This window comes from Hyla sarda, chromosome 7, assembly GCF_029499605.1.
Source record: "Hyla sarda isolate aHylSar1 chromosome 7, aHylSar1.hap1, whole genome shotgun sequence".
NCBI classification, from domain to species: Eukaryota; Metazoa; Chordata; class Amphibia; order Anura; family Hylidae; genus Hyla; species Hyla sarda.
Genome location: NC_079195.1, coordinates 141,827,759 through 142,116,116, shown reverse-complemented (window position 1 = coordinate 142,116,116; position 288,358 = coordinate 141,827,759). Strand labels below are relative to the sequence as shown.

Sequence of the window (288,358 nt, the reverse complement as noted above, 5' to 3'; positions counted from 1 at the left end):
ATTCAACACAAAAATCTGTAGCAAAAAAAGAGGGGAAAGGATCAAGAGAGGGGGACGGGGGGAAGGAATGGGAGAGAAGGGAATGCGGCCAGAGAGAATGGTTGGAGAAATTAACGAGCATTCTCTATGGTCTCATTCAGACCATGCGGTATTAAAGTTGAAAGTGTAAAAATCCAGTACGATTCTCTATTGATTAAATATTGGAACTGATTGGGTTTATCAACTGGAATGGATTCAAGAATTATTAAACGTAGAGATGAAATATCGTTATTGTGAACTATAGTAAAATGCCGCCATAAAATGTGTGTTGGTTCTTAATATTCGAACAGTGTTTAGACATACGGCACCGCATGGTCTGAATGGTACGTCCAACATATTGAAGCTTACAACTACAGGAAAGAAGATATATTGCATGCTGGGTGTTACAATTTAAAAATTGATTAATATTGAATGATTTTTTTTGTATATGTAGAAGAGAACTTATTCGCAAAGGGATCCATCATACCACAACATAAACACCTATTTTTTCCACAAAGGGGTGCATCCTGGATTCAAAATAATTGGGGAGGAGTTGTCATTAGATATATTTTTTTATCTATTAGGGGCTATCATGTTTTGCAGATTTTTTGATCTCCTGTAAGTAATGCCAGGTTTTGTGGGGACCACATCCTTGAGAATAGGGTAGTTTAAAATGATATGCCAATTGCGCTTGAAAATATTATGTATCTGTGTGGCTGCTCGATTGTAATTAGTTAGCAAAAATTAATAATCCTTTTAAATATAATTTTATGAGTCAACTTCTTTATTTTCATTTTGTTCTTTGTCTCTTTTCACTAAATCACTTTGTTTTTTTATTTTTAACACGATGAAATGCTTGTGTTAACAAGGGGGCTGGATAACCCTTCGATAAAAATCGTTTTTTCAGTATTTTTGCTTGTGTGGAAAAATCTGTATTCGTGGTGCAATTTTTACGGACCCTCAAATATTGTCCGAAAGGGACCCCCTTGAGCCAACTCGCATAGTGGACGCTATTATAGTTTAAAAACTATTCACGTCTACCGACTTGAAATGTGTTTTAGTACAGATATGACCAGCTTGATTTGTAATTTCTAAATCTAAAAAACTAATTTTATTCAGGGCATAATTCAAGGTAAATTGTAATCCCCATTTGTTGGAATTTAAAGTGGTAACAAATTTGTGGGCTTGTTCTTCCGTGCTCGTCCATAGAAAAAAGAGATCATCTATATATCTCCGAAAATAAAATATATAAGGTGAATAGATCAGGGACTGTGCTATGTGGAGGGCTTCGAAAGCCCCCATAAATAAGTTAGCATAACTGGGGGCAAAGCACGTCCCCATAGCACAGCCCCTGATCTGTTTATAAACAATATTATCAAATGAAAAAACATTGTGTTTGAGAATGAATGATATGGATTGTAACAGAAACGTGGCTTGATCAATATGTAAAGGAATATCACCAAAAAGGAGATCTTGATTAACCATCAGACCTAGGTCGGTATCATTATTGGAATATAACGAACATACATCTAAAGTAAGAAAAGAAAAAGAAGGTAAACTAATTTGTTGAAGTTCAGAAATGAGTTGTGAAGAATCTTTCAAATAAGATGGTAAACATAAAACATATGGTTGGAGAAATAAATCAACAAAATGTGACAAATTAGCCGTGAGTGATGAAATGCCAGAAATAATAGGGCAACCAGGGGGATTAACCGAACTTCTATGTAATTTTGATAAATAATAAAAACGAGGAAGAGAAAAATGGTTAATATTAAGAAAAGATAGTTCTTTTTTATTGAATATGCCTTTGGCTGAGGCGCCATTGATGATACCGATATAGATCCGATGGTAATCAGAGGAAGGGTCTGAGGGAAGAACAGTATAATAATTTTTATCTGAAAGAATTCTCAAAGATTCAAGGATGTAGTCCCCACGATGTAGTCCCCCTTATCTGCGGGGTGTAGGATAATTCGTTTATTATTTTGTAAACTTTTTATAGCTGCCCGTTCACTGTTAGTGAGATTATCACTTTTTTGAAATTTAATGTTGGTGTTATTAATATTACTGAACTCAGTCATGACTACTGTATAAAAAGTTTCTAAAAAGTTCCCACATTGATGTAGTGGGTAGAAGGAGGAGGGTGGTTTTACTTCAACATGTTTAAAGGAAGAGTCGGAAGTGTTTTCACAATTAAAATTTGTAGTGGTAACTGTATGTTGGTTATTCGTTAACATAGAAAAATGGCTGGTGAGTGTTAATTTTCTAATTTATTGATTTAACCTCCTGAGCGGTATTCCCGAGCGTGACTCGGGGTTAATTTTTCCTGCCAGGATCGGTAACCCCGAGTCACGCTCGGGGGTAGAATTACAGAGTTCCCGGCCGGGCTGCACGATATATCGCAAAAGCAATGCGATATAGCGATGCGGCCCCCGGGAAAACATGCGATTATCTGCTCTGGTCGGCTCCCGTTGCGGGGGCCGGCCAGAGCAGGTAAAGGAAAATACTAAAAGTCAGTGTTTCCCTACCAGGGGGCCTCCAGCTGTTGCAAAACTACAACTCTCAGCATGCCCGAACAGCCAAAGGCTGTCCGGGCATGCTGGGAGTAGTAGTTTCACAACAGCTGGAGGCACCCTGTCAGAAAAACACTGAGCTAAATGTAAAAGGAAAAAGTAGTAAAATAAAAAAACCTTTTGCTCACCTAGTCCCGGTCCCTGAAGATGTCGTTCCCCTCCGTGCGCTCTGGTCCCTGCTCTATTCATCTTACAGGACCTTTCACTTTTCAGCCAATCACAGGCCGCAGTGGTGTAAAGCCAGTGATTGGCTGAAGGGGAAAGGGCTTGTTCTGCAGCAAATACACTAGGTTTGAAATCTGCCCGGCAATCCCAGTGTATGCTGCTGCAGGACAAGGTGACAAGGGGGGGGGGGGGGGAGAATGTGACAGAGGGGGGGGATGTGACAAAGGGGGGAATGTGACAAGGGGGGGGAATGTGAACGGGGGGAATGTGACAAGGGGGGGGGAATGTGACAGGGGAGGGGGAATGTGACATGAAGGGGGGGATTTGACAGGGGGAGGGGAATGTAACATGAAGGGGGAGAATGTGACAAGGGGGGGAATGTGACAAGGGGGGAAGAATGTGACAAGGGGGGAAGAATGTGACAAGGAGGGGGAGAATGTGACGGGGGGATGTGACAAGGGAGAGGGGGAATGTGACAAGGGAGGGGGAATGTAATGCTGGAGATGTGAAATGGGCAGGGGGGAGATGTGAGATTCAGTGCAAAAAATTGTACCGCTTTTGGTACAAATTTCCAGAAAGAATCATACCGCCAGGGAGGTTAAGTCCAAAAAAAGTTGAAACTGGTTAGGGTTGGATACCGGAAAAAATGATAATCCTTTTGAAAGGAGATCTATTTCACTTTCAGAAAGGAGATAAGAGGTTAAATTAAACAATTTTCTTTTTTCTTTTTGGATTGTTCCTGGTTGTGTGGAATGGACTCTGCGTGATTGTCCTCCTCTACACCCTCTATAAGATGTTTTCTTTTTAATGAGGGTTTGTTTGGAGAATTTTTGGTCAGTGGTGGAAAGTAGTGAGTTATGTGTTGGGGTAGTGAACTGGAGGCATGAGGGTGTAAATGATGGACCTGAGTTGATTCTGAACGGTAATCTAAAAAAGAGGTGTCTGATAATGGGGAGGGACAAAGGGTGAGGGATGACAGGTGTAATGCCTGGGAGGAAGTGGAAGTATTATGATTGGAAGGGCTGTGTGTAGTGAGTATGGATGAATCGTGAGGAATGTGCAGGGGTTGAGAGGGGATCAGATTAGAAGAAGCGAGAGCAGGTAACAAAGAACAAATATTGGACCATTTCTGGGCCATTTATGAATTTGACCAGATTCATAATCTTGTTTGTCTCTCTGAAACAAGCCCACGAATATGTTACCACTTTAAATTCCAACAAATGGGGGTTACAATTTACCTTGAATTATGCCCCGAATAATATACGTTTTTTAGATTTAGAAATCACAAATCAAGCTGGTCATATCTGTACTAAAACACATTTCAAGTCGGTAGACGTGAATAGTTTTTTAAACTATAATAGCGACCACTATCCGAGTTGGCTCAAGGGGGTCCCTTTCGGACAATATTTGAGGGTCCGTAAAAATTGCACCACGAATACAGATTTTTCCACACAAGCAAAAATACTGAAAAACCAATTTTTATTGAAGGGTTATCCAGCCCCCTTCTTAACACAAGCATATCATTGTGTTAAAAATAAAAAACAAAGTGATTTAGTTAAAAGAGACAAAGAACAAAATGAAAATAAAGAAGTTGACTCAGCAAAAATTAATAATCCTTTTAAATATAATTTTATAACTAATTACAATCGAGCAGCCACACAGATACATAATATTTTCAAGCGCAATTGGCATATCATTTTAAACTACCCTATTCTCAAGGATGTGGTCCCCACAAAACCTGGCATTACTTACAGGAGATCAAAAAATCTCCAAAACATGATAGCCCCTAATAGATTAAAAAATATCTAATGACAACTCCTCCCCAATTATTTCGAATCCAGGATGCACCCCTTGTGGAAAAAATAGGTGTTTATGTTGTGGTATGATGGATCCCTTTACGAATAAGTTCTCTTCTACATATACAAAAAAATCATTCAATATTAATCAATTTTTACATTGTAACACCCAGCATGCAATGTATCTTCTTTCCTGTAGTTGTAAGCTTCAATATGTTGGACGTACCATTCAGACCATGCGGTGCCGTATGTCTAGACACTGTTCGAATATTAAGAACCAACACACATTTTATGGCGGCATTTTACTATAGTTCACAATAACGATATTTCATCTCTATGTTTTATAATTCTTGAATCCATTCCAGTTGATAAACCCAATCGGTTCCAATATTTAATCAATAGAGAATCGTACTGGATTTTTACACTTTCAACTTTAACACTGCATGGTCTGAATGAGACAATAGAGAATACTCGTTAATTTCTCTGACCATTCTCTCTGGCCGCATTCTCTTCTCTCCCATTCCCGTCCCCCTCTCTTGATCCTTTCCCCTCTTTTTTTGCTACAGATTTTTGTGTTGAATTTTTTATAAATAAAAAAAAAAAAGGTTTACATTGCATATACATTTATTTATATATCTATTATTCTTTTATATATCCTTATTTGTTATCTTATAAGTCTCGTGGTTCGAATACATTCGAAAAAATGTTTAGTAACCATGTATATATATGGTCGACATTTGTAAATGCATTTTCTCCAGCACTCATTGGTCTGCAGTGATGATTAACCCGTCCCTGCTGCGACTAATTAGTGCTAGGATAAAAGTCACCATTGTACTGTTCTTACCTATGCCTGATGAAGCTGCTGAGGCAGTGAAACGTGTTGCATTCTGGGAAATAAAATACCTGGCTTTTACCTACCTGCTGCTTGTGTCCTGCGCCACGTTGAGCCGGCGTCTCTCTTGAAGCTTTTCTCTCCCGAATTTTTTATTGATGGCCAACTTGATTGTAGAATTCATTGCGCTGTTTTTAAAAGCAAACACAAAGCGTTGATCTTGCTTCTCTGGTTTCTTTCTTGAACCAGAATTAAATATCAGATTCTCTCTAGGAATCATGCTGACTTTAGCATAAGCCTTCTGTATAACATGACTAAGATAACCCCTTCTTATTAACTCTGAAGCAAGATCCTCGGCTTGTTGTTGAAAAATAAGAGAATTGCTGTTATTTCTTTTTAATCAAAAAAATTGGCTAAATGTAATAGACTTTTTAGTTTGTTTAGGATGTGAACTGTTATAGTGTAAGATGGTGTTTTTAGCTATAGATTTATGGACCCCTTTGGTGTATAGGGGATCATCTTCAGCATACACTATGAGGTCTAAAAATTCTACCTGCTGACCTCCGTATGTACTCGTAAAGAAAATGTTCATTTGATTAATATTGTTAAAATGGACTATGAAATCATACAATTTACCGAATCCTTTCATTGGCAGAGCACCTTTTCTTTAGTCACAGTGGACGTGGAGAGCCTGTACACCCGCATCCCTCACGATGTGGGTGTACAGGCGATCCGGTCCATTCTTCATAACACCAATAAAAGTACAGCATACATTAATTTTTTGTGTGATTCACTATACTTTATCCTTAACCAAAATACCTTTTGTTATAACTCTAACTGGTTTAAACAATTGTCAGGGACCGCAATGGGGTGCCCCATATCTTGCTCCTACGCTAATTTATTTTATCATACTTTGATAAAGAATATATCTACAATCTATCTAATCCATACCTGCAAAACATTAAAGCTTTTTTATGATACGTGGACAACGTATTGATTGGGGGGGGGGGTGATAGAAGTGTAATTTGAAGCCTTCATAGTCCATCTTAACAATATTAATCAAATGAACATGTTCTTTACGAGTACATACAAAGGTCACTTTTTGTATGGGCTTTGTGTCGGGCAATCCTCTTCTCACTATTTTTCTATTTCTCTAAAAACTTCCAATGATGAGGAACTTGATTCATTTGTATAGACTAATGCAGACTGTCGGTAGTAATAGAGTAGAGTTGGGAACATGGACATGTGTTGTCTCCATGTGGCAACCTTTGGCAGAAGGGATTATTACTGGATAGCTGCTATGAATGGTATTAATATACCCTCTTTTTAACCTATGTGAGAGTAAGACTTTGTTATACTTGGGCCCTTTATCAGCCTTGTTTTTTAATACTTCTCTTTTTGTAGAGAGAAAGGTTAACATTTTTCAGATTTCCATACTCTGTGGTATCTACACTGTTGGTCACAACACTATATACAAACTTATAGACAACAAACACTCAGTAAATACCAATTATGCTTCATTATTTTATTAAGCCAGATGCAGTATGACCACAATCCGATAGTAAGACATTAACAAAAAAAAAGCTCATTTTCCTTGTGTTAGCTCTAAATATTTTTGGGGGTTAAATATTTTATTTTCATATAGAATAATATAGAAAAATATATTAATAAACAGCAATCTTGATAAAGTATAAGTAAAAGGAAAGCACACACAGATACATGTTAGAACTGATGCATAGCACCGGTATGGATATTGGTATAATGAATATGTTCTTTAAAAAGACTGTGTATAATATATACAAGTGCATGTCAACCACATTGAAAAGTCACAAAACATAAAGAAATATAGTAGACAAATTGTAGATAAACAGATGATGTTTGTATTGTGACAGAAAGGAAAAGCAATCAGTTTTAAGCAGTCATCTAGTTCAATCTAGGCATGTTTACCTGTTGGACTGTTAGTTTTACACTAAGCCCCCTTTTGCCAGAACTGCTTCCAAAATGAACACACTCTTTTATATTATATTACTTGGAATGTAATTATTGCCACCCATCTGTAAGCTGAGTAGTTTGTGGACAAAATATAGGAGACATCTACTAGAATGTAACACAGATATGATTACTAGATTTTGAGACCCCTACAGGGATCAGACTCACAGTTCACTTTTCTCTGATTAAGAGCTTTTTTTTTCTTTTTTTTTCTCTTTAAATGTGATAACAGATAAAGTCGCTGTCATTGTGTTGGATGAAAAACTAATACTGTTCAATATCTATATTTAAAAAATGTGCATGCCAATATGTTCATATGTTCTATTTTTTATTGCTTTCTTAAAAAAAAAACAAGATTTTGAAATGACCTTTCATGACCTTCATGAAAAACGCAAATGCTGAATTACGATTTGTTCCAAGTGAGTTGTAGTTATCAACATGACCAGTAGTGGGTAAGCAATGAAAACATTAAAGATTTGTTACAGAAGTTATTAGTTATTTAAGGTTAAATATTATATAATATTGCTAGACCTTCAGATGTGGTATCATCTGTGCACTTAAGGAGATGTAAAGATACAAATTCATGCTAATCCTAAAAGTAATTTCTTCTAAAGAGTGTTATGTTAAGTGTGATGCTTTATCAACACTAGATTATAATATATGTGAACAGGGAACACTACAATGCCAGAAGCAATGTCTCGTCTACTAAGTTCCTGCTGTTTAATATTTTTTGTTAAATATATATGAGGTTAGGTTTACATCTACGATGAAGCTATGTTTGGGCAGAGCTAAGTCATAGAATACTTTTAAATAGTGGGACCTGAGCGGACAAGAAAAAAAATTATGCAAATAGTGTTATTTTTGTGTACACTCAAATCCTGCTAAATAAAAAGACATTAGACAAAAACCTGACGGACCCCTTTAAAGTCCGTGGGATCTGTTGGTGTTTGTTCTGCCCCATCTAGCTCAGTTTTTCTGCAGTGACTTAATTCACCCCAAAAGGAGCCTCCGACGCAGATGTAAACAAGGCCTAATTGATGTAGAAGTTGACATCAGTTCTTTTTCTGACATAGTTTACAGTCTACAGTTTACAACCACTCAAATGGTAACATGAACTCTTTAGCATAACTAGGTAGGGGTCAAGTAGTCTTTAGATCTAGATAACTCTAGAACATAAACCCCTCTAGAAGAGAGGACATTAAAGTTCATATTTGAACTGACCATCCACTTTTTTCTGCAAGTATGTTCTGTACCACACACACGCAAACATTGCTAAAGATGGTTTATACACACTATGTTTCATGTAATAAGACTAATTCCCTGCAATATATAATGAGCATTAATCCCTTCTACAATCCAAGATTTGACCAGATGCACTTAAGCTTCTGCTTCTTCCATTAGTGTAGGAAGAAATCACGGATCCTTGTGGCCTCAATCCAAGGAATATATGTTGAAGTCCTAGTGAAGACACTTGGTTTGTTCTCTACTGTGCAACCAATGGGTCCAAAGCTGACAATACCGTGAACTTCCCACCTTTCTCTTCCATTTTGACATACAAGAGGACCTCCAGAGTCTCCCTGTAGGCAACAAAAGCTTTGTGACATATGTGCTTATTATGCATGTTACCTCTATAAATATTTATATAGTAAGGATATGCAGTTAGATCTGTGGATTCTTTTTTCCAAGACACCTTCTCAATCTCTCAACAAAGGACCCCCATTTTCTTAAAAATAAATAAAATTAAATTAAAGATAGGATAAATATAGTTAAAGGGAATCTGACATAAAATAAAAACTTAGTAATCGGCATCACCCGCACTATTACACAGTAACAGCAGGTTAGTATGGGTGATCCTGCTGTCAGATTCCCTTGAAGTTTACATGTTTTCTATATTAGTGTTAAAAAAACCCATATTAGTACTGATCATTATTAAAACTCCACCAATAAAAAGTATAATAGATGGATCAAGCATTATACCATTTTTTGATCATACTAAATCTAGAAATATTTGTAATAGTATTTCTAAATCTATGGAACTCCAGCCAACCATAGTTAAAGGAATTATCACCAGTGAAGAATACTTGCAATGTTTAACGTCACAGAAATTCAGTTGGCAAGCTAGTTGTCGATTGTGTTCTGTGTAGTGCTATGCTTTGGGAAAGTCTTTCAAACAAAGATTAGGGCTGGGAAAGACTGTGTGGATAGCTTAGGTCCTGAGGAGACTTGAGTCAAAGGAGCTTTGGGATGTCAGTATTAGGGTTTCTTCTCTAACCTATCTAACAGTTGCAAGGCAAGTCTACCCTATGGCAAGAGGTGTAGTCTACAGAAGTTTCGCTGTTCTGTGTTGCTGTTATTGCAAGTTAAAGCAAGCAACCAAGGGTAGTAAGGTGATTTAATGTTGTACATAATGACTTTGTAGACATAGGGCCTACCAATAAATATTGGCTGGTGTAAACCTGGGAGTGACACAAATTAAGGCAGGCTGAGTCTACCGCAACTCACTGTAACATTGTTGTAGAGTGAGAGTTTACAGCCAACACGGGTGCATGACTCTGGATGGACCAGTGGAGCATTGCATGTTCCCAGCCCTAGTAATAAACTGTTTAAGAACAGAACCATTAAGCTATGTTCAGTAACATCAAGTTCTTGTGTCCACTTTCCGTGTTTAAAGCTGGCAAGTGTACTGAGCCTTGAAGACTGTTATGTAACTGTCAAGCCTATTGATGCAAGTGTCACCAACGGTCACTGAATGTAAAGGAAAAATTGTGCAAAGTTATCTGTTCTAATATCTGGTGATCTATTCTTTAAGGGGACTCCTGTGACCACTTCTCATGTGTTGTGTACTGCAAGTTCAGGCCAATGGACTGGTAGCGATCTACCACCAATGACCTTAAAAATTGCGGTCCTCACTTTCCTTTGCTTAAGGCAATGTTCATGATTCCACCAACAGGACCAAAATAGTATAGATAGGAGTTTTACAAAGGAAAGGACATTACTAATCAAGAGAATCACAAAGGCCTTTTAAGATAATGTTCTGTGGAGCAATCAGTGGTAAATGAGAATAATAAGAATATTATCCAAATTTCTCAACATTTGAGCATTGTGGTGTAGATTGATAGTGGGATGATTTGCTATTCAGACCATAGAACTGTGCCTTGAGAGGGAGAATACAGGGCTGGCGCATGCATAAGGCAGCTAAGGCGGCTGCCTTACACCGTTGATGCTCCTGAGCCAGGGATGGGGTGGCATAAAAATCTGAATCCCCAGCCACTCACTGGCAGGGAATTCAGACATTTAACTGGGGGCGGGCAGTGGACTGGGGTGGCTGTGACCTGGGGCAAACAGAACAGCAGCAGAACAGAGTGGGGACCTGCTGCGTGCATCCACGTCACGCAGGGGATGTCAGTGCCGCATTTCTCTGTGCTGATCCTGCCACATGACTGGAAGAGCAGTGTGACAGGTAAATTAAATATGTGCTTTAACTACTTCACGACCCATGAGGGACATAGTCCATCATGGTGCCACTCAGGGTGTATGAAACAGGCTCCTGACTCGAGCCTGCTCCATACTGGGCGGCCCCCAGCTGATTTCAGTAGCTGGGGGCCACCTCTAATAGCCGCCATGCAACGATCGCTGCAGCCGGCTATTAACCCTTTAGATCGCTGCTGTCAAAGCTGACAGCAGTGTTTAAAGGGACCTATGAACAGTCCCTGGTGGTCCAGTGGGGTGGATTGTCCCCCGTAGAGTTATCGCAGGGGAGGGGGCGATCCACTGTAGAGGTAGCTGGTACCTCTGCTTCCCTGGTGTCCATGGCTCTGCCATTGATAGAGCCTGTCAAGATCAATGGAGCACAGAGCACACAAGTCAATGTAGTTCAATAGAACTACAATGATCTGTATGAGGAATCTAATGATTCATCATAAAATTCTGCAAAGGAACCAAAAAGTGTAAAAAAATTAAGTTTAATAAAGGTTAAAAAAAACATTCATTAACTCTTCTATAATAAAAGCTTAAAGGGGTTCTCCGGTGAAAAACTTTATTTTTTTTAAATCAACTGGTGCGTTAGAACGTTAAACAGATTTTTAAATTACTTCTATTAAAAAATCTTAATCCTTCCTGTACTTATTAGTTGCTGAATACTACATCGGAAATTATTTTCTTTTTGAAACACAGGACTGTCTGCTGACATCACGAGCACAGTGCTCTATGCTGACATCTCTGTCCATTTTATGAACTGTCCAGAACAGCATATGTTTGCTATGGGGATTTCCTTTTACCCTGGATAGTTCCTAAAAATGGAAAGAGATGTCAGCAGAGAGCACTGGGCTCATGATGTCAGCAGACAGCTCTGTGTTTCAAACGGAAAAGAATTTCCACTGTAGTATTCAGCAGCTAATAAGTACAGGAACGATTAAGATTTTTTAATAGAAGTAATTTACAATCTATAATGCCGTATATATTTCTCTACTACTTGGCTCAATGACAGATATACCATGTATGCAAATTTACAGCATAATATTGGATATGTATAGCCTAAAGGTCTACACATTAGACACACTGGGGGGCATTCATCATTGTAGGTGTAAATGAAGCATGTTTCTATACCTTTTTTTGTGTGCTGGTAATGTGTAGGAGCACCCGATTTATAAAATGGTCCCAAGGGCGCATTTGATAAATTTTGTGGAGGTGCACATTTTCTGAAATTTCTCTCTTCACATACACCAAAAAGTCTGCGCTGGTGTAGTTTAGAGACTTTTCTGTGGTTTTGCACCTTTTCACAAAAAGTCTCAGTTGATAAATTCATTGACACTGCATAAGACTAACCTTAACAGCTGGTCTGTGTATTTTTATTTTATTTTTTTTCATTTTCGGACCCCTATAACTTTTATATTTTTTTTGTATGCCGGGCTGTATAAGGGCTCATTTTTTGTGCCGTGATCTGTCAGTACCATTGTGATATTGATCAGACTTTTTGATTGCTTTTTACTTAATTTTTCTGGTATATGATGGTTTTGGTATTTTTTTTACATTAATGCCATTCTTTACATGGGATACATAATGTTATATTTAATAGTTCGGACAATCACACACACGGCAATACCAAATATGTATGTTTTTATTATATTTACATATTTTTATATGGAAGATTGGAAAAGGGGGGTGATTTAAAGGGGTACTCCGGTGAAAAACTTTTTTTCCTAAAATCAACTGGTGCCAGAAAGTTAAACAGATATGTAAATTATGTAAGAAAGACAAGTGATGTCCTGCACAGCTGAGACTGATAAATATAGGACCGAAGGTAGGAGATCTGTTAGGTGGATGTATATCTGAACTGTGGTGGTGCTCTGACTCGTAATAGCAGTGGATATCTTCAGACAAGTAGATGAAGAAAAAGTCGGCAAACTCACCAGGCTTCGTTCAAGAGTTCTTCTTTAATGCAAAATACTCACAATACAAACATCACAGTGGAAGGAGAGGGATCGGTGCGGGGGGTATCGATGCTTGGCTACAGAACTGTTTCACACGATATACGTGCTTCTTCTGGCCTCTGGGCAGTGGTAATGAATTCTTCTGGCCTCTGTCTTATGCAGTGGCAATGAATTTATCAACTGAGACTTTTTGTGAAAAGGTGCAAAACCACAGAAAAGTCTCTAAACTACACCAGCGCAGACTTTTTGGTGTATGTGAAGAGAGAAATTTCAGAAAATGTGCACCTCCACAAAATGTATCAAATGCGCCCATGGGACCATTCTATAAATCTGGTGCTCCTACACATTACCAGCACACAAAAGAAGTATAGAAACATGCTTCATTTACACCTACAATGATGAATGCCCCCCAGTGTGTCTAATGTGTAGACCTTTAGGCTATACATATCCAATATTATGCTGTAAATTTGCATACATGGTATATCTGTCATTGAGCCAAGTAGTAGAGAAATGTATACGGCATTGTAGATTTTTTTCTTAGAGGATGCACCTGTATTAGGAAGCATGACCTACTACACTTTACATTATAATTATACAAAAGGTATTCTGAAAATTTCAGGCATACAGTAAAAAGACACTCTTTTGACTAGTTTAAATATTTTATAGGTACACTCAGTGTATACATCAGAAGCACTTCCCAGCATATGCCAAACCTGCACTACAAACTAAGTGTGAACATAGCCTTACACAATTTGTCCAGTGCAGATTCCAATTATTGCCTTATATCTGTAACTAAATACTAAATCAAAGAGCTGTACAGTAATATGTGAAATCATTTGTCAATAACCTGATGTCAGCTACTTACCTGGCAGGCAGCAGGGGGCCCTCCAATGTCTCGGAAGCCGGCACAGATCATTGACTCTCTTACCCTTTCACCCCAAAATTTTTTCTGTTTGCATGTCTTGGTGTCAATAATTGGCAGCTTGGCTTGGTTCAGAACTTCTGAGAATGTAAGGTTCTTATTTCCACCTTAAAAAAAACATCACAAACTAAATGAAATAATTTAAAACAGTAATGAACTCTTAAACAGCTGAATAGGTCAGATTGTTGTACGCACATATAGTACTGCAAGTTGTCTAGCTGTACAAGTCCTAAAAACGCTTTACTGCCTGGCTGGCGGCTCCGTCTGTCTAATGTATAATGACAGTTTTGAGTGACAGCTTGGGAGTAAGGTATGTGCTACCACGTACTTCGCCTGGCTGTAACCCATGATCACAGTTGGTCTCACGACTGAGACCTAGTGCGAACTAATCTTTTGACCAATCTAGGCAGAATGTCAAGAGTTTTTCCAAATGACAGTAAAGCTTTATAGGGGTACTCCGGCGCTAAGACATCTTATCCCCTATCCAAAGGATGGGGGATAAGATGCCTGATTGCAGAGGTCCCGCCGCTGGGGACCCCTGTGATCTTGCACGCAGCACCCCGCTAAACTCAGTCCCCAGAGCATGTTTGCTCCGGGTCTGATTACTGTCGATCGTGATCATGGGGCCGGAGCATTGTGACATCACGGCTCCGCCCCCAAGTGACATCACGCTCCACCCCCTCAATGCAAGCCTATGGGAGGGGGCGTGATGGCTGTCATGCCCCCTGCCATAGGCTTGCATTGAGGGGGCGGAGCCGTGATGTCACAATGCTCCGGCCCCATGATCAACAGTAATCAGACCCAGAGCGAACATGCTCCGTGGACTGAGTTTAGCAGGGTGCTGCGTGCAAGATTACGGGGGTCCCCAGCGGCGGGACCCCCGCAATAAGGCATCTTATCCCCTATCCTTTGGATAGGGGATAAGATGTCTTAGCGCCGGAGTACCCCTTTAACTCTTACTTTTAAAAAACTGTTTAAATAAGGCATACTGAATAAACATGTCAGTATGGAGCAGGTCCTATGCTATATACACTATATACATTATCTAGACAATCTGGGCAATATTTATCTAACACTGTATTACACCATCCATCCAGATGTGGCATGACACTATTTATCTGGATTTTTAGTGTAGAAATCTACTATCCAAAGCTGCACTGTAAATGTTCCTGACCAATTTATCTTTTAAGATATACATATTTATTTTTACATAAAGAATTTCGTCTTAATAAATTTTTATAAATGTACAAGCATGTTACCTCTAGTATCTCCCCATCCAGTTACCCAGCAAAAATGACCTGGGCGCAGAATCATTTCTTTCTTAGGAAGGCAGGCATACTTTATAAAGTGGGTGGTTAGTATGTCTCCTACAGGCTTGACTAGTGCAATATCATAGTCTAGCTCATTCAGATGTGGGTAGCGGAAACGTTCATGCCTGTATATGCGTTTCACATTGTAAATTTTTTCCGTAGGTTCTGTACGGTTGAGGTTATGCTTCCCAAGGACGATCCTCCAATTAGTGGCATCTTCTGCCTTCCCCCTTTTCAATAAACAAATGGCAATCAGATAAAAAAAAAACAGAAGGATCAGTGGTGCAATGAGATTTTTTCTTATTTAAAAGTTATTTTCCATATCTGACTCTGAAATTATTTTTCTGGTAATGTCTGTTGCCTCTCCTGACTGGTTATAATAACATTTTATAATACAATTTATTAATTTTATTCCCCATGCAATACCAATTCAGCATCTTCCTAATAACTCTGCGCTGTGTACCGTAGCTCCTTTGTTATTACTTACGAATAAGGGGACAACTGTGTGTTACTAGTTGGGAGTGTATTCCTACAGAAAGTATCAGACTGTACAGGGACACAAATGTGTGTCAAGGGAAAAGGTAATACCCAGTCGTCAAATAACTATACATTTCTAAGATAAATAAAAGAGGAATGGCACAGCACTGAAATAGAGAAGAGAGTTAGGAAAGAAAAAATGTCCCAAATTTATTTTTTCATAGGGAACACAAGTATTTACACCAATTAACATATCAAGGCGTTTGCTATGTCTTTAACCCCTTAAGGACGGACCCATTTTTTTACCTTAATGACCAGGCTCTTTTTTATTTTTTTATCTGATATGTGTCTCTTTAAATGGTAATAACGCTTTTTCTGAGCAGAGCGATTCTGATATCGTTTTTCTGGGACATATTGTACTTTATATAAGTGGTGCATTTTTGTTTACACATGCAGCATTTTTTGTGAAAAACTCCAAAATATTGTGAAAAACTGGAAAATTTCTGGCATTTTCTTATTAATATTTTTTTTATAGTGTACACTGTGCGGTAAAAGTGATGTTATATTTATTCTGTGGGTCAGTACGACTATGGCGATACCCATTTTATTTAACTTCCTATGTTCTTTTTGCTTTTCTGTGCAAAATTTTTTTTCTGTCATTCATGTTCCAACAGCCGTAACTTTTTTATTTTTCATCTGACGCCATTGAGTGAGGGCTTATTTTTTTGTGGGATGAGCTGTACTTTTCAATGGTATAATTTTTGCCATACGTGATACCTTTTGATCTTTTTTATTCCGCTATTTGTACCAAAACTGGTGAATTTTGCGCTTCTTTGTTGTTGTTTTTTAAGGACGTGGCAATACCTATTATGTATATCATTTGTGTTTTTGATCTTTTTTGGTGATAATACAGGGCTTTTATTGGGAAAGGGGCATTTTTTTATTTTAAAATTTTCTAAATTTGACTTCTAATTCATTTAAAGTGTTAATAAAAAAAAGAAATGCTTTCAAAATAAAGTAGACATCTGAAAATATAAGTTTCATAAACTATTTGGTCAGTAAGTATAAATATATGCCACCTATTAGTGTTAAAATAGCAAAAAATCTGAATTAAAAACAAAATTCATGATTTTTTGCATTGTAAAAAAAATACTACAAATGATATCGGCTTACTTTTACTATGTGACAAAAAAATGTCAGAATTATCGTGATTGGCAAAACGCCAGAGTTATTCTCTGATAAAGTCAGACATCCCCAATTTGAAAAAACAGGCCTGGTCTTTAAGGGGTGTACAGACCTAATTGTCTTGGTCCTTAAGGGGTTAAGATAAATTTAACAGATTTGCAAATTATACTCTTAGGGAACCTTTCTAAAAACTTACAGAAGGGGTCATAGGGTATAACAACTAAAATTCTAATTTTGTTTTTGAATGCAACTCAAACAGAAAAAAAAAAAACAGAATCAGCACTAAAATCGTGTTATAGGCACATAACATATCCTTTTATATTCGCTTTCTTTGCTATATCAGCTTACCAAATTCTAGTTTTGATAAAAACAATAGAGGCTAATGTAGAGTATATTGTAAATACAACACGGCCTACAGTATAGCCATTATCACTTTAAATGACCTGTTCTATTCTCTCCTTAGCTCTATCTATCTATCACAATTTTTTTTTACCAGTATTGGCCTAGAATTGTAACACTTACTTCTGAAAACAGTGGGCCGCAGTGAGGACCCAATTTTTGTGAATGAGTGTCCCACCACAGACGTGAACATATTTCTTATGCCCCCGAGCCCGAACCTGAAAAAGAAAAAGTATAATTTAATAACTTGATGAACTGAGAAGTTTGCTGGATAAAAGGGAAAACCTTATAGCTGAAGATAAATTAAAAGTCCTCTTCAACCCTACACCAGTCATGGCAACTTTTTATGCCTTCCCTAAAGTTCATAAAAAGACAACACCGACACCTGGTAGACAAATAGTGTCTGGGAACGACAATTTGATGCAAGAATGTCAATACGTCAATCAGATTTTCTCACCCTTTGTTCACAATTTACCTTATTTTCTTTGTGAAATTGCACAAAATTTCTGTACACAAAGCCATAATACTAGCGAGTCTAGACGTAAAGGCTTTATACAATAGTATTAGAAGCAACTTAGGTCTCATGACCAGGCCTGATGAGGATTAAAAGGGAGTTCTCAACTCTTACGCTAATATAACCTACAGGAGGGCATTAGATTAAAGAGATCACTTGGTCCATAGCCAATTTGATACAGAAAGACAGAAAACATTTTGATTCAGAAAGGAAGACTAACAAATCCAAATACAGGCATGTGTCTATTCGGACAATGTAGCTCTTGATGCTATGTACATAGGCGGAAAGAGTTTATAAATCTAGCGGATCGGAGAGTGTATAAACTCCATTATTTCATCAATAGCTGAAGTAAAGGCATAGTATATGTAGAAACATGCACTTGCTCAAAATTGTATGTAAGCCAAACAAATTAGGAATTTAGATCTACAATATCTAAGCATGTAAGTAGCATTAGGACATGTGCCAACATGAAAGACATATCTGGGACACTCATGGTAGAGATTACAAAAATTTGCAATTTTGGGGTACATGCAAAATCAAGTTGGGTCTGAGAGGTGGATAAGATTCTTCTTAAAGAATAATACAAATGTATATTCTGGTTCCATCCACTTGAAGGCTTCACCTATACAATCTTCCTAGAATACAGTAATTAGAGCTATGTCTGGTTGGGGTGTAATTTATGATGCAATTTATGATTTGTCATATTCAAATTCAATATATAGTACTTAAATAAAAAATATAGCTCTGTAGAGGCACCTTTGGGGGTTATTATGCTATTGTCCCCCTTTCTCAATCTTTCTTAATCTAGAGTGTAATGATCTTATTTAGACACCTACCTCCCACAATAATGACAAACTTCCTCTGTGCATGTACGATATGTTTAGCACTCCAAAGAGGTCACTTCCGGTATATTCAGAGAGCATGGTGCATATTCCTTTTGCATATTTTTTATGTATGTGTATACATGCACATTGTATGTTTTTAATAAACATGCACACTCCCTTAACCCCTAAGAACAAAGCCCATTTTGACCTTAAAGGGGTACTCTGGTGAAAAACATTTTTTTTTTTTTAATCAACTGGTGCCAGAAAGTTAAACAGATTTGTAAATTATTTCTATTACAAAAATCTTTACCCTTCCAGTACTTTTTAGCAGCTGTATGCTACGGAGGAAATTATTTTCTTTTTGAATTTCTTTTTTGTCTTGTCCACAGTGCTCTCTGCTGACACCTGATGCGGTATCATGAACTGTCCAGAGCAGAAGAAAATCCCCATAGCAAACCTATGATGCTCTGGACAGTTCCTGACACGGACAGAGGTGTCAGCAGAGAACACGGTGGAGAAGACAAAAAAGAGATAAAAAAAAGAAAATAATTTCCTCAATTTTCATTTTTGTGTTTTAAATCCACAACTCTATTATTTTTTCACCTACAGACCCAAATGAGGGCTTGTTTGCTTGTTTTTTGCAAGACCAATCGTACTTTGTAATGACCTCTTTCATTTTACTATATATATATATATATATATATATATATATATATATATATTATAGATTTGCTGGTGGAAATTTTAAAGAAAGCAGCAATTTTTGCAACTTTTGGGTGGTTTGGGTTTGTGTAATTATACATTGTCTTTATTTTGTAGGTCGATTCAATTAAAATGATACCTAATTTATATAGTTTTTCTATTATTGTACTACTTAAAAAAATTCAAACTTTGTTTTAACAAAATTCGAATGCATAAAATTGTCCTTTTCTGACCCCTATAACTTTTTTATTTTTCTGTATACGGGGATGTATGAGGGCTAATTTTTTGTGCCGTGATCTGTAGTTTTCATTTGTACAATGTTTGCTGTGATGTGACTTTTTGATCACTTTTCATAATTTTCTATATCTGTTGTGGTTAAAAATCTGTATTTTTGGTGTTTGATATTTTTTTACATTTACGGGGCGATACCAAATCATATATGTTAACTTTTTTTTGTAAAAGGGGAAAATAAGGGGGATTTAATTATGTTTTGTTTTTTTAGGGGAGAGAGTTTTATATAATTTTAGAAACTTTTAAAAATGTTTTTTTTTACACTTTTTAAGTCCCCATAGGGGACTTTGATATGCAATCATTAGATTGCATTTACTGTATAATGCTATACCTATGACATAGCAATATACAGTGTGATTAGCGATCCACTGATATAGCCTGGCTAAGCGAGACTACATCAGTGAATCTGCGATCGGCAGTAGGAGGCAGGTAAGGGGACCCTCCTCCGCTGTTTTAGCTCACGTAATCTTGGGGATTACGTGAGCTCCTCTGAGTTACCAAAGATTTTTAGTTTCACTTTACACGCTGTGATCAGCATTGATTATGGTGTCTAAAGGGTTAATAAACAGCAGTGCTGTGGGATCTCTGCTTCCTGTCATTAACAGTGAGTGTCTGACTACTGACTGTTCAAAGTCGCTTAAGGATTCAGGGTGTACAGGTAAACCCTTGGTCCTTAAGTACCAGGACGCAAAGGCGTACCTGTACACCCTTCATTCTTAACAGGTTAAGGAACATGGGGGTTTTAGAAATAAAATAAAAATAATAATAAAAAACTTGCCTACATCACTTTTCCTTTGGTGACCACTGGTACCCTGGAGTGGTGGAACTTAGACACAGTGAAAAACCTACCAGGAGGCGGGAGAGTACCCCCCCCCCCCCCCCACTGTGAAGTAAGTCACATCTATAGTTCATATGATGTTTATGCGAAACTTAAATTGGTAACCCCTGAGCACTGTTCCCTCTTTTTCTATAGATCATAGGCTAGGTGATACACATATCGAGCATCACAGGAAGATATATACTAGGATGTCATCTTGTTGCAACCATTGCTTTCCAATTTTCTCCTTGAGAAAGTCACAGTACAGTGGCAAATCATTTAGGAGTTAGGCAGGTGTGATACTTTTAATATCAGACCCTCATGTCTCCTGATTGACACAATTAACTAATAGTAAGCCTACTGGAAATGTGGCTTTCAGCCACTTGTAATTCCGAATTGCTGTAGTGCACATCAGCTGTGCAGCTAATACAATTTATTTAAATATGTTAGGGATCTATGTGACTGTACTATACATCTATTACTTGACCTCATGAAGTGCTGAATGATCCACTACCACAGTTTATCGGCGTATAACACGCATTTTTTAGGCTAAAATTTTTAGCCTAAAGTCTACCTGCATGTTATACGCCGATAAGCCGCTGCAGTTCAATGATTTAAAGTGGGCGCTTTAAATCATTGAACTGCAGCGGCTTTGCAAGTGCAGAGACTGCCACCGCTGCCGGCTCCTCTGCCCCTGCCTGTCCTGGGGTCTAGAGCCCTGCTGCCGGCCCTTCTCTCCCCCTGGCTATCGGTGCCGCTGCCCGTTCTCTCCCCCTGACTATCGGTGCCCCAATTGCCGGCGCCGATAGCCAGGGGGAGAGAAGTGGCGCTGGCAATGGGGCAGTGGCGCCGATAGCCAGGGGGAGAGAAGGGGCAGCGGCACCCATTGCCGGCACCTTTGCCCCGTTGCCTCCCCCATCTCCGGTTGTATAATCACCTGTTGCCGGGGTCGGGTCCGCGATGCTTCAGGCCTCCGGTGTGCGTCCCCTGCGTCGTTGCTATGCGCTGCGAGACGCAATGACGTCACTCGTCATTGCGCCGCGCCGTGCAGTGCATAGCAACGACGCATGGGAAGCACACCGGAGGCCTGAAGCATCGCGGACCCGACCCCGGCAACAGGTGATTATACAACCGGAGATGGGGGAGGCAACGGGGCAACGGTGCCGGCAATGGGTGCCGCTGCCCCTTCTCTCTCCCTGGCTATCAGTGCTGCTACCCCATTGCCGGCGCCACTTCTCTCCCCCTGGCTATTGGCGCCGGCAATGGGGCACCGGCACCGATAGTCAGGGGGAGAGAACGGGCAGCAGCGCAGATAGCCAGCGGGAGAGAAGCGGCGGCAGCATTGCTCTAGACCCCAGGAAAGGTAGGGGGAGAGAAGCGGGCAGCGACGGCCCCTCTCCCCCTGCCTTTCCTTGGGGGGGGGGAAAGGGGTATACGCATGCACACACACGCACCCTCATTTTACCAAGGATATTTGGGTAAAAAACTTTTTTTACCCAAATATCCTTGGTAAAATGAGGGTCCGTGTTATAGGCCGGTGCGTGGTATACCCCGATAAATACGGTAAATAAGATCTATGTGGATTATCACATGGAATTATGGATTAAGCCCAGCTGTTTGTGCAGCTATTGTGGACATCAGTGCTATAGATACAAATTATATATAATCATTATATATTATCACAAAAGAATAAGAAAAAAATCCGGCACTGTCACTTAGACCTGTGATGTGATTACTCCAATAGTATGGCTAGTGTTAGCAGTCTATGCTCTCCTATAGGTGGTGCTGCACTCCAGACTGGATACATGCACAATACGCACTCAAAGAAAAGGAGGTTTGCTAAATACATCACATCACGGTCAGGCGATGGTGAAGCGAGAAGGCGGTGGATGGAATGGGGGAAATCAGGCATAGGGCGCACCTTTTCTTTGAGTTCGTATTATATATAATCATGTTGTTCATATCTGACATATTGAGGTTCTTTTATAGTGTTCACATAATATACCAACCTGTAATTGTTCAATTTTTCAATGTGTAAGAAACATGTTAATAAAATGTGTGAGACTGATGGGACTGTTTTTTTTTTTTTTAAATCACTATTTGTAAATATGTTACATTTTTTGGGGGATTAACAAAAGTTCTGTTGGTTTTGAATCTCTGAAGTTCTGTTGCAGCAAACACCAATAGGGTTCCTAAATTGTACAAATCATACAGGACCATACTATAAAAGCACATATTGACTATGTACAGGGTGGGCCATTTATATGGATACACCTTAATAAAATGGGAATGGTTGGTGATATTCACTTCCTGTTTGTGGCACATTAGTATATGTGAGGGGGGAAACTTTTCAAGATGGGGGGTGACCATGGCGGACATTTTGAAGTCAGCAATTTTAAATCCAACTTTTGTTTTTTCAATAGGAAGAGGGTCATGTGACACATCAAACCTATTGGGAATTTCACAAGAAAAAAATGATGGGCTTGGTTTTAACGTAACTTTATTCTTTCATGAGTTATTTACAAGTTTCTGACCACTTATAAAATGTGTTCAATGTGCTGCCCATTGTGTTGGATTGTCAATGCAACCCTCTTCTCCCACTCTTCACACACTGATAGCAACACCGCAGGAGAAATGCTAGCTCAGGCTTCCAGTATCCGTAGTTTCAGGTGCTGCACATCTCGTATCTTCACAGCATAGACAATTGCCTTCAGATGACCCCAAAGATAAAAGTCTAAGGGGGTCAGATCGGGAGACCTTGGGGGCCATTTAACTGGCCCACGACGACCAATCCACTTTTTAGGAAACTTGCAGGAAAAACTCAGGGAACGTGCCAGCTTCAGTGCATAAAGAGGGAAACACATCATCATGTAGCAATTTTGCATATCCAGTGGCCTTCAGCTTTGCATTGATGAAGAATGGCACCACTATCTTTGTAACCCATATACCACACCATACCATCAATTTTTGTGTTCCAACAGTCTTGGAGGGATCTATCCAATGTTGGTTAGTGTCAGACCAATAGCGGTGGTTTTGTTTGTTAACTTAACCATTCACATAAAAGTTTGCCTCATCACTGAACAAAATCTTCTGCGTAAACTGAGGGTCCTGTTCCAATTTTTGTTTTGCCCATTCTGCAGCACCTGAAACTACGGATACTGAAAGCCTGTGCTAGCATTTCTCGGTGTTGCTATCAGTGTGTGAAGAGTGGGAGAAGAGGGTTGCATTGACAATCCAACACAATGGGCAGCACATTGAACACATTTTATAAGTGGCCAGAAACTTGTAAATAACTCATGAAAGAATAAATTTATGTTAAAATCAAGCACATCATTGTTTTTCTTGTGAAATTCCCAAGAAGTTTGATGTGTCACATGACCCTCTTCCTATTGAAAAAACTAAAGTTGGATTAAAAATGGCCGACTTCAAAATGGCAACCATGGTCACCACCCATGTTGAAAAGTTTCCCCCTTCACATATACTAATGTGCCACAAACAGGAAGTTAATATCACCAACCATTCCCATTTTATTAAGGTGTATCCATATAAATGGCTTACCATGTACTTTACTTTTAGCAATGGCTTTTAATTTACTTTCTTTTATATAGGACTGCCGGATTTATCCTGAACAGCTTTCCCACTGACCATAATTTTCTATAACAAAATAATGTCCTAAATTTGGTAGGCAGAAGGAAGAATGAAATAAGTAAGAACAGTATAAATAAACAGTATATCTAACAATTATAGATTTGATACTTTATTTTTGGAATTTCTGAGATGTTTGGTATTTTAAGTAAATTAAGGGTTTTGGTAGCATAAAATTCTAATAAAAATATAAACTTGTTTAATAGGTCCATAAATACTTTACATAGGAAAAATTTTTTTTTACCTGCAAGGAAACCTGCCACGGCCAGGAGAACGGACGTGCTTCATTTCCAGATACAATCCTTCCAGCTGTGTTTTGTGGGAAAAATGCAACCCCACAGTCTGCTGGCCAGTCTGAGAAAATGAAGAAAATACTTCTGAAACAATCTCAATGTGTAATGAATTTCATGTTGAAAGCTTTACCATCACAATAACAGCAGTGTACATTACATTCTACACACAGGTGAGCCTATTAGACATACGTGGTCGATGTCTATCATTTCTCAGTAAGCAAGATATACCATCCTCGGACCTAAAACAATGTGCACTATGTGGCAAGCCATCTATTCACATGACCACTGTCTCAAGTTGGACTGTTCTCCAAATCGCCCGTTACAAAGGCAATATTCTCCCCTGGCTAATATTTTTTGCATTGATAAGTGCTAAAAGTGGGGCCCATAACTAAACCATCTCTTACTAGGCATGATTGGTTGGGTATATGGTGCAGTTACAGGCATTGTTCAACAGAAGAAGGGTGTCGCTTAGTTTTGGGTATGTTCCATTGGGCATAAAATACTCCAAAAACATGCAGTTTCCTTTGGCTTTAATTGGGAATGTTCAGAGGCCTTTTCAAAAATGAAAGAAGCGATCTGATTGGTTGCTATGGGCAACTGGGCAACTTTTCCTCTGGACAGGTTTTGATAAATCTCCCCCATTGTCCCACACAAGCTACCTGTCAAATTAAAGAAATGATAACACAGTATCTACATGTCACTATCAACTATTGGTCCAAACACATATATTATCAACAAACTGGCACATGTTACATGTCTCATCATGTCTACAGAAAGGCTAGTAATACCATAGGTAATGAAAAATTGTGTATGAAATGGATAATAGCGAAATGGCCGCAGCACATTTTTACTATTTTGGTTTACTTTCCTGTGGTTACTGGAACATTCCAGGCATATAAGCATATTTATAATATAACACAACCCTCTAACACTCAGCAGATGGCTCGGCTTGGAAGGACTGTTTTCGTCATTAATGAACCCTCAGGGATCCTCAATCAGTAACCTTCTGTTAACATCGCTATACATTTAGCAATGCAGAAATATGATATATATATATATATATATATATATATATATATATATATGTTGTACTAATTCATTTGCAAATATTTACATTGTTTGAAATCAATATACCAAGATATAAAACAAGTCACTTACCCAGGTGTAGAAACTTGGGATGTACAATGTGTTGGGGCGAGGATGCCTGTGCTAATGACAGCACAAAGAGCAGAATAAAGAGATCCTTTAAAATCATTTCCAGGTCCCAGTACTGCTGTACTGAGGGTAGTGTGGGTATTTATACAGCAGAGGCAGTGTCATTATGAGCTTCAAACAGGGGACACAACACTAAGTTTTGCTGTTACCAGGGTCCTGATACACCTACAACAATGCACACTGATCAAAACACGTTGGCCTGGATGGTTCTGCATGTGCCCAGCATTCTACTCAGTAACTGGGAGTAATATCAGCAGTTTTACACTGGCAGGCAGAAAACAGGTTTATTCGAACTATGATAAGCATCAGAGCATAAATATATTTTAATAGGTGGAGATATGTTCTAAATGTAATTTATTGTGTTTTTAAATTGTGTCTTTATGATTGTGGCGGCAGTATTAAAAGCAAACTGACATCTTGTTCACCCACAGTAAACCCAATTAACAGGGCTATAGTGCAGATAAACCTGGTAAAGAGGTAGAACTCACCCAGATCCGTGGTCCAGTTTCGGAGATTCTGGCACTATACATTTACCATTGCTAATATCCCCATGCGCAATGGAGGCGGGAGATATTATACAGAGCTTCCCTGCTTCTGCCCCCTCTGCTCTAATGCCCAATTACCTCATAAATATTCATAAACCCTTTGATCATGTGAGCACAAGGTGGGCAGGCATATGAGAGTAGAAGGGGACGGAGGCAGGGAAGCTCTCTATACCGGCTCCCACTTCCATTGCAAAGGTAATACAGTGACCCCTCAACCAACGATGGCCCCAACATAGGATAATTTCAACATGCGATGGCCTCTCAGAGGCCATCGCATGTTGAAGGCAGTATCAACATACGATGCTTTTGTATGTCGGGGCCATCGCATAAACGGCTATCCGGCAGTGCTGACTGCTTCAGCTGCCACCGGATAGCCGTTTACGATGCCCCGTGTGGTCCGATGACGATCACTCACTTGTCCTCGGGGCTCCGAGGATCCCCTGCATCGTCGGCACTCTCCATCGACGTCATCACGTCGCTGCGCACGCCGTCCCATCATCCAATAGGAGCGGCGTGCGTAGCGGCGTGATGGCGGCGACGGAGAGCAAGGATGCCGGGGAAGCAGAGGCCTTGCCGGGGCATCAGGGACGCGGCGACAGCGATGGACGGCGACATCCCGGGCAGCGGTGACGGTCCGTAGTGGCAGGTGAGTACAACCTTTAATACCAGTGGTCTTCAACCTGCAGACCTCCAGATGTTGCAAAACTACAACACCCAGCATGCCCGGACAGCCGTTTGCTGTCCGGGCATGCTGGGTTTTGTAGTTTTGCAACATCTGGAGGTCCGCAGGTTGTAGACCACTGTCCTATACTTTACATTGCACGGATCCCTCAACATACGATGGTTTCAACAAACGATGGTAGGTTTGGAACGGATTACCATCATATGTTGAGGGACAGCTGTATTAGCAATGGTGAATGTATACAGCCTGGATCCCTAACACTAGGCCACTGATCCGGGTGAGTTATATCTCTTTTTAATCAGGTTCACCTGCAGTATAAACCTGTTTAAAAGGTTTAGAGCAGGTAAACAAGGTGTCCGTTTCCCTTTAATGATAATTTGAGGCATTTACTGTATAATAAACTGCATATTGAGGTCTGTATTATTAGTGCAGCATCCACATCCTGTAAATTATTTAAATCCAAATTAGAGGATCATGAAAACCTTTGAAGATCTTAGGCCTGGTTTACATCATATTTATTTAAGAATAATGTTTGGCAGGAAAGGGTCTGCCAATGTCTGCGCCAGATAAATGCACCTCTCTCCATACTACGCACATGTCTGGCACCAACAAACTGTAGTATTGAAATGTGCAATAGGCGCTTTACAATAGGTATGAAACAAAGAAATTACATTTAATAACTATTGGAAATTGAGTAATGACTTAAAGGGGTATTCCAGGATTTTTTTTCATTTGACTTTGCTACAGGGGCTGTAAAGTTAGTGTAGTTCATAATATGGTGTCTGTACCTGTGTGTGACGGTTTTCTCACAATTCTTATGTGATTTTTCACCCCAATATTTATTTTTAACAGCAAACAAATTGACTGTTGTCTCCGATTTTTCCCAGGTTGCAATGCGGGTAGCCTGTCTGATTCAATCGGTGGAGGCACGCCCTCCGTCCCCAACAGGTTAAACAGATTTGTAAATTACTTCGATTAAAAAGTCTTAATCCTTCTAATAATTATCAGCTGCTGAAGTTGAGACGCTCTTTTCTGTCTGACAACCGTGCTCTCTGCTGACATCTCTGTCTGTCTCGGTAACTGCACAGAGCATAATAGGTTTGCTATGGGGATTTGCGTCTACTCTGGACAGTTCCCATGACAGGTGTCATCAGAGAGCACTTAAAAAAGAAAAAGTCAACTTCAGCAGCTCATAAGTACTAGCAGCAATTTACAAATCTGTTTAACTTACCGGAGCCAGTTGATATATAAAAAAAAGTTTTTTCCTGGATAACCCATTTAACCCCTTAAGGACACAGGGTTTTTCCGTTTTTGCATTTTCATTTTTTCCTCATCACCTTCTAAAAATCATAACACTTTCAATTTTGCACATAAAATTCTATACGATGGCTTATTTTTTGTGCCACCAATTTTACTTTGTAGTGACATTAAACAATTTACCCAAAAATCCACGGCAAAACGGAAACAAAATTCATTGTGCGACAAAATTGAAGAAAAAAATGTAATTTTGTAACTTTTGGGGGCTTTCGTTTCTACGCAATGCATTTTTCAGTAAAACTAACCCCTTATCTTTATTCTGTAGGTCCATACGGTTAAAATGATACCCTACTTATATAGGTTGGATATTGTCGTAATTCGGAAATTAAAAATTCTCATCTTCTAACCCCTATAACTTTTTTATTTTTCTGCGTATGGGCCGGTATGAGGACTCATTTTTGCGTTTTGTTCTGAAGTTGTTATCGTACCATTTTTGTATTGATCTGACTTTTTGATAGCTTTTTATTCATTTTTTCATAATATAAAAAGTGACCAAAAATTTTTGGACACACTGACCTTTTACCCTGATCCCTGGAAAGCCCTAGCTTTGCATGGATCAGCGAGATAGGGGCTCGATTGCTCAAGCCTGTAGCTCAGGCTTGGAGCAATCAAATGCCGATCGGACTTAAAGGAGCAAGGTAAGGGGGTCTCCGCTCGCATCCTAGCTGATCGGAATATCACGATTTTATTGCGATGTTCCGATCAGCCTGACCGAGCTGCCGGGAAGCGTTGACTTTCATTCGCCGTGTCCAAAGGGTTAATAGCACGCGGCACAACGATCGGTGCCGCACTCTATTAGCCCAGGGTCCCGGCTATCGTTAGCAGCCGGGACCGACCCGGTGTGATGCGGTGTGACCCTGTTTTAAACTCCGGGACCGGGCGAGGGGCGTTCAGGTATGCCCTTCGTACTGAAGGAGTTAAGGACGAAGCCTATTTTGACCTTAAGGACGCAGCCATTTTTTGCAATTCTGACCATTGTGTCTTTAAGCATTAATAGCTCTGGGATGCTTTTACTTCTCATACTGATTCTGAGATTATTTTTATGTGACATATTCTACTTTATGTTAGTGGGTAAATTTTTGCCCAAGTTTAGCAATTTTCTGATTTTGAAACTCACTGCTTGAAAGGAAAACAGACATACCAAATAAATTATACATTGATTTACATACACAATGGGGGAGATTTATCAAAGTTGTCCCATATCAATATAGGCCAACCTACAGAGGGTTAGGCCGGTCTATTGTGCCCTCAATTTTTAAATGTTGCAAGGCTCTTGATAAATTCTGCGCACAGACTTCGGGATCTATGGTTTAGACTGTATTTAAACCAGCTCCAGCATGGTCTGACATTTCAGCGTACTTTCGACCAATTCAACTTTTCGTTGAAAAGTCGCTATTGATAAATTCAGCACCAATGCATTTTTCTGTCTAAAATAGACTAGAATGCGACATGTTCTAAAAATCCTCGAAGGCAAAAGTTGCAAAAAAGTTTGACATATTTAGATGGGAAAACCCAGTCTAAATCCTTGGATAAATCTCCCCCATTATGTCTACTTTATACTTGCATCATAAAGTTGACATGTTTTTACTTTTTGAAGACAATAGAGGGCTTCAAAGTTTAGCAGCAATTTTCCAATTTTTAATGGAAATTTCAAAATCGTAATTTTTCAGGGACCAGTTCAGTTTCAAGTGGGGCTTTCATATTAGAATTACCCCATAAATTACCCCATTATAACAACTGCACCCCCAAAAGTATTCAAAATGCCATTTAGAAAGTTTGTTAACCCTTTAGGTGTTTCACAGGAATAGCAGCAAAGTGGAGGAGAAAAATCAAAACCTCAATTTTTTTTACACATACATGTTCTTGTAGAACCATTTTTTTTTTCATTTTTAGAAGGGGTATAGGGAGAAAAAGCCTCCCAAAATTTGTAACCCAATCTCTCTCCAGTAAGGAAATACCTCATATGTGGATGTAAAGTGATATGTGGGTGCACTAAAGGGCTCAGAAGATAAGTGGTGCCATTGGACTTTGGAGAGAGAATTTTACAGAATTTTTTTTGGGTGGGCCTGTCACAATTAAAAAGCCCCCATGGTGCCTGAAGAGCAAAAAAAAAACAAAAAAAACAAAAAAACACACATGGCAACCATTTGGGAAACCACACCCCTCAAAGAATGTAACAAGGGGTACAGTGATCCTTAGCCCTCCACAGGTATTTCATGAGTTTTTGCTAAAGTTGGACGTGAAAATGAAAACATTAATTTTTTTTCACTGAAATGCTACTGTTTCCCCAAATTTTTCATTTTTCACAAGGGCTAATAGGAAAAAAGCCCCCCAAAACTTGTAGTCCAATTTTTCCCAGGTCAGGCAATACCCCATATGTGTACGTAAAGTGCTCTGCTGGCAAACCACAGGGCTCAGAAGAGAAGGAGCACCATTCGGAATTTGGACAGAGAATTTGCCTGGAATTGAATTTTGGAGCCATGTGCGTTTACAAAGCCCCCATAGTGCCAGAACAGCAGAATCCCCCCATATGTGACACCATTTCGGAAACTACACCCCTCAAGGAACATAACAAGGGGTACAGCGAGTTTTTACACCTCACAAGGGTTTGGAACAGTAGGTGGTAAAACAGACACCTGTGGGGTATAAATGCTCACTGCCCTCTCTGTTAAATTCCTTGAGGGGTGTAGTTTCCAAAATGGGGTCACATGTGGGTGGTTTTTCTTTTGGAGGAAAAAAAAATATGGTGCTCAAAGTTACATTAAATGGATATGATATCTCAATAATGCATTTATTAAAAAATCACAATAATAGTCATATAACAATCACATAAAATAGCTGCCTGAAAAACCACAGGGCCCTTGTGGCTTACTTCAAGGCATTGTTAATAGAGCATTGTGCCACTTATACCACTTTTGGGTTTATGTCTGAAATGCTGCAACTATTGGCCACCCGTGTGCAAATCACCAATTTAGGCCTCAGGTGCTCTCTCACTCCTGAGCCATGTTATACACCCACAGAGCACTTTATGCCCACATACGGAGTATTTCTGTACTCGGGAGAAAATGTTTTACAAATTTTAGGGGGTCTTTTTCTCCTTTTACCTCTTGTGAAAATTAAAAGGATGGGGTTACACCAACATGTTAGTGTAGAAAATGTAATTTTATTTACACTAATATGCTGGTGTAGCCCACATTTTTTTTTCACAAGAGGTAAAAGTAGAAAAAGCCCCCCAAAATTGTAAAGCAATTTCTCCTGAGTATAGAAATACCCCATACGTGGCTCTAAATTGTTGCCAGGCAAATGCAACAGGGCTCACGAGTGAGAGAGCGCCATGCGCATTTGAGGCTAAATTAGTGATTTGCACAGGGGCGGCTGATAGTTGCAGAGTTTTACTTACATGCGGTGTACCAAAACACAGCAGTTAGCAAACCTTACCATGTTGCAGTGTTTCCCAACCTGGGTACCTCCAGCTGTGGCAAAACTGTGACTCCCATCATGCTGGGAGTTGTAGTTTTGCAACAGCTAGAGACAGCCTGGTTGGGAAACACTGCCCTACTGTGTTGATCCAGAGGAAGGCAAAAAAAAAAACCTAGAGGCAGATGCCAATTTGCCCCATACTAGGGAGAAAAATTCCTTCCCGACTCCAAATATGGCAATCAGAATTAATCCCTGGATCAACGTTCTTGGAACTTTTTGGGGATTATTACAACCAGGGACTGCAATGTCCCTGTGTTGCCAATGCATCGGAAAAGCGCTGTACATAGCTGTGATCCAAGCTCATGTACAATGTCACCAACACATTGGAAAAGAAGACAAGCATTGTACAATGCCATATCCAGGCTCGTGTACAATGCGCAGTTAATTTGGGGAAAGATAAAAATGGGGTCAATTGTAAATTTTTTACTCCAATGGTACGTATGGTATGCCTTGAAGCATTCTTTGATGCAGAGGCCTGTTTTTTCAGGACAGGTGTCACCATGGAAAATGGTGTCCTTTCTTATGCCTTTTTTAGAACAGACTCAGCATCTTCTTTGGGACCGTCCCTTCTCTCCAGTGTGGGGGACTTCTCCTGGAAAATGTTGCCCTGGTACAATACAGACGCCTTCAGTTCCAGAGGTACTTGGGCCCGCTCCTTCCTGGTAGCCAAAGATCAGGGCCTTGATCACTACCTCCTGGAACTGAAGGAATGTTCCCGTGTTGCCAGCGCTTCGAAATAGTACAAAAGCGCTGTGTAATGCCGTCTGGACCATGTACAAGGCTACTTTTTTATACCATCTTCTGGTTTTGCGCATGTTGCTATATGGGCTGAGGACTTGATCAGTGAGATCAACTCCTCCCGTATACTGATTGTAGTCCAGGACACAATGAGGTTTGAGGACCCGTGTTGCGGTACCTCATACAGTGACAGGGGTGCTGCCATTACCGTGAATTGTGGTCAGCATAAGGACATCCCTCTTGTCCTTATAACTGACCAGCAACATATTGTCACTAGTAAGGGCCATACTTTCACCCCCAAAATGTCCTCATCTTGGCTGCATTTATGCGGATCCATCTCCTGGGCCTAGCCAAAAAAACAGTCAGGGTTCTGGGTCAAAAATTATTGGGCATAGAGATTAGTTTGCGTCACCATCAAATTGACAAATTCCTCACTGAATAAAAAATAAAAAAAATAAAAAGTCTATTTCAGTGAGGCCTGTGGTGTCAATTTGGAAAGAGGATTCAGTGTTGGAGGCAACAAAGGCGTATCCCTCCTGCACCGAATATACCCTCTGAGACATGGGGGGGGGGGAGATGTAGGTGTCTAAGGGAGTTTGTGTATGTGTTTTTTTGCTTGATCTTTATTTCACAGTGTAGAGTAGTGTAGTGTTGTGTTGTGTTTTTTTTTTTTTTTTTTTTACTGTAACAGTAAAGAAAAGGGGGGGGGGATGCTAATTGCTGATCAGTGAAGTGCTTCTCTGATCAATGTCGGCAGGATGCCCAGAATAAAATCAAAAAATCAAAAAAACGCAAAAAATGAAGAAAAAAAAAACCTTCACCTACTATAAAAAACTGATCAGTAAAAGAAGATTACTGATCATGGTCCAGCCACGCAGCACCAAACAGTTGCTGTTGGCATGGACCACAGTCGCTCAAGAAAAAAATGATAAAGAAAAAAAAAAATACACCCCAAAAAAACTGTACTGTGTGGGTCAGGCAGATGACCCAGACAGTACAGGGGGTGAAGCTGTTTTTACTCCCAGCCTAAGCTCTCCCTTGCTCCTGCTGCAACCTGTTCCTCACCACTCACCAACGATCGCCGGTGCATTACAAGCAGGCCCGCAGCAGGTCAGGGTCCCGTAGCTCGGCTCTGCTCACTGACCCGAACTGAAGTGAGTGGGCAGAGCGGAGGAATGGGAATTCATATTCCCTGCCGCTGCAATGATTGGCCGGTCCTTCGGGATCGGCCAATCATGCCGATCTGGAGCTGGCACCCATGACACCTCCCTCCTAGAACTAAAAAGTGATTGGCACTGTCGTGTATGGCACTAATCACCTTGATCTTCCGGGTCACCAGGGACCCGACTGACCCGGAAGATGGGTGATTCCCCGTTCTCAGGACCACCCTGGGCGATATGCCGGGATGGCTGCTGTTAAATAACAGCAGTCATCCCGCCCACGATCACCGCATCCGGAGACGCGGTGATCATGGAACTCAGCACAGTAAATGTATGGCGCTGTGCGCGAAGTGACACTTAGCAGCGTCGTACATTTACGGCGCTTGTCATTAAGGGGTTAAGGTTGGGTGTTCTACATCCTTCTAGTGTAAAGCAATTACATTATGGCATTCTGGATTTTGTCCTTGGACTCCCGTGTGCCAGGTGGTCTCAAGTATAGAAACGATTTGATGTACAATGTATGGATTTCTCCCTGTGGATAGCTCTGGGATTGTCCTTGACACCGCCACAGGACACGTTTCCACTTCAATCAGCAGTGTAACGGAGCTGGATGTGGATCATCTACCTGTGTGGCTGATGACTCGGACCGTATTGGGGAGCAGAGTCTAAGGTGCCGCTGGTCTTCACCAGAGCCCACAAGGCACGATGAGCTTGCTGCAGCAGGCGACACCCAGGTCGCTACCCCCGACACGCCTCGACCACACAGGTAACTAAGCAAGGCGAGGTACCGAAAGAAGAGAGAGTGGCATAGTCAACATAGCAGAAGGTCAATGCAGGCGGCAAAGATTTGTAGTCAAAAAACGTAGCAGGAAGGTCTGGATACACGGGTATGGCAACAGGCAATAGGAATGCTTTCTCTCAGGCAATAGGCACTGAAGATCCGTCAAGGAAGTGTGGGAGTTGCAAACAACTTATAATGTGGTGTCAGGTGTATTCACTAATTATGGTCATACTGGCCCTATAAATTTCGGAGCTCCGGTGCATCTCCATCCCTTAGGGCGTCCCTGAGGGACAGAAGGAGCTGCAAGAGCAGGGCGTGGTGAGAGACAGACCGGGATTCGCATGTGGGCATGTCCCGCAATGCGAATCCCGGCCCCACCGGCGGTCAGGGACACAGGGACACTGAGCTCACGGCTGGTGCTTGCGGCCGGAGTGCAGTGTGTAACAAGCAGGCAAACAACAGTACTTTATGCAAGTCCGGCCCCTCGCCAGCTTTATTAGACAGGTTGCAGGATAAATAAAAACATAAGACAGGAACAAACAAAACCCTACTCCGTCTAGTCACTAACTAAATAATCCAGTGTGCCCTGACTATTAACTGGTAGGCTTTTCCCGGCCAGTTAAACTTATGCCTCCTGCAACCATCTACTTACTGTAAAACACTCAGCGTTTGCAACCTCTTGCTGTGTGTCTCATCCACACTTGGGGCCACTCACATCTCGGGCTGTGTGTTCTTCACCAGGACCCCTGCCTCCCCCAAAGCCACCTTGCTGTCTTCTGGGGAGAGCCCCAACTCTTCTGTTTGACTTCCTTTTAAACACACTTCCCCTTTCTGCTATCTCATTAATTAGGCCACAGGTGGAGGTTTCTCCAGGGTTAGCTAGGGAAATGCACCCTTTGTTTGCCACACATATATTAGTGTTTCTTTTTTCACCTACCGCATATCTAGGGCTGTTGTATATACAGGGTGGGCCATTTATATGGACACCTTAATAAAATGGGAATGGTTGGTGATATTAACTTCCTGTTTGTGGCACATTAGTATATGTGAGGGGGAAACTTTTCAAGATGGGTGGTGACCATGGCGGCCATTTTGAAGTCGGCCATTTTGAATCCAACTTTTGTTTTTTCAATAGGAAGAGGATCAAGTGACACATCAAACCTATTGGGAATTTCACAAGAAAAGCAATGATGTGCTTGGTTTTTACGTAACATTATTCTTTCATGAGTTATTTATTATTTAAGTTTCTGACCACATATAAAATGTGTTCAATGTGCTGCCCATTGTGTTGGATTGTCAATGCAACCCTCTTCTCACTCTTCACACACTGATAGCAACACCACAGGAGAAATGCTACAGGCCTCCAGTATCCGTAGTTTCAGGTGCTGCACATCTCATATCTTCACAGCATAGACAATTGTCTTCAAATGATCCCAAAGATAAATGTCTAAGGGGGTCAGATCGGGAGACCTTGGAGGCCATTCAACTGGCCCTCGACGACCAATCCCCTTTCCAGGAAACTGGTAATCTAGGAATGCTCGGACCTGGCACGTTCCCTGAGTTTTTCCAGCAAGATGGTGCACCACCACATTATGGGTGTCAGGTCCGAGCATTCCTAGATGAACAGTTTCCTGGAAAGTGGATTGGTCGTCGTGGGCCAGTTGAATGGCCCCCAAAGTCTCCCGATCTGACCCCCTTAGACTTTTATCTTTGGGGTCATCTGAAGGCAATTGTCTATGCTGTGAAGATACGAGATGTGCAGCACCTGAAACTACGGATACCGGAAGCCGGTGCTAGCATTTCTCCTGCGGAGTTGCTATCAGTGTGTGAAGAGTGGGAGAAGAGGGTTGCATTGACAATCCAACACAATGGGCAGCACATTGAACACATTTTATAAGTGGTCAGAAACTTGTAAATAACTTTACGTTAAAACCAAGCATATCATTGTTTTTCTTGTGAAATTCCCAATAAGTTTGATGTGTCACATGACCCTCTTCCTATTGAAAAAACAAAAGTTGCATTCAAAATGTCCGACTTCGACATGGCTGCCATGGTCACCACCCATCTTGAAAAGTTTCCCCCCTCACATATACTAATGTGCCACAAACAGGAAGTTAATATCACCAACCATTCCCATTTTATTCAGGTGTATCCATATAAATGGCCCTCCCTGTATATCATTCTATACAACACCACTAGCTTCTGTTAGTAGTGGCATACATGCTGAGAGCACACACTTGTTTGCTTAAAGGAAAACTGTCAGCTTGCTCCCCCTGCACTAACCAGTACTGGCTGGTAGTGCGGGGGACGCTGATCAGTTTGATGCCTACCGTACCCGGCCCGGATCCACTGCGCCGTTTGCCCATTATCTTCTTTCTTCTTGATATGCAAATTAGATGCTTACTGGCACGGTTACTGCCTTCATCTGTCACTGTGACATAACCGCCGCCCGGCCTGCAGCACTGCCAGGCTTATGAATATTCGGGTTCTCCCTAATCATCTCGCTCTCCTCCAAGCTGATTTCAGGACTCCACTGCGCATGTGCTGACTTCCTGTCTACACCCGCTTCAGCGCGGCTTCATTCCAGCGTACAATGTACAATGCAGTATTTTGTTTAATTTATGGGAAATATAATAACAGATTATTAAATGAATGCAGGCATGAACCAGTCTACACCCTTACTGAAGCTCAGCTCCGCTGTAACGAAGCCACGCTGAAGCGTCTTCCGGGTGTAGACAGGAAGCCAGCACATGCGCAGTGGAGTGTTGAAATCAGCGGGAAGGAGAGGGAGATGATTAGGGAAAACATGAATATGTCACGGTGCCAGATGAAGACAGTAACCCCGCCCATGCCAGTTAGCAGCTAATTTACATACCAAGAAGAAAGAAGATAACGGGCAAACGGCACAGCGGATCCGGGCATGGTAGGCATCAAACTGATCAGCGTCCCCCGCACTACCAGCCAGTACCGCTGGTTAGTGCGGGGGGAGCAAGCTGACAGTTTTCCTTTAATTTTTATTCACTCTGGGAGTGCTCTTTGCTTAAAGGGGTATTCCGCCCCTAGACATCTTATCCCCTATCCAAAGGATAGGGGATAAGATGTCAGATCGCCGCGGTCCCGCTGCTGGGGACCCCTGGGATCCCCGCTGCGGCACCGCGCTATCATTACAGCACAGAGCGAGTTCGCTCTGTGCGTAATGACGGGCGATACGGGGGACGGAGCAGCGTGACGTCATGGCGCCGCCCCTCTTGACATCACGGCCCGTACCTTTAATGCAAGTCTATGGGAGGGGGCGTGACAACTGCCACGCCCCCTCCCATAGACTTGTATTGAAAGGGGCGGGCCGTGACATCATGAGGGGCGGAGCCGTGACGTAACGATGCTCCGGCCCTTGTATCTCCCATCATTACGTGCAGAGCGAACTCGCAGCGGGGATCCCAGGGGTCCCCAGCAGCGGGACCACGGCGATCTGACATCTTATCCCCTATCCTTTGGATAGGGGATAAGATTTCTAGGGGCGGAATACCCCTTTAAGTCTAGTATTACTGCTGCATTAGAATTTTCTATTTTTGGTGATTAGTATGTCATTCAGCCCAGCTGATGCTTGAATTTGCCATTCTAATTGTAACGCCTTACGCTCCGGCCACATATACCGGCCGCATGCATATTGTCCCCCTCTCTCCGGCCTTGCGGTGGGCTCTGGTGAAGACCAGCAGCACCTTAGACTCCGCTCCCCGATATGGCCTGTGACATAAGCCACACAGGTCAGTGGATCCAAATACAACATCACTACAGCAAGATCCGGCCATGGATCCCGCTGGGGTTCCTCTGCCTGACAATCTGGATCTCGCTTCTATCGTGGCTCACCAGTCACAGCAGTTGGCCCAGCCGCCATAACAGTTGAGAAGTTGCTATCTGCTCAACAACAACTGCAGCAGCCACAGCCTCTTCCTGCTCTAGTGTTGCCTCCCGCTTCTGCAGTCCTCTCCGGATCTAAACTCCATTTGTCTCTTCCTGAGAAATCTGAGGGGATCCCAAGTCTTGCAGTGGTTTCATGACACAATGCTCCATGCATATTGAACTCATGGCAGAACAGTTCCCTACGGAATGAGCGAAGGTGGCGTTTGTCATCAGTCTCTTAACTGGAAGGGCCTTGGCTTGGGTGACTCCACTATGTGATTGCAGTGATCCACTCACAACTAATCTTCAGGCTTTTCTGACCGAATTACGGGGTGTCTTTGGAGAACCTGCACGAGCTTCTTCCGCTGAGATGACTTTGCTGAGCCTTTCCCAGGGCAACTCCTCTGTGGGCAAGTATTCCATCCGACTTTGTACCCTGGCATCGGAGTTATCTTGGAACAATGAATCTCTTTGTGCCGCTTTCAAGAGAGGACTTTCTAGCCATATCAAGGATGTCCTTGCTGCCTTGGAATTGCCATCTACCTTGAATTACTCATTCAGCTGACATCTCAGATTGATATCCATTTCTCTGAGCAACGCGAGGAACTACGTCAAGAAACGGAGTCTGTATGACCTCGGTGCTTCCCTCGCCTGGCATCTGTCTTTCAGCAACCATCGCAACCTTCTACGTTGCCTCCCGCAGTGGAGGCTATGCAGGTTGACCGGTCTTGCCTGACCCTGCAGGAAAGAACCCACCGATGAGCTGAGAATCTTTGCCTCTACTGTGCCAGTGCAGATCATTTCCTCAAAGATTGTCCTCTGTGTCCACAGTCACAGGGAAACGTTTGCACCTAGGGTATGTGGGAGAAGCCTCCTTAGGTGTGAATTCCACCTCTCTACGTTTGAATTTGACGGATCAGCTTTCTCTACCCTCCAAAGAGACTATTTCCGTTCTTGCCTTCTTGGACTCCAGTTCCGCAGGAAATTTTATCGATGCCTCCTTTGTACATAGGTATCGTCTGCCAGTATCCCGCCTTTGGAAACCTTTGTACATCTCTTTGGTCAACAGAGAAAAACTGTACTGTACTGTCTTATTCCGCACAGAACCCTTATTCATGCAAGTTGGAGTTCTGCATTTAGAAGAATAGTCCTTCTATGTACTTCCTCATCGTACCTCCACTCTATTACTTGGCCTTCCTTGGTTGCAACTTGGTTCCGCATCTTGATTGGAAGACTGGAGAAGTACTTTGATGGGGAACCCACTGCTATAACAACTGTTTTCATACCGTTCCGTCCAAGCTGGTGTCTCCTACTACTCCTCTACCTGGTCTGCCATTGTTCCTTCAGGTCTTTGCTGACGTCTTTAGTAAAAAGCAAGCCAAAGTTTTACCTCCACATCGTCCCTACAACTGTCCAATTGATTTATTGCCCAGTACCACACCTCCTCGGGGCAGAATTTACCCTTTATCTGTTCCTAAAACTCAGGCCATTTCTAACTACATTCAAGAAAATCTACAGAAAGGATTTATCAGAAAGTCGTCCTCCCCTGCTGGATCCGGATTTTTCTTTGTGGAGAAAAAAGACAGGTCTTTGCGTCCTTGCATCGACTAGTGAGGCTTGAATAAAATTACTTTCAAGAACCGTCACCCACTTCCATTGATCTCTGAGTTATTTGATCGTCTGCGTGGTGCCAGAATCTTCTCCAAACTTGACCTTCGTGGTACCTACAATTTGATTCGCATACGAGAAGGAGATAAATGGAAGACTTCGTTCAATACTCGTGATGGACATTTTGTGTATCTTGTGATGCCTTTGTAATGCTCCAGCAGTATTTCAGGAGTTCGTCAATTATATATTTTGTGACCTTCTATACTCCTGTGTCGTTGTCAATTTGGATGACATTCTCATATTCTCGCCCAATGTCCAGTCATATCGCTCTCACCTCCGCCAAGTTTTACAGCGTTTCCAGGGCAATCATTTCTATGTTAACTAGAGAAGTGTACTTTTGAAAAAAACAGCCTTCCATTTCTGGAGTATATCGTTACCCATCAAGGTCTCCAAATGGATCCTAACAAGTTTTCCGCTGTTCTGGATATGCCACGACCTACTTGCATGAAGGCTATTCAGCGCTTTTTCAGCTTTGCCAATTACTATCGGCATTTTATTTCTCACTATTCCACTTTGGTAGCACCCATCGTCTCTCTCACCAAGAAGGCTGCTAATCCAAAGGTCTGGACTCCAGAGGCTCAAGAAGCTTTCAAACAGTTAAAGTCTGCTTTCGCTTCTGCTCCTGTTTTTTCCAGACCCGATCCAAGCAAGACATTTATCTTGGAAGTGGATGCTTCTTCAGTTGGCGCAGGTGCAGTGTTAATGTAAAAATCTTCAAAAGGAAGAACTGTAACCTGCAGATTTTTCTCTAAGAACTTCTCCCTGCAGAGAGAAATGATACCATTGGAGATCACGAGCTGGCTTTGGAAGATCGTGAGTTGGCTTTGGAAGAATGGTGTCACCTCTTGGCTCTGTACATCCGCTAACTATCAATTCTGACCACAAGAACTTGCTTTATCTTCAGTCTGCCCATCGTCTCAACCCCCGGCAGGCTCGTTGATCTCTGTTCTTCTTCAGGTTAGACTTCTTTATTCACTTCTGTCCAGCAGAGAAGAATCTTCGAGCTGACGCTCTATCCAGATCTTCAGATGTTCAAGACCAAGAATCTTATCCTCAACATATTATTCCTCCTGATCGTCTCATCTCTGCAGCACCCACAATTCTTCAGCAATTGCCTCCAGGGAAGACTTATGCATCTCCCTGTTTAAGACTCCAAATCCTGAAATGGGGTAATTCCTCTCTTCTGGCTGATCATTCCGGAATTTGTAAGTCCTTGCAGCTCATCTCCCGTCATTATTGGTGGCCTACTTTAAAACAGGATGTCGTTGATTTTGTCCGTTCCTGTTTGTTCTGTGCCTGTTCCAAGCCTGCAGGTCTTCTACATCCTTTGCCTGTTCCAGAGCTGCCCTGGACCGATATTGCAATATTACTGACCTTCCTCCTTCTGGTAGCAATACGGTCATTTGGGTTGTAGTGGACTGATTCTCTAAAATGGCTCATTTTGTGCCTCTGCCAGGATTACCATCTGCACCGCAGCTTGCCAAGCTTTTCCTTTGCCATATTTTCCACCTTCAGGGATTGCCTTCTTATATTGTGTCCGACCGAGGAGTCCAGTTCGTCTCTAAGTTCTGGAGGACCCTCTGTTCACTTCTTCAAGTTAAATTGGATTTTTCCCTCAGGTTACCACCCACAATCCAATGGACAGGTCGAAAGGGTGAACCAAGCCTTGGGAGACTATCTTTGCCATTTTGTTTCTGCTCGCCAAGACGACTGGGCCAATTTACTACCCTAGGCTGAGTTTTCTTACAACCATAGGGGTTCTGAAACCACTAGGACTTCACTTTTCTTTGTAGTTTATGGACTTTATCCTCATCCGCCTCTCTTCCCTTATCTTCTTCCTCCGGAATTCCCATGGCTGATAAACTAGTGCGGAAATTCGTCTCCATCTGGCAGAAGACTCGTCTCTCCCTTCTATATTCCACAACCTGTATAAAGTCTCAAGCAGACAAGAAAAGGCATCCTCCTCCCGAATTCTCTCCTGGGGACAGAATATGGTTATCTTCCAAATATATCAGCTTTAAGGTACCCTGTTATAAGCTGGGCCCTCGCTATTTGGGACCTTATAAGATCAAGAAACGATTAAAGGGGCACTCTGCCCTAGACATCTTATCCCCTATCCAAAGGATAGGGGATAAGATGTCAGATCGCCGCGGTCCCGCTGCTGGGGACCCCCGGGATCCCCGCTGCGGCACTGCGCTATTATTACAGCACAGAGTGAGTTCGCTCTGTGCGTAATGACGGGCGATACAGGGGACGGAGCAGCGTGACATCATGGCTCCGCCCCTCGTGACATTATGGCCCGTTCCCTTAATGCAAGTCCATGGCAGGGGGCGTGACGACCGCCACGCCCCCTCCCATAGACTTGTATTGAAAGGGGCGGGTCGTGACGTCACGAGGGGCGGGGCCGTGATGTAACGATGCTCCGGCCCCTGTATTGCCCGTCATTACGTTCAGAGCGAACTCGCTCTGTGCTGTAATGATAGCGCAGTGCCGCAGCGGGGATCTCGTGGGTCCCCAGCAGCGGGACCGCAGCGATCTGGCATCTTATCCCCAATCTGTTGGATAGGGGATAAGATGTCTAGGGGCGGAGTACCCCTTTAAATCCTGTGGCCTATTCTCTCCATCGACCATCTTCTCTCCTGATCCTGAATTCTTTTCATGTCTCCCTCTTGAAACCTCTTATCTATAACTGCATCTCTAAAAAAGACATCTTGCCTACTCCCATCTCTGGTACTTCTGATGTTTATGTTGTAAAAGAAATCTTTGCTTTTTTTCTTGTGGATTGGGAAAGATTCGGTCCAGAGGAGAGGTTTTGGGAGCCGCAAGACAATATCCTGGATAAGGACCAAAAGGAGGGGGAGACCAAAAGGGGGGGGGGGGGAGGTACTGTAAAGCCTTGCGCTCCGGCCACACATACCGGCTGCAAGCGTATTGTCCCCCTCTCTCCTGCTGCCGGCGGGACTGTTGAGATTTGCATCGCGGGACACCCCTGCATGCGAATCCCAGCCAGTCACTTACCAGGCTCCCCTGCTGCTTCCTCCACTGCTTCTCAGCTCCGGTGCACGTGTCCCCATCCCCTAGGGGTCTGAAATTTAAAGGTCCAGTACGCCCATAATTATGTATGTCACCTGTGGCTATTCTATAAATCCCTGGACCTCCCATTCTTCCCTGCTGGATCTTCAGTACCATTTGCCTGAGATTAAGCATACCCATTGTCTGTTTGCCTAAGCCTGTGTTCTGACCCTTCCGCTACGGTTTTTGACTACGAACCTTTGCTGCCTGCCTTGACTTCTGCTATGTCCGACTTTGTCTCTGCCTCATCCTACTGTACTTCGCCTAGCCCAGGTACCTGTGTGGTTGAGTCGTATCAGGGGTAGCGACCTGGGCGTCGCCTGCCGCAGCAAGCCCATCTTGCCTTGCGGCAGGCTCTGGTGAAGACCAGCGGCACCTTAGACTCCGCACCCTGATACAGCCCGTGTCATCAGCCACACAGTTCAGTGGATCCACTTGCAGCATCGCTACACTAATACTAATATAAATATGTTGTCCATTCTTTTAACACTGTGCAGATGATGCGATTTACAGCCTACCCGCGGGCTATATGTGCTGGGATATGAGCTGAGACGCACTATAGGTGTTACTTACGTATGTATGGGCGAGTGCAGTCCCTCCTTTGCAACTGCTAAGATTATCCTATACATGCTCGTACTACGACGAAACATGCAACTTTGAATTATGACTCTGAGATAAGTCCATTCCGGAGTTTGTGTGTGACTGTTATGTATGCACGATGAAAATAACTTTTCCCTTATTTTCTATTTTCCTTTTTTTTCTATGCATCATCACCCACACTGGTGACAGTGCTACACACCATACACACTGCTCTGTACTGGAAGCCAACCTCTGGCAATACAATATTACATGCACGTAGCTGCCATCCCCATCATATTGTCAGAAACCTACCCATTGGAGAATTTGTCATGGCAAAGAGGGCCTCCTCCTCTTCAGACATGTATGAAAACACTTTCAAAGGTTAAATTGGGGATATAAATCTACCATCCTTACTAGTGCCAAAGTAATAGCAGACACGAAGACGAGAGATCAATGTCTACAAACCACTACTAGGAGACATGTACAGGATTCTAAATGTACATCGCAAATAACATTCTCTACACCCTTTTCAGCAGACTTTAATGCCATTCGGGACATTATTTAGAGTCACCTTCCCGTCCTTCATCAGGATCCCACTGTTGCCAAAATTCTTCAACCTGGTGTCAGATACGTAGCCAGGAGAGCTAGGTCCCTTAGAGACCAATTATCCCCCAGAAAATATTATGATAGGTCTAAAAAAGACACATGGCTCTCCACTACTGGATTCTACAAGTGTAATCAACCACGATGTCCAATGTGCAAGTATGTCACCACAACCAAACGTTTTACATCCACAATAACTAAATTGACTTTTCCTATAAAAGGACTAATGAACTGCAATACCAGCCATGTTATATATTTAGCCATGTGCCAAACATGTCATGTTGAATACGTGGGATGCACAACAAGAAAGTTAAAAACACGAAAGTTAATAACATGTATAGCAGAGCATTTGAGGGGAGCACATCAGCACATACCCTATCAAATGCCAGAGTGGCATCAGGTCTCACAAAACACATTCGAGACATACATATTGAAGACAGCTCCAGTATACAGATAACTGGAATTGAAAAAGTGCAACAACCCCACCACGGAGGGGAATGGGCACGCCTGGTATATACACGGGAGGCATTTTGGATTTTGTCCTTGGACTCCCATGTACCAGGTGGTCTAAACTATTGAAATGATTTGATGTACATACCGTATATTAGTGTTTCTTTTTCACCTACCACACAGCCGGAACTGTCGTCATAGGCCAGGGATGACCGGAAGCATTGCTCTGGTAATCATCACAATTATATTTTGTGTATATAAGGGAGCACTGTCCTCTGAGTTATTGCCATGACAAAGGGCTTGTCTTAAGCCCAAAACGCATCAACATGTGTGTTTTTATGCACCTATTATTTTTGTTTTTTGCATCATGTTTTAATTGGATTTATTAAAGGTCAAGTTTTTAACTGGAACCCATGAGGCTTGAGAGCTGGACCACCCTTCTCTTTCTGCGATTACTTTATGGGCCATATATGATATTCTTAATATAGCTAGCTCTATTTTTTCTGAAACTAGCAACACAGATATATATATACTAAAATACATATTATTGGTAAATTATTTATAGTTATATCATAAATTCTTTCTATCAATTCTATTACTGTGTCCCCGTATCTCCTTAACTTTGGACAATTCCACATCATATGTATCAAGTCAGCCCTTGTTTCTTGATACCTTGGGCATTTATACACCCTATGTATTAAATGTATAAATGTACCTCATTAACAGAGGTCCCAGATATGTTTTTTAACATCTGACTCCACTGTTCTTTTGATACTGAGCACTTTCAATTTGTAGATATATATAAAAAAAAAGCTATTCTGGGGTGACTTGTACTCCCTCTGTAACTGCGTGAAGGATTTAAGTATATTCTCATATGGGGAAACCATTCTTGTTAGACCTTTTCTCATCCATATATCTACTCTGGGAATTTTTCCTATGTCAGGAAAGAGAGTATTAGGCCATATTGGTGTATACCTGGTATAACCATCTACACCTAACAGCTGTTTCATTTTATTCAACGTTTATTGCATAGCACATATGGTGGGCAGTTCTCTAAAACTATCCTTTAATGCTCCTACCTCAAGAGTCTCTATTAAGTTATCTACCCTACAAAAATGTTTTTATTAATTTTTGATTCAGGCTACTCTATTGCCCATCCTCTCATATGTTGTGTCTGGGTAGTCAAGTGATATAAACTTGGGTTTGACATAGTTAATTCACTATAATTTTTGTTCCTCTGGAGTGTCTCAAGTTTGATTCTAAGGGTACCAAATTTCCACATCAAAGGGGGAATTTATCATTATTCGTCTATTGTAGACACAGTTCTACCCCTTGAGGCTAGGTTTCCACTTGGTTTTTTTTCTGGCAGTTTTTGGATATCTGCCACTGCAGTTTTTGAGCCAAAGTCAGAAGTGGATTCATAAGGGAGGAGAAGTATAAGTCCTTCCTTTATATGTCCTATTCCTTTTGAATACACGTCTGGCTTTGGCTCAAAAACTGCAGTGGCAGTATTCCAAAAACTGCCAGAAAAAACCCAAGTGGAAACCTAACCTTTAACTGCTGTCTATTGTATACTCTTGCTCAGAATTTACTAAGGCTGTACACTCCTTTGATAAATCTTGTGCAAATATAGAATCGCCCCCCCTCGCTCTACCGTACACTCCTTCTCTACCTCACAGGAAAAGTGGACACAGGGATTTTGTTCTATTGCTTTGAGGTCAGATTCCATTGAGTTTTTTTGTCCATCAGCAAAAATGCCAGAAAAACTGTCCCAGCTTTTTCCTGTGTTTTGTCAGTTTTTCTTGTGTTTTTTACTAGCGTTTTTGCTGGTGTGTGGAAACAAAAAAAATGTACTAAACTTTTTGTTATTTTTTTCTTTGAAATTTAGATACGTGAATGCGGAGGACTATGTCAGATTTGGTGGCTTGCGACGATGAACAGCGTTTTTTTTTTAATGTCAATAAAAGGGTTAACGAGGGCTGTGGGGGGAGTGCTTTTTTTAAATAAATTTTTTTTTTCAATGTGTCGTGTCTTTTATAATGAAATTTTCAGGCTTAGTAGTGGAAGATGTCTAGTAGACAGAATCTATTACCAAGCCGGGGCTTAGCGTGAGCCCCCAAAACAGCTAGCACTAACCTCCAAATATTACCCCGGTACCCACCGCCACAGGGGTGCCGGTTAGAGCCGGTACCAACAGGCCCGGAGCGTCAAAAATGGCTCTCCTGGGCCTAAGCGGTAACAGGCTGGCGCTATTTAGGCTGGGGAGGGCCAGTAACAATGGTAGCCCACCCTGGTAACGTCAGGCTGTTGCTGCTTGGTTGGTATCTGGCGGATACTGTTAAAATGAGGGAACCACACCCTTTTTTTTTATTTATTTATAAAAAAAAAACGCATTGGGTTCCCCCTATTTTCAGTATCAGCCAGATACCAACCAAGCAGCAACAGCCTGCCGTTACCAGGGTGGGCGAGGACCAATGTTACTGGCACTCCCCAGCCTAAATAACGCCAGCCTGTTACCGCCTAGGCCCAGGAGCGCCATTTTTGAGGCTCCGGGCCTGTTGGTATCGGCTCTTCCCGGCACCCCTGTGGCGGTGGGTACCGGGGTATTAATTGGGGGTTAGCGCTAGCTGCTTTTGGGGCTTAACGCTAAGCCCTGGCCTAGTAATGGATTCCATCTATAAGACAGCTTCCACTACTAACCCTAAAAATTCAATTATAAAAAACACGGACACATTGAAAAAAAAAATGTATTTAAAAAAACACTCCCCCACAGCCCTCATTAACCATTTTATTGAAAAAGAAAACAAAAAAAAAAAACGCTTGGCTTTGTCGTAGTCCACCGAATCCAACGTAGTCCTCCGCATTCATGTATCTGAAATAAGAAGAAAAGAAAAACAAGAAATATGGGTTAGTACATTTTTTGCCCTGGGAAGAGCGCACATAAGCATCGTGTTCCTAAACAGGGAGCCTCCAATTGTTGCTGAACTACAACTCCCTTCATGGGGGGCTGTAGTTAAGCAACAGCTGGAGGCACACTGGTTGCGAAACACTGAGAGTTTGTTACTTAACTCAGTGTTTCCCAACCCGTGCACCTCCAGCTGTTGCAAAACTACAACTCCCAGCATGTACAGTTTGTCAGTGCATGCTGGGAGTTATAGTTTTGCAACAGCTGGAGGCGCACAGGTAGGGAAACACTGAGTTAGGAAACAGACAATGTTTCCCAACCAGTGTGCCTCCAGTTGTTGCAAAACTACAACTCCCAGCATGCCCAGGCAGCCGAAGGGCATGCTGAGAGTTGTAGTTTTGCAACAACTGGAGGAGAACAGTTTGGAGAACACTGTGTAGTGGTGTCCAAACCGTAGTCCTCCAGAAGTTGCAAAACTATAACTCTCAGCATGTCCAGGCAGCCGAAGGGCATGCTGAGACTTGTAGTTTTGCAACAACTGGAGGAGAACAGTTTGGAGAACACTGTGTAGTGGTGTCCAAGCCGTAGTCCTCCAGAAGTTGCAAAACTACAACTCTCAGCATGTCCAGACTGCCAAGGCATGCTGGGAATTGTAGTTCGGCAACATCTGAAGGACCAATGTTACAAAACTACAACTCCCAGCATGCTTGGACTGTCTGAGCATGCTGGGAGTTGTAGTTTTGCAACATCTGGAAGAGCACAGATTGGAGACCACTGTACAGTGGTCTCCAAACTGCGGCCCTCCAGATGTTGCAAAACTACAACTCCCAGCATGCCCAGACAGCAAAAGGCTGCCAGGGCATGCTGGGAGTTGTAGTTTATAAACTACCAGAAGCAGCAGTGAAGAGCTTCACTGCTGCCTCTGATGCAGATGCCGCCGCCGCCACAACCCGTGTGCCTCCAGCTGTTCGGTAAGCGCCGCGGTCCGCGCCGCAGCTCTCTGCGTCATCTTCACCTGCTGTGCCCGGACTTCTAGCGGCGGGCAGAGCAGGGGAAATTAACTTTACCCCTCAGTCAGCTCATTCACTGTGATTGGTCCACAGGGACCAATCACAGTGATCGCTGACCAGGACCATCGACAGATGGTCCTGGGGGGTGTTGCAGAAGTTGTCCCCTGCTGGAAACAGCGGGGCTTCTGCCAGTTAACCCGTTAACTGAATGCCGTTTATAAACGCGGATCACAGCAGATCTCCAGAATGATCTGCTGCGATCAGTATTTAAATTAAAAAGCCGGTGGTACATGCGGCTACATCGGACTGCCACCGGCTTCTATATACAGTACACTGTCATAATTCATAATCCCCGCCGGGAGACGGGAGCTCTGATTGGTGGATAGCTATTGATCAATCAGAGCTCTCCTCTCCCAGCGGCGGGGATTATGAATTATGACAGCTGTATACTGTATAGAAGCTGGTGGCACATGTAGCCGTATGTACCGCCGACTTCTATAGTTAATAAATGCGGATCGCAGCGGGTCTCTGGAGAATGACCCGGTGCGATCTGCACCTCAGCCCCTGGACTACAACTCCCATCATGGGCAAAGTCTGTCCATGATGGGAGTAGTAGTTCTAAATGTCCCACAGCCGGGGGATGTGCAAGTGCCATCCCTCAGCATTGCGGGACTACAACTACTCCCATCATGGGACAGACTGTCCCATGATGGGAGTAGTAGTCCAAGGGCAGAGGGGCAGATCGCAGCAGATCATTCTCCAGAGACCTGCTGCGATCCGAATTCATTAACTATAGAAGCCGGCGGTACATGCGTATACACTGCACTGCCCGCCAGCTCCTATATACAGCTCTTACAATTCATAATCCTCGCCGGGAGAGGGAGCTCTGATTGCTTAATAGCTATCCACCAATCAGAGCTCCCCTCTCCCGGCGGCGGGGATTATGAATTATGACAGTATATACATGAGCCGGTGACAGCGCAGTGTAGCGCTTGTACCACCGACTTTTACAGTTAATAAATGCGGATCGCAGCGGGTCTCTAGAGAATGACCCGGTGTGATCTGCACCTCAGCCCCTGGACTACAACTCCCATCATGGGCAGAGTCTGTCCCATGATGGGAGTAGCAGTCCTTACTGTGCCAAAATAGACACTTTTGGTAGGTGTCCTCCGATGTGGTGTATATTTGCGCAAGAAAATGCAGTTTGCGCATTTTGTTTGCGCAAAAAAAACCTGCAGTTAGTAAATTGATTCTACAGTAGAAAATGCTCTATTGTAGAATTATCCGTAGACAAGGGGATGAAAAGTTCTATCAAAATTTGCGCAAAAAAAGACGCAAAAAAAAACTTGCGTTTTTTTTTGCTAAAAAAAAAATAGACACAAAACAGCTCTAAATACAATGATAAATCCCCCCCCCCCCCCAAGTCTCTAAATTCTATTTACTTAAATAAAATATTTTTTGGTTATCCATATTGGAGCATTCTGTAGCATGTGTAATAATTGCGGCATTAATATCATTTTACACAAATTTACTCTCTCAATTAGGGAAAGTGGCAATTTGCACCAAGCCATAATTTGTCCAATTATGGAATTAAATTATTATTTTTTTTACTCTACTAGTTACTTGTACACCCAGATACATCTATTTGTATTAAACTTTTCATCTTCCACCTTTGCAATGGTTGACCAGTCAGGGGTAACACCGCCGTTTTCTGCCAGTTGATCTTTATACCCGAGGCCATACCAAATTAATCAATCAAATTGTGGCTGGTAGCGAGTCCTGCCAATTATTAAAAAACAATGGCAGATCATCTGCACTGTATCCTGTAGGTCCCCCTATCTGAGCCCCTCAACTATCCCAGATTGTCTTATTGCTATGACCAGTTCAACTGTCACCGCAAACAAGAGCAGTGACAGTGGACACCCCTGCCTTGTACTTCTAAATAGAGGAAATGTGTCTGTGATTTTGCCATTTAATCTTAGTCTCGCCTGAGGTGTTGCATACAATAGTTGTATCCATTATATAAATGTATGCCCAAACCCAAATTTCCTCAATGTATCCCAAAAGTAGGACCATTCCACAGAATCCAAGGCTTCGGCCGCATCCAGGGATGCTATTCGTTTATTCATAAATATTCTACGTGTATTCGTCCAGGCTAATCTATTGGGGATAAAGCCTGTTTGATCTTCATGAACTATAGTGGTGATAACTCCTTCTAATCGATTTGCCCACAGCTTTACATCGGCTGTCAATTATGAAATCGGTTTATATGATTCAGGCAATTGAGGTTCTTTATCTGCTTTTGGAGTTATCACCACTACAGCTTTCCTCATTGAAGTACATAATGGCCCTTATTTACTAAGAGTGTTGTGTAGGTTTCTTTGTGGGTTTTAATTCCCTACAATTTATTTTCCACGGTATTTACTAAGGTTTCCCTACATTTTCCACTTTCCCTACACTTTGCTTTTTTTACACATGCTCTGATCTGTCTGGTTTTCCTCAGCTCAAATCGACTGCATTTTCTGTGGAAATCTTAGTAAATATGTTGGGCTTTTGTGAAAATGTCGTGAACACGCCCCTTTTCGCTAACCAAGCACCCTTTTCCTGACGGCCACTCCCCTTTTTGGGTTTTCTTAGCAAAATGTAGAGTTAGTTTTTTTTTTTTTTTTTTCTGGTGCAAATTCAGGTGTAAAATCTGGCGCAGACAGAATTTCTGGCGCAATGCACCAGAATCTGGCGCTCAACCCGACAATACATGTCGGGTTTGCAATAGTAAATGAGGGCCAATATTTCATAGTAGCTTCAAGGAGTAGGCAGGAATCACGGTGCTGACAGGACCAGGGCACACAGTAAGAACAGATAAAAACAGGTTTATTGTCCAAGATGCAACGCGTTTCACTGCGCTTGCGCAGCTTCATCAGGCATAACAAGGAAAGGGAGGGTACAGACTTAAATAGCAAAATGTTAAATCTTTCACTGACAATACAAATTTTCACAGGATTAACTATTTGTTTCCCAAATCCAACAGACAACAGGTTACATACACAGGCTCAATACATGTATCTAATTATGAAATACAAAAGCTTATACTCTATATAAACAAACAAACAAAACAAAAAAGCATTACTATAAAAAAATAATAATAAATAATTAGCAAACATGTTCAATATTCTCATTAATACCCTGGGGGTCAATGTAGATAATTTAAAAATACAAAAGGATTTGCGGTTTATGAGGCGTGGATAGTGATTAAGGACAGTCTTGGGAATCATTTCAGTAATAACCAAGGACAAGGAGTCCATATTGTTATCATGTACCACTACAAAGTGTCATGAGACACTGTGTAATAGAAATTTATTCTTGATATTAGACCTGCGTTCACACATCCGTGACTGCACAGTCTGAACTGTGCGGCCCACGTACTGCAGCCAACAGCTGCAGGATAGCAAATAAATGGCATAACTAGTTTCACAGCTTACTGGATGGACAATTGGAAATTTTCTCAAGGTTTGAAAAGATGTAAAAAAAAAGTAATATTATTAGTACTAATCATGGCACTACAGAGACAACGCGTCTTCCTACAAGGAGAACACCCTGTAGGGACAGGTAAGAATTCACCAGTTAGAATCAGAGCGGGGATTCACGTCTCTACTTTGTTTTGCAATCAATTGGGAGCTATAAAATTTTAATAATATAATGAATAATATAATTTTATATAATGTAACTTGCAGATTACTAGGTAGAATATCCTTCAATATAGGGTCGTTGAGAACAATAGGCCATAATTCTGTCTCCCTCACAATTATAGTTAGTAATAAAGTTGTATTTGTATCTATTGGAATTTTCTTTTTTTTTCTTTTTTCCAATGTTTGAAGTAAGTTCAGATTGTTTCATACCTTTCACTTTCTAATATGCATCAGTAAGTAGACTCTGGGGATAACCTTTAGTGGAGAACCTTTCCCTTAAAATAGCAGCCTGATTAAAAAAATCTATATCTGATGTACAATTCTTACTTATTATTAAATATTGTCCGTAAGAGACTCCCTTTAACCATTTGGGGTAATGTGCATTTTCATAGTTGAAAAAAATATTGCCATCTACCTGTTTGAAATGTGTTGTTGTCGTAATTTGACCGGAGTTATTCAATATCTACAGATCTAAAAACTGTATAACTTCAGAAGAAAAATGTAAAGGAAACTGAATTTCCCACGTGTTGAAATTGAGGGTATTTACAAATTCAATGGCCTGAGTTTCCATGTCTGTCCAAATAAAAAACAGGTTGTCGATAAAACGACAAAAAAATTAAATATAGTTTATAATACAGTAGGTAAGGAACTGTGCTATGTGGACGCATTCAAATTGCCCCATAAAAAGATTGGTTTAACTTGGGACGAAATGCGTGCCCATGGCACAGCCCCTAGTCTATCTGAACACCGTCCCATTGAAGGAATATTGCATTATGTTGTAATATAAATTGCATAGATTCCCAAAAAAATTAGCTTGTTCAATACTCAAGGTAGGATCCTTAAGTAAATATTCACCCATCATGTTCAACCCCATTTCTGTGTTAATATTAGAATAGAGAGAGCACACATCCAAAAAATATGGACTCCTTGTCCTTGATTATTCTTGAAATGATTCCCTATAGAGAACTATGGAGCACCATTTTTTCTTTCTCATAGACTCATTGAAGTAGGCAGAGTTTCTCAACACCCTAGCCTACAAAAAGACATCTAATAATTTTGGGAGTAGGGTTTCCTCATACCTTTTATATACTTCAGCTAGAATCCCATCTATACCTGGGGCTTTATCATTTGCTATCTGTTCTAAGGCATATTTTAGCTCCTCTATTGTAATCAGAGTTTCTTCCCTTGTTAGAGTGGGTATATTTATATAATCCAGGAATCCCTGCGTTAAATTCTCGCCCTCTTCTTTCTTTGAACTAAATAGTTCAATATAGTAGGTCCTCATTATATCAGTTATCTTCTCAGTTATCTGTTATATTTGCTAGTGTACATCTATTCTTCCAAAAGCCCCAATATGGGCAATTCCTTGTAGCACCCTACTAATCACTGCTAACAGATATCCAAAATATGGTTAATAATCTTTTATTTTCATTCCCTTTAATGTAATATTGATTTAGTCTGTCTTGCACGTTCATCTATAATATCCTTGTAAATGTATATTCTTTTTGTTCTGTATGTACAACAATAAATTGTGATATGGACAAAAATAAACAGAGATTATGGTGTCCTTGCCATAAATATGGTGTCTTAAATGGTCTCTGTCAGATACAAAAACTTTTGATATGTTGTAAAGCATACAAAAATAAATAGGTTTTGCAATTGCTTTCATTAGAAAATGTTCAGAATTTCATACTGAAAAAGCCAGTCAAACAACTGCCCCCCCCCCCCCCCGCCTGCTTGGACACATACTAGTCCTGCTGTGTCCATGCATTGTCACCTATGTCATGGACACACTTCCTTGATTGACAGCTGTGAGTGCAGGGCTCATAGCTGGAGGAAAAATCCTCCCACTGTCAGCTTGTGTCCCGTTACTGTCAGTGAGGACAAGCTGGGAGTTGTAGTTTTGCTAATGCTACGGGAGATGTGAGCAGACATCATACTGAGGGAGGGGGCGGAGACCTGCACATAGAGGCCACGCCCCTCCCTTTGAGAGGAATTCAGACTACTGAGCTAAATTAACCCCTTAAGGACCGGGGTTTTTTCCGTTTTTGCATTTTCGTTTTTTGCTCCTTGCCTTTAAAAAATCATAACTCTTTCAATTTTGCACCTAAAAATCCATATGATGGCTTATTTTTTGCACCACCAATTCTACTTTGTAATGACGTCAGTCATTGTGCCCAAAAATCTACGGTGAAACGGGAAAAAAAATCATTGTGAGACAAAATTGAAAAAAAAACGCCATTTTGTAACTTTTGGGGGCTTCCGTTTCTACGTAGTACATTTTTCGGTAAAAATGACACCTTACCTTTATTCTGTAGGTCCATATGATTAAAATGATACCCTACTTATACAGGTTTGAATTTGTCGCACTTCTGGAAAAAATCATAACTTCATGCAGAAAAATTTATACGTTTAAAATTGTCATCTTCTGACCCCTATAACTTTTTTATTTTTCCGTGTATGGGGCGGTATGAGGGCTCATTTTTTGCGCCGTGATCTGAAGTTTTTAACGGAATCATTTTTGCATTGATAGGACTTATTGATCGCTTTTTATTCATTTTTTCATGATATAAAAAGTGACCAAAAATGCACTATTTTGGACTTTGAAATTTTTTTGCGCGCACGCCATTGACCGTGCGGTTTAATTAACGATATATTTTTATAATTCGGACATTTCCGCACGCGGCGATACCATTTATGTTTATTTTTATTTACACTGTGTTTTTTCTTTTATGGGAAAAGGGGGGTGATTCAAACTTTTAATAGGGAAGGGGTTAAATGATGTTTATTCACTTTTTTTTTGCACTTTTTTTTTGCAGTGTTATAGGTCCCATAGGGACCTATAACACTGCACACACTGATCTTTTACATTGATCACTGGTTTCTCATAAGAAACCAGTGATCGATGATTCTGCCGCATGACTGCTCATGCCTGGATCTCAGGCACTGAGCAGTCATTCGGCGATCGGACAGCGAGGAGGCAGGTAGGGGCCCTCCCGCTGTCCTGTCAGCTGTTCGGGATGCCGCGATTTCACCGCGGCTATCCCGAACAGCCCACTGAGCTAGCCGGCATGCTTTCGGTTTCACTTTAGACGCGGCGTTCAACTTTGAACGCCGCGTCTAAAGGGTTAATAGCGCGCGGCACAGCGATCAATGCCGCGCGCTATTAGCCACGGGTCCCGGCCGTTGTTAGAGGCCGGGCCCGAACCGCTATGACGCGGGGCCACGCCGTGGCCCCGCGTTATAGATCGGGAGTGGACACATGACGTTCCAGTACGTCATGTGTCCTTAAGGGGTTAAAAGTGTAATAAAAAAATAAATAAAGGTGCTAGACCCATAAAAATTAGATGCACATGGTCAGGATTAGGTATTGCATTTTTCACAGTACACCATATTGATATATGAATCCCTCAGGATCAGTGCACAACAACCATAACTGTGTCCCTAATATGAATTGTACAGTGATCTCAAATTCTTATTCTTTGCTGAAATTGTATTCATTTGTTTATTTATTTATGTTCTAAACCCATCTACATGCCTGTACACCCCTCTGTCACTCCTCAACACCCCACTGTCACCCCTCTGTGACCCCTTCATCATCACTCTATACCCATCACCTCTATACAACCCTGTATACCCACCCCACTCCACCCTGTCACCTCTCTGTCACCAATTCACATCCCTCTTCCCCCCATTTTACCCCTCTACACACCTATGTCACGCCTATACACGCCTGTCACTCCTCCCCCTTTCACCCCTCTTCACCCCTGTCACCACTAAACACCCTTCTATACCCCTCTGTCACCTATGTACACCCCACTACACCCCTCTGTCACACCAGTACTCCCTTCTGTCACCCCTCTACAACCCTCTGTCACCCATGTACACAACTATATAGCCTTCTATCACCCCTCTACATCCATCTGTTACCACTGTACACCTTGGTCACCCCTTTTCACCCCTCTGTCACCCCATTGTCACCCTTGTACACCCCTTTGTCACCTCTGTGCGTCCCTTTGTCACCCCTATACACCCCTCTAAGGCCCTCTGTCACCCATGTACACCCCTCTACAGCACTCTGTCACCCCGCTACACCCCTATCACCCCTCTACACCCCTTTGTCTCTCCTCTATACCCCTCTATTACCCCACTGTCACCTCACTTTATTCCTCTGTCATATCTCTACACCCCTCTGTCACCCCTCTGTCTCCCCTGTACACCCCTCTGTCACCTCTTTGCCACCATTTTACACCTCTCTGCCACTCCGCCACTCCTGTACACACCTGTCACCTCTCTGCAGCCCCTTTACATCCCTTTGTCACATATGTACACACCTCTGTCATACATGTACACACCTCTGTCACCCATGTACACCCTTGTAACCCCTATGCACCCCTCTGTCACCGCTGCCACCACTCTACATCCCTTTGTCTCCCCTGTATACCCTCTTTCACCACTTTGCCAACCCTTTACACACCTCTGTCACCCTGTACACACCCACCTCTGTTACCCTTGTACACACCTGTCACCTCTTTACACCCCTGTCTCATCTCTACACCCCTCTGTCACACATGTATACCCTTCAGCACCCCTCTGCCACCCCGGTATACCCCTCTTCACCCATCTGTAACCTGTGTACACCCTTCTGTCACCCATGTAAACCTATACACTGGGGGGTCCTACATTCAGGGGGCACGCTTCCTACAGAGGGGGTCTTACATTCAGGGGCAAGCTACTTACAGAGGCGCTTCTACCTGCAGAGGGCAAGCTACCTACAGTGGGGTCCTATTCTTTTTTGTCAGGGGGATGGTTCACTAGTGGGGTTAATGAAACTTTAGGAAACACTCACATTTCTTTTTTAAATATGCAGGTAATATGCTTCTACTCTTCCATTTTAGTAGACAGGATTAAAGGGGTACTACCGTGCTGACAACTTATCCCCTATCTAAAGAATAGGGGATAAGTTGCCTGATCACGTGGGGTCCTTAATAAAAATACAAAAAGTAATTAATTGTATTTACTCAGAGTGAAATGCATACATGCATGCACACGTGCGGAAATAGGCGTGTATGCATATATGAAAATGCATGCAAATCTATAACGATATAGTCACTATAAAATACACGAGAAGTGCATCCATAGCGTGGAAAAAATAAAATACAATGGGATGAATGAAATACACAAAGACTATACACACCTAGCTGTTTGTGACTGGTATTTCCTGTTTGACTTTTCTTTTTTTTTACTACAAATCCCACAATTCCATCTTCCTCCCACCCACACATCAGCTGCCCCACCCATTGAAACATAAATGAGCTGCATCCATTCAAATCAGGAACATTTGGAATAAGTAATGTGAAATAATAATTACAAGAGAAACATATCAAAAACATATATCAGAAATATCAAAACATATATGGACATATATAAAAAAAAAATAATAAAAATACAAAAAGTAATGAATTGAGCTGCATCCATTCAAAAATGAGCTGCATCCATTCAAATCAGTGTGGTTTTCAATCAGGGTGCCTACAGCTGTTGCAGATTGATCTCTCTCCCACCAAGCGATCGCTCCACCCATTGAAGCAGACAGGCTCCCTGTAATCAGCTGACTAGTGAGTCAGGTCTCGGTCGCATTGCAAGCTGGGAAAAATCAGAGACAACAGTCATTTTGTATGCTGGTAAAAATAAATATTGGAGTGAAAATGACAGAAGAACTGTGAGAAAACTATATTATGAACGACACTAACTTTACAGCCCCTGTAGCATAGTCGAATAAAAAAAATTCCCGGAATACCCCTTTAAAGCATACCTGTCAGATCCCTCAAAAAAATATATTACTAAGTATCTAATCCTGAACATCTAATTTTTATGCCTCTATGATCTATATTTATTATAAATACACCTCTTTTCATTAGCTCACAGTGTTAGAAATCCTCTATGGGGAAGGGGGTGTCCTTCCCTTGTGGTGGTGGGAGGTGATTGGTGTGTCTGCTCATGCAGCCCTGTTTATGAGCCATCTTTTGTCCATGGTATTCAATCGGTCTGGCTTCAAGGAGAATGCCGGCTCCACGTGGCGCAGGGTACAAAAGGAATGGAGATCAGATAAAATTGAGGTAATTTTTTCCCCAAGATGCAACATGTTTCACTGCAGAAAAGCAGCTTCATCAGGCATGACAGGGAATGGGTATTTTATAGGAGTGGTGGTTTGTTACTTCGGTACAAGGAAGGGAGGGGGAATATTTGGAATAAGTAATGTGATATAACAATTACAAGAGAAACATATCAAAAACATATATCAGAAATATCAAAAACATATATGGACATATAAAAAAAAATTAATAAAAATACAAAAAGTAATGAATTGTATTTACTCAGAGTGAAATGCATACATACATGCACACGTGCGGAAATAGGCGTGCATGCATATATGAAAATGCATGCAAATCTATATACGTCATATAGTCACTAAAACATGCACGAGAAATGAATCCATAGCGTGGAAAAAATAAAATACAATGGGTTGAATGAAATACATAAAGACTATACATAAACAGAAAAGAAACAAATTGCACACAAAACCCTTGCTGATTAAGTAGATGTAAAAATAGAAAAGTATGTAGACCAAACAGGTAATAGTGGAAATAATGAAAAAAAAAATAAAATAAATATATATATATATATATATATATATATATATAAAAAATAAAACAGGTAATAGTGGAAATAATGAAAAAAAGAATAAAAGAAAAGAGAATAAAAGAAGATGAATTAAATAATAAAGGGTGTAAATATAGGATGTAAATGTAGAAATGATATGTACATATATTTGATCCAGTGTATCTGAGTGTAGGGAGTAAAGTTTAGCAAAAATGAAAAGTAAAGATAATGTCAGCAATAATCGAGAAATTGCGGTGGTCATATTGCAACTGTAAATACAACTGCAGAGCATGAAAAATGGATATACGGAGCAGAGGGTTATGATTATGGCATATGCAGAGCATGTATACTGTATGTATTGAATGGAGGGTTATGGTAATGTGATAAAAAATTTTAAGAAAAATTATTCCTATTGTGCATGGTAATGTAATCAAAAAATTTTAAAGTAAAATTATTCCTATTGTGCAAACCATGTAGACTATGCAGTACCAGTATGAACGGCCTGCGAAGAATTATCGAACATTTTTGATGGTCTCATTCGGACCATGCGGTGCTCATGTGGATAATTTGAATATCCAAAAAGATTCGGGATTAATTAAACATTGAAACTGATTAGGTCTATTATCAGGTATTGTTTCAAGAATGATCAAGCGTAAAGAAGATATATCATTTTTATGGATAATGGAAAAGTGCCGAGAGACACTATGTAATATAAAGTTATTTTTAATGTTAGATCTGTGTTTAGACAAACGGGAGTTGTAGGTGACAACTGCAGGATAACAGACAGATAGCAAACAGTGTATCACAATATAACCCCTTGGGGACTGAGCCCATTTTGACCCTAAGGACCAGAGCATTTTTTGCAATTCTGACCACTGTCACTTTAAGCATTAATAACTCTGGGATGCTTGCTCTTATGAATTTGATTCAGAGATAGTCTTTTCGTGACATACTCTACTTTATGTAAGTGGTGCATTTTCGTCGATACTTGCATAATTTCTTGGTGAAAAATGCCAAAATTTCATGAAAAATTTTTTTTTTAAACTTTGAAGCTCTCTGCTTGTAAGGAATATAGACATACCAAATAAATTATATATTGATTCACATATACAATATGTCTACGTTATGTTTGCTTCATAAAATTGACATGTTTTTACTTTTTGAAGACATCATAGGGCTTCAAAGTTCAGCAGCAATTTTTCAAGTAAATTTCAAAATCTGAAGTTTTCAGGGATCAGTTCAGTTTTGAAGTGAATTTGAGGGTCTTTATGTTAGAAATACCCCATAATGGACCCCATTATGAAAACGGCACCCTCGATTTATTCAAAATTACTGTCAGGATCCGGGTTGGCGGAGGGTGAGGACACTGGAAGTGGATCCTCTGTACCAGAGAGGTGATGGCGTGGGCCGTACCAGGGGAACGGAGTCTAAGGGGTTACTGGTATTCACCAGAGCCAGCCGCAAAGCGGGATGGACTTGCTGCGGCAGGTAACCCCCAGGTCGTTCCACCCGGTAGCGACTCAACCTCTCTGGTGGCTGAGATGGCGCGGTACAAAAGGACAAGGCAAGGCAAGGTCAGACGTAGCAGAAAGGTCAGGGCAGGCGGCAAGGTTCGTAGTCATGGGCAACAGCAGAGATTCTGGAAACACAGGCAAGGACACACTGGAACGCTTTCACTAGGCACTAGGCAACAAGATCCGGCAGGGACAGGAAGGGGAAGTGATGTTTTATAGGGAAAACAGTGATTGGACTAGATTGGGCCAGGCACCAATTAGTGGTACACTGACCCTTTAAATTTCAGAGAGCCGGCGCGCGCGCCCTAGAGAGCGGGGCTGCGCGCCGGACTGGGACAGAGGAAGGACAGAGCAGGTGAGAAGAGACATGGGATGCGATCCGTGAGCGGGCACGTCCCGTCCCGCGGATCGCATCCCCTCCGGTGACAGGGTAGCAGCGCTCTCGGTCAGCAGCGCCGACCGGAGCGCTGCAAGCAAAGTAACGCCGCGAGCGCTCCGGTGAAGCAGCGGGACCCGGAGCGCTCAGCGTTACAATTACATTCAGAAAGTTTGTTAACCCTTTAGGTGTTTCACAGGAATAGCAGCAAAGTGGAGGCGAAAATTCAAAATCTTCATTTTTTACACTAATATGTTCTTGTAGACCCATATTTTTTATTTTTACAAGGGGTAAAAGGAGAAAAAGCCCCCCAAAATATGTAACCCAATTTCTCTCAAGTAAGGAAATACCTCATATGTTCTCAAAGTGTTCTGTGGGTGCACTAGAGGGCTCAGAAGAGAAGGAGCGACAATGGGATTTTGGAGAGCTAATTTTGCTGAAATGGTTTATGGGGGGCATGTCGCATTTAGGAAGCCCCTATGGTGCCAGAACAGAGAAAAAACACCCCACATGGTATACTATTTGGCAAACTACACCCTTCAAGGAATGTAACAAGTGGTACAGTGAGCCTTAACACCCCACAGGTGTTTGATGAATTTTCAATAAAGTTAGAGATGAAAATGAAATATTTTATTTTTTTCACAAAAATTCTGATGTTACCCCTGTTTCACGAGGGGTAATAGGTGAAAATGTCCCCCAAAATTTGAAATACCATTTCTCTCGAATAAGAAAATATATCATACATGGATGTAAAGTGATCTGCAGGTGCACTAGAGGGCTCAGAAGGGAAGGAGCGACATTGGACTTTTGGAAAGCGAATTTTGCTGATTAGGAAGCCCCCATGGTGCCAGAACTGCGAAAAACACCCCACATGGTATACTATTTGGGGAACTACACCCCTCAAGGAACGTAACAAGGGGTACAGTGAGCCTTAACACCCCACAGGTGTTTGACGACTTTGCGTTTAAGTTGGACGTGAAAATGGAAAATTTTATATTTTTTTTACTACAATGCCGATGTTACCCCAAATTTTTCATTTTCACAAGGATTAATAGGTGAAAATGTCCCCCAAAATTTGAAACACCATTTCTCTCAAGTAAGGAAATACCTCATATGTAGATGTAAAGTGATCTGTGGATGCACTAGAGAGCTCAAAAGGGAAGGAGCGACATTGGGCTTTTGGAAAGCGAATTTTGGTGAAATGGTTTTTGGGGGGCATGTCACATTTAGGAAGCCCCCATTGTGCCAGAACAGCGAAAAACACCCCACATGACACACTATTTGGCAAACTACACCCCTCAAGGAACGTAAGAAGGGGTGTAGTGAGCATTTACACCCCACTGGCGTTTGACAGATCTTTGTAACAGTGGGCTGTCCAAAGGAAAAATTACATTCTTCATTTTCACGGACCACTGTTTCAAAAATCTGTCAGTCACCTGTGGGGTGTTAAGGCTCACTATACCCCTTGGTACATTCCGTGAGGGGTGTAGTTTCCAAATTAGGGTCACATGTGGGTATTTATTTATTTTGTGTTTATGTCAGAACCACTGTAACCACCAGCCACCCCTGTGCAAATAACCAGTTTAGGCCTCAAATGTACATGGCGCTCTCTCACTCCTGAGCCTTGTTGTGCACCCACAGAGCATTTTACGTCCACATATGGGGTATTTCTGTACTTGGGAGAAATTGTGTTACAAATTTTTCAGTTTCTTGTCCAACTTTAGCGGAAATTTGTCAAACACCTCTGGGGTTTAATGGCTCACCCTTGTTATGTTCCTTGAGGGGTGTAGTTTCCAAAATAGTGTGCAAAGTGGGGCTTTTTTTTGCTGTTCTGGCACCACAGGGGCTTCCTAAATGCGACATGCCTCCCAAAAACCTTTTCAGTAAAATTTGCTTTCCAAAAGCCAAATGTGACTCCTTCTCTTCTGAGCATTGTAGTGCACCCGCAGTGCACTTGATGTCCACACATGGGGTATTTCCATACTCAGAAGAGATGGGGTTATAAATTTTGGGGGGCATTTTCTCCTATTACCCCTTGTAAAAATTGAACATTTCGGGGGAAAACCAGCATTTTAGTGAAAAAAATAATTTACACATCTGACTTATATGAAAGGTTGTCAAACACCTGTGGGGTGTTAAGGCTCACTGTACCCCTTGTTACATTCCTTGAGGGGTGTTGTTTCCAAAATAATATGCCATATATTTTTTTTTTTTTGCTGTAATGGCACCATAGTGACTTCCTAAATGTGACATGCCCCCCATTGTCGCTCCTTCCCTTCTGAGCCCTCTATGTACCCACAGAGCACTTAACATGCCCACATTAGGTATTCTCTTACTTGAGAGAAATTGGGTTACAAATTTTAGGGTGATTTCTCTCATTTTACCCCTTGTAAAAATTCAAAAACTGGGTCTACAAGAACATGCGAGTGTAAAAAATAAAGATTTTGAATTTTCTCCTTCACTTTGCTGCTATTCCTGTGAAACACCTAAAGGGTTAACACACTGTATGAATGTCATTTTAAATACTTTAAGGGGTGCAGTTTTTATAATGGGGTAATTTATGGGGTATTTCTAATATGAAGGCCCTTCAAATCCACTTCAAAACTGAATGGGTCCCTGAAAAATTCAGATTTTGAAAAAAAAATTAGAAAATTGCTGCTGAACTTTGAAGCCCTCTGATGTGTTCCAAAAGTAAAAACATATCAACTTTATGATGCAAACATAAAGTAGACAAATTGTATATGTGAATCAATATATAATTTATTTGGGATGTCCATTTTCCTGTTAAGCAGAGAGTTTCAAATAAAAAAATAGCAAAACTTTACAATTTTTCATAAAATTTTTGAATTTTTCACCAAGAAATGATGCAGGCATCGATAAAAATGTACCACTAACATAAAGTAGAATATGTCACAGTGGTCAGATGTGCAAAAAATGCTCGGGTCCTTAAGGTGAAAATGGGCTGGGTCCTTAAGGGGTTAACGGCCATTCTTGACGGCGAGCAACGCCATTGTGAAAGGGGCCTTAGAGATAAGAACATAATGGAAGTTATGGACCAGCTTTTATAATAGATAGGGGAGAGAAACCCTGGATAACAGCTAACAAATCCTGGCGAGAAAGAGAAGAGCACACAACAGGCAGTCTGCAGAGGAGGACCAAAAAGGCACAGAGAGAAAATGTAACTCATACCGCATATTGTAGAAACAAAAGCAGGCAATTTTTTTTTTTTATACAAATCAACTAATGCATTTCAAAGGTGCCCATAGCCTTCATTCCACATGACAGTAATTATGACAAAATGGAAATGTTTGCTTTGAGTCAGTTAATATTATCAATGATTATTGATAGGATGGGTTCAAAGTTCCTTCTTCTACTCAGTGGCGGTCAAGGGGTGGGGGTTTCAACGGGGCAATTGCCTACCCCCCCGATTAATTTCCCCCGTCACATTTGGGATATCCCTGTGTCCCGAAAGATCTTTTCGGGATATAAGGATGTCCCGATTACCTTTCTACCTTTTTAACTTAAAAAAAAAAAAAAAAACAGGTGCCATGTTCCGTGCGTGCGCCCATAGAAACAAAGCAGAGCAGCAGTAGATCATGACCCCTACCGGAGGAGCAGTGGTCAGAGCACTGAAGTGGGGCAGTACACAGGCATACAGCCTCCAGCCATACACTGTATATGGTTGAAGGCTGTATGTCTGTGGGGCCTCTGCCTACCTAATGTGGGGGAACTACAACCTAATGTGGGGGGAACTATACTGCCAGCCTAATGTGGGGGGGGGGGAACTATACTGCCAACCTAATGTGGGGGGAATTATACTGCCAACCTAATGTGGGGGAACTTTACTGCCAACCTAATGTGGGGGAACTACAACCTAATGTGGGGAACTATACTGCCAGCCTAATGTGGGGGGTAATTGTTTACAGTTAGTCATGACTAGGTATCCACATACACATTTATATGGTGTCACTGTGGTACTTGTGACCGTCTGCTGGCATCCTCCATTGTATGCAATTTTTTGCTGTGGATCGTCCATAGCAACGGCTCACAAGTGCAGGATCTCCACCCCAGCAAAGGTGCACAACAGCACTTGGGGTTGAGTTTGCTGCTAAAACCATGTTCATGCAAATATAAGCCGACATGTCTTTGCTCAAGGCTTATACTAATGCACCCTTTTATCTTATTGGGTAGCATTAAGGCTTCACCTGTGAGGCCGGCTATAAATGAACCAACCAGGGGTGGGGCATGTAGCCTGTCTCCCCCCTCCCATTGTATGTGTGCTCAGTTCACATTGGAGATAACTGGGGAGCAATCTGCAAGTCGGACCTAAGGCTGCTGTAATTTGGTTCCTGGTTTTATTTATCTGGCCAGGTAGGTTAGTTGATAGCTCCCGCACCACTTGAGAAACCTTGGCGTGGTGTGCGGGCTCAGGTGTGTCCTTCATATAAGGAATAAGGATATACTGGCTAATGTCTCAATTTTACATCAGTTTTGAGGGTTAGCTAATGTCATTGTTTACATCTGCCACAGGAGTGAATCCATATTGTGATCCATAGGTGCGGGTTCTCCACTCCAATGTATGTGCACAACTGCACTTGGGGTTGAGCACCTTGTATCTCCTTAGCTCATGCTAATATAATTGAACTATACTGCCAACCTAATGTGGGGGAAATACAACCTAATGTGGGGGAACTATACTGCCAACCTAATGTGGGGGGGGGGAACTATACTGCCAGCCTATTGTGGGAGGAACTATGCTGCCAACCTAATGGGGGGGGGGGTAACTATGTTGACAACCTAATTTGGGGGAACTATACTGCCAGCCTAATGTGGGGGGAACTATACTGCCAGCCTAATGTGGGGGGAACTATACTGCCAGCCCAATGTGGGGGGAAATATACTGCCAGCCTAATGTGGGGGGAACTATGCTGCCAACCTAGTGTGGGGGAACTATGATGTGTACTTAAAGGGGTACTTCACTACCCCAGCATTCGGAGCATTTTGTTCCGGACTCCGGGTGCGGGCTGTGGGGGTTGTGATGTCACGGCCATGCCCCTTGGGACGTCACACCACACCCCCTCAATGCAAGTCTATGGGTGGGGGCGTGTCGACCACTGCACAATACTCCGAGACTAGACTCTGGATCCGCCCCTGCTTCTACTTTATGACAAATCATAAAAAATATCACATCTATCTATCTATCAGTCATTTATCTATCTATCATTCGATCTACATTAACATGTTTCCTTCTCTATGTTTTCCTACCAGTACAGTAAGTAACAGTTAATATGACCTTTGTATTTGTGACTCAATGGAAGGCTCAAGGAGGTATTACATTGTGTGAAGGATAATTGGATTGTAAGAGAAACTGCCAAGAAATTTTGCAGTGTCCGAAAGAAGATTTAAAGGATTTAAATGCAAATTGAATATCCACATAGAGGACACAAATACCACTACTTAAACAGCAAGAGGAAGGAAACACCGATTAACATTATTTCAGAAACTATTAAGCACTAAAATAATTTTCTTTTTTTATTTAAAAAAATTAACACAGCCTGTCAGAGCACTGAAATCCAGCACTTACATACTAGCTACCATGAACGTTTCATTTCAATTTCATAGCCACTTAATTTATTAATTTTTTGCATGTAAATGTGTATTCCAGGGATTAACTTTTTTTAAAAGGTGCTCAGACAGGTGTTAAAAACAAAGAATACCTTTACTTCCTCTCCGCTGATGGTATCATGGAGCTCTGATGTCGCTGCTTAGTGCTTCTGGGTTCTGGGTCAGCACATGGCAGTGCCTGCTGAGCTAATTAGTGCACAGCAGGACTAGAGCTCCAGTGGTGGTGGGGTAAGCGAGAAGGATAAGTATAGGTGTTTTATTTTTAATTTTACCACTTGCCTGAGCACTAATTTATAAAAAGTATATTTGTGGAGGAAATTACATAGAGATGATAACTGTATTATTAGCTAACTATGAGAGATGAGCGAACCGAGTCCAGCAAACATGGTCTCGCTCAAAACTTTGGGGTGACAGCACCTCACTGAAAAACAAATCAATAAATGGCAGGTATGAGAGAATATGAACAAAACAGGAAAACAGGAAATACAGCAGCAAGATTAAACAGGAATAAAGGTTGTGGAGAGTTACTTAAGTCAGAACACTTCATAGATTAAGAATTAAACCAAACTCCAGGCTAGGAAGAAAGAAACAAGGATGGAACAGACCTAAACATATCAAAATTCACAGGTACTAAACAACACATACTACAAACAGGAACAAAACCAGACTCCAGGCCAGGGGGAAACAATGCTATGGATCAGAGCTTGATCATGGAGGAATTCAAAATGCAAACAAGTATGAATACAAGTTAAGAAACAAGTTACTAATACAGCTACCAAACCAGACATTACTAAACCGACCACACTACAGGCAGAATAACTGGCCAATCAAAACAAGGCTAAAAGCTAAGCAAACATGTCAAGACTAGAAAGAACTACAAAGACATGACTGACACAAGTGGGGACAGACAGACAGGAGGGGCATTGAAACTGAACAGAATCAACCCAAATCTGAACTGAATCAGAAAGTGAAATCAGCAGCACCTTCCAGAAGAGAAAACAAATACCCCTTCTCACCTGATGATTGGCCCTGGCCAGTATCACTTCACATACCAAGTACCACATACAAAGCCTAGTTAGGTGCAGTCATTACATAGGAATTTTAGTTAAATGCATTTCTTGTGTTTATAAAAAAGACCATAGCATTTGTAGCTGGGTTGAATATAAATACGCATTTCTAGCATTGAGAAGGAAAGTTGACTAGTAGATGAGTGACAAAAACATAAAAAATAACCTTCACATTTTTTTTCAACAAAATGTATGTCTGATAAAGGAACTGTTGGGCAGGGTAGAGAACAAAGCACTCCTGCCATGTCCTCTGCCAGTAAAAATGTTAGTGGTAGTACCAGCACCAGTATAGGTATCTACTGCAGCAAGATGCCTGGTGAAAGTAGTAGCAGCAGCAAGCAAAAGTTGTCACTGTCTACCAGGGATTGTGCCACAGTTTAAGGGGACTGTACTGTCCTTGTGGTGCCAGTGTATTCCTCATTGGCTACAGTTATATGGTGTGGTTTAAATGTCCATCCTAAATGGTCTGTTCCTTCATCTTTGCTTCCCCCCTAGTGCTAAGCAGAAGCATAGCATTTTGCCACAAAAAGGATTTGTGTCATAGCCAGCCTTTGTGTTGCAAATGGGAAAAAAGTAACAATTCCTTTTTTTACTATAATTATGTAATTATATTGTGCATTATGTTATGTATACTCTATTTCAGTGTAGGCAATAAAAATTACTATATTTTTGTTTATATAATGTGACTCAGTAGTGTTACATATCCTTTCATTTTTTCCATTTTAATTCTTCTTAATTTGAATAAAAATCAGGGTTTCACCCAACTGTGATCATTCTTTTTATGATGAAACACAGATAAAACCAATCTGTATGTTACATTTACACCTTTTTTTTTAACATAAATTTTGCCACGCACTTGCATACTTTTGCAACTTACATATTTTTCACATACACTGTGCCTGATGCCATGTGCAAGGGTCCGTATGCCAGGGCCTTAACAATTTCCAACACTGCTCGCAAACTCTGTATTTCTCACATGCTCCTGTGTTTTCAAGTGTAGTTCTGATTTCAGCAGATTGGAGATTATAATTCGCCATGCATACTTTTAACCCAACCCACAATCACCTACCTCATAAAATCCAGGTGTCTGAAGATTTGTGGTACTGCAAAGAGTGTAGTAATGGCAATAGGAGGCTTAGCAATGTCTCTCCCATAGAGCTAAAACTGACAAAATTCCACTGACAACTGTTTGAGTTTTATGGATAGACTGCATTTTATTGTCTCAGGCTGGATACAGTGTGATGGGTTTGTGCCAGCTTCAGGGTTCTGGTTGCTACATGCACTGAGTAGGTAGAAATAACAGGACTTATTCAATGGAAATTCAACCAACTGATTGATGTCAGGATGTTTTATGCAATCATGAAACAGCTGTACTCATCCTATAAATTGCATTATAAAGTCACACTTATGTTTAATAATAAAAGGCTAGAACACAGGAACATTTTATTCTTGTACCATGGCTCACTTAGTTTCAAATAGAATTATAGAATTAAATAGAATAGAATTCTAAGATATGATAACATACAGATGTCTTAATGGTCTGCAGTGTACGTGTAGTAAAGCCTAAGGCTTTGTACACACCTTGGAATGTCCGCAAGGAAAATATGTTGGCGCTAGGACCACACAGGAATGTGCCATCTCATTGACGGCTTTGCATTCCGTGCTGTGTCTGCAGGAAAAATGAACAGGTTTATTCTTTTGGCGGGCACGGAAAATGAAATTCTGTATCGGAAACACCTGGCACGGAAAGTCCGCCGTGTGCATAGCTTAGCAATAGAAACCTTTGAATTCAACGTGACTGTGCTGCAGCGGAATCTCCAATTAGTGAACATAGCCTAAGGTAATGTTTACTTGTGGGAATTCTGGGCCGGATTCCAAATTGTAATTTGGCAAGGAGATTCCGCTGCCGCTACGTTGTGTACAGGGCGGAGTTTCCGTGCCAGATGTTTCCAGCATAGAAATTCCATTTTCTGTGTCCGCAGAAAGAATTAACACGTTCATTCCTTCTGCAGACCCCGCATGGAGATGGTGCATTCCTGTGCAGTCCTTGTGTGGTGTGGACATAGCCTAGAGGGATATTTAAACCATAACCCCGGGATGTAATAACTTATCCCCTATCCTAAGGATAGGGGATAAGTGTTAGATTGCAGCCCCCCCCCCCCCGCACGATCTGTCGAACGGCGCCCTGACTCCCTGCATGAAACAAGCATTTTCGACCACTGCAGGAAGCGGCGGCTGACACGCCCCCTCCACGCAGCTCTATGGGAGAGCCTGAGCGCTGCTTTCTGCAATCTCCATCTCTGCTAGAACTGTATGCTTCGTGCTCTGGTCAAAAATACTTGTTTTATGCAGGGAGCAGGGCGCCGTTTGGGAGAACACGGGGGGCCCCAGTGGTCGGACCCCCCCTCCGATTATTCTTTATTAGGAGTTTGAATAACTGATATTTATCCTTCTATTCTATAATGCTTTTTGTCCTGGAGGACCAGATACCAGCAGAAACTATATGGGGGAGATTTATCAAAACCTGTGCATTGGAAAAGTTGCCCAGTTGCCCATGGCAACCAATCAGATGTCTTCTTTAATATTTCAGGGGCCTCTTTAAAAATAAAAGAAGCAATCTGATTGGTTTCTATGGGCAACTGGTCAACTTTTCCTCTTCGCAGGTTTTGATAAATCTCCACACAGGTTTTTTTCTGCCATATTTTGGAAAACTGCCACAGCAGTTTTTGAGCCGAAGTCAGAAGTGGATTCAGTAGGAAGGAGAAAGAGCAATTTCTGGCAGAAATTATTGATTTATTCACTAAGTAAATCCTGGCCATATAATTACTTTGCCACTAATGTCAGTAGTGTATTGATCTAGCAAACACAAAGCCTTTTGGGGGAACTGAAGCAAAAGTTAAAAAAGTGAAACAGCTTTTACAATAAATATAAAACCCCTGACATTAAAAGTTTTAACTAATTCACATTTCCCCTTTTATGTGTCCGTGAAGGTCAAAAAAATATAAAAATATTTATCCCATGTACTGAATGGGGAAAAAAATGTGGTTGAATTGCTCTGCTTTGGCCACCTTTTCTCCCTCCAAAAAATGCAATAAAAAGTAATAAAAAAAACACCCCATCCACTCTAAAATGGTATAAAAAAAAAGCTATAGCTCATGCCACTAAAAGAAGTATTTACAGAGGTCCACTGAAGGAAAAATAAAATTGCAATGCCTGTCCCAATAAGGTCACACAAAGCTAATTTGAAGATTTTTTTTCAATTTTTTTGTAGTAAAATATAAAATGAAAAAAGGTTTGCAGTGCTTTAACTGGACTAATTGGAAGTTAGTTAAAGGGTACCTCTCATCAAAAAAACTTTTGATATATTATAGATTAATGTATGCAGAATAACTTTACAATTGCATGTTATTAAAAAAATATGCTTCTTTCTATTTAATTTTCCACTTTGAAGAAATGACCACTAGGGGTCTCCCTACCAGTCCTGGCAGCAAGCATTTCAGACTCATGCTGGAGTCCTAAACACTCAGAGCTGCCAGCCTGCTTTGTTCACAGCCTGTTTGGCTGTGAACAAAGCAGGCTGGCAGCTCTGAGTGTTTAGGACTCCAGCATGAGTCAGAAATGCTTGCTGACAGGACTGATGGGGAAAAATACAATAGAAAGAAGCATATTTTTCATTAACATGCTATTGGAAAGTTATTCAACATTCATTAATCTAAAATATATCAAAATTTTATTTGATGAGAGGTACCCTTTAAGGGAGTACTCCACTCAATTGTTTTATCTTTCCACTATGCCCTGGCTGCAAAAATAAAAATAAACTCACCTTTTAGCGCTCCACTGGTACACAGATATTGATCTCCCATCTTCTGGGCACCAGTCTTCTTTCACATTCTGGGGCCCGGCACATCAGAATGTGCTAAGCTTATCGCGGGTTGCAGAAATGTTCCGCCTCGGTCGGTGATACGCTGAGCGGCAGTGTGATGTAACGTGCCCAGGCCCTGCCTTCTTCCTGATGCCCAGGTTCCCTGTACGGAGCCCGTGCTCTCCCCAGTAGCAGGACGTCACAACCGCAGCCGGAAGTGGGGCCGCCACGTCCCCTCTATATATCTCTATGGGAGAGCCTTTCTACAATCTTCAGCTTACCCATAAAGAGAGGGAGGGAAGGGGTCATGACGCGATGCTCCCAGGGAGAGCCGGTGCTCCGTACAGAAGATTGTAGGGAGGCCCCAGCGGTCGGACCCCCTGCTATATAAAACTCCTGCGGATAGGGGATACATTTTTAAGTATGATACTTCTCCTTTAAACTTGTTTTTCATTCTGACTCTTTTATGCAGTTAATTTCCTCCTGGTACTTTCCAAGATGTAGCCTCAACGTCACAGTTGTCTTACCTCTCACTGTGTATGCCGCTAAGGATCAGAGTAAGCGTCACCATGTGATTGTTTTGCACACTCTGAAGAAGTGAATTAAAGGGCAAAACCTTGGCATTTTTTTTCCTTCCATAGACTTCTATAGGAGAAAAAAAAAGCAAAGATTTCTTTTTCTTTTCTTTTTTTTAAAAGCCATAGAGGGAGATTTATTAAAACCTGTCCAGAGGAAAAGTTGCTGAGTTGCCCATAGCAACCAATCAGATTGCTACTTTCATTTTTGAAAAGGCCTCTGGAAAATGAAAGAAGCGATCTGATTGGTGGCTATGGGTAACTCAGTAACTATTCCTCTTGACAGGTTTTGATAAATCTCCCCCATAGTCTCAGCAAGCTGCGATTGGGAAAAATGCACATTTTATTTAACTTTATTTATGCAACTTACATGTAACATAAACTTTACACTGATAACATGAATCACAAAATAATAAACCTAAAAGCAATTGTAGTATTCCCATGTTTTCCTTCCCACAAAAGGATTCTTTGTGACTAAATAGGACTGTGGTTTTGGTAGTAATAAAAGTGACAAGTGTTGTGTGAGTAATGTGAGGTGATCTGTGTGTCCCAACCAGGAGAGACTGCATGTTAGCACACACGATTCTGGAAAACAAACATGAATGTGAGGGCTCATGTGCACCATGCCCAGTCAGCAGTGCAAGAAGCTTACTATGCTTCTGTAGTATAAAGTCATACAGACCATGTGAGCTATGTACCGGCTCTGCCAGAGTCCATGGGGGCGATTTAGGGAAACTTGTGCAGAGAAAAGTAGAGAAGTTGCCCATGGCAACCAGTTAGATTGCTTCTTTATTTTCAGAGGCCTCTTTAAAAATAAAAGAAGCCATCTGATTGGTTGCTATGTGAAACTGCTTCACTTTTCCACTGTACAGGTTTTGACAAATTCCCCGCATGTGTATGATTTTCTCCCCTGGAATCACTTGTGTATTGCCAGCTCTTCCATAGAGACGCATGGAGGGGCAGTGCCAATGCTGCATGAGCAAAGAGAGTTGGGGCGCCATGCAGGAGATTGCGGGGGTCCCAGCGGTCAAACCCCCAAGATTATAAATGTATCCACTAGGGATGCACCGATATATCGGTGGCCGATACATATTGGCCGAAAATAGCTATTTTGGGGAAATGCCGAAACAACAAAAAATTTGCCGATAATGACCCACCTCCCCTGCCCACCCACAGCACAAGTTACAAACACTGCCAGTGCCGCAGGCGTAGCGTGGGGGGTGCAGGGGGGGCCGGCCGCACCGGGCGCAACATCTGGGGGGGCGCGCTCTCCGGGATAGGAATACTTCTTTTTATGTGCCCGGGCCGGCTCCCGTGTGTGGCTGCAGGCGGGGGCCGGCCAGAGCATATAAAAACTAATACTGTATACTAAAAACCAGGGGGCCTCCAGCTGTTGTGAAACTACAACCCCCAGCATGCCCGGACCGGCAAAGGCTGTCTGGGCATGCTGGGAGTTGTAGTTTCACTCACCATTCCCCGGCCAGCGCGCGTCCTCCTTCGGTCCTTCGCTTCTCTGCCTCTATGGTTGTACGCACGGCACGGGACGTCCCGTGCGTACAACCATAGAGACGCAGGAGGATTGCAGGATCGTCGCAGGAGAACGCGCGCTGGCCGGGGCCTGGTAAGTGACCGGCGGCGCATCATCTTCTTCAGTGTTCCGGTCACCTCTCCTCCGGTCCCGGCACCTACTGCTATGGTCCATAGGCCATAGCAGTAGATGTGACCACGCGCCGGAGGAGCGGTGACCGGATCACTGTGGGGGCAGCAGTACAGCCTCCAGCCATACACTGTATATGGCTGGAAGCTGTATGTCTGTGGGGTGGGGGGAAGCTGCCTACTATTGTGGGGGAACTGCCTACTATTGTGGGGGAACTGCTGACCTAATGTGGGGTGAGCTGCCTACAAATGTGGGGGGAGCTGCCTAATATTGTGGGGGAACTGCCTACTATTGTGGGGAACCTGCCTACTATTGTGGGGGAAATGCTGACCTAATGTGGGGTGAGCTGCCTACAAATGTGGGGGGAGCTGCCTAATATTGTGGGGGAACTGCCTACTATTGTGGGGAACCTACCTACTATTGTGGGGGAAATGCTGACCTAATGTGGGGGAGCTGCCTACTATTGTGGGGGAACTGCTACTACTGTGGGGGAGCTGCTACTATTGTGGGGGAGCTGCTACTATTGTTGGGGAGCTGCCTATTAATGTGGGGGAGCTGCCTACTATTGTGGGAGAGCTGCCTACTATTGTGGGGGAGCTGCCTACTATTGTGGGGGAGCTGCCTATTAATGTGGGGGAGCTGCATACTATTGTCGGGGAGCTGCCTACTATTGTGGGGGAACTGCTACTACTGTGGGGGAGCTGCTACTATTGTGGGGGAGCTGCTACTATTGTTGGGGAGCTGCCTATTAATGTGGGGGAGCTGCCTACTATTGTGGGAGAGCTGCCTACTATTGTGGGGGAGCTGCCTACTATTGTGGGGGAGCTGCCTATTAATGTGGGGGAGCTGCATACTATTGTCGGGGAGCTGCCTACTATTGTGGGGGAGCTGCCTATTAATGTGGGGGAACTCCCGACCTGATGTGGGGGAGCTGGCAATCTAATGTGGGGGAATCTAATCTAATCTAATGAGCGGAACGCTGCATTTTACCAGAAGATGGGGAGAAGTTATTTTCAGTTTCGGTATTGGTTTCGGCCGGACATTTTTTTTAATTTCGGTTTTGTTTCGTTCTGAAATTTCCATTTTGGTGCACCTCTAGTATCCACTATTCTTTTGATAGGGAATAAGCAGTAAAGAGCTGGAGTACCCCTTTAAGGTTATGTTCACACACAGTCAAGTCCAGCTGGGTGCAGATTGCACAACATGAGCTCTTTTTTTGCAATATCTTCACACTCCTGCAGAAACAGAGACAAGGGCAAACTTCCTGAATAGTTTCGGGTATAAACCACACCCTTTCGCAAAGTACCTTTCTGTGGAATCCACTGGTTTATATTACTACAGCTGACTACCTAGGGAGCAGTAAGAATAAGTCATCTGATGAGATGAAGTCTTTGTTTTGTGTGTGTTCACACTCAGCAGATTGCAAAAAAATGTGCACCAAAACAATGTATTTAAAAACATAGAGGGTATGTTCACACTGAGGAAATATCCCAAGAAATTCCCTCAATGAATTTTCTCAGTGGAACTGAAAATGTTGGGGACACGCCTCCTTTCCCCAATGACCACTCCCCTTTTCATTGTTTTTTTTCCAGTTCTGCCGCAGAGAGAATTTCTGGCACAATGTGCCAGAATCTGGTGCACAACCCGACAAAACAGGTCAGATTTACAATAGTAAATCAAGGCCATTATGTTTGTGTGAAAGTGGCCTATGGTTGTTACTACACTGAGACTAATTGACACATTGGGGTTTTCCCAGTTTTATTCTAAGCTTTTCCACGCTTTGCTACAATTTTGTCACAATCATGGCAAAGTTAGTTTACCGTAATTGGCACAATCTCTGTAAAACAGCGCTATTTTTGTTGCAATTTCACCACAGTTATGTAAAAAATGATCTCCTGCAACTTGTGTGGCCATGCCTTAGATATGATAGCTTCATTCTCTTCAACAATTAAACTGTTATTGTCAATATACAATGTGGCTTGTCTTCAGGAATTGTTGTGCAACAAATACCTTTGGTTTACCATGAATTGCCACAGTTTCATGGCAAATGCAAGAAAATGTTTTTTCTGTCCAACATCTGTACCTGCCACAAAGCCAGTTTTTGATGTGGGTCTGCTTTGGATTTATACTTGTGATTTAAAATAGAGGATAAGTTAAAACCGCAACCAATATCTCTGGCAAATGATCCACTATCCTCTCCAGTGATTAGTGCAAATGTTGTCCCATCCGGAACTTGTTAATATATACCATACACTGGAGAAGGATATATTCAGCGCTGAGCCCATCACTGACTAAAGCTTGATGTGTGCTTATAGGGCAATAGCACCTGCAGTGTGGTCTTGCCTCTATTAATTTGTTCTCAGCCAGTGGATATTGGTGCACATTCAAACCTAATTCTGCTGCATCCTACATGTTTCACCACTCTACGTGGCTTTCTCAAGGATGGAGTATAGCAGACTGAGCATCCACGTGTCTGTCGGGCTTTATAAGCCCTCTGTGTATTACGTCATGTCCAATCAGCTGTTGCATTGTCGCATATTTTTCCCGTCATGCCAATCACATCTATTCACACACACTGGGGGACATGTATCATTATTTGTGTATGGTAGAAGCATTTTACCCCTTTTCCCGAATTCTAAATTATGTGCAGAAGCGCTAAATTTATCAATCAAGCGCAATGAGCTTCATAAATTGCGGGTAAATATAGTAATCTCCTCAATCCATTTTTTGGAAAATAGAATCAATGATTTAGAGCATCTTGCTACGTTAAGTCCAAGATGGCTTATATTTGCGGCAAAAAAACAGCTCTTGCGGCAAAATTTTTGGTGTAAAAAAAAAGTACGCAGTTAATAAATCCATGTGTACTATAGATGTCACTCCAAGGTACCCTGATTCAGCCACATCTGGAGGACATGCTCTACCAAAACGTGCGCAAAAAAATTGCGCAAAAAAAGGGCTTGCGCAAAATAATACACACAAAACAGGGGTAAAATCTTTGATACATGTCCCCCACTGAGTATTCCTTCTAAGCCAATAATATATTACTTGCTTCCATTGGCAATAGTAAAATCCCGATACCCAAGCTCTGTTCCTGGGTCGCACCTTTGAGTGCGCACGTGCTGCACATATATTGTGTTCTGCGCACACGCCTCACCCGGCCAATCCCGGAGTAACCGAAGCACATCGATTCTGATTGGTCCGGCATACTATCACCATATGCATGTCAGAGGACTTGCAATGGGCCATTTAGCGATCACATTGCGCATGACATAGGTGTTTGAATTATTTTCACTTAGTTCTCCACTGCATTGTGTCACGGAAATTGCCTTATATAATAATATCACATGTCCAGAAGATACATATCTTAATAGTTCATGAAATTATTTCATGAAACCATGAGCTATTAAGATATGCATCTTCTGGATATGTGGTATTATGATATATATAAGGCAATCGCCATGACACAATGCAGTGGAGAAAATAATTCAAACACCTATGTCACGCGCAATGTGATCGCTAAATGGCCCATTGCACTAAGACATGCATATGGTGATAGTATGCCGGACCAATCAGAATCGATGTGCTCCGGTTACTCCGGGATTGGCCGGGTGAGGCGCGTGCGCAGATCACAATATATGTGCGGTGCATGCGCACTCACGGGCGCGACCCGGGAATGGAGGTTGGGTACCGGGATTTTACTATTGCCAATGGAAGCAAGTAATATATGAGGATATATGATTGGCTTAGAATTGGCTTAAAATACGTGACAATGCAACAGCTGATTGGACATGACGTAATACACAGAGGGCTTATAAAGCCCGACAGACACGTGGATGCTCAGTCTGCTATACTCCATCCTTGAGAGAGCCACGTAGAGTGGTGAAACATGCAGCAGAATTAGGTTTTAATGTGCACCAATATCCACTGGCTGGGAACAAATTAATAGAGGCAAGACCACACTGCAGGTGCTATTGCCCTATAAGCACACATCAAGCTGGGCTCAGCGCTGAATATATCCTTCTCCAGTGTATGGTATATATTAACTAGTTCCGGATGGGACAACATTTGCACTAATCACTGGAGAGGATAGTGGATCATTTGCCAGAGATATTGGTTGCAGTTTTAACTTACCCTCTATTTTAATTCACAAGTGTAATAAAGGTTACGTTTCAAGAGTGAAAGATTAAGGAGGGATTAATGTGCTTTATGGCCACAACTGTTGATTGGCTTAAATATACCCCCCCTTCCTCGTGGGGCACATATTTTTTGTTGGCTGCTTTGGATTTATAGCATTTTTTTTCCCAAAGTGGTAAGTAAAAATCTGCAGCGCATTTTTTAAAATTTACAACTCTGCACAGAAACCTGCATAATTTTCTAAGGATTGCCGCTGTGGGTTTACATGCAGTAACGCTGCAGATTACGTACTTCAGACATTTACATGGTTGCGTTGTATTTGGATAGTAGTTGCTTAGAGAAGCTATACAAACATACACAAAGTCTCATTATTAAACGTCAAGCAATAGATTTATATATAATCTGGAAAATAATGTCACATTGCCTTATTAGGACATCTCTTCAAGCATAAAAGAAGAAAACCTCACAGAGGCTACAAATACTATCAATACTCAAAGTCCACAATGCAAAAGGTAGGAATTTGTGGAAATCTAATCGCAGCTCCTTATTATAGATGCAGCTTTTGTATAACTTAGTTTTCATTTGGATTTGAACACACGTTGCATATACGCTGCAGAATTTTTTGCAGTAGAAAATGTACCAAAGGCAGAAGGGCATATTTGGCATATTTTCTGCGGCAGTAAATCTGCAGCGTATCTGCAACTTGTGTTCCTACCCTTAAAGGGGTACTCCCCTGGAAAACATTTTTTTAAAATAAACTGGTGACAGAAAGTTAAACAGATTTGTAAATGACTTCTATTTCAAAAATTTCAAAAGGAAGTTCTTTTCATTTAGAATTTCCTTTCTTTCTGACCACAGTGCTCTCTGCTGACACCTCTGTTCATTTTAGGAACTGTCTGGAGCAGGAGAGGTTTGCTACGGGGATTTGCGCCTGCTCTGGACAATTCCTGACATGGACAGAGGTGTCAGCAGAGAGCACTGTGGTCAGACAGAAAGGAAATTCAAAAAGAAAACAACTTCTTCTGTAGTATAGAGCAGCTGATATGTACTGGAAGAATTAAGTTTTTTAACAGAAGTAATTTACAAATCTGTTCAACTTTCTAGCACCAGTTGATTTAAAGTACCCCTTTAAGGGCTCTTTCACATGAGTGTATTTCCTTTTAAAACCGCTGTGAGTTTTAAAGGGGACAGGCTCTCTGGCAGTGGAATCTCCGCTGCAGAAAATTCACTGCAGATTTTATTGAGGCCAATAGGGTCTGCGGCGGATTTTCAATAGCGTAACAGCTGAAAATTTGCTGCGGACAGACGGTGGAGAACACTCTGCAAGTTTGAAAGGTAACACACTTGGTTGAATGCACCCTTAAAGGGGTACTGCTAGACATCCTATCCAAAAGATAGGGGATAAGATGTCGGATCGTGGGGGTCCCATACCTGGGACCTCCTGCGATTGCTGTGCAGAACCCTTCTCTGGGTTCGGGAGGCAGTGGTAGTGACATTAGGCCATGCCCCCTTTTGACATCATGCCACACCCCCTCCATTTATGTCTATTGGGAGGGGTGGCAGATAAGTGCAAAACTCTGGTGCAAAACTTTTTTTTTTTTTTTAAATCAACTGCTGCCAGAAAGTTAAACAGATTTGTAAAATTACTTCTATTAAAAAATCTTATTCCTTCCAGTACTTATCAGCAGCTGTATATTACAGAAGTTTTTTTTCTTTATGGATTTCTTTTCTGTCACGACCACAGTGCTCTCTGCTGAGACCTCTGTCCATGTCAGGAACTGTCCAGTGTAGGAGAAAATCCCCATAGCAAACATGCTGCTCTGGACAGTTCCTAAAATGGACAGAGGTATCAGCAGAGAGCACTGTGGTCATGACAGAAAAGAAATCCAAAAAGAAAAGAATTTCCTCTGTAGTATACAGCCGCTAATAAGTACTGGAAGGATTAAGATTTTTTAATAGACGTAATTTACAAATTAAATTGTTAAAGTTAATTGTTAAATTAATTGTTAAAGTTGAAAGTGTAAAAATCCATTATGATTCTCTATTGATTAAATATTGGAACCGATTGGGTTTATCAACTGGAATGGATTCAAGAATTATTAAACGTAGAGATGAAATCTCGTTATTGTGAACTATAGTAAAATGCTGCGATAAAATGTGTGTCGATTCTTAAAGGGGTTATCCAGGAAAAAACTTTTTTTTATATATCAACTGGCTCCAGAAAGTTAAACAGATTTGTAAATTACTTCTATTAAAAAATATTAATCCTTTCAGTACTTATGAGCATCTAAAGTTAAGGTTGCTCTTTTCTGTCCTCTATGATGACACGTGTCTCGGGAAACGCCCAGTTTAGAAGCAAATCCCCATAGCAAACCTCTTCTAAACTGGACGTTTCCCGAGACACGTGTCATCAGAGAGCACTAAGACAGAAAAGAACAACCTTAACTTCAGAAGCTCATAAGTACTGAAAGGATTAAGATTTTTTAATAGAAGTAATTTACAAATCTGTTTAACTTTCTGGCACCAGTTGATTAAAAAAAAAGTTATCCACTGGAGTACCCCTGGAGTACCCCTTTAAGGAGGTTTTTCCATGTGGGGATGTTATCCCCTATCTAAGGTCTTCATTTTTATTTTAGTATGGGGATTGGCGGGCGTCCCAGTGGTCTGTGTGGATAGGGAATAACTTCCCACATGGAAAAAACCCTTAAAGGGGTTCTCCGGCGCTAAGACATGTTATCCCCTATCCAAAGGATAGTGGATAAGATGCCTGATCACGGGGGTCCACTGCTGGGGACCCCTGTGATCTTGCACGCAGCACCCCATGACAATCAGTCCCTGGAGCATGTTCGCTCCAGGTCGGATTACTGGTGATCACGGGGCCAGGGCATTGTGATGTCACGGCCCCGCCCCCGTGTGACATCATGCTCCGCCCCCTCAATGCAAGCCTATGTGAGAAGGCGTGACAGATGCCACGCCCCCTCCCATAGGCTTGCATTGGGGTGGAGCATGGCATCACACGGGGGCAGGGCCGTGATGTCACAATCCTCCGGCCCCGTGATCACTAGTAATCTGACCTGGAGCGAACATGCTCCGGGGACTGATTGTAACGTTATGTTATCATTCCCTTCTACTGTCTTATTTCACATATGAGTTATTGCATGAATATCATGTTGCTCCCCTTATGATCACTGGCCTTTATTAACCTTCATTTTAACACCTTAATAAAAAGCCATAAGTCTCTTATGCACTGCTATGCAGGCTCAATGTATGTGTGCTTTAGCCCTTAGGCTCATAGTACTGCATCAAAAACTGCATTTCTGTATCCAGCATGACATGTAGCCTGTTGGACTTTTGCACATTACAAAAATAAATGAGATAAATTATGGCTTTCTATCAGCTACTTCAAGTAACAGGCAATAGGGCCTACGTGCTGCAAGTAATAGAGTGCATGCTTGAAGATCAATGTCAGTATTTCATGTTCTCCAGTGTCAATCGGTTGTAGTGGTATTGCATACACAGCAGTTGGATTGTCTCAAGCATTGCATAACAGTTCTGATAGACCTCCGCTTCTGTCTATTTGGTTGCTCTATTTCTCCTGACTGTTCAGAAGGTTGTGTGTTTTGTTCTATCTGGATCTCTAAATGCTTCTGAATAGCTAAGCCAAGAACCTCAGGGTCCACTGCAGCTCCATAAACCTCCCATGTCATTCCTTCTTCATCATATCTAACCTCTCGCACTGGTGTCTGAGGACATTGGAGGCTAATTCCTAGACCAACATCCGGAAACAAGTGAGAGTGGCTACTGCTCTGAATGAAAGTGGTTGAAACGGCCTTGCTTTCCATAATAATCACACACTGTACTTCTGCATCTTTGCAGCTAAGGGAGTTTTTTTGGCCTAGGGATAAAAAGTTTTTTGACGTCATTGTCCAAGTATCTTTTGTCTTCGCGCAAGAATCTGGGATTTCCAAGACATCTAATGGGGTTTCAACTGTTTTGAGTAGTAAATCACTGGTATTAATTTCAGAAGCGAGACAATTCATTTCTCCAATTGAGACAGGAGGTGGTGGAAAGGCAAGTCGACCACATCGTATTAGCTTTTTAGTATCCAGTCCAGATTCACTTACTGATGATACTAGCTTCGGAAATGAAAATTTATCAGGATGTGAAAATTGAGTACAGTATTGTGGTAAAGTTTGCCTTAAAACTGGTTCACCAAGCGAATGCACCAATCCAGATGAATACTGAATAGATGGTATGGGCAAGGAGTGGCAATATGCAGCAATGGTGTCATCAACTTTCATCAATGGTTCATGGCCTTTGCTACAATGAACAGAACAACTGTTATGGATAATCATAGCTGGTGGCGAGAGTTTTGTTTCTGAGATGTTGTCACAAGACATAATACCTGGAATACTATAGCGTGGCTGACAATACACATAGTCATTATTTGGAAACCCCTTCCCAGAATTTCTCGATCCCAGTGTTCCGTGTTGATATGAACCTGGCACTGTATACACTGTGATGTTGTTCTGAATTGTACTGCTGTCCAAATGACTCAATGGAATCGTTTGCTCCTTTTCAAAAAACGCATCTGACAAATTGTTATGTACATTTGATGGAGAGTGAACAATCCCAGAGTCTTGGGTAATAATACTTAGAGTACAAGTCCTATCGCTGCCGGACCCAGAAATGCTGCTACAAGCTGAGAGATTGGAGCAGGTGGCACTGATTGGGATGTTTTCTCTTACAGAATGAGGCACCGAGATTCTCCTTCCACCAAAGTAATCTGAATAACTCTTTTGGACAATGGTGCCTGGTAAGTCAAGTGTATCCATGCTGTCAGCTTTACACATTAAAATTTCTGAGTGACCTAATAAAGAAACATTTTCTGAGACATTGTATCTGACAAAGCCCTTTGTAACCTCTTGTTCTGATGTTGCTAAGGAAGATTCAGCTGAGCGATAGTGAATTTTCTGATAAATCTTTTCTTGCAAGTGACCAACAGAAAGGTGATTACAGTCAGATTTCTCAAGATTAGGATCTGGAGGACAATCCTTGCTAGTAGACCACTCAGAACTATGTGACTGCTGAACATTACTCTTCTCATTACCCTTGGCCATGTCATTAATGCTGTTAAGGCTTTTATGAATCACTGGTTTCTTTTGTAGACCCCCAACACCACTGCTTGGAAGAGCAGAAGAGCTTTTTGAGAGGGAATGGCAGCGGCAATTAGTCTTCTCTTGGCAAAATACATGGAATGGTCCTTGGCAAGTTGGGGAAGAGAGGTTCTGGTCCCCACTCGCCATGATAAATAAGGTACTTCAGAACCTGTATGAAAAAAGATGCATGTATTAATTCATTCATTTATAATTTATATTAACATCAGAGTTTGCAATTAAGAAGGTGAATAAAAATATTAAAGGGTTATTCCGGGCAAAAACATCTTATTCCCCCCCCCCCCCCCGCGATCTCCCTGCAGCAACACGCGGAGCTGCGTCTCTAGTTTCGGAAACCTCCGGGTTTCTAGGACTGGAGACGTGACGTAATGCTACGCCCCCTCCATTCATGTCTATGGGAGGGGGCATGATAGCCGTCACGCCCCCTCCCATAGACATGAATGGAGGGGGCGTGGCGTGATGTCACGTCCCCAGTCCCGGAAACCCTGAGGTTTCCGAAACTAGAGACGCAGCCCCGCATAGAATGCGGGTGCTGCAGGGAGATCGCGGGGGTCCCAGCAGCGGGTCCCCCGCGATCGGACATCTAATCCCATATCTTTGGATAGGGGATAGGATGTTTTTGCCTGGAATACCCCTTTAAAATAGATTAATGAACATTGCCTAATTTATGTCGTAACAATTAAGGGATGCTTTTACTTATCCAAGTGATTCTGAGGCTATTTGTGTGACACATTGTATACTCATTGACAAAAAAAAACAACCCAAATGGAGACGTCAGATTGCTGTAAAACTCGTCATTTAGTAATGTCTGCAAGTTATTTCTCAGGCAGAAAGGTAAATGTGGTCTGAATATAAGTGTGGTCTTGCCACACAAGGGCGTAAAGATGCTTTCCCTGTTACCCTATAGAAAGGCTCTAGAGGCTGGTTTTTAAGAGAGATTGTTGATTGCTAGACAAGCCTCTTCTACATTCTCACATTTTTTTTTCCCAGTTAAGAGACTTTGCGAGGTCAGCACATCAATGGACAAAGAGAAGCAGGGTGGTCGTTTTGATGAACTGTTCATATGGCCCAGACAGAGCACCAGTGGACAGGGTCATTTGATCCACCCACAAACATAAGCAGCTTCTATAGTTTTCTTGACCCCTATTCAGACACAGGTGGCACCTTCATTACAGACCACTTGTCTCTGCCCAGACCATTTTCGCTTACTAAGCAAAAGGAAATCTAGAATGCCCATTAAGTGTCATGCCATTAATAGCCAGCCACCGTCACCTTCATTTGCAGTTTCGTCATGAACCAGACATCTGGACTGCTATGGACTGAACCAGTATCATCTTTAGTGACAAATCCAGGTTTTGTTTAGGATCAGACAACAGTTGGGTTTGAGTATGGAGGCCTCATGGTCTGAGTGCTTCAATCCTGCCTTCGGTATAAAGTGAAACACTGCCCTAACTGCTAGAGTGATGATCTAGGTAACCATTGCATATGACAGCTGGTTACCCCTGGTAGTGATAAAAGAGACACTAATAGCTGATTTATATGTGAAGGACATCCTACAGACAGCCACATGTTGCCTCTCATGAAAGTGCACCCAACTGGCATTTTTTAACAAAATAATGCTTACCAACACACAGCAAGGGTTGCCTAAGAATTTATCCACCAGATTAAAACACTTCCTTGCTCTGTCGGCTGGCAAATTTATTGTCAATCAACTTTGACAATAACTTAGCCTGGCACAAACATCCTTACTGTCAGAGGACATGGTAGGGGTGTTGTTGCCTCTACCCCGTCCTTCATCACCCTTTTGTTTATGAAACATTTTTACTTTAGTTTTATAACTGCCACAAACCCTGTATTCACAGCTTTTTGACAACAATTACTATACCACAAAAAAAAAGGTATACCTGTATTTGCAATAACACAGTCTGTACGTAAAACTGACGGACTATTGGATAATTTATGGACTTCTTGAAAAAAGCCAATACTTCTTCCAGTACCCCTGTAGTGAAGAAAACTGTTCCATGTAGAAAAATGTGTCCAAGCAGCTGATGATGAATGCTGAGTCCTCAAAGCCACTGTGATTGTCTGAGATGTGCACACCCGCCCCATACTATTGATTGTATGGCTCAGCTCAGTATTTGACATCAGCTCCCTGGACACATTTCACTACAGCCCGATCTCTGCGCTCTCACAGCAGGATAAAGCAAACTGTATCCTCGCTATGAGAGCAGAGAGATCGAAACAGAAGCGGAGAACATGTTGAAAACTATGTCCCTGCTGCTGCGGCTCACTCTTGCCGCTGCTGTACAACTGTTAACCTGATCCCTACGGCTTTCATCAGCCTGAGGGATGTAGAAATGTGCGTCCCCGCTGCTGGCTCTCTCCATCCCGATACCCGCGGTGAGGATGTAGAAATGTGTGTGCCCTAGTGCAGAGGCAGGGGAGACTGCTATCCATCACCGCTCTCCCCTGTCTCTGATTACTGCTTCTTCAAATCAGTGTACCCGTGCCTCACTGCTTCCCTATGACGGTGTCGCCATCCCCCGGAGGCAGGGAAGAGTACGATCACTGCTCTCCCTTGCCTCAAGGATGTAGAAGATCTGTGGGGAAACACAGTGAGGCATGGGTACACTGATTTGAAGAAGTGGTAATCAGAGGCATGGAAGAGTGGTGATGGATAGCAGTCTCCCCTGCCTCTGCACCCCAAGACACACATTTCTACATCCCCGCCACAGGGATCGGGGATGGAGAGAGCCAGCAGCAGGGGGACACATTATGCTATATTCCGCCATGAGAGCACAGAGAAATGTGTCCAGGGAGCTGGCGCCAAATACTGAGCAGAGCAATGCTGCACCCCCCCCCCCCCCCAACAACCAATAATATGGGGAGGGGGTGCGCGTCTCAGCCAATCAGAGTGGCTTTGCTGATTCAGCATTTATCATTAGCTGCTTGGACACATTTCTCTACAGGGAACAATTATCTTCCATTTTAGGAACTGTCCAGAACAGCATATGTTTGCTATGGGGATTTCCTTTTATGCTGGACAGTTTCTAAAATGGACAGAGATGTCAGCAGAGAGCACTATGCTCATGATATCAGCAGACAGCTCTGTGTTTCAAACAGAAAATAATTTCCACTGTAGTATTCAGAAGCTAAGAAGTACAGGAAGGATTAAGATTGTAATTTACAAATCTGTTTAACTTTCTGGCACCAGTTGATTTAAAAAAAGTTTTTCACAGGAGTACCCCTTTAACACTGACAGGCAACCTCCACCAAACAGGAATAATTAGTGGACTTTTCTAATTTTAAAAAACATACAAAATCTACTAGTGCAGTGTGTTCTTTAGCCCCTTAAGGACTGAGCCCTTTTTCACCTTAAGGACTGAGCCCTTTTTTGCAATTCTGACCACTGTCACTTTATGCATTAATAACTCTGGCATGCTTTTACCGATTATTCTGATTCTGAGAATGTTTTTACGTGACATATTCTACTTTAACACAATGATAAATTTTCGTCGTTACTTGCATCTCCAAATTTCATGAATCAGAATTTTTCAGAGACCAGTTAAGTTTTGAAGTGGATTTGAGGGGTCTTCATATTAGAAATACCCCATAAATGACCCCATTATAAAAACTGCACCCCCCCCCCCAAGTATTCAAAATGACATTCAGAAAGTGTGTTACCCCTTTAGGTGTTTCACAGGAATAGCAGCAATGTAAAGGAGAAAATTCATAAACTTCATTTTTTTACGCTCGCAAGTTCTTGTAGACCCAGAGAAAAAGCCCCCCAAAATTTGTAACCCAATTTCTCTCAAGTAAGGAAATACCTCATGTGTATGTCAAGTGCTCTGTGGGTGCACTAGAGGGCTCAGAAGGGAAGGAGCGACAATGGGATTTTGGAGAGTGAGTTTTTCTGAAATGGCTTTTTGGGAGGCATGTCAAATTTAGGAAGCCCCTATGGTGCCAAAACAGCAAAAAAAACATGGCATACCATTTTGGAAACTACACCCCTCAAGGAACGTAACAAGGGGTTCGCTGAGCCTTAACACCCCACAGGTGTTTTATGACTTTTTGTTAAAGTTGGATGTGTAAATGAATTAATTTTTTTCACTAAAATGCTGGTTTTCCCCCAAATTTTACATTTTTACAAGGGGTTATAGGAGAAAATGCCCCCCAAAATTTGTAACCCCATCTCTTCTGAGTATGGAAATACCCCATGTGTGGACGTCAAGTGCTCTGCGGGCGAACTACAATGTTCAGAATAGAAGGAGTGTCACTGAGCTTTTGGTGAGAGAATTTGGTTGGAATAGAAGTGGGAGGCCATGTGCATTTACAAAGCCCACCGTGGTGCCAGAACAGTGGACCCCCCACATGTGACCCCATTTTGGAAACTACACCTCTCACAGAATTTAATAAGGGGTGCAGTGAACATTTACACCCACTGGCATTTGACAGATCTTTGGAACAGTGGGCTGTGCAAATGAAAAATTTAAATTTTTCATTTTTACTGACCACTGTTCCAAAAATCTGTCAGACACCTGTGGGGCGTAAATGCTCACTATACCCCTTATTACAATACGTGAAGGGTGTAGTTTCCAAAATGGGGTCACATGTGGGGGTCCACTGTTCTGGGACTATGGGGGCTTTGTGGACACATTCTCTCTCCAGAAGCCCAATGGCACTCCTTCTCTTCTGAGCATTGTAGTTCGCCTGTAGAGCACTTTGCATCCACATATGGGGTATTTTCTTACTCAGAGGAAATGGGGCTACACATTTTGGTGGGCTTTTTTCCTATTCTCCCTTGTGAAAATTTAAAAATGTAGGGTAACACCAGCATTTTAGTGACATTTTTTTTTTCATTTTCACATCCAACTTTAACGGAAATTTTCCAAACACCTGTGGGGTGTTAGGGCTCACTATACCCCTTATTATATTTCTTGAGGGGTGTAGTTTCCAAAATGGGGTAACATCTGGGTATTTATTGTTTTGCGTTTATGTCAGAACCGCTGTAAAATCAGCCACCCCTGTGCAAATCATCAATTTAGACCTCAAATGTACATGGTGCGCTCTCACTCCTGAGCCATGTTGTGCACCCGCAGAGCACTTTACGCACACATATGGGGTATTTCCGTACTCCGAAATTGTGTTACAAATTTGTGAAAATTGTGAAAATTAAAAGTATGGGGCAACGCCAGCATGTTAGTGTAAAATTTTTTTTTTTTTTTTACACTAACATGCTGGTGTAGACCTCAACTATACATTTTGATAAGGGGTAAAAGGAGAAAAAGCCCCCCAAAATTTGTAACGCAATTTCTCCCGAGTACGGAGATACCCCATATGTGGCACTAAACTGTTTCCTTGAAATACAACAGGGCTCCGAAGTGAGAGAGCGCGATGCATATTTGAAACTTAAATTGGGGATTTTAATCCGCCACAAAAATACCCTACGGCAGTGTTTTCCAAACAGGGTGTTTCCAGCTGTTGCAAAACTCCCAGCATGCTTTGACAGTTAGTGGCTGTCTGGCAATACTGTGAGTTGTATTTTTTCAACAGCTGGAGGCTCCGTTTTGGAAACACTGCTGTACAATATGTTTTTTTTTATTTTTATTGAGGGTGGGGTGACTGTGTAGGGGTATGTGTATATGTAGTGTTTTACAATTTATTTTGTGTAGGTGTAGTGTAGTGTTTTTAGGGTATATTCACACGGTCGGGTTTACAGTGAGTTTCTTGCTGGGAGTTTGAGCTGCGGCAGAAAATTTGCCGCATCTCAAACTTGCAGCAGAACTTGCTGTAAACCCGTCCGTGTGAATGTACCCTGGAGTTATGCAACAGCTGGAGGCACACTGGTTGGGAAACACAAAGTTTTTTACTTAACTCAGTGTTTCGCAACCAGTGTGCCTCCAGCTGTTGCAAAACCAAAACTCCCGGCATGTACAGTCTCTCAATGCATGCTGGGAGTTGTATTTTTGCAACAGCTGGAGGCACACTGGTTGCAAAACACTGAGTTAGGTAACACTCTGTTTCACGAGCAATGTGTCTCCAGCTGTTGCAAAACTGCAACAATCAGCATGCATTGACAGTCAAAGGGCATGCTGGGAGTTGTAGTTTTGCAACAGCTGGAGGCACACTGCTACAACTCCCAGCATGCCCTTTGGCAGTATGTGCATGTTGGCAGTTGTAGTTATGCAACAGCTGGAGGCAGACTTTTTCATAGAAAAAATGTGTCTCCAGCTGTTGCATAACTACAACCCCCAGCATGCATAGACTACCAAAGGGCATGCTGGGAGTTGTAGCTTCAACTCCCAACATGCCCTTTGGCTGTGCATGCTGCGGGTTGTTGCTAAGCAACAGCAGGAGGTGAACAGGCCTCACCTCCTGCTGTATCCTGCCGCTGGAACAGCGGCCGCTGCTGCCGCCGATCCTGCTGCACCTGTCGCCGCCACCGATCCCGAGGGGACCCCTGCCGGACCAGGGCAAGGTAGAGGACCCCCGCCAAGGTAGGGGACCCCTGCCGCCATCTTTGCCGTCCCAATCGCTGCCCAGCAGAGCCGCAAATCACAAGTCTGAATTGACCGACATGGGGGGGTCTCGGGAACCCCACAGGGGTTTGCACGGGCTGCCTGCTAATAGATATCAACCCCGGTCACCCCGGTCTGGTTCCCGCCCTGAGAGCAGCGGGGACCAAAATTCCCACAGGCGTACCCATGCGCCCTCAGTTGTTAAGTACTTTACGCCCGGTGTCCTTAAGGGGTTAACAAGCTGTTAGTTATCTGGGGGTTAGGAAATGTTTCAGTAGTTTGACATTAATTTGTCCTTAAAAACAGCTCAAAAGTACAACTAGTTAAAAGGGTACTCTGGTGGAAATCAACTGATGCCAGAAAGTTATACAGATCTGTAAATGACTTCTATTTAAAAAAGTATAATCCTTCCAGTACTTATCAGCTGCTGTATACTACAGAGGAAGTTCTTTTCTTTTTGAATTTCTTTTCTGTCTGACCACAGTGCTCTCTTGGACATCTGTCCATATCAGGAACTGTCCAGAGCAGGAGCAAATAGCAAACCCCCATAGCAAACCTATCTTGCTCTGGATAGTTCCTGAGACTGACAGAGGTGTCAGCAGAGAGCACTATGGTCAGGCTGGAAAGAACTACACAACTTTCTCTGTAGTATACAACAGCTGATAAGTATGGAAAGGATTAAGATTTTTAAATGGAAGTAATTAACATATCTGTTTAACTTTCTGACACCAGCTGATGAAAAAAAAAAAATGATCTCGACCGGAGTACCCCTTTAACCTGATATAGGTGGATGCCTAACGTGAATGGCATTGTTGACCACCAACAGCTCAACACCAATGCTCATATGAGGAATGACCTAGTAGCCTTTCAGCCCCTCAACTACCAGACATAGCCCCCTGACTCTGGGCCATGTCTGGGCCGCCATGTAAGAACTCACCTTACTTTGCTCAATCTAGGGACCCACTCGAATCAAGTGGCATTAGGATGTAAAAAAAATGGGGCACAAGCCCAAGACATGATTTGACTGACAACTACCCCCCCCCCCCCCGCCTCAAAAAAAGAAAAATATACACTTATATAGGACATCGTCACTATAAAAAAATGTAAGACACAAGCATAGCGACACCCCCTCATCAGTATTTTGTTCTGGGAGATGACTGATGAAACCTGTACATCTACTCCAAATAATTTTTATACGCAACATCATATACAGTGGTGTCTTGAATTTACCGTACTAACAGCCCTATACAAGGGACAAATACTCTCTCCACACTGTGACCACATATATTGCATTTATTTCAGGAACCAATATAACCAATATTCCCACCATACAGTGACCATATGGCAGCAGATTCTGGTATGGTATATAGGTGCTCTGCAACCTGTAGAAGTGATTACAGTTATATCCAGTGACTACAGGTGATGACTTTTCTGATCAGAGTTGTTTTCTTTCCCTTTTCCTCTCCATCTCACTCAGACGGTCATAAAGATTACTGGACCTGTAAAGCAGTCATGTGAATAAGTCCTGATAAATAATTTTTTTTTACATTAAGGGTAATTTTAAGTCCATGCTATACTTTGGTTTAAACAAGACACAGAAAATTATTTGCTGACAGGATTTAGCCCTTGGTTTTCAGTGATTTGTTTGCAGCTAGGAAGACGGATTACAAGGAGAGATATAGAATTAATGCATACTATTTTTGGCTAAGCTTCCGTTGGCTTGTAAGACTGATCCTAAGTCTGTTCTCTGCTCTCATTAATTCTTTTTATGAAAGCAACAATTTTGCTTATTCACTTTGCCCATTGTCTTGTTACTTAGGATGTGACCTATTTCATCTTTTTAAAGATGAAGAGAAAGTTGGCTTTTGTAAGCAAGGTAATCTGATTTAGCAGTGCTAATTATTTTGGAGAATTAGAACCCCCTTCCACATCTACAGGTACTTTGCACTGAATATTAGCACATTAATTAAAACTTCATAGAAGATACTGAAATATACAAATACCAAGTAAAGGAGTCTCATTACAGAAAGATGACTGTGACAATTTAGAGCAAGTACAAAGTACAGCCTTTGGTTCTGTGTGTGACTTTTATCCTGGGTAAGGACTTGTTCACACGGGTGGATCCACAGCGTATTTTACGCTGCAGATCTGCCGACGATGGACCCCTAAAGTGTGTCTCCAGATGTGCCTGCTTGGAGCAGCAATCCGCCACTACGAGCAGACACACTGCTGAGATGTGCGAGTTTCCCCGCGCATGCATGTGAGTATACTGCGCATGCACGCGGCAACTCGCACATCGCAGTGTGTCTGCTCGTAGCGGCGGATTGAAACTTCAAGCAGGCACATCTGAGGCACACTGTAGGGGTCCATCGTTGGTGGATCCACAGCGTAAAATACGCTGTGGATCCGCCCATGAGAGCGAGCCCAAAAAATGTATCTCTATCCACAAGATAAATGGCTGGTGATAAGGGGATACATTTTTTCCCATGGATAACCTCTTTAATCCTGGGTGCATAAGGGTATATATACACATGGCAGATTTGATGCAGAAATCTTTTTGCCTGCTACTGAAACAACATTAAGTAAAAATAATTTTCATCTACATAAATGTCTTCATACAAAGTTTGAAATCTTGGCCTAGGGTTTATTCTCAATGTGGTTGAATCACTTTTAGCAGCATTGTGTCAAAAGACCCTTATATATATTTAGAAAGTAACAATCTAGGAATCACATGCTTTATTATGTGATGACAGTGATGACAAGTTTTTACAGGTTTGTAAAGCTACAAACATACAATGCGTTTTGAGGGGGTCCCATCCCTTGAAACGCGTTGTACGTTTGTAGTTTTATGGAGAATAAACCTTTCTGTTTGTTATTTTAACAGTCCATTCCTGCCAGTTATTGCTATTTTTTACTTTCACCTTCTTACCAGGAGGGGAGAGCTGTCTGTAGCATCCTGATCTTTTTGGATAGGAAACCCTCTATCCTACTCTTACATATTACAGATATGGCACACTAATATTTCTAAGGGTAGGGTCACACGCTGCATGTTTTCTGCAGATCACTTTCACTTCAATGGGTAGGAAAATATGCAGCAGCAAATATGCAGCAAAATATGGCGCATGTGACCCTACCCTAAAGCAGTAATATTGTGTCCCTGCCCCCCAAATAACACGTTTCATTGTCTCCTGAGCACCTATTTGCCATTTATTGCTGCTTTAAGCCGTGTTAGCGTATCATTAATAATGTATGCTTAGAAAGTACAGTGGAAGCTTTTCCTGGCATACACCCTGAGCATATTTGAATGGCTCTATTTCAGCCCTTTCCAACAATGGACGTATATTAGTAGTCAACAACAAATGCCGTCAATTTACACCATACAGTGCAGGAGTTCTATGAAGTAAGCACTCAAGCTGTGGTTGCTTTATAGATGATGTGATCTTGGCATTTAAGAGCTTTAATTACAGATGCCACACCTTTAAAGGGTACCTCTCATCAAATAAACTTTTGATATATTTTAGATTAATGAATGTTGAATAACTTTCCAATAGAATGTTAATGAAAAATATGCTTCTTTCTATTGTGTTTTTCCCGATCAGTCCTATCAGCAAGCATTTTTGACTCATGCTGGAGTCTTAAACACTCAGAGCTGCCAGCCTGCTTTGTTCACAGCCAAACAGGCTGTGAACTAAGCAGGCTGGCAGCTCTGAGTGTTCTCCTTTGTGAACAAAGCAGACTGGCAGCTCGTAGTGTTTAGGACTCCAGCATGAGTCTGAAATGCTTGCTGCCAGGACTGGTAGGGAGACCCCTAGTGGTCATTTCTTCAAAGTGGAAAATTAAATAGAAAGAAGCATATATTTTTAATAACATGCAATTGTGAAGTTATTCTGCATACATTAATTAATCTATAATATATCAAAAGTTTTTTTGATGAGAGGTACCCTTTAAGGGACGCGAATGGCACCTCCACAATGTATTTGCAGGTTGTTTCATCTGCAAAGGTATAATTTACTAACAGGCAGACTTCTCTATCTAGCTGCATAGCATAGCAATGATCAGTTTCAGCAATCTAGGCATTGCTTATAAAAGTGGCCTAGAGTGACTTAACATTATTTATCCCGTATGGTGAAGAATGTAAGCAGAAAAAAATAAATGCCCGAATTGCAGATTTTTTGGTAACATCTTATATCAGAATTTTTTTAAAATAAAAATTAGATCAATAAAGCCCAATAAAAACTTCAGATCATGGTGAAAAGATTTGCTCTCAAACAGCCCCATAGACAAAAGTTATGTAGATATAGGTAACGTTGTAATCGTATTGATTCATTGAATGAAGATGAAATGTTAGTTTTATCAGGAAGTGCACTGCATAAAAATTCAAACCATCAAAAATTATATATGTATTGTTGAAAAAAGACACAGGCGCCAATAAAATTCATAAAATGTTATTTCTTTCTAAGAATTTGTCTAAGCCTGTTTTAATGGTGTCAACTTTATAGCCAGTTCCTGAGCTAGTGTCCTCCTGTGTTTGAGGGGTTTTACCTACAACAGTTTTTCCCCATCTTTTTAAATAAGTTGATCATATCCCCCCTTAAACATTTCTTGTCAATACTGAGCTAATTTAATTATTTTAATCTCTTCTCCATTCCCCATATTAATTTAGTTGCATGCGTTTGTACCTTTTTTCAGCTTTAGAAAATCCTTTTTATGAAATGGTGCCCAAAACTGAACAGCATTTCCATGTGAGGCCACATCAATGTTTTACAAAGTGGTAATATATTCCTGTCCCGCAAGTCCTTGCCTCTTTTCATACATGACAATATCCTGCTAGCCTTTGTGGCAGCTGCCTGACATTGCATGCTATTCTGTAGTCTATGATCTACAAATACACCCAGATCCTTTTCTATTAGTGACTCTCCCAGTTTTACTCCCCCTAGGACATAAGATGCATGCAGGTTATTTGCCAAGTGGATGCCCAAGCACTCAGTCTATCCAAGTCATCTTGTAACCTAAGCACATCTTCCATAGACTGTATAGTGCTGCAAAGCTTGGTGTCACCTGCAAACATACAAATAGAGATGTAAATCCCATCCTCTATATCATTTATAAATAAGTTACACTGCACTTGTCATTATGCAAAACTTTTGACACGTCCTAGCGACATGTCAAAAGTTTTCATAGACGGAGGTCTGAGTGTTTAGACCTCAGCTGATCAGGAGAATGAACTGGAGAAGTAATTGCTGCCACGCGTTTCTCTCTCTGCCACGTGTTTTTTGCCCAACCCCACCCGCCTGTGTCATGGTAGTTTTTTTATATTTGAAAAGTGGGAAAAGAGAGGTGTGTTGGATTTTTATAACTTTTTTTTTCTTATATAAAGTATTAAGCCTTTTATGGCTGTATTTGTGTGAGGGACGGGAGTATCTCCACCCCCCTGCACTTCTAGGCAGGGTGTTAGGAAGTTGTGGGTAGGGGCAGGGGTATATAAATGCCCCCTGCTCCTACAGGCAGGGTGTATGTGACATTTTGAGGACGCCTGCTTTCGGCGGCATCATCTGGTGTTTGAATCTCCTGACAAAATCTTCAGAACAGCTGCTTACTATGCCGGTGACTCGGTGATTATGGGCCTATCTCGGTGATACAGGCACAGCCTCCCTGGAAGCTCTGCTGGCTGCCTCGCGGTGTGATGCTGCGTCACCCACAGCCTGCATAGTTATACACATGGAGCATACAGCGGTGGCGGACTGACTCTGCCTGCAGGCGGTGGCGGAAAGCGTGAGTAAACCTATTCCTGGAAGTAGCTCGGCCTCGGCATCTTGCGCAGACCCGACAGCTGCCTCAGGGCGGGAGGCAAGCTTGCCAGCCAATGGTACAGATGCGGTCAACAGTGTCTCTGGTAAAGAGGTTGCAGCCGGTACCCAAGGGTTGGATGTGTGCCGGCAGAGTGTCCCAGTTGTTTATCTGCTACACGTTAGGCGGCCCTGTTGGCTTGTGCAGTGGGAGGCTCTCACCAATGTCCTTCTGCACAAGGTGACTCAGGTATTGATCTCTTACTTCTAGGTACTGCAGGAGTTAAATTTCAGTGCAGCATTCGGCTGGCTCTGCTAGATTAACATTAAAAATTATTATAATAATAATTCATACACAATGTCAATATTTTAAGCTGTTTTAAGCAGCATGTTGTGCAGTTTGTTCTTTGTAGGTCGTGCATGGCATTTATACGGTATTCACGGTCATGGTACACACGGCTCATTCGGTTAGCATTTGTGTTTGGGGCATGTGGTCAAAGTTTTGTTACGATACATACAGAAGTAGCAATTATATACTAGTCACAGTACATACGGTCAAAGTAATCATTTATAGTCCAAGCGGTCATAGAATGTATACTATACATGGTTATAGTATTTATAAACAGTACATACGGTCATAGTATTTTATACACAGTCATAGTGTCATGATAGGTACAGTGCATATAGTCGCAGTACTTTCAAATATGTAGGTGGGCAGCTATATACATATTCGTGCATACGGTCGTAGTATACATTCAGTCACAGTATCTTTAGTGCTTACGGTTGTAGCATCTTCAGGGTATACGGTCGTAGTATTCATAGGGCATAGTATTGTACAGGACTCACAAAGGGTCCACAGTGTCAGATACAGGGAATACACTCACAGTATCATATACAGTACATATGGTCATAGTTGAAAAATTCGATTCAGCCGATTCGCCGAATTTTTCAAAAAAAATTTGGTTCACTCCGAATTTATTAAAAATAGTGAATCTATATTAAAAATGGCTATTTCTGGACTACAGAGAGCCTCAATAGGGGTGTAGAACACTTTGCTTTGTTCTAACATGCATATGGAGTGTGCTGGGGTAGTGAAATAATACTGTTGTTCAGTATGACATGCAGATTACAGGCATCGCTTTTAGAATCACTGAAGCAGAGCAGCACAATGACAGAACCTGGAAGTGGCATCAGTATGAGGAGACCATATAGTGGCTGAATGACACAGAGTGGAGGTGTTGGCAGCATGAGGAGACCATGTAGTGGCTGAATGACACAGCGTGGAGGTGTTGGCAGCATGAGGAGACCATATAGTGGCTGAATGACACAGCATGGATGTGGCTGAAGCATGAGGAGACCATATAGTGGCTGAATGACCCAGTGTTGAGGTGTTGGCAGCATGAGGATATCAAATAGTTGATGAATGACAGAGCAGGGAGCTGGCAGCAGCATGAGTAGACACTAGGGCTTTACAATCCCTAAGATTAAAAGATGAATTTTGAAATTTAAATTGAAGATTTATGGCATCAGTAACATCAGTAAACCATATATTGGCTGAATGACACAGCCTGGAGGTGACTAAAGCATGAGGAGACCATATAGTGTCTGAATGGCACAGCCTGGAGTTGGCGGCAGAAGAGGAGATAATAGGGCTTCACAACCTCTAAGATTAAAATATTAATTTTTACATTTCCATTGATGATGTACCTAGTGCTACCATAAACATATATAGGTAATGTCCTAGGCCCAGCAGCATCACTAAACCATGTAGTTGCTGAATGGCACAGCCTGGAGGTGGCTGAAGCATCAGTAAAACATATATTGGATGAATGGCACAGCCTGGAGGTGGCTGAAGCATCTGTAAACCATATATTGGATGAATGGCACAGCTTGTAGGTGGCTGAAGCATCAGTAAACCATATATTGGATGAATGGCACAGCCTGGAGGTCGCTGAAGCATCAGTAAACCATATATTGGATGAATGGCACAGCCTGGAGGTGGCTGAAGCATCAGTAAACCATATATTGGATGAATGACACAGCCTGGAGGTGTTGGCAGCATGAAGAGACCATATAGTTGCTGAATGACACAGCCTGGAGCTGGCAGCAGCGTGAGCAGACACTAGGGCTTCACAATCACTTAGATTAAAAGATGAATTTTGAAATTTAAATTGAATATTTATGGTAGCTAGTGCTACCATAAAAAATTTTTTAGACACAGGCCCAGCAGAATCAGTAAACCATATACTGGCTGAATGGCACAGCCTGAAGGTGGCTGAAGCATGAGGAGACCATATAGTGGCTGAATGACACATGCTGGAGTTGGCTGAAGTATGAGAAGAGACCATATAGTGGCTGAATGAAACAGCCTGGAGGTGGCAGCAGCAGCATCAGGAGTCCTGAAAGTGACCCGGTGACAGAGTGGTGCGATGGGTGGCAATACCAGCACTCGGTGACAAAAGGTCTGATGCGGAGGAATGTTTATAACTGGGGAGCAGCACCTTAAATCTGTTTGGCACTATCCATATTTGTGAAGTGTTGGTGTGGCACCATGGTTAATCTACTCTGAAGCATCAGTCATTGGTGGTTGGAAATCCTTGCTGATCCATGCCTGATTCATCTTCACAAAGGTCAGTCTCTCCACATTTTTTGTGGACAGACGAGTCCTCCTTGGGGTGACTATGGCCCCCGCCGCACCAAACACCCGCTCTGATGGCACACTACTGGCCAGGCAGGACAGCTTTTGCAGGGAAAACTCTGCTAGTTGCGGCCACAAATCAAGTTTGGCTGCCCAGCAGTCCAGCAGATCTTCAAGTTGTGTTAGCACGGGCATGGCAAGGTATGCCACCACCTGCTGGTTCAGGTCTTGCTCCAGGTCTACCTGCTGCTGATGAGTTGCTTCACTATGCAGGTGAAGAATGCTACTCATCTTCGACTGTAGACCCAGGCTGCTGCTGATGGAACTGGTACTGCTCCTGCCACCCCACCCCTCCCCAGCAGCCATGGCAGTGGAAGGTGAGCACAGGGGGCACCCCAATTCAGACCTGCGAGAGGATGGATGATCGGCCAACTTACTACATAGGATGCCTCTGTAGTAGGTCACTTTGTCCTCCATCTCAGTGGGTGTAAAAAAGGCCCCTATTTTGTGGCAGTAGAGAGGGTCCAATAAGGTGGAGATCCAGAAGTCATCCCGCTGCCGAATGGTGACAATGCGGCTGTCACTACACAAGCAAGTGAGCATGCATGGTGCCATTTGTGTAAGTGACTCAGAGGGACTTTCTGCCTCCATCTCCACTGCATACTGCCACAATGTGTCTGGGTCCTCTGTCTTGACTTCCTCATAACTCTCTAGCTCTTCTGGCTGCTCCTGCTCCTCCTCTCCTGTCTGACGCTGCAGCTCAAGGAGGGTGTGCTTTACGTGTATTAGTGGCTGAAGTGCCTGCAAAGTTTCCTTGCAAATGGGGGGAACACTTCAGGAACTGCTTCACAACCAGATTGAACATGCGTGCCATGCAGGGCGCATGGCTCAGCTTTCTCAGTCACAGCGCATGCAAGATGTTCTTCCCGTTGTCATTCACCATGGTTCCCATATCCATTTTTCGTGGAGTAAGCCATGCTCCGATTTCTTTACAAATGACTTTTAGCAGTTCCTCCCCTGTGTGACTCTTTTTGCCAAGACAAACCATGTGACACCGCAGTGCCCTGCAGACATGGTATACTGAAGGGGCGCTGAGACTTGTGTGGGCAGTGGAGGCCGAGGACACAGTGGAGGATGAGGAGGCGGAGTCGCACACTGTCACAGGACCAACGGGCTGAAAGCGTGGAGGAGGAAGCGGCGTAACCTGTCCAAGTTAGTGTTGTGGCTGTGCAGAAACCACATTCACCCAGTGAGCCGTAAAGGACATGTATTTTCCTTGACCGTAGTTACAGCTCCAGACTTCGGCGCTGCCGTGCACTTACACCGATAGGCTCATGGACTGGCCCACCTTCTCTTCCACAAAATTGTGCAGGGCTGGTACTGCCTTCTTTGCAAAGAAATGACGGCTTAGCACTCTCCACCTCGACTCGGCACAAGCCATCGGTTCTCTGAAAGGGGCAGAGTCCACCACTTGAAAAGGGAGGGACTGCAGCACCAGCAACTTGGACAGGAGCACATTCAGCTTCTGCACCATTGGATGAGTGGGAGCATACTGTTGTCTCTTGGACATGGCTTCGCCGATGGATTATTGGTGGAAGGGCTGACTTAAAGTAGGAGGAGCAGGAGCATCTGGAGTGACAGAAGGAGGGTATGACACACAGCTCCCTTCGGCTGAGGTGGTGGAGGCTTGGCTGACTGAAAGAGGGAGCGGCGTGCCACTGTGTGATGCAGCAGGCTGGACCACTACATCGGAGCCACGGTTCTCTGAGGCCGCTTTATGGTGGCGAAGCATATGATGACGCAGGGCCGTGGTGCCAACATTGGGACCCTGGCCACGCTTCAAGTCCTGCCTGCATGTGGCTATGAGAACCTCCTCCGGATGCTTGATGAAAAACTGCCACACCGCCAAGTAGCTGATTTTCCCACCAACAGTCTGCACTAATTGACCATTATTTCTGCTGTCTCCAGGAACCCCTGTTCCACTACCTCCTTTGAAGGTAAGCTGCCACAAAGCAGGTGGTCTCCCCCATGCACGTTTGGCTCCAGAATTTCCACTTCTGCCACCATGCTGACTGCCAACCATGCTACCACCTTGCCGGCTCAGCTGCTACCTCACGGGCAACCTGCAACTTTCTTCTCCTGATGACGATGAAGCCACTTCTGCACCCAGCTCCCAATTGCGATCGGCTTCATCATCATCAACAAGTGTCTGCATGTCACTGATGTCTTCCTCAGGTTCCTCAACAGTGTCTGCTTCAGGACCCTGAACCCTGGCAACACCGCCTCCCACGTCACTCTCCTCATCACTACCTGCCTGCCTAGCGGAGGAAGCGGCAGATGTCTCCTCCCCTTCTTGGCTAGGCAGTAGCTGCTGACTGTCCTCTATTAGATCGTCCTCAGTGAATAGTGGAGCTGAACCCCCAGCATAAGATACTTCTGTAGGGGAGGGAACAGCATAGGACAGAAGCAATGGGAGGACAGGGACTGTTCCCGGGCCATGCCATCTGAGGGTTGTGTCTGAGGAACCCACTGACTGGGGGTATCAGATGTCACTTGTGATGAAGTGGATGACCATGTTAACCAATCAATGATGGCAGATGGGTTGCTGGCCGAGACACGACCGCTCGCTGATACCGGTAGCTCAGACCTCTTGCTGCGACTCTTGCTGCCATTAACCCCTAGTCTGCTGCGACCTTTGCCTGATGAATTTAGGCCTCTGCCAGTCCTCTATTCACGTCCTTGCACTTCTCTGCCTGAGATACTTAGTGCGTATATGAGGGGAGTACAATACGCTTCACTACACTTAAAACAGTATTTGTCTAGAACAGCAGCAGGTGTGTACTTTTGGCTGTCCTTTCACAGTATGTAGGCCCTTGACAGATTAACAGTTACAAAATAGTACACTATTTAGATGTAGGTATATGGTATGCCCTTATGAGGGCAGAAAAATGCGGTACAGTACGCTTAAAAAAAACTTATTTTAGTAAAACAAAAGCCGGTGATTACTTTTGCCAGGACTTTCCCAGCATCTAGGCCCTTGACAGATTAAAAAGTACAAAATAGTACACTACTTAGATGTATGTATGTGGTATGCACTTGTGAGGGCAGAAAAATGCGCTACAAGACACTTAAAAAAGTATCTGAGTAAAAACACCAGCCGGTGATTAATTTTGCCTGGACTTTCACAGTATCTAGACCCTTGACAGATTAACAGGTTTAAAATAGTACACTACTTAGATGTAGTTATGTGGTATGCACTTATGAGGGCAGAAAAATGCGCTACAGTACGCCTAAAAACTCAGCATTTTTGTAAAACACCAGCCAGTGATTACTTTTCTCTGTCCTTTCACAGTATCTAGACCCTTGACAGATTAACAAGTTTAAAATAGTACACTACTTAGATGTAGGTATGTGGTATGCACTTATGAGGGCAGAAAAATGCGCTACAGTACGACTTAAAACTCTGTAGTTTTGTAAAACACCAGCCGGTGATTACTTTTCTCTGTCCTTCCACAGTATGTAGGCCCTTGACAGATTAACAGATACAAAATAGTACACTACTTAGATGTAGGTATGTACTTATGAGGGCAGAAAAATGCGGCACAGTACGCTTAGCAAAATGTATTTTAGTAAAACACCAGCCGGTGATTACTTTTGCCTGGACTTTCACAGTATCTAGGCCCTTGACAGATTAAAGGGGTTATCCACCATAAGGTGATTTTAGTATGTACCTGGCAGTCAGTAATGGACATGCTTAGGAAGGATCTCTGCTTGTCTTGGTGAGATTACCATAATACTGTGGCTAGCTTTTTGTGAACTGGTATTTCCTGTTTCAGATTTATTTTTTTGACTACAAATCCCATAGTTCCATTTCCCTCCTTCCCACACATCAGCCACCCCACCCACTGAAACATAAACGAGCTGCATCCATTCAAAAGACCTGTGGTTTCCAATCAGGGTGCCTACACCTGTTGCATTAGTTGCAGATTGATCTCTCTCCTACCAAGCGATCGCTCCACCCATTGAAGCAGACAGGCTCCCTGTCATCAGTTGACTAGTGAGTCAGGTCTCGGCTGCATTGCAACCTGGGAAAAATCTGAGACTACAGTAATTTTGTATGCTGTTAAAAATAAACATTGGGGTGAAAATCACATAAGAATTGTGAGAAAACCGTCATACACAGGTACAGAGACTATATTATGAACTTTACTAACTTTACAGCCCCTGTAGCATAGTCAAATAAAAATAAATAAATAAATACTGGAATACCCTTTTAACAGGTACAAAATAGTACACTACTTAGATGTACATATGTGGTATGCACTTATGAGGGCAGAAAAATGCGGTACAGTATGCTTAAAAAAAGATTTTTGTACAACTCCAGCAGTACACAACAGTGCCGCAGCACAAAAAAACTGTACTAAACACAAAATTGCACTCTGTCAAAGACTACTAGGAATGGACTGCTGGGTATCATACCGTCTACAGACTAGTATAACCAGCAGATGGTTTGTTGTGGAACAAAGACACAGAATTGCTCTGAAAAATTATTCCTGCCTCCTCTGCTAAGGTTTATGAAGTTGAGGCATAATGTATGAGGCCACACACAGCTATCTGCCCCTCTCTGTAATACAATGCTGGAGAAAGTAACTGGGAGGTATATGGCTGCAGTAAAAATCCTTTTCAGTAAAAAAAAACACTGCACTCTGTCCACCAGAACGCTGATGTGACTAGGATGTTAAACTCTGCTGGTATGAGCTTTTCTGTGTAACACACACACACACACAGCGATGTGCTTCTTATCTCTCTGCAGCGTAATGAATGATATGACGAGCCGCAAAATGTCTGCCGAATATATGTGGCTGTGACATCACAGGGGGGATTTTCTGCTGATAGGCTGCATCCTGCATGTGATTCAGGGTCATCCCGCCTACTTCCCTTCCCCCCTTGCCTTCCCAGTGTTCCTTGCCCCATGTACTGACATATGGATCCGCCATTTTAGATGCCCTGGAGCCTGGACCGCAGTAAATGGAGTTTAATGAAGAGATTTGCGCGATAGAATTGCAGTGATATTCACATTCATTGCGAATTGAATATTTCATAAAATTCGTAACAAATTTGGGTCTATCAGCTTCGATTCGCTCATTTCAAGTCATAGTTTTACATGCAGTACGGTCATAGTGTTCACATGCAGTGAGTACGGTTATAGTATCAGCACTCTTGACGTTGTACTTTATATGTCATACATACGGTCACATTAATTGTATGTAGCACATGTGGTCATAGTATCTATCTATATACTGTACATGCAGTCATAGTTTTTATGGCATTTATACTGTTCATGCGCTCATGGCATTTATTCTGTTTATATGTTCACGGCATTTATACGGTTCACATGTTCACCTTACTTATACTGTTCATACGCTCATCGTATTATTACGGTTAATACGCTCATGGCATACTGTTCACACGCTCATGGCTGTTATACTGGTCATATGCTCATGGCTTTTATTCTGTCTCTCTCATGGCATTTATACTGTTCATACACTCATAGCATTCATACGCTCTTGACATTTACACTGTCCAAACGCTCATGGCTTTCATACTGTTAATTTGCTCATGGCATTTATACTGCCCATACGCTTATCGCTTTTACACTGTTTTAATTGCTGTGGCATTTACACTGTTCAGGCACTATAACGTTTATATTGTTCATATGCTCATAGCATTTATTCTGTTCGTACGCTCAGGACGGCCATACTGTTTATATGGTCAGGACATCCGTACTGTTGCATACTGTTCATACATTCATGACATTATATTTATATGCTTGTGGCACTTACACTGGGCATACGCACATAGTATTCATGCTGTTCTTACTCTCATGCCACCGGTATTGCTCGTACGCGCACGGTATTTACTGTCCATACGTCATGGCTATATGTTGTTTCGGAGCTCATGGTATTCGTTCTCCCATGGAGTATATGCTGTCAATATGCTGGTGGCACTCACAAGCCCATAATAGTTATCTTGTCTTACGCTCTGCCATCTATACTCTGCATACGTTCATGGCATTCACACTTATCATGCTCATAATATTCACACTGTTCAAGCCCACGGGTTTTACTGTATATACCGTATACCGGCATATAAGACGACCCCACCTATTACAGTTAAAATATAGAGTTTGGGATATACTCGCCATATAAGACTACCCCTCTATCGATGTACGATACCTTACCATTGTTCCCCCACACTAGGTAGGCAGCATAGTTCCCCCTACATTAGGTTGTCAGCATAGGTCCCCCACATTAGTTTGGAAGCATAGTTCCCCCCACATTAGGTTGTCAGCATAGTTCCCCCTACATTAGGTTGTCAGCATAGTTCCCCCACATTAGGTTGTCAGCATAGTTCCCCCACATTAGGTTGGCAGTATTATTCCCCCCCCCACATTAGGTTGTCAGCATAGTTCCCCCTACATTAGTTTGTCAGTATAGTTCCCCCACCTTAGGTTGGCAGTATAGTTTCCCCACATTAGGTTGTAGTTCCCCCACATTAAGTTGGCAGTATAGCTTCCCCACATTGGGTTGTAGTTCCCCCACATTAGATTGGCAGTATGCGGTAGTTCCCCCTGTAGGTATTGCATCAAAGCTCTTCGACCGCTACCTCCGCCTTTGTGCAAGGAGGAGCAGGAGGAGCACTGCTAGAGCCCTGCAAAATGACCTCCTGCAGTCCAACACCATGCAGGACATTCGATATTTGCCTGAGAACATAAAGATTGGCAAATTTGCCTGATGCCCTGTGCTCTTCACAGATGAAAGCAGGTTTACACTGAGCACATGTGACATCTGTGAAGAACGTTCTGCTGCCTGCAACATCCTCCAGCATGACCGGTTTGGTGGTTGGTCAGTAATGGTGTTGGGTGGCAATTCTTTGGGGGCTGCACAGCCCTTCATGTGCTTGCCAGAGGTAGCCTGACTGCCATTAGGTACCGAGATGAGATCCTCAGACCCCTTGTGAGACCATATGCTGCTGCTGTTGGTCCTGGGTTCCTCCTAATGGAAGACAATGCTTGACCTCATGTGGCTTGAGTGTGTCAGCAGTTCCTGCAAGAGGAAGGCATTGATGTTATGGACTGGCCCGCCTGTTCCCCAGACTTGAATCTAATTGAGCACATCTGGGACATCATGTCTCGCTCCATCCACCAATGCCACGTTGCACCACAGACTGTCCAGGAGTTGGCGGAGGCTTTAGTCCAGGTCTGGGAGGACATCTCTCAGGAGACCATCTGCCACCTCATCAGGAGCATGCCCAGGCATTGTAGGGAGGTCATACGGTCACGTGGAGGCCACACACACACTACTGAGCCATCAAAGTTGGATCAGCCTATAGTGTGGTTTTCCACTCTGATTTTGAGTGTGACTCCATATCCAGACCTCCATGGGTTAATAAATTTGATTTCCATTGATCATTTTTGTATGATTTTGTTGTCAGCACATTCAACTATGTAAAGACGAAAGGATTTCATATGATTAGTTCATCTATTCATATCTAGGATGTGTTATCTTAGTGTTCCCTTTATTTTTTGAGCAGTGTAGTTCCAATACATTTATAAACATATACAATGTCATATGTTGTAATCTGAAAAATCTGCTCAGGACTAAACTCAAGTAGTAAACCATTGAAGTGCACAAATAAAATAAATTGTAAACATGGATCATGTGCAAAGTATGTCTTAAATATAACACAAAATAATTATCAACAAAGACAAAGTCCCTCAAAACAGTGTCTAAGTATCAGCATATACAAAGAAAATAACAGACAGTATTACCCAGTGGTTTTAGAGAACGTAAGAAGCCGTCACCACCCGACGTTTTGCGCACTTAAAGGGGTACTCCGCTGGAAAACATTTTGTTTTAAATCAACTGGTGTCAGAAAGTTAAACAGATTTGTAGATTACTTCTATTACAAACTTTTAATCCTTCCAGTGCTGCTGTATACTACAGAGGAAGTTATTATTATTTTTTTATTTCCTTTCTGTATGATCACAAGTGTTCTCTGTTAAAACCTCTGTCCATGTCAGGAACTGTCCAGAGAAAAAGAGGTTTGCTATGGGGATTTGCTTCTACTCTGGACAGTTCATAAAATGGACAGAGGTGTCAGCAGAGAGCACTGTGGTCACTGCCATCACTGCCATCTATTATACCTTGCCTATGACCATGACAACTCAATGGAACCTCACTAAGGGGTTTTGGGGGATAAAGTGTAACCCCTTGGTGAAACCCCTTCCTTTTTTAACCCATTGGGTTTAAAGTAATAAAAACTGGTCATTTTGTCCACACAGAACAATAAAAATTTGAAATGGGGAAAAAAAAAAAAGGATTTTTCACAGGGAATTCAACCTAAGGATGTCCTAGTTCCCTAGAGACACTATCGCCATGAGTTAGGCTGGGTCCACACTACGTTTTGTCCCATACGGGAGCGCATACGGCAGGAGGGAGCTAAAACCTCGCGCTCCCGTATGTAACCGTATGCGCTCCCGTATGCCATTCACTTCAATGAGCCGACCGGAGTGAAACGTTCGGTCCGGTCGGCTCATTTTTGCGCCGTATGCGCTTTTACAACCGGACCTAAAACCGTGGTTGACCACAGTTTTAGGTCCGGTTGTAAAAGCGCATACGGCGCAAAAATGAGCCGACCGGACCGAACGTTTCACTCCGGCCGGCTCATTGAAATGAATGACATACGGGAGCGCATACGAAGGCATACGGGAGCGCAAGATTTTAGCTCCCCCCTGCCGTATGCGCTCCCGTATGGGAGAAAACATAGTGTGAACCCAGCCTTACCCTGCTCCAGCCTGAAGTTCGCCTGGCTGCCTGCTTTTTTGTTCATGAACTGTGCCTTCTTTGTTGATGAGCTTGCTAACTTTCTATGAAAGAAATATCACCTGCCAGTACTTTCACACAGGGTGCATTAGGGAATAATTAACCCATAAGTGACACACAACATACATGTACATCACTGTGCCCTGGTACTTAGTGGACAGTGACGTACATGTACGCCAGGGGTTTCCATGTTTGCAGCATCTCCTAACTCGGTGATCGAAACAAGATGCCTGCTGTTGTCAGCAGCTAGGACTTCATAGATAATGGTGGACATGAGCAATCACACAGATGTACTCCATTAACCCTTCAGATACCATGATCAATACTAATCACGGTGCTGTTTCTGCAGGGATTAACCCCTTAAGGACCGGGGGGGTTTCCGTTTTTGCACTTTCATTTTTTGCTCCTTGCCTTTAAAAAATCATAACTCTTTCAATCTTTCACCTAAAAATCCATATTATGGCTTATTTTTTGCGCCACCAATTCTACTTTGTAATGATGTCAGTCATTTTGCCCAAAAATCTATGGTGAAACGGGAAAAAAAATCATTGTGAGACAAAATTGAAAAAAAAAATGCCCTTTTCGTAGTACATTTTTCGGTAAAAATGACACCTTATCTTTATTCTGTACGTTTATACGATTAAAATGATACCCTACTTATATAGGTTTGATTTTGTCATACTTCTGGAAAAAATCATAACTTCGTGCAGGAAAATTATGAGGGCTCATTTTTTGAGCCGTGATCTGAAGTTTTCAATGGTACAATTTTTGCATTGATAGGACTTATTGATCGCTTTTTATTTATTTTTTCATGATATAAAAAGTGACCAAAAATGCACTATACGCCATTGACCGTGCGGTTTAATTAACAATATATTTTTATAATTCGGACATTTCCGCATGAGGCGATACCATATATGTTTATTTTTATTTACACTGTGTTTTTTTTTTTTATGGGAAAAGGGGGGTGATTCTAACTTTTAAAAGCTCCCATAGGGAACTATAACACTGCACACACTGATCTTTCACATTGATCACTGGTTTCTCATAAGAAACCTGTGATCGATGATTCTGCCGCTTGACTGCTCATGCCTGGATCTCAGGCACTGAGCAGTCATTCGGCGATCGGACAGCGAGGAGGCAGGTAGGGACCCTCTGGCTGTCATGTTAGCTGTTCGGGATGCCGCGATTTCGCCGCGGCTATCCCGAACAGCCCACTGAGCTAACCGGCACTTTTTACTTTCACTTTTAGCCGCATGGCTCAGCTTTGAGCGTGCGGCTAAAGGGTTAATAGCGCACGGCACAGCGATCAGTGCCGCGCGCTATTAGCGGCAGGTCCCGGCTTCACTATGATGCTAGGCCCGCCGTGATATGATGCGGGGTCACCGTGGGACCCCGCGTTATATCACGGGAGCGGGACCAAGGACGTACTCATACGTCCTTGGTCCTTAAGAGGTTAAGGGACTCAGAAGAAAGAATTAAGAATGCAAACAACCCATAAATGCCACATCAAATAAAATAGGTTCACTGCACTCTTTTGTCTCCTTCTCCAAACCAGGGCCTGTGGCTGTAATAGCTCTAAGTGGTAATACCAGAAAACAAAGAGTATCCGCACTCACCGCATAAACTGCGACTCGATGCCTCTAGTTAGAGATGCCAAAGGACTCGGGTGTCAGACCATGCATAGTGCTCGAAGCTCTGCTTACCCTTCGTACAGCCGCTATACTGTTTTGTATGTAAGCCTACCACTACAGAGCTTTTGCTGTCTGTGGATCCCGCTACAGTGGCCACACGGCCTGTATCCTCAGACAAGAGGGCTGCTAACATAACAGTTGGGATAGCTGCACAGTAAGTTTACTCAAACACAGTCCTCAAGTACTGTCAAGGTATCCTTAATGGGGTACTCCCCCCCTAGACATCTTATCCCCTATCCAAAGGATAGTTTGTTTAGAGCATCGAGTGCCCCACTTGTGATGGCATGGCCACGCCTCCTCTATGCAAATCTATGGGAGGGGGCATGATGCCCATCATGCCCCTCCCATAGACTTGCATTGAGGGGGCATGGCCATGATGTCATGAGCGGCGGGTGACCATGGCGTCACAAGCCTCCACCCCGCATCGCCAGTCATCGGGCATGAAGCAAAGTTCGCTGTATGCACCAGATGTCTGGGGTGATGCAGCCGAGTTTGGGGGGGGAGGGGGGTCCCGGTCCCCAGCAATCAGACATCTTATCCCCTATGCTTTGGATAGGGGATAAGATGTCTAGGGGTGGAATACCCCTTTAATACTTGGCTGAGTTATTTTATAAGTTTGGCAACCACCACAGGCACTGGGAAAGGTACAGTTTGCTTTTATACCTTAACAGTTATCCAACAGTGGGGGAGATTTATCAAACCTGTGTAAAGGAAAAGGTGCCCAGTTGCCCATAGCAACCAATCAGAACGCTTCTTTCATTTTGCAGTGGCCTTGTTAAAAATGAAAGAAGTGATCTGATTGGTTGCTATGGGCAACTGGGCAACTTTTCCTTTGCATAGGTTTTGATAAATCTCCCCCAGTGTCTACAGCTCTAACCAGTAAATACAGCTGCCAGATTCAATTTAAAGGGGTACTCAGGTGGAAATTTTATTTTCTTTTTTTTTTATAAACTGGTGCCAGAAAGTTAAACAGATTTGTAAATTACAACTTCTCCAGAGAACAAAGAAACGGAGCACTCACCTCCAATATGAAGACACAGATGCAACTTTTATTGAAACTCACAGATTACAGGACACATCATTTGTAAATGACTTCTATTTAAAAATGTTAATCCTTCCAGTACAGTAGCAGGAGCAAATCCCCATAGCAAACCTATTCTGCTCAGGTCAGTTCCTGACACGGACAGAGGTGTCCGCAGAGAGACAGACAGAAAATAAATTAAAAAATAATTCCTCTGGAGCATACCAGTTGATAAAAAAAAAAAAAAGTTGTTTTACACCAGAGTACCCCTTTAAGCCTCCCCAGACTGGCTGTAAAAGTTTACACCCTGTGGGAAAGATTTCAGATGGCTTCTTTTAAATTTTCAGAGGCCTTTTTTTTTTAAATGAGAGAAAGGATCTAATCGGCACTATGGACAACTGAACCACTCTTTCTCTACACAGGTTTTGAAAAATCTCCCCTTATCTGGCAGCCTTCTAATCACATGTAACACCATCACATGTACAAACAGCATTAAAGGGGTTATTTGGGGCAAAAACATCCCATCCCCTATCCAAAGGATAGAGGATAAGATGTCTGATCGCGGGGGCCCCACTGTTGGGACCCCCCACAATCTCCCTGCGAGTTTCCGGGACTGGAGACGTCACGTAACACCACGCCCCCTCCCATAGACATGAATGGAGGGGGCGTTGCATTACAGGTGCTGCAGGGAGTCACGGTTCACGGGTGCTGCAGGAAGATCGTGGGGGGGTCCCAGCAGCGGGCCCCTGCGATCAGACATCTTATCCCCTATTCTTTGGATAGGGGATAAGATGTATTTGCCCGGAATACCCCTTTAAGTATCTTACAGCAATAAAGCAAATGGCACATGGTTCAAACAGTCCACTACAACTTGTCACTCATCACACTTTCCCACTATACCCATAAGGCATTTATAGGGTACATAGTTTTGCAAAGTGTCAAAGACACTTTAGAAGCACTTTAGAAGCTAAATGATCGTTGGGGTTTGGTGGCTAAGGTCTGGTACTCCATTTGCTCTTTGGCTCATTATTTTCTATCATTACATTATTTCTGTAGCGGTGTGCGGTTTAACTGTTCGTCCATGGCTCAGGCATTTGCTTGACCCTTTAGAGTTAGACTTTCCAGCCCACACTGCCATTAGCATTCTGTGCATGAATCTCTCTCTCTGTGTTTTTAGTTTCCCTTGCACAGTTACTTACCTTGTTGTAAGGTATTTTTCTTTCGGTGTTTATTGTCTCATGAATGACAGTAGCAACTAGAAATCTAAACAAAAGAAAAATGGGAGGAACTCCCCACACGATCCTGAAGAAGTTACTCTTTATTTTTGGTACATATTCCTTACATTCTATGGGGTACACCACAGAACACCATGAGGTGAGTTAACAATTGTTTCACACCAGGAAAGATTAAAGGGGTTTCTCAGGACTTTTTGATAGCTTATTTACAGGATAGTCCATCAGTCACTGACCAGTGGGGTGGAGACACTTGGCTCCCTGACATCAGCAGTTTGGTACCCTTCACTATCCAGGCATACAAACGAGGCCAGAAGCCTTACTCCATTCATTGTATAGCCCATGAACTGTTGCAGTTTTTGTATCCTACATATTCTGTAGAACACAGTAGCGGTACTGTTAGATACATCTGATATTAACTGGACGGACATATCACTTATCAATGGATACCTATAAAATTTCAAACCTTTTGACAAGTCACAGTAACAGTCATTGTCATCATTTCTGATTAGAAGGGATCCTGGTTCCAGTAACCCCCATGGATTGTTAAAAGAAAGTTACAAGGGAGTACTGTGTCCCTTTGTTTCTGGTCAGTTTTCCTCAATGAGGATTTATAGAGAGTCTCATGGATTTTCTTGGAATCCACATACGACATGGTCGAAGCCAAGAAACATAGGGGTGCAGTGCTCAGCTGAGCATTTTTTTATCCTTTTCTTTTCTACGATGGGGAAGTTAAGCATCCTACTCATAACTCACTATGATGACATTTCAGAACTGATAGGTATCCTTTGAACATTGTTCCCTGTTCCCTCTGAATAGAGTAACAATGTAATAGTGTAAACAGTCAGACTTGGTGGGTTTACACATCTAGTTAACGTGCTAAACTGTTAACTGCATTTGTATGTACGTAGGAATTTGTTACTTCTGGGCCCTGATGCAAAATCGCAATATCCGCAACAGGGCCTCATGTGGCAATTTTAATACTGGTCTCTCTTAAGGGGCAGATGTGCTTTTGCGCCGCCTTAGCCATGAAGGCCCAAGTATGACTTTGTATATTGTTATTGCTGGCCTTGACATATTGCAATGGAAAATAAATTCTGATCACAAATCACTTCTTTATGCACATATATGACAACTAAAACTAATCCTGAATCCAATATTTAATAATTCTTTTTAATCTTCAATCTACTTATACTGTACAAGTTAAAATTACAGAACAAAAAGCTTACAATGAACACTGGATTAGAATGATTTTCTGTATTATATTAAAATAACACTACATTTTATCAACATGTAACTAGCAAATGTTCTAGATGATAAAAATAAAGAAAAGACAATAGATTCCAATTAAAGGATCTGTTACAATTTAGTTTTAGATTATATTTGGCTACAGACTCATATTGGCCCGAAGGGGATCAAGACAATCCTTCTAGTAGGCCCCTGAACTAGAGCTGTCCCCCTCTTGTGTCTAGTTTTTTTTTTTTTTTTTTTTTTATAATTACAAATTTAGGAAATTTGTTTTCAATTTCTATCAATCCATCTCCTCCATTTCAACCAGCGCAGCGCTGGGCTATCAACTTTCGCGCATTATATAATAGTCTTCCCACCGCTAACTTACTATTATCTTCTATCGGCAATTCCTCCACATAACCCAGTATACATATTTTGACCTCCCTGTCAATAACAACCTCATATATTACTCCAATATATTCTATAATTACTTCCCAATATATTTTAATAACCGGGCATTCCCACAACATATGAAGCAAGTCAGCACTGGAGCATATACACCGAGGGCATTTTGCCATTTCTGCATACCCTATTTTAGCTAACAATGCCGGAGGCTGGTACACCCGAAACAGTATATACATCTGGGAAAGTCTCGCACCCTCTCCCAGTGCCTGGTTAGGTACACTACTCAGAATATTATTTCATTGGTCCAATGTCACCCGTTGCTCTTCTCTCCATTTATAAAAGGTTGGTATTTTTTGCTTTTCCCATCCCTTCATAGCTATCAATTGGTACAATTTTGAAATAAATCCTATCTTCCTTTCGTCCTTTATTATAAAATCCAATGCCAGGTCCTTGCTTAATTTAATATTTTATATATATTTTTGTTGGGCTGCCATCGCATGCCTCAACTGTAAGTATTACTCTTGTGTCTAGTTTTAACAAGGACACAGTCACTTATAGTATCTTTGTGACTTGTCACCTGTGTCCTGTGTCGGCGTAGCAGCAGGCCCACTTTCTTTCTCCCTGGGACCTCTTCCTGAACTCACATACATTCTCCTGCTTGCTGCATATATCTTATTTACCTAATTGTACTACAATACATTGATTCCACAATACATCATATGTTAAATTAAAAAACTGTCATTCAAAAGTACAACTGATCCCACAAAAACAAGTCCCCATATAGTTCTGTTGTGAAAAAAAAATAAAATAAAGAGGCTGCAACATTATAGGGTTTAGCCCATACCATACCTTAACATAACAGTACCACAAGGGCCTTAGATGGTAATCCTTTCATGAATTACTATTATGCCATGTTGCTCATATGGACATTGTCACTGAGCCCATTAAGAGCGTGCATATATGTGCAATAAACCAATGCGTGATCAGGTAATATTTTTATGTTCAGTAACTGTGGGGTGGGCCACAAGAATTTATTCCACTGGTGGGCCTTTGCCACCCGAGCCCAATACCAAAAAATAAACCTCTCATATGCAACTGTAGGCTATTTACATATAAAAGAAATATGTACTAATTAATAAATAATTTTTTCGTGGAATGTTTTTGCATTGAAAAGCATAGTCAACTATGGTTTTTGGTAAAGCTAAGAATAAGTTACGTTTATACCGTAAAAGTAAAACAAAAACATTGTCTAAACATAATCTATCAAAACTTTTTCAGACAGGTATAATAATAGCAGTAAAGGTAAATTCATCTTAAAAATGATGTATATCTCAGACTGAGTAGCGGATTCACAGTGGATTTTACCCCATATGCATTGCAAAACCTGTAGCTTTTCTGTCCAATAATGAGTTTCCTGCAGACAGAAAATCACAGATTTCTATGTGGATTTTTTCAGCTACACGTTGATAAGGTTTTAGTAAACTCCTTTCACTTGTACAAATAACTGCTGCACACATGCAGTGCGGAATCCATACTGCGACTAGTGATGAGCGGCATTCCCCATATTCGAATTCGCAATATTTTGCGAATATATAGATGAATATTTGTCCTATATTCGTGAATTTCGCATATTTGTTGTATTCGCATATTCGTATATGCGAATATTTGCATATGTGAATATTCGCATATTAGCGTATTCGAGGAAGAAAACAGTGAGGGGGTGGGCAACTTTACTATTGGTTGCTAGGGATGTTATGGATAACCTCTGACAAGTGTATTTGCATCATTTCAATTGGCCCACAAGTGAAAAGAAGGAATATGCGAATATGAGCACATGCGTATATTCACATATGTGAATATGCGAAAAAAATGCGAATATTCGCAATTTCAAATATATAGCGAATATATTCGCAATATTTGCGAATTTGCAATATTTGCAATAAAAATTTGAAATGTCAATATTCGCGCCCAACACTAACACATCTTTTTATGGCCCAAGTGTTAATGCCCAATGTATATGCTATGCCATAGAGCAGTAGTCTCCAACTTGCGGTCTGCAGGTTAAAGACCACTGCCATAGAGGTTCCATTTAAAGGAACATGCCACAGCATATGACAAAAAAAAAAAACACATTCAACATTGGTTACCTTGTGAAAGAAGACAAGTGCAGACCACTATTATTTAATTCAACAAGAAAGTTTACCAAACTTTTTAGTGTAAAAAAAAGTTAATGTTGTACAACAAAAGAGCAGTTGCAGTTCCTAATAGAGGCACATGCATTTAATAGTTTTTTTTCCACACAAGTGGTGTAATCAGCTACTCCCCTCTTAGTCAGACCACATATAATGACCATACTGTTACTAAATTAAAAAAAAATGGGATTACAGTGCAGCTACATTTAGTGACTCACATTTGAGGTTTTCTCTGATTACAGTTGGCCACTTTTCCTTTTGTGTATCCATCTTGCCCTGACTGCCAGGGAAATTTCTTCCAGCCACAATTACTTAGTGGTGAGCACTAGGGGTGACGATGAGGGTTTTGCTGGGTGAAGAAGTCCCTGATGAATATGTAACATGGCAGAGTCTAACTAAGCCAATGTTCCTCTACAATCTTTTGCCAGTAAAGCTGTTTCCGCATACAAAGCACTTCTGATGCTAGGATTCCATGGAACAACTTGTAAACTTTACTGAACTCCTTTTTCAAATCCAATGAAATACAGTTACTTAAATACAGCTTAAAATAATAATAATAATTACTGCTTCTTTAGCATATACACTAAATGGCTCAATCTTTAGGCTTTTCGTATATTAGGATTAATGGCTCTCCAGATCCAAGTCCAAATTACTGAAACTACTGAAAGAGGGTCTTCATAATTTGGTTTACCGTGGTATAAGGTGCAAAAAAGAAACAGCCCTTATTTGTCCTAGGGCTACAAACACCGCTACTAATGTAACCACCCCCCTCCCATAAAACATAACTTTAATAAAAACTGGTAAAATACCAGTATATTGATAGTGTGAAAACTGAGAGGGGCATTTACTAAGGGGTTTAGTCATTTTTTTCTGACTATTGGCGTTAATTGTCGCAATTGTGCCTACCCTATTTTTCGTGCGACTTTCCCTAGCAAGAGCTAGAAAGTCAAATTTTTTACGCTAGTTTTCATTTTTGACTTGCAGTGGTCAGGTATTTATTAACTGCGACAGTCGCAGCTGCACAATAAACTCGCAACGGTCGCAACGGCCGTAAAAATTTACTAAATTTACTCCAGGTCCAACATGGAGCAGGAAAAGCTACTGCCGCCCGGGCTCCGACATACTTCTCCCCGCTACCCTCACTTCGCTACAGGGCACTGCAGTGATTTACATCCCCCCCCCCCCCCTCTCACCTGCCAGCGCCACACAACTCCCATCTGCCTGCTAACTGTTGCAAGACTACAAGTCCCAGCATGCCCTTATAGTGAGGACACGCTGGGAGTTGTAGTCTTGTAGCAGCGCGAGCTGAGCGGCACGGGCGGGAGACAAGGGGGGATGTATATCGGTGTCCCCATAAGTGAGTGTAGCGGGGAGGCCGTATGAGGAGCCCGGGCGGCTGCACTGTAATGTCAGCCCAGGCTCCTGCCCTGACAGCCAAAGGCTTTGGCTGTCAGGGCATGCTGGGTGTTGTAGTTTTGCAACAGCTGGAGGGCCACAGTTTGCAGACCACTGGTTTGTGGTCTGTAAACTGTAGTCCTCCAGCTGTTGCAAAACTAAACAGCTGAAGGGGACCGGCGAAGACATTCACTTACCCTTCCGAGGCTCCAGCGACGATCGGTGACGGAGATTGTCATGCGGCAATGTCGTGCGGCGCTGGATCCTACGGAAGCCGGTAAGTTGCCCAAGCCCTAAAACAGTGTTTCCCAACCAGGGTGCCTCCAGATATTGCAAGACTACAACTCCAAGCATGCCTGGACAGCCTTTGGCTGTCCAGGCATGCTGGGAGTTGTAGTTTTGCAACATCTGGAGGCACCCTGATTGGGAAACACTGGCCTAAAAGAGTGTTTTCCAACCAGGGTGCCTCCAGATGTTGCAAGACTACAACTCCCAGCATGCCTGGACAGCCTTTGGCTGTCCAGGCATGCTGGGAGTTGTAGTTTTATAGCCAAAAACAAAGAGACCCACAATACTAATATTATTTCGAAAGGTATAACAATCTTTATTAGACAATAAAAAACAAACAATTTAAAAATAGTAAAAGGCAGAGGATGACCTTACGCAGGAGACAACAGGTGCCAGTGGACCTGGTTTGGGCGATGTAGGTATTCAGTCAAAAACATACATAATGTGAGACTGGCACGGCTGCACACTTATAATATCGTAACAATAGATATAATATCTAACATACATTGATGTAACATAGGGAGCAGCAATGCAATATATATATATATATATATATAAACATAAATAGGGACCCGAGATGGGTGATACCTAAAGAGACTACCTGTCATATACCCAAAGGCCAGGAACACCAAGCACCAACACCCCAACGCACGTTTCGCGTATGGGCTTCGTCAGGGGGCGTGTCCTGATCCCCAAAAGAGGCAACCGTGCCAGTCTCACATTATGTATGTTTTTGACTGAATACCTACATCGCCCAAACCAGGTCCACTGGCACCTGTTGTCTCCTGCGTAAGGTCATCCTCTGCCTTTTACTATTTTTAAATTGTTTGATTTTTATTGTCTAATAAAGATTGTTATACCTTTCGAAATAATATTAGTATTGTGGGTCTCTTTGTTTTTGGCTATATATCGGTACCCCCGGGACCTGCATACGGCGCGTATTGTTTTGCCGTTTTGTTGTTTGGCTAAATTGAGTTGTAGTTTTGCAACATCTGGAGGCACCCTGGTTGGGAAACACTGGCCTAAAACAGTGTTTCCCAACCAGGGTGCCTCCAGATGTTGCAAAACTACAACTCCCAGGTTGGGAAACACTGTGCCCGGCCTCTGCCCCACCTTACTGTAAGGGCATGCTGGGAGTTGTAGTCCTGCAGCTGGGGGCAGGGGACAAGCTTGTAACTTGCCCACACATCTCCTGCACCACACAACTATAACTCCCAGCATGTCCTTACTGTAAGGGCATGCTGGCAGTTTTAGTCGTGCGGGGCGGGAGATGTGTGAGCAGGTGATAATAAATGTACTAACCCATTTTTTTTCTCTCATTTCAGATCCGTGTACCCTGTGGACTCCTTCGGATTCGGTGGACTACTTCGATGACCAGTGTTTTTCTTTGTTTGATTTTAATAAAATGGTTAACGAGGGCTTGTGGGGGAGTGTTTTTTGTAATAAAATTTTTTTAAAACATGTTTTTTTTCCCTTACTTTACTTGACAGGTTTAGTAGTGGAAGCTGTCTTATAGGCGGAGTCCATTACTAAGCTGGGCTTAGCGTTAGCCACAAAAACAGCTAGCGCTAACCCCCAATTATTACCCTGGTACCCAACGTCACAGGGGTGCCGGGAAGAGCCGGTACCAACAGGCCCGGAGCATCAAAAATGGCGCTCCTGGGCCTAGGTGGTAACAGGCTGGCGTTATTTAGGCTGGGGAGGGACAGTAACAATGGTCCTCGCCCACCCTGGTAACGTCAGGCTGTTACTGTTTGGTTGGTATTTGGCTGAGAATAAAAATAGGGGGGACCCTATGCGTTTTTTTAAAATAAATAATTAAATATAAATAAAAAACACATAGGGTCCCCCCTATTTTTATTCTCAGCCAAATACCAACCAAACAGTAACAGCCTGTCGTTACCAGGGTGGGCGAGGACCATTGTTACTGGCCCTCCCCAGCCTAAATAATGCCAGCCTGTTACCGCCTAGGCCCAGGAGTGCCATTTTTTGATGCTCCGGGCCTGTTGGTACCGGCTCTTCCCGGCACCCCTGTGGCGTTGGGTACGGGAGTAATAATTGGGGGTTAGCGCTAGCTGCTTTTGTGGCTAGTGCTTAGCCCGGCTTAGTAATGGACTCCATCTGTAAGACAGCTTCCACTACTAAGCCTGTCCAGTAAAGTAAAAAAAAAAAAACAGGTTTAAAAAAAAATTTATTACAAAAAAAACACTCCCCACAAGCCCTCGTTAACCATTTTATTAACATCAAGAAAAGAAAAACGCTGGTCGTCGAAATAGTCCACTGAATCCGCAGGAGTCCACAGGATATACGGATCTGTAGAAGAAGTAACAAAAAAAAAAAGTGTAAGCACATTTAGGGAGAAAAAACAGTGTTAAAAAGTGTAATAAACACACACACACACACACACACACACACACACACTAAACGCAGTTTACCACTATTCTGAGCCATGACTACAATTTAGTTATAGAATTATTTAGATGTGGTGAAAAAGCTAAAAAAATACTCAAAAACAAAAGATCCAGAAGGAAACCTAGCAGCCAAACCTATTCAGACAGCAGGAAAAAGGAACAGACTATTTTTTCTACTACATGAAGTACCACTTTTGCCTATGTGTGCCAAATTTATTAACGCCGTGCAGCAATTTAGTAAATTTGTCGCACATAGTCAAAAATGAAGTAGAAAAAAACAGGGTAAAAACCAGACTACATAGTAAAAGATTAGTAAATGCCCCTCTGAATGTGCATTAAAAAGGACCAAATGTGCAAAACCAATTTAGGATAAACCAGCACTAGAAAGTTATTGCCATCAGTAGTATTCAGGCTCTTAAGTACCAATTTAAATGTGTGTACTTATAGGCAGCTGCAGACTACCTATATTTGCTGGACGATGTATAAGAGCAATATTAGGAACTTTTAAAGTGCCCGTCTACATGTTCAGAAGCTTTATCAGGGGTTAGGAGTAGAGATGAGCGAATTTACAGTAAATTCGATTCGTCACAAACTTCTCGGAGACTCTTTCCTAGGACTGTATCCACCTTTTCCAGCCCACCGGAGCACCTGAAAGCTGAACTAATTTATGCAGGATGAGTCATCAACTGCCGAGCCGAGAAGTTTGTGACAAATCAAATTTACTGTAAATTCGCTCATCTCTAGTTAGGAGCAAATGACAAGACAAAATGGCATTTTAAGGTTTACATAGCGTATGGTGTTTTTTATTTTTATTTTTTTTAGATATCAACTGGCTCCAGAAAGTTGAACAGATTTGTTAATTACTTCTATTAAAAATATGAATCCTTCCAGTAGTTATCAGCTGCTGAAGTTGAGTTGTTCTTTCTTTCTGACAACAGTGCTCTCTGCTGACACCTCTGCTTGTCTCAGGAACTGTCCGAAGCATTAGAGGTTTGCTATGGGGATTTGCTCCTATTTTGGACAGTTCCTAAGACAAGCAGAGGTGTCAGCAGAGAGCACTGTTGTCAAACGAAAAAGAACAACTCAACTTCAGCAGCTGATAACTACTGGAAGGATTAAGATTTTTAAGTTGATATATATTTAAAAAAAAAGTTTTTTCCTGGAATACCCCTTTAACAAATCATCTATGTCTGACCTTATCACTAAGGGACATACAGTGTCCAATGGTTCTTCAGAATCTCATAGTGGCCTCATTCCTTGCCACTATGCAGCCAACAATCCTGACATAAAATCATAAGATTAAATCATATAACTAGAGATGAGCAAATCGAAACTGACGAACCAGAATTTGTTACTAATTTCAGGAAATATTCGATTTGCAACAAATGCGAATATCACCGCGATTCTATTGCGCGAATCCCTTCATTACATAGTTACATAGTTAGTACGGTTGAAAAAAGACATACGTCCATCAAGTTCAACCAGGGAATTTAAGGGTAGGGGTGTGGCGCGATATTGGGGAAGGGATGAGATTTTATATTTCTTCATAAGCATTAATGTTATTTTGTTCCAGGAATGTATCTAACCCTGTTTTAAAGCTGTTAAATTTTCCTGCTGTGACCAGTTCATGAGGTAGACTGTTCCATAAGTTCACAGTTCTTATGGTAAAGAAGGTGCGTCACCCCTTGAGACTAAACCTTTTCTCCATATTTTTTGTATGGGCCATTTATATACTTATATACATTTATCATATCCCCACTTAAACGTCTCTTATCAAGACTAAACAATTGTAACTCCTTAAATCGCTCCTCATAGCTAAGATGTTCCATGCCCCATATTAGTTTAGTCGCGCGTCTCTGCACCCTTTCCAGCTCCACAGTGTCCCTTTTATGGACTGGTGCCCAAAACTGAACAGCATATTCCAGGTGAGGCCGTACCAATGCTTTATAAAGGGGGAGTATTATGTCTCTGTCCCTCGAGTCCATGCCTCTTTTTATACATGACTATATCCTGCCGGCTTTGGAAGCAGCAGCCTGACATTGCATGCTATTCTGTAGTCTGTGATCTACAAGTACACCCAGATCCTTCTCTACCAGTGACTCTGCCAGTTTAATCCCCCCTAAGACATACGATGCATGCAGGTTATTAGTACCCAGATGCATAACTTTACATTTATCCACATTGAACCTCATTTGCCAAGTGGATGCCCAGACAGTCTATCCAAGTCATCTTGTAACCTATACACATCCTCTATAGACTGTACCGTGCTACAAAGTTTGGTGTCATCTGCAAAGATAGAAACAGAGCTGTTAATACCATCCTCTATATCATTAATAAATAAATTAAACAACAGCGGGCCCAGTACTGAACCTTGGGGTACACCACTAATAACCGGGGACCAATCAGAGTATGAATCATTGACCACCACTCTCTGGGTACGATCCATGAGCCAGTGTTCAATCCAGTTACAAACTAAAGTTTCCAAACCCAAAGACCTTAACCCCTTAAGGACACAGGGTTTTTCATTTTTTGCACTTCCGTTTTTTCCTCCTTACCTTTTAAAAATCATAACCCTTTCCATTTTCCACTTAAAAATCCATATTATGGCTTATTTTTTGCGTCACCAATTCTACTTTGCAGTGACATTCGTCATTTTACCCAAAAATTCACAGCGAAACGGAAAAAAAAATCATTGTGTGACAAAATCGAAGAAAAAACGCCATTTTGTAACTTTTGGGGGCTTCTGTTTCTATGCAGTGCATATTTTGGTAAAAATGACACCTTACCATTATTCTGTCGGTCCATACAGTTAAAATGATACCCTACTTATATAGGTTTGATTTTGTCGTACTTCTGGAAAAAATCATAAATACATGCAGGAAAATTTATACGTTTAAAAATGTCATATTTTGACCCCTATAACTTTTTTATTTTTTCACGTACAGGGCGGTATGAGGGCTCATTTTTTGCGCCATGATCTGAAGTTTTTATCGGTATGATTTTTGCTTTTATCACTTTTTATTAATTTTTTTATGGTATAAAAAGTTACCAAAAATACGCTTTTTTGGAATTTTGAATTTTTTTGCTCATACGCCATTGACCGTGCGGTTTAATTAATGATATATTTTTATAGTTCAGACATTTACGCATGCGGCGATACCACATATGTGTATTTATTTATTTTTTTACACTGTTTTATTTTTTTTATGGGAAAAGGGGGGTGATTCAAACTTTTATTAGGCAAGGGGTTAAGTGACCTTTATTAACCCTTTTTTTTTGCAGTGTTATAGGTCCCATAGGGACCTATAACACTGCACACACTGATCTCTCATGCTGATCACTGGCGTGTATTACCACGCCTGTGATCAGTGTTATCGGTGCTTGACTGCTCCTGTCTGGATCTCAGGCACGGAGCAGTCATTCGCCGATCGGACACCGAGGAGGCAGGTAAGGGCCCTCCCGGTGTCCTGTAAGCTGTTCGGGACTGAGCAGGCGGGATACTTTCACTTTCACTTCAGACGCGGCGGTCAGCTTTGATCGCCGCGTCTGATGGGTTAATGCAGGGCATCACCGCGATCGGTGATGTCCTGTATTAGCCGCGGGTCCCGGCCGTTGATAGCCACCGGGACCGACCCGATATGATGCGGGGACACCGCATGACCCCGCGGCATATCGCGGGAGCTGGCGGAGGACGTAAATATACGCCCTGCGTCATTAAGGAGTTAACTTACCTGTCAGACGGCTATGAGGGATAGTATCAAACGCTTTAGCAAAATCCTGAAACATTATATCCACAGCCATTCCTCTGTCAATGCTTCTACTCACTTCTTCATAAAAGCAAATTAGATTGGTTTGACAACTTCTATCCTTAGTAAACCCATGCTGGTTATCACTTATAATACTATTATCCCCTATGTATTCCTGTATGTAATCCCTTATAAGTCCTTCAAACAATTTACCCACAATGCACGTTAGACTTACCGGTCTATAGTTTCCTGGGGAAGACCTAGAGCCCTTTTTGAAGATTGGCACCACATTCGCCTTGCGCCAGTCCCTTGGCACAATACCAGACACCAGTGAATCTCTAAATATCATGAACAGGGGTACAGATATTACTGAACTTAGTTCTCTAAGAACTCTTGGTTGCAATCCATCTGGCCCTTGAGATTTGCTTACATTTATATTACTTAACTTACCTTACCTTAACGTACCATTTCTACATGAAGCCAGTTCAGTACATTACATCAGTGTTTTTCAACCACTGTGCCGTGGCACACTAGTGTGCCGTGACATAGTGTAAGGTGTACCGTGGGAAAAACACCCGCTGGGTGTTTTTGCCGTGGGACATCTCTGTGTTACACAGGGATTCCTCTAAGTCCCTGCGGCCTCGCGTTTACTTTAAAAACGCGGGGACCGCCGGGAGATAGCCGCACGTGCGCCCATAGCAACAATCGCGGAGGACCGGAGCAGCGAGGAGGACGCGTGCTGTCAACTTGGTAAGTGTTACCAGCCGCGCGTCTCCTTTGGTGTTCCGAGCACCGCTCCTCCAGTCCCAGGACCTACTGCTATAGCCGGACTGGAGGAGCGGTGCTCGGAACACCGAAGTGGGGCAGTACACAGGCATACAGCCTTCAGTAATACACTGTATGGCTGAAGGCTGTATGTCTGTGGGGGGACTATACTGGACCTAATGTGGGGGAACTATACTGCACCTAATGTGGGGGGACTATACTGGACTTAATGTGGGGGGACTATACTGGGCCTAATGTGGGGGAACTATACTAGACCTAATGTGGGGGACTATACTGGACCTAATGTGGGGGGACTAAACTGGACCTAATGTGGGGGGACTATACTGGGCCTAATGTGGGGGAACTATACTGCACCTAATGTGGGGGAACTATACTGGACCTAATGTGGGGGAACTATACTGGACCTAATGTGAGGGAACTATACTGGACCTAATGTGGGGGGACTATACTGGACATAATGTGGGGGGAACTATACTGCACCTAATGTGGGGGAACTATACTGCACCTAATGTGGGGGAACTATACTGGACCTAATGTGGGGGAACTGTACTGCACCTAATGTGGGGGAACTGTACTGCACCTAATGTGGGGAACTATACTGGGCCTAATGTGGGGAACTATACTGGACCTAATGTGGGGAACTATACTGCACCTAATGTGGGGGGACTATACTGGGCCTAATGTGGGGGAACTATACTGCCAACCTAATGTGGGGACATCTCTGTGTTACACAGGGATTCCTCTAAGTCCCTGCGGCCCCGCGTTTACTTTAAAAACGCGGGGACCGCCGGGAGATAGCCGCACGTGCGCCCATAGCAACAATCGCGGAGGACCGGAGCAGCGAGGAGGACGCGTGCTGTCAACTTGGTAAGTGTTACCAGCCGCGCGTCTCCTTTGGTGTTCCGAGCACCGCTCCTCCAGTCCCAGGACCTACTGCTATAGCCGGACTGGAGGAGCGGTGCTCGGAACACCGAAGTGGGGCAGTACACAGGCATACAGCCTTCAGTAATACACTGTATGGCTGAAGGCTGTATGTCTGTGGGGGGACTATACTGGACCTAATGTGGGGGAACTATACTGCACCTAATGTGGGGGGACTATACTGGACTTAATGTGGGGGGACTATACTGGGCCTAATGTGGGGGAACTATACTAGACCTAATGTGGGGGACTATACTGGACCTAATGTGGGGGGACTATACTGGACCTAATGTGGGGGGACTATACTGGACATAATGTGGGGGGAACTATACTGCACCTAATGTGGGGGAACTATACCGCACCTAATGTGGGGGAACTATACTGGACCTAATGTGGGGGAACTGTACTGCACCTAATGTGGGGAACTATACTGGGCCTAATGTGGGGGAACTATACTGGACCTAATGTGGGGAACTATACTGCACCTAATGTGGGGGGACTATACTGCACCTAATGTGGGTGAACTATACTGGGCCTAATGTGGGGGAACTATACTGCCAACCTAATGTGGGGAGCTATACTGGGCCTAATGTGGGGGAACTATACTGGACCTAATGTGGGGGACTATACTGGACCTAATGTGGGGGAACTACAACCTAATGTGGGGGTAACTATATTGCCCACCTAATGTGGGGGAAAATAAGATATATGCCAGATAAGACCTATGCAGCGTACATAGGAATTTGTTCATAGTTTTTTTTTTTTTAACTATAATCCGGCCCTCCAAGGAGACAAGTGCAGTAAGTACTGAGTGACAGTGAGGCAGATAAATAGATGTAGTGCAGTGCGTTTTTTCCCTTTTTTTTTTTTTGCTTGTCGACCTCGGTAGCGGTGCCCCGCGGAAATTTTTTTTCCCGAGGTGTGCCCCGACCCGAAAAAGGTTGGGAAACACTGCATTACATGATGTGTTGCCAGCACTGACCTCTCCAATGTCAGCTCCTTCTTCCTTAGTATATACAGAACTAAAGAACCCATTCAGTAGCTCTGCTTTATCTTTATCGCCTGTGACAACCTCCCCATTATCATTGTTAAGGGGTCCTACATGCTCTGTCCTTGTTTTTTTTGCATTTATATATCTAAAAAAATATTTAGGATTAGTTTTGCTTTCTTTGGCCACCTGTCACTCATTTTGAATTTTTGCAGTTTTTATTACATTTTTACAGATTTTATTAAGCTCTTTGTACTGTTTAAATGTTATAGCTGACCCATCAGATTTGTATTTTTTAAAGGCTATTTTTTTGTTGTTTATTGCTCTTTTAACATCATTTGTCAGCCATGTAGGATTTAGTTAAATTAGTTAATTTAGTTAATTAAACTCCATTTACTGAGGTCCAGGCTCCAGGGCATCTAAAATTGCGGATCCACATGTTAGTACATGGGGCAAGGAACTCTGGGAAGGCGGGAAGGCAAGGCGGGAAGGGAAGTAGGCGGGATGACCCTGAATTACATGCAGGATACAGCCTATCAGCAGCCAGTCACCCCTGTGATGTCACAGCCCTATATATTTGGCAGCCATTTTGCGGCTCGTCATATAATTCATTACACTGCATACAGATAGGACGGACATCGCTTTGTGTGTGTTACACAGAAAAGCTCATTCCAGCAGCGTTTCACATCCTAGTCACATCAGTGTTCTCGTGGATGGAGAGAATAGTTTTTTTCACTGAAAAGGATTTTTACTGCAGCTGCAGCCAATAACCTCCCAGTCACTTTCTTTGGCATAGTATTCGACTAGGTTCACACAGCGGAGTGCGGCCAGCGCCAGCTGAATCAGTGGGCACTAGGACCGAGCGGACACTGCAGTCTCCAATAGACTGCAATGTGTTCCGCAAGTATTTCCGCCTGAAGAATGAGCAACACCATTCTTCAGGTGGAAATTCTCTAGCTGATTTTCCGTTCACACATTCCACAGTGTGAATATGTGAACGGAAACCCATTCACTACACTATACATTTTAGTAAGCGGAATTTCTGCCTGCAATTTCAAAGCGGAATTGCAGTCGGAAATTCCGTAGTGTGAACCTAGCCTTACAGAGAGGGGCAGATAGCTGTGTGTTGCCTCATACATTTCAACAAGATGCATCAACTTCATAAACCTTAGCAGAGGTGGCAGGGATAATTTTTCAGCGCAATTCAGTGTCTTTGTTCCACAAAAAATCATCTGCTGGTTATATTAGTCTGTAGATGGTATAATACACAGCAGTCCATTCCTAATAGCCTTTGACAGAGTACAATTTTGTGTTTAGTACACAACTTTTTTTGGGCTTCAGCACTGTTGTGTACTGCTAGTGTTTTACAAAAAAATTTTTTTAAGGCTACTGTAGCGCATTTTTTTGCTCTCATAAGTGCATACCGCATGTGTACATCTAAGTAGTGTACTAATTTGTGCCTGTTAATCTGTCAAGGGCCTACATACTGTGAAAGGACAGACAAAAGTAATCACCGGCTGGTGTTTTACAAAAAACAGAGATTGCTGTTAGGTGTACTGTAGCGCATTTTTCTGCCCTCATCAGTGCATACCGCATACGTACATCTAAGTAGTGTACTATTTTGTACCTGTTAATCTGTCAAGAGCCTAGATACTGTAAAAGGCCAGCCAAAAGTAATCACCTGCTGCTGTTCTAGAAATATACTGTTTTAAGCATAGTGAAGCGTATTGTACTCCCCTCATATACGCGCTAAGTATGTCAGGCAGAGAAGTGCCAGGACGTGCACAGAGGAGTGGCAGAGGCCTAAATCCTTCAGGCAGAGGTCGCAGCAGTCTAGGGCAAGTGACAGCAGTAGTTGCAGCGAGAGGCCTGAGCTGCCGTTCTCAGCTAGCTGTCGTGTCTCGACCAGCAACCCATCTGCTTTCGTCGATTGGTTAACACAGTCATCCACTTCATCACAAGTGACATCTGACACCCTTAGTCAACAGTTGGTGGGTTCCTCAGACACAACCCTCAGTTGGCATGGCCCGGGAGCAGTCCCTGTCCTCCCATTGCCTCTGTCCTATGCTGTTCCCTCCCCTACATGTAGTTACAAATACCAGGTAAATATATTGAAACAAAGGAAATGCACAATCAGTATAAAGGTCCCCAAATGCCAGGCACATTGGGACCCTCCTACATATGATCTGATATTTATCTACCATTTTAAATAAAGTGAATACACTGTTCTCAATGAATTTGATATAAATAACTCTGATATGCCAAATAAACTTTAATTACTAGCCACATTCATGTCTGATGATATATATATATATATATATATATATATATATATATATATATAATATAATAAATATATATATATATATTTAATAAAAATAAGCAATTGTAGTTATGAGTTGTTTACATCAGAAGGTCAAAAATACACTGCTCAAAAAGATTAAGGGAACACTAAGATAACACATCCTAGATCTGAATGAATGAACTAATCGTATGAAATACTTTCGTCTTTACATAGCTGAATGTGCTGACAACAAAATCACACAAAAAGTATCAATGGAAATCAAATTTATCAACCTATGGAGTCACACTGAAAATCAGAGTGGAAAACCACACTACAGGCTGATCCAACTTTGATGTAATGTCCTTAAACTAGTCAAAATGAGGCTCAGTAATGTGTGTGGCCTCTACGTTCCCTTATGAGCTCACTACAACTCCTGGGCATGCTAATGATGAGGTGGTGGATGGTCTCCTGGAGGGATGTCCTCCCAGACCTGGACTAAAGCATCCGTTAACTCCTGGACAGTCGGTGGTGCAACATGGTGTTGGTGGATGGAGCGAGACATGATGTCCCAGATGTGCTCAATCGGATTCAGGTCTGGGCAATGGGTTGGCCAGTCCATAACATCAATGCCATCCTCTTGCAGGAACTGCTGACACACTCCAGCCACATGAGGTCTAGCATTGTCTTGCATTAGGAGGAACCCAGGGTCAACCGCACCAGCATATGGTCTCACAAGGGTTCTGAGGATCTCATCTTGTCAGGCAGTCAGGCTACCTCTGGCAAGCACATGGAGGACTGTGCGGCCCCCCAAAGAAATGCCACCCCACACCATTACTGACCCACTGCCAAACCGGTCATGCTGGAGGATGTTGCAGGCAGCAGAACTGTGGTATCCCGGTACAGGACCTTGTCCTGTCCCCTCCTTAAGTCCCCTCAGGAAGAGTCCCTTGAGTCCATAGGGCTCTCCTGCAGGGCTCCCCCTTGTTGGCTCATATAATTGTAATGTATTTGCATTGTGTACATATTGTCTGTATGTATAAAGTTGCATATTTTGTATACCATGTATAGGACCTTCCTTGGTCATGTGACCTACTGTCATGTGATATACCCAGAGTTCCATGGGCACAGGAACCCCAGGCATTAGCAACCAATGGGTTTTAGTCCAGCCCCCTAGTATATAAGGGGCTGTAGTCTCTCAGTTAGCTCTCTTGGCTATTGTTCCTGCACTCTCTTAGTTCCTGCTTCTCATCCTGTCCTCTAAAGCAGCATCAATTCCTGCACAATTGCATCTAGGCCAAAGCCTAAGGAACAGCAGCTACTTCTAAAAGGTGAGTTACAAATTCTCTCTACAAATCCAGTGACTACTACTCAGCTAAGGAATATATTAGTAGCACAGTGGCCTGCCTAAATATCTCAATAACTACGGGTCCAAGCAAGCCTGTCAGGTATCCTTTGTCCCAGTTGCCTCTGAAGGAACTAATTGTAAAGACTGTTCCCTAAGCATTTCAAGTAAAAGTTTCAGTTTATTCAGAATCCTTGCTGTGGACATTCCTTTATTACAAAACCGTTTTTGGGTTGGTTGACGGCAGTTACCATACCGGAATAACTACATCCTGGCGTCACGAACACTAAGGGGTTAACAACATTTTGCCCCCCAGGGTTAATACCACCAAACCCTGCTACAAACTGCAACACCACAGACACCACATAACGTTCTCCATGGCTTCTCCAGACTCTCACGTCTGTCACATGTTCTCAGTGTGAACCTGCTTTCATCTGTGAAGTGCTCTGGCAAATGCCAAACGTCCTGCAGGGTTTTGGGCTGTAAGCACAACCCCCACCTGTGGACATTGGGCCCTCATATCACCCTCAGGGAGTCTGTTTCTGACTGTTTGAGTGGACACATGCACATTTGTGGCCTCCTGGAGGTCATTTTGCAGGGCTCTGGCAGTGCTCCTCCTGCTCCTCCTTGTACAAAGGCAGAGGTAGCTGTCTTGCTGCTGGGTTGTTGCCCTCCTACAGCCTCCTCCATGTCTCCTGATGTACTGGCCTGTCTCCAGGTAGTGTGTCCATGCTCTGGACACTACACTGACAGACACAGCAAAACGTCTTGCCACAGCTCGCATTGATGTGCCATCCTGGATGAGCTGCACTACCTGAGCCACTTGTGTGGGTTGTAGACTCCGTCTCATGCTACCACTAGAGTGAAAGCACCGCCAGCATTCAAAAGTCACCGAAACATCAGCCAGGAAGCACGAGAACTGGGAAGTGGTCTGTAGTCACCACCTGCATAACAACTCCTTTATTGGGGGTGTCTTGCTAATTGCCTATAATTTCCACCTGTTGTCTGTTCCATTTGCACAACAGCACGTGAAATTCATTGTCAATAAGTGTTGCCTCCTGAGTGGACAGTGTGATTTCACAGAAGTGTGATTGACTTGGAGTTACATTGTGTTGTTTAAGTGTTCCCTTTATTTTTTTGAGCAGTGTATATATCCAGAATACATTGGATCAGAAAATGTTGTATAGAGAAAGTATACAGCTTTTTCTTGGAGGGTTATGCTAGTACATAATTTTTGTGGCCCTAATGCCAATTAGTGCTGTTTAGATTGGATCTTTTATCTTTTTTATCCCTTCCTTTTTCTAGTAAAAGATGCAAAATAGGACTCACTCTTTGGCGATAGTCTGTGACACAACACTCAGAAAGGAACATCGAGAGAAGTCCCCCTGACATGGCAGACAGGCAGGGACGGTTTTAGACTAAGTGAGGCCCTGGGCAAAAATGAAAAATGGGGCCCCCAGATTGCTTGATCAAAGATCACTATGTTGCACCCCCTGAATTGTGCTGCTCAGCTAATGTGAGTAAATGAGATAGAGCTGAAAACCACAAATGGCTGTGACTACAACATGGGAAGCGTAATAATTCCATCCAGGATGAATTTGTGGCTGTGGTAATTTGGGGTCGCTATGTGACCCCATTTAGTGCAGATCAGCTCAGCTCCCCCCTTTGCAAGAGCAAAGTGCACGGACACCTGTAGAGCAACAACAACTTGTAAGGGCACACGTAGAGAAATCCAGCACAAAACGGCATCATAAAATGTATGGTTACAGGAAACCACAGGGTCACAGAAAGCCATACATTTTATGATGCTGTTTTATGGGTTTAATAAACCCCCCAAAGAGCAAGAACTGATTTGTGCTGGATTTCTCTATGTGTGACCACATTTACTTACATTAGTTGAGATTCAGCATGATTCAAGGAGAACAACATGGCGATCTTTGACTGTGCAACTCATTTTTGCCATTTAGCCCTAACCTTATATTGTAATCTTGTTCTTTATACAGTAATAGTCACCGCACACAGATAAACAGTGATCTTTTCAATGCTACCTATCAGTAATAGCGCCCACATATACTATAAGGCTAAGTTCACAAACAGAATGTCCACATGCAGAATCTCCGTGCAGATATTCCGCAAACTGCGGGGCACCGACATAATATGCCGCCACTAGGACTGCATAGGAATGCGGCGTCTCATAGACAGACATGCATTCTGTGCGGACACAGAAAATGGAATTTCCGTGCCGGAAACATCTGTGGATCCATTGGTGACCCGACCCATTTTGTGCCTCCAGCTGTTGCAGAGTTCCCCCCACGTTAGGTGCGGCAGAGTTCCCCCCACGTTAGGTGCAGCAGAGTTCCCCCCACGTTAGGTGCGGCAGAGTTACCCCCAAGCTAGGTGCGGCAGAGTTACCCCCAAGCTAGGTGCGGCAGAGTTCCCCACACGTTAGGTGCGGCAGAGTTCCCCACACGTTAGGTGTGGCAGAGTTCCCCCCACGTTAGGTGCAGCAGAGTTCCCCCCACGTTAGGTGCCGCAGAGTTCCCCCCACATTAGGTGCAGCAGAGTTCTCCCCACCTAGGTAGGCAGTGTTCCCCCACATTAGGTGCAGCAGAGTTCTTCCCACATTAGGCTAGCAGTGTTCCCCCACATTAGGTGCAGTATAGGTCCCCCACATTAGGTGCAGTATAGTTCCCCACATTAGGTGCAGTATAGCTCCCTACATTAGGTGCAGTATAGTCCCCCACATTAGGTGCAGTATAGTCCCCCTCATTAGGTGCAGTATAGTTCCCCCACATTAGGCAGTATAGTTCCCCACATTAGGTGCTGTATAGTTCCCCCACATTAGGCTGTAGTTCCCCCACATTAGGTGCAGTATGGTCCCCCCACATTAGGTGCAGTATAGATCTCCACATTAAGTGCAGTATAGTTCTCCACATTAGGTGCAGTATAGTTCTCAACATTAGGTGCAGTATAGTTCTCGCCACATTAGGCTATAGTTCCCCCACATTAGGTGCAGTATAGTCCCCCCACATTAGGTGTAGTATGTTCCCCCACAGACATATAGCCTACAGCCATACAGTGTAGGGCTGGAGGCTGTATGCCTGTTTACTGCCCTACTTTAGTGCTCCGACCACTGGTCGGAGCACTGAAGCTGATGTGCCGCTGGTCACTTACCATGCTGGCTAGCGCATGTCCTGTTCGCTGCTCTGCTCCTCCGCGTTGCTTTCCAATGGGCGCACGCACGGGACGTCAGTGACGTCCCGGCGTGCGCTACCTCCCGGCGGTCCCTGCGAGGGCCACAGAGGGTTAACAGGGGCATGGGATGTCCTTAATAGGGATGTCCTTAATAGTGATGGGGAAATTGCCCCGTTTCCCCCCCCCTGGATCCGCCACTGCATGCATTATATACACACACAACTCACTGTACACATTACATATTGTAAATGCATTAAACACATACTGTACACATTACATACTTTACATGCATCATACACACACAAATACTGTACACATTTCATACTGTACATGCATCATACACACACAGATGCTGTACACATTACATACTGTACATGCATGCTTCATACAAACACAGATACTGTACACATTACATACTGTACATGCATGCTTCATACACACAGATACTATTCACATTACATACTGTACATTAGAGATGAGCGAACTTACAGTAAATTTGATTCGTCACGAACTTCTCGGCTCGGCAGTTGATGATTTATCCTCCATAAATTAGTTCAGCTTTCAGGTGCTCCGGTGGGCTGGAAAAGGTGAATAAAGTCCTAGGAAAGAGTCTCCTAGGAATGTATCCACCTTTTCCAGCCCACGGGAGCACTTGAAAGCTGAACTCATTTATGCAGGAAAAATCATCAACTGCCGAGCCGAGAAGTTCGTGACAAATCGAATTTACTGTAAGTTCGCTCATCTCTACTGTACATGCATAATACACACACAACACACTGTACACATTACATACTGTACATGCATCATACACACACAACATACTGTACACATTACATACTGTACATGCTTCATACACACACAACATACTGTACACATTACATACTGTACATGCTTCATACACACACAACATACTGTACACATTACATACTGTACATGCATCATACGCACACAGCATACTGTACACATTATATACTGTACATGCTTCATACACACAACATACTGTACACATTACATACTGTACATGCTTCATACACACAACATACTGTACACATTACATACTGTACATGCATTATATACACATACAACATACTGTACACATTACATACTGTACATGCTTCATACACACAGATACTGTACACATTACATACTGTACATGCTTCATACACACACAAAACACTGTACACATTACATACTGTACATGCTTCATACACACACAACACACTGTACACATTACATACTGTACATTCTTCATACACACACAACACACTGTACACATTACATACTGTACATGCATCATACACACACATATAGAATAGATCAGTCTTTCCCAACCAGTGTGCCTACAGAGGTTGCAAAACTACAACTCCCAGCATAGCCTTTGGCTGTCCGGGCATGCTGGGAGTTGTAGTTTGGCAACAACTGGAGGAACCCTGGTTGGGAAACACTGGTATAGATACACACATGCACTTTACATATAGTCATCCACAGTAGTAACACACACACAGGCACAGTACATAGACATACACATATGTACACACACATATATATATATATCCAGGGGCATCTACTTTAGTCAGGCCCCATGTTGTACAGCCTCTGCGGTCTCCTTTCCTCACAGCTCTGTGCTCTCTCCTCCCCCTCCTCCTGCTCAGATGGCTGAAGGCTGAGAGAAGAGTCCGGGGCTGAGGGAAGATACCAAGTGCAGCGGGGGTGGGGGAGCGTGATTGTGGTGAGGTGAAACGAACTCCAAAGCTGCAAATGAGTTTATTTAAAAAAAAAATGTCAGACATTTGGGGGCCCTCTTGTTTGACTGGGTGCCTGGAGCCCGGAGCACAAGCTCCAAGAGCACGAGTGTTAATCCGGCCCTGGTGATGGGGGGAATTGCCCCGTTGCTACAGAATGGGCAAGCACCGGCTCTGCTCGGGGCCCCCCAGCCATCTAGGGGCCCCAAGCAATTGCTTGGTTTGCCTGTCCTGTAGCAACGAGTCTGAGGACATGGTCCTGTACTACCCTTAGGCCCTGTCAGGCAGAGACCCTCAGTGACCTGGGGGCTCCCCTGCAGGGTCTCCCCCTGTTGTTTCCAGAATGTTGTGTATACTGCTTTAATGTATAAACAGGATCCTAATGTATAGATAGAGCAGAGGAACTGTGAGAGGTTGTCTTAAGGACCTGTAAGTCTGTCACATGTTATGTTATGCAGTCACATGATTTGTTGTCACATGTTCTCCCAGAGAGCACCAGCTTAACCTATGACCTGCAGCTTGACCAATGGGCCTTAGTCCAGCCCCCCACTATATAAAGGGGCGGCCATTACAATTTCTCTCACATCAGTCTTTACTGAGAACCAGCAAACACCAGAGATCTCAGCACCAGTGACTAGCATCTGGAAGGCAACAAAGCTACAGTCATTCCTGTAAGTCAAAAGTCTATGTCTGCTGCCACTTCAAATAGTCAAGTCCTACATAAAGTCAAGTCTCAAGATAATTGTCTCAAGTCTATTACAAGTATAATTGGTCCCAGCAAGCCGCGAGGTCCTTCTGAGTTTCTGGCTACCTCTCTGGGAATCTGGCCTAGCTGTGAAGATAATACCATCTGTCTTAAACTCAGTAAAGCCTCCGTTAAACCATAACTGGTTGTGGACTCTCCTTTCTTTAACTAGCCATTGGAAAGGCGGAGATACCGTTTGTGTGGTTCCAGTACCAAAAACCACTCTGGCATCACGAACACTAGGGATTAATAAAATCTTGCCCCAGGGGTTAATACCATGTGACTCCACCACCTACACACTACACCCATGGTCCTGCCATACACCGGTGGTCCACCACAGAAGTCATTTACAAATTTGTTTAACTTTCTGGAGCCAGTTGCTATAAAAAAAAAAGTTTTTTTTCTTGGAATACCCTCACCAACCATATCAATGCTAGATGCATTTTAAACATTTTACATAATGCAATTTTACATAAATTTATCAAAGGACAAAATTTACAGATTAGATTTAGCTGGATTCAGACATCTGAAATGCTATTATTTGAACTGCGGGGGTCTAGCTGAGAGCATAATCTGGATTCTAAAGTATGATTGTGTGGTGTTCCAGCACAGCTGTCCCAGTAATATGGAGTCCTTATGGCATCTCACACCATGGTAAACCACCCGTAAAGATTCTAGTCTAGTAGTTTTGGTAATTTGGACTTGAGCACCTGAGAGTCAGAAAACCTTTAACATCAGTAAGTGCATATATATATATATATTTATATATATATATATATATAAACATATATATATATATGTTTATAGAAGTGTGGTTTCCCAGTACAGGAGGTGTTACCCCGTTCCCCTCCTGCCCTGTCCGGCGGCCTCCCTTCAGTGTCCCCTGCACTTGTTTCCCCCTGTACATATGTTCTGCATTGTAATGTATTATAAAATGTCTTGTTGCTTTAAGAGTTGTACCATGTGATATGTCATGTTATTGTCACCCAGGAGATATCAGTGACCAGGTGACCCCAAGTGTGACCCATGGGCTCCCTGCTAGTCTCCCCCATATAAGCCCTGGGTGAAGCTAGCTCTCTCTCTTTTTGCTCTTTTCTCTTTGGAGATAAGTGTTTTCTGAGATCAGTTGTGTGTCCAGAGTGTTGGAGGCCATAAAAAGTCAAGTCCTGCAGCCACCATCAAATGCAAGTAAGCTACAGTCATAGCTTTGTCAGTCTTCAGTCAAGTCAAGTCAGTCCCTGTCATCTGTCAAGTCAGCGTGGCCTGCATTACATTGTCCAGTCCTACTACAAGTCCCAGCAAGCCCTTAAGGTCTCTGAGTCACGGGTCACCTTCGTGGGCCTGGCTGAACTGTATAGACTTTACTAACTGTCATCCCTCAGTAAAGCTACTGTGATCCATGACTTGGCGGCAGAATCATTATTTCCCCGTGCTTAGCCCAGGATCTAGTGGTATACCTTCGGGTAGTATCGAGGATAAACCACACCCTAGCGTCACAAATTCAAGGGATTAATGCCATCTTCCCCTAGGGTAACAACATCTGCCCTCATCACACCCCATTACCACACAAGCTTTTTAACATATTGAGGAGTGCTACGCTATTGCTTTATTGTATCCCGGAAGAAGGTCAGTGTGCCGAAACGTGCGTAGGAGTGGCGCCATCCCGGTCTCTGCCTAGTACTTTGTTGTGTGGGTATTGTTTATGTATCATTCTGCTGCACTGATGCTTTATATTTAGCGCTCTCTAGGGCGCACGCACGCTGGCTCTCTGAAATTTAAAGGGCCAGTGCACCACTAATTGGTGCCTGGCCCAATTAGTGCTAATCACTTCCTACACTATATAATCCCCCTTTCCCTTCCTGTCCTCGCAGGATCTTGTTGCCTAGTGCCATAGTAAGTGTTTCTTTTGTCCCTTTGCCTGTGTATCCAGACCCTTTGCCGTTGCCCCTGACTACGAACCGTTGCTGCCTGCCTTGACCTTCTGCTGGTCTGACCTCGCCTTACCTTGTCCTTGTGTACTGCGCCTGTCTCAGCTGTCAGCGAGGTTGAGTCGCTATCGGGTGGAACAACCTGGGGGTTACCTGCCGCAGCAAGTCCATCCCGCTTTGCGGCGGGCTTGGTGAATACCAGTAACCTCTTAGATTCCGTTCCCCTGGTACGGCCCACGCCATCGCCTCACTGACACAGGGGATCCACTCCTGTGTCCTTCCTGCATACCAGTCCGGATCCTGACAGTAGATCCAGCCATGGATCCCGCTGAGGTGCCGCTGCCAAGTCTCGCTGACCTCACCTCCGTGGTCGCCCAGCAATCCCAGCAGATCGCGCAACAAGGACAACAGCTGTCTCAGTTGACTGCCATGTTTCAGCAGCTTCTGCCTCCACAGCAGCAACCATCTCCACAGCCAGCTCCAGCATCTCCTCCACAGCGAGCTGCTGCTGCCACGTCCAGAGTCCGCCTGTCTCTACCAGGCAAGTTTGACGAGGATTTTAAGTTGTGCCGTGACTTCCTGACCCAGTGTTCACTGCTGCATCTGGAGATCATGTCGGACCAGTTTCCCACAGAACGGTCTAAGGTAGCATTCGTGCTCAGTCTGCTTTCCGGGAAGGCCTTGTCCTGGGCCACACCGCTTTGGGACCGCAACGATCCTGCCACTGCTACCATTCAGTCCTTCTTCACCGAAGTACGCAGTGTCTTTGAGGAACCTGCCCGTGCATCTTCCGCTGAAACCGCCTTACTTAACCTCGTCCAAGGAGACTCAGTGGGCGAATATGCCGTACAGTTCCGCACATTGGCCTATGAATTGGCCTTGAATAATGAGGCTCTCTGCGCGACCTTTAAGAAAGGTTTATCCAGCCACATCAAGGATTGTCTGGCCGCACGAGAGATACCCTCCTCCCTGACCGTACTCATCCACTTGGCTACCCGCATTGATATGCTCGCCAGGAGCTTCGCCAGGAAAAGTATCTTATTCGCACCAGGCGTAATCCACGCCTGGCTCCTCTCTTACAGCATCCATTGCAACCAGTTACTGTGCCTTCCGCCGAGGAGGCCATGCAAGTGGATCGGTCACGCCTGACCCAACAAGAGAGAACTCCCCTTAGGAACGAGAACTTATGCCTGTACTGTGCGAGCTCCGAACATTTCTTAAATGACTGTCCTCTTCGTTCTCCGTGTCAGGGAAACGCACGCACCTAGTGAACGTGGGAGAGGCGTTACTAGGTGTGAGTTCTTCCTCTCCAAGTCTGATTATACCAGTACAGATTTCCTTGCCCACTAAGTCTTCCTTCTCTGCTGAAGCCTTTCTGGACTCTGGTTCTACGGGAAACTTCATTAAAGCCTCCTTGATCAATAAGTTCAACATTCCGGTGACCCGCCTCCTCAAACCATTCTACATTTCCTCCGTTAATGGTCAAAACCTGGACTGTACCGTGCGCTATCGCACTCAACTCTTGCGCATGGGTGTTGATGACCTCCATCACGAGGACATAGAATTTTTTGTACTTCCTAATTGTACCTCGGAAGTCTTACTTGGCCTGCCATGGCAGCAACGCCACACACCTACCATAGACTGGTCCTCCGGGGACATTAAGAGTTGGGGTTCTTCCTGTTTAAAGCGATGTCTGAAGTCTCTACTCATCTGTCAAGTTTCCATCTGTACACCTCTGCCAGGCTTACCTAATGCCTACCAGGATTTCTACGATGTGTTCAATAAAAAGCAAGCCGAAGTCTTACCACCTCACAGACCTTTTGACTGTCCTATTGACTTGCTTCCTGGTATTACTCCACCCCGTGGCAGAATTTTCCCTCTTTCCGCTCCAGAAACTCAGGCCATGTCTGAGTATATACGAGAAAACCTTGAGAAGGGTTTTATCAGAAAATCTTCATCTCCTGCAGGAGCAGGTTTCTTTTTTGTCGCCACAAAGGATGGATCTCTACGTCCTTGCATAGATTACCGCGGTCTTAACAAAATTACTGTAAAGAACCGTTATCCTTTGCCTCTCATCTCTGAACTATTTGACCGTCTACGGGGAGCAAAGATTTTTTACCAAACTCGATTTTAGGGGTGCCTATAATCTCATCCGTATAAGAGAAGGTGACGAATGGAAAACCGCGTTCAATACTAGAGATGGTCACTTTGAGTATCTTGTCATGCCCTTTGGTCTTTGCAACGCTCCTGCAGTCTTTCAGGACTTTGTCAACGAGATTTTTCGGGACATGCTGTATTCCTGTGTGGTATTTTATATGATATCCTCATATTTTTCTCCAACCTAGAGGAACACCGCCTCCATGTCCGTCAAGTTCTCCAGCGTCTACGCAAAAACCATCTTTATGCCAAAATTGAAAAATGTCTCTGAGCGTAGCAGCCTACCCATCCTGGGATACATAGTGTCCGGTCAGGGCATTCAAATGGACCCCGACAAGCTATCTGCGGTTCTAGATTGGTCACGCCCCTCTGGTCTACGAGCTATCCAACGCTTTCTCGGATTTGCCAATTATTACCATCAATTTATTCCTCACTTCTCCACCATCGTTGCTCCTATTGTAGCATTAACCAAGAAAAATGCTAATTCGAAGTCCTGGCCACCGCAGGCGGAGGAAGCCTTTAACCATCTCAAGGCTACCTTTGCCTCTGCTCCTGTACTGTCCAGGCCTGATCCTCTGAAGCCTTTTATCCTCGAAGTTGATGCCTCATCTGTCGGAGCTGGTGCTATTTTAATTAAAAAGAAAACATCAGGAAAGACCCTCACCAGCGTTTTTTTTCTCCAAAACCTTTTCTCCTGCAGAGAAAAATTACTCGATTGGCGACCGAGAACTCCTGGCCATCAAGTTGGCACTTGAGGAGTGGAGACATCACTTGGAAGGATCTGTTCGCCCCATGATTATCTATACGGACCATAAAAACTTATCCTATCTTCAATCTGCACAGCGATTGAATCCACGCCAAGCTAGATGGTCGTTGTTTTTTGCTCACTTCAATTTTGAAATACATTTTCGTCCTGCCGACAAAAATGTCAGGGCTGATGCTCTATCACGTTCCACCGATGTCTCCGAATCTGAAACTCCTCCTCTATACATTATCCCTCCTGAGTTACTTATCTCCTCTGCTCCTACCACCCTTGTGCAAATTCCTCCTGGAAAGACCTACATACCCACCACGCCTTCAGCTCAAAATCCTTAAATGGGGTCACTCATCTCATTTGGCCGGACATGCTGGTGTCAAGAAGTCTGCGCAGTTAATTTCCAGACACTATTGGTGTTCTTCCCTGGAAAAAGACATGTCTGATTTTGTTCGGGCTTGTACGGTTTTCGCCCGTGACAAAACCCCACGCCAGAAACCTGCAGGTCTTCTTCTTCCTCTGCCTGTGCCTGAACAGCCATGGTCCCAAATAGCCATGGACTTTATTACTGACCTACCACTTTCTCACGACAATACAGTCATTTGGGTGGTCGTTGATCGCTTTTTAAAAATGGCTCATTTTGTCCCTCTGCCTGGTCTGCCTACTGCGCCTCAATTGGCGAAACAATTTTTTCTTCATATTTTTCGCCTCCATGGGCTTCCCACGCACATCGTCTCTGACAGAAGTGTGCAATTTGTTTCCAAGTTCTGGAGAGCCCTATGTACTCAATTAAAAATCAAATTAAATTTATCTTCTGCTTACCACCCTCAATCCAACGGTCAAGTGGAAAGAGTTAATCAAATTCTCGGTGACTACTTACGTCATTTTGTCTCCGCTCGTCAAGATGACTGGGTGGACCTTCTGCCCTGGGCCGAATTCTCTTACAATTTCAAAAATTCTGAGTCTTCCTCCAAATCTCCATTTTTTGTGGTGCACGGCCGTCTCCCGCTTCCCCCCCCTCCCCATTCCCACTTCATCTGGAGTTCCTGCCGTAGATAAATTGACACAAGACTTCTCCTCTATCTGGAAGGAAACTCAAAAGTTGCTCTTACTGGCCTCATCTCGCATGAAGAGACATGCTGATAAAAAGAGAAGAATTCCTCCTGTCTTTGCCCCCGGTGACAAAGTGTGGATCTCTGCCAAATACATCTGTTTCCGTGTCCCTAGCTACAAGCTTGGACCACGGTACCTCGGACCATTTAAAATCAAAAATCAAATCAATTCTGTCTCCTACAAGCTCCATCTTCCTTCTTCTCTTCGTATTCCCAACTCTTTCCATGTTTCTCTTCTCAAACCTCTTATACTTAACCGTTATTCTCCCAAGGTCACTGTTCCTGCTCCTGTTTCTGGCTCCTCTGATGTCTTCTCTGTCAAAGAGATCCTCGCCTCCAAGATCGTCCGAGGTAAAAGATTTTTTTTACTGATTGGGAGAATTGTGGTCCAGAAGAGAGATCCTGGGAACCTGAGGCCAACATCCTAGACAAAGAGCTTGTCCGCAGATTCCTGGGCTCCAAAAGGAGGGGGAGACCAAAGGGTACTGTTATGCCGAGCGCTCCGGGTCCCTGCTCCTCCTCGGAGCGCTCGCGGCGTTCTTCTGCGTGCAGCACCCTGGTCAGACCCGCTGACCTGGAGCGCTGCTCTGCTATCACCGGCGGGGATGCGATCCGCGTGGTGGGACGTGCCCGCCCGTGGGTCGCATCCCAATCCTCTCACCTGCCCCGTCCTCCTGCTATCCTGTCCCGGCGCGCGCGGCCCCGCTCTCTAGGGCGCGCGTGCGCCGGCTCTCTGAAATTTGCCTGGCCCAATTAGTGCTAATCACTTCCTACACTATATAATCCCACTTCCCCTTCCTGTCCTCGCCGGATCTTGTTGCCTAGTGCCAGAGAAAGCGTTTCTTGTGTCCCTTTGCCTGTGTATCCAGACCCTTTGCCGTTGCCTCTGACTACGAACCGTTGCTGCCTGCATTAACCTTCTGCTACGTCTGAACTCGCCTTGCCTTGTCCTTGTGTACCACGCCTGTCTCAGCTGTCAGCGAGGTTGAGTCGCTATCGGGTGGAACGACCTGGGGGTTACCTGCCGCAGCAAGTCCATCCTGCCTTGCGGCGGGCTCTGGTGAATACCAGTAACCTCTTAGATTCCGTTCCCCTGGTACAGCCCACGCCATCGCCTCACTGACACAGGGGATCCACTCCTATGTCCTTCCTGCATAACAGTCCGGATCCTGACAGGCACTTCTACTTTGATACGATATCATACATAATTATTATACTGTTCCATATTGCTGCTAGTCATACCGTATGCACTTTAAATTTAACAACATATGCCCACCCACTACCATCTGATTGGCAGATGTGTCGGTGATGTCACTGTATTTTTGTGATGCTGTTTTCCTCCTTTTTATTGCTTTAGAAACATGATGTTTCTTTTTAATGTTTATCAATAAAAGTATTTATATTTTATGCTAAGTGACTCCAAGTGTTCTTGTGTTTGTATTATATATGATAGGAGATCCCATTACTATGCGCCCTACATAATACAGTAAGGGTAACATAACGTCAGTACTTCATGACTTTTATATTTACAGACTACCCTTCTTTCTAGTGTGTGTCTTTTTGGTATTCTTTATTGTATCCAGTAGACTGTGAACAGATTTGGGGCGCTGGCACCTTGCAATGACTTTGCTAAGTAGTGCTGCATTATATATATATATATATATATATATACATATATATATACAAACAAAGAATAAGTTGGCCAGCACTATTGATTCCAAACTGTTATTCGGACCTGGCTTACAGGTGCAGGCTGCTGGGCTAATTATACAGCAACAGGAGAATACAGCAGCACACTGTTAGGACAAAGATATTGATAAAACATGAGTATATAGATACAACATGAGAAGCTATTCAGCTATGGTGCAGTAATGAAATAGTGAGATACTTAGCTTGCAATTTAGCGGCCATATAATATATATATGTATTATACAAATGCACAGCAGCACTCCCATTAAGTGAAAAAGTTTAGGTCTTTATTCTCACAAAGTGTTTAAGGCGACATTTTGGCTGGCTCATCCAGCCATTTTCAAGCAACTAAGAACACAGCAGTGCAGGTTTATATGGCCACGCAGAGCCAAGGGGCAAACAAATAATTAGTCAATTAATTAAAGTGCAATGTACTAATATAATGTGTGCAATAATAGTGACATACCGCATTTATCGGGGTATACCACGCACCGGCCTATAACACGCACCCTCATTTTAGCAAGGATATTTGGGTAAAAAAAGTTTTTTACCCAAATATCCTTGGTAAAATGAAGGTGCGTGTGTGTGCATGTGTATACCCCGATACACTGTTTCTGACCCCGCAGAAGCCCCCAGGAAAGGCAGGGGGAGAGAGGCTGTCGCTACCCGCTTCTCTCCCACTGCCTTTCCTGGGGTCTAGAGCCCTAATGCCGCCGCTTCTCTCCCCCCTGGCTATCGGCGCCGCTGCCCCATTGCCGGCGCCGCTGCCCCATTGCCTCCCTCATCCCCGGTTTTATAATTACCTGTTGCCAGGGTCGGGTCCACGCTGCTTCTGGCTCCGGTGTGGCGTCTCCTGCGTCGTTGCTATGCACTGCGAGGCACAATGACGAGTGACATCTTCAACTCGACGTCACTCGTCATTGCGCAGCGCATAGCAACGACGCAGGAGACGCCACACTGGAGCCAGATGCAGCGCGGACCCGACCCCAGCAACAGGTAATTATAAAACTGGGGATGGGGGAGGAAATGGGGCAGCGGCCCCGTCAATGGGGCAGCGGCGCCGATAGCCAGGGGGAGAGAAGCAACGGCAGCAGGGCTCTAGACCCCAGGAAAGGCAGGGGGAGAGAAGCGGGCAGCGACGGCCTCTCTCCCCTGCCTTTCCTGGGGGCTTCTGCGGGGTCAGAAAAACCGGGGATGGGGAGGCAATGGGGCAGCGGCGCCGGCAGTCTCTGGTCCCCAGGATAGGCAGGGGCAGAGAAGCGGGCAGCGATGGCAGGCCTCTGGACCTGCAAAAGCCGCTGCAGTTCATTGATTTAAAGCGCCCACTTTAAATCATTGAACTGCAGCGGCTTATCGGCGTATAACACGCAGATAGACTTTAAGCTAAAAATGTTTGCCTAAAAAATGCGTGTTATACGCCGATAAATACGGTATATAAAATTCATATAGACATAACAGAGGAGAGTTATCAAAACCTGTCCAGAGGAAAAGTTAACCAGTTGCCCATAACGACCAATCAAATTGCTACTTTATTTTACAGAGGCCCTTTTAAAAGTGAAAGAAGCGATCTGATTGGTTGTAATGGGCAACTGGTCAGCTTTTCCTCTGCACAAGTTTTAATAAATGTCCCCAAAAGTGCATATTCAAAACTATATTACGTCTTTAACCCATGATGATAAACTATAGCCATTTGCATTGAAAGAACATATCAATGATAAAGTCCAAAATTGTCATACATCACGATTAGAGATGAGCAAATTTTTTTCAAATTCGATTCGGCCGATTTGCCGAATAAAAAAAAACAAAAAAACCATTCGATCTGATTAAATTCTCTGCAAATTTTTATTAGTAATGTATTTTAATAATGTGTTTAATAAAGTGTGTGTATTTCACTTTTTTTCCTCTATTTAAAATTTTTTTTTTTAGGTAGTACTTTTTTTAGGTAGTACTACTACTCCCAGCATGGAACAGACTGTTCCATGATGGCAGTAGTAGTACCTGTGCTAATAGACAGATCACTAGACATGTGCAATTCGTTTCGGCATGAATGGTAATTTATACAAATTTTACCATTTTCGGGCGTGATTGATCCGAACACACGAAAACATATTTAGAACATTTCTGAGTAATCACGATAATACGAACATCTGATTAACGAATACATTTGTAAAATAACGAACGCATTCGTAAAATAATTAACGCATTTGTTAACCGTAAAACAAAAGTAAATAATTAATTCGATTTTTTCAATTGGTCCTTGGAGGTCACATGATTGGAGTTCATTGTCACATGATACCTTTTAGCCAATTAGCTTATTCCAGTAGATCCCTACTGTATCACAGACAGTGAGGCTGTTTAATTAGTTGTGAGGTAGTCCTGTGAGAGTTTGCCTGGTGTTACTGGAGTGTAAAATTTTTATCCGAAAAAAAAATAAACGAAACGAAAATTTTGGTAGTGCACAAGTCTATAGATCTCCCCAAGTGTCACTCCTGACACCCACTGCGATTGTCCTCTATAATGTATAGATGTGGGCAGCTTTCTGGCATCTAGATAGGACAATCGCATTGGGTGTCAGGAGTGATATCTGCTGTGATTTGTCCATAACTGCAAGTACTACTGCTCCCAACATGGAGCACACTCTGCTCCATGTTGGGAGCTGTAGTACCTGCATTAATAGACAGATCACAGCTGGTGTCACTTTTGACACCTGATGCGATAGTCCTGTATAATGTATAGATGCGTGCAGCCGGCCGCTCTTCTCTGGTCCCACTGTAGTATGAGTATATGCCGGATATATATACCTATTATTCATATTTCCCGCAGAGAGCTGTGAGTTCCTGGAACCATATTGCCAATCACAGCTCTCTGCAGGAAATATTAATAAGTGATGTGAATTCTATTCACATCACTGACCAGCGGAGTATAGTGCAGAGATGCGAGCACAGGAGAAAGCCGCTCCATCTCTGCAATAGAAAGGACAATCACATCGGGTGTCAGGAGTGATACCTGCTGGGATCTGTCTATTAGTACAGGTACTACAGCTCCCATCATGAAACAGTCTGTTCCATGCTGGGAGTAGTACTACCTAAAAAATTTAAAAAAATAGAGAAAAAAAGTGAAACACACACACATATTAACAGAGTATTAAAATACATTACTAATAAAAATTTTTTTTAAATATATTATTTTTACATCTAAATGGACCCTTTCTACATTTTTAGGTCCCTGGCCGCCCACAGAAATTGATCCCTATTTAAACATTAATTAATTAACATTAACATTTTTTTTTGTGTGTTTCAATATTCGGGAGCGGGCAGGGTCCAGAAAATTCAGCGCTCAATATTAAAAATGGGGCTAAAAAAGTTAAGTGAAAAAAAAAAAAGATGATTTAGAATGAAAACTAGAAAAAAAAAATTATGAAATGTACTCCTCATTCATATTTAATATTGAGCGCTACATTTTCTGGTCCCTGCCCGCTCCTGAAAATTGAAAGACAAAAAAAATGTTAATGTTATTTTTAAACAAGGATCAATTTATGTGGGCGGGCAGCATGATGGGAGCTGTAGTACCTGTACTCCTGACTCCCGATGCAATTGTCCTTTCTATTGCAGAGATGGAGCGTCTTTCTCCTGCGCTCGCATCTCTGCACTATACTCCGCTGGCCAATTATGTGAACAGAATTCACATCACTTATTCATATTTCTCGCAGAGAGCTGTGATTGGCCAGATGGTTCCAGCCACTTACAGCTCTGCAGGAAATATGAATACAGTAATAGGTATATATACGGCATATACTCATACTACAGTGGGACCAGGGAAGAGCGGCCGCCCGCATCTATACATTATACAGGACGATCGCATCGGGTGTCAGAAGGGACACTCGCTGCGATCTGTCTATTAATGCAGGTACTACAGCTCCCAGCATGGAGCAGACTGTACTCCATGTTGGGAGCAGTAGTACCTGCAGTTAAGGACAGATCACAGCGAGTGTCACTCCTGACATCCGATGAGAGCGTCCAATCTATTGCAGAGATGCGAGCGCAGGAGAAAGCCGCTCACATCTATACATTAAACAGGATGATTGCAGGGGTGTTGCTTATTAAGAAATTTGTTATTTCGAATCGAGTTGAGGCCAGATTCGGTCCAAATCGAATTATTTATGAAATTTTGAACGAATTCGACTTCGTCCGATTCGATTCGCTCATCTCTAATCACGATGATGTATCACGATGATGTGATTGTTATGTTATTTCTATGCATATGGCTATACTTTATCTCCATGTGTTAAAGACTTAATATAGTTTTGAATATGCATTTTTGTGGAGATTTATTAAAACTTGTGCAGAGGAAAAGCTGACCAGTTGCCCATAGAAACCAATAAGATAGCTTCTTTCTCTTTTGAAAGGGCCTCTGTAAAATAAGGTAGCAATCTGATTGATTGCTATGGGCACCTGGTCAGGTTTTCCTCAGCACAGGTTTTGATAAATCTCCCCCTTTATGACTATATGAATTTTATATATGTCACTATTATTGAGAAACAACAGTGCTTCAGCTCACCCCAGGTGCGCGCGGACAGGGCGTGAACCTCACCCAAATGAACGACAGAAGAAAGAGGAGTCCAGCGTCCAATAACTCGGAGGATAATATTTATTTCACCAGATGGTCATGACAGGAACACAGGGTACAGTGACGCGTTTCGGCCTTACAACAAAGCCTTAGTCATACACAACATGTAGTACAAAAAGACCGTTTTTTATACATGTGGGTGGGCGGATATGATGCAGCGGCACACCTGCACTAACAGGTGGACGTGACGTCATAAACCACACCTACACATAAAGGTATATCCACCCACATGTAGAAACTAAGTTATAGAAACTGAGTTATATCTTGCATTGTCAACCTATAGATCCCTATTAATAGGAATCCAAAAATCCCTAATTTCCCATATATATTATCTTTATGGTGAACCCACAAGCTTTATTAAAGTAATAAAGCTTTAATAAAGCTTGTGGGTTCACCATAAAGATAATATATATGGGAAATTAGGGATTTTTGGATTCCTATTAATAGGGATCTATAGGTTGATAAATTTATTTAACCCTCCATATATTGGTCCGATTAGTGAAGAATATCTTGCATTATACTACAGAGTTGTATTCACTATTCTGCTGGTGAGGTCACTACATTACATTACTCATCCTGCACTGATACTGAGTTATATCTTGTATTATACTACAGAGCTGTACTCACTATTCTGCTTGTGAGGTCATTGTGTACATGCATTTATACTATACTGATCCTGAGTTATATCCTGTATTATACCGAGAGCTGCACTCAGTATTCTGCTGGTGGGGTCACTATGTGCGTACAGGCCCATCGCTACAGGACAAGCAAACCAAGCAATTGCTTGGGGCCCAGAGCTGGCCAGGGGCCCCAAGCAGAGCCGGTGCTTGCCCATCCTGTAGCGAGGGGGCAATTCCCCCCATCACAATTAAGGACATCCCTGTGTCCCGAAAGATGTTTTCGGAAGACAGGGATGCCCCCGTTAACACTCTGTGGCCCCGCGTTAAGTTTAAAAACGCATGGGCCACCGGGTGATAGCTCACGCACGGGACGCCACTGACGTCCCATGCGTGCGCCCATAGCAACGGAGGTGCAGAGGACCGGAGCATCGAGGAGGAGGAAGACGTGCGCTGGCCAGCTCGGTAAGTGACCAGCGGCATATCATCTTCGGTGTTCCTACCACCGCTTCTCCGGTCCTGGAACTAATGCTATGGAAGAGCGGTGGTCGGAGCACTAATGTGGGGCAGTACACAGGCATACAGCCTCCAGCCATACACTGTATATGGCTGGAGGCTGTATGTCTGTGAGGAACACTGCCAGCCTAATGTGGGGGTACACTGCCAGCCTAATGAGGGGGGAACACTGCCAGCCTAATGTGGGGGGAACACTGCCTACCTAATGTGAGGGAACACTGCCAGCCTAATGTGGGGGAACACTGCCTACCTAATGTGGGGGAACACTGCCAGCCTAATGTGGAGGAACACTGCCTACCTAATGTGGGGGAACACTGCCAGCCTAATGTGGGGGAACACTGCCAGCCTAATGTGGGGGAACACTGCCTATCTAATGTGGGGGAACACTGCCAGCCTAATGTGGGGAACACTGCCTGCCTGATGTGGGGGAACACTGTCAGCCTAATGTGGGGAACACTGCCTACCTAATGTGGGGGGAACACTGTCAGCCTAATGTGGGGGAACTATGCTGCACCTAATGTGGGGGGAACACTGCCTACCTAATGTGGGGGGAACACTGCCAGCCTAATGTGGGGGGAACACTGCCAGCCTAATGTGGGGGAACACTGCCTACCTAATGTGGGGGAACACTGCCTACCTAATGTGGGGGTAACACTGCCTACCTAATGTGGGGGAACACTGCCTACCTAATGTGGGGGAACACTGCCAGCCTAATGTGGGGGAACACTGCCAGCCTAATGTGGGGGAGCCCTGTCAGCCTAATGTGGAGAACACTGCCTACCTAATGTGGGGGGAACACTGCCAACCTAATGTGGGGAGAACTCTGCTGCACCTAATGTGGGGGGAACACTGCCTACCTAATGTGGGGGGAACACTGCCTACCTAATGTGGGGGGAACTATGCTGCCCCTAATGTGGGGGGAACACTGCCTACCTAATGTGCGGGGAACACTGCCTATCTAATGTGGGGGAACACTGCCAGCCTAATGTGGGGGGAACACTGCCCACCTAATGTGGGGGAACACTGCCTACCTAATGTGGGGGAACACTGCCAGCCTAATGTGGGGGAACACTGCCAGCCTAATGTGCGGGAACACTGCCAGCCTAATGTGGGGGAACACTGCCAGCCAAATGTGGGGAACACTGCCAGCCTAATGAGGGGGGAACACTGCCAGCTTAATGTGGGGGGAACACTGCCTACCTAATGTGAGGGAACACTGCCAGCCTAATGTGGGGGAACACTGCCTACCTAATGTGGGGGAACACTGCCAGCCTAATGTGGAGGAACATTGCCTACCTAATGTGGGGGAACACTGCCAGGGAAGCAGACACGCACCCTGTCATCAGCTGACTAGTGAGTCAGGTCTCGGCCGCATTGCAACCTGGGAAAAATCTGAGACAACAGTCATTTTGTATGCTGTTAAAGGTAAATATTTGGGTGAAAATCACATAAGAATTGTGAGAAAATCGTCACACACAGGTACTGACACTATTTTATGAACTACACTAACTTTACAGCCTCTGTAGCATACTGAAATAAAAATAAATAATCCTGGAATACCCCTTTAACCCCTTAAGGACGCAGGACGTAAATGTACGTCCTGGTGAGGTGGTACTTAACGCACCAGGACGTACATTTACGTCCTGTGCATAACCGCGGGATGCCCGTGTCATGCGCGGCTGATCCCGGCTGCTGATCGCAGCCAGGGACCCGCCGGCAATGGCCGACGCCCGCGATCTCGCGGGCGTCCGCCATTAACCCCTCAGGTGCCGGGATCAATACAGATCCCGGCATCTGCGGCAGTTCGCAATTTAAATGAACGATCGGATCGCCCGCAGCGCTGCTGCGGGGATCCGATCATTCTGAACGCCAGACGGAGGTCCCCTCTCCTTCCTCCGTCTGGCTCCCGGCGTCTCCTGCTCTGGTCTGAGATCGAGCAGACCAGAGCAGGAGATGACCGATAATACTGATCTGTTCTATGTCCTATACATAGAACAGATCAGTATTAGCAATCATGGTATTGCTATGAATAGTCCCCTATGGGGACTATTCAAGTATAAAAAAAAAATGTAAAAGTAAAAGTAAAAGTAAAAAAAAAGTGAAAAATCCCCTCTCCCAATAAAAAAGTAAAACGTCCGTTTTTTCCTATTTTACCTCCAAAAAGCGTAAAAAAACATTTTTTATAGACATACTTGGTATCGCCGCGTGCGTAAATGTCCGAACTATTAAAATAAAATGTTAATGATCCCGTACGGTGAACGGCGTGAACGAAAAAAAAAAGTCCAAAATTCCTACTTTTTTAATACATTTTATTAAAAAAAAAAATTATAAAAAATGTATTAAAAGTTTTTTATATGCAAATGTGGTATCAAAAAAAAGTACAGATCATGGCGCAAAAAATGAGCCCCCATACCGCCACTTATACGAAAAAATAAAAAAAGTTAGAGGTCATCAAAATAAAGGGATTGTAAACATACTAATTTGGTTAAAAAGTTTGTGATTTTTTTTAAGCGCAACAATAATATAAAAATATATAATAATGGGTATCATTTTAATCGTATTGACCCTCAGAATAAAGAACACATGTCATTTTTACCATAAATTGTACGGCGTGAAAACAAAACCGTGAAAACAAAAAGAGGAGTCCAGCGTCCAAAAACTCGGAGGATAATATTTATTTCACCAGATGGTCATGACAGGAACACAGGGTACAGTGACGCGTTTCGGCCTTACAACAAAGCCTTAGTCATACACAACATGTAGTACAAAAAGACCGTTTTTTATACATGTGGGTGGGCGGATATGACGCAGCGGCACACCTGCACTAACAGGTGGACGTGACGTCATAAACCACACCTACACATAAAGGTATATCCACCCACATGTAGAAACTAATGGCAACGCATGTAAAACATTAATTGGAAATCTATAAAATTGTATATAATTTACCAAATATAGACGCTTTACATGAAAACAGTATTAAAAAATACATACATAGACACAGCAGTTTCTTTATTACAAAATATATTAAATATAAAAGGGGAGAAAGATGTCAGCATCATGTATAAGTTGCAGAAATCTGTCTCTCATAATAATAAAAGAAAGGAAAACCGCATGTCCTAGAAGCATTCACACTCATGATTTACATATGTGAGTGTATCGCGGAATTATGCTATCACACTATGAATATAACAGCTAGAACCATAATAATCATTGGAGAACATCTAGACACAAGGGCAGTGACCCAGAGAAGAGGAAAAAACGAGAGAGAAAAAAGAAGAAAAAATATCTAAATAATGTAAAATCGTATCCATTCTTTTATTCAAACCCCGTGGATATCTAGTCCCTAACTTCAGGATCCAAAAGATCTCACGGTCCAGATTCTGGGATATGATGTGACCTCATATCAGCAGTTTCAAACTTTTTTTTTACAGTTACGTCATTCATCATACGGGATCATTAACATAATATTTTAATAGATCAGACATTTCCACAGGCGGCGATATCAAACATATTGATTTATTTTTATTTTTTACTTTTTTCTCTAATAAATGGGAAAAGAGAGGAATTTTATTTTTTATTGGGGGAGAGGCTTATTCACTTTTAATTAAACTTTTTTCAACATAGAGGGGACTATTCACTTTTATTAAAACTTTTTTTAACATAGAGGGGATAATTTTTTGCAATCTTTAGATTGCAGATATTGATCAGTGTTATATATATGCATAGCACTGATCAGTGTTTTTTGTGATCTACTTCTCTGGCCTGCTTGTTGTAATGTATGTACATAGTGACCCACTGTGTACATACATTGCATCACTTATCCTGTATTGATCCTGAGTTATCCTGCATTATACTCCAGAGCTGTACTCACTATTCTGCTGGTGAGGTCACTACATTATATTTCTCATCCTGCACTGATACTGAGTTATATATTGCATTATACTACAGAGCTGTATTCATTATTCTGCTGGTGAGGTCAATACATTACATTACTCATCCTGCACTGATACTGAGTTATATCTTGCATTGTCAACCTATAGATCCCTATTAATAGGAATCCAAAAATCCCTAATTTCCCATATATATTATCTTTATGGTGAACCCACAAGCTTTATTAAAGTAATAAAGCTTTAATAAAGCTTGTGGGTTCACCATAAAGATAATATATATGGGAAATTAGGGATTTTTGGATTCCTATTAATAGGGATCTATAGGTTGATAAATTTATTTAACCCTCCATATATTGGTCCGATTAGTGAAGAATATCTTGCATTATACTACAGAGTTGTATTCACTATTCTGCTGGTGAGGTCACTACATTACATTACTCATCCTGCACTGATACTGAGTTATATCTTGTATTATACTACAGAGCTGTACTCACTATTCTGCTTGTGAGGTCATTGTGTACATGCATTTATACTATACTGATCCTGAGTTATATCCTGTATTATACCGAGAGCTGCACTCAGTATTCTGCTGGTGGGGTCACTATGTGCGTACAGGCCCATCGCTACAGGACAAGCAAACCAAGCAATTGCTTGGGGCCCAGAGCTGGCCAGGGGCCCCAAGCAGAGCCGGTGCTTGCCCGTCCTGTAGCGAGGGGGCAATTCCCCCCATCACAATTAAGGACATCCCTGTGTCCCGAAAGATGTTTTCGGAAGACAGGGATGCCCCCGTTAACACTCTGTGGCCCCGCGTTAAGTTTAAAAACGCATGGGCCACCGGGTGATAGCTCACGCACGGGACGCCACTGACGTCCCATGCGTGCGCCCATAGCAACGGAGGTGCAGAGGACCGGAGCATCGAGGAGGAGGAAGACGTGCGCTGGCCAGCTCGTAAAGTGACCAGCGGCATGTCATCTTCGGTGTTCCTACCACCGCTTCTCCGGTCCTGGAACTAATACTATGGAAGAGCGGTGGTCGGAGCACTAATGTGGGGCAGTACACAGGCATACAGCCTCCAGCCATACACTGTATATGGCTGGAGGCTGTATGTCTGTGAGGAACACTGCCAGCCTAATGTGGGGGTACACTGCCAGCCTAATGAGGGGGGAACACTGCCAGCCTAATGTGGGGGGGAACACTGCCTACCTAATGTGAGGGAACACTGCCAGCCTAATGTGGGGGAACACTGCCTACCTAATGTGGGGGAACACTGCCAGCCTAATGTGGAGGAACACTGCCTACCTAATGTGGGGGAACACTGCCAGCCTAATGTGGGGGAACACTGCCAGCCTAATGTGGGGGAACACTGCCTATCTAATGTGGGGAAACACTGCCAGCCTAATGTGGGGAACACTGCCTGCCTGATGTGGGGGAACACTGTCAGCCTAATGTGGGGAACACTGCCTACCTAATGTGGGGGGAACACTGTCAGCCTAATGTGGGGGAACTATGCTGCACCTAATGTGGGGGGAACACTGCCTACCTAATGTGGGGGGAACACTGCCAGCCTAATGTGGGGGGAACACTGCCAGCCTAATGTGGGGGGAACACTGCCTACCTAATGTGGGGGAACACTGCCTACCTAATGTGGGGGTAACACTGCCTACCTAATGTGGGGGAACACTGCCTACCTAATGTGGGGGAACACTGTCAGCCTAATGTGGGGGAACACTGCCAGCCTAATGTGGGGGAGCACTGTCAGCCTAATGTGGAGAACACTGCCTACCTAATGTGGGGGGAACACTGCCAGCTTAATGTGGGGAGAACTCTGCTGCACCTAATGTGGGGGGAACACTGCCAACCTAATGTGGGGAGAACTCTGCTGCACCTAATGTGGGGGGAACACTGCCTACCTAATGTGGGGGGAACACTGCCTACCTAATGTGGGGGGAACTATGCTGCCCCTAATGTGGGGGGAACACTGCCTACCTAATGTGCGGGGAACACTGCCTATCTAATGTGGGGGAACACTGCCAGCCTAATGTGGGGGGAACACTGCCCACCTAATGTGGGGGAACACTGCCTACCTAATGTGGGGGAACACTGCCAGCCTAATGTGGGGGAACACTGCCAGCCTAATGTGCGGGAACACTGCCAGCCTAATGTGGGGGAACACTGCCAGCCAAATGTGGGGAACACTGCCAGCCTAATGAGGGGGGAACACTGCCAGCTTAATGTGGGGGGAACACTGCCTACCTAATGTGAGGGAACACTGCCAGCCTAATGTGGGGGAACACTGCCTACCTAATGTGGGGGAACACTGCCAGACTAATGTGGAGGAACACTGCCTACCTAATGTGGGGGAACACTGCCAGCCTAATGTGGGGGAACACTGCCAGCCTAATGTGGGGGAACACTGCCTATCTGATGTGGGGGAACACTGCCTGCCTAATGTGGGGAACACTGCCTGCCTGATGTGGGGGAACACTGTCAGCCTAATGTGGGGAACACTGCCTACCTAATGTGAGGGGAACACTGCCAGCCTAATGTGGGGGAACTATGCTGCACCTAATGTGGGGGGAACACTGCCTACCTAATGTGGAGGGAACACTGCCAGCCTAATGTGGGGGAACTATGTTGCACCTAATGTGGGGGAAACACTGCCTACCTAATGTGGGGGAACACTGCCCACCTAATGTGGGGAGAACACTGCCTACTTAATGTGGGGGGAACACTGCCTACCTAATGTGGGGGAACACTGCCTACCTAATGTGGGGGAACACTGCCAGCCTAATGTGGGGGAGCACTGTCAGCCTAATGTGGAGAACACTGCCTACCTAATGTGGGGGGAACACTGCCAGCCTAATGTGGGGAGAACTCTTCTGCACCTAATGTGGGGGGGAACACTGCCAACCTAATGTGGGGAGAACTCTGCTGCACCTAATGTGGGGGGAACACTGCCTACCTAATGTGGGGGGAACACTGCATACCTAATGTGGGGGGAACACTGCCTACCTAATGTGCGGGGAACACTGCCTATCTAATGTGGGGGGAACACTGCCAACCTAATGTGGGGGGAACACTGCCAGCCTAGTGTGGGGGAACACTGCCTACCTAATGTGGGGGAACACTGCCTACCTAATGTGGGGGGAACACTGACTACCTAATGTGGGGGAACACTGCCTACCTAATGTGGGGGAACACTGCCAGACTAATGTGGGGGAACACTGCCAGCCTAATGTGGGGGAGCACTGTCAGCCTAATGTGGAGAACACTGCCTACCTAATGTGGGGGGAACACTGCCAGCCTAATGTGGGGAGAACTCTGCTGCACCTAATGTGGGGGGAACACTGCCAATCTAATGTGGGGAGAACTCTGCTGCACCTAATGTGGGGGGAATACTGCCTACCTAATGTGGGGGGAACACTGCCTACCGAATGTGGGGGAAACTATGCTGCACCTAATGTGGGGGGAACACTGCCTACCTAATGTGCGGGGAACACTGCCTATCTAATGTGGGGGGAACACTGCCAGCCTAATGTGGGGGGAACACTGCCAGCCTAATGTGGGGGAACACTGCCTACCTAATGTGGGGGAACACTGCCAGCCTAATGTGGGGGAACACTGCCAGCCTAATGTGCGGGAACACTGCCAGCCTAATGTGGGGGAACACTGCCAGCCAAATGTGGGGAACACTGCCTGCCTAATGTGGGGGAACACTGCCTACCTAATGTGGGGAGAACTCTGCTGCACCTAATGTGGGGGGAACTCTGCTGCACCTAATGTGGGGGGAACTCTGCTGCACCTAATGTGGGGGCCTCGTATCGACGTTCGCTCACGTTGCGCTCCCAGAATTCTAGGACCGGCGTTACTATGTCCTGACGCCGGCCCTAGAGCGTGACGTGCGTGAACATCAAGGGGGGGGGGCCTCCATGCCCATTTTGCTTGGGGCCCCCAAATTCCTTCAAACGGCCCTGTGTGCCTACATTGCATTACTTATCCTGTACTAATCCTGGGTCGTATCTTATTATGCTCTAGAGCTGTCCCCTTTTCTGCTACAGGAGGCACTGTGGACATACATTACATACACCAATTCCATGTTACGGCATACACAAGGTACCACGCTTACTGCAGTTACTTTACATTAATTGCCATACCTACATCTCGATACAATGTAACCTTATTGAAATTTCCACATGGTATATTATGCTTCATTTCATAATATGCCCCTTTCATGTTTACCCACGGTGTTCCATGTTACATTGACATATATGCTTTGCATATGGTTCATAAAAGATAACAGGTGTTGGTCTCATACAGGATAATGACATCATTTAGTTTCCTATAGAACATCAATATTCAACATGGTCTTAGCATGTTACGGTTTCACTCAAATTGCACCATTCTTATATCACTATAGCAGATAACATGCTGAACTGGGTATGATGCATACATTTCACACACTGCTCTACTATACTCCCACATTGTTTCATGCTTACGCTCCATGCAGTATTCCAAGTACCTTAGCTTAAGTGTCCAAAAAAAAACTATATTCATAGTCTTGTTTCAGCTCTGCATTCTCTGGTTGCAGGTTGGGTTTGTTAGGCTGTCAATGAAGGTCAGGATTGTTAGGTTGTCGTTATGGCACTGATCTCACCTCTGTTACCTCACTTACAGTTCTATGGCTTTGTTTTGGGGGAACGTTACTACAAGCATTCTTGCATCACATACTTAGTATTGTTACTGCACATGCATCACCGGTGATTTGATACAGTGTGTAATAGCATTGTTACTTCATGTATTAAATTGGCGTTGGTTCTACATATGCGTTATGGCATATGTTACTACACACTAGTTACTATACCATGGTTTCCTCAATTCAATTACATGGTTACTTCATGCACGTATATATAGTTTGGTTACCATGCGGACATGAAAGGCTTCCCTGACTATCCCTGAGTCTCATGTCATCATTGTTTTCCTTTGTATATCACATACATTCTGCTTGAGGCAGTTTGCTGGACAATCCATGAGCCTCATGTCGTCATCGTTCTGTTCTTCGAAATGTTACATATGCTTCTGTCTGTGACAGATTCCATCGCCAGTCCTTGATCCACACATTGTCACTATCTCTATCTTCATCTCACGTATAACTAATATGACATAGTGTGATCTTATGTACTCCTTTTAGTGTAAAATTCTTTAGTGTGGGTAGTTTCTAAGTTTTTTGTTTATGTTCATTGGGGTTTACGTTACTATAGCTCATATTTCGTGCATTGATGTTACTAGAGATGTTATGGTGCTTACGGTAATTCAAGTTATATCGTGCTTTTATTTTAATGCTTCCCCACAGGGTGACATACATGCGGTTCCCTACTGGCTTATACACATACAGTTCCTTACAGTATATGTTCATAGTCGTTGTTGCGCTCTTTGTCTTTTTAGCTCGATCACGTGAGGCTTACATTACATATGCTAGTCAAGTGTTTTAGGCTGTGGTCATAGTATTACACTCATGTTTTCTCATGTGCTTTGGTTTGGTTATTAGGCGTTATCATAGCGTTGGTTATGTTGTTTTGTACGCAGGTTAGGTAGGATAAGCTGTCATTATAATTGGGTTCACCAGGTTAGGCTGTCTTGTAGCGTTCCCATTATGTTGTGGACGCAGGCCCGGTTGGTGTAGATTGTCACGGTAGCATTAATCTCGCCATCCTATACCTGTTACCCCTCTTTCGTCCCTATAGCATTGTTACTATTAGTTACTACAGGTTACTAAGTTTCTTTGCGTATTACTTAGTATTGTCATTACGCATTAGTTAACAGAGCTTTGACACTTTGTGTAAAATGTTATAGGCATTGTTACTAGGCTCATGTTACATTGGTATGGTTCTGGGCATGTGTTAAAGGGTTTATCCACCATAAGGTGATTTTAGTATGTACCTGCCAGACAGTAATGGACATGCGTAGGAAGGATCTGTGCTTGTCTTGGGGCTAGATGGCTATGTTGTGAGATTACCATAATACTGTGGCTAGCTTTTTGTGAACTGGTGTTTCCTGTTTGACTTTTCTTTTTTTGACTTCAAATCCCCAAATTCCATTTTCCTCCCTCCCACACATCAGCCACCCCACCCATTGAAACATAAATGAGCTACATCCATTCATAGGACCTGTGGTTTTCAATCAGGGTGCCTACAGCTGTTGCAATAGTTGCAGATTGATCCCTCCACCCATTGAAGCAGACACGCACCCTGTCATCAGCTGACTAGTGAGTCAGGTCTCGGCCGCATTGCAACCTGGGAAAAATCTGAGACAACAGTCATTTTGTATGCTGTTAAAGGTAAATATTGGGGTGAAAATCACATAAGAATTGTGTACACAGGTACTGACACTATTTTATGAACTACACTAACTTTACAGCCTCTGTAGCATACTGAAATAAAAATAAATAATCCTGGAATACCCCTTTAACCCCTTAAGGACGCAGGACGTAAATGTACGTCCTGGTGAGGTGGTACTTAACGCACCAGGACGTACATTTAGGTCCTGTGCATAACCGCGGGCATCGGAGCGATGCCCGTGTCATGCGCGGCTGATCCCGGCTGCTGATCGCAGCCAGGGACCCGCCGGCAATGGCCGACGCCCGCGATCTCGCGGGCGTCCGCCATTAACCCCTCAGGTGCCGGGATCAACACAGATCCCGGCATCTGCGGCAGTTCGCGATTTAAATGAACGATCGGATCGCCCGCAGCGCTGCTGCGGGGATCCGATCATTCTGAACGCCGGACGGAGGTCTCCTCTCCTTCCTCCGTCTGGCTCCCGGCGTCTCCTGCTCTGGTCTGAGATCGAGCAGACCAGAGCAGGAGATGACCGATAATACTGATCTGTTCTATGTCCTATACATAGAACAGATCAGTATTAGCAATCATGGTATTGCTATGAATAGTCCCCTATGGGGACTATTCAAGTGTAAAAAAAAAATGTAAAAAAATGTAAAAGTAAAAAAAAGTGAAAAATCCCCTCCCCCAATAAAAAAGTAAAACGTCCGTTTTTTCGTATTTTACCTCCAAAAAGCGTAAAAAAACATTTTTTATAGACATACTTACATACTTGGTATCGCCACGTGCGTAAATGTCCGAACTATTAAAATAAAATGTTAATGATCCCGTACGGTGAACGGCGTGAACGAAAAAAAAAAGTCCAAAATTCCTACTTTTTTAATACATTTTATTAAAAAAAAAAATTATAAAAAATGTATTAAAAGTTTTTTATATGCAAATGTGGTATAAAAAAAAAGTACAGATCATGGCGCAAAAAATGAGCCCCCATACCGCCACTTATACGGAAAAAAAAAAAAGTTAGAGGTCATCAAAATAAAGGGATTGTAAACGTACTAATTTGGTTAAAAAGTTTGTGATTTTTTTTAAGCGCAACAATAATATAAAAATATATAATAATGGGTATCATTTTAATCGTATTGACCCTCAGAATAAAGAACACATGTCATTTTTACCATAAATTGTACAGCGTGAAAACAAAACCTTCCAAAATTAGCAAAATTGCGTTTTTTGTTTTAATTTCCCCACAAAAATAGTGTTTTTTGGTTGCGCCATACATTTTATGATATAATGAGTGATGTCATTACAAAGGACAACTGGTCGCACAAAAAACAAGCCCTCATACTAGTCTGTGGATGAAAATATAAAAGAGTTATGATTTTTAGAAGGCGAGGAGGAAAATATGAAAACGTAAAAATTAAATTGTCTGAGTCCTTAAGGCCAAAATGGGCTGAGTCCTTAAGGGGTTAAGGCTCGTTTGTAATTTCCATTTGTTTATATAGCATTGTTTCTATGTAGATATCTCTGTTGTATTGGTGGCATGTGGATGTTCTCTATATCAGGGCAGCATTTTGCAACATTCCTCGGATACCCAAGCAGGTTCCTTTCGTTATTCACACCTTGCTACATCCTGTTGACCTTATCATTCAAGGTAAGCTTTAAATCGTCACTTCACGTGCCTTTCGTACATCACAGACTCCCGTGAGAGAGAGGCTGCCTAACAATCCTCGAGCCTCATATCGTTGTTGCTATTCCTATGTATGTTACAAACTTCTTGTTTGGGGAAGATTGCATCATCAATCCATGAGCCTCTTGTGGTCATTTGTTTTGTACATTACATACGCCCCTGTTAGAGGCAGATTGCTTGTGTATCCACAAGCCTCTTGTTGCTGTTTCTGTTTCTTTCTGTGTTAAATACGTTTCTGTCCGAGGCAGATTGCACTGTCAGTGCACGAGCCTCATGTCGTTGTCATCTCTATCTTCCTCTTATGTTTACTATTACTAATGCGTCTGATTGTGATCTCAGTTTTACATGTCTTAGTGTCAAGTTCTTCGGTGTGAGTATAGCTGTTGAGCCTCTTGTTATGTATGTTCACGTCTTGTCAAGCGTGTACCTGTCGTTGGGAAATTTAACCCTATTGGTCTTCCTAATCTGCTGGTCATGTTATCTTTCTTTTGTGATAAGTCTCAGGGCGCAGCAGGAATAATTTTATTTACGACTGCAAGTATGAGGATACTGCCTTACTGGTACACAAAAACCTCAGGTTAAGTATGTCTTGTCCTTTTATGTATTGTCTATGCGGGACTTTCTGTTGTTAACATCTTATGCATGGCATGGTTCAATAAGTTACTAATGTGTAGCATGGGACCCTTGGCAAATTTCAACATCTATTTCCCTCTTTTGGCACAACCTATATAATGCTATATCTAGCACTTCTCCGACATTACATATCTCAGTCACTTGGGTTACCTTCTTTCCATGCTTACCCTGATAGTACCATTCTAGTAGGCGTTATGGGTTAATAGTGCCAAGTGGTACATCCAGAATTCCATCTTGGCTTCAGCTCCCTAACGGTTGGATCAGCCTCGAGGTAGGGGCTTCTCTCTTATCAGTTATCACTTTTATGTTAAGTACGTTAGTGCACTGTTATCGCTCTATTCTATAGACATGTTCCAACCTCCAGCTCTCAACTGGAGTATTTTTGTCTGTCATCTTAGGTTCATATGACGTATATTTCGCTTAACCATTAATTCATTACATTACCTAACTGATGTGTTTTGCCCCGTTCTTTAGGATACCCTTCATGGCCAGCCAGGCATACCTCAGGCCTATTCATTTACCCAAGTGGTACACTCCACTCACGGTACATGTAATCTGACCACAAGTAAAGGTTAACTTACTTAAGTTAACCTGATTTATGGGTGGAGTCTGGTCTTCAAATACACACCTGATCCACTGGGGGTGGGGGCTGTCATCAGCGTGCATGATGTTCCCACCCTCCTTCCCCCTTTTTCTCTACAGTCACTCTTAGGGTATCCCCCTTCTTGAGGATACCCTTCACGGCCGGCCAGGCACACTTCAGGCCTATTCATTCACCCAAGTGGTACACTCCATTTACGGTACATGTAATCTGACCACAACTATATTTATCTATATATCTAGATATATTGTGAGAGTAAAATGTTGCACATGTAACTTGGTCTACTTGTGGATACATGTTTTGGATAGGCTGTGAAGTCTAGCCTTTGGGGGCACAGAGCACCTGATTGGGACCAAAAGTCCTAGCACAGTGCCAGTTTTATGCATACATTATTAGATTCCCTTATAGGTAGTCCCGTATAGGTAGTTTTCCCTATATATAGATCCCCTTATAGGTAATCTCCCCTGTAGATGGGTCCCCCTATAGGTAGTTCCTTCTTTTAGGTAGTTTACCCCTGTGTATAGGTCTCCCTACAGGTAGTCCCCCTATTGATAGGACCCCCTAGTTGTAGTTGTCCCATGTAGGTAGTTTTCCCCTATAGATGGGTCCCACTATAGTTAATTCCCCCCTGTGGGTAGTTTACCACTGTGTATAGGTAGTCCTCCCCTGTACATATGCCCCCTATAGATAGCACACCCCATGTGCACACCTATAACTACTGACTCTTAGAACGAAGGGAAAAAAACTAAATTAGCTGCAACAATAAGGGGGTTAACCCCTTACCACACCTTAACATAAGAGCACTGCAAAGGCCTTAGGTGGTAAGCAGACCATGACTTTCTATTACATCATGATGATCGCATTGTCATTGCCTAGTCAATCAATGATGGTAAGAGCATGTGTTCGTATGCATAAGGCTTAAGTGATCAGGTAATATTTTCATGTGCATTTACTATATGCTGGGCCCTCCAAAAGCAATTTCACTGGTAAACACTTGGCACCTCAATGCAACGCTGTAGTGTGTGCTTTACCCTGATACCTTGGTTGATTTCTGTATTTATTTTTTGTAACAATATATTGTATAGCAGAGAGTGTGTGTGCTTTATGGTAGCTGCAAACAGTAAAAATTAATGGTATGAAAATTGTTGATAAAGTAATAGGAATCTCCTGTAGTAGAGCCCTCTTTCCCAGAGACCAGGAAATGACAAGAAGATGTAGACAGAGCTTAATCTGTATTTGTAGTCTTACTATCCTACCTTACATAGGCATACAACACAGCTGTATTTAAATCCTCTGCTGTCTGTGCATATGAGATAGCTCTGCTGATCTTGACCTTGTCTTTACGCCAAAGCTGACAAGTGGGCTGCAAAGAGATTCAATGTTGAATTATTGTGTACTTCAGTGGGCAGTTTGATTTGAATGTGCAGTTTTTTAGTATATTTCTTATAAAGGCAATACAATGCAATGTGTGCACATTGTCCATAATATATAATTATATTTCAAACATGAAGCATGCAGCTGTATTCCTATAACGTTGTGTACATCTGCAATTAAATGCAGTAAGAAAGTGTATGTCATGGTATACTTTTTTAATACAGTTATGCTAAAAGGTACAGACAATTGACGTAAAGCCCTGGCTCATAGAAATACACTTTAGTCAGATTTTAGATACCCAAGAGATTTTTGCATGGATGTTAATTTCACAAGGCAAGTCTATTCTCTGGACAGAAAAGATGTCATTACAGAGAGCCAGAAGTACGGTATAAACTGGCAGACAAGGCTGAGCCGGGAGGGAATTCTGTACAAAGCGATCAGGTGATTGTCAGCTTAGTCAGTTGTAAGAAGGTCAGAAACAGCTGAGGGAAAGCTCCAGCTCAGGGGAGGCAGAAAGTCTTTTTAAGCCAGAAGGATATCTGATTTGCTCAGTTGCTCGTGCAATTGTAAACAAAAGCCTTTCTGTCCAGTTATATTAAAATAATATTATACTTATGGTGGTTATCTTTCCCAGGATTTTAGAATACCAGGTTATGAAGTCTAAGTTATTTTCATATATTTTTATTATTACCTATTGATTTTATATAATCAACGGTGCTCTACTGAAATGATTAATCTCTTACAGATGCTAGTGACATGGATATATTAAAGGGGTTACCCAGCACAAAGTAGATTTTTTCCAAAATCAGCACCACATTGGTCTACAGGTTGGGTGTGGTTTTCTAGATCAGTTCCTTTGAAGTGAATGGAACCAAGTTGTAATACCACACATAACCTGAGGACAGGTGTGGTGCTGATTTTAGAAGAAATTAGCTCTGCTTTTCTATTTCTGAATAAACCCTTTAAGGAAGCAACACTTAAGCTTCTCGTAGTTTATCAGAACCAGAGTTATAGCATTGTGTCTGTAATATGGGCAAAAACACTCAGACTATGGCCATCTGAAAGAAGCCCAAGATTTACAATCTAATTTCTCTATCTCAAACATGTACATTTGGACCAATTTTATATGAAGCCAATAAATCTAGCAATATAGTGTTGGATGGAACCCGTGGAAACATACAAACTTCATGCAGATATGGTCCTTGGTCAGGTTCAAATCCAGGATCCTGGTCCTACAAGCAGACGGTGCTTGCAACCAAGCCAGCATGCCGCCCAGACTGAAGTGCGTTGTTTATATTGTATTTTTCTATCCATTGTTGCCTGTATTACACTCCATAGCAGAAAGCTTTAGAAGAGTGATTCAATGCTATTTCTAGTATTAATTCACCATAACACATAGCAGACCGCTCACAAAAGCCTTGCGGTGACCAAGTAAAAAAGGAGCAGGAACTTTCCTGTAAACAAGATTAAAATGACCGGAGAGAGAAGCCTTAATGTGACATAGGGAGCTCAAAGTGGGGTTGACTACGGGGGAAATTGAGGGCTCTGCTACTGGAGCACTGTGACTATTGGGGAAGGTTGATACTGCTGTGACTTTTGGGAGAGGTTGGCACTAATGTGACTAATGGGATAAAAAGGAGTTATTAAAGTGAGACTTTACTTTCAAATTTGGTAACTGCAGAGGACGGGGGGGGGGGGGGGGCTGCTTTGCCTATTGGTTCATGTGGTTGCAAAGCAATTCTATTGAAGTAATGATCTACGGGAACAAGCGTTCTGTGTCTGTATATATATTATGGTGGCTGACAGTATTTAGAGGGCACAAGTTTGTAAGGATATTTTTTGTTTACAGTAGTTTACATTATACTAGAATACATTTTAGCCTATTATATAAATTGCTGTTTATCTGGTAAATACCTAGTGGTGTATGTATGAAGCCCACAACTGTCAATGTCCTTTTTTGCCAATATACTGTATATCTCAAGTCAGGCGGACATTAAAAAACACCAGTAACTAATGTCTAGGTCTTTAGTCATGATATTTAAGTGAGCAAAGAATATTTCTCTACTTCTCTATTTCTCTTATTTTAATGCACATTTCCCTTTATCATTGCTAGGGCTTAATCATACTTTAATAAAATACAGAGCTGAATATGTGACTTACTACAACACATTCTAATTTAAGTGTGTTATCTGTGGTATAGTATGTTACAAACCAGAATACAGCCTTGATAAATTTAGTACTGCTACCTATATATTTCGTAAAATGTCTGACAAAAGCTCCTCACCAATATGTACTATACAACATATACAATATTTAAAATGTCATATGTCACAGTTAACATTTAACGGTATTAAGTTATAATTAAGGAACATAGTTGTATAAGTTTATATTATAGCATTATGTATATATATATATATATATATACATACATATATATATATATATATATATAGAGAGAGAGAGAATGTGTAAAAGCACTTGCCAGTGATTTTCCTTGTTGAAAAACTTAGCTCTACTTCATCTGTGCATATGTAAGACCTTACCTTTTTTTCTCATAGAGCTATATCAACAAGATTTGTGTGTAATTTACAAAAATTCTGAAAGTTTACATTCTTTTTGACATAATGTGCATTTATTGTTTTTTTTTGTTTTGCTTATATGATTGCTAAATACACATCATGTAACAGAGACACACTTCTAGTATTTGGAGTAAATTGTGGAAAATACAGCAGAGATGTAGCAGAGCTGAGTGGGTCAGTGACGGAGAGCTATCATGCATTTCATCAGGACTGCAGATAAACATAATGCATTCTCCCAGTTAACTCATACACAAAACAAACCGTTAACTCTCAATACAACATATGTAGCTCTGCCACATTGTATACAAGAATCATGACTTCATCCAATCACTGTTTTACTTACCTTCAAGTTAAATGATGAAAAAGCTGATTCTGTATAAGCGAGTTCCTCTGGATACAAAACAGATGTTGTCTTTGACACCTAAACTGAGATTTTCCCAAAGGTCTTTTTTTTGGTCTTTCTAAAAAAGAAATAGGGATCAAGCAATGAAGGCGAGTGCTGCCACAGGTGCCCCCTGTCCCTCCTCTTACCCACCCACTTCTTGCTGTGTGGCAGGGGACAAGATGGGGATTCAGAAGGAGGAGGGAGATAATCTGAAATTTCAGCTGATTACAGGGAGGCACATAGACTAAGAGTGATAAGAAAGAGGTGCAGGGCACACACAATAGATTTAGAAAAATGCTATCCTATTATTATAGCTTTTGTTTAAAAGCAGTGGTTCTAAGAAAGTCTGTGCCTGATCTATCTAAAACATTAGGTGTAACCTGAGGTGACTTGCCAGCCCAGACGAAGCAGTAGAGTGAATCTGGATAAGGAGTGTTCTACTCTCGTTCTGTAATTCTATGCTGAGTATTATTATGCGACTGCACACAAACGTCTGCATTTATATTGATTATACATTGTGTTATTTCTATATTTATGTTTTTCCTGATGTATTTTTTTGTTGTTGTACTGAACTCTTTAATTTTGATTTAAAGATTTTTTTTTAAAGATGCATGTTAGCTTTTGGCTGGCCAACACATGTATGTTCCGACCCGGCAATGAGACACTGCCCATGGGCCCAGACGTTTAGTGCTCCTGTCCTGTAATTTTTTTAAATTTATTTACTTAAAAACTTTATTACTTTTTCCTTGCTAAGCGAACCAGATTACCTGGAATTTGCTATTTTACAGAACCTCACCATTTGGCAAAACATATTCCTTACTGCTAACACTCCACAATCCCCTGCACTCCTATACAATGGCTAGACAACAAGGGCCCTTCGTTTATTTGGTGCACCAGAGTGTCAGCAAAGTGTTGAGTTTGCTGGTACCCAGGGCTGGCGTTAAGGCGGGGCAAACCGGGCAATTGCCCAGGGCCCCATCCCCCAGGGGGCCCCCTGCAGGCTGTTACAGTGTTTGCGGCACGGGGAATGTGTGGGGGTACAACAAGCATTATTTAGAAGTGAGCCTCGCTTCTTCTTAAAAGCTCTCAGCAGAGGCCATTCATTTAGTTCTGGCAGGGAAAAGCCGGGCTTCTTTAACAACCCCCCCACCAGCTCATCCTGCCCCTCCTGCTGGTAGATTCACACAGTGTATCTGCCCGTCGGCCGATGGGTGTGATAGCCTGGAGGCTCCATGAAGCACAGAATCTGGCTATCAACACATAGCTGCTAAAGTATTCTCTGCCCTCAGCAAGAGCCAGAGGCTGTCCAGGCATGCTGGGAGTTGTAGTTTTGCTACAGCTGGAGGCACCCTGGTTGGGAAACACTGATCTAGTGTGTGAACATGTGTGATGTGAACTATTTATCTTACATGCATTTATAGTGTGTTGTGTGTGTACATGCGCATGTATATACACATGATATATGTGTGTGTATTTGTGATTACACATGTGTGTGTATATGTATAGTTTTTTTTCTCTGTATGTGATATGTAGTGGTGTATCTGTCACTAGGCCAATATGGCCCAGACCTAGTGCCGCATTTATCACAGCGGCGGCCTAACTTCACCCCCCTCCCCCACCCTCGTCATTTATTCTAGGGCCACTGTGATGGAGTTCCATGCACCCTGGACAACTTTCCGTCCGCTCCTCCCCTCAGATCTCCGGACAATTCTGAACAGGCTCTTCAATACACATTTCTTACCTCCACCTCCCTGCTCTGTATTACTGGCTACTGTGCGTGTGCTGCTGCCACAGTGCAGCTTCACATCACCGGCTATCTTGGACGTGTTACTTTATTGTCAATTTACATATATATATATATATATATATATATATATATATATATATATATGTATCAGTGTTTACAAAACAGTGTTTAGATAGATTTTTGCAAAATTACAACTCCCAGCATGCCCGGACAGGATATTGATGTCTGGGCATGCTGGGAGTTTTAGTTTTGAAACAGCTGGCACCAGGGCCGTTTGAAGGAATTTGGGGGCCCCAAGCAAAATGGACATGGAGGCCCCCCCCCCCCCTTGATGTTCACGCACGTCACTCTTTAGGGCCAGCGTCAGGACATAGTAACGCCAGCCCTTGAATTCTGGGAGCGCAACGTGAGCGAACGTCAATACGACGCACATTAGGTGCAGCAGAGTTCTCCCCACATTAGGTGCAGCAGAGTTCCCCCCACATTAGGTGCAGCAGAGTTCCCCCCACATTAGGTGCAGCAGAGTTCCCCCCACATTAGGTGCAGCAGTGTTCCCTACCCATACCCCCTGTCCAGACCCCCCCCGGGCCATATTTTTTGGTGGGGGTTTGACTGCTGAGACCCCCATTGATCACCTCGGTTGAAGTGGTTCTCCAGCTGTTGGAAAGCTAAAACTCCCATTATGTCTGAAGAGCCTCTGGCAATGGGAGTTGTAGTTTTGTAACAGCTGGAGAGACACAGATTGAACACAGTTTTACCCATCATCACTGCAGAACTAACAAGTGACTACAGCTCTGATGGGACAGTCAGGAGAATATACAATGATATCAGTGACCTGAGTGACGTCTTCTGACTTGAGTGATATCTTCTCTGTTATCTTTTCTTCTCCATCTGGTCCAGAGACCAGGTCTTCCTCCAGCTCCATCTCTGCAGAGTCTGACATCCAGACATCATTGGCTCCTCACTGTCAGCAGATCCTCATCCTCTGCATGAAGACAGTAATCATTATAACCTTGCCAGAAAGTGTACCCTAAATATAATCCTGCCACACACTGTACCATGAGTATAATACTGCCATACACTGTACCCTGAATATAATCCTGCCACACACTGTACCATGAATATAATACTGCCCCACACTGTACCCTGAATATAATACTGCCCCACACTGTACCCTGAATATAATACTGCTATACACTGTACCCTGAATATAATCCTGCTATACACTGTACCCTGAATATAATCCTGCCACACACTGTACACTGAATATAATACTACCACACACTGTACCCATTAAATATAATACTGCCATACACTGTACCCACTAAATATAATCCTGCTATTCACTGTACCCACTAAATATAATACTGCTATACACTGTACCCTAAATATAATACTGTTCTACACTGTACCCTAAATATAATACTGCCCCACACTGTACCCTAAATAAAATACTGCCCCACACTGTACCCTAAATAAAATACTGCCCCACATTGTACCCTAAATAAAATACTGCCCACACTGTACCCTGAATATAATACTGCCATACACTGTACCCTGAATAAAATACTGCTATACACTGTACCCACTAAATATAATACTGCCCCACACTGTACCCTGAATATAATTCTGCCACACACTGTACCCTGAATATAATACTGCCACACACTGTACCCTGAATATAATACTGCCACACACTGTATCCACTGAATACAATACTGCCACACATGCATACACATCATATATATATATATATATATATATACACACACCCTCTTATCCTCTGTGTCCTCATCACCCCTATAACGCCCCCGCCAAACCTCTCCTCATCATTACTATAACTCCCCCCAACCTCTCATCACCCCATAACACCCCCCCTGCACATCTCATCACCCCCATAACACCCCCCTGCACCTCTCATCACCCCATAACACCCCCCATGTACCTCTCATCACCCCCATAACACCCCCCTGCACCTCTCATCCCCCCCATAACACCCCCCTGCACCTCTCATCACCCCCATAACACCCCCCTGCACCTCTCATCACCCCCATAACACCCCCCCTGCACCTCTCATCACCCCAATAAAAAAAAAAACTGCACCTCTCATCACGCCTATAACACCCCCCCTGCACCTCTCATCACCCCCATAACACCCCCCCTGCATCTCTCATGACCCCCATAACACCCCCCCTGCATCTCTCATGACCCCCATAACACCCCCCTGCATCTCTCATGACCCCATAACACCCCTACCTGCATCACTCATGACTCCCATAACACCCCTACCTGCATCTCTCATGAGCCCCATAACACCCCCCTGCATCTCTCATGACCCCCATAACACCCCCTGCATCTCTCATGACCCCCATAACACCCCCCTGCATCTCTCATGACCCCCCATACCCCCTACATCTCTCATGACCCCCATACCCCCCCTGCATCTCTCATGACCCCCATACCCCCCCTGCATATCTCATGACCCCCATACCCCCCTGCATTTCTCATGACCCCCATACCCCCCTGCATCTCTCATGACCCCCATACCCCCCATGCATCTCTCATGACCCCCATACCCCCCTGCATCTCTCATGACCCCCATACCCCCCCTGCATCTCTCATGACCCCCATACCCCCCCTGCATCTCTCATGACCCCCATACCCCCCCTGCATCTCTCATGACCCCCATATCCCCCCTGCATCTCTCATGACCCCCATACCCCCCCTGCATCTCTCATGACCCCCATACCCCCCCCTGCATCTCTCATGACCCCCATACCCCCCCCCACACACACACCTCATCACCATTGCAGTCCCCTAACCACCATACAATCTTCCCCCCCCCCGCCCCCCACGCCCCGCGCCAGTTTACTTACCCTGCCGGGGATCGTTGCAGTGGCGTGAGTCTGCTGCTGCTCCTGTCACTGCACAGAGGATGCTGGAGGTTCGTGTGGGGACGTAAGCAGGGACAGGTCAGGTGATTGGCGTAGACGTGTGTGCCTGCGCGGGGCATGTGACGTCTCTACTCCAATCAGGCCCTGACCTGTCCGATGCCGGTTTGAATTTTTCCCCTCACGCTTTATACAAAAAGGTAATTTCATTGAAATGTGTGGGCCCCCCGAAGTGCCCCGTCGCTACAGGACGGGCAAGCACCGGCTCAGCTTGGGGCCCCCCAGCCAGCTCGGGGCCCCAAGCAATTGCTTGGTTTGCCGGTCCGGTAGCGACGGGCCTGGCTGGCACACACTGTTCTGCCTCTCCAGTCTAAGCATTGAAAGTGTCATCTCTAAAACTTACAGTTTGTGAAGAGATAGCAGTCTCTTAGTTGAATTGGCTGACAGTGACTTGATCCAAAAGGCACCTTGTAGATTGTGATGAAGTTTATTCCAAACTGTGTAGATCAAAGTCCATGGATAATAGAGGTTTCTTCTTCTGGAACATCTCTCTCCGCATCAGGTCGGAGTGAGGGGTTCATCTTCCTGTTTAGGTAGAAGCAGTACCAGCTCGTTTATGGATCTGAAGTAGTGTCTTGCAGAACCTTGTTTCCTTACTTTAACTTCTACTTTCCGCACCTTGCCGTCATTACTTGGAATAGTCTTTGTAATAAGACCATAGTCCAATTGTAACAATTAGCATCCCTTTCTTTCAGGATCACTATGTCCCCGGCTTGCTGGTCAGGTTTACTGACTTGCCATTTTCTTCTACTCTGATGCATCAGAGAAGACATGGATCTCTAGTCTGGTGGCATTCTTGGAGGATGCAAGAGTGTAAGATCGTGGTATCTTTAACTCTTCCAATGCCTGGAGAGACTGCTTCCAGGATTCCCACCTTTGCTGTTTCTCTTTAGGCAAAGGGGTATCCCAGTCAGTGTTCCCTGAGTAATATCTTGCCCTGTAAAGTAAAGGGTGCTATAAATCCCAAAGGATTGTAGATACTGTTTACTGCAGACAGTACTCCACATTTTGTGAAGGGCTTGTCACAGACTGATTTTTTAAATGTGAACACGTCTTGTTTAACATCCCACAGCAATCCAAGACTGCGTTGAGTGAGGGTAAGGTCAGACTCTAGTTGGAATTTGAATTCCTTAGCACTGATGGCATGATTATCAGAAGTAAATGTTGTCATAACCTCATTGCTGTTGGAGATGATTTTGTGTAGTTGGAGGTTGGCAGTAGTGAGCATGTTCTGAGTTCTGGTGAGAAGGTCAATGGCTTCTTCCTCCTTAGGTAGAGACTTGAGAGCGTTGTCTGTGTAGAAGTTCCTTTCCACAATCTGATGTGCATCAGACCCAAACTCTTGTTTGCCTTCTTGGGCTGTTTTCCTCAGTCCATAAATGGCAACAGTAGGGGAGGGACTATCACCAAAAACGTGTACTTTCATCCGATAGTCTGTAACCTTGTCATTGACATCATTATTGAGTTACCATCTGAACCTGAGGAAGTTTCTATTGTCTTCATGGGCGATGAAACATTGAAACATTTGTTGGATGTCGGACATAATGGCAATTAGTTCTTGTCTAAAGCGGAGTAAGACTCCTAGGAGGTTGTTGTTCAGGTTAGGCCCAGTGAGAAGATTGTCATTGAGAGAAACGCCTTCATAACAAGCACTTGAGTCGAAGACCAACCTAATCTGGTAAGGCTTGCGAGGATGGTAGACACCAAAACATGGTAAGTACCAGCATTCCTCTTCTTGTGTAAGAAGGGGTGCAGGCTAGGCATGATCTCCCTCAAATAGCTTCTGCATAAAGTCGACAAAATGCTTCTTCATCTCCGGTTTATGGTTCAGGTTGCACTCTAAAGAGATAAACCGTGAATCTGCATATTATCTATTGTTAGGAATCCTATTCTTTGGGGTGCAAAACGTTAGCGGTGCCACCCAGCTGTTGGAATCATCTTGGTAGAACTCTTTGCTCATGGTTCTCAAGAATTCCTTGTCTTCCATCGTGGCTGCTAACTCATTGTCTCTTGTGGTCAATTCAAACACTGTGTTACCAATGTTGTCATCCCGGAAGACAAATGCTTTCCTATCATCTAGTGTGATACACTCTTGCGTACCTTTTTCACACAGCTTTTCTTTCACACTGTAGTGATGTTGAGGATTTGGGTAACAAGTAATGCGTCCATTTGACAGAACGTGTGTTTCAAAGGAAGAAACTGAGAAAGGTTTCTTGACCTTTCTAAGGCAGAGGTTGCCTATGATGACCCAGCCTAGATCCAGATGCTGGGCATAAGGTGCATCATGTGGGCTGTTGATTTGCTGGCAAACCTTGTGCACTCTTAGAATGTCTCTCTAAAGTAACAGCTGGATATCAGAATTTTCATCAAAGGCTGGTATTTGGTTAGCTATGTCCTTCAAGTGTGAATGCGTAGGGCAGCTTCAGGAGTAGGGATGTCATCCTTGTTAGTTGGGATCTGATTACACTCGATGATAGTGGACAAGGGTATTTCTATGTTGCTATTGAGAAGAGCAACTATGAGGCCACTGGCTCTTCTACCCAAGACTTCTGTAATACCTGTACAAGTACCCAGGGTATAAGGTAGAGCCTCTCCTGCTATGCCTAACAGATCAAAGGACCTTGTGCTTGCAAGAGATCGGTTACTCTGATCGTCAAGAATGGCATACAGTCTTATGGTCCTTTGAGTATACACTAGAGATGAGCGAATTTACAGTAAATTCGATTTGTCACAAACTTCTCGGCTCGGCAGTTGATGTCTTTTCCTGCATAAATTAGTTCAGCTTTCAGGTGCTCCATTGGGCTGGAAAATGTGGATACAGTCCTAGGAGACTCTTTCCTAGGAATGTATCCACCTTTACGCAGGATAAGTCATCAACTGCCGAGCCGAGAAGTTTGTGACGAATCGAATTTACTGTAAGTTCGCTCATCTCTAGTATACACAAACCAAGCATATCTTTGCACAGGATTTCTCACAAAGTCCTTCCCCACAGACTTCAGTGCATGTAGAGAAAATTGGGGTGGAGGCAGCTGTTCGTTCAATGTGCTCCCCGCCATGCTTTGCCTCAGGAGGGATGTCTGTGGATGGAGTAGAACTGTGTTGGTACAGATGAAGGGCTTGTACTTGGTTGTCACTACCGCATTCCATGCATTTAATGATGGCCTTACAGTTTTTTGCAACGTGTTCTGTGGCGGCATAGCATCTGAAACAAATTCCAAATTCCTTTAAAAGTTCCTTAAGTTCTTGTAGATGTTTCTTTTTGAAGCTGATGAATTTCTTGAGTGGATGTGGCTTGTTATGTATGGAACATTGGCGATTTGGATCCTCAAGTTTCTTGTTTTGCCCAGTCTTTTGAAGAACTGTAGCAGGTGTTGGATAAACATCAGTCCACTTCACTGATACTGGACCCCTGCGGTCTCTGTGCGTTATATGTGTGTTTGCAACTCCTGGAGACAGTGGACTGAGTGGGTTACAGTCGCCGTAGAAGAAACTTGGGTCATTCTTAGAGTCTGCGAAATAGGAAAAGGGAGGAAAAGCAACTCTGTATTTTTTCTTGAATGCTATATGGTAGCTTAAGGACAATAGGGATAATGCATGCAGAGTTTCGTAGTAACTGAGCCCAGGTAGGTGGGTATTAGCTTTAGCAAGTTGAAGCTGTAGTAGGAGATCACTGAGTTCTTGAAGCTTTAGTTTGTCTTTAGCGGTAATCCTTGGGAAGCCTTGCAACCTTTTGAATAAGACATCTTCTATGGCCTCAACGCTGCCAAATCTACGTTCAAGTCTGTCCCAAGCAGCGTCGAGACCGGCAGCAGGATTGGAAGTGTAAACTGTTTTTAGTCTTTTGTTACGTTCAGCAGACTGGGGATCTAGCCACATGATGAGTAGATACAGTTCTTCTGCAGCAGTGATATCTAACTCGCTGATGGTGGCTTTAAAGGTGAATTTGCAGCCTCTGTAATTTTCAGGTTTGTCATCAAACTTGGTGAGGCCCGTCCTAGTGAGCTTTCTGCAAAGCATATATTTAGCAAACTGTGACATGACTGCGTTTTCAGACTTTGGGTATACGGTTGAAGGTGGTTAGTTGCAGTGGCCGATACACTGATGTTGAGTGACTTGGGAACATAAGATGGTGCTAAGGCGTTCAACACTGGATCTGGCGTACAGTACAATGGTGTGTTGGTTTATAGCTGTATAGTAGTGGGTGTGTTAGGGGGGGGGGGGGGGGTAACTGGTTAGTGCCATAGTAATGTAGAAAGTCTTTTCTGTCCATACCAGTTTCCACTGCTTGAGGAAGTGCAGTAGGTGCAGATAAAATGCATTGGTTGAGTGCTTTGGTTGTTATGACATAAGTGATGGAGTTCTGTGTAAGATATAACAGAGTGACTGCTGCTGATAGCTCTTTCAGTGTCACTAGCGGCCTGTTCTAAGACTCTTAGTCTTGCGATGTGTTTGGCATGCTCACATTGTTTTTCCAAAACTTCCATCTGTGCTTTCTTCCATGCAGCTTCAGCTTCCATCTCTGCTTTCTCTTGGGTGAAGGCAGCCTGGATTTTAGATGCTTCTGCATCAGTGCGGGCTTTGATGACTTGTTGGCTGAGTTTAGAAGATGTTGATTGTAAGGATTTGGAACATCTTGTGAAGCGCCAGTGGCGTACCAAGGGGGGCGCCACTCACAAGGGGGGTGCCAGGGGCGGACTGACCCGCCGCCGCCACTGCTGAGGATCTGGGACCAGATCCCCAGCAGACAGCGCTACATTCTCCTGTATGCGCGATACACGCATATATAGGAGAAGGTGTCCCCTCTGTGTGAGATGCAGCTACACAGAGGAGATGTGACCTCCGCCCCCATGCAGCACGCAGTACAGGCGCCGGTGACGTCACTCATCGGCGCCTGTACTATGGAGGGGAGAAGATGTGGGCCCCTGCTGAGGAGATCGCTGCGTGGGATATCAGGTGAGCATCCTTTTTTTTTTTTAACCCTGCATATACCTAAGAAGGGGGGGGGGTGTAGGTCTGCATATACCTATGGGGAATGAAGGGAAGGGGGGTGTAGGTCTGCATATACCTATGGGGAGGGGAGGGGGGGTGTAGGTCTGCATATACCTATGGGGAGGGGAGGGGTGGTGTAGGTCTGCATATACATATGGGGAGGGGGGGTGTAGGTCTGCATATACCTATGGGGAAGGGAGGGATGGGGGGTTGTAGGTCTGTATATACCTATGGGGAAGGGAGGGAGGGATGTGTAGGTCTCCATATACCTATGGGGAAGGGAGAGAGGGGGGTGTAGGTCTGCATATACCTATGGGGAAGGGAGGGGGTGTAGGTCTGCATATACCTATGGGGAAGGGAGGGGGGGTGTAGGTCTGCATATACCAATGGGGAGGGGAGGGGGGTGTAGGTCTGCATATACCTATGGGGAAGGGAGGGGGTGTAGGTCTGCATATACCTATGGGGAGGGGGGTGTAGGTCTGCATATACCAATGGGGAAGGGAGGGAGGGGGTGTAGGTCTGCATATACCTATGGGGAAGGGAGGGAGGGGGGTGTAGGTCTGCATATACCAATGGGGAAGGGAGGGAGGGAGGGGGATGTAGCTCTGCATATACCTATGGGGAAGGGAGGGAGGGGGGTGTAGCTCTGCATATACCTATGGGGAAGAGAGGGAGGGGGGTGTAGCTCTGCATATTCCTATGGGAAAGAAGGGGGGGGGTGTAACTGCATATTCCTATGGGAAAGGGGGGGGGGTGTAACTGTGCATATGCCTATGGGAAAGAGGGGTGTGTGTAACTCTGCATATGCCTATGGGAAAGAAGGGGGTGTAACTCTGCATATTCTTATGGGAAAGAGGGGGGTGTAACTCTGCATATGCCTATGGGAAAGGGGGGGGGTGTAACTCTGCATATGCCTATGGGAAAGAGGGGGGGTGTAACTCTGCATATGCCTATGGAAAAGAGGGGGGTGTAGCTCTGCATATACCTATGGAAAAGAGGGGGGTGTAGCTCTGCATATACCTGTGGGAAAGAGGGGGGTGTAACTCTGCATATACCTATGGGAAAGAGGGAGGGTGTAGCGTAGCTCTGCATATACATATGGGAAAGAGAGGACGTGTAACTCTGCATATACCTATGGGAAAGAGGGGGGGGGGGAGTGTAACTCTGCATATACCTATGGGAAAGAGGGGGGTACCTGGCTACCTACCTACCTGCCCTTTTACTGTGCAGGACACCAAGGAGGGCATTTTTACAATTTGTGGGCCTATAGATAGGAAGATTATGTAGAGGAGGGCACTGAATATATGCAGAGTCTGACATGTTTTTCCTGCAGATGTTAAGAGATCCACATGGCGGTCTTATCCGGATGGAGAAGAAAAGGAAAGAGGACGCCGCTGAACAGAAAAGACGTAATTGTGAGTCCCAAAATGTAACTGTAATCACTTATATGATATACACATCCTGTGTACAGCTGATATCTACCGCCATATGGTCCTGTATATAATCACTTATATTGTATACAGATCCTGTATAGTATACTGGTCTGTATATAGTGGTTTTATTCAGTACAATATGGCCGTATTATCCAGTTATTGAGTGGTGGTATATATTTACTCCTTGTATACCAGTATTATTGGTCATGGAAATTTACCTACGTTAAAGTGTTTCTTACATATATACATTTTTTGTTTATTGTGTGTGGGATTTGGGTGGAATAGGAGCGTGGCAGAAGATTGACGAGCTGCAGAGCCTAGCAGGCGCCCTTGCCTTTTTTTTTGGTCCGGGGGCCCCGATTGCTGTCAGCCCCTGGGGGGAGGGGAAGGGAGGGGAGGGAGGGGGGTGTAATTATGGGGGGAGAGGAAGGGTGTAATTAAGGGTGAAGGGGTGTAATTAAGGGGGTGAAATTAAGGGGGGGGGGGTGCGTGTGTGTATGGGGCGGGGGGGGGGCAAACAAAGGGTCCGCCCCGGGTGTCAAATGCTCTAGGTACGCCCCTGTGGAGAGCCTAGAAGTTGTGTTGAGATGGGATCTGGAGTCATGGAGATGTGTGATTTTTACATCTGCTTTTGCCTTTGTTTGTATTACTAAATCATCTCTTGCAAGATTGAACTCATCCCATTCCTTTAATTTTTGTATGGAATCTTATGTGTTGTACCGCTTTAAGAAATCAGCATATTTGGCAGACAGCTTTTGATAGTTCTCATAAGCAGCATTCAATTGCTTAACAGTGCCCTCTAGGTGCAGTACCTCATGAGCTTGCTGAGACAGAGCTAACATTGGCATTCAATAGTCTTAGACCATAAGTGGTTGATGTTACTCAGCAGTTCCTCTGTCAGCTTCATAGTGATTTTGAACTTTCCAAGTTGGTTTTGCTAAATGTTTTTGTTTTATGTGTCTCATAGGATTTGACTCCTGTTCTGAAAGAAGTTCAGGTTCTTCAGATTGTATATTGCCTTGCTGGGGCATCGTGATGTTCAGCAGAGGGTTAAATTACAAGGTTCTGTCCTTGCATAGAAATGTATCAATCTTCTGGCCATGGGATCAGGTTTTCTAGGCAACCAGTGAGAAGAGGAGAAAGAGAGGTTCACATACAGAGCCTAGATTCACTTACAGGTAGAAATGCATGGGGTAATACAGTGATCCCTAAACTTACAATGGCCTCAACATACAATATTTTCAACATACAATGGTCTTTCCTGGATCATTGTAACTTGAATCCAGACTCAACATACAATGTACGGACAGACCAGATCTGTGAAACATGTCAATGGTCGGAACAACTGACCAATCAGAATGGATATTTCACTGGTAAAACCCCTGTATTCCTGAAGTGCACGCACTGACTGATGTCTGGTAGCGCCCCCTACAGTACAGGGAGATATTACATGTTCTGTACTCTTTACCTGTGCCAGGGTTGGCGGCTCCTTTGGGCATCAGGTGAGGGCGGCTCCATTTTCCTATTTTTTAGGACATTGCGTGTTCTGTACAGGACCCTGAAGAAGCTCCTGTCCTCTACATAGACCAGTGTTTCCCAAAGAGGTTGCCTCCAGCTGTTGCAAAACTACAACTCCCATCATGCCCGGACAGCTTGGCTGTCCGGGCATGATGGGAGTTGTAGTTTTGCAACAGCTGGAGGCAACCTCTTTGGGAAACACTGAAATAGACAGTGATTACAGCTCCCAGCAGATCTTTATTACTTTTATATGTAAGGATTTGCTTTATCTATATTAGTTATCTACTTATTTATCTTTAATCCTCACTCTTTCCAATTTTTGGATGACATTTTGGGGCTTCAGAACCAATTACCAGGTTTCCATAGGGTTATGGTCTCAACATACAATGGTTTCAACATACAATGGCCGTCCTGGAACCAATTAATATTGTAACTTGAGGGACCACTGTACACAGACTGTGTAGAAGCTGATTAAATAGCAGTTATACGAACAGTTCTTCAATCTGTGCTGAAACTGATGAATCTTATGCTGAGACTTACTTGCTGGCTGGAGTATGTAGTCTTGCACTCTGCTGCTATATTCCTGTGTTCATATACATCTCGCTATACATGCATGGCTAGCAAGGATCCTCTGAACGATATCTGGCTGATCTTCTAAGATCCCTTCACTGATCTTTTGACTGTTTGGCCTCTCCGGTCTAAGCATTGTGTGATCTCTGAAACTTACAGTTTGGGAAGAGATAGCAGTGACCTCAATCTTAGTTGAATTGGCTGACAGTGACTTGATCCAAAAGACACCTTGTAGATTGTGATGAAGTTTATTCCAAACTGAGCAGATCATACACCGATGAACAAATGGATAGGTCAAAAGATCATGCTGTGAGCAGCTAATAGGTACATGTGGATGAGATGAAGGATGAAGCAAAAAGACAAGAGAGAAGGGAGGGGACGAGTCAATACTGAGAACAGAATGAAGGGGACAGAGAAGGGACACAGGATATAAAAGCAAACCATGCATGTATAACATGACACACACTGTTTGGAGAACACAGAAAAAAAAATATATGTATATATATATATATATATATATATATATATATATATATATATATATAGATTTTTTTTTTCTTCATGTGTTTTCCAAACAGTGTGTTACCTGCTGTTTCAAAACTACAACTCCCAGCATGCCCAGACATCCACATCTTGTCCAGGCATGCTGTGAGTTTTAATTTTGCACTGATATACAGGGTGGGCCATTTATATGGATACTGTTACGCCGAGCGCTCCGGGTTCCCGCTCCTCCCCGGAGCGCTCGCAGCGTTCTTCTGTTCGCAGCGCCCCGGTCAGACCCGCTGACCGGGAGTGCTGCGATAATGTCCCTAGCCGTGATGCCATCCGCGATGCGGGACACGCCCGCTCGCGATTCGCATTCCGGCCTGCTTACCAGACTTGTTCCCCGTTTGTGCTGTCCCGGCGCGCGCGCGCCGGCTCTTTAAGATTTAAAGGGCCAGTGCACCAATGATTGGTGCCTGGCCCAATCAGTCTGATTAGCTTGCACCTGTTCCATGCTCATATAACCTCACTTCCCCTGCACTTCCTTGCCGGATCTTGTTGCCATTGTGCCTTGAGAAAGCTATCACTGTGTTTGCCATTTCCAGTGTTCCTGACCTCTTGCCGTTGCCCCTGACTACGATCCTTGCTGCCTGCCCTGACCTGCTACGTCTGACCTTGCTTCTGCCTAGTCCTTTTGTCCCACGCCTTCTCAGCAGTCAGCGAGGTTGAGCCGTTGCCGGTGGATACGACCTGGTTGCTACCGCCGCAGCAAGACCATCCCGCTTTGCGGCGGGCTCTGGTGAAAACCAGTGGCAACTTAGAATCGGTCCACCGACATGGTCCACGCCAATCCCTCTCTGACACAGAGGATCCACCTCCAGCCTGCCGAATCCTAACAGTAGATCCGGCCATGGATCCCACTGAGATGCCGCTGCCAAGTCTCGCTGATATATTCACAGTGGTCGCCCAGCAATCCCGACTGTTCGCCCAACAACTTCAGTCACAGCTACAGCAGCTGCTACAGCAACAACCATCTCCTCCGCCGGCTCCTGCACCTCCTCCTCAGCGACCGGCCGCTCCTAACCTCCGCTTGTCCCTGCCGGACAAATTTGATGGGGACTCTAGACTCTGCCGTGGTCTCCTGTCTGGGAAGGCCCTGTCATGGACCACACTGCTCTGGGCACCTCTCTCACAGTATCCTTTGCAATCTACCCCTGTGCCTCCCGCTGAGGAGGCTATGCAAGTGGATTAGTCTCGCCTGACCCATGAAGAGAGGACTCGCCGCAGAGATAAAAATTTATGTCTGTACTGCGCTAGTACCGAATATTTCTTGGTGGATTGCCCTATTCGTCCTCCACGTCTGGGAAACGCACGCACGCACCCAGCTTACGTGGGAGTGGCGCCTCTTGGTCTGAGGTCTGCTTCTCCACGTCTCACTGTGCCCGTACGGATTTCTCCTTCTGCCAACTCCTTCTTCTCAGCTGTAGCCTTCTTGGACTCTGGTTCTGTGGGAAATTTTATTTTGGCCTCTTTTGTTAATAAGTTCAACATCCCTGTGACCCGTCTCGCCAAGCCACTCTACATTTCCTCAATCAACGGAGTAATATTGGACTGCACTGTGCGTTACCGCACAGAACCCCTGCTCATGAGCATTGGACTGCATCTCGAAAAAATTTAACTTTTTGTTTTGCCCAACTGCACCTCTGAAGTCCTCCTCGGTCTGCCATGGCTCCAACGCCACTCTCCTACCCTTGACTGGACCACCGGGGAGATCAAGAGCTGGGGTGCTTCTTGCCACAAAAAATGCCTCACGTCTGCTCCCAGTCCCGTCAGTCAAACCTCAGTTTCTCCTCCTTTACCTGGTCCCCCAAAGGCCTATCAGGACTATGCTGTGTCTCCTCCTCATAGCCCCCGTCCTGGTAACACTCTGCCCCGTGCCAAGCTTCACCCTCTTCCCCCCCTCCCCACTCCCACGCCTTCTGGTTTGCCTGCTGTTGATGAGGTTTTCCGGGACTTCTCCACCATCCGGAAAGAGACTCAAAAATCCCTCATACAGGCCTCATCCCGGATGAAGAAGCATGCCGACAAAAAAAGAACTCCTCCTGTCTTTGTTCCTGGAGACAAAGTGTGGCTCTCCGCCAAGTATACCCGCTTCCGTGTCCCCAGTTATACACTGGGACCACGTTATCTTGGACCCTTTAAAATCAAGTGCCAAATCAATCCTGTCTCCTACCAACTCCTTCTTCCCCCTTCTCTCCGTATTCCCAATGCTTTTCATGTCTCTCTCCGGGTCCTCAGATGTCTTCTCGGTTAAAGAAATTCTCGCGTCTAAGACGCTAAGAGGTAAAAGAATTTTTCTTGTAGATTGGGAGAATTGCGGTCCTGAGAAGAGGTCATGGGTATCCGAGGATAACATTCTCGACAAGGACCTAATTCACAAATTTTCAGGTTCCAAAAAGAGGGGGAGACCCAAGGGGGGGGTACTGTTACGCCAAGCGCTCCAGGTTCCCGCTCCTCCTCGGAGCGCTCGCAGCGTTCTCCTGTTCGCAGCGCCCCGGTCAGACCCGCTGACCGGGAGCGCTGCGATAATGTCCCTAGCCGTGATGCGATCCGCGATGCGGGACGCGCCCGCTCGTGATTCGCATTCCGGCCCGCTTACCAGACTCGTTCCCCGTTTGTGCTGTCCCGGCGCACGCGGCCCCGCTCCCTAGGGTGCGCGCGCCGGCTCTTTAAGATTTAAAGGGCCAGTGCACCAATGATTGGTGCCTGGCCCAATCAGTCTGATTAGCTTGCACCTGTTCCATGCTCATTTAATGTCACTTCCCCTGCGCTTCCTTGCCGGATCTTGTTGCCATTGTGCCTTGAGAAAGCTATCACTGTGTTTGCCATTTCCAGTGTTCCTGACCTCTTGCCGTTGCCCCTGACTACGATCCTTGCTGCCTGCCCTGACCTTCTGCTACGTCTGACCTTGCTTCTGCCTAGTCCTTTTGTCCCACGCCTTCTCAGCAGTCAGCGAGGTTGAGCCGTTGCCGGTGGATACGACCTGGTTGCTACCGGCGCAGCAGGACCATCCCGCTTTGCGGCGGGCTCTGGTGAAAACCAGTAGCAACTTAGAACCGGTCCACCGACACAGTCCACGCCAATCCCTCTCTGACACAGAGGATCCACCTCCAGCCTGCCGAATCCTAACAGATACACCTTAATAAAATGGGAATGGTTGGTGATATTAACTTCCTGTTTGTGGCACATTAGTATATGTGAGGGGGGAAACTTTTCAAGATGGGTGGTGACCATGGTGGCCATTTTGAAGTTGGCCATTTTGAATCCAACTTTTGTTTTTTCAATAGGAAGAGGGTCATGTCATCAGAGGGACACATCAAACTTATTGGGAATTTCACAAGTAAAACAATGATGTGCTTGGTTTTAACATAAATGTATTCTTTCATGAGTTATTTACAAGTTTCTGACCACTTATAAAATGTGTTCAATGTGCTGCCCATTGTGTTGGATTGTCAATGCAACCCTCTTCTCCCACTCTTCACACACTGATAGCAACACCACAGGAGAAATGCTAGCACAGGCTTCCAGTATCCGTAGTTTCAGGTGCTGCAGAATGGGCAAAACAAAAATTGGAACAGGACCCTTAGTTTACGAAGAAGATTTTGTTCAGTGATGAGGTAAATTTTTATGTGAATGGTGAAGTAAACAAACAAAACCACCGTTATTGGTCTGACACTAACCCACATTGGATGGATCCCTCCAAGACTGTTGGAAAACAAAAATTGATGGTATGGTGTGGTATATGGGGTACAAAGATAGTGGGTCCATTCTTCATTAAAGGAAACCTCAAGGCCACTGGATATGCGAAATTGCTACATGATAATGTGCTTCCCTCTTTATGCACTGAAGCTGGCACGTTCCCTGAGTTTTTCCAGCAAGATGGGGCACCACCACATTATGGGTGTCAGGTCCGAGCATTCCTAGATGAACAGTTTCCTGGAAAGTGGATTGGTCGTCCTGGGCCAGATGAATGGCCCCCAAGGTCTCCTGATCTGACCCCCTTAGACTTTTATCTTTGGGGTCATCTGAAGGCAATTGTCTATGCCAGTGTTTCCCAACCTTTTTCGGGTAGGGGCACACCTCGGAAAAATTTTTTTCCTTGGGGCATCGCTACCGAGGTTGACAAGCAAGAAAAAAAAAAAAGAAAAAACGGTAAAAAACGCAATGCACTATATCTATTTATGTAGTTTAAAGTGCTGCTTTATACAGCAACTCACCAATGACGTCTTCTCTAATTTGCATCATTGCCTTCTCTTCTCCATCTGGTCTGGGCCATCATCACGATTTCTTCCACACACAATTCTTCACCTTTAAACCTGCAAAACAAACCTATTAGGCACCAAACTTTTTTTTTCTTTTTTTTACATGGGTGACAGAGGGGTGTAGAAGAGTGGACATGGGTGACAGAGGGGTGGACATGGGTGACAGAGGGGTTTAGAGGGGTGTAGAGGAGTGTACATGGGTGACAGGGGTGTAGAGGAGCGTACATGGGTGACAGAGGGGTGTAGAGGAGTGTTCAGAGGGGTGTAGAGGAGCGTACATGGGTGACAGGGGTATAGAGGAGCGTACATGGGTGACAGGGTGTAGAGGAGCGTACATGGGTGACAGATGGGTGTAGAGGAGTGTACATGGGTGACAGATGGGTGTACATGGGTTACAGAGGGGTGTAGAGGAGTGTACATGGGTGACAGGGGGTATAGAGGAGTGTACATGAGTGACAGGGGTGTAGAGGAGTGTACATGGGTGACAGATGGGTGTACATGGGTGACAGATGGGTGTAGAGGAGTGTACATGGGTGACAGATGGGTGTACATGGGTGACAGAGGGATGTAGAGGAGTGTACATGGGTGACAGATGGGTGTCCATTGGTGACAGATGGGTGTAGAGGAGTGTACATGGGTGACAGAGGGGTATAGAGGACTGTACATGAGTGACAGAGGGGTATAGAGGAGTGTACATGGGTGACAGAGGGGTGTAGAGGAGTGTACATGGATGACAGAGGGGTGTAGAGGAGTGTACATGGGTGACAGAGGGGTGTAGAGGAGTGTACATGGGTGACAGAGGGGTGTAGAGGAGTGTACAGAGGGGTGTAGAGGAGTGTACATGGGTGACAGAGGAGTGTACATGAGTGACAGAGGGGTATAGAGGAGTGTACATGGGTGACAGATGGGTGTACATGGGTGACAGAGGGGTGTAAAGGAGTGTACATGGGTGACAGTGGGGTGTAGAGGAGTGTACATGGGTGACAGAGGGGTGTAGAGGAGTGTTCAGAGGGGTGTAGAGGAGCGTACATGGGTGACAGGGGTATAGAGGAGCGTACATGGGTGACAGGGTGTAGAGGAGCGTACATGGGTGACAGATGGGTGTAGAGGAGTGTACAGAGGGGTGTAGAGGAGTGTACATGGGTGACAGAGGGGTGTAGAGAAGTGTACATGGGTGACAGAGGGGTGTAGAGAAGTGTACAGAGGGGTGTAGGGAGGTATACAAGGGTGATAGATGGGTGTAGAAGAGTGAACATGGGTGACGGGGGCATTGGGGTGACAGAGGGGTGGACAGGGGGTGGACATGGGTGACAGGAGGGTGAACAGGGGAGACAGGGGGTCAGAGGGGTGGACAAGGGGGTAAAAGAGGGACAGGAGTGACAGAGGGGTGGACTGGGGTAACAAAGAGACAGATGGATGAACAGGAGGGTGGACATGGGTGACAGAGTAGACTACGGGGGTAGACAGGGGGGTAAACATGAGTGACAGGGATGGACAGGGGAGTGGTCAAGGCAGACGTGGATGACAGGAGGGTGGACATGGGTGAGAGGGGGGGGTGGACATGGGTGACGGGGATGATAGGTGGGGGGACATGTGTTAGTGCGGGTGAACATGAGTCATGGGGGGTGGACATGGGTGACAGGAAGGTGAACATGGGTGACATGGGTGACTGGGGGGTGGACATGGGTGACAGGGGGGGTGGACATGGGTGACAGGGGGGTGAATAGGGGGTGGACATGGGTGACAAGGATGTGGTCAGAGGGGTGGACAATGGAGGGTGAACATGGGTGACAGGGATGGGCAGGGGTGACAGAGGGTTGGATGGGGGTGGACATGGATGACAGGAGAGTGGACAGGGGGTCAGAGGGGTGGACAAGGGTGACAAAGGGACAGATGGGTGAACGGGAGGGTGGACATGGGTGACAGGGTAGACTACGGGGGTAGACGGGGGGGTAAACATGAGTGACAGGAATGGACAGGGGAGTGGACAAGGCAGACATGGATGACAGGAGGGTGGACATGGGTGAGAGGGGAGGTGGACATGGGTGACGGGGATGATAGGTGGGGGGACATGTGTGAGAGGGGGTGGACATGAGTGACGGGGGGGTGGACATGGGTGACAGGAAGGGTGGATATGGGTGACAGGGAGGGTGGACATGGATGACAGGGAGGGGTGGACATGGATGACAGGGGGGGTGGACATGGGTGACAGGGTGGGTGGACATGGGTGACAGGGAGGGTGGACATGGATGACAGGGAGGGGTGGACATGGATGACAGGGGGGGTGGACATGGGTGACAGGGTGGGTGGACATGGGTGACAGGGGGGGTGGACATGGGTGACAGGGGGGGTGGACATGGGTGACAGGGGGTCAGAGGGGTGGACAAGGGGGTAAAAGAGGGACAGGAGTGACAGAGGGGTGGACTGGGGTGACAAAGGGACAGATGGGTGAACAGGAGGGTGGACATGGGTGACAGGATAGACTACGGGGGTAGACAGGGGGGTAAACATGAGTGATAGGGATGGACAGGGGGGTGGACAAGGCAGACATGGATGACAGGAGGGTGGACATGGGTGAGAGGGGAGGTGGACATGGGTGACTGGGATGATAGGTGGGGGGACATGTGTGAGAGGGGGTAGACATGGGTGACATGAAGGTGAACATGGGTGACAGGGAGGGTGGACATGGGTGACAGGAGGGGTGGACATGGGTGACAGGGGGGGTGGACATGGGTGACAGGGGGTCAGATGGGTGAACAGGAGGGTGGACATGGGTGACAGGGTAGACTACGGGGGTAGACAGGGGGGTAAACATGAGTGACAGGGATGGACAGGGGGGTGGACAAAGCAGACATGGATGACAGGAGGGTGGACATGGGTGAGAGGGGAGGTGGACATGGGTGACGGGGATGATAGGTGGGGGGACATGTGTGACATGAAGGTGAACATGGGTGACAGGGAGGGTGGACATGGGTGACAGGGATGGTGGACATGGGTGACTGGGGGGGGTGGACATGGGCGACAGGGGGGGGACATGGGTGACAGGGGGGGTGGACATGGGTGACAGGGGGGGTGGACATGGGTGAGTGGACATGGGTGAAAGGGAGGGATTACATGGGTGACAGGGGGGGGTGGACATGGGTGATAGATGGACAGGGAGGTGGACAAGGCGGACATGGCTGACAGGGGGGGGTGGATATGAGTGACGGGGGTGGTGGTAGAGGGTGGACCTGGGTGACGGTGGGGGGTTTATACAGGGTTGAGAAGGTGAACAGAGGGGTGGAAAGGGTACGGTACCTTAAGCAAGCCGGTTCGCGCAGCTTGCAGTTCCACAGCAGGCACGGAAGTCCGGCGCAGGTGCAGCTCGTTCCGCCCCAGGCAGGGACCCATTTTCAGCTCACTGCGCCGTAAGGGAGAGGGGGACGGAGGGGGTCGCAGGAGACGGAGGGTGAAGGAGGGGGGCGCGGGGGACACAGGGAACAGAGGAGGAAGGAGGGGGAACACGGGGGACGCAGGGGGCGGAGGGGAACACAGGAGACGCAGGTGATGCAGAGGGACCACGGGCAGTGCTGAACGGCACACACATGTGCCGCGGCACCGCGGTTGTGAATCACTGGTCTATGCTGTGAAGATACGAGATGTGCAGCACCTGAAACTATGGATACTAGAAGCCTGTGCTCGCATTTCTCCTGCGGTGTTGTTATCAGAGTATGAAGAGTGGGAGAAGAGGGTTGCATTGACAATCCAACACAATGGGCAGCACATTGAACATAAGTGGTCAGAAACTTGTAAATAACTCATGAAAAAATAAAGTTACATTAAAACCAAGCACATCATTATTTTTCTTGTGAAATTCCCAATAAGTTTGATGTGTCACATGATCCTCTTCCAGGGGCGGACACAGACAACAGAGGGCCCCTGTGCAAAGAATGTGCCTGGGCCCCCCCCCCCCCAAAAAAAGTAATATGCCATAAAATTGCACTGCAACTCACATTAATTTGCATTAGATAGGCAGCAGTTCCCCCACATTAGGTAGCATAGATTCCCCACATTAGGTAGCATAGTTTCCCCACATTATGTAGCATATATTCCCCACATTAGGTAGCATTGCATAGTTTCCCCACATTAGGTAACGTAGCATAATTTCCCCACATTAGGTAGCGTAGCATATATTCCCCACATTAGGTAGCGCAGCATATATTCCCCACATTAGGTAGGGTAGCATAGATTCCCTACATTAGGTAGCGTAGCCCCACATTAGGTAGCGTAGCATAGCATATATTCCCCACATTAGGTAGCATGGCATAGATTCCCCACATTAGGTAGCGTAGCATATATTCCCCACATTAGGTAGTGTAGCAAAGATTCCCCACATTAGGTAGCATAGCATATATTCCCCACATTAGGTAGCATAGATTCCCCACATTAGGTAGCATAGCATATATTCCCCACATTAGGTAGCATAGATTCCCCACATTAGGTAGCATAGCATATATTCCCTACATTAGGTAGCATAGATTCCCCACATAAGGTAGCGTAGCATAACCCCAACAAACAAACACACACACACACACTCTCACTCACCCACACACTCTTACATGGCCTGCACTACTTACATTTGCCCATGGGGACTTCCTGGCAGAGGTGCGCGCTATAAGTGACATCATCGCACGCTCTGCGCTGGACGTCAGCGTCCAGGTGCTTGCGATGACGTCACTCACTACACGCACCTCAGCCAGGAAGTCCCCATGGGCAGATGTAAGTAGCAGTTTAGTGACTTGGCAAGACTGGTTTCCCTGTCATATGTGCACTGGCAGGGCTGCCATCAGAAATTTCGGGGCCCCTTACACAACTCAAGGCCTGAGACCCCCACCGATCACCTCGGTTGAAGTTGTTCTCCAGCTGTTGGAAAGCTAAAACTCCCATCATGTCTGGAGAGCCCAGGCAATGGGAGTTGTAGTTTTGTAACAGCTGAAGAGACACAGATTGGACACAGTTTTACCCATCATCACTGCAGAACTTACAAGTGACTACAGCTCTGATGGGACAGTCATAAGAACACACAATGATGTCAGTGACCTGAGTGACGTCTTCTTTTCTTCTTCATCTCGTCCAGAGACCAGGTCTTCCCCCAGCTCCATCTTCTCTGCAGAGTCTGACATGCAGACATCATTGGCTCCTCACTGTCAGCAGATCCTCATCCTCTGCATGAAGACAGTAATCATTATAACCTTGCCAGAAAGTGTAACCTAAATAAAATACTGCCCCACACTGTACCCTGAATATAATACTGCTATACACTGTACCCACTAAATATAATACTGCCACACACTGTACCCTGAATATAATCCTGCCACACACTGTACCCTGAATATAATACTGCCACACACTGTACCATGAATAGCATACTGCCATACGCTGTACCCACTAAATATAATACTGCTATTCACTGTACCCACTAAATATAATGCTGCCCCACACAGTACCCTAAATAAAATACTGCCACACACTGTACCCTAAATAAAATACTGCCCCACACTGTACCCTAAATATAATATTGCCAGACACTGTACCCTGAATACAATACTGCTGTACACTGTACCCACTAAATATAATACTGCTATACACTGTATCCACTAAATATAATCCTGCTACACACTGTAACCTGAATATAATACTGCCACACACTGTACTCCGAATATAATACTGCCACACATTGTACCCACTAAATATAATACTGCCACACACTGTACCCTGAATATAATACTGCTATACACTGTACACTGAATATAATAATACTATACACTGTACCCTGAATATAATACTGCTACACACTGTGCCCACTAAATATAATTCTGCCACACACCGTACCCTAAATATAATAATGCTATACACTGTAACCTGAGTATAATACTGCTATACACTGTACCCACTAAATATAATCCTGCCACACACTGTACCCTGAATATAATACTGCTATACACTGTACCCACTAAATATAATCCTGCCACACACTATACCCACTAAATATAATACCTCTTATCCTCTGTGTCCTCATCATTCCTCATCACCCCCATAACCCCTGCCAAACCTCTCCTCAACACTACTATAACCACCCCCGCACCTCTCCTCATCACTACTATAACCCCCCCGCACCTCTCCTCATCACTACTATAACCCCCCCCGGCACCTCTCCTCATCACTACTATAACCCCCCACACACCTCTCCTCATCACTACTATAACCCCCCCACACACCTCTCCTCATCACTACTATAACCCCCGCACCTCTCCTCATCACTATTATAATGCCCCCTGCATCTCTCACCACCCCCATAACACCCCCCTGCACCTCTCTTCACCCCATAACACCCTCCTGCACCTCTTATCACCCCCACAACCCCCCCTGCACCTCTCATCACCCCATAACACCCCCCCTCTCATCACCCCCATAACACCCCCTGCATCTCTCATCACTCCCATAACACCCCCTGCATCTCTCCTCACCCCCATAAGCCCCCCTGCATCTCTCATCACCCCCATAACCCCCCTGCACCTCTCATCACCCCCATAACCTCCCCATGCACCTTTCATCCCCCCATAACACCCCCTGCACCTCTCATCCCCCCATAACACCCCCCTGCACCTCTCATTACCCCCATAACACCCCCCTGCACCTCTCATTACCCCCATAACCCCCTGCACCTCTCATCACCCCCATAACCTCCCCATGCACCTTTCATCCCCCCATAACACCCCCCTGCACCTCTCATCCCCCCATAACACCCCCTGCACCTCTCATTACCCCCATAACCCCCCCTCTCATCACCCCTATAACACCCCAAGCACCAGTTCCCCTGCACCTCTCATCACCATTGTAGTCTGCAAACAACATAGCCCCCACCCATCCAACCCCCCCCCCCCCCCACACACACACACCCGTTCACTCACCCTGCCGGGGTTCGGTGCAGCTGCTGCTCCTGTCAGAGTGTCACTGCATGGGGAGGATCCGTCGGGAAGATGATGGACTGGAGATCGCGCTGGGACAGGTCAGGTGACAGGAGTAGACGTGCGTGCCTGCGCGGGGCACGTCGACTCCCATCAGCCCCTGGCCTGTCCGGCCCTGCCGTACTTCTTAAGGGGCCCGCGCCCTAGAAAGAGCGGGCCTAATAGTCCTGCGGGCCCCCCAGACTATGAGGCCCGGTCATAGTTCTGACAGGTTCCCAGCCAGGAGTCAGTGAGTGACAGTCGCAGTCACTCACTGACTAGCCGGAAAAAAAAAGTACAGGGACGTCCGGGCCTCCCTGAAGCTCCGTACCCCATACAAGTGTATGGGTTTACCCCCTGATGGCGGCCCTGTGCACTGGGTCCGATGGTAGGACCGGCCCAGCGTGTGAGGGCGGGCCCCCTCACACGCTGGGCCCCTGTGCAGTTGAACCGGCTGCACAGGCGATATGTCCGCCCCTGTCCTCTTCCTATTGAAAAAACGAAAGTTGGATTCAAAATGGCAAACTTCAAAATGGCCGCCATGGTCACCACCCATCGTTAAAGTTTCCCCCCTCACATATACTAATGTGCCACAAACAGGAAGTTAATATCACCAAACATTCCCATTTTATTAAAGGGGTATTCCAGGCCAAAACTTTTTTTTATATATCAACTGGCTCCGGAAAGTTAAACAGATTTGTAAATTACTTCTATTAAAAAATCTTAATCCTTCCAATAGTTATTAGCTTCTGAAGTTGAGTTGTTGTTTTCTGTCTAACTGCTTTCTGATGACTCACGTCCCGGGAGCTGTGCAGTTCCTATGGGGATATTCTCCCATCATGCACAGCTCCCGGGACATGACATCATCATTGAGCAGTTAGACAGAAAACTTCAGAAGCTAATAACTATTGGAAGGATTAAGATTTTTTAATAGAAGTAATTTACAAACCTGTTTAACTTTCTGGAGCCAGTTGATATATATATAAAAGGTTTTGCCTGGAATACCCCTTTAAGGTGTATCCATAAAAATGGCCCACCCTGTATACAGTGATCCCTCAAGTTACAATATTAATCGGTTCTGGGACGACCATTGTATGTTGAAACCATTGTATGTTGAGACTATTACTCTATGGAAACCTGGTAATTGGTTCTGAAGCCACCAAAATGTCATCCAAAAATAAGAAAAAGTGAGAATTAAAGATAAATAAGTAGATAACTAATATAGATAAAGCAAATCCTTACATATAAAAGAAAGAAAGATCTGCTGAGAGCTGTAATCACTGTCTAAGTCAGGGTTTCCCAAGCAGGGAACCTCCAGCTGTTGCAAAACTACAACTCCCAGCATGCCCAGACAGCCAATGGCTGTCCGGGCATGCTGGGAGTTATAGTCATGCAACAGCTGGGGGCACCCTGCTTGGGAAACACTGGTCTATGTAGAGGACAGGAGCTTCTTCAGGGTCCTGGACAGTACACGCAATGTCCTAAAATAGTAACATGGAGCCGCCCCCACCTGGTGTCCAAAGGAGCAGGTAACCCGGGCACAGGTAAAGAGTACAGAACATGTAATACCTCCCTGTACTGTAGGGGGCACTACCAGACACCAGTCAGTGCATACACTTCAGTATAACAAGGGTTTTACCGTTGAATGCCCATTCTGATTGGTCGATTCTTCCAGCCATTGACAGGTATCACAGATCTGGACTTTGCCTAGCATTGTACATTGAGTCTGGTTTCAAGTTACAATGGTCCAGAAAAGAACATTGTATGTTGAAACTATTGTATGTTGAGGCCATTGTAAGTTGAGGGATCACTGTATCTTGCAATACATTGTTTGATTGTTTATCAAACAATGTGTTGCAAGCTTTTTGTAAAACTAAAGCTCCCAGCATGCCCTGACAGAGAGAGAGATACGTACTTTAGTGTTTACATACAGGTGTTCTAGAGAGTGTCTCTAGTTGTTGCAAAACTACAACTCCCAGCATGGCCAGACAGCAAAAGCCTGTCTGGGCATGCGGGGAGTTGTAGTTTTACAAACGCTTTCAATACAATGTTTGGAAAACACTGATATACAGTCATGGCCTTAAAGGGGTACTCCGGTGAAAACCTTTTTTCTTTTAAATCAACTGGTGGCAGAAAGTTAAAAATATTTGTAAATTACTTCTATTAAAAAATCTTAATCCTTCCTGTACTTATTAGCTGTTGAATACTACAGAGGAAATTCTTTTCTTTTTGGAATGCTCTCTCATGACATCACGAGCACAGTTCTCTCTGCTGACGTTATTATAATAATAATAATTCTTTATTTATTGTTGTCCTTGGTGGGATTTGAACCCAAGTCCCCAGCACTGCAAGGTAGCAGTGCTAACCACTGAGCCACCATGATGCCCTTAGCATACATCTGCTATGCAATGTTGCTAAAATGGACAGAGATGTCAGCAGAGAGCACTGTGTTCGTGATGTCATCAGTGTTCCAAAAAGAAAGGAATTTCCTCAGTAGCATTCAGCAGCTAATAAGTACTGGAAGGATTAAGATTTTTTAATAGAAGTAATTTACAAATATGTTTAACTTTCTGCCACCAGTTGTTTTAAAAGAAAAAAGGTTTTCACCGGAGTACCCCTTTAAATGTTGGCACCTCTGAAATTTTTCTAGAAAATGAAGTATATCTCACAGAAAAGGATTGCAGTAACACATGTTTTGCTATACACATGTTTATTCCCTTTGTGTGTTTTGGAACTAAACCATAAAAAGGGAGGGAAAAAAGCAAATTGGACATAATGTCACACCAAGCTCCAAAAATGGGCTGGACAAAATTATTGGCACCCTTAACTTAATATTTGGTTGCAAACCCATTGGAAAAAATAACTGAAATTAGTTACTTCCTATAACCATCAATAAGCTTCTTACACCTCTCAGCCGGAATGTTGGACCACTCTTCCTTTGCAAACTGCTCCAGGTCTCTCTTATTGGAAGGGCGCCTTTTCCGAACAGCAATTTTAAGATCTCTCCACAGGTGTTCAATGGGATTTAGATCTGGACTCATTGCTGGCCACTTCAGACCAGGGCTGCCTTCAGGGGGGTACAACCCATACTCGGTTAAGGGGCCCAGAGCTCCAGGTGGGCCCGGCTGGCCCCAGACTTTTTTGTGTGTGTGTCAGTGAGTGACTGTCTGTCACTCACTGACCACTGGGGGCCTGACAACTGTCCCGGATTGAGCGGGACAGTCCAGTTTTCGGGGTCATGTCCCGCTGTACTGGAATGGCCCCCTTTTTGTAAGCAGGCCCACCACACCACATAGACATATAAGGCAGCTGCCTACAGCGCACCCTTCCGCAGCCACAGCTTTGTTTTTTAAGGAAGCCCTAAGACAACACTGGTGGGGCTGCACTCCTCTATCTAGTTACCTGCTGTCAGGAGCGCAGCGCTGTCACATTAACCCCTCCCTCCGCAGCCTAGATGCTAATGGTATAGGACCTGTGATGATGTCACTATCATGTGACCATCATGTGACTGTGCAGGATAGATGTAATAGTGATCGAAGGACCTGTGTGATGCTGTGGAGGAGGCAGGGCTTAGCTGAGTGGAGGTCGCATGTCTCCCCAGTAGTAAGTTAATAACATGAGGATGGGGTTTGTTACAGTGTGTCACCCAGTAGAAAGGAGATTACATGAGAGAGGTTTTGTTACAGTGTATCACCCCAGTAAAGAGATCACATGAGGAAGGGGTTTGTTACAGTATGTCACCCCAGTAGTAAGTTAATAACATGAGGATGGGGTTTGTTACAGTGTGTCACCCCAGTATTAAGGAGATTACATGAGGAGGAGGTTTGTTACAGCCTGTCACCCCAGTAGTAAAGAGATTACATGAGGAGGGGGTTTGCTACAGTGTGCCACCCCAGTAGTAAAGAGATTACATAAGGAGAAGGTTTGTTCCAGTGTGTCACCCCAGTAGTAAGTTAATAACATGAGGAGGGGGTCTGTTACAGTGTGTCCCCCCAGTAGTAAGGAGATTACATGACAAGGAGGTTTGTTACAGTGTGTCACCCCAGTAGTAAGGAGATTACATGAGGAGGCAGTTTGATACAGTGTGTCACCCCAGTAGTAAGGAGATTGGGGCGTAGCTTGTTCCTCTTTTCTCTCAGCAAAAGTTGGGAGGTATGCAGTAGCGCTGTAGTGGAGCAGAGAATAGTTGCCCTGCTGCTGCTGTGCAGGGCCTGCTACTTCTATACTGGCTACCGAGGAGGAGAGCGGTGTCTGCGACGTAAAATGGGAGAGGAGCTGGAGCCTGGCCTGAGGACTGGAGGGTACTGTAAAAAAATCTATATATAATATGACTTGGGGCCGAGGGCTCGGGGCAGAATTCTATTGCAGTGGCAGCTAGCTTGGGCCTGCGGCCTGGGGGGCAAGGGCTAAGGACTAATAAGCAGAGAGAGGCCTACAATTAACTATATATAGGCAAGTTGTGCCCACATAGTTGTTGTAGGCCCTGTTTGCAAATAGTTTCCCCCAGGCCTAAAACAACTGTAAGGGGGCAAATATTAACAGAGGGGCCCACCCAAACTATATGGAGTCCCCATATAGTTTGGGTAGGCCGCTCTGTTAATAGTTTCTTTTATTGCATAATCCCTTAAGAACACAGGGCATAAGTGTACACCGTGCAACCACTTTTGCAATTTAAAGCATGCTCAAAAGCTGAGAGTTTCATACCCAGTGGGTCCAGGCTGCTATCAGCAGCAGGGACCCATCGCTAATGGCTGACATAGCCGATCGGGCGATTAACCCTTTAGACGCCTAAATGCGGGAAATTGGCTCCAGTGTGCTAATCATTACCACCGTGACAAAATCATATCCTATAGGGATAAAATTATTGTGAAAAAAATGTGTAAAAGAAAAAAAAAAAAAGTAATTAATGTGAATAAGCCCCTTCCCTAATACAAGTTTTAATCATCCCCTTTTTCAAATAAAATTAAACATATACATATGTGGTATCACCTCATTCATCACACATGTCCAAACTATTTAAATATAGCATTAATATATTAATTTAGGTCTGGGGGCGGAGTCATGGGCATATATGTGGAGTCAGGGCAGGCCATGGGGGAGGGGGGCCCAGGCCTTAAGCTGTGTAAGGGGCCCCAAAATTTCAGATGGCAGCCCTGCTTCAGACCTCTCCATCGCTTTGTTGCCCTTCATTTCTGGGTGCTTTTTGACATATGTTTGGGGTCATTGTCCTGCTGGAAGAGCCAAGATCTCAGACGCAAACCCAGCTTTCTGACACTGGGCTGTACAGTGCGACCCAAAATCCATTGGTAATCCTCAGATTTCATGATGCCTTGTACACATTCAAGGCCCCCAGTGCCAGAGGCAGCTTAACGACCCCAAAACATCATTGAACCTCCACCATATTTCACTTTAGGTACTGTGTTCTTTTCTTTGTAGGCCTCATTCCGTTTTCGGTAAACAGTAGAATGATGTGCTTTACCAAAAAGCTCTATCTTGGTCTCATCTGTCCACAAGACGTTTCCCAGAAGGATTTGGACTTACTCAAGTTCATTTTGGCAAAATGTAGTCTTACTTTTTTATGTCTCTGTGTCAGCAGTCGGGTCCCCCTGGGTCTCCTGCCATAGCGTTTCATTTACTTTAAATGTTGACGGAGATTAGCTACAGTGCCATGGGTTGTAAACTTCTTGATAATGCTGTGCACTGTGGACAAAGGCAAATCTAGATCTCTGGAGATTGTCTTGTAACCTTGAGATTGTTGATATTTTTCCACAATTTTGGTTCTCAAGTCCTCAGACAGTTCTCTTCTCCTCTTTCTGTTGTCCATGCTTAGTGTGGCACACAGAATCACAATGCAAAGAAAAAACTTCTCCCCTTTTTATCTGCTTTCAGGTGTGATTTTCATATTGCCCACACCTGTTACTTGCCCCAGGTGAGTTTAAAGGAGCATCACATGCTTGAAACAATCTTATTTTTCCACAATTTTGAAAGGGTGCCAATAATTTTGTCCAGACCATTTTTGGAGTTTGGTGTGACATTATGTCAAATTTGCTTTTTTTCCCTCCCTTTTTTGGTTTAGTTCCAATACACACAAAGGGAATAAACACGTGTATAGCAAAACATGTGTTACTGCAATCCTTTTCTGTGAGATATACTTCATTTTCTAGAAAAATTTCAGGGGTGCCAACATTTACAGCCATGACTGTATACATGTGTGTACATATATAAATGCATATAGCGATGTATAAATATTTATTAAATTATTATTACTTCAACATGATCATACTCATGTATCTCCAAATCAATAAAGATCTGTGTGTGTGTTTAAGTATAGTATGCAATTGCTAGAAAGGTATATACTTTTTTATATAAATGCGTGTATGTCTCTGTGTGTTTGGGGACAGTGGTAGGATGATGGGAGAGTGGTTAGGCTTTTTTCACACTGCCGTTAGCACATGGCAGTGTGATGGCCTCCGGGGAAGCCTAGAGAAATAGCGGGAGAAAAATTACTGCTTGTTTCGTCTTTTTTTCCCCGCTAATCCCATCTAAAAATAATGGCACCCAGCGGCCCCCATAATAGTAAATGTGAGCCGCCAGGACCCGTTGTTTCACATTGCTCTCTGTCACAAGAACGACCATTAAATTCAACAGAAAAAAGAAAAGAGACTTTAACGGCCGTTCTCGATGGGTAGCAACGGCAGTGTGTAAGGGGCCTTAGTGTGAGGATGGTGGGAGTGGCTGGCAGGATGATGGAAGTCAGGCAGGTGGGAGGATCAGAGGCCACAGCAGCACACACACAGTAGACAGTAATACAGAGCGGGGAGGTGGAGGCAAGTTATGTATATTGAAGAGCCGGTTTGGAAATGTCCGGAGACCTGAGGGGAGGAGCGGTTGCAAATTTGTCTGGGGTGCATGGAACTCCATCATACCACCCTCACCACCATAGGATCAGGCACGATGGTGGTGGTGCCCTCTGCCACAAGGAGCAGTGGCTGCTTGTAGTGGTGATGGGTAGCAGGCATGCCGTGTCATACCACACACTGGTTCAGAACCTCAATATTACAATGACATTTTTTTAAAGTTGGGGCCATCTGTTTCTATGCAGTGCTCCTTTCGGTAAAAACGACACGCTATCTCTATTTTGTAGGTCCATACAGTTACAACAATACCAAATTTATATAGGTTTTTTTTCTTTACTACTTTAGTTTTTGTACAAAAATGAGTATGCTTAAAATTGTACTATTCTGATCCCTATACTTTTTTTCTCTGTATATGGGGATGTATGAGGGTCATTTTTTGCGCTGTGATTTGTAGTTTTTATTGGTGCCATTTTTGTTTTGATGGGACTTTTTAATAGCTTTTTAGATATTTTTTTATGGTATTTGAAGTGACCAAAAATGTGCACATCTGGTTAATGCACTATTATGACTTTTGGGGCCCCACTTTAAATTTTTCCCATGGCCACGTTAAGCCTAAAACTGGCCCTGCTGGTACTTGTAGTTCAGAACCTTTTTATCACACAAGGCCCACAGGACCACAGCTTTGTCAATCAAGGACCCGCAAGGTGTGGTATGTGTGCTGGTCCCTTGGGGTATGCCAATACACTGTGCTGACAGATAAAACGTTGAGATGCCCTTGTTGGTTTAGATGCATAATACCAGACATAGGAAGACAATAGAAGGGACAATGGTTTCACTCCAGCTTACACTTGGTGTAGAAGTTGTCCATGTGCATGCAGGAAAGAGGTGCTGCTTCAATGTGTCACTTTTGAATTTGATGCATGGGATTATGCTCCTATTGTTCTTGGTACTTTGGACTCCTGACCACAAAGGCGGCTCTAGATTTTTTGAGGCCTTAGGCAAAAATATAGCTGAGGCCCCCCAAGCGCGATAATAAAGAAGAAGAAAAAAAAAAGTAAAAAAAAATATTGAAAAAATTTTTTTTTTACGCGGGGCTCCCCTACCGAGGTTGAAGAGCAAAAAAAGGATAAAATAGTAAAAAAAAAACAAAAAAAAACGCAATGCGCTATATCTATTTATCAGTGGGTATGTAGTTTAACCCCTTCAGGACGGAGCCCATTTTGGCCTTAAGGACCGGAGCGTTTTTTGCACATCTGACCACTGTCACTTTAAACATTAATAACTCTGGGATGCTTTTAGTTATTATTATGATTCCGAGATTGTTTTTTCGTGACATAGTGGTAAATTTTTGTCGATACTTGCATCCTTTCTTGGTGAAAAATCCGTAAATTTGATGAAAAATTTGAAAATTTAGCATTTTTCTAACTTTGAAGCTTTCTGCTTGTAAGGAAAATGGATATTACGAATACATTTTTTTTTGGTTCACATATACAATATGTCTACTTTATGTTTGCATCATAAAATTGACGTGTTTTTGCTTTTGGAAGACACCAGAGGGCTTCAACGGTCAGTAGCAATTTTCCGATTTTTCACAAAATTTTCAAACTCAGTATTTTTCAGGGACCACTTCAGGTTTGAAGTGGATTTGAAGGGTCTTCACATTAGAAATACCCCATAAATGACCCCATTATAAAAACTGCACCCCCCAAAGTATTCAAAATGACATTCAGTAAGTGTTTTAACCCTTTAGGTGTTTCACACGAATAGTAGCAAAGTGAAGGAGAAAATTCACAATCTTCATTTTTTACACTCGCATGTTCTAGTAGACCCAATTTTTTAATTTTTTCAAGGGGTAAAAGGACAACATTTTTACTTGTATTTGTAGCCCAATATCTCTCGAGTAAGCACATACCTCAAATGTCTATGTAAAGTGTTCGGCGGGCGCAGTAGAGGGCTCAGAAGCGAAGGAGCGACAAGGGGATTTTGGAGAGTACGTTTTTCTGAAATGGTTTTTGAGGGGCATGTTACATTTAGGAAGCCCTTATGGTGCCAGAACAGCAAAGAAAAAAACACATGGCATACCATTTTGGAAACTAGACCCCTCGGGGAATGTAACATGGGATAAAGTGAACCTTAATACCCCACAGGTGTTTCCCGACTTTTGCAAATGTAAAAAAAATAAAAAATTTTACCTAAAATGCTTGTTTTCCCAAAATTGTTTAATTTTTAAAAAGGGTAATAGCAGAAAATACCCCTAAAAATTTGAAGCCCAATTTCTCCTGATTCAGAAAACACCCCATATGGGGGTGAAAAGTGCTCTGCTGGCGCACTACAGGTCTCGGAAGAGAAGGAGTCACATTTGGCTTTTTGAACGCAAATTTTTCTCTGGGGGCATGCCACATTTAGGAAGCCCCTATGGTGCCAGGACAGCAAAAAAAAAACACATGGCATACCATTTTGGAAACTAGACCCCTCGGGGAACGTAACAAGGGGTTAAGTGAACCTTTATACCCCACAGGTGTTTCACGCCTTTTGCATATGTAAAAAAAAATAAAAAATTTTTACCTAAAATGCTTGTTTTCCCAAAAATTTTACATTTTTAAAAAGGGTAAAAGCAGAAAATACCCCCCAAAATTTGTAACACAATTTCTCCCGAGTACGGCGATACCCCATATGTGACCCTAAACTGTTGCCTTGAAATACGACAGGGCTCCAAAGTGAGAGTGCCATGCGCATTTGAGGCCTAAATTAGGGATTTGCATAGGGGTGGACATAGGGGAATTCTACGCCAGTGATTCCCAAACAGGGTGCCTCCAGTTGTTGCAAAACTCCCAGCATGCCTGGACAATCAACGGCTGTCCGACAATACTGGGAGTTGTTTTGCAACAGCTGGAGGCTCCGTTCTGGAAACAGTGGCGTACCAGACGTTTTTCATTTTTATTGGGGAGGGAGGGGGGCTGTGTAGGGGTATGTGTATACGTAGTGTTTTTGACTTTTTATTTAATTTTTTGTGGTAGTGTAGTGTAGTGTTTTTAGGGTACAGTCGCACGGGCGGGGGTTCACAGTAGTTTCTCGCTGGCAGTTTGAGCTGCAGCAGCCAGATACTTACTGTAATCCTCCGCCCATGTGAGTGTACCCTGTACATTCACATTGGGGGGGGACACATCCAGCTGTTGCATAACTACAACTCCCAGCATGCCCGTTGGCTGTCGGTGACTGCTGAGAGTTGTAGTTTTGCAACAACTGTAGGCACACTGGTTATGTATCACTGAGTTTGTGACCTAGTGTTTCAAAACCAGTGTGCCTCCAGCTGTTGCAAAACTACAACTCCCAGCATGTACGGTGCATGGTGTACGGTGACTGCTGAGAGTTGTAGTTTGCAACAGCTGGAGGCACACCGGTCGTGAAACACTGAGTTAGGTAAAAAAAAACTGAGTTTCACAACCAGTGTGTCTTCAGCTGTTGCAAAACTACAACTCTCAGCAGTCACCGACAGCCAACGGGCATGCTGGGAGTTGTAGTTATGCAACCAGCAGATGCACCACTACAACTCCCAGCATGCACTTTAGCTGTTTGTGCAAGCTGGGAGTTGTAGTTATACAACAGCTGAAGGTACACTTTTCCATACAAAAAATGTGCCTCCAGCTGTTGCAAAACCATAGTCCCAGCATGCCCATAAGGGAATGCTGGGAGTTGTGGTGGTCTGCCTCCTGCTGTTGCATAACTACAGCTCCCAGCATGCCCTTTTTGCATGCTGGGAGCTGTTGCTAAGCAACAGCAGGAGGCTGTCACTCACCTCCAACAATCCAGCCGCATGAGGTCAGTCCCGCCGCCGCTGCTGCTCCTGGGGCCCCGATCCCAACATTGACGCCGGGGATCGGGGTCCCCAGCACCCGGGGTGCACGTCCCGCACCCGCTCACGTCCTCCGGAAGAGGGGCGGAGCGGGTGCGGGAGTGACACCCGCAGCAGGCGCCCTGATTGGTCGGCCGGTAATCCGGCCTACGAATCAGGGCGATCGTGAGGTGGCACCAGTGCCACCTCACCCCTGCAGGCTCTGGAGACCCGATTGATCCTGAATCGGCGCAGATCGCTGGACTGAATTGTCCAGCGATCTGCGGCGATCGCCGACATGGGGGGGCATAATGACCCCCCTGGGCGATATGCCGGGATGCCTGCTGAACGATTTCAGCAGGCATCCGGCTCCGGTCCCCAACCGGCTAGCGGTGGGGGCCGGAATTCCCACGGGCGTATGGATACGCCCTCGGTCCTTAAGGACTCGGGATGCAGGGCGTATCCATACGCCCTATGTCCTGAAGAGGTTAAAGTGCTGCTTTATACAGCAACTCACCAATGACGTCTTCTCTAATTTGCTTCGTTGCCTTCTCTTCTCCATTTGTCCGGGCCATCATGACAATTTCTTCCACAATTCTTTACCGTTAAACCTGCAAAACAAACCTATTAGGCTCCGCGTGGGTTACAGAGGGGTGTACAGAGGTGTGTAGAAGAGTGTACATGGGTGACAGAGGGGTGTAGAGGAGTGTACATGGGTGACAGAGGGGTGTAGAGGAGTGTACATGGGTGACAGAGGGGTGTAGAGGAGTGTACATGGATGAAAGAGGGGTGTTGAGGAGTGTGCATGGGTGACAGAGGGGTGTAGAGGAGTGTACATGGGTGACAGAGGGGTGTAGAGGAGTGTACATGGATGAAAGAGGGGTGTACATGGGTGATAGAGGGTGTAGAGGAGTGTACATGGATGAAAGAGGGGTGTAGAGGAGTGTACATGGGTGACAGATGGGTGTAGAGGAGTATACATGGGTGACAGAGGAGTGTACATGGGTGACAGAGGGGTGTAGAGGAGTGTACATGGGTGACAGAGAGGTATAGAGGAGTGTACATGGCTGACAGAGGGGTGTAGAGGAGTGTACATGGGTGACAGAGGGGTGTAGAGGAGTGTACATGGGTGACAGAGGGGTGTAGAGGAGTGTACAGAGGGGTGTAGGGAGGTGTGCAAGGGTGACAGATGGGTGTAGAAGAGTGAACATGGGTGACGGGGGCATAGGGGGTGACAGAGGGGTGGACAGGAGTGACAAGGTGGTAACAGAGGGGTGGACAGGGGTGACAGAGGGGTGAATAGGGGGTGGACATGGGTGACAAGGATGTGGTCAGGGGGTGGACAATGGAGGGTGAACATGGGTGACAGGGATGGACACTGGTGACAGAAAAAGAAGGCCTTAGGCGGCCGCCTAAATCGCCTAATTAGAGAGCCGCCTCTGCCTGACCATCCCAGTATTCTTCCTGTACATGGACTGTATTTCGTGTCCCTATAGGACAGTGTTTCCCAACCAGTGTGCTTCCAGATATTGCAAAACTACAACTTCCAGCTCAGGCTGCAAAGGCTGTCCAGGCATGCTGGGAGTTGTAGATTTGCTGCAGCTTGAGGAACACTGGTTAGGAAAAAGTGATCTAGGGGCCAGAGCGCCTGTATATATCATATTTCATATGTAGTAAGCTCCCCCTAGTGACAGATGCGAGCATACAAACACATTTTTCAACAATATAAAAGTTTTTTTGTTGGACTATGCAGTGCCATTTCTCACAGATTGGTGGGTTCTGACTGCTGGGACCTCAGACATCCTCAGAATCAAAGAGCAACAGCAAAGAATGAGCATTTTCTGTACTTGGCTACTTGCTGTGTAGGCAATAAACCAAAAAACCCTAGCCCCTTTATTCAGGGGTCATTCTTCCACCAATTACAATATAATGGTATATCTTTGTGATCTCCCTTAACATTAGGTGAAAAAGCAGAGGATATGAAACTTGGAAACATAAACCCATTAAATACTATAATCCATAAAGATATATGTTGTAATAACTGGACCATAAAATTCCTGCCAACCTACAAAAAATATAAAAAGAAAATTCAGGAAGAAGGCTAGACACAGGCCCATTACATGACACTGCGGCCCAGGCTATCATCTGCTGAGGCGGAACATCACTATGGCAAGCGATAAGCTCAGTATGTGGTGTCCCAGCACCAATGGCTGTCCTGTGGCTTCAGACTGCTTTGGGCAGCCTTGCAGCACAAGCACTAGGCCCACCGAAAGACTTTGTTCTACATTGATTATGTTTGCTCTTTATTGAGATATTAATATATATTTTTTATAATTATATTACTGTTAGTATCTTTATATATGATAAATGTGTTACTATACCCTTAAGAGAGGAGCTGTGTAAACCTCATGTGACCCTGCCTGCCAATGGGAACCCCAAAATTCTTGCACATATAGGCCAACATTTATCATTGTCTTTAGACTGTTTTTTTGTGTCTTCAATAGGTGCAAAACAGGTGTTACGCCGAGCGCTCCGGGTCCCTGCTCCTCCCCGAAGCGCTCGCGGCGTTTCTCTCCCTGCAGCGCCCCGGTCAGACCCGCTGACCGAGAGCGCTGCACTGACATTGCCGGCAGGGGGTGCGATTCGCGTAGCGGGACGCGCCCGCCCGCGAATCGCATCCCAAGTCACTTACCTGTCCCGGTCCCCGGCTGTCATGCTCTGGCGCGCGCGGCTCCGCTCTCTAGGGCGCGCGCGCGCCAGCTCTCTGAGATTTAAAGGGCCAGTGCACCAATGATGGTGCCTGGCCCAATCACCCTGATTAGCTTGCACCTGTTCCTTGCCCATATAACCTCACTTCCTCTGCACTTCCTTGCCGGATCTTGTTGCCTTGTGCCTTGAGAAAGCTTTTACTGTGTTACCCATACTGTGTTCCTGACCTCCTGCTATTTCACCATTGACTACGAACCTAGCCGCCTGCCCCGACCTTCTGCTACGTCTGACCTTGCTCTTGTCTACTCCCTTGTACCGCACTTATCTCAGCAGTCAGAGAGGTTGAGCCGTTGCCAGTGGATACGACCTGGTTGCTACCGCCGCTGCAAGACCATCCCGCTTTGCGGCGGGCTCTGGTGAATACCAGTAGCAACTTAGAACCGGTCCACCGACACGGTCCACGCAGGATTTATTTGCGCCAATTTTGCGCCTTTTGGTTTACACATTTCTGCTGATTTTGAGTTACAATCCACTGATTTTGGCAATACACATGATATGGAAGGGATTTATGAACTGCGTCTTTTTGTGAAAAGGCACAAAAAAGGCGCAAAGCCACTGAAAAGTCTCTAAAACTACACCAGCCCAGACTTAGCTTAGCTTTTTGGTGTCTGTGAAGAGCGAAATTTCAGAAAATGTGACCTGCACAACATTTATCAAATGCTCTGTGATCATTTAATAAATGTGGTGCTCCTACACATTACCAGCATACAAAAAAGGTGTAGAAACAAGCTTCACTTGCACCTACAATGATAAATGCCAGCCATAGTGTAGTGGAGGAGGAGTTTCCCTAGTTCAGCTCCAGTGTTTAGTCTGAGCAACAGTGTGGTTAAGGTGTGCTGTGTTTAGAAACCTCAAGGGAAGGCCCAGATCAAATGTATTCAATCCGGTCATTCTGCAAGGATCACCCACACGATAGAAGTTCATGCCCTGGCGGAGAAGGCTACAAGACCTTGACAGGACCCTACCTACCAGGATTCATCTATCTGTCTTTCAAGTCAGTATCAATTCATTTGGTGAAAGCACAACAAGTCCCAGCAAGGCAACAGGGCTCCCAAGGGGTTACGCTGTATCCTCTCACTCTGAACCAAACTGTGAGTGTAATATCATCTACACCCAGCTTAGTAAAGACAGTTATCTGTAATGTGACGTCGGTGTGTTCATTTACTCCCTTTACTTACTGGCCCAGGAGAAGCTGTCTCCAACCTTAGACCGTGTATAGGATAATGGTGCCCTGGCATCACGAAGGGATAAGTTATTTCTCCTAACACCCCATGGCTACCACAAGTACAGGGTGACGTGTCAAGCCACAAAATGTGGAAGGAGACCAGGCCGAAAGATGGAAGACCAATTCCAGGGGTAGTTTGCAATTTTTCTTGCGGCAGCTCAGGCAGGATACATTTTTTTTTAAACACGGCTGGCTAACCCCTTTAAGTAATAAAAATGCCCATTTAACACATGCATAACCCTTCTCTACCCTGATATCGTCTGACAGGGGCGAGTTCGGAGGACTTCATACTTATTATGGAATCGGCCATTGCAGCCCAAATTGGTATGGCAGGATGATGTTCACTTTAGGGGGCATTTAGTCAGTGCCATAGGAAGGGTGAGGTGAGTGAGACACTTACTTTAGGTGTTACTGCGAGGGGGAGCAGCGGTGATATGAAAGGGTACAGCAGCAGTGAAAAACAGATGTTTTTATAACCATTGCGCCCTCTCATAATGCCACTGCCACTACTCCTCCTCGCAGCAAGGACGCATCGGGCATTGAGGGTGTGAGCACCCGAATTGTTAGCTCCTCCAGATGTAGATGCAGTGAAGTAGGATGGTGGACCAGTAGCTGTCAGTTCCCTGCTTCACCATTTAGTCATAGTCCACAGGCTTTTCATATCTTCAGCTCAGCCTATCAGCTGGTGGGATATGATCCCTCCACAGGCCGGCACAATGATATGACCTCTGCCCAAGGATCCTGTACTAGTGGCTCCACATGTACAAAGCACAGAGGTCATGATTTGTATATGGGGCAGAGAGAGTCATTATTACTGTATGAGGACACGGGGGAGGGGAGGGTCATTATTTCTACAAGGGCCACAAAAGGGCATTACTACTATATGGGACACAGGAGGGCATTATTACTACTATTATTACAGAGAGACAATTTTTGTACATTGGGGCACAGTGGGAATTATTACTGCATGAGGGCACAGGGAACATTATCACTACATGGTGGCACAATGGGATATTATAATTACTTGGGGCACAGTGAAGACATTTTTACTAAATGGGGTGGGGGGTGCATTATTTATAAGTGGGGGGTACTATTGGAGCATTATTTGTGAATGGGATCACAGTTGGGCATTATTAGTGAGTAAGGGGGACAGTTGGAGCAATCCTTGTGAAGATATTATTACAGCATGGAACGTTAACAGGGGAGCAAACTTTGCAGAGACAAGATACAGTTGGAAAAAGACATCATAGCAGTCAGATAGAGAAGAAAAGGGAAAGAGAACAACTGCGATCAGAGAAATTGTCATCTGTCAGTCACTGGGTATAACTAAAATCACTTATATGGGCTGCAAGGCACCTATATAATACAAGTATATACTACTATATGGTCACTGTATGTTGGGAATATTGGTCTGTGCGTTAGATACAGCATATGTGGTCATGGTGTGGAGGGATTATTTGGCCCTTGTAAGGTGCTGTTAGTGCAGGGCTGTATTATGCAGAGATATGCTGTTACATATAGAAATTATATAGGGCAGAGCTGATGTATGTATGCCAATGAGGAGTGTAGCTATGTCTGATATAGAGGAAATATATATATATATATTTGTGGTCGTAGCTCCTGCCCAAGAAGCGTACCTACCTACCCTACTACTGCTGAATACCAACCCCTAACTAACCAAGCAGTCTGAGGTGTGCCATAACTGCTGCGTATAGAATATGCCTGGAGGAAAAGAGGGCATACCCTGTGACTGAGTAAATGAAAATTAAGGGAGGGTGGGTTGGACCGAAAAACCCACGGCGTCCGAATGTGAGGCGGCCGTGAGTTTTTAAAGGCAGCCCGCTCCTCCCACAAATACAGGCCAGCTGCGCACGCCTTACCACTTGTGGTCGTAGCTCCTGCCCGAGAAGCGTACCTACCTACCCTACTACTGCTGAATACCAACCCCTAACTAACCAAGCAGTCTGAGGTGTGCCATAACTGCTGCGTATAGAATATGCCTGGAGGAAAAGAGGGCAAAACCCTATAATATTATCAAGTACATTTACAAACCAACGTTTTGAAATCATTAGCCGTCCCTTTTCAACATGTAATTATATAATCCCTACAATGCTATTGTAACTATGGTCAATGCTCTGCATGTGATTTCCCTAACCTTAGGAAATCAAGACAACTGAAAGCCAGCGTGTCCTAATGATGAGATGTCCTGGTGTACCGACGGGGAACTACCTAAGCGACAGCTAACCAACTAAATAGGTCAGCTGACGGCTGCTGGATGGCTGGCAACCTCCCTCTTTGTACACTCTACATGGTAGATTGATGGCATGGAATGGAAAGCAAACAATGGCGCCCTGTTAGAGGAAAACCACGCGATGACATGCTGGATACCTGACAGATATGTTTTGAAAGTATTATGCTGGATGCAAGGAAAAGTTGCAAAACCCGATGAATGCAAATAGAATAAAATGGCATTGGGACATCTACTAGATATCAATGAAAATATCACGTAGTATTCTAGGCTAGGTGTTGGAAGTACGCTGTGAGCAATGGGCGTGAAAAGCCTAGACTGAGAACAGCCCTATGCCCGTATATACAACTCCAAGTGCTAACAATGTGTAAACACAAGACTAAGTAATCACCAACTGTGTAAGGTTACCACTGCAACCAACCTATGAATATGAACGGCAATGCAACCCCTTATGCAGCAAGGTGATGATGAGACTCACCCAACATGTGACTACTATCATCGTCGATCAGAGCCAGGACAAACCAAACCAACCACACCGAACCAAGCTATATCCTCAACGCTAAGCAAACGTATGGACACGTGATGACGTTACCGCCGACCTGCAGTCATGTCGGGTCGCAACTGAACTGACCTATAGACGTGATAGGCCAAACCATGAAAGACTCAACTAAATCTGCAATTAACAGTATGACCGTCACCCTGAACCAAACAGATCGTGACCATGAGAAACCTATAGACGTGGCAATTAAGAATGAAAACATCATGCTATCCCTGTAGCATAACCCGATTGCCGAAGGAACACAACGTATACCAAGACATTATCGCCACCCTTATTCTGGTCGGGTTGAGTCCAGACTAACCTGTAGACGTGACTGATCTAGACCAACTATATGAGTGTATGTATAAGCTTTGAGCGTGTGTACCGAAGAAACTATGAACATGTGGCTAAAATGAACTGCATGAGTGAGCATATATACTGAATAAACTATTTGACCAGATGCGCGGAACCACTAATCCGCGCATATGCCTAGTACCACTATACTACTGCGTGAAACACTGACATATGAAGCAACACCTGAATTTATTCATACGTTGTCTATCCCACTGAACAACAACTGGAAAGTACTGATGTGAGGCGCTCTCTCTACTATATATCTATATATATACCTATATGTATATATCTAAACACATATCCCCATATTTATCTACCTATACACACATAGGCATATCCATTTTTTTTTTTTATATCAGGAATAATGAGTATAATGAGTACACCGCCTATGTGTCGTAATGTTGTTGCTCTGAAGGCGTGTCAGTAGCAACCATGCGACGTACCCTCCTGCAGGCGTGGCAGGCATGATAGGTATACACCATCTATGTGTCGTAATGTTGTTGCTCTGAAGTAGTGTCAGCAACAACAACTACTATGCAATGTATCCCCCTGCTGACGTGGCAGGTATAATGGGTATACATCACCTATGTGTGGTGTTATTGCTGTTCTGAAGGCGTGTCAGTAACAACAATTATGCGACGTACCCCTCCTGCAGGCGTGGCAGGCATAACAGGTATACGCCACCTATGTGTCATAACGTAGTTGCTCTGGAGACGTGTCAGTAACAACAACTGCAATGTATCCCCCTACAGACGAGGTAGTCATAATGGGTATACACCACCAATGTGTCATGTTATGTTGTGCATTGACAACAATAATGCAATGTACCCTTTCTGCAATATGGCGGACCTAACGGGCAAACACCGCCTGTATGTAGTGTCAATGTCGCTCGGAAGGCATGTCAGCAACAATGATAATTCAACGTACCCCATCTGCGGCGTGAGCGGTCTAATGGGTAAACCGCCTGAGCATCACATAACTGTCGTTCTGAAGACGTGTCAGCAGCAACAACTGCCCCCTGCCTATATACAGATGTGTACAGAACGACTATGTGCAAAACTGTCGAAAAGCCGCTATGCGAGGCTGTACCACCAGCTTGATGAAGCTATACTCGGGCCACCTATATACGCGTATGCACCACCAGCGAACGCATATGTGGCTAACCACAACCGATGACAGAATATGCATGCATGTAGAAACTATTATGACAACATACCTGCATACAGGGTCACACCCCATGCGCTGTATGAGCATGTGCGCTGCACAAACGCTGTGGGCGTGTGAACTTCACAAATATCGCAAGCACATATATGGAACACATGCCACGAGTGCACGCGTAGCATGATTCCCGAACACACACGTAATATAACCCTTCAAATATGCAAGAAACAAGTCCTGCGAGCGGGTATGCAGCACAATCCTTATGAGTGCGTATTCAGTATTAACCCTACGAGTGAGAGGACCGTATAATACTATGAACGTGCGTACAGTGAATCTCGTATGAGCGTGTACATAGAATGATCCCTATGGGTGAGTGTACAACATGGCTCCTACAAGAGCGTGTGTAGGATGAACCCTGCAAGCATGTACAAGCGTGTATGCAGCGTAAACCTACGAGCAAGGGTACGGTATGGATGCTATAATCGTATGCACAGCATAACCTACAAGAGCGTGAACCGAAAAACCCAACAAGCGTGTGTACAAAACAAATCCTACAAGCGAGTATACAGTATAAATTATGCAAGTGAGTGTACAGTATAAATGCTACAAGCGAATGTATAGTATGACCCTAACGTGTGTAAAGTAAGAATCCAACAGGTGTGAGTACAGCATATCCTACCAGTGAGCGTATTGCAGAAAAAACCCTACAGGTGAGTACAGCATGAATTCTACGAGTATGTACGCAGCACAATCCTACATGCATGTAAAAGCGTGTGTATGGTATGAGTGCTACAAGCATGTACCCTACAACATGCACAAGCGTGAGTGCAGAATGAATCCTACAAGCAAGTGTACAGTATGAAACCTAAAGGCGGATATACCATATAATCCTACAAGCGAGTGTACAGTGTGAATCCTATAAGCGGGTGTACGGCATAATTCTAGAAGTGTGTGTACTGTATGAACCCTACAAGCGTGTGTGCAGTATAAACCCTATAAGCGTGTGTACGATATGACCCTACAAGCGTGTGTACAGTGTAAACTCTACAAACGTGTAGATAGTATGACCCTGCAAGCATATGTACAGGATGCGCCCAACAAGTACAGAATGAATCCTGTTAGTGTGTGTATAGTATAAATCCGACAAGCGTATGGACAATAAGAAACTGATGAACCTACAAACATGTACAAGCGTGTGTACCGTATGAAAGTTACCAGCATGAATCCTACGAACGTGCATGAGCGTGAGTACAATACAAGTCCTACGAGCAAGTGTAAAAGTCCTACAAGTGTACCGCATAAATTCTACAAGCTTGTGTACAGTATAAACCCTACAAGTGTGTACACAGTATGACTCTACAAGTGTGGTATGCAATATAACCCTACGAACGTATATCCTACAAGTACCGCATGAATCCTATGAGTGTGTGAACAGTGTAGAATCTACAAGCATATGAATAATGAGAATCTATAGCGTGTGTGCAGCATAAATCCCACGAACGTGTGTACCGCAGAATCCTACAGACGTATGTAAACCATAAACTTACAAGGATGTGTGCAGCATAAATCCTACAAACGTATGTACAACATAAATCCATCAAGCGGGGTGTACCGCGGAATCCTACCAACGTATGTGCAGCACGGATCCTACCAGCGTGTGTACGGCACAAAACCAACCAGCGTATGTGCAGCATAAATCCTAAAAACGTGTGTACGGGATAAATCCTACCAGCGTGTGTACGACATGAATCCTACAAGCGTGTGTGCAGCATGAATCCTACAAAGTGTGTACGGCATAAATCCTACAAGCGTGTGTGCAGCATGAATCCTACAAACGTGTGTACGGCATAAATCCTACCAGCGTGTGTAGAGCATAAATCCTATAACGTATGTACAGAATAAATCCTACGAACGTGTGTACGACATGGGTCCTACCAGGATGTGTACGGCATGAATCCTATCCGCGTGCGTACAGCATGACTATTATAAATGCGTATATGGTATAAATATGTGTACGACAACTATGAGGGCATGTATCTGGAACAAGAATAAGCTGAATGTGTGGAACAAATTACAAGAGCGAACAAATTATATGAGTATGTACTAACCAACTATATGCACGGACCACATGTTATGTAAATTAACTTATAAGAGTGTGAACACAGACAACTATATGAGCGTATGCGCGGAATGATGAAGCGTGTGCCTGGAACAACGACATGACCGTCTATGTATAGGAACGTGCATGAAATTACTATAAAGCGTATACATTTTTTTTTTTGTTATGAAGCGAAAAGCATGAAAATGAATTTGATAGTAAAGTAACAGGCACCAAGCTAAACAATACACCTTTCCCGTATATTAAGGATAGAACCCCCACCTGAAGCGTAGCTCCAAGTCAGATGACTATACCTGGCTGCTGACAACTTGCAACACACCGAGGGATACAAGTAATTGCAGGGGAGAGGGGGGAGAATGAAGAAGGAGACAGTATTAACACTGCTAAGCATGCCCCCATCCACCCCTGCAGTGTAATGGACCACAGTATAAGTGAGACCTGCAGCTCCGCAACAGCTGGACCGCCCGGAAACACTGAAGTATAAATATAAATAAAAAGAACACTGTGAGGAAGTTAGTTTAGGAGACACAGGATGGAGGCGAGCGCAGCTGACCGACCAGACCAGCAGCTGCGGGGGGGGGGGAAGCACAAGCCCACACGGTGGAGCGGAGCGGCGAGCCCGACTGGGCAGAAGGGCGCGCAAGCCCCGCAGAGACGCTGGAGACACATAAAGACCTTCCAGCAGTACAGCCCCCCACGGCAAATGGAGCGCACAAAGTGAGCCTCCTGCACCTGCCACGGAAGGCAGCACTGGAGAGAGGAGTAGACACCTACCGGCAGGGTGTAACCACTTGCCCGAGATGGCAAGTCGGACATGACAACGCCCGTGAGGTAATAACCAGGGGCCGGGCTGACCAAGGGTTCCCCCGAACTCCGGCTTACCTCCAGAGTCGGGGAACAGTCAGCGTTACCCCCGGTCAGCCGCGGCCACTTACCACTACCATGCCTGCTGGAACGACCTTCCGGTCAGCTGACCCGTGCGGTCAGCTGACCCGTGCAGTCAGGTGACCGACATGGACGTAACGCCACGCCCTGTTGACATCCCGTGACGGACCCTCGACCGAAAAACCCACGGCGTCAGAATGTGAGGCGTCCGTGAGTTTTTAAAGGCAGCCCACTCCTCCCACAAATACAGGCCAGCTGCGCAGGCCTTACCACATATATATATATATATATATATATATATATATATATATATATATTGAAAAATTAAGAGACCACAGCAAAATCATCAGTTTCTCAGATTTTACTATTTATGGATATGTGTTTGAGTAAAATGAACAGTTTTATTTTATAAACTACTGACAACATTGCTTCCAAATTCCAAATAAAAATATTGGCCCAGATTTATCAATCTGTTTGAGAGAAAAACTGGAGTAATTTTCTCACAACACCCAATCACAGGTCAGCATTCCTCTCTTAACCCCTTAAGGACCAGGCCCATTTTGGCCTTAAGGACCAGACCAATTTTATTTTTCCATTTTCGTTTTTTCCTCCTCGCCTTCTAAAAATCATAACTCTCTTATATTTCCATCCACAGACCCATATGAGGGCTTGTTTTTTGCGTCACCAACTGTTCTTTGTAATTACATCACTTATTTTACCATAAAATGTATGGCGCAACCAAACAAATATTATTTATGTAGGAAAATTGAAAAGAAAAACGCAATTTAGCAAATTTTGGAAGGTTTTGTTTTCTCACTGTAAACTTTCTGGTAAAAATGACATGTTTTCTTTATTCTGTGGGTCAATACAATTAAAATGATACCCATGGTATATGCTTTTCTATAATTGTACCGCTTAAAAAAAATCTCAAACCATTTTAACAAAATTAGTATGTTTGAAATTGCCCTATTTTGACCACCTGTAACTTTCAAATTTTTCCGTATATGGGGCGAAATGAGGGCTCATTTTTTGCGCCATGATCTGTAGTTTTTATCAGTACCACTTTTGCTGAGGTTTTACTTTTTATAAATTTTTATAGATTTTTTTTGGAATAAAATATGACAAAAAAGCAGCAATTTTGGACTTAAAAAAAAAAAATTTAAGTTTACGCCATTCACCGTACAGGGTAATTAACAATATATTTTAATAGTTCAGACTTTTACGCATGCAGCGATACCAATTATGTGTATAATTTCAAACCATTTTAACAAAATTAGTATGTTTGAAATTGCCCTATTTTCACCACCTATAACTTTCAAATTTTTCCGTATATGGGGGCGATATGAGGGCTTATTTTTTGCACCATGATCTGTAGTTTTTATCAGTACCACTTTTGCTGAGGTTTAACTTTTAATACATTTTTATACATTTTTTTGGGAATAAAGTGTGACAAAAAAGCAGCAATTTTGGACATTTTAATTTTTTTTTAAAGTTTACGCCATTCACCGTACAGGATATTTAACAATATATTTTAATAGTTCAGACTTTTACGCACGCAGAGATACCAATTATGTATATTATTTCTTTACGCTTTTTTGGGGGTAAAATGGGAAAAACGGACGTTTTACTTTTTTATTGGGGGAGGGGATTTTTCAAATTTTTTTACTTTTTTTTACTTTTCATTGCAATCAGTTGATTGCCAATACTGTTCAGTGCTTTGTATAGGACATAGCACTGATCAGTATTATTGGTGATCTTCTGCTCTGGTCTGCTCGATCTCAGACCAGAAGACCCTGGGAGACAGCCGGAGACAGCTGAGGGGACTTCCGGCCGCCATGCTGGATTATCGGATCCCAGCGGCAGCGCTTCGGGTGATCCGATCATCCATTCAAAGTACCGCACTGCCGCAGATGCCGTCATCTGTATTGATCACGGCATCTGAGGGGTTAATGGCGGACATCTGCGCGATCGCGGATCTCCGCCATTACCGGCGGGTCCCTGGCTGCTGAGAGCAGCCGGGACCTGCCGCGCATGAAGCAAGCACTGTTCCGGTGCTCGCGATCATGGCGGCGCGTAAATGTACGTCATGGTGTGTTAAGTACCACGTCACCATGACGTACATTTACGTCCATTGTCGTTAAGGGTTTAAAGGAGATGTCCGGTGCAGACTATTCTTAATCCATCCTGTCCGGGCTGCAAAAAAAGAGAAAACAAACTTTCACTTGCCTTCCTACGTTCCCCCGGAGCTCCGCAACAGCTGATCAGTTGGCCGGGTTTTCTTCTTCTTACTTCTTTTAGCCCGGGACGTCACACAGCGCTTCAGCCTATCACCGGCCAAGGCGGGACATCGCTGCAGCCGGTGATAGGCTGAAGCGCCGTGTGACGTCCCGGGCTAAGGAAGTAAGAAGAAGAAAACCCGGCCGACTGATCAGCTGTTGCGGAGCTCCGGGGGAACGAAGGAAGGCAAGTGAAAGTTTGTTTTCTCTTTTTTTGCAGCGCGGGCAGGATGGATTTATAGTATTTATTTTTAGAATATAAAAACTGTTCAGAACCAAAAAACATGCGTTTTCAGACATCATATAATGCAAAGAATAAATCATGTACATTTTTCAACAACAAAATACTATTTTTAACTTTTGCTAACTTCAGCCTGGCTTTTCTTTGTTTCTCATTTTAAGAAGGTTTTTTCTAGCTTTGCGTGACTTTGCTCCTGCCCCTAGGAGCCTGTTTTGAAATGTCCTTGCTGTGCATTTCACCCCAGCTACTGTTTGCCTTTTTTGTAGGTGACTTGATGTCACCTATCTGAAATACACCTCATTGCATTTCACTCCATGGCTGCCTTTGGCTGTCTGGGCATGCTGGGAGTTTTGCAACAGCTGTAGGCACACTGGTTGGGAAACACTGCCCCTGAGGGACACAAATTACAGTCCAGGAGTCTGAAGTACCAAGAACCATAGGGACGTAATGCCAAGCATCAAAATCAGAAATTCCGTTGTGTGAACCTGGCCTAACAGGGTTTGCCTCTGGTTGTCTACTAGAAGTACATTGATCACATTAAGCAATACATAGCATAGCATTGTACAGTGTAGGCAATCCAGCATTACTTATAAAAGTCCACTAAAAATACTTAATGGGGTATTCCAGGATTTTTTTTTTTATCTGACTGTACTACAGGGGCTGTAAAGGTAATTTGCCCCCTGTTTATAGGATCCACATGTGGGGAGTTTGTCCTTTGTATATAGTGCCTTGTAGGTAGCTTTCCCTTGTAACCAGGACCTCCATGTAGGTAATTTGCCCCTTGCCCCTTTGCTGCTTGTATGGAGGACTCCATGTACGTAGTTTGCTCACTGTGTTTAGGACCCCCTGTAGGTAGCCCCTGTACTTACCTCCCTATAAGCCTCTGTTATAATGGCGCCTGGTCTCCCTTATGCTTTACTTCCTGGTGCTGGGGTCGGTATGACACATTGTCACTCAACCAGTCACTGGCTAAATTGACACTGTGTAGGGTTGATCTTAGCACCAGGAAGTGAATTGGAGACTGGAGCTATGATAACAGAATCTGTGGGGGAGCAAAAGAGAAAAGTTTACGCCATTTAAGCACTTTTTCACCTAAAATATACAATTTTTTAATCAATGTAGATTACAAATATACATATAATGGTATTATCTACATTATATTTAGATTTTTGTTGGTGGTTGGCGACAGGTACACTTTAAAAACAAACTTTTTTACCGAACAAGCTTTTTAACCAAGGGTCCAATACATTTCCCTCCCAAGTCTAGTAGGAAAGGGTTACACTTCTTCCACCTGGAGGTCCGCTTTCAGAAGTTCGGATTCTTGGGCTTGTTAAAACCGTCTGGAACCCCTTCTAGAACTCAGAAAATTTTATCCAGATAGCTCTCTTGCTGGCTGTAGAATGGGATCTGTTGGCCCACTTAGACTGGACCACATCATATAGATAGTCATCAGCTATATTTATGTGGTGGCCCAGTACAGAACAGTACAATTTTTGATCCTTTTCAGGTGGATTCATTCCTAGTCCCTTGGCCCCACACTCCTCAGGACTCTGGTTATGTGAATGTTCCTACAAATGGTTAAAGGGTACTCCGGTGGAAAACTTTTTTTTTTTAATCAACTGGTGTCAGAAAGTTAAACAGATTTGTAAATTACGTCTATTAAAAAATCTTAATCCTTCCAGTACTTATTAGCTGCTGAATACTATAGAGGAAATTATTTTCTTTTTGGAACACAGAACTGAATCACGAGCACAGTGCTCTCTGCTGACATCTCTGTCCATTTTAAGAACTGTCCAGAGTCGGAGAAAATCCCCATAGAAAACATATGCTGCTCTGGACAGTTCCTAAAATGGACAGAGATGTCGGCAGAAAACACTGTGCTCGTGATTCAGCAGAGAGCTCTGTGTTCAAAAAAGAAAATAATTTCCTCTGGAGTATTCAGCAGCTAATAATTCCTGGAAGGATTAAGATTTTTTAATGGAAGTAATTTACAAATCTGTTTAACTTTCTAGTACCAGTTGCTAAAAAAATAAAAAATAAATAAAGTTTTCCACCGGAGTACCCCTTTAATGTATTTTTATTAAAATGTATATGCCTTTAAGTCCTGTTGTTCAGATATGTAACCAAGGAAGGTACCAGTGACCAGGTGACTTGTGAGGGGACCTATAGGACCCCTCCAAGGTCGTCCTATATTAACTAAGGGAGGAGTTAGCTAGCTCTCTTGAGTTCCAGTCTTTGCTGAGTACAGAACAGTCAAGACCTGAGAGTGTCTGGTGTCTTGAAGAGACCCAAGGCCTAACCACGCAGCCACGCTTCCACCACCAAGTTCCCTAACAGGTGAACATCAAAGCCTGGTAAGCTACCACAGGGGTGAAGTCTAGTCAGTCATAGTCAAGTCAGTAGTGTCTTCTAAATTCAGCGCGGGTCTGCATAATTCAGTACAAGTCCCAGTGAGCCCGTAAGTCTCCTAAAGTCACTGGTCATCTCCTCTGGCCTAACTGAGCTGTAAAGACTATAACACCTGTATACCTCAGTAAAGCTGCCGTTGTTCCGTAACTTGGCATCAGAGTCATTATTTGCCCCATGCCTATCCCAGGATCCAGCGGCCATACCTCAGGTGGTGCTGAGGTTAACCACACCCTGGCATCGCAAATACAAGGGGTTAATGCCATCTGCCCCTAGGGTCATAACATCTGCCTTTCATCACACCCTCACCACATTTAAATATTTAGAAGGCAATGGCAGCTGTTTTGTCACTTTGATTATTCAAAATCTTTTCTCTGCGCTGCCGTAAGGAACACAGGGAAATGAAGCAGTGAATCAGTAGAGGGAGCTCTTGAACCTTAAACTTAGTATATGTGTAATGTGAATGTACAAAAGTTGTTTACACATATTTTTTGTCAAAAGCCATTACAGTCTGTAATAAATATTGTAAAAATGTTGTAGTACATTTTGTTTTTTTATACGAAATAATAATAAAAAAAAAAACTTCAACTAAAAAAAGCAACACTACATACTGGGCAAATGTCAACATGTATTTCAATAACACATTGATAACAGAAAATGCTACAAAATGTTCTCTCTTCTGCTGTTTATTTGTCTGTTTAACCCCTTCCCGCAGAATGTCATATATAAACGCCGGGTTGTGCAGTGCGTTCGCGCATCCCGGCGTTTATAAATGACATTCAGTTAACCCGGCGATGCGCAGCATCGCACGGGTTAACTGGCAGAAGTCCCGCTGTTTCCAGCAGGGGACAACTTCTGCTTCACCCCCCAGGACCATCCATTGATGGTCCTGGTCAGCGATCACTGTGATTGGTCCCTGTGGACCAATCACAGTGATCTGGGGTGAAAGTTCAGATCCCCCGCACTGCCCGCCCCTGGAAGTCGGGCAGAACGGGGGGCGAAGGCTGCAGGGGCTCGCGGGGACCTGCGGCATTCGGGGGGAACACGCGGGGACCGGCAGACTTACCTGGAGCAGCAGCGGGACCGAGGAGCAGCGGCAAGACCGGCCACGTGGACGAGCAGCGACGGGTAAGTATGTAGTCCTCAGAGGCAGCAGTGAAGATCTTCACTGCTGCTTCTAGGAGTCTGAAAACTACAACTCCCAGCATGCCTAGACAGCCTTTGGCTGTCTGGGCATGCTGGGAGTTGTAGTTTTGCAACATCTGGAGGGCCCCAGTTTGGAGACCATTGTATAATGGTCTCCAATCTGTGCTCTTCCAGCTGTTGCAAAACTACAACTCCCAGCATGCACTGACTGTCCAGGCATGCTGGGAGTTTTAGTTCAGCAACATCTGGCCCTTCAGATGTTGCCGAACTACAACTCCCAGCATGCCCTTCAGCTGTCTGGGCATGCTGGGAGTTGTAGTTTTGCAACAACTGGAGACACACTGGTTGGGAAACATTGTTTCTAACTCAGTGTTTCCTAACCTGTGTGCCTCCAGCTGTTGCAAAACTATAACTCCCAGCATGCACTAACAGACCATGCATGCTGGGAGTTGTAGTTTTGCAACATCTGGAGGGCCCCAGTTTGGAGACCATTGTATAATGGTCTCCAATCTGTGCTCTTCCAGCTGTTGCAAAACTACAACTCCCAGTATGCACTGACTGTCCAGGCATGCTGGGAGTTTTAGTTCAGCAACATCTGGCCCTTCAGATGTTGCCGAACTACAACTCCCAGCATGCCCTTCAGCTGTCTGGGCATGCTGGGAGTTGTAGTTTTGCAACAACTGGAGACACACTGGTTGGGAAACATTGTCTGTTTCTAACTCAGTGTTTCCTAACCTGTGTGCCTCCAGCTGTTGCAAAACTATGACTCCCAGCATGCACTAACAGACCATGCATGCTGGGAGTTGTGGCTTTGCAACAGCTGGTACAACCCCCCGCCCCCCCCCCCCCCCGCCACCCCCGTGAATGTACAGGGTACATTCACATGGGCAAGGCTTTTACAGTGGGTTTCTCGCATCTTGAGATGCAGCAAATTTTGCGCTGGGAAACAGCCTTTGGCTGTCTGGGCATGCTGGGAGTTGTAGTTTTGCAACATCTGGAGGGCCCCAGTTTGGAGACCATTGTATAATGGTCTCCAATCTGTGCTCTTCCAGCTGTTGTAAAACTACAACTCCCAGCATGCACTGACTGTCCAGGCATGCTGGGAGTTTTAGTTCAGCAACATCTGGCCCTTCAGATGTTGCCGAACTACAACTCCCAGCATGCCCTTCAGCTGTCTGGGCATGCTGGGAGTTGTAGTTTTGCAACAACTGGAGACACACTGGTTGGGAAACATTGTTTCTAACTCAGTGTTTCCTAACCTGTGTGCCTCCAGCTGTTGCAAAACTATAACTCCCAGCATGCACTAACAGACCATGCATGCTGGGAGTTGTAGTTTTGCAACATCTGGAGGGCCCCAGTTTGGAGACCATTGTATAATGGTCTCCAATCTGTGCTCTTCCAGCTGTTGCAAAACTACAACTCCCAGTATGCACTGACTGTCCAGGCATGCTGGGAGTTTTAGTTCAGCAACATCTGGCCCTTCAGATGTTGCCGAACTACAACTCCCAGCATGCCCTTCAGCTGTCTGGGCATGCTGGGAGTTGTAGTTTTGCAACAACTGGAGACACACTGGTTGGGAAACATTGTCTGTTTCTAACTCAGTGTTTCCTAACCTGTGTGCCTCCAGCTGTTGCAAAACTATGACTCCCAGCATGCACTAACAGACCATGCATGCTGGGAGTTGTGGCTTTGCAACAGCTGGTACAACCCCCCGCCCCCCCCCCCCCCCGCCACCCCCGTGAATGTACAGGGTACATTCACATGGGCAAGGCTTTTACAGTGGGTTTCTCGCATCTTGAGATGCAGCAAATTTTGCGCTGGGAAACTCGCTGTAACCCCCCCGCCCATGTGACTGTACCCTAAAAACACTACACTACACTAACACAAAATAAAATAAAAAGTTAAAAACACTACATATACACATACCCCTACACAGCCCCCCTCCCCCAATAAGAACGTCCGGTACACCACTGTTTCCAAAGCAGAGCCTCCAGCTGTTGAAAAACAACAACTCCCAGTATTGTCGGACAGCCGTTGACTGTCCAGGCATGCTGGGAGTTTTGCAACAGCTGGAGGCACCCTGTTTGGGAATCACTGGCGTAGAATACCCCTATGTCCACCCCTATGCAAATCCCTAATTTAGGCCTCAAATGCACATGGCGCTCTCTCACTTTGGAGCCCTGTCGTATTTCAGGGCAACAGTTTAGGGCCACATATGGGGTATCGCTGTACTCGGGAGAAATTGTGTTACAAGGTTTGGGGGGCTTTTTCTTCTTTAACCCTTCATGAAAAGGAAATGTTGGGGTCTACACCAGAATGTTAGTGTAAATTTTTTTTATTTTTTACACTAACATGCTGATGTTGCCCTATACTTTACATTTTCACAAGAGGTAAAAGGGAAAAAAGCCCCCCAAAATTTGTAACGTAATTTCTCCCGACTACAGAGATACCCCATATGTGAGCGCAAAGGGCTCTGGGGGCGCACAACAAGGCCCAGAAGGGAGAGCGCACCATGTACATTTGAGGTGATTTGCACAGGGGTGGCTGATTGTTACAGCAGTTTTGACAAACGCAAAAAAAACAAAACCCCACATGTGACCCCATTTCGGAAACGACACCCCTCACGGAATGTAATGAGGGGTGCAGTGAGAATTTACCCCCCACAGGTGTCTGACGGATCTTTGGAACAGTGGTCCGTGAAAATGAAAACTTGTACAGCCCACTGTTCCAAAGATCTGTCAGACACCAGTGGGGGGCAAATGCTCACTGTACCCCTTGTTACGTTCCTCAAGGGGTCTAGTTTCCAAAATGGTATGCCATGTGGGTATTTTCTGCTATTAACCCTTGCAAAAAGGTGAAATTAGGGGGGAAACACACATTTTAGTGGAATTTTTTTTTTTTTTTTTTTACATATGCAAAAGTCGTGAAACACCTGTGGGGTAATAAGGCTCACTTTATTTCTTATTACATTCCTCAAGGGGTCTAGTTTCCAAAATGGTATGCCATGTGTTTTTTTTTGCTGTTCTGGCACCATAGGGGCTTCCTAAATGTGACATGCCCCCCGAGCAAAATTTGCTCTCAAAAAGCCAAATATGACTCCTTCTCTTCTGAGCGTTGTAGTTCGCCCATAGTGCACTTCAGGTCAACTTATGGGGTACCTCCATACTCAGAAGAGAAGGGGTTACAAATATTGGGGGGTATTTCCTGCTATTAACCCTTGGAAAAATGTGAAATTTGGGGGGAAACACACATTTTAGTGAAAAAAAAAATTTTTTTTTTACATATGCAAAAGTCGTGAAACACCTGTGGGGTATTAAGGCTCACTTTATTCCTTGTTATGTTCCTCAAGGGGTCTAGTTTCCAAAATGGTATGCCATGTGAGGGTTTTTTGCTGTTCTGGCACCATAGGGGCTTCCTAAATGCAACATGCCCCCCAAAAACCATTTCAGAAAAACGTACTCTCCAAAATCCCCTTATCGCTCTTTCCCTTCTGAGCCCTCTACTGCGCCCGCCGAACACTTTACATAGACATATGAGGTATGTGCTTACTCGAGAGAAATCAGGCTACAAATATAAGTATACATTTTCTCCTTTTACCCCTTGTAAAAATTCAAAAATTGGGTCTACAAGAACATGCGAGTGTAAAAAATGAAGATTGTGAATTTTCTCCTTCACTTTGCTTCTATTCCTGTGAAACACCTAAAGGGTTAAAATGATGACTGAATGTCATTTTGAATACTTTGGGGGGTGCAGTTTTTATAATGGGGTCTTTTGTGGGGTATTTCTAATAATAAGACCCTTTAAATCCACTTCAAACCTGAACTGGTCCCTGAAAAATACTGAGTTTAAAAATTTTGTGAAAAATCGGAAAATTGCTGCTGACCGTTGAAGCCCTCTGGTGTCTTCCAAAAGTAAAAACACGTCAATTTTATGATGCAAACATAAAATAGACATATTGTATATGTGAACCAAAAAAAAATGTATTCGTAATATCCATTTTCCTTACAAGCAGAGAGCTTCAAAGTTAGAAAAATGCAAAATTTTCAAAATTTTCATCAAATTTTAGGATTTTTCACAAGGAAAGGATGCAAGTTACCACAAAAATTTACCACCATGTTAAAGTAGAATATGTCACGAAAAAACAATCTCGGAATCAGAATGATAACTAAAAGCATTCCAGAGTTATTAATGTTTAAAGTGACAGTGGTCAGATGTGCAAAAAACGCTCTGGTCCTTAAGGCCAAAATGGGCCTGGTCCTGAAGGGGTTAAGGATATACCATATTTTTCATCATATAAGACGCACCTCATTTTATAGGATAAAAATCTAGAAAATAAAGATTCTGAACCAAATACAATATAAAGTATAGGACAATACAATATAAAGTATAGGCCGTTGGCTGTCCGGGCATGCTGGGAGTTGTAGTTTTGAAACATCTGGAGGTCCGCTGGTTGAAGACCACTGGTATAGGAGGTAATACTCACATGTCCCCGCCGCTCCAGACCCGTCACCGTACGTCCCCGCTGCCCTGGATGTCGCCCTCCATCGTTGTCGCCGCGTCCCCGTCGCTCCGGAACGTCTCTACTGCTGGACATCCTCGCTCTCTGTTGCTACCAGCACGCTGCTCCCATTGGATGACGGGATGGCGTGCGCGACGACGTGATGATGACGAAGGAGAGCGCCGGCCATGCAGGGGATCCCGGCACGGAGCAGACACCGAGGAGGCAGGTAAGGTCCCTCCCGGTGTCCTGTAAGCTGTTCGGGACGCCGCGATTTCACCGCGGCGGTCCCGAACAGCCCGACTGATCAGCCGGGTTAGTATTATTTTCGCTTCAGACGCGGCGGTCAGCTTTGATCGCCGCGTCTGAAGGGTTAATACAGGGCATCACCGCGATCGGTGATGTACTGTATTAGCCGTGGGTCCCAGCCGTTGATGGCCGCAGGGACCGCCACGATAGGAAAGGTATTTGCCATATAAGACGCATCAACTTTCCCCCCCAGTTTTGGGGAAGAAAAAGTGCGTCTTATACGGCGACAAATACGGTAGCTATGAAACTGTCTCCAGAGAAATGGATCAGGCAATAAGTTTCAATAGTTTACCTCTCAAAGATTAAGAGTAGATTATAGTGTATACTACTATGTGTAAAGAATCTCTTTGACAGCAATGGCCCTCTGCTGCAATGGAATTTTTGAGTGGAATTACAATGTGGAATTCTGTTCTGAAATTCCATAGTGTGAACCCAGCCTTAGTTCCTAGTCTATTTTCTTTTTCCTTTATTTCATTAATTTATTAGAGTCTATTTCAGTTTGTTTAGTTTCGGTGTTTTGTTAGGGATTTTTTGTGTCTTGGTACCTTTTTCTTTTTAGTTCTTAGCTGAGGGACTACTGCAAAGGCAAATAGGTATATTTTGTTTAGTGTTTAGGGTTTACAGGGAGATCTAGGGAAACATTAAAGGGGTATTCCAGGCCAAAACTTTTTTTATATATAAACTGGCTCCGGAATGTTAAACAGATTTGTAAATTACTTCTATTAAAAATCTTAATCCTTCCAATAGTTATTAGCTTCTGAAGTTGAGTTGTTGTTTTCTGTCTAACTGCTCTCTGATGACTCACGTCTTGGGAGCTGTGCGATTCCTATGGGGATATTCTCCCATCATGCACAGCTCCCGGGACGTGACATCATCATTGAGCAGTTAGACAGAAAACTTCAGAAGCTAATAACTATTGGAAGGATTAAGATTTTTTAATAGAAGTAGTTTACAAATCTGTGTAACTTTCCGGAGCCAGTTGATATATATATATAAAAAAGGTTTTGCCTGGAATACCCCTTTAAGGAGTATTAGCGTCTATTTCTTAATTTCTACAGTTTTGTCAATTTCTGTTTCATTCCTGGCTTTCATCATTATTATTCGTCTCTACCCTCATCCAAAATTTACCTCCACATCTGGTCATCAAATGGTAAGTTTCCATCTTGTTGTTTTTACCTTCAAATATTGGTATTTGCTAGCTTATCAGATTCTGCTACAAGTACCATATTTTTCGCCGTATAAGACGCAATTTTTCTTACCCAAAACTGGGGGGGAAAAGTCGGTGCGTCTTATATGGCGAATACACCCCTATTGCGGCGGTCCCTGCGGCCATCAACGGCCGGGACCCGCTGCTAATACAGGACATCACCGATCGTGGTGATGCCCTGTATTAACCCTTCAGACGCGGTGATCAAAGCTGACCGCCGCGTCTGAAGGGAAAGTGACACTAACCCGGCTGTTCAGTCGGGCTGTTCGGAACCGCCGCAATTTCACCGTGGCGGTCCCGAACAGCCCGACTGAATAGCCGGGTTAGTGCTTACTGGACACCGGGAGGGACCTTACCTGCCTTCTCGGTATCTTCTCCGTTCAGGGATCCCCTGTATGGCCGGCGCTCTCCTTCCTCGTCATCACGTCATCGCGTACGTGCGTCGGCGTGCGTAATGACGTGATGGCGGCAACGAAGAGCAAGGATACCCGGCCGGCAGCAGAGACGTTCCGGAGCGACGGGGACACAGCGACAGCGATGAAGCGACATCCAGGGCAGCGGTGACGGGTCCGGAGCGGCGGGGACACGTGAGTAGTACCTCCTATGCAGTGGTCTTCAATCTGCGGACCTCCAGATGTTGCAAAACTACAACTCCCAGCATGCCCAGACAGCCAACGGCTGTCCGGGCATGCTGGGAGTTGTAGTTTTGCAACATCTGGAGGTCCGCAGGTTGAAGACCACTATTGGGTTCAAAATCTTAATTTTTTTAGATTTTGCACCTATAAATTGGGTGCGTCTTATACGCCGGTGCGTCCTATAGGGCAAAAGATACGGTACCAACTTTCTACTCCCAGTCTTTCAGTGAGAACACTGTGAGAGACCTCTTGTCCCTGAGAGAGGCCTTGTGGGTGAGAGACCTCTTGTATCTTCCCTGGGTGGCCCTGTGCTCCCTGGTTACCTGGCTTTTGTGAGAGATGAAGTGAAATGGTTAAAGGAGAAGGTCATTGATCAGGATGTGTCACAACAATATAAATCAGAGAAGATAGCCCTGGTCAAAGTGATAAACTTTGTTAAAAGCCATTTTTCTATTGTATAATACCTATGATTTTATAATTGATAGGATTCACCGCATAACCATATTTAGGTTAACTCCAGATAATGCTACTAAAGATATATTTCCAGGGATTTATTTTTGTCTTATCAAAGACAGACTGCTTCAAGAAGCTTAACAAAAGTAAAAAGAATACTTCTAGATCCCTAGTCAGGGATTTTACCCTCTTACTGGATTTTTCACGAACTACACTAAAGAGCCTTTGCCCCAGTTTGAAAAGCCTTGCAAATCTAGTAAACTAAATAAGGCTGGGTTCACACTACGATTTGAACTACGGCTGGGAGGAGTGGTGGGCAGGGCTTAATCGCGGCGCCCGTATTCGGGAACCACGTTTTTGCCTGCGGTCGGGAAACCGCATTCGGCCGAAAAAACAGCCGACCGGAGGCTGCGGTTCACTCCAGGCGGCTCATAGACATACATTAAATACGGTTCCCGAATACGGCTGAGTGCGGGCGCCGCGGTTAAGCCCCGCCCACCCCTCCTCCCAGCCGTATACGGGAACCGTAGTTCAAATCGTAGTGTGAACCCAGCCTAAAATACAGTATTAAATTATTATGGTGGAAGAAGTAATTAAAGGGATATGCCCCTAGACATGTTATTCCCTAACCATTCCTTCTTTCCTATAAGAACTGACAATTTTTAGGAACAATCTACCTCAAGCGGGTCACAGCAAAGACAGTTGACAATTTCATGACAGGCTTAGATACATTCTTAGAACAAAATAATATGAATGCATATGTAAAAATATGGTATCACATCCCCTCCTCTTAATTCACCCATCCACCCTTCCCTTCATTCATCTTCTCTCCTCCTTGGTTCAACCATACTAACAATAACTATTTTTCTGTTAACAGAGTCATATGAGGGCTTATTTCACACAGGTCAAGTTGTAATATTTAATTGCACCCTTTATTTTAAAAATTGAATGTTTTGTGAAGCAAAAAAATATATGTGGGGTAAAATTGCTAAAAATATGATTGTACACTTTTGTGGGGATTTAGAAGGAGATTTATCATTCTTTTCAAACGTATGGCTTTTATATGACTTTTTTTTTACTTACTTTTGCTTACGTGCGACCTATTTATCAAATAGTTGCACGACCTCGATAAATAAATCACATGTAAGCAAAAACCGGGAAACCCGCAAACAAAAGCATTTTTAACACCTTGGGGACGAAGGGTGCATGCATACGCCCTCGCGTCCCGTCACTTAAGGACGGAGGGCGTATCCATACGCCCTCTGCATTTCCGATCACTGCCGCTCGCCGGGCGGTGATCGGACCGGGATGTCTGCTGATATCTATCAGCAGGCATCCCGTGGCAATGCCTAGGGGAGTCAGGAGACCCCCCCATATCGGCGATCACAGCAAATCACAGGTCAATTCAGACCTGCGATTTGCCACGATCCGGGCAAATCGGGTCACTGGTGACCCGATCTCCCAGAAAATAAGACTGATCGGAGCTGTCAGAGCCAGCTCCGACCAGCCTAAAGGATAGGAGCGAGGTGGCAATGTTGCCACCCCCTCCTATCCCCTGCCATTGGTTGGTCAGGCTGACCACCAATGGCAGGAGGGGGGCGGGGGGGTTAGTGTTCATTTCCCCCGCTCTTCCCACCGATCGGAAGTCAGTACAGAGCAGGGGAACACGGGCGGAGAGGGGGGAGCATGGCCCAGCTTACCCGGACCTTCGGAGGCAGCATCGGCGGCATCCACGGAGCAGCGGCTGCAGCAGGAGGAGCGGCGGCCGGAAAGTGCGGCTGAGAAGGCTGCAGTGAAGATCGCGATAAGTGATCTTCACTGTGGCCTTCTAAAAGCTGCAAAACTACAACTCCCAGCATGCCCACACAGCCAAAGGCTGTCTGGGCATGCTGGGAGTTGTAGTTTTGCAACATCTGGAGGGTCACAGTTTGGAGACCACTGTGTAGTGGTCTCTAAACTGTGGTCCTCCAGATGTTGCAAAACTACAACTTTCAGCATGCACTGACTGTCTGAGCATGCTGGGAGTTGTAGTTTTGCAACATCTGAAGTGGTACAGTTTGGAGACCACTATATGGTGGTCTCCAAACTGTAGCCCTCCAGATGTTGCAAAACTACAATTCCCAGCATGCCCAGACAGTCAGGGATGCTGGGCGTGTAGTTCTGCAATATCTGGCCCTTCAGATGTTGCAGAACTACAACTCCCAGCATGCCTGGACAGTCGGGGCATGCTTGGAGTTGTAGTTTTGCAACATCTGGAGGGCTACAGTTTAATGGCCACTGTTCTTCCCCAGTTGTTGCATAACTACAACTCCTAGCATGTCCAGACTGTCCAGGCATGCTGGCAGTTGTAGTTCTGCAACAACTGAAGGGCCAGATATTGCAGAACTACACGCCCAGCCTCCCTGACTGTCTGGCGGTGCTGGGAATTGTAGTTTTGCAACAGCTGTAGGCACACTGGTTGGGAAACACTGAGCTAGAATCTGTTTCCTAACTCAGTGATTCCAACCCGTGTGCCTCCAGCTGTTGCAAAACTACAACTCCCAGAGTGCACTGACAGACCGTAAATGCTGGGAGTTGTAGTCATTTTGCCACAGCTGAAGGTTTGGGGCGCCCTCCCCCCCTCCCCCATGTGAATGTACAGGGTACATTCACACGGGTGGGTTTACAGTGGGTTTCCTTCAAGGAAACTTACTGTGAACCCCTGCCTGTGTGAATGTACCCTAAAAACACTACACTAACAAATAATAAAAAGTAAAACACTACACATACACCCCCTTACACGTCGCCCCCCCAATAAAAATGAAAAACGTCTCATACGGCAGTGTTTCCTAAACGGTGCCTCCAGCTGTTGCAAAACCACAACTCCCATTTCAGCAAAATTCACTCTCCAAAATCCCATTGTCGCTCCTTCCCTTCTGAGCCCTCTACTGCGCCCGCCGAACACTTGACATACACATATGAGGTATTTCCATACTCGAGAGAAATTGGCGAGTGTAAAAAATGAAGATTTTGAATTTTCTCCTTCACTTTGCTGCTATTCCTGTGAAACACCTAAAGGGTTAACACACTTACTGAATGTCATATTGAATACTTTGAGGGGTGCAGTTTTTATAATGGGGTAATTTATGGGGTATTTTTAATATGAAGACCCTTCAAATCCACTTCAAAACTGTGAAAAATTGGATAACTGCTTCTGAACTTTTAAGCCCTCTAATGTCTTCCAAAAGTAAAAACATGTCAACTTTATGATGCAAACATAAAGTAGACATATTGTATTTGTAAATAAATATGTAATTTATTTGGAATGTCTGTTTTCCTTATAAGAAGAGAGCTTCAAAGTTAGAAAAATGCTAAATTTTCAATTTTTTCATAACATTTTTGAATTTTTCACCAAGAAATGATGCAAGTATCGACAAAAATTTACCACTAACATAAAGTAGAATATGTCACGAAAAACAATCTCAGAATCAGAATGAAAGGTAAAAGCATCCCAGAGTTATTAATGCTTAATGTGACAGTGGTCAGATGTGCAAAAAATGCTCCCGTCCTTAGGGTTATAATGGGCTCCGTCCCCAAGGAGTTAAAGAAGAAAAGTTTTCCCTTATGTTAATGGCCGAAGTTCTTTATCAACCCTTTATTACCAGTAGCGTTGCTAGAGAGTGACGGGAGGGGGGCGTACCGCACCGGGTGACACCCTGACTGGCCTGCCTGGTACTAAATAGCTTCACTCCAACTATCCCACAACAACCCATCCACCCTGCTCAGAAATAAAAATAAATAAATAAAAACATACTATGCCGCACCATAAATATCCGCAGGCTTTTTTGTTTCATTTTAAGGCCTCATTTTGTGACGTTGGTGGGCGGAGTCTTGCGTCGATGCGCTGAGGCTGGAGTTTACATCAGGAAGGAGGACAGCGCAGCACCAGCAGGCACAAAAAAAGACCTGTCTTATCAGCATGTAGGGGGTCGGTGTGACTTATGTTAGCCGACTGTTTTGTGGTTTTTGGATCCGGTTTATGGGTAGGTTCCACTTTCATGAGGAATAGTAATGTAGAGGGGAGGGGGAATAATGCACAGTAATGAAGGGAACAGTGGCGGATCAAGTGGGGGAGGGGCAATTGCCCCCCCCCCCCCTTGAGATTGCTGCCCCCACCCCCTACTCTAGCATGGTGGAGCGGGAGCTCTCAGCCCACCTTTCTCATGCTGCTTGCTCTTTGTTAGCAGAATTTGAGCTGCAGGGACGCGATCCACAGCAGAGTGTCGTGATGACGTCACATCATCACGCCAGCGATGGGAGATCACGTCACTGCAGTTCGCACAGTGCCCAAAGAGTAAGCTGTTTGCTGGGCTAGCTAATTTTCATTTTTGTAAGATCCTGCAATAGAGTGTGAGTGTGTGAATGTGCGTGTCTGAATGAATGTGTGTGTGAGTGTGTGTGTCTGAATGAATGTGTGTGTGAATGTGCGTGTCTGAATGAATGTGTGTGTGAGTGTGTGTGTCTGTGTGTATGTACAATAGCAGAAAAAGAATTGCATTAACACCCATGCACAGTGCAAGTAAGAAAGCTGTAGAAAACACCACAGGGGCACTGTATGGTACACGGTGCCTTATGAAAACTTAGTGGCACATAAAAGGGGACATATATTGTGATGGAAACATGGCAGGGGGCATTATAAGAGGGGGGGGGTACATGACAGGGGGCATTATATGTGAGGGGCACATGACGGGGGCATTATATGTGAGAGGCTCATGTCAGGGGGGTTCCTTGTCATGTGCCTCTCTCATATAATGCCCCATGTGCTGTGTCCCTCACATATATTGCCCCCGTCATATGCCTCCCTGTTATGTGCCCCTCAATATTATGCCCCATGTACGCCAGCATGTACGTGTCCTAAAATTAACAAGGTGTGCAGAGTTATAAAGTTATAGAATTATTTTTTTTTCTATACTTAACATTAAATGTAGTAGCTTTGTTTCATGATGCAGAACAAGAACAGTTGTTAAAGTGGGTGTTAATTTCCTTTTCTGCGGACACATCCACTTTCTGTAAGCCAGGTTGGACCTGGAATACATATGGGACTTTTAAACGGAGATGTAACTTTATTTCTTCATAAATAGTGACTATCACATTTGAGAAATACATGACCACTGCAAAGTAAAAAAAAAAAAATTACTATATGAGCAGATTTATGAAATTTGCGTTGGAATAAGCAAAAATCAAAAAGTCGCAGCATGTATAGAAAAGTCGTACGTGCACAAGTACATGCAACTTTTTTAAGCAAAGAAAATCTACTACGGAGCTTGATAAATCTCCTTCTTAGTTTTTTTTGGGGATTTCCTTGTATGGTAAAAACTACATTTTAATTTTATTCTGTGTGTCTGTATGATTACAGTGATACTGTATTGTACTTTTTGTTATCTTTATTAATTTAAAAAAATAAAAATAAATTAAAAAAATGGGTAGATTTTGTTGTGTCCATATTCTTTGGGAGATGTTACCTCTGCTCCTGCCTCTTTATCATATTCTCTGTTATCTGGAGTGGTGCAAGACCTGCCATGCTATGAAATTACGTCATCGTGTGTCTTGCTCCACTAACAGAGCAGAGGATGCAGAAGTTTCTGCAAGGAAGAGGAGGGAAGGCAAGTGGGATTTTTTCAAAGGGAATTATTGTGGGAGGAAACTACTTAATGGGGGCATGTGCATACCTGACTACCTAACTACTGGAGGCTTCAACCTAATAGGGTGATTCCTTACTTACCTATCTTCTATTAGGGGATTCCCTACCTATCTTCTTGGGGGCTTCTACTTAATAAGGGGCATTCCCAACCTACCTACTGGAGACTTTTACCAATCTTCTAGGGGCTTCAATCTAATAGGACAGATTCCCTTCCTACCTACCCACTGGGGGCTTCTACCTAATAATGGGAATTCCCTAACTATTGGGGGAATAGCTTTATTATGAGTTCCAATGAGGGTCTCAAGTTCAGCTTTATGTCACTTGACATAAAAAATAATCAGTAATTGGTATCGTAGTAGTAAGAGTATTGGTATTTGTACTCCTACTTGGTCTTAAGAAATGGTATTGGGACATCCCTAGATTTTTTTTATTAAAGAAAAATGGGAAAAGGGGGCCTTTGAATTTTTAACATAACTTGAGTTATAGAAAGGGTATAGCTTGCAGTACTTCACTGTTTACATACTTCTTATTGACCTGCATGGGAGTTATATAATTTGCATAAAACAGCCCACTTGTCAATTAAAGGCTTTCCTGCCACCTCCAGCCTCTATAAGTTAATAATTTTTTAATGTATTTTCTTTAATACATAGAACTTTATGTTTGTCATTTTCATTTAAGTATCTTTTACTTTTTGTTATCAAGGGAGAATGGGAAAAAAACAGGTGTCAGTTTTCTTTACACAATATCAATAGTAAGAAAAAGACATCACTGAAAAATAGCAGCACACCCGGTAATGCCAATAGAAATTAATTTATTAGTACACTTCAGTACAAAAAGCAGATTGCACATACAGGGTTAAACAATTTAAACCACACACATTAAAAACCATTAAAAACCTGGCTAAGAGCCAGTGCACAACTAAGGGGAGGGGAACCCCCTCACCTAAAGAGACACCCGTCCTCTATGGTCAATTAAATAGCATGTCAGAACCTAGCATATAAATAAACAATATCACTATGGAGAAACCAAGCCAGGGCAACACCTATACTTGCATATCCTGTGAGTGGAAACACAAGCTAGAGCTCTGACCAGATAGAAGATGGAGGACGGGGTCACAGAATCCCCAAGCGTTCCGTTGCCTAAAATTGGCAACTTCCTCAGGGTTTTCTTTACACATCATTTTTAGTAGGTAAAAGATCAGAAATTGAGTTTTCATCACAGTAGATTTTTTGCATTTTATTTTTTTCTTTTGTCAATTAACATAGTTCATAGGGTTGAAAAAAGACCAGAGTCCATCAAGTTCAACCTATATCCCTAATGAGTCCCTACTGAGTTGAGTTGATCCAGAGGAAGGCAAAAAACCCTCATACTAGAGGTAAAAATTCCTTCCTGACTCCAATTATGGCAGTAAGAATAAATCCCTGCATAAACGTTCTGTAAATCTAGTATATATACCCAGCGATGTTGTTATTCTCCAAAAATGCATCCAAACCCCTTTTGAACTCTTTTACAGAGTTCCCCATGATCACCTCCTCCGGGAGCAAGTTCCACAGTCCCACTCCTCTTACAGTAAAGAACCCACGTCTGTGCTGGTGTAGAAACCTTCTTTCCTCAAGACGGAGAGGATGCCTCCTTGTTATAGATACAGTCCTGGGTATAAATAGATCATGGGAAAGATCTCTGTACTGTCCCCTGATATATTTATACATAGTGATTAGGTCGCCCCTAAGACTTCTTTTTTCTAAACTAAATAACCCTAATTCTGATAATCTTTCTGTGTACTGTAGTCCTCCCATTCCCCGTATTACCCTGGTTGCCCGTCTTTGAACCCTCTCCAGATCCACTATATCTTTCTTGTACACTGGTGCCCAGTACTGTACACAGTATTCTATGTGTGGTCTGACTAGTGATTTGTACAACGGTAGAATTATTTCCTTGTCGTGGGCATCTATGCCCCTATTGATGCACCCCATGATTTTATTAGCTTTGGCAGCAGCTGCCTTACACTGGTCACTACAGCTAAATTTACTATTAACTAAGACTCCTAAGTCCTTTTCCACGTCAGTCGTCCCAAGTGTTCTCCCATTTAATACATAACCCCAGCCCAGATTTTTCTTCCCCATGTGCATTACCTTACATTTATCAGTGTTGAGCCTCATCTGCCACTTCTCAGCCCAAACCTCCAACCTATCCAGATCCATTTGTAACAGTGCACTGTCCTCTATTATTTTTACCCCTTTACAGAGTTTAGTATCATCTGCAAAGATTGTTACTTTACTATTCACCCCCTCTACAAGGTCATTAATAAATATATTAAATAGAACAGGACCCAAGACTGACCCCTGTGGTACCCCACTAGTTACAGTCACCCAAACAGAATAAGTACCATTAATAACCACCCTCTGTTTCCTATCACTGAGCCAGGTACTTAACCACTTGCACACATTCTCCCCTAGCCCAATCCTTCTAATTTTATGCATCAATCTTTTATGTGGCACCGTATCAAATGCTTTGGAAAAATCCAGATATACGACATCCAGCGATGGCCCTTTGTAACATGTCACAGCAGGTGGTGGATCCTATGGGCCTGTGTGGCTGATGACAAGAGCCCGCTGCAAAGCGGGATGGTCTTGCTGCAGCAGGCGGCACCCAAGTCGCAACCCCTGGCATGACTCGTCCACACAGGTAGCTTGGGTGGTGGCGAGGCACAGAAGGAGACTGGCAGGACGTAGCAAGATGGCAGTAGGTCAGGGCAGGTAACACAGTTGCAGGGTAGGTAAGGTAGCAAGGAACAGGTACACAGTAACAGAGATACAGGACTTTCACAATGGCAATAGACAACAAAAGATCCATCAGGGAACCAAGGGAGGAGCTGATATTTAAGAACCAGGGTGCAGGTGTAGACACTTGATTAAATGAGCACTGGTACTTTAAGAGTGAGAGCTCCGGCGCGCGTGGAGTGAGCAAAGAGCGCTCGCGGCCGGCGTGTCCGGCCGGAGAGCAGGCGTTACACTCCTGGTCCAGTCTGGAGCTCACCTCCTCATAAAAGCTCAACAGGTTAGTTTGACAGGACCGATCCCTCATAAAGCCATGCTGATATGGAGTCATACATTTATTTTTGTCAAGATACTCCAAAATAGCATCTCTTTGGAAACCCCCTAACAATTTACATACAACAGAGGTTAAACTAACAGGCCTATAATTTACGGGGTGAACTTTTGACTCCTTTTTAAATATTGGCACCACATTTGCAATGCGCCAGTCCTGGGAAACAGTCCCTGTCATTATAGAGTCCCTGAATATTAAAAATAGGGGTCTGTCTATTACGTTACTTAATTCCTTTAGAACACGGGGGGAAATGCCATCTGGGCCTGGTGATTTTGTCTATTTTAATTTTTTGTAGGTATGAGTGGTAGCGGGGAAGAAGGAATCCGATCCTGGCGCTCACCCTTGCGGCAGCTGAGGAAATGATGTCAGGAGCCGTGATGAGGTAAAAGATGCACTTTATTTTGGATAAAGCAGGGACTACGCGTTGCGAGGGGACAGGCTCCCCTCTTCCTCAGGTCCAATCATAAGGGCTAGGGGGTAGGGCTTGTGTTTTAAAGGGAAAAAAGCCCGCAAATTTGGGTGCTCATAATCACAGAATACACAATAATGCAAAAAATAGCAGACAAATACATAATATATAATATCTGTGATTTTCCCTTTAAAACACAAGCCCTACCCCCTAGCCCTTATGATTGGACCTGAGGAAGAGGGGAGCCTGTCCCCTCGCAATGCGTAGTCCCTGCATTATCCAAAATAAAGTGCATCTTTTACCTCATCACGGCTCCTGACATCATTTCCTCAGCTGCCGCACGGGTGAGCGCCAGGATCGGATTCCTTCTTCCCCGCTACCACTCATACTCTCAGATCGTCCGGCCGGACGGGTGGATCCGGGCAGCACACCGTGGATTTCCACTTACCCATACCAGTTGGGCCCCTTCAAGCTGCAACAGGTGTTATGCTCTCAGCATAACACCACCAGGTGAGAGCATTCCTTACGCTTCCTCACCTGTCACTTGTAATAAGGATAACGGCACATAGATAGGCGCATTGTCCCTTTTTGTCTTTCATACTTCTCAAATTTTTGTAGGTGGCACTGTACTTCTTCATGGGTTAGACAGGTGACCTGTACTGGGGAGTTTACCTTATATCGCAGTATTTCACCTGGCATTTCATTTTCCTTGGTAAATACAGTGGAGAAGAATTTGTTTAATATACAGTATTTGCTTTTTTCTGATCCCCATCTATAATTTATTCCTCATCATTTTTAGAAGGCCTACACTTTCATTTTTGACCTTTTTGCTATTTATATAGTTAATATATATAACAGTTTTGGGGTTAGTTTTACTCTGTTTGGCAATAAGTCTTTCTTTCTCAATTTTTGCGGCTTTTATCTGTTTTTTTTTAACATATTTTAAATTTTTCTCTATAGCTTTTTAACCCCTTAAGGACGCAGCCCTTTTTCACCTTAAGGACTGAGCCCTTTTTCGCAATTCTGACCACAGTCACTTTACGAATTAATAACGTGAAAACGCTTTTACCGAATATTCTGATTCTGAGATTTTTTTTTCGTGACATATTCTACTTTATTTTGGTGGTAAATTTCCACCGTTAATTGCATCCTTTTTTGGTGAAAAATCCCCAAATTTCATGAAAATTTTGAAAATTTAGCATTTTTCTAACTTTGAAGCTCTCTACTTGTAAGGAAAATAGATATTCCAAATAAATTTTATTTTTCTTCACAAATACAATATGTCCACCTTATGTTGGCATCATAAAATGGACATATTTTTGCTTTTTGAAAATAATATGTCCACCTTATGTTGGCATCATAAAATGGACATATTTTTGCTTTTTGAAAAAATTAGAGGGCTTCAAAGTAGTGCAGCAATTTTCAAAAAATTCATGAAAATTTCTAAATCTGAAGGGACAGATGTTGCAGAACTACAACTCCCAGCATGCCTGGGCAGTCGAGGCATGCTGCGAGTTGTAGTTTGGCAACATCTGGAGGGCTACCATTTGGGCACCACTGTAACAGTGGTGTTACGCCGAGCGCTCCGGGTCCCCGCTCCTCCCCGGAGCGCTCGCTACACTTCCCTCACTGCAGCGCCCCGGTCGGTTCCACGGACCCGGGGCGCTGCGTTACCACCTCCGGCCGGGATGCGATTCGCGATGCGGGTAGCGCCCGCTCGCGATGCGCACCCCGGCTCCCGTACCTTACTCGCTCCCCGTCAGTTCTGTCCCGGCGCGCGCGGCCCCGCTCCCTAGGGCGCGCGCGCGCCGGGTCTTTGCGATTTAAAGGGCCACTGCACCGCTGATTGGTGCAGTGGTTCCAATTAGTGTTTACACCTGTGCACTTCCCTATATCACCTCACTTCCCCTTCACTCCCTCGCCGGATCTTGTTGCCCTAGTGCCAGTGAAAGCGTTCCTTGTGTGTTCCTTGCCTGTGATTCCAGACCTTCTGCCGTTGCCCCTGACTACGATCCTTGCTGCCTGCCCCGACCTTCTGCTACGTCCGACCTTGCTTCTGTCTACTCCCTTGTACCGCGCCTATCTTCAGCAGCCAGAGAGGTTGAGCCGTTGCTAGGGGATACGACCTGGTCACTACCGCCGCAGCAAGACCATCCCGCTTTGCGGCGGGCTCTGGTGAAAACCAGTAGTGACTTAGAACCGATCCTCTAGCACGGTCCACGCCAATCCCTCTCTGGCACAGAGGATCCACTACCTGCCAGCCGGCATCGTGACAAGTGGTCTCCAAACTGTGACCCTCCAGATGTTGCAAAACTACAACTCCCAGCATGCCCAGACAGCCTTTGGCTGTCTGGGCATGCTGGGAGTTGCAGTTTGGCCTTCCTAGTGATTGCCACAGTAAAGATCGTTTTACTTTCACTTTCAATTCCCCCCCCCCCCCCCCACCGTCGATTCCCTACCAGAGCAAGGATCCAGCAGGCTCCAGCGAAGATCTCAGGTCCTCAGGCATCTTCTCCTGCAGGTACAGCCTCCATCTTCTTCCCAGATCCCCTCGACATCCAGGGGCGGGCAGAACGGGGGGTTGCCATGGCAACCCCCTGTCCTGCGCTGCCATTGGTCAGAACTCCGTTCTGACTAATGGCAGGGGATAGGAGGAGATCGCAGCTTTGCGACCTCACTTCTATCCCTTAGGCTGATCGGGGCTGTTGCTGACAGCTCCGATCAGCCCTATTTTCCGGGTAGCGGTGGGGACCGGATTTGCCACGGGCGTATGGATATGCCCTTGGTCCTTAAGGACTCGGAATGCAGGGCGTATCCATACGCCCTGTGTCCTGAAGAGGTTAATGCTTCTTCACTGCTGTCCTGTTTTAGTAGTTTAAATGTTTTATTTTTGTCATTTATTGCCCCCTTATTTTTATTCATCCATATTGATTTTCTTTTATTCCTGACCATTTTATTCCCATAAGGTATATATTACCTCTTACAGTAAGAATTTGAAATATTCTTAAAAGTCTCCCATTTAGTGTCAGTATTCTTATTTTTGAGGACATTATCCCATTTTATATTGTTAAGGGCTTCCCTGAGTTGATCAAGCTTTGCCTTCCTAAAGTTCATTGTTTTTGTGGCCCCTCGCCAGGTTCCCTTATTGAAGAACAAGTTATAATATATTATATTATATCATATTTTATTTTTGTTATGTCCCCAATAGGTCATGACACACATTCAGTAGCATATTAACATTACAATATTTGTTTTCAATGATGATTTAACTTGTAATTGCGGCTGACACATTAGCACCAGTTAAAGGGGGAATGATACCTCCAACTTATCATTGCAGAGATGATCTTAGAGCAAGAAGTTTCATGGCTTCTTCCTGACCTGTTTGTGCAGTGTTCATTAAGCGTCATCTATACAGTGATCAGGAAGGAAAGGGATGGTAAAAAACCATTTCTGCTTTCTCAGTGGGGAATTAGTCGTCTCTCAGAGCCAGCTCCCCTCTCCTGCAGCTGTATGATTTTAGTGCAGATGTAGACCCTGCAGAAATATATACCTAAATCTTAGCTAAAACATTGATAGATATGTCCTGTGGCTTCGGACTGCTTTGGGCAGTTTTGCAGCACAAGGTGTTGGGACCACCAGAGACTTCTGGTTATACCAATTATGTTTGCACTTTATTGGAAAGTAATATATTTTTCTAATTAATTCCATTGTTATCTGTATATATGTTATACCTGTGTTACTGTACCCTTAAGACAGGAGCTGTGTAAACCCCATGTGACCCTGCCTGTCAATGGGAACCCCTAAATTCTCATCCTTATACTGTAGTGGGAGGAGGAGTTGCCCCAGTCTAATTTCCAGTTAAGTCTGAGCAACAGTGGGGTTCAAGTGTGCTGTGTGTAGAAGCCTCAAGGGAAGGCCCAAATCTACTTCATCTGGTCATTCTGCAAGGATCTCCCATACAGTTGAAGTTTATGCTCCGGCAGAGAAGGCTTCAATATCTTGACAGAACCATACCTACCAGGATTCAACTACCCATCTTACAAGTTAGTATTAATCTGTTTGGTGAAATCACCACAAGTCCCAGCAAGGCAACAGAGCTCCCAAGGGGTTACGCTGCATCCTCTCACCCAAAGCCAACTGTCTGTGTAATACCATCTGCACCCAGCTCAGTAAAGACAGTTATTGGTAACCTAATGTCGGTGTGTTCATTTACTCCTCTTGTCTGGCCCAGAAGAAGCTGTCTCCAACCTCGAACCTTGTATAGGAAAACGGTGCCCTGGCGTCACAAAGTGATAAGGTATTTCTCCTAACATCCCCGTGGCTACCACAGATATTATACCTAAACTATTACACACTGACCAAATTGTATTCATATGTGGCTGTCAAGGAGATATGGCTCATCAGGCTCAGACCTGAATGGTTAACAAACTAATAGTACAAATGAATGTAGGAAGCTAAAATACTTCCTTTTCTTTATGTATGCTCCTTTCCTGCCCCCCCCCCCCCCACACACACACTTTTATTCACTCATAAATACTAAATGAAATGGAGTTGTTTTTCAAAGTTGAACTAGCTGATCATTGAAGGATCAGTTTACATGCTGCCTATACAAGTCTACAGTGAAAGGAGGGGGTAGGGAGGAAGATGGGAGAAGGAGTGAGTGGAGAGACCAGAACCAAACCATGTGCAAGAGACAGCATATGAGCTAATTGTGGATATTAGATCTCACCACAGGACTATATTTAAAGTTTAGACTGCTCAGTACTGGTAGTGGTAGGTTAAAGGGGTTATCCAGGAAAAAAAACTTTTTTTTATATATATATATATCAACTGGCTCCAGAAAGTTAAGCAGATTTGTAAATTACTTCTATTATAAAATCTTAATCCTTTCAGTACTTATAAGCTTTTGAAGTTGAGTTGTTCTTTTCGGTCTAAGTGCTCTCTGATGACACGTGTCTCGGGAACCGCCCAGTTTAGAAGAAAATCCCCTTAGCAACCCTCTTCTACTCTGTGCAGTTCCCGAGACAAGCAGAGATGTCAGCAGAGAGCACTGTTGCCAGACAGAAAACAACAACTCAACTTCAGCAGCTGATAATTGTCACGATTCGGCTGGCTGGAGGTGGATCCTCTGTGCCAGAGAGGGATTGGGGTGGACCGTGCTGATGGACCGGTTCTAAGTTGCTACTGGTATTCACCAGAGCCCGCCGCAAAGCGGGATGGTCTTGCAGCGGCGGTAGCAACCAGGTCGTATCCACCAGCAATGGCTCAACCTCTCTGACTGCTGAAGATAGGCGCGGTACAAGGGAGTAGACAAGAGCAAGGTCGGATGTAGCAGAAGGTCAGGGCAGGCAGCAAGGATCGTAGTCAGGGGCAACGGCAGGAGGTCTGGAACACAGGCTAGGAACACACAAGGAAACGCTTTCACTGGCACAATGGCAACAAGATCCGGCGAGGGAGTGCAGGGGAAGTGAGGTATAAATAGGGAGTGCACAGGTGAACACACTAATTAAGCCAGCTGCGCCAATCAGTGGCGCAGTGGCCCTTTAAATTGCAGAGACCCGGCGCGCGCGCGCCCTAAGGAGCGGGGCCGCGCGCGCCGGGACAAGACCGACGGAGAGCGAGTCAGGTACGGGAGCCGGGATGCGCATCGTGAGTGGGCGCCTCCCGCATTGCGAATCGCATCCCGGCTGAGAGGGGTATTGCAGCGCACCCGGTCAGCAGGTCTGACCGGGGCGCTGCAAATGCGAGGATGTTGCGAGCGCTCCGGGGGGAAGCGGGAACCCGGAGCGCTCGGCGTAACAGTACCCCCCCCCCTTGGGTCTCCCCCTCTTCTTGGAGCCTGAGAACCTGAGGACAAGACTTTTGTCTAGGATGTTGTCCTCAGGTTCCCAGGATCTCTCTTCTGGACCACAGCCTTCCCAATCCACCAAGAAATTTTTTTCCCCTCTGACCGTCTTGGAGGCCAGAATCTCCTTCACGGAGAAGACGTCAGAAGAACCGGAAACAGGAGTGGGAGAAACAAGTTTGGGAGAGAAGCGGTTAATGATGAGTGGTTTAAGGAGAGAGACATGGAAGGCATTGGGAATACGAAGAGAAGGAGGAAGAAGGAGTTTGTAAGAGACAGGGTTAATCTGGCACAAGACTTTGAAAGGACCAAGATAGCGTGGTCCCAGTTTGTAACTGGGGACACGAAAGCGGACATATTTAGCGGAGAGCCATACCTTGTCTCCGGGAGCAAAAATGGGGGGAGTTCTTCTTTTCTTATCGGCAAACCTTTTCATGCGGGATGAAGCCTGTAAAAGAGAATTTTGGGTTTCTTTCCATATGGTGGAAAGATCACGAGTCACTTCATCCACAGCGGGCAAACCAGAGGGCAAGGGAGTAGGGAGGGGGGAAGAGGGTGACGGCCGTACACCACGAAAAATGGGGACTTAGCAGAAGATTCGGAGACTCTGAAGTTGTATGAGAATTCGGCCCATGGTAGAAGATCTGTCATCCTGGCGGGAGGAAACAAAATGCCGTAAATAGTCACCCAGGACCTGGTTAATACTTTCTACTTGCCCATTGGATTGGGGATGATAAGAAGAAGAGAAGTTTAATTTAATCTTGAGCTGTTTACAGAGGGCCCTCCAGAATTTAGACAAGAATTGGACGCCTCTATCCGAGACGATCTGCGTGGGCAATCCATGAAGGCGAAAAATGTGTACAAAAATTGCTTTGCCAACTGAGGCGCTGAAGGAAGACCAGGAAGAGAAATAAAAGGTGCCATCTTGGAAAATCGATCAACGACCACCCAAACAACTGTGTTGCCACGGCCACCAATAAAAACGAAAGATGAGTTGCAAGGATTTTTTGATGCCCGCATGGCCTGCGAGATGGGAGGAGTGTCCCCATTTGAGAATCCCGAGACGCTGGCGTGGAGAAACGAAGGTCTTCCCTGGAGGAGTTTGCCTGATGGAGGCTGGAGAAGTGGAGATCAGACAGTCCGGAGGAATGATGTGTTGCGGAGAGACTTCTACTTCAGAGGCATCAGAAAAACGAGAGAGGGCATCGGCCCTAATGTTCTTGTCAGCAGGGCGAAAATGAATTTCAAAGTTAAAACGGGCAAAGAACAACGACCACCTGGCCTGGCGAGGGTTCAGCCGTTGGGCAGACTGGAGATAGGAGAGATTCTTGTGATCAGTGTATATGATAACTGGAAATTTTGATCCCTCCAGCAGATGCCTCCATTCCTCAAGCGCCAATTTAATGGCCAGTAGTTCTCGATCCCCGATGGAGTAGTTTCTCTCCGCCGGAGAGAAGGTCCTAGAAAAAAACCCACAAGTAACAGCATGCCCGGAAGAATTTTTTTGTAGAAGGACAGCTCCAGCTCCCACTGAGGAGGCATCTACCTCCAATAAAAAGGGTTTAGATGGGTCAGGTCTGGAGAGCACGGGAGCAGAAGAAAAGGCAGACTTGAGATGTTTAAATGCGTCTTCCGCTTGGGGAGACCAGGACTTGGGATTGGCATTTTTCTTGGTTGAAGCCACGATAGGAGCCACAATAGTGGAAAAGTGTGGAATAAATTGTCTGTAATAATTGGCGAACCCCAAAAAACGTTGGATAGCACGGAGTCCGGAGGGGCGTGGCCAATCTAAGACGGCAGAGAGTTTATCTGGGTCCATTTGTAGTCCCTGGCCAGAGACCAAGTATCCTAGGAAAGGAAGAGATTGACATTCAAACAGACATTTCTCCATTTTGGCATAAAGTTGATTGTCCCGAAGTCTCTGAAGAACCATGCGGACATGCTGGCGGTGTTCTTCTAAGTTGGCAGACAAAAATCAGAATATCGTGTCCTCTCTTGAGGTGTCAAGCGAGACCGGTCAACTTGCATAGCCTCCACGGTGGGAGGCACAGGAACGGATTGCAGAGGACCAGAGGAGAGAGGAGCCGGGGAGAGAAACCGCCTCGTGCGAACAAGGTCCATATCCTGGCGGAGCTCCTGACGCCTTTCGGAAAAACGCATGTCAATGCGGGTGGCCAGATGAATAAGTTCATGCAGGTTAGCAGGAATTTCTCGTGCGGCCAGCACATCTTTAATGTTGCTGGATAGGCCTTTTTTAAAGGTCTTGCAGAGGGCCTCATTATTCCAGGACAATTCGGAGGCAAGAGTACGGAATTGGATGGCGTATTCGCCAACAGAAGAATTACCCTGGACCAGGTTCAGCAGGGCAGTCTCAGCAGAAGAGGCTCGGGCAGGTTCCTCAAAGACACTTCGAATCTCCGTGAAGAAGGAGTGTACAGAGGCAGTGACAGGGTCATTGCGGTCCCAGAGCGGTGTGGCCCATGACAGAGCTTTCCCAGACAGAAGGCTGACTACGAAAGCCACCTTAGACCTTTCAGTAGGAAACTGGTCCGACATCATCTCCAAGTGCAGGGAACATTGTGAAAGAAAGCCACGGCAAAACTTAGAGTCCCCATCAAATTTATCCGGCAAGGATAATCGTAGGCCGGAGGCGGCCACTCGCTGCGGAGGAGGTGCAGGAGCTGGCGGAGGAGATTGTTGCTGGAGTTGTGGTAATAGCTGCTGTAGCATCACGGTCAGTTGAGACAGCTGGTGGCCTTGTTGCGCTATCTGTTGCGACTGCTGGGCGACCACCGTGGTGAGGTCGGCGACAACTGGCAGTGGGACTTCAGCGGGATCCATGGCCGGATCTACTGTCACGATTCGGCTGGCTGGAGGTGGATCCTCTGTGCCAGAGAGGGATTGGCGTGGACCGTGCTGATGGACCAGTTCTAAGTTGCTACTGGTATTCACCAGAGCCCGCCGCAAAGCGGGATGGTCTTGCAGCGGCGGTAGCAACCAGGTCGTATCCACCAGCAACGGCTCAACCTCTCTGACTGCTGAAGATAGGCGCGGTACAAGGGAGTAGACAAGAGCAAGGTCGGACGTAGCAGAAGGTCAGGGCAGGCAGCAAGGATCGTAGTCAGGGGCAACGGCAGGAGGTCTGGAACACAGGCTAGGAACATACAAGGAAACGCTTTCACTGGCACAATGGCAACAAGATCCGGCGAGGGAGTGCAGGGGAAGTGAGGTATAAATACGGAGTGCACAGGTGAACACACTAATTAAGCCAGCTGCGCCAATCAGTGGCGCAGTGGCCCTTTAAATTGCAGAGACCCAGCGCGCGCGCGCCCTAAGGAGCGGGGCCGCGCGCGCCGGGACAAGACCGACGGAGAGCGAGTCAGGTACGGGAGCCGGGATGCGCATTGCGAGCGGGCGCCTCCCGCATCGCGAATCGCATCCTGGCTGAGAGGGGTATTGCAGCGCACCCGGTCAGCAGGTCTGACCGGGGCGCTGCAAATGCGAGGATGTTGCGAGCGCTCCGGGGAGGAGCGGGGACCCGGAGCGCTCGGCGTAACAATAATTATTGAAAGGATTAAGATTTTTTAATAGAAGTAATTTACAAATCTGTTTAACTTTCTGGAGCCAGTTGATATAAAAAAAAAATATATATATTTTTTCCTGGAATACGCCTTTAATATTCAGATCTTGCTTTGGTCAGTTTTTATCTTTCCTGTTCATTGCCGTCTGCTTCAGTTTCTTTTTCGCTTACTGTTCACCATGTACATCACTACTGACTATTTATCGCAACAATTCCACATCACATCTACACTACATGTTGCTGACCAATCCCAGATGTTTCAAGCAACCGTCACTTCAAAGGATCAGTTCATTGTACATGGGCATCCGCAGAAATCTTTTCAGAGGGAGCATAATTTATATAGATCCGCGGTACCAAATATAGATAAACACTTGCTATAAACTCACAGCACCAGCCAGCTGCAACTAACAGTACCAAATAGAAACCTAGAAACAAAACACCTTTTCTTTTCCCATACTTGTTCCGTAGTGTTTGTCACAATCACACCCTATCGGTCCAGCCAAGACATTAGAGAGAGTGTGATGGTGCAAGGGTTAAAGCTGCCAGACCTCTGGGTATCCACTACAAGTCCCAGCAAGTCACCAAATTAACCCTTAGATAAACGTGTTTTACCAGAGCTGCCTTCAGAAAGGTGAGCTCATATATTTAGAGATCAAAGACCAGAGCTGATTAATTAAACATTTAATCTGATAAAAGGTATCACAGTGCTGACTATATAAAAATGCAGAAACAAATGACATACAGTTACAAAAAAATATAAAAGAGTTTTGCAAGTTCAGAAAGCAAAAATGAAGTTCTTACAGCATGATGATATTAGCAGTCCATGAGAGAGTTCCAGCTGTTCTTAGGATGGTCTTGTCAGCTTGTTCCACAGCATTGAACACACTCACTCTAGCATTGTTAAATATTATAGATCTCCTTTTTGGAGGGACTCCATTCCCCCCTCCCCTCTGATCCCACCAGGGGGGCATCTCTCTTCCTGACCCTCTTATCTGGTTGATTATATGATGGGACCAGAGTGCAGGACTTCAAAGAAGATGTAAACACACAGCCAGACCCCCCCCCCAATAAACTGCAATACACAAAAGACCCAGGATACACAGTCTGAATGACCCCTCACCCCCCAGGTCTTAGTTTATACACAGATGCAATTATAAAGCACATGTATGATTTAAAGGACATCTGCAGTGCTGGGCAAAAAAACTTTTTTTTTACCTCCTTTAATAGGTCTTTGAAAGACCTTTCCAACGATGTCTCCCCTGTCAAAATTGGCCCAGCCGTTCTCCCGTTATCAGCACACGAATTACTGAGAAGTGAAAGTAAAACTACATCTCCCATCATGCCTTGTGCTTACTTCCTGTAAGCTGCTGCCCTCCCCCTGTTCTATCCCCCGAGCAAATTATTATATTGTAACGCCCACATCTCCCTCCCCTATGCATACACCCTCCCCTTCTGCTCATCTCCCCCTCCCCATGCTGGCTCCTGTCCAGTGATGAAGCAGGCTGCCTCCATGCTCACTGTAGACAGACAGTCTGCATAGCTAGAATCAGCAGTGTCGGCACTGGAGAGTGGATAGTGAAAGTAAAAATGGTAAAAAACATAATTGTTTGTCTATAAAACTGTCCTGATAGGGGTCCCTCCATCTTTTTCACAACTACAACTCCAAGCATGCCCAGTTATTTTTTATGCTGTTCGGGCATGTTGGGAATTCCAGTGGTGCCTCCAGCTGCTGCAAGACTACAAATCCCAGCATGCCCTGTCAGCTTTCTGCTGTATCTGCATGCTTGGAGTTGCAGAGGTGACTCCAGCTGTTGCAAGACTACACATCACAGCATGCCCTGACAGCTTTCTGCTGTTCGTGCATGCTTGGAGTTGCAGTGGTGCCTCCAGCTGTTGCAAGACTACACATCCCAGCATGCCCTGACAGCTTTCTGCTGTTCGTGCATGCTTGGAGTTGCAGTGGTGCCTCCAGCTGTTGCAAGACTACACATCCCAGCATGCCTTGACAGCTTTCTGCTGTATGCGCATGCTTGGAGTTGCAGAGGTGACTCCAGCTGTTGCAAGACTACACATCCCAGCATGCCCTGTCAGCTTTCTGCTGTTCATGCATGCTTGGATATGCAGCGGTGCCTCCAGCTGTTGCATGACTACAAATCTCAGCATGTGTGATCCAGTGTATACAGCAGAGCTGGGTGTGTGATCAAGTGTTTACAGCAGAGTCGAGTGTGTGATCATATGTATACAGCAGAGCTCAGTGTGTGATCGAGTGTATAAAGCAGAGCCGAGTGTGTGATCATATGTATACAGCAGAGCCGAGTGTGATTGTGTGTATACAGCAGAGCCGAGTGTGTGATCGTGTGTATACAGCAGAGCTGAGTGTGTGATCGAGTGTATACAGCAGAGCAGAGGCTCTTCTGTATACACACAATCACACACTCGGCTCTGCTGTATACACACAATCACACTCGGCTCTCCTGTATACACTCAATCACACAAGTAGTCTCCTGGGTGTTGTAGTTCATCAACACCTCTATTGTATCTCAGTAGTCTCCTGGGAGTTGTAATTCACCAACACCTCTATTGTATCTCAGTAGTCTCCTGGGAGTTGTAGTTCACCAACTCCTCTATTGTATCTCAGTAGTCTCCTGGGAGTTGTAGTTCACCAACACCTCTATTGTATCTCAGTAGTCTCCTGCGATTTGTAGTTCACCAACACCTCTATTGTATCAGTAGTCTCCTGGGAGTTCTAGTTCACCAACACCTATATTGTATCTCTGTAGTCTCCTGGGAGTTGTAGTTCACCAACACCTCTATTGTATATCAGTAGTCTCCTGGGTGTTGTAGTTCACCAACACCTCTATTGTATCAGAAGTCTCCTGGGAGTTGTAGTTCACCAACACCTCTATTGTATCTCAGTAGTCTCCTGGGATTTGTAGTTCACCAACACCTCTATTGTATCTCTGTAGTCTCCTGGGAGTTGTAGTTCACCAACACCTTTATTGTATCAGTAGTCTCCTGGGGGTTGTAGTTCACCAACACCTATATTGTATCTCAGTAGTCTCCTGGGATTTGTAGTTCACCGACACCCATATTGTACCTCTGTAGTCTCCTGGGGGTTGTAGTTCACCAATACCTCTATTGTATCTCTGTAGTCTCCTGGGAGTTGTAGTTCACCAACTCCTCTATTGTATCTCAGTAGTCTCCTGGGAGTTGTAGTTCACCAACACCTCTATTGTATCTCAGTAGTCTCCTGGGATTTGTAGTTCACCAACACCTCTATTGTATCTCAGTAGTCTCCTGGGTGTTGTAGTTCACCAACACCTCTATTGTATCAGGAGTCTCCTGGGAGTTGTAGTTCACCAACACCTATATTGTATCTTAGTAGTCTCCTGGGAGTTGTAGTTCACCAACACCTCTATTGTATCTCAGTAGTCTCCTGGGATTTGTAGTTCACCAACACCTCTATTGTATCTCAGTAGTCTGCTGGGTGTTGTAGTTCACCAACACCTCTATTGTATCAGGAGTCTCCTGGGAGTTGTAGTTCACCAACACCTCTATTGTATCTCAGTAGTCTCCTGGGATTTGTAGTTCACCAACACCTCTACTGTATCGCTGTAGTTTCCTGGGGGTTGTAGTTCACCAACACCTCTATTGTATCTCTGTAGTCTCCTGGGAGTTGTAGTTCACCAACACCTCTATTGTATCTCAGTAGTCTCCTGGGAGTTGTAGTTCATCAACACCTATATTGTATCTCTGTAGTCTCCTGGGAGTTGTAGTTCACCAACACCTCTATTGTATCTCTGTAGTCTCCTGGGAGTTGTAGTTCACCAACACCTCTATTTTATCTCTGTAGTTTCCTGGGGGTTGTAGTTCACCAACACCTCTATTGTATCTCTGTAGTCTCCTGGGAGTTGTAGTTCATACACCAGTGTTTCCCAACCAGGGTGCCTCCAGATGTTGCAAAACTACTACTCCCAGCATTCCCTGGTTGGGAAACACTGGCATACACACACACATAACAGGGACTACAACTCCCAGCATGTGTCATTCAGTAGTCCCCCCCCCTCACACACAGAATCATCTCCAGTATGATATTTATTCCCTGTATACACCACCAGCCCATGCAGTGTAATATGTCTCCTTCACACACACGTCCCCCCCTCCCTGCTCTGTGGTTTGCTCTGTGTTTTCCCCCATGAAAACTTGAATCCTCCCCGTGATAAGTGAGGTCCTATGTAGACAGAGCAGGGGAGGGGGGAGGAGCTGTGGACGTCCTCATTCTCCCCCTGCTTGAATCTTATAGATAGGGGCGTTTCCGAGGATGAGCCTATGGCTGCCTCAGAAAGCACCCGCTCATGCATATGCATAAGCAGGGAGGAGCTGACAGAGGGTAGGGGGAGCACAAACACTGCTGGGAGGAAGAGATCTCCGTCCCCAAGATGGCGGCTGCAATGTAATGAATAGGGGACGGACGCAGGACTACTGGGCTATGCTGGCAACGCTAATATCTCAGAAACGGCTGCATATAGGTAAATAGAACTAATTGACTGAATTGTATAACTTTTGTTTGGGGAACATTTGGGCAGGGATTTTTGACCACTATAGTTGTCCATTAATACTCAGGCCTGAGCCTGACAGTGATGTTACAGGAACTTTTGCAACGGGAAACAGAATGATAGAGACGCCGCCGGCCGGGGCTGTCTCCCATTCTATTCCCAAACATATCACTTCCACTTCTGAGGATAATCTATAGGAGAAAAAGATTCTGCAAACCAACAGCGCTTTAACATCATCATCGCTACTGTGACCTGTATCCTTCTCCATATCTACTACTTAGCATGTGACGACATAGTATCACATCCTGGAAGTGTAAGTGCCTTTATGGATATATGTTTTTTTGTCATCACCACATATATATAGTCTCCAATATATACTTCAATAGCTCTGTTCGAAGTCCCAGAGAGTGCAGATAAATATCCAGAACAATAGTCAGTGGCGAACCTACCATATTGGCAGGGTACAAATGCTGGGCTGGCGCCCCCAATAGGCAAAGTAAGCACCGACTTAGAGCACCGAGGGGATGAGTGTGCTGAACGGGGATCCACGACTCATATCCCAGATGCCTCGAACGAGCACAGTGTTAAGACACACGCAGAGTTCAAAGTACGCTGCAGCTGTAATAGAATGGAATGGCAATGTATGTTAGGGGGGTAATGTGAGGAATATGGAGGTAAGGTACGTGAGGGGCCTACTATATATGGGAGCAATGTGAGGGGATATGGTGGCAATGTTGGGGAATATGTGGGGTAATGTGAGGGGATATGGAGCAATGTATGTGAGGGGGGCTGCTCTATAAAGTTGAGTCAATGTATTTGAGGGACCTGCTATAAATGGGGGGCAATATATGTGAGGGGCCTACTATTTATGGAGGGCAATGTATGTAAGGGGCCTGCTATCTATCGGGGGCAATGTATGTGAAGGGGCCTGCTATATATGGGGGAATTGTGAGAGCATATATGGGGAAATGTAATGGGGCCTGCAGTATGTTGGCAATGTAAGGGGCATGCTAAATGGGGGCAATGTGAGGTGCCTGCTATATGAGGGCAATGTGACTTGGCCTGCTATATGGGGCCCCAGCTATATGGAGCAATGTGAGGTGTTTTGCTATATGAAGGCACCTGCTATATGGGGGCAATGTGAGGGGCCACAAAGTGGGTACTATTACTGTGTGGAGCAATACACATGATATTGATGATAGTTTGTATAGAGGTGAGAATTGTACTGGAACGAGGTGTCTAAAATGTTTGTTCAGCAGATTCCGTAAAGATGATTTGTAGCTGGAGAATTCTTCATGATGGTATGGGCCAGATGAAGAAGAAAAAGAAAAGAGAGAACAGAGTCTGATCAGAGAAGACTTCACCTGTGAGTCTCTACATGTAGCTGTAATCCCTTATACAGTCTACAGAGCCTGTGTAGAACTGGTATCTACTTTTGTATGGTCACTGTATGTGGGAACATTGATCTCTGTAGAGTAACTTTTATTCAGTAACAGTACAGTGCAAAAAAGGGGTGCAACTAAGAGGCGGGACTAAAGGGTTTGCAAAATGAGGTTTTGCCTTGCACCATTCTTGAATACGTCTCGGATCCTTGGACTGCTGCTACTTTCAACAGTGCCAGCTGCTTTGTCCTGTCACCTTAGCAGGGAGCTTCCAGTGCAGACATTGGCCCTGATTTTCTAAAGTCCAACTGACTTTTTTTCTCGGTCTTGTCGCAGCATCTGTGCAACTATTTCTGCGCCCAAATTTTACGCCGCACAACCTACACTTTTGAAAACACGGAGTGTTTTTTTTTTAACTCTGAAATGGGCGTGGTTAAACCTAAAATGGGCGTGTTCCCGACAAAAAGCAGAAAATACTCGGAATACTTCAAAAATCACTCCAGAAAAAGTGTGAGTTTGGCTCACAGAATAACAGACAGCCAAGAGGGAGAGTGAAAATCTAAAAATGGAGTGATTTGTAACAAGGGACGGTTTACCATTGTGGTGTGTTAAAGTAACTTGTTTTCTAACCTGAAAATATTCTGTACAGTCGCTTTTGTGATAGTTAAATGTTTACTTTTTTTTTTTTTTTTTTTTAACACTTTTGCAATATTAGGTTTAAATCAATTTAACATCCAAGCTGATAAACAAGGATATTTGTTGTAATGTTTGAAAAATTATAACACATGAATAATTTTGATTCATGAAAATATTTTTACTCCGGTGGAAAACTTTTTTTTTTAAATCAACTGGTGGCAAAAAGTTAAGCAGATTTGTAAATTAATTAATCTAAATAGGTGGCCTTGATGTGGCGAGTGGGCTTGTACTTTTTGATCAAAAATGTATACTAACAACCTGTTAGTTTTTGATATTATGCTGAGAAGCAATCAGATCATTATACAAGATTGTAGATGTGCACCATGTCTGTTTTCTACCCGAATTCACACTGTGTTTTCTATCCCCTCCTTTTTTTTGTTTGAACATGTGCTGCACTCTTCCCCACCCCCTCAGCCCAACCCTATATAAGTAGTAGTTAGCTACACAAGGGCCATTTCTTCCCTAGCAGCCTCCCAGTCTGACTGGGAGAGCATGGTAAGTGTGCTATTACACCTTGTTCACACTGGTGTGGTGCTGTGCTGTGTCCGTTGCTGCCGTGGCGCCGTGTCTGCGGGGAGGTGCGACCCATAGACTGGTTTGAGTGGCATGGGGACCGCTCTGCCGGTGGGTCGTCCCCCCCCCCCCCCCCGTGGGCACTGGTGTTGCGGCGGTGGTGGTCGTCGGCCAGTGCTACGCCATTTTATGCTAGGGACGTTAGGGACCCACTCTAAATAGGTGGCCTTGACGTGGCGAGTGGGCTTGTACTTTTTGATCAAAGATGTATACTAACAACCTGTTAGTTTTTGATATTATGCTGAGAAGCAATCCAATCATTATACAAGATTGTAGATGTGCACCATGTCTGTTTTCTACCCGAATTCAGATTTGTAAATTACTTCTATTAAAAAAATCTTAATCCTTCCAGTACTTATTAGCTGCTGAATACTACAGAGGAAATTCTTTTCTTTTTGGAACACAGAGCTCTCTGCTGACATCACGAGCAAAGTGCTCTCTGCTGACATCTCTGTCCATTTAAGAACTTTCCAGAGTAGAAGAAAATCCCCACAGCAAACATATGCTGCTCTGGACAGTTCCTAAAATGGACAGAGATGTCAGCAGAGAGCACTGTGCTCGTGATGTCAGCAGAGAGCACTGTGTTCCAAAAAGAAAAGAATTTCCTCTGTAGTATTCAGTAGCTAATAAGTACAGGAAGGATTAAGATTTTTTAATGGATGTCATTTACAAATCTGTTTAACTTTCTTTCACAGGAATACCCCTTTAAAAAAACAAGTCTAAACCATTTTGACTCACACAAGTAATTTGTTTAGCTCAGAGTTTGTGCGACACAATTGACTAGTGCAACACAAAAAAACGTGCGACAGGGGAAAAAAATGAAATGTGTGACAGAATAGTATTAAAATCAATCCAGAATAAACACTCCACTCTTAGTAAATCAGTGCCATTGTCTCTGCACTGGGAGCTAAGAAAGGAGCCATGGGGAGCAGAGCTGCCAGGGAATGATAGAAAGATAGGTGCTTTTTTTGTTTATGGAGCCTACAGTATGTGAGCAGCATAAGGTGTCTACTACTTTATAGGAGGCTCAGAGGAGGCCTAGCTATATACAGTGTCTAACTACTATACTGGGGACACAGAGGATAACTGACTACTATATAGGAGCACAGAGGAAGCCTAACTACTATATAGAGGACACAGAAGGGCCAACTACAATATGGGGGCATGGTGGGGGCTTACTACAATATGGGGGGCACAGTGGGGTCTACTACTATATAGGGGTCACAGAGGGGCCTAGCTACTATGTAGGAGCACAGAGGGGGCCTAACTACTATATAAGGGGTGCAGAAGGACCTGCTACTATAAAAGGGGCCTACTAGTATATAGGGGGCACAGAGTGGGCCCACTACTACATAGGGGACTCAGTTGGCCTACTATTGTATAAGGGGCACACAGGGGCATACTAATATATAGGAGGCACAGAAGAGGACTGTTACTATTTAAGGGACACAGAGTGGGCTACTACACTGCTCAAAAAAATAAAGGGAACACTAAGATGACACATCCTAGATCTGAATGAATGAACTAATCGTATGAAATACTTTCGTCTTTACATAGCTGAATGTGCTGACAACAAAATCAAACAAAAATGATCAATGGAAATCAAATTTATCAACCCATGGAGGTCTGAATATGGAGTCACACTCAAAATCAAAATGGAAAACCACACTACAGGCTGATCCAACTTTTATGTAATGTCCTTAAAACAAGTCAAAATGAGGCTCAGTAGTGTGTAGGATCTCCACGTGCCTGTATGACCTCCCTATAACGCCTGGGCATGCTCCTGATGAGGTGGCGCATGGTCTCCTGAGGGATGTCCTGCCACACCTGGATGAAAGCATCTGCCAACTCCTGGACAGTCTGTGGCGCAAAGTGGCGTTGGTGGATGGAGCGAGACATGATGTCCCAGATGTGCTCAATCAGATTCGGATCTGGGGTACGGGCGGGCCAGTCCACAGCATCAATGTCTTCCTCTTGCGGGAACTGCTGACACACTCCAGCCACATGAGGTCTAGCATTGTCCAGGGCCAACAGTACCAGCATATGGTCTCACATGGGGTCTGAGGATCTCATCTCGGTACTTAATGGCAGTCAGGCTACCTCTGGCAAGCACATGGAGGGCTGTGCGGCCCCCAAAGAAATGCCACCCCACACCATTACGGACTCACAGCCAAACCGGTCATGCTGGAGGATGTTGCAGGCAGCAGATCGTTCTCCACAGTGTCTCCAGACTCTGTTATGTCTGTAACATGTGCTCAGTGTGAACCTGCTTTCATTTGTGAAGAGCACAGGGTGCCAGTGGCGAATTTGCCAATCTTTGTGTTCTCTGGCAAATGCCAAATGTCCTGCACAGTGTTGGGCTGTAAGCACAACCCCCAGCAGTAAATGTCGGGCCCTCATACCACCCTCATGGAGTTTGTTTCCGTTTGAGTGGACACATGCCCATTTGTGGCCTGCTGGAGGTCATTTTGCAGGGCTCTGGCAGTGCTCCACCTGCTCCTCCTTGAAGAAAGGTGGAGGTAGCGATCCTGCTGCTTGGTTGTTGCCCTCCTATGGCCTCCTCCACGTCTCCTGATGTACTGGCCTGTCTCCTGGTAGCACCTCCATGCTCTGGACACTACGCTGACAGACACAGCAAACCTTCCTGCCACAGCTCGCATTGATGTGCCATCCTGGATTAGATGAGCTGCACTACCTGAGCCACTTGTGTGGGTTGTAGAATCAGTCTCATGCTACCCCTAGAGTGAAAACACTGCAGTGACCAAAACATCTGCCAGGAAGCATAGGAACTGAGAAGTGGTCTGTGGTCATCACCTGCAGAACCACTCCTTTATTGGGGTTGCCTTGCTAATTGTCTATAATTTCCACCTGCTGTCTGTTCCATTTGCACAACAGCATGTGAAATTAATTGTCAATCAGTGTTGTTTCCTGAGTGAACAGTGTGATTTCACAGAAGTGTGATTGATTTGGAGTTACATTGTGTTGTTTAAGTGTTCCCTTAATTTTTTTTGAGCAGTGCACTATACTATATAGGGGGCACAAAGACCCAGTGTTCCTTGAATATGGTGCATAAATAGTTTTTTGGACATATCTGGTGGGAGAGGTTTGCTGGAAATGCCACGTAGGCAGAGCAGATCCGGGCCCTGCCTTTATGACTGTCCTTTATTAAGGTAATAATTCAAGTAAGAAAGATCTGGCATATACATGTTAACCCCTTATACACTGTGTGGCTGGTTTACCAACTCAATATCATGTGACAAATGCACTTTGAAATATTGATTAAAACACAGATTAGAATGGATAATTAATCGCTGTTCATCAATTATCTATTTGTGGTCGGTGCTCAATCATATAGCGAGCCTACCTAACTGAACCTCTTACTGAACTCCTATTCCCTACTACATCCTGTAACCTATCTAGGCAGTCTGAGTTATGCCATGTACTGCCGCGTAGGAGTACACCTGAAAATAGAGGGCATACCCTGATGAGTAATAATAGTCATAAAGTGAGAATGATATTGAGGGATGGTTGGGTGGGACGTGACGAACCCGCGGCGTCAAGCACAGGTACTGCCGCGGGTTCTTATAGGGAAATCCCGCCCCTCCCACAAATACAGGCTAATAAATTAGCCTTTAAACTTGTGGTCGGTGCTCAATTGTATAGCGAGCCTACCTAACTGAACCTCTTACTGAACTCCTATTCCCTACTACATCCTGTAACCTATATAGGCAGTCTGAGTTATGCCATGTACTGCCGCGTAGGAGTACACCTGAAAATAGAGGGCAAAACTCATGAGAACAAAACGCTAGTACCATGCGCAATAACCCCGTTACCAATGACTGAAATGCATCGTATAATACTTACTATGGAATGGGGGTATAGTGTACGAAGTACTGAATTCCCAGCACCCCAATTTCCTAACCACGTATGCTGGCACACCACGATGTGACATCTGTGCAGCAGCCCCAATGATAAGGGAATGACTGGATATAATGGACGAATCGCTATGCAATTTTTACAAAATACGTACATGTTTAACAAACAACTTAGCAGTGAGTGCAGCCCCCCTAACAAAGGCAGCGGCTGATCCCGATGGATCCTTGATATGTGGAAGCGAAGCTGAGCGTCACTCGGGAGAATTCCGTATGATGATAACCTAACAAAAACATTCATCTGCTATGCAATATCAATACGTAATTATTTGCATCCCTGCAAAGTTATTGTAACTACAGTCATGCATCTTCATGTAATTCCCCTAAACCTTAGGAAACCATGACAACTGAAGGATAACGCAGCCTCTAATGTTAAGCTGTCCTGATGTCGCCATGGGGAATTACCTAAAGCGTCAACTTACCAACCAACCAACTAAGCCAGCTGCCAGAGCTGATGGTTAGAGGGCTTGCAAACCTCCCTCTTGCGCACTCTTCAGGGCGGATTTCATGGTATCGAATGCCAACGATGATGCCCTGTCAGGGGAAGACCACGTGATAATATGCTGGGTACCTGACAGATATACTTTGATAGTATTATGCTGGATGCAAAAAGAATGGCAAAACCCGATAAATGCAGATAAGAATAAAATGGCACATGAGACATCCTCTAAGTATCTAATGTGAAATATCGTGAACGCATTCCAGGCTACATGTTGGAAGCTTTCAATGAGCTGCGGACGTGAAAAGTCCCAACAAAGAATAACCCTATGCCCATACACACTACTCCAAGTGCTAACAACGTGTATACACAAAAGACTGCGTAACTACCAACCTAAACCTGCGACAGGTTACCACTGTAACCAACCTGTGGACGTTAACGGCAATGAAACCACTTATGCAACAACATGATGATGAGACTCAACCAACATGTGATTACTATCATCGTCAACCTAAGTCAAAACAAACAAAATTAACCACGCAGAACCAAGCTATGTCGCTAATGCTAAGTAAACATATGGACACACGATGACGCTGCCGCCAACCTGAAGGCGTGTCAGGGCGCAACTGAACTGACCTGTAGACGAGACAGGCCGAAACATGAATGAAAGGCTCAACCAAATCTGTAACTAACAGTATGACCGTCACCCTGAACCGAAACAGGTCGTAACCACGATATACCTATAGACATGGCTATTAACAATGGAAACATAAAGCTATGCCTGATGACCCAACTGCTGAAAAACAATGTATGCAAAACATAAATCGCCAACCCAAAGTCATGTCAGGTTGTATCCAGACTTTCCTGCAGATGTGACTGATCTAGCCGAATTAAAGCCTCAACCAACATATGTGACTACTAGTATCGACGTCAACCTGGAACCGAGACAGGTTGTGACCTATAAAGCTATATCCCTGTGCATAACCCAACAACTGAATAACACAACGTATGATGACATAGTCGCCAACCTGAAGTCGTGTCAGGTTGTACCCGGACTGACCTGTAGATGTGATTAACCAATGTACATAACTATCAATATCGACATAAACCTGAAGCTGAGAAAGGTCATAACCATGCTTTAGCTGTTGACTTAGCAACTAATAAACCGAACCCCAGCTATATTTTCGTATGCCCGACTCACTGTTAATGAATAGTAACCCACGGAATTATCCGTGCAGATTCGCCCGTCACCGCCTATATGTCATAATGTTGTTGGTCTGAAACGTGTCCGCAATAACAACTATGCCATGTATCCCCCTGCAGACGTGGCAGGCATAACGGACAAACACCACCCGCGTGTCATAACGTCATTGCTCTGAAGGCGTGTCAGCAACAACGTGTAATGCAACGCCCTGCAGACGTGGCAGGCATAATGGGTAAACCACCTATGCGTTGTGTTATTGTTGCTCTGAAGATGTGTCAGTAACAACGACTATGCAATGTGTCCCCCTGCAGACGTGGCAGGTATAATGGGTATACACCACCTATGTGTCTCATTATAATTGTTCTGAAGGAGTGGTAGTAACAACAATTATGTGACGTACCCCCCTGCAGACGTGGCAGGCATAACGGGTATACGCCACCTATGTGTCGTAATGTTGTTGCTCTGAAGACGTGTTAATAACAACAAATATGCAATGTATCCCCCTGCAGACGTGGCAGGTATAACGGGTATACACCACCTATGTGTTGTGTTATTGCCGTGCTGAAGGCGTGTCAACAACAACAATGCAATGTACACCCCCCTGCAGGCGTGGTAGGCATAATGGGTATGCCCCACCTGCGTGTCGTGTTATTGTAGTTCTGAAGATGTGTCAGTAACAACTACGCCATGTAACTCCCTGCCTACATACAGATGTGTACAGAACGACTATGTGCGACACTGATGTATAACAGTTATGCGTGGCTGTACCACCAAACCTGATGAACCTATGCTCAGCTCAGTGCGTGAGCACCTACCAAAGCGTATGCTCGTGTGGCCAGCCGCAACAGATGGCAAAGAATATGCATGCATGAAGTAACTATTATGACCACATACCTACGCACAGGGCCACACCCCATGCGCTGTAAGAGCATGTGCGCGGCACAACGCTGCGAGCGCGTGAACCTCACAAACACCGCAAGCGGATGTACAGCACACATGTCACGAGCACACGCACAGCATGATTCCCAGGAACACACATATATAACACAACCCTATGAGCATGCACGGTATAAATCCTACGGGCGGGTGTGCCGCACAAGTCTTACGAGTGCACGTACAGTATGAATCCTACGGGCGTGAGAACCATATAAATCTACGAACGTGTGCACAGTATAATTCCTACGAGCGCGTGCACAGCATAAATCCTACAAGCGCATGTGTAGTATGAATCCTACAAGCGTGTACAAACGTGTAAACAGTATAAAACCTACGAGTAAGTGTACAGTATGAATGCTACAAGCATATGTACCGCATGAAACCTACAAGTAAGTGTACAGTATAAATCCAACTAGCGTATGTACAGTATAAATCCTATAAGCGTGTGTAAAATAAATCCTACAAGCGTATCCAAGCGTGTGTCCTATATAAATCCTGCGATTAAGTGTACAGTATTAATCCTACTAACGTGTGTATCATATGAATCCAACAAGCGTGAGTACAGCATAAATCCTACCAGTGTATGTACAGGATACATCCTACGAGTGTGTACAGCATAAAGCCTACAAGCGTATGTACAGTATAAATCCTACAGTTGTGTGTACAGCATAAATACCAGCGTGAGTACAGCATAAGCCGTACAGGTGTGTGTACAGCATGAACCCTACAGGTGTGTGTACAGCATGAACCCTACAGGTGTGTGTACAGCATGAACCCTACAGGTGTGTGTACAGCATGAACCCTACAGGCGTGTGTACAGCATGAACCCTACAGGCGTGTGTACAGCATGAACCCTACAGGCGTGTGTACAGCATGAACCCTACAGGCGTGTGTACAGCATGAACCCTACAGGCGTGTGTACAGCATGAATCCTACAGGCGTGTGTACAGCATGAATCCTACAGGTGTGTGTACAGCATGAACCCTACAGGTGTGTGTACAGCATGAACCCTACAGGCGTGTGTACAGCATGAACCCTACAGGCGTGTGTACAGCATAGATCCTACAAGCGTGAACAAGCATGTGTGCTGTATAAAAGCAACAAGCATGAATCCTACAAGCATGTACCAGCGTGAGTACAGTATAAATCCTACAAGCGAGTGTACAGTATAAACACTACAAGCATGTGTACAGCATGAATCCTACGAGCATGTGTTCAGTATAAAAACTACAAGTGTGTGCACAGTATAAATCCTACAAACGTGTATATATTATAAATGCTATGAACGTGTGTGCAGCAACTATGTAGGCATGTGCACGGAACAACTATATGATTGTATGCGTAGGATAAAATATTGGAGCGAACAAATTATACAAGTATGCATAGAACAACTATATGCACGGACCAACTATATGACTGTGTATGAAAATTAAATTATAAGAGCGTGTATACTGACAACTATATGACCATATGCGTAGAATAATGAAGCGCGTGCCGGCATATAGTTAACCCCTTATTGTAAGGTGCAGAGCAGTCAGATTAACTCCTACTGGCAAATGATTAACTCCTACTTTAATGTGCAGAGCGGCCAGCGAGCGTGCCAGCATATGATTAACCCCTTACTGTAATGAGCAGAGCAGCGCAGCCAGAGAACGTGTCGGCATGATTAACCCTTACTGAAACGCACAGAGCAGTCAGAGCGTGCCGGCATATAATTAACCCTTACTGTGACGTGCAGAGCAGAGCAACCCGAGAGCGTGCCGGCATAACATTGACCCCTTACTGTAATGTGCAGAGCAGGGAAGTAAGAGCATGCTGACATGATTAACCCCTTACTGCAATGTGCAGAGCAGGGCAGTCAGAGAGCGTGCCGGCCTATAATTAACCGTTTACTATAATGTGCAGAGCAGAGCAGCTAAAGAGCATGCCGACATATCATTGACCCTTTACTATGACTTGCAGAGCAGCTAGAGAACGTGCCAACATATAACTAACCCCCCCCACCGCTGTAAACGAACCCAGCAACTGGGCTGGAATACCGCTATGCTCACAAAGCCCCTGAATGCTGGTATACTGTGCCGGATTACCACGGCCACCCGGAATACACACACCTACTAGCTGTAAATAGCGTGGCCGAGCCGAAATGCTTTGGTGGATGGGCTGTATACCATTTGTGGCATGGCCAAGCCAAGTCTCCCCCTGAAAAAGGGGGTAATACACCTGTGACTGATATTGTGGCGTGACCGAGCCGGCATTCCCCCGTTAGGCATGTAACATCCTAGTAGCATGACCGAGCCGACATCTCCCCCATACCTTGCCTTCAAACGATTGTGACGTGACCAAGCCGGCGTTATACTTTAATTGAGCAGCGTGGTCTAAGCTGGCTGCGTAAAACTAGAAAGTAACCTAGTGGCCGGGCTGAACGGGGATCCTCTCTGTCTCCGGAACAAAAGGATACCCTGCCGACCTAGCCCCGATCAGTCCCGGCCACTTCCCTACTAGACGCGCAGTGCTGTAGAGGCGCTCGGTCGCGGTAAGCTGAGTACGGCTAGTCAGCTGATCGGCTGACGTGACGAACCCGCGGCCGAGCACCCGAAAATACTACACGGGACGCATGTCCCTGCATGACATACCTACATACCAAAACTGGGGCCGGGCTGGCCAGGGTACCCTCGGAACTTCGGCTTACCTCCGGAATGAGGGCTGCAATGAACGCCGCTACCCTGACCAGCCCCAGCCACTTACCCACATGTCGCCGCTCGAAATGCTTCCGGTCAGCTGACTGGCAAGTCAGCTGATCTGCCGTCACGTGACGAACCCGCTGCGTCAAGCACAGGTACTGCCGCGGGTTCTTATAGGGAAATCCCGCCCCTCCCACAAATACAGGCTAATAAATTAGCCTTTAAACTTATCATTCATCATTATTTATCACTAGCTGAGTACCCGGTGTTCGCCGGTTTTCCCTTCCTAATCCTTGTTGGGGAGGAAAATAAACAAGGGAGGAAGCTTTTGACTTCATATCCCGTCCTCATATATTGTTATCATATCCCGACTTCCTATCTCGACCTCCTATCTCGACCTCCTATCTCAACCTCCTATCCCGTCCTCCTATCCCGTCCTCCTTTCCCGTCCTCCTATTTTGACCTCCTATCTCAACCTCCTATCCCGACCTCCTATCCCGACCTCCTATTCCGTCCTCCTATCCCGTCCTCCTATCTCAACCTCCTATCTCGACCACCTATCCCGTCCTCATATCTTGACCTCCTATCTCGACCTCCTATCTCGACCTCCTATCTCGACCTCCTATCTCGACCTCCTATCTCGACCTCCTATCCCATCCTCCTATCTCGACATCCTATCCAGACTTCCTATCCCGTCCTCATATCCCGTCCTCCTATCCCGACCTCATATCTCGTCCTCATATCCCGACCTCATATCTCGTCCTCCTATCCCGACTTCCAATCTCGACCTCCTATCCCGACCTCCCATCCCATCCTCATATCCCGACTCGTAATATGTGTACCAGGTATTGAAATATCTCCAGCCGTACGGAAGTTATGTGGGAACATACATTTCCCATTGATTTGCAACAGACTTTAAACAAAAACCCCGACCCTCACAAATGGGGGTAGTTAAGGGTAAATTTAACTATCCTATATTTTAAGTGGACATATCAGTAACATGTGACCAAGTATTATCGAAATATCTCCAGCCGTTTGGAAGTTATGCAGTAACATATATTTCCCATTGACTTGTATGGGACTTTAAACATAAACCCCACCCCTGGCAAATGGGGGTGAGTAAGGGTTAAATCACCTATCCTATGTTTGTTGTTGACATATAAGTAATCCTTGTTGGGAAGGAAAATAAACAAAGGAGGAAGCTTTTGACTTCATATCCCGTCCTCATATATTGTTGTCCTATCCGACCTCCTATCCCGTCATCATATTCCGACCTCCTATCCCGTCCTCCTATCCTGTCCTCCTATCCCGTCCTACTATCCCGTCCTCCTATCCCGTCCTACTTTCCCGTCCTCCTTTCCCGTCCTCCTTTCCCGTCCTCCTATCTCGGCCTCCTTTCCCGTCCTCCTATCTAGGCCTCCTTTCCCGTCCTCCTATCCCGTCCTCCTATCCCGTCCTCCTTTCCCGTCCTCCTTTCCCGTCCTCATATCTCGACCCCCTTTCCCGTCCTCCTTTCCCGTCCTCCTTTCCCGTCCTTATATGGGAACATACATTTCCCATTGATTTGTATGGGACTTTAAACAAAAACCCCGACCCTCACAAATGGGGGTAGTTAAGGGTTAAATTAACTATCCTATATTTTAAGTGGATATATAAGTAACATGTGACCAAGTATTATCGAAATATCTCCAGCCGTTTGGAAGTTATGCAGTAACATATATTTCCCATTGACTTGTATGGGACTTTAAACATAAACCCCGGCCCTGGCAAATGGGGGTGAATAAGGGTTAAATCACCTATCCTATGTTTGTTGTAGACATATAAGTAACATGTGTGCCAAGTTTCATGTTAATATCTTTAGCCGTTTGGACGTGATGCTGGAACATACACACACACATCCACACATACATACACACACACACACACACACAAGTTGAGTTTTATATATATATATATATATATATATATATATATATATATATATATATAACGTAGATTAATGCTATTTAGTATTCTCCCAAAACATAAATGAGTAAAAATAATTGTTGCTTTTGTCAACTGCTCAGTTGATAAAAGTTGATCATATGTTTTCTAGACTTGATGGGCAGCTTTAGGATAGTACAGACTATTTGTAATAGCCACCCTGCCTTGTGCAAACATTTATAAGAAGCTTTCTAAGACAGCAACATAGGACAGACTTAGTTCCGAGCTTGCACTCGGAAAGTCTGTCATGTGAACCCCCTCTCCCCTTACTGTTGCTGTAATTCTGGTACACCATTGGATGGTCAAGTGTGGTATCTTATAGATGCAAGTTTGGTTGCAACTTTAAATATGACTTATACTTACACTGGCCATTCCTTTAGGTACACAAGTTCAATTGCTTGTTAACACAAATAGCTAAACAGCCAATCACATGGCACCAACATCAGCAAGAGGAAATAGGGGATTTAAGGGACTTAGGATGTGGCATGGTTGTTGATGGCAGATGTGCTGGTCTGAGTATTTCAGAAACTGCTGATCTTCTGGGATTTTCACATACAACCATCTCAAGGTTTACAGAGAATGATCTGAAAAAGAGAAAATATCAAGTGTGTGGACGAAAATCCCTTGATGACAGAAGAAAATGGGTAGACTGGATTAAGATGACAAAAAGGCAATATGAAGATGACAAAAAGGCAACTCAAATAACCATTTGTTACAATAAAGGTATGCAAATACTATCTCTGAATGAAAAATTAATTGAACCTTAAAGCAGGTGGGCTACAGGAGCAAAATACCCAACTGAGTGCCACTCCTGACAGCTAAGAACAGAAATTGAGGCTATGGAGTTACAAAACATTGGACAATGGTAGACTGGAAGAATGTTGACTGGTCTGATAAGTCCTGATTCCAGCTATGACATTCAGATGGCAGGGTCTAAATTTGGTATACAAAGTAAAAGTATGGATCCATCCTGCCTTGTATCAACGGTTCAGGCTGCTGGTGGTGTAATGTGGGTGACATTTTCTTGAGACACTTTTGGTACCTTAGTAACATATGAGTATGATTTAAATGCGAAAGCCTACCTGAGTATTGTTGCTGACCATGTTTATCCTTTCTGACCTCAGTATACCCATCTTCTGATGCCTTCTTTCAGCAGGATAATGCACCATGCCACATAGCTCACATCATCTCAAACTGCTTTTCTATACATGACAATGCTTTTACTGTACTTCAGTTGCCTTCACAGTCACCAGATCTCAGTCCAATAGAGCACCTATAGGATGTGCAGCTGACAAATCTGCAGCAACTGTGTGATGCCATTATGTCCATTTGGGCCAAAATCTTTGAGGAATGTTTTGAGCACCTAGTAGAAAGTATGCCACAAAGAATGAAGGCAGGTTTGAAGGCAAAAGAGTGTGCAACCCAGTACTAGCAAGGTGTATCTAATAAAGTTGCCAGTGAATGTACTGTATATTGAATTTATCATGGAATAGGGGGCTGGCACTTAAATGTCATATGTTTTAATTTGCACTTTTAAACTAGCTGGTAGCTAGACTGTCATATGATATTGGTGTAAAAGGTGGATGTCCTACCTTGACATTTGGGTGATCCACATTTTGGAGGTGTGTATGTATGTAATGTATGTATGATAGATATGTGTATGTATGATGTGTATGTATGTATGTATGTAATGCATGTATGATAGATATTTGTATTTGTGATAGATGCGTGTAAGCTAGATGTATGAATGTATGATTTTATGATGTGTGCGTGTATGTAGATGCGTGTAAGCTAGATGTATGTATGATTGTATGATGTGTGCGTGTATGTATTATGCATGCGTATGTATGATGTGGGTGTATGCATGATAGATGTGTGAAGCTTGAAGGATGTATGTATGATGTGTGTATGTATGTGTGATGTTTGTATGTATGTATGATGTATATATGATAGATGTGCATATGTATGACAGATGTGTGTAAGCTAGACAGATGTATGTATGGTGTGTGTATGTATAATGTGTGTATGTATGTGTAATGTTTGTATGTATGATGTGTGTGTGCCTAAAATGCACTGCTGCTACTACTACCTACTTAAAATGGGCTGTTACTACCTAAAGGGAGTTGCTACTACTATTACCTAAAGGGGGGCTTCTACTACTATTACCTAAAGGAGGGCTTCTACTGCGACTACTACCTAGAGAGGCTGCTGCTACTACTACTACCTAAATGGGGGCTGATACTATTAAATGTGGGAGGCCTTCTACTACTACATATGGGGTGGCGGCTTCAACTATATAACTTCAACTTACTAAAAGGGGGGCTACCATCTACAATGGGACCTACCTACAGGGAGTAACTCCTACTTATAGGAGGCTGCTACTGCATACAGACAGTAAATACCAATAGGCATCTACATGGGGACCTACCTATAGGCACTTACCTACTCAAGGCACCTCGGTAATGGGGGGGAAACCATGTGAACGGATCTACTTAACAAACATACCTACCTACTCTTTTCCCAATCCGCTTATCTACTTACTCTTCTGTGTGAGAAACCAAGGGGTTATTATTACAGTATGGAACACTATTGGTGCTTAAAGAGTACATATCCTAAAATGTTTGTCTGGCAGGTTCTGTGGAGACAAATTGTGGATGGAAGAATCTAAATGACGTTCTGGGCTGGATTGAAAAGAAAAAGAAAAGTGATCGACTCCACTTAGAGAAGACGTCACCTGATGTAACTGTATGTAATCACTTATATGGTCTGTAGAGCCAGGGTCACTACTATATGGTTACTGCATGGGGGGATTAGTCTGAGTACAGTGGTTTTATTCAGTATCAGTATGGTAATATTATCCCATCGTTATATGGTGTAATGGTAGTAGTCATATTGTGGCAGAATTATTTGTCCCTTGTATAGTGGTGTTATTGGTGATACTGGTCTGTGTATAGTGGTTTTATTGGTGATTCTGGTCTGTGTACAGTGGTTACATTTAGTATAATTTTGGTAGTATTATCTCCTCACTATATGGTGGTAATGATAGTGGTCATGGTGTTGTGCAATTATTTGTACCTTGTATAGTAGTGATAATTGTCTCTGTATAGTGATTTTATTCATTATCAGTATGGTAATATTATCCCGTCATTATATGGTGGTAATGGTAGTGGTTATAGTGTCGCAACATTATCTGTCCCTTGTATAGTGGTGTAATTGGTGATATTGTTCTGTGTATAGTGGTGTTATTGGTTATACTGGTCTGTGAATAGTGGTTGTATTTAGTATCAGTATGGCAGTATTATCCATAGTTACATAGTTAGTACGGTCGAAAAAAGACATATGTCCATCAAGTTCAACCAGGGAATTAAGGGGTAGGGGTGTGGCGCGATATTGGGGAAGGGATGGGATTTTATATTTCTTCATAAGCATTAATGTTATTTTGTTCCATAAATGTATCTAATCCTGTTTTAAAGCTGTTAATTGTTCCTACTGTGACCAGTTCCTGAGGTAGACCGTTCCATAAATTCACAGTCCTCACGGTAAAGAAGGCGTGTCGCCCCTTGAGACTAAACTTTTTCTTCTCCAGACGGAGGGAGTGTCCCCTCGTCCTTTGGGGGGGTTTAACCTGGAACAGTTTTTCTCCATATTTTTTGTATGGGCCATTAATATACTTATATACGTTTATCATATCCCCCCTTAAACGTCTCTTCTCAAGACTAAACAATTGTAACTCCTTTAATCGCTCCTCATAGCTAAGATGTTCCATGCCCCATATTAGTTTAGTCGCGCGTCTCTGCACCCTTTCCAACTATATGGTGGCCATGGTGTGGTGTAATTATTTGTCCCTTATATGGTGGTGTTATTGGTCTCTGTATAGTGTTTTCTATTTAATAAGAGTATGATGTTTTTAGACACTGCAGTAGAAATATGTTGTCCTGGTGTGGAATTATTATTTTATGTGAAAATCCTGCGTTTGCCCCTGGAGAGCAGAAATGCATACACTATATGCATCAACATTCACAGGCAGTGGGGGATGCACAATATTCTGCGTTCTCCAGGTGCTTATAACCCACACTATGTCAGTGATGGTGAGGGAGGGTGGACACCAAAATGCACCTTTGCCTGTGTAGACAAAAATCCTCCCACTGGTCCTGCTGTCAGAGATGATGTGCGATGTGGTCGGCAGAGGGGAGCATTTGGGAGATGCACCAACTGACCACCATCTGTCTGCCTGTACCTGCAATGCTGCCTTTCTGACTGCATGTGCTGCTGCTGCATGTCGCATAAGGGGCTAGGCCTCTTGTTTTTGCTACCCCCTGCCAGTGCCACCATATAGTTATTTAACCCCTTAAGGACCCAGCCATTTTACACCTTAGGACCCGGCCATTTTTTGCACATCTGACCACTGTCACTTTAAACATTAATAACTCTGGAATGCTTTTAGTTATCATTCTGATTCCGAGATAGTTTTTTCGTGACATATTCTACTTTAACATAGTGGTAACATTTTTTGGTAACTTGCATCCTTTCTTGGTGAAAAATCCCCAAATTTGATGAAAAATTTTAAAATTTTGCATTTTTCTAACTTTTAAGCTCTCTGCTTGTAAGGAAAATGGATATTTCAAATATTTTTTTTATTCACATATACAATATGTCTACTTTATATTTGCATCATAAAATTGACGTGTTTTTACTTTTGGAAGACACCAGAGGGCTTCAAAGTTCAACAGCAATTTTCCAATTTTTCACAAAATTTCCAAAATCACTATTTTTCAGGGACCAGTTCAGGTTTGAAGTGGATTTGAAGGGTCTTCATCTTAGAAATACCCCACAAATGACCCCATTATAAAAACTGCACCCCCCAAAGTATTCAAAATGACATTCAGTCAGCATTTTAACCCTTTAGGTGTTTCACAGGAATAGCAGCAAAGTGAAGGAGAAAATTCACAATCTTCATTTTTTACACTCACATGTTCTTGTAGACCCAATTTTTTAATTGTTACAAGGGGTAAAAGGAGAAAATGTATACATCTTTTTGTAGCCCAATTTCTCTCGAGTAAGCACATACCTCATATGTCTATGTAAAGTGTTCGACGGGCACAGTAGAGGCTCAGAATGGAAGGAGCGACAAGGGGATTTTGGAGCGTACGTTTTTCTGAAATGGTTTTTGGAGGGCATGTTGCATTTAGGAAGCCCCTATGATGCCAGAACAGGAAAAAAAAAACACATGGCATACCATTTTGGAAACTAGACCCCTTGAGGAACGTAACAAGGAATAAAGTGAGCCTTAATACCCCACAGGTGTTTCACGACTTTTGCAATGTAAAAAAAAAATTCAATAAAATGTGTGTTTCCCCCCAAATTTCAAATTTTTGCAAGGGTTAATAGCAGAAAATACCCCCAAAATGTGTAAACCCATCTCTTCTGAGTATGGAGGTACCCCATAAGTTGACCTGAAGTGCACTATGGGCGAACTACAATGCTCAGAAGAGAAGGAGTCATATTTGGCTTTTTCAGAGCAAATTTTGCTCGGGGGGCATGTCGCATTTAGGAAGCCCCTATGGTGCCAGGACTGCAAAAAATACCCACATGCCATACCATTTTGGAAACTAGACCCCTTGAGGAACGTAACAGGGAATAAAGTGAGCCTTAATACCCCACAGGGGTTTCACGACTTTTGCATACGTAAAAAAAAAAAATGTTTTCACTAAAATGTGTGTTTGCCCCCCAAATTTCACATTTTTGCAAGGGTTAATAGCAGAAAATACCCCCCAAAATTTGTAAACCCATCTCTTCTAAGTATGGAGGTACCCCATAAGTTGACCTGAAGCGCACTACGGGCGAACTACAATGCTCAGAAGAGAAGGAGTCATATTTGGCTTTTTGAGAGCAAATTTTGCTCGGGGGGCATGTCGCATTTAGGAAGCCCCTATGGTGCCAGAACAGCAAAATAACCCCACATGGCATACCATTTTGGAAACTAGACCCCTTGAGGAACATAACAAGGAATAAAGTGAGCCTTAATACCCCACAGGTGTTTCACGACTTTTGCAATGTAAAAAAAAATTTCAATAAAATGTGTGTTACCCCCCAAATTTCACATTTTTGCAAGGGTTAATAGCAGAAAATACCCCCCAAAATGTGTAAACCCATCTCTTCTGAGTATGGAGGTACCCCATAAGTTGACCTGAAGTGCACTATGGGCGAACTACAATGCTCAGAAGAGAAGGAGTCATATTTGGCTTTTTGAGAGCAAATTTTGCTCGGGGGGCATGTCGCATTTAGGAAGCCCCTATGGTGCCAGGACTGCAAAAAATACCCACATGCCATACCATTTTGGAAACTAGACCCCTTGAGGAACGTAACAAGGAATAAAGTGAGCCTTAATACCCCACAGGGGTTTCACGACTTTTGCATACGTAAAAAAAAAAAAAAAATTTCACTAAAATGTGTGTTTGCCCCCCAAATTTCACATTTTTGCAAGGGTTAATAGCAGAAAATACCCCCCAAAATTTGTAAACCCATCTCTTCTAAGTATGGAGGTACCCCATAAGTTGACCTGAAGCGCACTACGGGCGAACTACAATGCTCAGAAGAGAAGGAGTCATATTTGGCTTTTTGAGAGCAAATTTTGCTCGGGGGGCATGTCGCATTTAGGAAGCCCCTATGGTGCCAGGACTGCAAAAAATACCCACATGCCATACCATTTTGGAAACTAGACCCCTTGAGGAACGTAACAAGGAATAAAGTGAGCCTTAATACCCCACAGGGGTTTCACGACTTTTGCATACGTAAAAAAAAAAAATTTTCACTAAAATGTGTGTTTGCCCCCCAAATTTCACATTTTTGCAAGGGTTAATAGCAGAAAATACCCCCCAAAATTTGTAAACCCATCTCTTCTAAGTATGGAGGTACCCCATAAGTTGACCTGAAGCGCACTACGGGCGAACTACAATGCTCAGAAGAGAAGGAGTCATATTTGGCTTTTTGAGAGCAAATTTTGCTCGGGGGGCATGTCGCATTTAGGAAGCCCTATGGTGCCAGAACAGCAAAATAACCCCACATGGCATACCATTTTGGAAACTAGACCTCTTGAGGAACGTAACAAGGGGTACATTGAGCAACACTGGTGTCTGTCAGATCTTTGGAACAGTGGGCTGTACAAAATGTTTTATTTGCACAGCCCACTGTTCCAAAGATCTGTCAGACACCAGTGGGGTGTAAATTCTCACTGCACCCCTTATTACATTCCGTGAGGGGTGTAGTTTCTGAAATGGGGTCACATGTGTTTTTTTTTTTGCGTTTGTCAAAACCGCTTTAACAAGCCACCCCTGTGCAAATCACCTCAAATGTACATGGTGCACTCTTCCTTCTGTGCCTTGTTGTGCGCCCCCAGAGCACTTTGCGCCCACATATGGGGTATCTGCGTAGTCAAGAGAAATTGCATTACAAATTTTGGTGGGCTATTTTCCCTTTTACCTCTTGTCAAAATGAAAAGTATAGGGCAACACCAGCATGTTAGTGTAAAAAAATTTTTTTTTTTCACTAACATGCTGGTGTAGACCCCAACTTCACCTTTTCATAAGGGGTGAAAGGAGAAAAAGCCCCCCAAAATTTGTAAGGCAATTTCTCCAGAGTACGGCGATACCCCATATGTGGCCCTAAACTGTTGCCTTGAAATACGACAGGGCTCCAAAGTGAGAGCGCCATGTGCATTTGAGGCCTGAATTAGGGATTTGCATAGGGGTGGACATAGGGGTATTCTATGCCAGTGATTCCCAAACAGGGTGCCTCCAGCTGTTGCAAAACTCCCAGCATGCTTGGACAGTCAACGGCTGTCCGGCAATACTGGGAGTTGTTGTTTTGCAACAGCTGGAGGCTCCATTTTGAAAACAGTGGCGTACCAGACGTTTTTCATTTTTATTGGGGAGGGGAGGGGGGCTGTGTAGGGGTATGTGTATATGTAGTGTTTTTTTACTTTTTTTTTATTTTATTTTGTGTTAGTGTAGTGTAGTGTAGTGTTTTTAGGGGACAGTCACACGGGCGGGGGATTACAGCGAGTTTCCTGCTGCGAGTTTGAGGGGGGGGACCTCCAGCTGTTGCAAAACTACAACTCCCAGCATGCACAGTCTATCAGTGTATGCTGGTAGTTATAGTTTTGCAACAGCTGGAGGCACACGGGTTGGGAAACACTGAGTTAGGAAACAGACAATGTTTCCCAACCAGTCTGCCTCCAGTTGTTGCAAAACCACTACTCCCAAACAATCTCAGGCATGCTGGAAGTAGTAGTTCGGCAACATCTTTAGAGCCAGATGTTGCCGAACTACAACTCCCAGCATGCTTGGAGTTGTAGTTTGCAACATCTGGAGGACTACAGTTTGCAGACCACTAATACAGTGGTTCCCAATCTTGGCCCTTCCAGATGTTGCAAAACTACAACTCCCAGTATGCCAAAACTGTCCAGGCATGCTGGGAGTTGTAGTTCGGCAACATCTGAAGGGCCAAGTGGTCCCAAAACTGCGGACCTCCAGATGTTGCAAAACTGCAACTCCCAGCATGCCCAGATGCCAAGGGCTGTCTGGGCATGCTGGGAGTTGTAGTATACAGGGTCCCAATACAGCAATGCATGTCGCTTTACGGCGACGTGCATTGCTGTAAAGGGCCCGACCGCGGCTGAAGATCCACTCACCTGTCGCCGCCGCCGCCGTCTTCATCGCCAGGATCCGGGTCTTCAGGGACGAAGTAAGTACCGGGGCCGGTCCCCAGCACTACTCCGTCCCCCGCCGCGTTCTCCGGTCTTCCTCCCGTCCTCTCCGGACTTCCAGGGGCCGGGCAGGGCGGGAGGAAGTAACCGCCCCCCCCCTGCGATTGGTCGGTTAGCTAACCGAAGAATCGCAGGGGATCGGAGGAGGTGGCAGGCTTGTTACCTTGCTCCTAGCCTTCATCATGGTCCTGGCTGTCTGTGACAGCCGGGATCATGCAAAACTACCAGGCGGTCGGGTCCCAGAGACCCGAGCAGCCTGGTATCGCCGCAGATCGCAAGGCCCCCCTCGGCGTTTGCCCTGGATCCCTGCTGAAGAATTTCAGCAGGGATCCGCTTCCGATCTCCGCCAGGTGAGCGGTGGAGACCAGGAAAAGACCATGACGTATGCATACGTCATGGGTCCTTAAGACCCAGGGTGTGATGACGTATGCATACGTCATGGGTCCTTAAGGGGTTAAACAGCAAAAAGTGGGAAACTTGGGATCTCCACAGAACAGTTACCTACCTACCTCCCCCACCTGTCTACCGCCCCCATATACCTAACCAACCCGCCTACCTACCTACCTCTCCCATCTGCCTACCCCCACATACCTAACAAACCAACCCAGCTACCTACCTTGCCACCCCCCCCCCCCCCCTCCCACCTTCCTACTTAATTACTAATTACTGAATACTTACTGAATACTGCCAGAACTGGGTATTTCCTGTTGGGTTTTGGTAAACTATACATCCCACAGTTCCATGCTTGAAAGTTTGAGATCACTTTCCTTCCTCCCACACATCAGCCACCACACACAGTGTTTTCTAACCAGGTGCCTACAGCTGCTACAAAATTGAAGAAGGACAGGCTCCCTCTGATCACCTGACCAGTGATGTCAAGTCTCGACGCACTGCAACCTTGGAAATCCTGAGACATGAGTAATTTTGTATGCTGTTAAAAATTTATATTGACACGATAATCACAGAAGAATTGTGAGACCACTGTCACACACAGGTACAGACACTATATTATGAACTACACTAACTTTACAGCCCCTGTAGCATAGTCAAATAAAAAAATATCCTGGAATACCCCCTTAACCTCTTAATGACAAAGGACGTATATTTACGTCCTCTGCCGACTCCCGCGGGGTCACGCGGTGTCCCCGCGTCATATCGGGTCGGTCCCGGCGGCTATCAACCAGGGACCCGCGGCTAATACAGGACATCACCGATCGCGGTGATGCCCTGTATTAACCCTTCAGACGCGGCGATCAAAGCGATCTGAAGTGAAAGTGAAAGTAACCCGGCTGCTCAGTCGGGCTGTTCGGGACTGCCGCGGTGAAATCGCGGCGTTCCGAACAGCTTACAGGACACCAGGAGGGCCCTTACCTGCCTCCTCGGTGTCTGATCGACGAATGACTGCTCCGTGCCTGAGATCCAGGAAGGAGCAGTCAAGCGCCGATAACACTCATCACAGGCGTGTTAATACACGCCAGTGATCAGCATGAGAGATCAGTGTGTGCAGTGTTATAGGTCCCTAAAAAAGTGTTAATAAAGGTCGTTTAACCACTTGCCTAATAAAAGTTTGAATCACCCCCTTTTCCCATAAAAAAAATTAAAACAGTGTAAATAAAAATAAACATATGTGGTATCGCCGCGTGCGTAAATGTCTGAACTATAAAAATATATAGTTAATTAAACCGCACGGTCAATGGCGTACACGCAAAAAATTCCAAAATCCAAAAAAGCGTCTTTTTGGTCACTTTTTATACATAAAAAAATGAATAAAAAGTGATCAAAAAGTCAGATCAAAACAAAAATGGTACCGATAAAAACTTAAGATCACTGCGCATACCTCATACCGCCCTGTACGTGGAAAAATAAAAAAGTTATAGGGGTCAGAATATGACATTTTTAAACGTATACATTTTCCTGCATGTAGTTATGATTTTTTCCAGAAGTACGACAAAATCAAACCTATATAAGTAGGGTATCATTTTAACCGTATTGACCTACAGAATAATGATAAGGTTTCATTTTTACCGAAATATGCACTGCATAGAAACCCCCAAAAGTTACAAAATGGCGTTTTTTCTACGATTTTGTCGCAGAATGTTTTTTTTTTCTGTTTCGCCGTGAATTTTGGGGTAAAATGACTAATTTCACTGCAAAGTAGAATTGGTGACGCAAAAAATAAGCCATAACATGGATTCTTAGGTGGTAAATTGAAAGGGTTATGATTTTTAAAAGGTAAGGAGGAAAAAACGAAAGTGCAAAAACTGAAAAACCCTTTTTCCTTAAAGGGGTACTCCGCCCCTAGACATCTTATCCCCTATCCAAAGAAAAGGGGATAAGATGTCAGATCGCCAGGGTCCTGCTGCTGGGGACCCCGGGGATCGCTGCTGCAGCACCCCACTATCATTACTGCGCAGAGCGAAATCGCTCTGCACGTAATGATGGGCAATACAGGGGCCGGAGCATTGTTACGTCACGGCTCCGCCCCTCGTGACGTCACAGCCCGCCCCCTCAATACAAGTCTATGTGAAGGGGGCGTGACGTGGTAGTCACGCCCCCTGCCATAGACTTGCATTAAGGGGACGGGCCGTGATGTCATGAGGGGCGGAGCCATGACGTCACGCTGCTCCGGACCCTGTATCGCCCGTCATTACGCACAGAGCGAACTCGCTCTGTGCAGTAATGATGGCGGGGTGCCGCAGCGGCGATCCCCGGGGTCCCCAGCAGCGGGACCGCGGCGATCTAACATCTTATCCCCTATCCTTTGGATAGGGGATAAGATGCCAGGGGCGGAGTACCCCTTTAAGGGGTTAAAGAGCAATTTTCTGGGCTTGCCTCCGGTGCAAAAGGAGCTAGCTACAGCTCTGCTAGGTAACTCATTCCCTGTTTGGCCGGTGCAGAGTGTTCAATAACCAGTGATCTCTATAGATTGCTGATTACTGTATTTACCCAAAAGAGTACAGTAGGGATGTAAAGCATAACTACTTAAAGGGGTATTCCGCTCCTAGACATCTTATCTCCTATCCAAAGGATAGGGAATAAGATGCTGGGGATCCCCGCTATCTCCTTGCTGCACCCGGCATTCGTTTACAGTATCGGGTGGAGCGCCGGAGCCTCGTCACAGTCACGCCCCCTCAATGCTTGTCTATGGGAGGGGGGCATGACGGCCGTCACACCCCCTCCCATAGACTTGAATTGAGGGGGCATGGCCGTGACATCACGTGCGGGCGTGACCGTGATGTCACTAGCCTCCGCCCCGTATCGCCAGTCATCCAGCACGGAGCAAAGTTTGTTCTGTGCACCAGATGTCTGGGGTGCCACAGCCGAGATTGTGGGGGTTCCCAGCGGCGGAACCCGCACGATCAGACATCTTATCCCCTATCCTTTGCCCTGTTCGAGTTGTAACGTACCCATCAAGCTTTTGTGCCTGGTCCTTAGACCAAGAGACTCCTAGCAATAGGAGCAATAGGATTCATAAGTGTGAGCCCGGCTAATAGGTCTAGCCGTGAAGTTTAGACTCTTAGTGCGGGTGGACTGCTGATCCTTGCACGCTCGTTTACATGTATATACCTCAATAGTAACATGACATTTTTGCTAAAAATTTCACTTATCAGGTGAATGCACCTGAACCCTGTTGGAGTGTCTAATAAATGTTTATGCTAGAGTAACTAAATGTAAATGGTTATTGTTCACAGAAAAATTTGCCTTGTACACGTGTACATAAAAAATGTAAATAATAGGTGTTGTAGTAGTTTCTAGTAGGTGGCTTCCTCGGCTCCTCTGAGGGATAACATGTCTGTCACCCATCACTAACACCTTCTCAAAGGTCCACTCAGTGAAAACTACCCCTAAGGTATCAAGACTGACCTCTCACATAGTACTACACACATATCTCACACTCAAGTAAATGCTTTGGGAATTGTATCTAATGTCATTTTCCAATTCCTGCCACTGTTATGTACACTAATTCTCTTCTCTCTCCTACGTGTGCGAGATGCCCTGCCTGGCCAGTAGGTGCTCTTGCGAGCTTAAAAAAATACACGCAATAAAAGGTAACCTAGGTAAGGTTTATCTGTTGTGTTCTAGGGATAATAGTGTAGCCAATAGACCCTAGTAGCCAGTTTTATTGGTAGAAAGCCTCAGGCAAGCCAGTAAGGTTTCCAGTGTACTAAACAGGTAGCTAACATGGCAAAAATATATAGTGAGATTGAAATTGTCTAGTAAGCTTAAAAAAATGCTAAGTAGGATGTATCTCAAGTGAATAATATCATCCTGTTACTAAATTCATGAACCAATAATCCTGTTCATGAGTTTACCCAAACAAATGTATGTACCTCAGAAAATGTTAAGTAGTCTTATAATGTTGTTACCCGACCTTCACTTCGTCCCTCTATCTTAGGGGACAGACGTCGAGGCCGACTTATTTTAAGTAAGGGGGTTTGTGGTGTCCCGGTACCATATTACATACCGTACCAGTGTAGAGGTCCCCAAAGTCAGAGTAACTACGCTCAGGTAGGGTCCCTCAGGTAGGACAGCCCCTAGTCGCCTCTCCTTAAGTCTAATTCTCTAGTGTTAATACATGTATATATTTAATCATAATGTATAGCTAATATAATGTAAAGTACTTACCTTGTGTAGCGTTGCAGGACCTTCGGTCATGTGACCATGGTAATATCCTCTATGGTATGTTGGAGGACCTTTTGGAGGTCCTTTGGTCACATGTTACCCACAAATCTTTGTAATGGTGATTGACATCCGCATGGACCAATTAGCACTAGTCCAGCCCCTGCCCATATAAGGGAGCTTTAGCCAATTATCTCTCTTTTGGGTTGCTGCTCTCGTGAATGCCGGACTAGCAGGACTGATCTGTGCAACTTGCAAAGACACGCTAGGCCTGAAAAACCTACCGGCCTCAGCTGAACTAAAACCGTGAGTTCTAAACTACCCCCGCTAATGCTAGCGTGACTACTGGACCACAACTAAATCCCCTAAATCCAGTGGAACAGCACCTAATACCTAAAGACTCTAAATTGCTAAAGTCCCAACCTTTGTCAATCTCCAAAGAAGCAGTTGTATGCATAGAGACTGTTCAGTTTATGAAGCTTACAGAAAACCTTCAGTAAAAGTTATACCTGTTTCAGAAAACACTCCGGTTGTGAACATTTTATTATTATCTGTCTGCCTATAGCTCTTGGGAAGGGTGGTGGTAGTACAAGCATAACTGAGGAACCCCTCACCCTGGCGTCACGAATAGCAAGGGTTAACAAGCACCCTTTAATTACCGCACAGCTACACTCCCCATACCCTACATCACCCAGGCTATCACATATACTCTCTATGAGGGACATTTATCAATGTTTGCTTATGTATTCTATTTTTTAGTAATTTTTTCCTTACTTTTTTTTTTGCTTATGTGTGGCTTATTTATCAACTGGTTTCAGCCTGTTGATAATTTTCTTACACGTAAGCAATTTTTCCTTTTTTACTTTGGTAGTAGCTTTTTCCGCTCCATGTATCAGCTGGAGTAAATTTAGTCAATTTTTAACCCTGTTGCGACTTTTTTTTTGCGCAGTTGCGACTGTCGCAGTTAATAAATACCTGACTACCCGTAGTCCATTTTAAAATTATTACTACGTAGTACATTTTTGGAAAACTTGCTTTTCTCACTTTCCAGTCAAAATGTCGCACGAAAAATCGCATAGTCGCAGTTGCGACAATTTTGTGACAATTATAGTAAAGAAAACCTGACTAAACCCGTTGATAAATGTCCATATATATTTTTTGTGGGTATGGAATATTTCCCTTTATACATTTTATTAAACTGTATTTTTTACATTTTATTTGTCCAACAAGAGAAGGCAGAGACGAATACGTGTGCATACATTCATTAATTTTTTTCTGTATCAAAATGGCATGCTGTGTGTTATGTGAAAACATGGCTATGAAGTTTTAATGTATAGACTCTATTTTAAAGGGGTTGGCTAAGAAGTTTAGAGCAAGAAATGATTAAAAAGGGAAAAAAGATAATAAGAAAATAAATAAATAAAAAATAAATAGCTCTCCATTAAAAGGAAATAGTTCATCCACACTAAACCCAATACATTGGGTTATAGTGCGGCTGAACAGGAGACCAATGCGGGGTCTCTGACTAACATAGGCACCTTCAGTCCGGCATCCGGGCCCTCTTAAAATTTCCACCTCCAGTACGGAATTCGCCAAAGAGAGAAGCGGACCTTCAGAGGTACCGTGCGCCGGACTGATATGTTAGTCAGAGACCCCGCATTGGTCTCCTGTTCACCCACACTATAACCCAGTGTATTGGGTTCAGTATGGGTGAACGAGATGACCGTTTTTCTTTAAATCCTCTGCTGCTGGTATCCCCACTTTGGTGGTCCCTGCCAGCCCTGCAGTGATGATGTCAAATATCATTCACATGACCCCTGCAGTCAATTACTGGTCTCAGCGGACTTGTGCAGTAAATGTACAGAGGATGAAATATATATTGAACACGTCACCATTTTTCTCACTAAATACTGTTTCTTTGAGACAATAATACCTGCTAATTCCAGGTCTTTTTGAAGTTCTTCACACATGAAAATTAGCCCTTAGACAACTCTTATTATTCTTTTCACTCTTCTGTCAGAAATCTTGCTAGGACCACTTGGTCAAGTTGAATTTATGTTGAAATAATTGTCTTTCCACTTCCATTATATAGCCCCAACAGTTCTCACTGGGACATTCAGAAGCTTAGAAATACGCCTCTAAGCAACGGCATTGTTATGTTTGGCAACAATTAGGTTGCAGAGGTCTAGAGACAGCTCTTTGCTTTTACTCCTCATGAGAGGTGTCTTGTATGACACATTGGCAGTGAGACCTTGGGACTGAATCAGCTGATATTAAATTGCACTGACAAGGTGCTGGGTTGCTTTTTAATTACTGATAGATGTAAGCTTTTGTTTTGGCTTTCCATGCCTTTTTGCACTTTTCTTCAACACTTTTTTTTACATTATTATGTGGTGTACTAGTGCTACGGGGGTGCAGGGTGTATAGATCCATTTGTGCATGACGTCCAAGATTTTGTGGCAGCCACGAGGAGTTAGACAGATTTGTGGTATATGACTTGGGGTGGTTAGATGTATCACTTCATGATGCCAGGGCACCGATAACCTACACGGTCTGAGGATATGACAGCTACTACTGGGCCAGGCGCAGGATAATAAATACACCAATGCCAGGTTACGAATAACTGTCTCTATACTTTGCTGGAGGTAGCAGAACTCAAACAGTACAGCCTTTGGTTGCAGAGGGATGGGCAGAGTGGAACCCGGGGAGCCTGTTGCCTTGCTGAGAGTTGTAGTGGCCGTTTAATGCAGCGTTAAGATTAGTAGCAGCACACGCTAACTTGAAAGACTTACTTGACAAACTGAAGTAGAGATTCCCCTAGAGCTATGCTTACCGCCAGGCTTTGACAATTCACCTGAGCACTGGGGTCTTTTCCTGAGATTTGGCGTGGCTGAATAATTTTGTAGAGTTCTTCCCCCAAGGCTTCTCCTCAGCTTGCTCTGGAACACATTCTCCTTCTACACTTTACTCATAAATACTGTATTGCAGCTCCTCACCAGCTGAACTCTCAACTGAACACTCCTCCCCCCTAAACTACATTAAGGGCTAGGGGGTCTCCCATTGGGTGTCAGGGTCACCTGGTCCTGAAAATTTCATGTCAATAGCACCTTTGGAAATATATTTAGTAAGAAAAATGGTGATGTGTTCAATATTTATTTCACCAACTGCAGGCATTACCATTATAGCTACAGTGGTCATAGGAATAACAAAACTGAGGGCTAGTGTGGAACACCAGTCCCGCTCTTAGGCAACCTTCTTAAAGGCCCCATTAATACCATCGTTTTTGTATTGTGTTGCCAATTACTTCTACCGTATATACTCGAGTATAAGCCGACCCGAGTATAAGCCGAGACCCCTAATTTCAACCCAAAATCCCAGGAAAAGTTATTGACTCGAGTATAAGCCTAGGGTGGGAAATACCTCATCCCCCCCTGTCATCATCCAGACCCGTCATTAACATCCTCATCATCCCCTTGTCATCATCCCACACATCCCCCCTTCATCATCCCCTTGTCATCATCCCACACATCCCCTTATCATCCCACACATCCCCCCTTCATCATCCCCTTGTCATCATCCCACACATCCCCTTATCATCCCACACATCCCCCCTTCATCATCCCCTTGTCATCATCCCACACATCCCCTTATCCCACACATCCCCCCTTCATCATCCCCTTGTCATCATCCCACACATCCCCTTATCCCACACATCCCCCCTTCATCATCCCCTTGTCATCATCCCACACATCCCCCCTTCATCATCCCCTTGTCATCATCCCACACATCCCCTTATCATCCCACACATCCCCCGTTCATCATCCCCTTGTAATCATCCCACACCCCCCCCTTCATCATCCCCACCCCCCTTCATCATCCCCACACCCCCCCCCCCCCTTCATCATCCTCTTCTCATCATTCGCCCTCAGTGGTCTTCAACCTGCGGACCTCCAGAGGTTTCAAAACTACAACTCCCAGCAAGCCCGGGCAGCCATCGGCTGTCCGGGCTTGCTGGGAGTTGTAGTTTTGAAACCTCCGGAGGTCCGCAGGTTGAAGACCACTGCGGCCTTCAACATGCGGACCTCCAGAGGTTTCAAAACTACAACTCCCAGCAAGCCCGGGCAGCCATCGGCTGTCCGGGCTTGCTGGGAGTTGTAGTTTTGAAACCTCCGGAGGTCCGCAGGTTGAAGACCACTGCGGCCTTCAACATGCGGACCTCCAGAGGTTTCAAAACTACAACTCCCAGCAAGCCCGGGCAGCCATCGGCTGTCCGGGCTTGCTGGGAGTTGTAGTTTTGAAACCTCCGGAGGTCCGCAGGTTGAAGACCACTGCGGCCTTCAACATCATCCAGCCCCCTCTCACCCCCTTTAGTTCTGAGTACTCACCTCCGCTCGGCGCTGGTCCGGTCCTGCAGGGCTGTCCGGAGAGGAGGTGGTCCGGTGAGGAGGTGGTCCAGGCTGCTATCTTCACCGGGGGCGCCTCTTCTCCGCGCTTCCGGCCCGGAATAGAGCCGTTGCCTTGACAACGACGTATCTGCGTCGTTGTCAAGGCAACGTGACTATTCTGAGGCCGGGCCCGAAGCGCTTAGAAGAGGCCTCCCCGGTGAAGATAGCAGCCCGGACCACCTCCTCACCGGACCACCTCCTTACCGGACAGCCCTGCAGGACCGGACCAGCGCCGAGCGGAGGTGAGTAGTCAGAACTAAAGGGGGTGAGAGGGGGGCTGGATGATGTTGAAGGCCGCAGTGGTCTTCAACCTGCGGACCTCCGGAGGTTTCAAAACTACAACTCCCAGCAAGCCCGGACAGCCGATGGCTGCCCGGGCTTGCTGGGAGTTGTAGTTTTGAAACCTCTGGAGGTCCGCAGGTTGAAGACCACTGCGGGTGGGGGAGTTCACTCGAGTATAAGCCGAGGGGGGTGTTTTCAGCACGAAAAATCGTGCTGAAAAACTCGGCTTATACTCGAGTATATACGGTATATTACAAAAAAAACAGAATTAATCTGGATTAATTTATTAAACACATTACCTTTTAACAGGATGCAGAAACACAGTATTATCTTAATGTATCCTCTTAACTTGGTATATTAAAAAAAATATATATATAAAGAATATTTGAAGCATGCAGATTTATTGGGTCTCAGATTGCTGTTCTCCAGTATTTTTTACATTTTTAAGCTCCATTTATTCTTGTTTTATTTAACCATATTCAACAGTTAATTTTATCATTTCAAATTGGATATTCATGCTTTTGTGGCTAATCTAATGACTAATCTGAGATAGGAGGGCTGTGAAAGGCCAGACTGCACAAATACTGTAGATATTGTAATAAGCATGACCAGCCTCAAGTATATATGCCCTTTTAATAATAAGCAAGACTGCCACAAACACCCATCATATTAATGATGCTTACAATAGCTTACCAGGACTCTATTTACCGCATTTTTCGTCCTATAGGATACACCGGCGTATAAGACGCACCCAATTTATAGGCGCATAATCTAAAAAAATTAAGATTTTGAACCCAATAGTGGTCTTCAACCTGCGGACCTCCAGATGTTGCAAAACTACAACTCCCAGCATGCCCGGACAGCCGTTGGCTGTCCGGGCATGCTGGGAGTTGTAGTTTTGCAACATCTGGAGGTCCGCAGATTGAAGACCACTGCATAGTAGGTAATACTCACGTGTCTCCGCCGCTGCGGACCCGTCACCACTGCCCTGGATGTCGCTCCATCGCTGTCGCTGTGTTCCCGTCGCTCCGGAACTTCTCTGCTGCCGGCCGGGTATCCTTGCTCTCCATTGCCGCCATCACGTCGTTACGCACGCCGACGCACGTACGCGATGACGTGATGATGAGGAAGGAGAGCGCCGGCCATACAGGGGATCCCTTAACGGAGAAGACACCGAGGAGGCAGGTAAGGTCCCTCCCGGTGTCCTGTAAGCACTAACCCGGCTATTCAGTCGGGCTGTTCGGGACCACCGCGGTGAAATCGTGGCGGTCCCGAACAGCCCGACTGAACAGCCGGGTTAGTGTCACTTTCCCTTCAGACGCGTCGGTCAGCTTTGATCGCCGCGTCTGAAGGGTTAATACAGGGCATCACCGCGATCGGTGATGTCCTGTATTAGCCACGGGTCCCGGCCGTTGATAGCCACAGGGACCGCCGCGATAGGGGTGTATTCGCCGTATAAGACGCATCGACTTTTTCCCCCCAGTTTTGGGGAAGAAAAAGTGCGTCTTGTACGGCGAAAAATACGGTACATAACCATGCCTTTATTGTGTGACCACACACACTAATAGTACACAAACTACATATCTTCCCTATTTCAAACATTATGGCCCTGCCACTTTTTTAGGATGACATTCCTGGATAATTGATTTTCTAATCATATTCCAGCCTTATAGGCAACGATTTTGACAACAAGTCGACCAAACTAGATGTAATCTCTGAGGATGATTTCATCTATTTTACTGGTCTGGTGCACTAGGTTCTAGGTTACTGGATGCATCCATATTTTTAGTTCACTCCATACACTGCAATTGATGTATTCCATTTGCAAAATATAGTACATGCTTCTCTTTAAAATTACAAATGTATTTTATACAGCTGTGTTAATAACTAGAGATGAGCAAGCTAAGCCTGGCGAGCCTGGTCTCACTCATAACTTTTGAGCTCTGCTAGGGTCAGCTTGCGCCAGCCTGGCAATGACTGTAATATAGCAGAATAGATGACATGAAGATTTGGCACCAGAATGCATGATAGGATGAGGAATAACACTGAGATGACGTCAGTGGGTAGCCCAGCATACCTTGCAGTTAGCAGTATGATCACATGACCCTAGGTTAGCAAACCATTGCTTGCATTATGTGACATACAGATCCCAGCCCAATCAGGAGACAGCATGAGGTAGGTTTATGAGGTTGGTAAAATGCATTGCTTTGCGGCTGCCATCTTGGAGAGAATGCTGAGTAGAGACAGTGCATAAAAAACTCATTGTGGAACTACTGATGCCAGAAAGCCTTCCCAAATACAATAAAAAAGCTGAGCAAGAATTGGGTAGTGTGCTGACCTCAGACAGTGACCTGTCACCTGCATTGCTGTATCCAGTGGATGCACTACAAATCCCAGCAGCATGATCAGTAGGTTAAAGTAGAACTCTATATTTAGTTGTTTAGTTGCATATTTTTTTTGCCCATATTGTGCACACTTACTATCACTAGTCCTACAATGCCATCTGTTTTATTCCGGTACAGCTGCATCCATGCCTTGTATTGTTGTAACTGAGTCATGTGATCACAGTGTTTAATGTGTCAGATGAAGTGGTCTGTCCTGGGTCAGCTGACTTTCTGACTACAGGATGACATAATTGTCTTGGCAGCATTAGAAAATCAGTTCAGTAATAGAATTGCAAAAAGTTTTGCTTAAAACAAGCTAAAACAAGTATAAGGCACAAGCCATACCTAAAAACCTTTAGATTTGTCTCAAACATAATGACTATACGGCACTATATATGGAAAAGAAGATCATTCATTTCCGGAGAGCTTTTAACATAAGCACTGTATTACTGACTGCGAAAAGATTCATTAAACACAGACACAACATAAACTCTTGTGAAAGAGGCCTAAAAGCAGGAATGGCTCATATGTAGGTGGGTGTTGCTGATGTAATATTATTTGAAGCCATCGAAATTAATGTAGGCTTCTTAGTCAGAGCTATTTCATAACTTTTGGTAATTGAAAAAGTCCACATAGTGTGCACCGTCAGCTGATGCAAGAAACCCTAGAAGAATATAATTGGATCTGGCAGTGAGGACATTAGAGAATTAAATGTATTGTTTCCTGTTAGTCTTGCAGTTCTGTGGAATATAAAATTGATTCAAACTAAAATGAATGACTTGATTTACATATGCGGAAACGAGATCTGTGTTCTATAGAGAATAAACAGAACATATCCTAATTGAATCACAGGCAATCAAAATATACCAGAACAATCCTGTGCTTTGGTATTGTGCTCTTTCAATCCTAATTATTCCAATAAGATATAAAATGATTACAATTATAATTAGAAACGCATAAACAAGGAGGAGAGAAAAAGAGAAAAGGGGCGCTCCCTTATGTGATAGTGATCGGCTGTTATCCCATCACCTCAGCACAGGTGACTGGGTGGTTGCGGAAGGGAATAGGCACAACTCTATTAGGGACACCTACGAGGTTGGTGAGCTGCTGCACACTCACCCTTATCCACTGACTGACATATAGTGGATCAGTAAATGAGCACGAGGTTAGGAGGCGCTGCCCTTGTATGTCACTCATATAATTACCGCAGGAAGGTCAGGTTAAGAGCTTTATTTTGGTCAAATCAACCTAACAGGGGTCACCTCGTTTTGACGCACACTAACAACTTCCAAATAAGATATTATACAGTAATTGTTCTCTCAAAAGAGGTCTTGCACTATGTGGAGTAATGCACAATCTGGAGCTCCATAAATCAAACTGAATCAACCTTATATTGAAAGTGAAATAGCCAGGGCCAAACTTTAGGGATTAAAGGGGTTATCCACCATAAGGTGATTTTAGTACGTACCTGGCAGACACTAATGGACATGCTTAGGAAGCATCTGCGCTTGTCTTGGGGCTAAATGGCTATGTTGTGAGATTACCATAATACTGTGGCTAGCTTTTTGTGAACTGGTATTTCCTGTTTGAGTTTCCATAATTAAATTTTCCTCCCTCCCACACATCAGCCACCCCACCCATTGAAACATAAATGAGCTGCATCCATTCAAAAAAAACTGTGGTTTTCAATCAGGGTGCCTACAGCAGTTGCATTAGTTGCAGATTGATCTCTCTCCCACCAAGCGATCGCTCCACCCATTGAAGCAGACAGGCTGCCTGTCATCAGCTGACTAGTGAGTCAGGTCTTGGCCGCATTGCAACCTGGGAAAAATCTGAGACAACAGTCATTTTGTATGATGTTAAAAATAAATATTGGGGTGAAAATCACATAAGAATTGTAAGAAAACCATCACACACAGGTACAGACACTATATTATGAACTACACTAACTTTACAGCCCCTGTAGCATAGTCAAATAAAAAAAAATTCCTGGAATATCCCTTTGCATAAGCACATAGAGAGGTATCACTAGTCCACCAAGCCTGTGCAGCTAACACAACTTCACAACTGCCTGCTGTCCACTGACTACAGCTACCATTAGTACTCGCTTTGCACATGTGGTGGAGGGGGTAAGCCACACCATGGATTTGTCAGTGTACAACACAGTTCATTCCACAGTTGATACTTAGAGTAGCAGCTATGACCAGGACCATTTTATTATCAAAAATGTAAAAAAGTGATTTCTCGTGTTTAACCCCTTAACGACGAAGGACGTCCTCCGCCGGCTTCCGCGATATGCCGTAGGGTCACGCGGTGTCCCCGCTGCATATCGGGTTGGTCCCGGCGGCTATCAACGGCCGGGACCCGAGGTTAATACAGGACATCACCGATCGCGGTGATGCCCTGTATTAACCCTTCAGACTCGGCGATCAAAGCTGACCGCCGCGTCTGAAGTGAAAGTGAAAGATCAAAGCTGACCGCCGCGTCTGAAGTGAAAGTGAAAGTGACCCAGCTGCTCAGTTGTGCTGTTCGGGACCGAACAGCTTACAGGACACTGGGAGGGCCCTTACCTGCCTCCTCGGTGTCCAATCGACGAATGACTGCTCCGTGTCTGAGATCCAGGCAGTAGCAGTCAAGTGCCGATAACACTGATCACAGGCGTGCTAATACACGCCAGTGATCTGTATAGAAGATCAGTGTGTGCAGTGTTATAGGTCCCTATGGGACCTATAACACTGCAAAAAAAGAAGTAAAAAAAAGTGTTAATAAATGTCATTTAACCCCTTCCCTAATAAAAGTTTGAATCACCCCCCTTTTCCCATAAAAAAAGAAAACAGTGTAAATAAAAATAAAAATAAACATATGTGGTAAAAGCCTAGGCCCAGATGGGTACTCAGGGATGAACTGACTCCCCCAATCCTCTTAGCTTTTAACTCACTGTCGGCCACCTCTCCCCCTCCCCAATCATTCCTTGATGCTTTTATTACGGTGATTCCGAAGGAAGGCAAAGACCCCCTTCTATGCCCCAGTTATCGCCAAATCTCTTTGCTCAACACTGACACAAAACTCTTTGCCAAACTGTTAGCTAATAGATTGTCGCCCCTTATGAGCTCTCTAGTCCACCCGGACCAGGTGGGCTTTATACGTGGCAGAGAAACACTTGATAACACACTCCGTGCTTTCTCCTCAGTACACTATGCCCGACAACATCATGCCCCCTTATTTCTGCTGTCCCTTGACGCAGAAAAAGCTTTTGACTGGGTGGACTGGGAGTTCCTAACGTCTACCCTACGCTAAATAGGCATTGGACCCCTTATGCTTAACCGCATTCTGGCTCTATACTCGTCCCCCCGCGCCCGACTTAGAATTAATGGTCAACTGTCGACCCCCTTCCGTATCTGCAATGGCACGAGGCAGGGGTGCCCTTTGTCGCCGCTGCTGTACGTTCTTTGTATGGAACATCTCCTAGCAGCTATACGATCGAACCCTGACATACGAGGCCTCTCCACTCCCTCGTGCCATTGCAAATGCCCGGCGTTTGCAGATGACGTCCTCTTGTACATTACCTCGCCCATCACTACTCTCCCCTCACTGCTTGCCACCATACATCAGTTTTCCGCCTACAGCAACTATAAACTGAATCCATCTAAAAGCGAGGCACTAAATGTCACGCTACCGCCCCATCTAGTGGACCTCCTAGTGTCTTCCTACCCTTTTAAATGGCAGAAAACCTCCATAAACTACCTGGGTGTTCATGTGCCTCGCAACTTATCAGATTCATTCCGTCTGAACTTCCCGCCCCTACTTACTAACATACGAGCGGATTTGTCAAAGTGGGAATGGAAGGATTTCTCTTGGCTGGGTAGAGTTAATATATTCAAGATGAATATCCTGCCCCGCCTACTTTACTTATTCGCTTGTGTCCCTTGTCACATCCCTCGCATGTTTTTTGGGGAGGTCGCAGCCTTGCAATCTAGGTTTGTCTGGAATCAAAAACGTCCGCGCTTGGCCAGATGTATTCTATACAGGAGAAAGAGGGAGGGAGGCTTGGCCTTGCCAGACTGCCTCTCCTACTACCTAGCAGTTGTCCTAGCTCGAGTTCTGGACTGTTTTCACGGGAGATCCGACAAGCAATGGGTACCCCTTGAAAGCCTATCTAGTGGTATTGATATTAGAACTGCGCTCTGGACTCGACACTTCCCCTCCACTACACATCTGACTGACAAATGCCCACCCATCACGTTTTCCGTATTGAAAGCACACCAGACGTATTTCAAACACACGTCCCTCTTCTCCCCCGACGGTCCCCTCACCCCACTGTTCGGCAACATTTCCTTCCTGCCGGCCCTTACTGCAAACACATTCCTCTCCTTCAAGCGCTCAGATTATGTGTCTTTGGCATCTCTACTACAGCCCTCGGGTTTGAGGCCACTGTCTGACATCTTGGAACACTCACCCCCCTCCATCCAACATAGATTCCAATATAACCAGTTGCTCCATTTTTACGCATCCACCAAAACCCCCCTTCGCCTACATCGCCCCCACACATCATTTGAGACTCTCTGTTCGGCGGCCTCCGCTGTCCCGCATGCGATCGGAGTCCTCTACGCTCTCCTCCTTGATGAATCTTCCACGAAACCTTTGCCATACCGCATGTCCTGGGAAAAGGAACTGGAATGCGATATAGCAGACGAAGACTGGAGCCGTGCTCTACTCTTTTGCCACAAATCCATTATCTCTTGCAGGGCTCAAGAGACTAATTTTAAAATTCTCACGAGGTGGTATAGGGTTCCAGCCCTCTTGGCACGAATATACCCAACAGTCTCTGATGCATGCTGGAGATGCGGATGCCCGAACGGTACAATGACACACACGTGGCTGACTTGCCCGTCCTTGGACTCCTTTTTGACGCAGGTAGTGGCTACCATTTGTAGACTGACCTCGCTCCCCTTATCAAAAGACCCCAAGCCCATTTTGCTCTCCATATTCCCCAGCTCTTATCCTCGTATGTCCACTGCATTGGTGCACCATCTCCTCATAGTGGCCAGAACTGTGATTCCTCGCCTCTGGAGGTCTCCGCTGCCCTCTTCTTTCTCTTCTTGGCTGAGCGAGGTTTCTCACATCCATAGGATGGAGGAACTACTTGCTGAATCTACCCGTCAATCTACCAAATTCCAGGCAATATGGGCTCCTTGGACGTCTTACATCTCTTCACAGGCATTCTCCACTGACCACCTAGACATGCAGGCAACTGCTCCTACGACCCCAGACAATATAACTCACCAACGACAACCAGACCAACAGCTCGATACAGACGGGCGGGATGATCCCATTTGGCAAGGTAAGACTCGGACCCATCTGCGATTGACACCTCTCTTCCTCTCCTTCCTAGCTGATTTCCCCCCCTCCTCCTCTCTTGCCCCCCCTCCCTCTCTCCCCCCCTCACCCCCAAGGGGGTCTCTCTCTTATCTTTTCGCACCACTTTCTATACCCTAGGCAGCCTTCATCAGTTGACACCCACCTGCTACATTCAGCACGTATTTTCTTTGATTTTTAGTTTATAAGTGTTAGCTAATATGAGAGTCGACCCTCCTTATACCCCATGTGGTGAAATGCCTGAGAAAACGAGTTACTGACTCAATCTACCTTGTCTAACACATATTGCATTACCATACTGTCGACGGCCTTGTTTGATCAGCTCTGTTGCTCCATTTGTATACTGAAAAACCTTAATAAAACTTTATTTTGGAAAAAAAAT

General features: G+C 44.2%; 2 protein-coding genes across 10 annotated transcripts; both read right to left on the bottom strand.

Moving 5' to 3' along the window:
• Window positions 1–6,500: 6,500 nt before the first annotated feature.
• On the bottom strand, window positions 6,501–25,530 carry LOC130282552 (elastase-1-like). The gene is made up of 6 exons (XM_056530908.1): window positions 25,337–25,530; window positions 24,130–24,239; window positions 17,216–17,310; window positions 14,981–15,261; window positions 13,665–13,828; window positions 6,501–8,947 (listed from the first exon to the last, which is right to left on the bottom strand). Exons 1-6 carry the CDS (start codon window positions 25,431–25,433, stop codon window positions 8,768–8,770), a joined length of 927 nt encoding a protein of 308 aa, XP_056386883.1. The 5' UTR covers window positions 25,434–25,530; the 3' UTR covers window positions 6,501–8,767.
• Window positions 25,531–80,536: 55,006 nt separating this feature from the next.
• Window positions 80,537–236,849, bottom strand: GPRIN2 (G protein regulated inducer of neurite outgrowth 2). Of its 9 annotated transcripts, none has more exons than XM_056530899.1 (4): window positions 236,758–236,849; window positions 164,902–165,019; window positions 161,862–161,968; window positions 80,537–82,767 (listed from the first exon to the last, which is right to left on the bottom strand). In XM_056530899.1, exon 4 carries the CDS (start codon window positions 82,743–82,745, stop codon window positions 80,928–80,930), a length of 1,818 nt encoding a protein of 605 aa, XP_056386874.1. In that variant the 5' UTR covers window positions 82,746–82,767; window positions 161,862–161,968; window positions 164,902–165,019; window positions 236,758–236,849; the 3' UTR covers window positions 80,537–80,927. The 9 variants fall into 9 exon arrangements, with proteins under 9 accessions (XP_056386874.1, XP_056386875.1, XP_056386877.1 ...); XM_056530900.1 differs by lacking the exon at window positions 236,758–236,849 and adding an exon at window positions 193,345–193,383; XM_056530902.1 differs by lacking the exon at window positions 161,862–161,968.
• Between the last annotated feature and the right edge of the window lie 51,509 nt (window positions 236,850–288,358).

Excerpts from the sequence above, each read along its gene's own strand:
- LOC130282552 (XM_056530908.1), bottom strand. The coding sequence starts at position 25,433 with ATGATTTTAAAGGATCTCTTTATTCTGCTCTTTGTGCTGTCATTAGCA. Across the intron at positions 13,829-14,980 it reads TGGATGGGGAGATACTAGAG|GTGGAAATAAGAACCTTACA; the intron begins GTAACATGCTTG and ends GTTTTTTTTAAG. Across the intron at positions 8,948-13,664 it reads GGCCCCCTGCTGCCTGCCAG|GGAGACTCTGGAGGTCCTCT; the intron begins GTAAGTAGCTGA and ends TGTTGCCTACAG.
- GPRIN2 (XM_056530899.1), bottom strand. The coding sequence starts at position 82,745 with ATGGCGAGTGGGGACCAGAACCTCTCTTCCCCAACTTGCCAAGGACCA.